This window comes from Ictidomys tridecemlineatus, chromosome 6 (assembly GCF_052094955.1).
Source record: "Ictidomys tridecemlineatus isolate mIctTri1 chromosome 6, mIctTri1.hap1, whole genome shotgun sequence".
NCBI classification, from domain to species: Eukaryota; Metazoa; Chordata; class Mammalia; order Rodentia; family Sciuridae; genus Ictidomys; species Ictidomys tridecemlineatus.
The window spans coordinates 106768711-107001541 of record NC_135482.1 but is presented as its reverse complement, the minus strand read 5'-3'; the positions used below and the strand labels follow the sequence as shown (position 1 = coordinate 107001541).

The window sequence follows — 232831 nt, the reverse complement described above, 5'->3', positions numbered from 1 at the left end:
CTGTGGCACAGCAGTCACTGCACAGCCTTTACTGAGCCCACCCTCTGCACCAGGCACCTTCCTGGGTGCCGGGGATGCACCAGGACAGGTGCGGAGCTTCCTTCCTAGTAGGAGACACTGACGACAAACAAGCCACGAAAAAGGCAAATAAATAAGAAAATGGTGGGAAACGATTTGTGCTATGATGAAAATAAAACGGCCAGATTAGCCCACTGCCTACGAGCTAAGAATGATTTTTACTTAAGTTAAAAAATGTGTGTGTGTGTGTGTCCTTTGCTGAACTCACTTTTTTACTCTACATTTTTTTAAAAAGATTTTTTTTTTAAGATGGACACAATCTTTATTTATTTTGTTTATTTTTATGGGGTGCTGAGGATCAAACTCAGGGCCTCATATGTGAGGGGCAAGCGCTCTACCACTGAGCCACAACCCCAGCCCCTCCCTCCCCGACATTTTTTTTAATTGGTGCATTACAGTTGTACATACTGATGGGATTTGTTGCATATTCATACATGCACACGATATAACAATAAAATTTGGCCAATAGCCCTCCACAGCACTTGCCCCGTCCCTCCCGACCTCCCACACTTTGGTCCCTTTCCTCTACTGATCTCCCTTTGATTTTCATGAGATCTGCCCCCACCTTTATTTCCCTTTTTCCTCCCTAGCTTCTGCACAGAAAACATAGGACCCTTAACCTTAGAGTTTGGTTTGTTTTTCTTAACATGATCGTCTCGAGTTCCATCTATTTTTCTGCAAATGCCATAATTTCATTTTTCTTCATGGCTTGATAAAACTCCATTCTGTGTATGTGCCACATTTTCTTTATCCATTCATCCATTGATGGACACTTGGGCTGGCTCCATAGTTTGTCTATTGTGAATTGTGTTGCAATAAACATGGATATGCATGTATCACTGTAGTATGATGACTTTAATTCTTCAGGATAAATAACAGGAGTGGGGTCATACGGTTCCATGCCCAGTCTTTTGAGGAGACTCCATATGGATTTCCATAGTGATTATACTAATTTACAGTCCCACCAACAGTGTAAAAGTGTTCCTTTTTGTCCACATTTTCTCTAGCATTCATTCTTATTTGTATTCTTTTTTGGGGGGAGAGGGGGGAGTACCGGGAGCTGGGCCACTGAGCCACATTCCCAGCCCTATTTTTTGTATTTTGCTTAGAGACAGGGTCTCACTGAGTTGCTGAGGCTGGCTTTGATCTCATGATCCTCCTGCCTCAGCCTCCCGAGCCTCTGGGATTATAGGCGTGGGCCACTTGCGCTTGACTATTATTTGTATTTTTGGTGACTGCCATTCTGACTAATGTGAGATGAAATCTTAGTGTTGTTTTGATTTGCATTTCCATAATTGCTAATGATGTTGAATATTTTTTCATGTATTTGTTGACCACTTGTATTTTTTTCTTTTGAGAAATGTCTCTTTAGTTCATTTGCCCATTTATTAATTAGGTTGTTTGGTATTTTTGGTGTAAAATTTTTTGAGCTCTCTATATTCTTTAGATATTAATCTGTCAGAAGAGTAGCTAGCAAAGATTTTCCTCCATTCTATGGGTTCTCTCTTCACATTCCTAATTGTTTCCTTTGCTATGAAGAAGCTTTTTAATTTGATGCTGTTTCATTTATGAACTCTTGGGAAATGAGCTTTAGGAGTCCTACAGAGAAAGTTATTGCATGTGCCTAAAAGCTGGAGTGTTGACCCTACTTTTTTTAGGAGTTGCATATTTTGTAGTTTAATATTCTCTCTCTCTCTCTCTCTCTCTCTCTCTCTCTCTCTCTCTCTATATATATATATATATATATATATATATATATATATTTAAGTTGTCAATGGACATTTATTTATTTATTTATATGTGGTGCTGAGAATTGAACCCAGTGCCTCACACATTCTAGGCAAATGCTCTACCACTGAGCCACAACCCAGCCCTTTCTGGTCTAGTTCTGAGGACTTTGATCCATCCTGAGTTGATTCTTGTGTAGGGTGAGAGATAAAGGTCTAGTTTCAATTTTCTACAGATAGATAACCAGTTGTCCCATTTGTTAAAAAGGCTGTCTTTTTTCCAATATGTGTTTTGGCAACTTTGTCAAAGATCAGGTGACCGTAGACATGTGGATTTGTCTGTCTTCTATTCTGTAACTTTGGCCTATGTGTCTGTTTTTATGCCACTACCATGCAGTTCTTGTTACTACATTTCTATAGTAAAATTTGAAGTCAAGTATTGTGATACCTCCAGCATTACTTTTTTTGGCTTAAAATGGCTTTGACTAATCTGGGTCTTTTTTTTTTAAGAGAGAGAGAGAGAGAGAGAGAGAGAGAGAGAGAGAGAGAGAGAGAGAATTTTTTAATATTTATTTTTTAGTTCTCGGCAGACACAACATCTTTGTTTGTATGTGGTGCTGAGGATCGAACCTGGGCCGCACGCATGCCAGGCGAGCGTGCTACCGCTTGAGCCACATCCCCAGCCCTAATCTGGGTCTTTTATTATTATTTTTTAATTTATTTTTTATGTGGTGCTGAGGATCGAACCCAGGGCCTCATACGCGCTAGGCGAGTACTCTACCGCTGAGTCACAGCCCCAGCCCGGGGCTTTTATTCTTCCAAATGAATTTTAGGGTTTTTTTTCTGGTTTTTAGAAAAATGTCATTGGTATTCTGATAGAGATTGCATTGAATTTCTATATTGCTTTTGGTAGCATGGCCATTTAACAATATTAATTCTGCTTATCCATGAACATGGAGGTCTTCTCATTTCTGGGGTTGTTATCAGTTTCTTTCTTTAATGTTCTATAGTTTTATTGTAGAGGTCTTTTACCTCCTTGGATAGATTTATTCCTATGCATTTATTTTATTTCTTTGAGGCTACTGGGAATGGAATTGTCTTCCTGCTTTCTTTCTCAGCAGATTAGTGTAGTTTTGATTTGCATTTCCATAATTGTTAAAGATGTTGAATATTTTTTCATGTGTTTGTTGGCCATTTGTATTGATATGTAGGAAAATTATTGATTTTTGTAAGTTATTTTTGTAAACTGCTGCTTTGCCAAATTTTGTTTATCAGCTCTGTCAGTTGTTTGGTGACATTTTTTTGGATCTTCTAGGTATGGGATCATATCATCTGCAAACAGTGATAATCTGACTTCTTGTCCCATTTTTATCCCTTTTATTTCTTTCTCTTGCCTAATTTCTCTGGCTAGAGTTTCTAGCATTAATAGGAGTGGTGAGAGTGGACATCCCTGTCTTGTCCCAGATTTTAAAGCCTTCATATATTCCCATTTACTGTGAGGTTGGCTTTGGGCTTTTTCATATATTGCCTTTATGATGTTGAAGTACTTTCCTTCTATTCCTAGTTTCTTTAGTGTTTGTTGAAGGCCTTCTCTGTATCTATTGAGATCACTTAGTGGTTTTTGTCCTTAATTCTGTTAATGTGACGAATTACATTTATTGACCCATGTATATTAAACCATCCTTGCATTTCTGGAATAAAACCAACTTGTTCATGGTGTACGATCTTCTTAATATGTTGTTGAACACAATTTGCTAGTATTTTATTAAGCACTTTTGCATCTAAGTTCATTAGGGATATTGGTCTGTAATTTTCTTTCCCTGATGTGTCCTTATCTAGTTTTGGTATGAGTGTGATACTGGATTCATAGAATGAATTTGGAAGTGTTCATTTGAGGAGTATTGGCATTAGTTCTTCTTTAAAGATTTGGAACAATTCAGCTTAGAATCCATCTCATTCTGGGCTTTTCTCTTTATTACTGCTTGTATCTCCACAAAGTATTGGTCAGTTTACGTTTTCTATGTCCCCTTGGTTCAGTTTTGGCAGATTGTATTTGTCTAGAAATGTATCCATTTCTTCTAGGTTTTCCAATTTAATGGAGTACAGGTTTTCAAAGCAGTCCCTAATGATCTGCTCGGTTTCTGAGGTGTCTGTGGTGATATCTCCTTTTTATCTTTAATTTTATTAATTTGGTTTTTCTTCTTCTTCTTTTGGTTAGTTTGGCTAAGGGCTTATTAATCTTGTTTAACTTTTCAAAGAACCAACTCTTTGTTTCATTGATCCTTTGTGTTTTTTTTTTATTCTCAAGTTCATTGATTTCATCTCTGATCTTAATTATTTTCTTCCTTTTATTGGTTTTAGAATTGGTTTGATTTTCTTTTTCAAGGGCCTTGAGATGCATCATTAGGTTGTTTATTTGAGATCTCTATGATTTTCTTATGTAGTCACTTATAGACATAAACTTTCCTCTTAGAATTACTTTCATGAATTTTTTAAAATTTAATTTCTCCCTTGATTTCTTCTATCACCTAGTTATCATCCAAAACTGTATTCTTCAATCTCCATGTGTTTATATAGTTTCTGTAGGGGTTTTTGGTGTTGATTTCTTTTTTTAAAAAAAAATTATTTTTTAGTTTTAGGTGAACACAGTATCTTTAATTTATTTTTATGTGGTGCTGAGGATTGAACCCAGTGCCTCATGCACTCTAGGTGAGCACTCTACACTGAGCCACAACCCTTATTTCTAGTTTTATTTCATTTTGATCTGATAAGATACAACAAATACTATCAATTTTTTTTTTTTTTTGGTATTTGCTGAGAGTTGCTGTGTGGCATAATATATGGTCTATTTTGGAGATGGTCCCATGAGCCACTGAGAAGAAAGTATATTCAGCTGTTGTTGGGTGAGATATTCTATAAATGTCTGTTAGATCTATTTGCTTTGTAATATTTTTCAGGTACAATGAGTCTTTACTGAGTTTATGGCTGGATGACCTATCTAATGGTGAAAGAAGTTTGTTGAAATCATTCATTATTATTGTACTGGGGTCTATCTGGGCCTTCAATTTGAATAGTGTCTTCTTTTATATAATTAGAGGCATCTACATTTGGGGCATAAATATTTATTATTGTTACATCTTCTTAGATAGTTTTTCTTTTTTTACCAATATGAAATGATCTTCTTTGTCTCTTCTGATTAATTTTGGTGTAAAATCTGCTTTGTCGACTATGAGAGTAGCTACTCCTGCTTGTTTGGGGCTCCAGTAACATGATGTATCAATTTCTATCCTTTCACTTTTAAGCCTGTGTGTGTGTTTGCCTGTAAGGTGCATCTCTTGCAAACAATGTATTATTGGGTCTTGTTTTTTAGTTCATTCTGCCAGCCTATATCTTTTAGTTGTTGATAGACCTTTATTTTATTTATTTATATGTGGTGCTGAGATTTGAACCCAGTACCTCACACATGCCAGGCAAGTGTGCTACTGCTGAACCTCAGCCCCAGCCCACCAGCCTATATCTTTTTTAACACTTTTTTTTTTTTTTTAGTTATGGATGGACACAATGCCTTTATTTTCTTTATTTACCTAATGCTGAGGCTCAAACCTAGTGCCTCACACATGCTAGGCAAGTGCTCTACCACTGAGCTATAGCCGCACCCCCCAGCCTATACCTTTTAATTAAGGAGTTGAGATCATTTACATTCAATGTTATTATAGAGAGATGTTTATTAATTCCTGCCATTTTGATTTATTTATTGTGTTTAATTTGGTCCTGTTTCTCATTCACTTAACTACTCTTCAAATGAGATTTACTCTTCTGTGACCTCTGAGGTTGTTTTTTTAATTTCTTCTCTGGAATATTTCTTTTTTAAAAAGTATTTTAATATTTATTTTTTTAGTTGTAGTTGGACACAATACCTTTATTTTATTTATTTTTATGTGGTGCTGAATATTGAACCCAGGCCCTCACATGTGCTAGGTACATGCGCACTCTACCACTGAGTCACAACCCCAGTCCCTACAGTATTTCTTTAAGTAAGTTCTGTAGTGCTGGTTTAGTAGTCAAGAATTATTTTTGGTCCTGCCTATCTTGGGAGGTTTTTATTTCATCTTCAATTTTGAATGATAGCTTTGCTGGATATAGCAGTCTTGGTTGACAGTTATTTTCTTTCAGGACTAGGATCACATCCTTCCAAGCTCTAGTGGTTTGTAGAGTTTGTGCTGAAAAATCAGAAGTGATTCTGATTGGCTTGCCTCTAAATGTGACCTGACATTTTTTTTTCTTCAGGCTTTTAAAATTCTATCCTTTTTATGTATGTGAGGGATTTTTATTTATAATGTATTGTGGAGATGTTCTTTTTTTGATCTTGTCTGTTTTGGGCTCTGAATGAATACTAAATCTGGATTTCCATCTCATTATGAAGATTGGGGAAATTTTCTGTTATTATTTCCCTAAAGAGTTTATCCATTTCATTAGTACACATCTCACAGCCCTCCTCCATGCCAATGAGTTTCTTAAATTTGGACTCTTCACGTTGTCCCAGGGTTCTTATATATTCTCTTCATAATCACTTATTCCATTTAATTTTATTTATTGGGCCTTTCATTTTCAAGACTGTGAGTTTTTCTCCAATATTTCTATCTCTTTATTTAATTTCTCATTCATAGTCTGAACTGACTTCCTTAGTTCATTCAGTTGGGGTTCTGAATGCTTCCTGTTTCCAGAAACTGGTTTAAATAATTTTCAGCTTCTCTTCTCCCCAGTACAAGGTAGCACAGGTTGGAAAGTACAGCCAGCTGGAGTTTTTCTGCACAGACCAAGTTGATGTATTCCCAGGGTGGGGCAGCTGCTGAGTTTTGTGAGTGGCCTTCTGCAGGTGGTGCTTAGGTCTAATTAGGGGCTTTGCAGGGTGGCTTCTGATCTGGAGGATTAGATCAACACACCCCTAGGGCCTGGCAGTTGCTAATCTCTGCTGGGAGTCTGGATTCTAGGAGTCTCCCTAGGATTCTACTAGTGGATCAGGGAAGCCAATCCTTCATCCCACCTGCTGCCCACAAATACAGCCTTTCCAGGATTCCCAGGCTTAGTCCCTGAGAGTATTCACACCTGCCTGTTCAAATTCCTTACCCACTTCATCTGGTCACATGAGCCACCAGACTCAAAGGGGAAAGGGACTTGGGCTAGCCTTCACTTTTCCAACTTGAATCCCCCTAGATAATATATTCTCTGTGCCTGTTTTGATTTCGTTCTATAAGAGTGGGCCACTTTATGTTTTGAAAATAACCCTTGCTGCCCTGCCACTGCAACTCATTTTTAAGTGGACATGTTTCTTTCTCTTCTTCTCTCCCTGCTCCTCCCTAATCTTTCCTTACTAATCTCAGGGGAAACAGGAATTGCCTTTCTTTTGGATCCTAGGCAGAGTTATCTGTCCCTGAGTACACACCCACCACAGGAACAAAGTAATCCAGACTTTGGGGATGATACCAGAAGATCTCAAAAATTTCCATCTCCCAAATTAACAAGTGGATTACAACTCCAGACAGAGCACATGTGGAATGTAGCCTTTGAGTCACCTCTTTAAAAGCATCCTGTTCCTGCTGAGGGGCAGACTCACAGCCTTTGGGATAGGAGTCCCCTGTGCTTCTCCTTGGCTAGCAAAGCAATAAATCTTCTTCTCCCCTTTTCTCAAAATGTGTCCTCATATTGGATTGACATTGGGGACAAGAACCAAGCTTTCAGCAACATTTCTGCTAAGTACAATTTAGGTCATGTGGCAGTGCTTGCCAGGACCATGTAGCTGTCTTGCTCAGATCTCTTGGCTCCTGTAGCAGCAGCTGCAGCATGACTGCCTCAAGGTGGCTCCCGCCTCCATGCCAGTTGGGAAATATGGAACAGTTTTCACATACCCATGTATGGTGAAGCCTCTTGATCAGCTAAGGGCAGGCTGCTTTTCTGATCTCAGGAAAGATTCCTTACTGAATCTGTTTGTCAAGTTTCTCTGCATTCTCCTCCCTCTGAACTGAACTAGCACTATGACCACTGCAATCAGCTGGGCTCCAATGAAGTCTTTCTTCTCTAATGTACCCAAATTTCTGAGTCTCTAAGATGTCTCTGATGATCCATTATTGGGTTTTAGTGAAATCCCTCTTTTATCCATCTCACAGAGAAGCAGTACACTTTTGCTTGACTCCTGGGCAGAGTGACCTGCCTCTCTCTAGCCCACCATCTTGAATTCCCATAAAAAATTTTTTTTTTGAGATCAGGTCTCTGGGCTCAAGTGAACTTCCTGCCTCTGACTCCTGGGTAGCTGAGACTGTAGGAGCACTCCACCAAGCCTGGCGGATTTTATATTTTAAAATGGTGGAATAAAAATCACAATGAAAATAATAATTTGTGACCATGAAAATGATACAAAATTCACTATCCATCAATAGTGGTATGGCAATATAACTACTATTAGATATCAAAAATGACAAATCCCAAAATAGTGAGTCCTAAGAGAAGGAAGTGAGAAAGAAACTCATACATTGAGAGCATTGATCATTTCTGAATACATTTTTTCCCAGTAATAAAACAAACTGTGGGGAGGAGGTGTCCATCAAACTCAGAAAGACAGTCTCTGGGAAGAGTCCAAAGCATTGATCCTTCCCTAAACAAATCCTTTCCAGATACCAACCACTGACCCCAGGCCCTCCATCTAGTCCAGTAAGATAAATCTCAGAGACTGACTGCTGACCCCAGACTCCCTCCCATTTCAAAGCCAGTAGAACAGACCTGAGTGCCCAAGCTGACATGCTCACTAATTAAGTCACCTTTCAGAATAACCTATATAATCCCAGTCCCCTCCTTTGTTCAGTGGCTCATTTTCAAACAGGAAAGTGATTCCATATGGGCTGGGGATATAGCTCAATTGGTAGAGTGCTTGCCTTGCATGCATAAGGCCCAGGTTCAATCCCCAGCACCACAAAAAAAAAAAAAAAAAAAAAGTAAGTGACTCCATTAGAGGCATGACTCTGTTCCTGAATAAAGGGTTTTGGCTGATCCATGAAGTTTGCATCCGTCCCAGTCCTTTTGTACTAACAGCCACAGTCACTTGTCATACATATTTTCTCTAGCCATTTTACTCTCCAACCATAGAACTGAGAGATTGGGACAGAGATTGTGCACAGCTCATGACATCTGAAATATTTACTATTTGTCCCTTCACATAAAAAGTTTGATTTTGTGTTGGAGAGTGACGAGAAGGGGTGTCTTGCGGGGAGCCATCTGTGAATTACTTGAGGGTCTTCACTCTGTATCAAGCCAGGGAGATTTAGGTTTGGCATTGCAAACTATGTTGTGGCTCCTCCCACTCAGTGGATTGCCTAATACAAGTGATCTCTGTCTCCACTCTACTAGGAAGACTGCTCTCATAGCTCAAGGTTGGGTGTAACCCACTAAGAACTGGACAGCCCACCTTTTACCTTATTTGGCAAAGAACATTCCATGGAAAATCTTTGATGTTCCCCGATATAAATAAAAGAGAGCACAGGCTCCATCTTGTTTTTGGTTTTTGCTTTTTGCTCTTTTTAGTGTGGGAGCTCAATCCCTGAGATGGGCTAGCCTGCCCTGCCCCTGCTTTTAAAAATTACTTTCTGTGTTCTGTGTTTTTTTTTTCATGGTTTTCTCTTTCTTAGCTTTTATTCCGCAGTCAGCCCATTCCACCAAGAGGAACTCATTTCCCTCGCCTGCACCAGGTCTTCATTGCTATAACAGAAAGCTAGAATCTGGGTAATTTATAAAGCAAGAGGGCTGTGAAGCTTATGGTTCTAAAGGCAGAAAAGTTCAATATCAGGCAGCTGAATCTGGCAAGGACCTCCCATTGCATTGTAACATGGTGTATGGCACCACATAGCAGGAGTGCAGGTAAGAGTGGGGTGTGGGCATGTGTGGAAGAGACAAAAATGGGGCCAAACTCCCAAGATAATTTACAAAATATCTGAAATACCCCATTTCTTTGACAAAAAAAAAAAAACCATTACTCACTTCATGAGAGCAGATCCTTCATGACCCCAAACACATCTTTTTTTTGTTTGCTTTTGGTTACTGAGGATTGAACCCAAAGGCACTCTGTGGAATGAAAAGGGCTGTGGAACTACATCCACAGTGCTCTACCATTTAACCACAAACCAGCCCTTGAGGTAGCCAATTTTAAAAGATGAAAATTTTGGGGGGGCTCCTCTTTTCAGAAGTTTCAGTCCATGACCAATTAGCCTTGTTACCTTGGGCCTGTGGCAGCCAAGTACATCATAGCAGGAGTGCAAGGTGGAGAAGGCCCATTCACCTTGTGCCCTGGATTCAAAAGAGAAGGAGACCGGGTCCCACAATTCTCTTTGAGGACACATCCCCAGTGACCTAAAATCTCCCACTAGGCTCCACCTCTTAAAGGTTCCACCACCTCTCCATAGTGCCAAGCTGAAAACCAAGCCTTTAATACCTTTAACACTGGGGGACATTCCTGACCCAAACTATGGAAGGCACAAAGGCCCAGCATGAATTTTGGTGGGGACAAACCACATCCAAACCACAGTAGAGGGCTTCACAGAGTGGGTGGTCATCCAGGGCCTCTCTGAGTCAAGATCTAGGGAAGTGGAGCCCTAGAACTTCAGGCTGTGGTGGGAAAGAACATGTTCAAGTGGTGGAAAGAGGGCCAGAGTCAGCCAAAGAGAGAACATCTTCACTCAGCAACTTGAGGACAGTATGACTTTAGGGAGGAATTCTTAATTTTTTTTTTACTTTATTTATTTATATGTAGTGCTAAGGATCAAACCCAGTACCTCACACATGCCAGGCAAGTGCTCTACCACTGAGCCACAACTCTAATCCAGGGAGGAATTCTTGACCCATCCTGGTCTGTTTCCTCCTAGTTGCTTTTCTCTTGGTTAGCTTTGGTCTTGGTGGCCCATGTTAGAGGCTTGCCTCAGAAGCCCTTGCTTGTCTGCCTAAATGTAGGAGTGGAAACTGAAAGCTGACGGGAGACTTGCATTCTGTGGCCCTCAGTCAGGGTCTTAATTTAGGAAGTGAGTTTCTTTAGGGTATGTTTTTCTGGCCTGATCAGATCCATGGAAAGTGTTTCTCCAACTGCTTGCTCTCTGGCTGCCAGCATTCTGGGAATCAAATGCAAGAGCTGGGAATATCTCCACTCTACATGGAAACCTTCACTAACCCCTCTGTGTTCTGCACCAGAACTCTTGTGTTCAGCTGTTCCTGGTATCCCCCAACCCAGAGATGCTCCATGGTACCCTCTTTCAAGAAGAGAACTTCTGAGCTGGGTATGGCAGCACACCCCTGTAATCCCAGTGCCTCAGGAGGCTGAGGCAGGAGGATCACAAGTCCAAAGAGAGCCTCAGCAACTTAGGGAGGCCCTAAGCAACTTAGTGATACCCTGTCTCAAAACACAAAAAGGGTTGAGAATGTAGCTCAGTGGCTGAGTGGCTCCTGGTTTCAATCTCTGGTACAAAAAATAATAATAATAAAAAATAAAAAAGAGTGAGTGTGGGAAGCCATTCTGACACGTGATTGGGTGGCTCCCGTTAAGGGTCTGAGGCACTTTGGCTGTGTCAGAACTTTCCCAGCCCTTTCCTGATGAGAGAACCCATCCGTCTGGGGGTGTGCCTGACCACTGACCTCGGGGGCCCAATCACTGACCCTTACCTTGGAGTGCGGTCCCCCCTCAACCTTCATTGGATGGAATTCTCCCCTGAATCTCTTGTTCCCCAATAAAAGGCTACTCCCAGGCGTGTTCCTGAGTCTGTGTGTTTTATTTCGATCTCGCTAACTAACTTTTATGCCAAGAACCTCATTAATGAAACCATTGCGCTGGCCGCATGGTAGAAGTGAGAACTTTTGGTTTCCATCTGAGCTGGAGAGGAGCAATTCCCCAGTTGCACTGTGGGGAGGCAAGGATTGGGGAGTCTCTCTCTCTCTCTCTCTCTCTCTCTCTCTCTCTCTCTCTCTCTCTCTCTCTTCTTGAACTTAATTTGATCAATTGTCCCTTTTTTTTTTTTGGTGGTGGTAGGGATGGAACTCAAGGCCTGGTGCATGCTAGCCAGTGCTACGTCATTGAATTACATCCCCAACCCACCCTCCCATCCTGAGCCCCAATATTGCCTCCATTCCCTTTTATCTGGGGAGCGGGGCTGGATGATAGTGGGGATTAAACTCAGGGGTGATCCACCACTGAGCTATAACCCCAGCCCCTTTTTAAATTAATTCATTTTTTATTTATAGACAGGGCCTCACTAAGTTGCCTAGGCAGCCTTCCAACTTGTGATCCTCCTGCCTCAGCCTTCTGAGCGGCTGGGATCACCACCATATCCGACTACCTCCATTTTCAGAGACACTTGGGGCTCCCAGTTCTTGGCTTCTTGGAGTTGAGGGACATGAACCATGTTCCTTTTTGTCTTTCTCCGGGTTAGGCATCAGCTTTCTTAGGTCTTCTAACTCATCACAACCATTTCCTTTCCAGCTTCTGAAGTGTTGTCATGATTACCTCCTTAGTCCTTTAGGATTTCTCCTTAAAAAAAAAAAAATCTCTTAGCCTGAGCCCCGCCCTCCAGGTCTGGAGGAAGCCCTGTGGGGTCTGGGAGCTCCCCACCTTCTCGGATTCTGTTGCTTTCCTCTTATCCTCTTTCTGGGCTGCTGCCCTGAATGACCGGTGGGTGGGCACACAGAGCAGGCAGCCCCAGGCACCTGTGCCCCAGGGATGCTCCAGCCTCCTGGACCTCCCCAGCTGCCCTGGCTCCCGCCCCCACCCTCCCCGGCCTGCAGTGGGACCCATCAGCCGGTCCCACCCCGGGAAGAACCCCAAGTCTCACTGTACATAACTCCAGGTGACACTTCTACATCTATAGCAAGGTCGAAAACCACTTCACTCAAGGAACCCCCCTTCCAAAATCCGTCTCCTTCCCCAGACCCTGGCCATTGCGGGGTGGGCGGAACCGCTGGCCACTGTGGGTCGGCCCCAGCGATATTCCAACCACAGCTGTCGGGACCGGCGGGAGCACACCACGTTATGATTATTATCATTTCACTCATCATTTAAAAAAGATGGATGGAACAGTTATTTAGGATGTTTGTGATTTGCCGACCTTGCTATAGATGCCGTGTTACCGATGATTTTTCTGGGGAGGGGGTGTGGGGGCTTGGCATTGTTCACTCCTTTATTTTCCAACTTCTGGCCTAGGCACCTTCCCCAGCCTGGCTGGGCCCAGGGCCTGTGTTCTGTGTGTGTGTGTGTGGTGTGTGTGTGTGGGGGGTGTGTGTGTGTGTGTGTGGTGTGTGTGTGTGTGTGGTGTGTGTGTGTGTGTGTGGTGTGTGTGTGTTCTGTGTGGGGTGTGTGTGTGGTGTTTGTGTGTGTTCTGTGTGGGGTGTGTGTGTGGTGTTTGTGTGTGTGTGTGTTGTGTGTATGTGTGTGTGGTGTGTGTGTTCTGTGTGTGGTGTGTGTTTATGTGTGTGTGTGGTGTGTGTGTTCTGTGTGTGGTGTGTGTTGCTGTGTGTGTGGTGTGTGTGTATGTGTATGTGGTGTGTGTGTGTGTTCTGTGTGTGTGGTGTATGTGTGTGGTGTGTGTGGTGTGTGTGTGTGGTGTGTGTGGTGTGTGTGTGGTATGTGTGTATGTATGTGTGTTTTGTGTGGGGTGTGTGTGTTTGGTGTGTGTGTGTGTGGTGTGTGGTGTGTGTGGAGAGCGTGTATGTGTGTTCTGTGTGGTGTGTGTGTGGTGTGTGGTGTATGGTGTGTGTGGTGTGTGTGTGTGTATTTTAGGGAGCCCTGTTCCTTGCATATTTTACAGTTACCTCATTTTTTCCCATGTATCTATTTGAGAAAAATGTTAATATATAGAGAAAAAAATGGTTCCTAAAGCTTAAATGTGTGGTTTTCCCATTCTGTTGGATTCACATTGGGTTGTAGCATTGAACATAACTAGTATGTTATATTTTACATATATATGTATACTGACTTGCCAGGTTTCTGTTTGCGACTAAAAGGCTCGGGGGTCACTCCAGGTAAACTGGGCTAACTGGGCTGCACAAAATAACCACACAAGAGACACAAGTACCTTTTTCTTTGGGGTCGCTGTGAGGGCTCCTCTGACCTTAAGGGTCCACAGGAAGAGAGAGATCGCGAGAGCACGCGCTGACCCCTTTTATTCAGGAGAAGCTATTCAAATGAGGCAAGGGGTCAGGTTTCAGGGGCTGAGTCTATCTTCATGATGTCCACTGTCAGCAGGTTGACTGACACCTGGGTATGCCACACCCAAGGGCACAGTAAGAGGAGGGGACACACACAGGCACTTCCATGGAAGATTCTGTCCTAAACAGGGCAAGGGGTTCTATTACAAAGGAACAGGAGAGCGTAGCTCCACCCATGGGGCTGTAGCAAGACACACCTGGGCACGAAAACACAGTCACTCAAACCCTAGAAGAGTAGGGCAGTCTAGCAGCGTGGGTGCCACTTCGCCCAGCAGGGGAGTTAACTCAGTCACCTGTGAGGTTGGTCTCCCACACTGATTGAAATTTTTAACAGATTTGTACTTTTTAAAAACATTTATTTTTAAGGTGTAGTTGGACACAATGCGTTTATTTTATTTATTTATTTATTTTTATGTGGTGCTGAGGATCGAACCCAGAGCCTCGTGTGTGCTAGGCAAGTGCTCTACTTCTGAGCCACAGCCACAGCCCAGATTTGTACTTTTTTAAAAAAATGAAAGTTGCCAGTTCTGCTTGACCAAGTAGTGCCATCATTTTTTTTTTAAATATTGTTTCTGATTTTGGAGGGATGTTCACTAATAAATGTACGGTGTATACCAAACAAACAAATAGCCCCTTTATGGTCATCTCAGAAATGTTGCAAGAGGGCACAGAGTACATATGTGTTGACTCCACCATCTTGTTTGTTTTTCATACTGGGGTTGGACCCAAAGGTGCTTAACCACTAAGCCATCCCCAGTCCTTTTTATTTTTTTATTTAGAGACAGGGTCTCATTAGGTTGCTTACAGCCTAACTAAGTTGCTGAGGCTGGCTTGAAACCTGTGATCCTCCTGCCTCAGCCTCCCAAGCTGCTGGGATTACGGGCATGTGCCACTGTGCCTGGCTGAATCCACCATCTTTGATTCACTTACTTAGACTACTGCGCTCACTGCCGTGGAGCTGGGCTATGGGAGGGCAGGAATGGATGAGGGGAGGCTGGATGAGGCTGCTGCGGCAGTTCCAGGAGAGATGTGCTGGTGCTGGTGCTGCTGCAGAAGTGCAGTGGTGCAGGTGGAAGAAAGCAGATGACCCTGAGAATTGTCCAGGCAGATGCACCATGACTCCCTGAGAACTTGGATGGAGAAGTAGAAGAAAGTAAGGAATTTAGACCAATTCCAACATTCCTGGTTCAATTCACTGGTGCCATTTACCAAGAGAAAAAAGACTTAGAGAGGAACAAGTCTGTGGATGGAGATGAGGAGTAAAGATTGAGTCGCCCAAGTGGAGATTACAAACAGCCGCTGGACATACAACCCTGGAATGAAGGTGAGCCATGAGGGCTAGATTTGGGATTCTCTGGCATCCAGAGTGGTGTTTAAATTCTTGGGAGTAAATGAGATTACTTAGGAGGAGAGGAGAGTATGGCCAGAGAAGAGAAAGTGTTGCCAGGATCCTGTTGAGACATTTAAATATTTATGGATAGAAAATAGGAGGAGGAAAAGCAAGAGAGAGAGGAAAAGCAAGAGAGAGAGTGTGTGTGTTTTTTTTTGTTTGTTTGGTGCTGGAGAGCAAACTCAGGGCCTTCTACCAACTGAGCTACAGCCACAACCCAAGAGAGCGTGTTTTTTTCTTTTTTTAATTTTTTTAATATTTATTTTTTAGTTCTCGGCGGACACAACATCTTTGTTGGTATGTGGTGCTGAGGATCGAACCCGGGGCCACAGACATGCCAGGCGAGCGCGCTACCGCTTGAGCCACATCCCCAGCCCAGAGAGCGTGTTTTTGTTCTCAGTGGTATACAAAAGAGTTTATAGGAAGAGAGGTCAAATGCTACTGACAAGATTAAAACAACAATGGAGAAGGGGCCACATGTGATAGAAACCCCCTGGTTTTCCCTTCTTCTGGGTGATAAGATCCTCTATTTTTAGCTGAGCACATGGTCACACAGATTGAAAATCACAGCGCTCTTAGATGTGGTCACGGGACTAAGTTCAGCCATTGGAAGAAAGCGGAAATGCAATTTCCAGAAGTGTCTGCAAAGGGAAGAGGCATATTCTTCTTGACTCCTCAGGGGTTGATGGGAATGTGATGTAATGCCTGGATTTTGTGTGGCCATTTTTGGATCATGACCTTAGGAATGGCAGCTACCCACGGAAAATCAATACAATAAAAAAGCTCTTGACCTGTGCGAGGCCCTGGGTTCCATCCTCAGCACCACATAAAAATAAATAAATAAGACAAAGGCACTGTATCCAACTACACCTAAAAAATAAATATTAAAAAAGGCTTTTGAGTCCTTGATACCATGGAGTACCATAAAGCTCCAGACAGATTTCACATGAGAGAAAAATTAACTACTCTCTTGTTTTTTGTTACTTTTACTTTGATTTTCTGTAATTAGCAAACTTAATTCTAACCAGTACCCATCATAGGATCTGGCAACAATTCAGAGGCATAACATTTAAGGCATGAACAGCTGTAATAAAAACTAAAAAAAAAAAAAAGCTACCCCTAACACACACACACACACACACACACACACACACACACACACACACACAGAGTACTGGGTATTGAATCCAGTGGTGTTTTACCACTGAGCCACATTCCCAGCCCTTTTGATTTTTTATTTTGAGACAGTGTTTCACTCAGTTGCTTTGGGCCTTGCTAATTTGCTGAGGCTGGCTTTGAACTTGTGAGTCTTCGACCTCAGACTTCACTGGGATTACAGGTGTGCACCACCCCCAACTCTGGACAGCACTTTTCAGTTTACAAAGCACTTTCAAATCCACTTTGTTGTGTGGCATGTGCAGTTTTGCATGTGCATTCTTTTCACATAGGTGAAGAAACTGAGGCACAAAGAAATCACTACCTTGTGTTACCTGATTACTAAGCTGCAGATCTTCTTCAACCTGGACCCCTGACTCTCAGCAGTGCTCGTGAGTGCAGGTGGAGGGCAGGTTGTGAACAGGCTGAGTCTGCCTGATGCTGGGTGGGGGAGTGGAGAGCTGGCCCCCAAGATCCTGGACAGTCCTGAAAGTAAGAAGAAAACCTTTTGGAGGCTGGAGGGTGGCTCAGTGGTTGAGTGCTTGTCTCGCGTGCATGAGCCCTGGGTTCCACTCTCCTGCCCTATGGGAAAGAAGGCAGAAAATATTTTTTGGTGAGAAAATCCATGGTTTCTCATCTTTAAGGTAAAACAGTTTTGTTTCTGCAGGGGTGACGTGGGGCACAGGAGATTGTGGAGAATAAAGGGAAGTAAACATTAGACAGCCACCCCACTGGAGGGGGGGAGAGTGGGCCTGCCCGCTGGCCAGCCAGCCGTCCCGTTTTTAGAAGTAATCGGGAGTCATCAGATGTTCAGCCTGAGTCTGCTGAGTGTCTTGTGACCATAGAAATGCTTTCTTGGTATCAAAGGGATCTGCTTCTCTTTGCAGTTCCCCTCCTCAGAGGCCGGGCTGGGAACAGCGGGGTTTGGCACGGTCCTCTCATCCTGCTTTTCTTCTTCAGTAACTACTTTGGCTGACTTCTTTCCAACTCCTTTCTCGAAATCCCCACCAGTCCTGACGCAGACCCTCCGTGGCTGGTGGATGCCAAGTATCATTTGGAGATGGCTGGGGATGTGCAGATTTCTCACTTGAGCTGCTTATGCAGGGTCTGCACCGTCCTGACAGCAATCGAAGGTGAGGTTCCTTTTAAGAAACTTGCTCAAGGTGACTCAGCCAGCATGTGGAAGCTGGGCTTGAAGACAGCCTCCAGGCTTCTGAGACCCCCCAGTGTTCAGCTCTGGAAAAGTAAGAACCCCCAGAAAATACCATTCTGTCCAGCCCACCCATGGCCCCCTTTAATCTTGCCTGACCCACTCCCGCCCCACCCCTGGAGGCAGATTAAAGCAAGCCTCAGATGCCTGCCCCAGGGAGCCCCGGCCCCTCCCCAGTTATAATCTGCCCACTTGCTCTCTCATCTCCCTGGATCTGGGATTCCTGGCTGTGCTCCCGGGCTTTGATATTTGCTTCTGCTCTCTCTGGTTTGGCAACTCGTCACATTCCCCTTGTGGCTTTATGGGCCTCCAGATTTTGTTCGTTAGCCCTCTGCAGTGTCCCCTCCTCTGATTTTATGTCCACCCATGGCCTTCCATGAGGAACACTCTCTGGTCTGGGGCTCTGCGGAACCCCATGATCAGGCCAGAGATGACAGTGGCGTTGAGGTGGGATTACGGCAAGGGCCACAGGAAGACCTGAGTCCTGCCCAAGGCCCCAGGTACCCCTCCTGTGAGGGAGGAGTACAAAGGAGGGTTAGCAAGGCACTCATCACTGTCTTTCCCCCTAGGACTTGGCCACCACTGCGGAGCTCCAGTCTGGTGCTGGCGTGAATGCTCAGCACCCAGACGAGCTGCTTTCATCCTGGAAACCCTTCCTGAGCCCCTGGGAAGCATCTGGCACTGTTCTAGCTGCGGAGGATGCAGCAGTGAAGACGTCCAAAGTCCCTGCCCTTGAGCTGTAAGTGGGGCAGGGAGGGGGGCAGCCCGTGCCAGAGAGTCACATGTGAAGAGCACTGCTTCTGGCCTCAGAGTGTGCTCCAGACAGCAGCAGGGCACCATCCTGGAACCCACTGGACAGGCAAGCTCTCACCCCGCCCACCCCAGCCTGGTGAAATCCCAGTGTGCGGGCGATTTCTATTTCTATTTCAATGGAGTCTGGTAAGCAGCAGGACTGGAGTTTTTGACCAAGTGCAGAGTAAAGCTCCGTCCCTCAGTCTGAGCTTATCAATCCAGGGTTATTCCCCTTTCTTGGAGATGAGAAGGGGGTTGGGGTAGACACACAGCACTTCCTTCCCTGGGAAAGGTATATATTTGAGCAGAATTATTAAAAAAAAAAACAAAAACTGATTACTTTTCTCTTTACACAAAATACAATAAAGTTGAATACACAAAATTATATTCCAAAGAGACACTTTCTTTTAATTTGATTTGCAATCTTTCCAACTGTCCAAGTTTCAACAAATAAATATCATTCTATACTTTTTGGGGGATGGGAGTTGGGGATGGAACCCAGGGCCTTACACATGCTAGGTAAGCCTCCTTCCACTGAGCCACACCCTCCACCCCAAGTCTATACTTTTATATTGGCTTAGAAACTAAGCCAATATAAATCAGCTGGGTGTGGTGGCATAGGCCTATAATTCCAGCAGCTGGGGAGGCTGAGGCAGAGGGATCTCGAGTTCAAAGCCAGCCTCAGCAACTTACTGAGACCCTAAGCAACTGAGCAAGACCCTACCTCAAAATAAAATATTACAAAGGGTTGGGAATATGGTTCAGTGGGTAAGAACCCTTGGGTTGAATAGTTGGTACCAAAAATAAAACAAAGGAACAAACAAACTACTAAGTCACTGTCAATTGAATTTTTAATGTCTGAATGGAACTATTTTTAAAAAGACTTTTAAAAATATGGACACAATATCTTTATTTAATTTATTTTTTTGTGGGGTGCTGAGGATCGAACCCAGCGCCTCACATGTGCGAGGCAAGCGCTCTACCACTGAGCTATAACCCCAGCCCCTAATCGGAACTTTTATGTATGGAAAATTGATTGAAGTTACTTGTATATTTTCAGTATTTTTTTTCAATTTATTGAAGATATAACTTTTAAGGACTAGTTTTATTAAGTTCAACGTATGTATCTTGTTTCTTTGTTCTTCAAACTAGTATTTTTTTTAAATTTTTTTGGGGGGGACTGGGGATTATACTCAGGGGGCACTCAACCACTGAACCAGTGAGGCTGGCTTTGAACTTTTGATCCTCCTTCCTCAGCCTCCTGAGCCGCTGGGATTACAGAGGTGCGCCATGGTGGCCGGGTCAGGCTAGTGTTTTTATGTTAAATCTCTTTCACTTTTCCTTGATTAAAGCTCAATTCGATCATGAATTCTCTAAACATTTAATATTACAAGCTTGATTAATTAAATTATCTTAGACTGTTTAAACCATAATTGAGCACCTCAAACATTTCACATCTGACATCTAAGGCCGACTTACATCTAACAAAATCTTAGACACTAAGCACTTAATACTAAGAATTTAGAAATTATTCACAAAACATGATCTTAGTTTATAGATTTCACTAGATTTGTTTACATATATGACCATCAAACTTAATCTATCTAAATAATAAATTAACATCATAAGTCTCGTGTCACATGCTTTTATACTTTTCTAGTACTTTAAAAAGCAGATCAAAAAATTTTCCAGTTAATGGTGAATGGTGAATCTTATGTGAATTTTATCTCAACTTAAAAAAAACAACAACAAACAAACAGTAGATACTATACAAATCACCTCCTTCAGTACTGTATTGAAAACCTTAAACCTATCTATACATCTGGGTCATTCATCATCTTTATATTTTATTTAAGCAATCAGCCTAAATTTAAGATTTAGAGGCATGGGGTATAGCTCAGTGGTAGAGCACACTCTTAGTGTGTGTGAGGACCAGTGTTGGATCCCCAGAACCACCCTGCCCCCAAAACAAATTTAGGGTTTAGGAATTTGGTTCCAGATTAGAGTCATAAATTCCAGTTTAGAGAATCACTTGGAGATTGGACACTGAGTATGGGAACAGGGTCTGGGTGTGCCTGCAGTTAAGAGTGGGTTCAGCTTCCACTGGTCAATTTTGCTTGCCACTTCTTTTTGTGTGTGTGTGTGACAGGTATTGAACCCAGGGGTGCTCAGCCACTGAGCCACATCCCAGCCCTTTATATATTTTTATTTTGAGACAGAGTCTTGCTAAGTTGCTGAGGGCCTCACTAAGTTTCTGAGGCCTAGAACTTGCTATTCCCAGCCTCAGCCTCCCAAATCACTGGGATTACAGGTATATACCAGCACACGCAGCCTGCCACTTCTTTTTTAATGCAGCCCAGTTCATCTCTTACCTCTGGGTATCCCTTAAATCTCATTGCAGACTTCAGGTACCAGAAATTCAGAAATTCACAGCTTAATAATTAAACAAAGCTTGGCTATGGCTGGGCACAGTGGCCCACAATAATCCCAGTGATTCAGGAGGCTGAGGCAGGAGGATTGCAAGCTGGAGGCTAGATTGGGCAATTTAGCAAGATCTTGTCTTAAAAAAAAATAAGAAGGGCTGGGGATATAGCCAAGTTGTAAAGAGTCCCTGGGTTCAATCTCTAGTACTGCACAACAAACAAACAAAACACTGTACTTAACTATGGTATTATTATTGTATTTATTTGGAATGTCCCCAGAGGCCTATGCATTAAAGGCTTGTTCCCCAGAGTGGTGGGGTTAGTGCTGTTTAAGAAGTGTGGCCTAATGGGAAGTTTAGGCCTTTGGTAGCAAGCTCTCAGGGGCTTTGTGGGACTCCAGTGTTTCTGCTTTTGAGTCCTGGTCATGTGGTAAACAGGCTTTCTGACACACATTGCCACCATGATGTACCGCTACAGGTCCAGAAGCAATGTGGCCAATTGGTCATAGACTGAAACCTCAAAATGTTGAGGCCAAATAAAACTTTCTTCTTTATAAATTGATTTATCTCAGGTAATTGTTACAGTAATGGAAAACTGATTAACACAGGTATGTATATTATTTGAACAGTGGACATTTTGGGGAACTCAAACATGCCTCTTTTTAGAGTAACCCATCTTTGTTGTCATTACAGACTCAGGATTTTTACAAAATTTTTGTTTTATTTTTGATACTCAGATAGTTTCAGCTTTGCTTTTTCTGTTTTGTTTTTGGCTGTGTCCCTTTTCCTTTTAACACTACCTCAAAAATCTTTAGATTCTCACGTGCTTCTGGCATCAGCTAGCAGATTTACTTTGATTTTTTTTGTGCTAAGAAATGGAATCAGCTGCTCTCCAAAGAGACCTTGTATCTTTAAGTGGTGAATGCTATTAGGGACCAATATCTGGGCACTTGTCATGGGAATCACGTTATCCACATGAGAACCAAAGGCAGGGATCACCACTTCTAGTCTAATCTTGGGAGAAAGCTGGGAAATGAGTTTGCATTGTTGTGTGTGATTTGATTCCAGCTCTAGTAAGTCCTTTTTGTTGTTGTTGTTGTTTAATATTTTTTTTTGTCATTGTAGATGGACAGCATGCTTTCGTTTCATTTTATTTATTTACTTATTTTTAGTTGTAGATGGATACTATATCTTTATTGATTTATTTATTTTTATGCAGTGCTGAGGATCGAACCCAGGGCCTCACACATGCTAGACAAGTAATCTACCACTGAGCTACAGCCCCAGCCCCTCTATTAAGTCCTCTGAAATATTATCCTGCCTTAGGAATTTTTCATTTTGTGTTCATTTTTTCATAGTATGTATGGCAGAGAAAAAGGAGAGAACCCCATTTCCATCAGCTTCCACCCCAAGTCTGCCCCTTGTTTTGCAGTGCTGGGATCAAACTCAGACCCTTGCAGATCCCAGACAAGGGGTCTACCACTGAGCTACAGCCCCAGCCTCTGTACATTTTAGTGACAATATTAATGAACTTTTCTATGACATAAAAAGATAGATATTCACTTAGATCCCAGACTCCCTGGCCAGGGCTGCACTTTTGAATCTTTTTATGTCTTATCCACCATCATCCTCTGGTCATTTTATTGACAGTCACACAATTTCATTTCACCCCACTCTGTTGAATTCACCAGGCTTTGATTCCAATTTCAAAGTGTCAGCGTTGGCTGGCTCCCCTCTCCAGGAGCAATCTCCGTTTTCAGACTCTCCTCCGTATCTCAGACTGGAGATTGGAGCTGTCATTTCATTTCTTGCTGTTATCTTCAGGATTCCTCTCAGACGGTCCCTGTGTATGCACTTTAAACATCTGCTCCTTAAAAAAGCCAGGTTTTGGAGGGCATAGAATCAATACATAGCTAACAAAACTAACCTATTTAATGCACTTTTTTTTTTATAAGCAAGCAGGTTTCTTTTTCATAGTATGTATGGCACAGAAAAGGAGAGAACCCAATTTCCATCAACTTCTTCCCCAGCCCAAGCCCTTCTCCTGTCACTGTACCATCCTGTACTAAGTCCTAGTCCTCAAGTGCTCAGTACTTCCTTGCCCTGACCCAGTTCTCACTCTCTCTGGATTCCTTCCTTGCCCACTATACTGCCTATGGCAACTGGCAAACACCCCTATCTCCTCTTTCTTATCTTGGAGGATGAACCCTAAGAGGCTCCCACCTCTGCCTAGTGTCCTCCCCTGGAGTGTGTGCGCCTGTGTCTCTGGAACTTGCTGTTTTGTTTTTGTTTTTTGAGACAGATTATTACTAAACTTCCCAGGCTGGTCTTGAGCTCCTGGGCTCAAGAAATCCCCTTGAATACCGGTTGAGGTGGTGTAATCCTATAATCTCAGCAGCTCAGGAGGCTGAGGCAGGAGGATCACAAGTTCAAAGCCAACCTCAGCAACTGAGCAAATTCCTGAGGAACTCAACGAGACCCTGTCTCTAAATAATAAAAAAGGGATGGGGATGTGGCTCAGTGGTTGAGTGCCCCTGAGTTCAATCCTGGTACCAAACAAACAAAAAAATCCTCTTGACTCAGCCTCCCTAGTGCTGGAACTACAGGCAAGCTCCACGATGTCTGGTTAGACACCTGCTTCTACTAATTGAATATGGCAAAAGTAGTGGGATGTGTCCCCTATGATTATGTTACATGAGACCCTGCTTGTCATTAGGGTCATTCTAGAGACTCTTTGCTGGCTTGGTAAAATAAGAGGCAACCTGGAGAAGCCCACGTGCCTAAGCAAGGGCAGCCTCCAGGAGGCTGCCAGCAAGAAGCCAGGACCCTCCAGCATCCAACCTGTAAGCAATGAATCCTGCTGCTGCCCGAGTGGGCTCAGAAATGGAGTCCTTCTAGTGAAGCTTCTAGGTGGAAGAATGGTCAGTACCTTGACTACAACTTTGTAAGAGCCTGAGCAGATGTCCCAGGTAGGCCAGGATGGCACTGACTCACAGAGACTATGAGACATTAAATAAGTATGGTTTTGAGTTGTGAATTTGTTATGTGACAATAGGTAAGCAATAAACCTACAGACACTATATTCTTTCAAGCTCTCCCATGGGAGTGTGGTTTTCCTCCATGTCATAGCTTAAAAATGGCAGGTAGAGTCATTGTCCTCCTTACTTCCCATTGCCCTCAGACGACCATTTGTCCCAGTGTCTATCATGTGGCCATGACACCCTCTCCCCTTCCCAAGAGCCTCTGTTAGGACTGAAGTCCTGGAGTTTTGCTCTTCAAACATTTCTTCTTCTTTTTAAAAAAATATTTATTTATTTTTTGTTTTAGGTGGATACAGTATCTTTATTTTTTTTTTATTTCTTACATACATGACAACAGTGGAATTCATTACAATCCTAATTATCCATTCACAGCACAATTTTTCGTAACTCTGTATATAAAGTATGTTCACACCAAATTATGCCATTATACATGAGCTCTCTTATTATTATTATTTTTTTGCATTACAATTCTTAATACACCTTTATACCACAATTGTTTTTATGTGGTGCTGAGGATCGAACCCAGTGCCTCATGCATGTTAAGTGAATGCTCTACCACTGAGCCACAACCCCAACTTCTTTTCAAACATTTCTGTAGCTGTGTCTCATCCTTTTCTATATCTGTGCACAGCTGTGGATCTAGGCAAATTCAGCGCTGGATTGGGAGAACTTTCCAACAGTCCAACTGAACTCCCCAAACACCATGTCTACTGTCTGGAAACCGTCCACTTCCACAGTCACAGTTTGGTCTTTAACATTATTGGAAATTCTTCTGCTCCCAAACCATCAAGTCAAACCCCTCCCTTCTCTGACTGCCACCTCCTTTCCCCGCAGTTGGTTTGTTCCACTGCTGTTATTGCAACAGTCCCTGCCCCCAGCCCCCTGCATCAGCACCTCTGGTTTGGGGGTCTCCACACCATCGATTCTCTTGTTTACTTCCTTCTCTTCTTGTTGAGCTTAGATTCTATGTCTATAACAGTCTTGGTAATACCCTAACCTTGACCTTTTGCCATTGTGTTATACCATCCAACAAATCCCAACTGCAGCTGGCCCCAGCCATCCACTGTCACTCTGCACCGAGGCAGCCTGGGAAAGTCGCACAATGGAGAATATTGGTTCCACATAACATTCAGAGACTAGGTTTAGATGGGCCCTCGGTATGTCTAGGAAGCCCTGTTAAGTGTCTACAATTAACTCCGTCTCCCTGAGTCAGTCTCGAATCTCTGACAATTTCCTCAAATCTCTGGCCCTTCCTTCACATCCCTACCTGTAGCAGGTGACCTTGTCTCTCATTCTCTCTTTTTTATAAGGAAAATAGAAGCCATCAAATGAAAATTTCCACCTTGGACATATCAGTTCTCCTATGTTTGCTCCAGTGTTTTTCTTCTTTCCCTTCCTGTTGCAATCAATGCAGGTGGTCTCTGTTTTTAGCCTTAGCCAAATATCTAAGCTCACACTGAATTCCATTCCTTCCCACCCTCCATAGAAAATTTTGCTATTTGTGATCTCTTACCTTTCCATATATCAACTCTCCCTCCTGAATGGCTCTTCCCCCTAAGCTTTTGAATATATATATTTCTTTTTTTCTCTGTCTTGTTTCCTCTTTCTATTCTTTCCCGAACTCCAATTACTCATGCACTAGACATTTTGATATTGTCCTAAAGGTCCTCAGGCACTTTTCTCCCTTTTTCCTTCTAATCTTCTCTCTCTTTCAAATTGAGGGATGTCTGCTCATCTCTCTTCAAGTTCATTTACTCTTTACACTAAATCTTCAGTGAATGGCCATTAAGTTCATCCAGTAAATTTAAAAAAATATTTATTTTTTAATTGTAGGCGGCACACAATTTCTGAATTTCATTTTTATGTAGAGCTGAGGATTGAACCCAGTGCTTCACAGTGCCTCACATGTGCTAGGTGACTGCTGTTATCACTGACCCACAACCCCAGCTCTTAAATTTTTTATTCTAGTTATTTTAATTCTAAATTTTCCATTTCTCTCTCTCTCTTTCTTCCCCTGTTTTTCCTCTGTGGTTTCCTATCTGTTCATTCTTTACAGATGTATTTTTCTGTCTATCCTGGAGCTATAATAGCTTCTTGTAAATCCTTGTCAGTTATTTCCAACATTTGAAGTGTCTTGGAATTGGCCTTTATTGTTTGTCTTTCCCTTGAGAATGGTCACATTTTTCTGGTTCTTTGCATGCTAAGAAATTTGGGATCACATATTGACTATTTGGAGGTTTGGTGAGAAGACTCTAGATTTTATTTATTTATTTACTATCAGGGATTGAACCGAGGGGCTTTTTACCACAGAACCACAATCCAGTCCTTTTTATTTTTGCTTTTGAGCCAGGCCTAAGTTGCCAAGGATCTCGCTAAGATACTGAGGCTGGCCTGAACTTGAGATCGTCCTGCCTCAGCTTCCTAGTTGCTGGAATTACAGTTTTGCACCACCTTGCCTGGCTCTGGATTTTATTTTATTCCTCCAAAAGTGTTGTATTTTTTTCTTTTCGCAGCAATTAACTTGGTTAAATTCAAACTGCAGACCCGGTATTACCTGTAGTGGGCCTCAGTTTTGGGCTGCCTCTGGTTTTCCCTGCACACGTGTGGGACAGGCATCTGTCAGAGACGCAGGCAGAGAATGCTGGGTTCCTCTTTGCTGGCTTTTTCCTTTCCAGGATTTATCTCTCATTCTTTGGTAACCTTGGTTGGTCTGGGCTCCACCCTCTGGTCCTAAACAGTAGCTTTCTGCTGGAATTCCAGCTATTGTGTTCCAGGACTCCAGCCAACACAGGGAAAATCCACAAAGATGTGAACCCACCTTCCTCCAGGTGCTTCTTTCACACTATGAATCCTGCCCCAAATTTGCCTTGCTGGGCTCACTCTCCAGGGTCCTGAGGTGGGTTTCTTGTTTGTTACTTTTGTGTTTTGCCCAGAGTTTGTAGACATTTTCTGTGGGAGAGTTGATTGGTTAGTAACTGATTCTTCCATACTAGAATTGAACTTCTTCTTATGAGGCTTTATTTATTTATTAATAAATGTTGATAGTGTGTATGTGGGTCGGGGGAGCGGGTACTGGGGATTGAACCCAGGGTCACTTTACTACTGAGCTACAACCTCAGCCCTTTTAAAAATTTATTTTGAGACACAATCTCACTAAGTTGCTGAGTCTGGCCTCGAACTGGTGATCCTCTTGCCTCAGCCTCCTGAGCTGCTGAGATTACAGGGATGCCCCATGGTACCAGGTCCCATAAGGTTTTTATTTTTTTTCTTTAAAATTTATTTTAGTTGTCTACGGATCTTTGTTTATTTTTTTTTTTATATGTGGTGCTGAGAATCGAACCCAGTGTCTCACACATGACAAGCAAGCACTGTACCAGTGAGCCACAACCCCAGCAACCTCATAAGGTTTTAACAGGCTCAATTTTCTCCATTTAAATTCCCTGAACCGTCTCTTGTTCTACACTCTCCTTTAGTTATCTATTGTATGTGCTTTCCACCTATGGCCAATTTTATTCCCCTCCCTTACTTTTTTTTTAAACTTGGTTTTTTTTTTTTTGTAGTTGTAGATGGACAGAATGTCTTTATTTTATTTATTTTATTTTGATGTGGTGCTGAGGATCGAACCCAGCGCCTCCAAACGTGCTAGGAAAGCACTCTGTCACTGAGCTACAGCCCCAACCCCCTTCCTTTCTTTTTTGAGACGTTCTCACTATGTTGCTCAGCCTCAGCCTCCCAGGTATCTGGGATTATAGGCCTGTGCCATCATGCAGGGCTTAGCCAATTTTCTTCAAAGAATTGTCTCATCATCTCCATTTCTCAGGTGGAGTAACTTTTCCAACTCTTTCCAGGATCACTTCTGCCTCATCATATCAAAGAAACGATTCTTGCCAAAATCCTTACTGACCTTCAATTTACTGTATCAGGCAGACACTTATTAGCTCTCATGTTCCTTGAACTCACCATTGTCCTCTTAAAATCTAGTCCTCTGTCACTGTTTCCTATCTCAGAGAATGACCCCACCAGCTGTCTTCTTATTCTGACCAGAAACCTTAGTCATTCTTGACATCTCTTTTCCCTAGTCTTCTTTTACATATATATTGCTGATATATGTAAATTTCACCTTTAAAATCTCTCAGGTCTGTTCAGAAGGCTCCTTCTTCACCATGGTCAATCTGATGTCATCTCATGCCTAGTTTACTGCTAAAGTCTCCTATATTTAATTTTTAACCCCTGACTCCTCAGATTTGTTCTCTACACTATAGCCAGAGCCATAGGTTCAGAATGTGAATCTGATCATGTCACTTTTGTACTTGAAATACTTCACTGATTTCTTGTTTTAGGATATATATATATAAATCCTTAGCCTGGAATACTCAATTGCCTATGGGATTCTTTGTCCCAAGATGCTCCCCCACAACTCCTGTGGTCCAGAGGCAAGTTCTGTGCTGTGGCAAGTTCAAGTTTGAGTTTCCTGCTTTTTTTAACTGGTCAGTCATTTAATACGTGGTTTTGATTCACAGGGCAGAATCTACAGTGTGATGTAAACCATGGAATTGCCCTTGATAAGTATATAGGAATATTCTTAGATCAATAAGAAAGTTGATACCCATATAGCTGATTTGGTTATTACGGTTACATTTATTGATTCCAACCAACCATGCAAATTCCTCAGTTGCTACCCACATGTTCAGATAGCGGGTATGTGTCCACGCATGTGCGTGCACACACACACAGATACTCAAATAGTTACCATGTGTTTTTGCATAGGTGGAGGAATGTCAATGGCTTTGCCTTAGCTGAAGGCTTTCTTCAGGGGTGTTCTGCTTTCCTTGGCCTCTGTATTTTCTGTTTGATTTCACAATGTGCATCTCTGTCTTTACAGAATACATGCTGATCACCAGCAATCCCAGACATTGAATCTGCATTTCTTCAGACAGTTCTGACCAAGACCTTGCAAAACCTAGGAAGCTTCAAGCCCCACTTTAGAGGTGTTTGCTTTCTGAAGGCACCAGCTCATCTTGGGTCACACACATGTGCACCTGCATACACCCACTCATAGAATTGCTGGTATTCATTATGCTCAATGCTTTTGATCAGTCTTTCTTTATGTTTTACACTTGCAAAATTGGACCCAGGCCACCTCACCCCAACAACACATCTGAAGATAGCCAGGAGTTTGCAGGCTCCAACTTGAAAAGATACTCCTCTCAGTTCAGGGCTTGGCAAATTGTGATCTGATTGTTTTTTTTTTTGTAAATAAAGTTTTATTGGAACACAGTCATGCTTATTCATATTTGTATTGCTATGGCTGCCTTTGTGCTCCCATGGCAGAGTTGAGTAGTTGAGTCAGAGAGTGTATAGCTATGAAGTCTGAAATATTCATTATTTGATCTTATTTTTTATTTTTATTTATTTATTTTTGTGGTGCTAAGGATTGAAACCAGGGACATACTACCTCAGAACTACATTTCCAGGCTTTTAAGTTTTATTTTGAGATAGGGTCATGCTACGTTGCTCAGGCTGGCCTCAATTTTGCCATCCTCCTGTCTCAGTCTTCCAAGTAGCTGTATTATAGGCATGTGCTACTATACCTGGCTAATATGTGTCCTTTTACTGACAAAGTTTGCCTGCCTTTGATTTAGTCCATACTTTATAGCAAGTCAATAACAAGGTAGAGTTACTACGTTTAGAAGCTAAAAATAGTAACACTGGGCTGGGGGTGTAACTTAGTAGAGCACTTGCTTAGCATATATGAGGCCTGGGGTCCATCCCCTGCAACACCCACACACAGAGCAGATTCACTGTACATTTAATGGATGGTTTATATGTTTTCTTGTCTGTTTTAATGTCATGTTTTTATAGATGCAGAAACTGTTCCTTCTTTACTGGTAGACATGGGAATAGAACTCCTGTTACATTCTGCTTCTCTACCTACCTTTGCCTCTTTCCTAAGTCACTCTTGGTGGAAGATACCACTAATGTAACTTTGCACATCACTAAACATGGAATAGAGTAGCAGTTATGTGTGCAGGCCAAACACTCTGGAATAATAGCTTAGCTATCTAGTGCCTAAATAACCTAAGAAAAATTACCTCGTCCTGAGCCTCAATCTCCTCATCTGTATAATGAATGAAGACTGTACCTACCTGGTGGAGTGTGAGGATCAACGAATTAAAGCATGACATGCTTAGGACCATGCCTGGCACATAAGTACTTGGTAGATGTTAGCTGTTGCTCTCTGGTTTGCACGTCAACTGGAAATCTGTGGCGGAAAGTGAAGCATTCCCTGAAACCCAGGCTTCTGCAGTTCCAATTCTTCTCACTAGGTGTCACCATTCAGCAGCCACTGTCACCGAAGCTTCACAGGGTGCTGGCTGAAAATTTACTTTTTGCTTTTTATCATTTTTGATTTGATTTGGTGATTTCAAGGGGATAAACTGACACACTATCTTTCAAAATCCTTGGGGATCCAGAAATGCCAGCAGAGTTTCTGGCATTCAAGGCTGGAAGGAGCCCTTTGGAGTTTTGCCTGTGGTCATAGTTAAAGTGGCATATAATTTATTGTCCAAACCAGTATATTCTGAAAGTGAAAAGGGCACTGTTAATAACTATACCAGGACAAGAGGAGTAAATGGGTTGTGGCTCAAGAACCTGGATATAGTCACCTTACCCATATCTAATCTAATCTATGGTTATCCCTCAGAATTTTTTTAGGATCTGAAAAATGGAAACTCAGCAACATTTTTCAGAAGCCTGACCCAGTAAATTGTGATCTTGTGCTTTTGGGAATTCTTTCTCTAAAAGTGTCTTGTTTCATTGGCAGGTTTATTTGAGTTTTGTCCACAGTGGATTTGAATAGCATATGTCTGCCTCATAGACTATAAGTCACCTTGGCCTCTTTATTCTGAACAATCTCTTGTCCTTTATAGCTCTTTTTTCCTCAGGTTTACCCTGCAGGTACTGAATCTTCCATGTCTGGGTAATTGCTCTTGGAGAATCTTCTAAGGATCCTTTCACTTCTTAAGACTCCATCATTCTATCATTTCAGATTTGTTTATCTTCCTGTAAAGGGCAGAAGGATTTTTTGGAGTACTCACTTGGCATCAAGTATTGTGCTGTTGCGTTCATCATCTTGGTCAGCCCATCAACCCTGCAGGTGTTCTATTATTATGCCCCATTTCAGAGGTGAGGAGACTGAGGCCCAGTGCAGTCACAGCCTGTTACTGTAAGAGGCAGAGCCAGGATTTGGACAGCTGTCTGTTTTTACAGACCCATGTTTGCTCCCTCACCAGGCTGCCTCCACTGTTTTTACAGTTTGATCACTCACTGGTAGACATCAGTATCAAGTCTTCTGCCTGAGCCAGTTTCCTCTTTTGGAAGGTGGGCAGAGTTGGCAATGTGGGGTTAGCCTGGCAAGGTTTTATGCATATGGGGTGTCAAGCAAAGTTTTTTTTTTTTTTTTTAAAAAGAAGTAGAATATTTCTTTTGGTGGAAAAGGGGAATCAGAAGTGGACAGATGATGGGTTAAGTCTAATAGTCAAAAACAAGACTGTTGTGGAGGGAAGCTCAGTAGATGAGTGGAAACTGCCAGTATAATTAGGAGAAAGCAAAGGGGGTCCCTTGAGATTATAGCCAGGTTTTTAAAGGTTTGTCTCAAGTAGACTGGTGGTCAATGCCTGTAGTCTCTACTTGGGAAGCTGTGATGGGAGGATCACTTGAGCACAGGAGCTCAAGACCAGGCTGGAAAACATAGCAAGATCTCGTATCTCAAATAAATAAATAAATAAATAAATAAGTCTCAAATCACACTCATGCAAGTGGAAGCACAAATTAGATTGTCAATGACAACAATGATGAAAGATGACGGTTTTAGTGGTCACTTTGGTGCAAATTTAGGCCTCTGGCTTCAGGAATGCAGGCCTGGGAAAGCCAATAGGAAGCGCGAGGCCCGAGATGTCAAACTTGAGTTTCTCCAGCTTCACTCCGGCCCCTCCCGGCCCACGGTGCCCTTTACCAACACTTGGAGGCCTCTAGCTCCTGGGGAGGCAGCGGCTCCTCCAACAGGGTATCTCGGGGCAGTATCTAATACACACCCGCGTTGTCAGCACCTCAAATAGTGCGCCCGAAATACCAGGGGAAGATTTCTTCGGTGTGGGGTGGGGGTGGTGAGGCCAGACAGACTGGCACGAGCGGGAAAGCTGAGCCCCTAGCCCAGGCGGCCTCGGGGTGTTGTGTGGGCGCCGAGCCCAGGAGCGCCACCTAGCAGGCCTTGCCCTCCCTCTCCCCAACCCGGGCCAGGGCGCGGCCAGGCCCGATCCGGGCAGGGGGAGGCGCCGTAGTAACACCTCGGGGGAGCCGCCGGTCGGGGAATCCGGGCGGCGGGGTGCGGAGGGAGTTTTCCGGAGCCCGCAGAGGGAGGCGCTCCTGGCCGGGCCTGGCCTCCTTCCAGCTCTAAGGCTGGGGACCTGGACGCGGTGGTGGAGGAGCGGGCTCCGGTGGCCGCTCTCGACTCGGCGCTTTCCGGGGCGCCCTCCGCCTGGCCCTAGCGGCGGCTCCGGGCTAGCGCGGCGCACTCTTCCCACGGCGCTCTCCGGCCCTCGGCTGGCCCCGCCCCGCCCCGCCCCGCCCGCGGCCTCGGCGTTCCCGGGAAGGCCCCGCCCCCGCTCCGGCCCCGCCCCCCGTTTCCGCTGGCGGCGGCGGCGGTGGTGCGGGAGCGCGAGCCGAGCCGGGAGCCACATTCCGGCGAGCGCGGTGAGTGCGGCCGGGCGGCGGGCGGCTGCGCGAGGCTCTCGAGGCGCAAAGTCGCGGGGGCTCGGGTTGGTGCCCGGCTGGACAGGCCAGCCTCCCACCCGGTCCCGAGAGGGGGGACGCGGCTGGGGGCGTCCCGAGGAGGCGGTACTCTGGGGAGGCGGTGTGGGCAGGGCGACAGTGGGGCGAGAGGAGGAGGAATGGGGCAGGCGCCGCGAGAGGGGGGCGGGAAGGTGCGTGCGGAGCCCAGTCACTCAGCCGACAGGAGTCTGCCTAGGGAGAGGCTCGGAGGAAGACCTTCGGGAATGGGGTTGCAGGAGAGTGGACAACGGAAGCCCAGGGGAAGGGATGGGAGGTTCGTAGGATGCAGCAGAAAGGGACACCCTCGGAGCTGTCAAGGGTCCAGTAGACTGGCTTGACAGTTCATACAGGGCGCATAGAGAGGGCCAGGACCTTTTGGGCAGGTTGGGATACTGCCTGCAGCTTCCTGGGTACCCCCAATCACTCCTTGGGCCACTGCTGGCAGATCGGTTCTCAGAGTGACAGGGCTTTGGCACGTCCCTAAGTCCGAGATGCAGCCCATCTGTGCACTCAAGTTTGGGACTTTTAAAAACTTTCTTGTGGTTAAAAAAAAAAAAAGTCCAAATAAGCCACTAGCTTATGAGACCAGTATTTGTAGTTGTGCATGTTGGAACTAGAATTTGGGATCTCTGTCTTTAATGTGTTGCTCTATTTTTTCCTGCATCTTTCCCGGAATGTCTATAGCATCTAGGGAAGTTGACAGTCTTGGGGTAATATGGGATCTCCTGGGTATCCCGACATTTCCTCCTCATCCTCCTCTAAAGTGGGAAAAGAAAGCAGCAGCTTTCTAGGCTCTGTTCCGGGAACCAAATTTCTTGATTTGTTGTGACAGTGCCTTTCTGACCTGCAGCTGTCCCCTTCACTGGGGCAACTCAGGCATTTCCTCCTCCAGGAAGCTTTCCTGGATTAGTGGAGACTAGGGACTCATGCTCTGACCCATGTGTACCTGACACTTCCCTTTTCTTTACTAAAAATAGCCGGAGTGAAGGTTTTGTATGTATATTTTTGCTATAAAGATGTGCAGTCAGCCTGCCATCATGATGAATGGGGAGGGGAGGAGAGGGATTATGGATAATTTCAAACAATGGACTGGACAAATCATTTATATTTAGCTGAGGAATGCAGCCAGAGAGGCAGACAATCACCCCAGCTTCCTACCCTCAGCCTGGTCCCAGCATGGCTGATATAACTGGGCTGTATGTAGGTTGAATGTAAGAGCGGGAAGAGGATCCGGGGGCACAGAACCTGAGGTATAATTCAGTTCTTCTCTCACTCGTGGAAGACCTGCTAATGCACAAGGCCATGAACTGTTGAAAGTGTTCCAGAATGGATGGGGTTTTTGTTTGTTTGACTTATCAGGTTTTAATCTTCTGGTAGGGCTCTTTAAATCTGTGAACAGAGATTTCATATTAATAAGAATAATGAGTGTTTATAAAGTCATTTATAGTTGGCCAGTATATTCACTGCACATTAGCTGTATTTAATTTTATTTGATTCATACATATCCTTGTGAAGTATGTTATTTTAGTTGCCTTCTCATAGGTTATAAAAATGAGGCGTAGAGGGAATAAACTTTTCTAAGGTCAAAAAACTCATTAAGAGAGAAGCAAAACTTGAACTCATGGCTTCTGACCCCTCATGCCATGCGCCTCTCTTTCCTACCTCTGTATTGAGCCTTGTCTTAGCTCTATTTGTGCAACCTTGGGCAGTCTACCTCCCCTTTCCAACTCTTTGATTTAGAGGGATATTGAATTAAAATGTTTCTAGGGTCTCTTCCAGCATCACATAATTAATAGTATGTTATCAGCAGCCAGACAAATAATTAAATGTGTTTTATTTACATTAGGCTTTTAATTATGGCAGAAAACACAACGTAAAATGTACCATCTTAACCTTTTTTTTTTTTTTAAATTTTGAGACAAGTTCTCATTAAGTTGCTTAGGGCCTTGCTGTTGCTGAGGCTGATCTTGAACTTGTGATCCTCCTGCCTCAGCTTTGCAAGTTACTGGGAGTATAGGCCTGTGCCACCACACTCAGCCCATCTTAACCTTTTTTTAAGGGCTCTAACGTACAACAGTTCAGTAGCATTGAGAACACACGTAAAGCCGGGTGGGTGGAGCAAAAACCAAGGCGCTAAACATCTGAGTGAGACCCTGTCTCTAAATAAAATACAAAATAGGGCCGAGAGTGTGCCTCAGTGGTCGAGTTCCCTTGAGTTCAATCCCCGGTACCCTCCCCCCAAAAAGAACACACATTATTGCACAACAGATCTCCAGAACTTTTCATCTTGCAAAACTGAAACTCTGTCCATTAAAAAACAATTCCCTGTTTCCCACTCCTCCGAGGTCCTGGCAACCACCATTCTGTGTTCAGTGTGGTGTGCTTATTAAGATTCCACTGTGTGCTTAATATGTGCTGCCCTTAAGTGATTAATAAAGGGAGTTGTAGAGAGGCAGCCGCATCAATGAGTAGCCCTTGGGCCCAAGCTAACTGACAGGAGTACCCTCCTGCATCTCTGGCTCTGTAACCTCCACGCTAGGACTATGAAGCAAATGAGTGAGTGGGTAAGGCCTTCGGCATGGGCTATCACCTCTTTTGGTCTCAGCTTCCAGCTTACAAACTAAGGATAACAATACCAAGTTCTCAGGACTGTGGGAAGGAGCAATGAGATAATGTATGTGAAGCATGTAGCTTAGGGCCTCATACACAGCAGGTGTGCAGTAAATGGAGGCTGTTATTTATAACCTAACTGGGGAGACTCGACTAATATGCTTGGAACAAGAGAGGACAAGACTTCTTTTCTTTTCCCATTGAGCCCCAGGCTTGCTGTGGTCGTCATCCCCACTGACTAAGGGGGAATGGATCTGGTCCAGATGCCTTAGCCCGGCAGTCAGCATCCTTCTCCTCTAGCCCCAGCCTGCCTATCTAGCTCCTCTCCCACTCTTCTCCCTCTAGGAAACCCTTGGGTCTAGCCAGACTGATCTCCCAAACATGCTTTGTTCTTTCCTTTTTGTTCTTTAGTCCATACTCTTCACTTTCCTGAAATGCTCTCCCCATACCTTCCTTTCCGTCCTTCAAGGTTCTATGCAGGGATAGCTCTTTTCAGCCTTCCCTGGCCACCCATCCCAAATGAGCCTTTTTCTTTGGAATTTCTATGGCATTTTCTACCCTTGCCTGACTGTTGGCTTTCAGACTTTGCCTTGGGTGATTCTTCAGTGAATTTTTCAAATGCTTAACGTGTGTGATATATATATATAAAAGAGTTTTGCTAAGCTCTTTTTTTTTTTCCCCCATACTGGGTGTTGAACCCAGGAGTGCTCTACCACTGAGCTGAGCTGAGCTACATTCCCAGCCTTTTTTTTTTTTTCAAATTTTTTATTTCAAGTGAGTGTCTTGCTCAGTGGCTGAGGTCCTCGCTAAGTTGCCAAGGCTAGCCCACAAATTGCGATCCTCCTGCCTCAGCCTCCCAAGTCTCTGTAATTACAAATGTGTCCGCAACCCTTTTTATTTTCTATTTTGAGACAGGGTCTCTCTAAGTTATTCAAGCTGACTTTGAATTTGTGATTTTCCAGCCTCAGCCTCCTGAGCAGCTGAATTACAGGTGTGTGTTAGCATATCCTGGCTCTGTGCAAAGTTCTGATGATGCAAAAAGAAAAAAGATAAAGGTCCTTGTCTTCATGGGTGTGTAATCCAGGAAGGGGCTAGGAAAGGGGTTTGGAAATGACAGTTTAGAGTACAAAGTGAGTAACTTCTGAGAGAAGAGTGTCAAGTGGGTTTAAACGTGGATCAGTGACCCCGATTGAGAAGGAGCACTTTATGCAACAGGTTGTGGTGGATGCCAGTGCTGAAGGGAGGCTTGAGTTTGGGCAGAGGGAGGAAGGATCAGCCTGAGGATAGGCACTGGGAAGGTGTTTGGGTGTATGAGTAGCCCAGTGGGGCCAGTGTGTGGATTGTGTGGAGGGAAGCCATTGGAGAAAGGACTCGATAGGTAGATAGAGGTTATATTGTGTTGACTTCAAATGTCCAGCTAAAGAGTTTCATCTGTCCATTCATTCATTCATTCAAGAGAAATGCAGGCAGGGGGCTGGTCAACCTTGCGTCATGCAGGGTCATTCCCTTGCGGGAGGGGCCTGGAATCTGTGCAGGTTTTGAGTAGGAGTTACAGAAGCAGGCCTGGTCTTAAGGACGGGGAGACCTGAATCTGAGAAGAGGGGAAATCTTGGTCAGGAGAGTGGTTGGGCAGCCATGAAAGATGGTGAGGAGGGAATGACCCTGCATGACCCAAGACCGTTTGTGAATTGATCAGATGAGGCCACAAAGGAACTTTGAAACTGCTTCTGAGCTGGGTGATTGTGAAAAATGTGATGCTGTTTGCTGTTTCCATGGGGCATTATTTCTCCAACTAGATTCTGAGTCCCTCCAGCTCATGGATTTTCTGATGTTCTCACTGTACTCCCTGCTGTGAGGCACAGTCTAGGCAATGTGGACCCCTGACCTTCTCAAGAAACAAGCCTTGAACCTTCCAGAATCCCACACTTGCATCCACAGCAATATTTGCACACAGGCTTGGCTTTCTCCGGAGTCATGTTTCTGTGAAGAGTCAAGTGTTTCCTGTATATATATCCTCACACTCCAAGTTAACTGCCCTTCCAACTTCTGTTGCAGTTTTATCTCCCATTTGACGGTCATTTTGCACTACTTTCTACTATGCTATTAAAAGTAGTTTTGGATGTGGTAGGGAGGAAAACAACACAGTGGCCCATCCCATTATATCAGCCTCATAGTGTATGTTGATCAAGCCGATGTCTCATGGAAGTTACACACTTCTATGTATTTTGAATCTTCGGGTCTCTTTTGAGTGGTCAGAATGTTATATCATTAGATGCCTGGGGTCTACCTCAGGGACTATATATATGTAATGTGGATACTGTTACTTCTATAACTGCCCATAGCAGCCCATAGCAGACATCACTAATCTATTGCAGCTGTCTTTCCTACTGAGCCAGGGTTCGGGTTCTGCTCATAATGCTTTAGGCACCCACCACCAGCTGAGTGGAATTGCACCACAGCTGGAATCTGTTTGCCATTTTTGGTCTTTTCCAGTTGTTGAATCAATGGGGTCTTGGTGGGAGACTGCTGCCCCAAAGAGTGGCCATTGCTCTAGAATTCACCCTAGAGTGACTTCATAGCAAAGTGGTGATACAATTTTTTTTTTTTTTTTAAATTTCCTGCAGGAATACTCTGGGACCAAGGTGTTTACAGAAAATACAGCAAAGGTCAGTATCAGCCTGGGTCCATTGTGTGCCGGGGTCTCTGAAAATCTGTGTGTTAATAAACTGAAGTCCATTTTTCTTGCCCTTTAACTGTGGGTTGGGAAGGATAGAATAAGATGCTGACATTTTCTAGATGTTCATCTGCCCTTGCTCCTGACTTGGGATTTATAAGGTTTTTAAAGTGGGCTTTGGAGCTCCACTGTTTCTGATTGACCACTGAGAGTACCCTTCATTCCTTTCTTGGCCACCCCAATTGTGTGGAGGAAGCTTAGGGAAGCAGGAGAGGCTTTTAACTTCCTGCTTCCTGTCTCCTCCCCACAGGCTGGGGAGCCAGGGTGGCTTGGCCTCTCACCAGCAGGCCAGGAACAGAAGCTGTGGGAGTCCAGGCCAGTCCTGTGTGTCTCCATTCCTCTTTGCCGCTGCTGCAGGAGTGCCCCCTCTCTGCTCCTCCAGGCTCCTGGGGTCTTGCTGATGGCGTGTCTTTGTTCCCAGCCCTTGTGCATCGATGCCCCTGCTGAGCTAGCAGGCTGGAGCTACTGGCAGCCCCTGTGGATGGTGCTGATTCAGGCTCCCTGGAGGAGCTGCTTACAGACCTGGGCCTTTTTATGTTTTAATTTATGTACATTTTATCCTGTGGCTTCTCCCTGCTGGGTGATTTGTAATCTCTTACCTTCCGTGAACCCAGTAGTGTGGTTGGTGGAGAAAGAGGGGGAACTGAATGGTACTGACTGGTGGCTTATTTTGCCTAAAGAGTCCCCTGTCTGAGTTCCAGCAGGGATTATTTGGTGGCCCAAGAGTGGCCCTGTACTTCTTATTGTCCCACCATGCTTTGTACTTATTTATGTTTGTCATCAGTCCAGTTTTTAGACCCTTTACGAATGTTCACAGTGAATTTAGTGTAATTATATGACATTGTGATTTAAATCTCATTTCACTGTCATCATAGTCCCGTGGGGTAGCTGTCATTCTCTTGCATTTTACAGTTTTTCCTGTGATAGATGAGCAGGGATTCCAACCCAGTTTCTGTGCCTGGCCTTTTACAGAATTGGGTCCCTTCTCCTCAGCCCCTGGGAATCTGCTGCAGGGCCCTCCCCAAGCCTGCCTGTGCAGGAATGTGTGAGCTCTCATTTTGAGTCTTCCTCCCTCCTGGGACCTGCATGGGTGTCCACTTTCATTCTCACAGCTCTGGGATTTGGGGCACCGCCTATAGTTGGACTGAGCAGTGGAGCCTGGCACATGGGCTTAGGCCAAGAAAACACAGTCTGGTGACAGTCAGGTGGCAGAGAAGGAGGGACCTGAGGACAAGAGAATGGTGGTCCTCCTGTGTGCAGCACCTCTTGCCTCATCACAGATCCTGTGGGGTCTGCTTCTGGTGGGCCCTGCCAGACAGAACTTGGTGGGGAGCCGCCCAGGAGGCCTGTGTGTCCTTGCGGAGACAGACAGCCTCTGACATCACACCATTTCCAGCCAGATGACTGTCTTGGTTCTGCAGTCTGTGTTGAAACTAGAGTGAAAGAGACCTGAGTAAGGACTTTGCAGACAGGAAGTTTATCCTCTCTCATGGCTTTGGTTTGGCCATTTCTTGTCATGCTGTGGGCCTCTGGAATCATGACCAGCCCTGGGGAGGGAGGATCTCATCCTGGCTTCTGTTCCGTTCTCTCACTGGAGGTGACCTTTGCAAATTAATTGCTTTCTTCAGTCCTGTTTCCTTACCTGCAAATGGGAGGTTGGGTGATTCATGGCCAAGGACCCTTTTAGCTCTGCTGTAGGTTGTTTTGGAGGTAGAACATGCCTGGCTTTTGGCTTCCAGTTCTGGAGTATCCTAATACCTCTTCCTCCAGCTAATGCCTTCTCTGCCTCTGGTCTAGAGGTAGATAGCCGATGAAAGAGGTTAATGAGTAAACCCGGTGGCCTGATTTCTGATGAAAGGGTGCACAGAGGTTGTTTACAGAGATGGCCACACCATCTCTGTAAAGATGCCTCATTGGTGCGGCTACTTTCATTTGAACTCTCTGCCTCCTGCCCCTGCCAGTGCAGTTATGAGTTGGAAGGCTCCATGGCTGGACTCCAGCTCTATAGGTTAATAACTCCAATTTTGGTTGTAGCCACAGCATCATGAAAAGAGAAAGTGCCTGGGTGTAGTTCAGAGAGACCAACAAACAACTAAAAACTCATCTGGAACCAGCCTGGGGCTCTGAGAGTGGGAGGCAGAGGAGGAGTTCTTCTGTTGACCTTGGGAGCCACTGTCACACCCCCGAGTGGTTCAGTTGACACCTTGGGACCCAATATAGATTTTGGGGAACTATTCCTTGTTTAATATTGTCTGCACTTTTGAGATTACCACACCCCCTCCTGCCTTCTCTTCTCCCTCTCATCGCCTATGCGGTGGATGGCTGGAAATGGATTCTGTTTTGGACACTTGCTTGCTTTCTGAGAGTCTTGTGACTGTCTCTACTCTCAATGGTCAGCATTTGTTAAAATATCTGATCTTGTGATAGGAACAGGATTGTGTGGAAAACAGTCCAAGGGGTCTGAAGATTTAGGAAGCTTGGTAGGTGCCTCCTAGGATTCCCCCACTTGTTGGGAAGGCTTGGCTGTCACTGTGGAAGGACTGGAGGAGCCTGAGGTCTTTGGTGCAGGATCTTGGTAAGGTTCTTAGTAACTTGTATAGCATCTTTGTGCAGATTTGAAAAATGGCCTTTCCTCAGGTTAAAAACAAAAATTAAAATAAATATATTATTGTACAATTAGAATAATGTCTACCTCTGCTTGGGACAGGCTTCTAGAACCCTGGTGGGCTGTGGCCCCAGCTGTGTGTATACTTGCATGTACATGTCCCCCAATTATAGGGTGCACATGTTGCTGTCAGCACATATAGTCTATGTTGCTTCCACTTCAACGAGGGGAGCATGTCAGGTTCAAAGTGAAGGAGAAGGGGCTGGGGTTGTGGCTCAGTGGTGGAACGCTCACCTGTATGCGTGAGGCACTGTGTTCGATCCTCAGCACCACATAAATATAAAATAAAGATATTGTGTCCACCAATAACTAAAAAAATAAACATTAAAAAGAAAGTGAAGGAGAAGGCCTCTGGGAACCATAGATAGGCAGAGGAGTGATCTTGGGGGATATGTCCAGAACAAGGTTGAAACAGGGTGTGGGCATACCTGTGTGTGTAGGTGAGTACATGTGTGCCTGTCCTAGCATGTGTGTGACTGGGTGTGCCCACATGGGTTTGTGTGGGTGGGAGTTCTCCTGCATTCTTCTGGGACTCAGTGGAGAGGCCCTCCTGTGCCTACTCAGTAGGTCAGTGTATACCTGTGATGTGAAGTCCCCTCAGAGGGCATGGCGCCTGGCAGCCCTGCCTAAGGCTTCTCCTCTTGTACCTGCCACAGCATAGAGACTGAGGCTTGGGGGTCTCAAGCTCCCAATAAACCCTGGAGAGGGAGGTGCCCGGGATAGAGGGAGCATATCCTGCCTCAGAGAGCCCCAGGTCCCTTCTGGGTCAAATCCTATATATAGCAGGGCTCTGAGGGGTAGGATGACTGGTGGGATTTGAATAGAGTGTGTTTCTGGGTGTGTGAGCATGCAGAGTGACATGTTTTGTTTTAGAGAAAATGAGGTAGAGGTCTGGGCTTGCAATTTTCCACTCATCTTAATCCTGGGAGATTCTAAACAGCTTTGTTTAAAAACTGAATGTGTAGATTGCAGGGCCCTGAGTGAGGAAGAGCTGTTGTGTCCCCCAGGAAGGCAATTAGGTTTGAAGCCAGAGTGTGGATCTGTTTGACCATTATGTATGTATGTGTGGATGCAGCATGTGGATCCAGCGGGTGGGGAGGCGGAGTGCTTACAGCATCAGCCATGGGGTGAGTCACTCTAAATTAACAGCCATTCACACTGACTCTCTGCGCTTTGCTGCTGGAGGTGAGTGGGGGAGGGGAGGAAGGTCCAGGTTGGGGTGGGGTCCTCACCTTGTCCAGGTTGTGCAGGGGCAGAGAGGGAAGAGGGTTTGGAACTACCTGACTTGGCTCTGCCTCTGACACTGTTAGAGAAGCTGGGGATGGTGGTGGCTGGTTAGTGGGTGTCTGTAAGGAGTGGTCTGTACTGGCAGTGCAGGGAGAATAACACAGGCCACTGTTCAGTCAAGGGCAAGGGCAGTGGAATTGTTTCTGAGGATTTGTAGAGGAACTCAGGGGAGACAGATCAGAGCCCAGAGGGAGGGCTGGGATTTGGGGAGGTGAAGGAAAGGGGCTCTTTGCCTGGTGGCATTTTGAGGGGTGAAAATCTGAGGTTGGGCTTGCGGGGATGGGAGCATAAGCCCAGGTGGAGAGTGAGAGGTATGGCTGGACAGAGTGTGGGGTCCTTGCTTGCGGGTACCTTAAATGCTTCCTGGAGCAGCTTAGGTTCAGGAGGCTGGCAGTGGGGAGCAGGGGAATGAGGATGAAAAAGGGATGTTTTGGGAAACATGAATTTTTAAAAAAGCATCTTTCTGTTACAAAAATAAAACTCATTTTAATATTCAAATGTTACATAAATTATAGAAAGGAAAATCTCCCATAATCCTGCCCTTCAGAGATAATCGCTGTTAATACTTTGTTTTCTATTCATTTCAGATATTTTAATGCTAAACGAGCATCTAGCCACCCACCTAGTTATGTTCTCAATGTCTGCAGATAGAATTGTATTGGACTTCTTCTTCTTCAACTTCTTTAGTCATCCTTTCACATGAGAATGACTTATTCTTTTCAGTGGCCACCTAGACTTGCTGAATGGGTTTTTAAAATCAGTAATCTATGCAGCACAACAGAGCACCCCATAATTTAGTGGATTCATATACTCTCCATTTCATTTGCCCGCTATGCTGTGGCTTTCATTTGCTCACCTTTAGTCTGGGCTCAGCTGGTCACTCCTGAGCTCATTACTGCAGTAACAGTCAGCTAGTGGCTCTGCAGGGACTGGATGGTGCAAGAGAGTCAGTGGGCCTTTTTCCCCCTTCTGGCTTTTCATTGTCAAGGACGCTAGCCTTTTAGGAGAAAACGGAATCATCTTCTTGTAAGGTCTGGACTTGAAAGCCTCCCAAACACAGTATCCATCTACTGCTGGCCAAAGCAAATCTCAGGACCAGTGGAGCTCCAGGGGTGGAAGAGACAGCTCCTCTGGTGGCAGAATGGCCATGCCATATCCAAGGGTGTGTGTTCAGGGATGAGAGGGGATGGATGTGCAACCCCTCTCTTGCCCAGATGTCCGAGAACTGGAATCTTTGCAAATAGCCCCCACAGGTCTTAGGAAAACTGTAATCCCCCTTTCTTCCCAGCCTACTCCACCCCAGATAGGCCAACCACAGATATTGGCAAGGGTAGGGTACTTACTTTTTTTTGTATCAGGGATTGAACCCAGGAGTACTTAACCACTGAGTCACATCCCCGGCCCTTTTTATTTTTTATTTTGAGACAGGGTCTTGCTAAAGTTGCTGAGTTTGGCTTTGAACTTGTGATGCTCCTACCTCAGCCTCCCAAGCTGCTGGGATTACAGGCGTGCAACACCATGCCTGGCCAGGACATTCACTTTTCATGTTGGTTGGAAGTGCTGTTTGAGGTAGATTTTCTGTGTGTGTATAGGGCTAGTGCCAGCAGAGGTTTAGACTTTGTAATAGCGTCTGTGGCCCTAGGTCTTCTTGAACCATCTAAATTGAATCTTCCTGGCCTCTGAAAGCAGAGAGCCAAGAGCTTGGCTTCTTGGTACCCCTGCTAACTTTCATGGCATTTTTGAAAAATATGAGTCTGTAAGTGACAGACCTTTCACACAGATAGCTGGCCACTGCTGGAATTCCACTCATTGATTTGCCAACAAATACTGCAACTGCTATGCTCCAGGCTTCCCTCCCACCCCCTAGGAACCTCACATGTAGAACAGGAGTGCCTGGGTCTGTGAGATGCACGTTACCTTTTTCTTCTCAGGAACTCATGGTGGACTTGACATTTTGACTTCCCGCAAGGTATTCATTTTTATAATTTTCTCTTTTCATGCCCTTCCTTGGTAGCTCTTCCCTGTCTGTGAAATGTCACCAATGGCCAGAAGGCAGGAGGAAGCAGGAAAAGAGTGAGAAATGGGGCATTAATAAATCCCTAAGTCCCAATTTTGAGGATGCTGTCGGGGAGCTGCTGGTGGAGAAGTTTTCCCTGGCTCTGGTCATTCATCAAATAGCCGCCCCCACTCTGCTCACTGGACCTGATGGAAAACACTCTCCCAGCACAGGAGTGTTCTTTTGCCTGTCATCTGCCTGGTGGTTTGTGCATTCATCAAATTAGAACAAACCAAAGTGGGCTTTCACATTTGAAAACCCAAAGTGTTTTATTTTCTCCCTGCTCCCTTTCAGTATCTTTTGGAAAAGAAATGCTCTGTGGTGGTAAGCATTCTGCACCCCGTGGCACAGCCTCTTGGCCATTCTCTTTCTTCACCTCCTCCTCCATGATCCCACTGTGGGAGGCCTGATGTAGCTCAGCAAGGGAGTTGGTGAAAACTGTTGAACAGGAGGGAGTGTGGCCTGGTGCCACACTCAGGAATGTCCCTGATGCATCTGGGTGACTTGGGGATGTCAGCATGGTGCTCTTGCTGCAGGGTTAATGATATCTAATCAGCTTAGAGGCTTCATATTTACAGTGCTCAATGATGATGGAAACATGCGAAGCTGACTCTGCAAACCTTTGAGCAATCTGGCAAGACCAGAAACCTCAGCAGTTCCTTTTGGCCAAGCAATTGGAAAAACTGGATGGAGGTCCTCAGCCTGCTCCAAATGAGAGTTTGCTAGTTTGAGGATGATAGGTCAACTCCTCATAAGCAGAGACCCAGGAGACCCTCTTTGATTCTTAACTTCTCTGCTCTATCTCCCCATTATTTCTGGTTCTCCATGGCTATGAGGATGGGTCAAACTTCAGCATGCTAAAAGAACATAATGTTGGTTAATCAGCAAATAGTTACTGAACACTTTGATTGCTTAAAGGCTGATACAGCTTTTGGCCTAGGTGCTCTGTGCAATAAGAGAGCTTTAGCCAAATGCAGGATTGGATAAGTCGTCAACCCTTTCTGTTTGTGGCTACTGACTGTTTTATCTAGTTCTCTTGTTTCCTTATAAGGCTTATTCCCACAGCATCTCTGGCACCCAGGAGTGGGCTCTGAAGGCAGCAAGCCATGCAGGAAGGGGTAAGATTGTTACAGATAGTTGGACATGGTGGTGCACACCTGAAATCCTAGTGACTAAGGAGGCTGAGGCAGGAGGATAGAGTTTGAGGTCAACCCAGACAACTTTGACCCTGTCTCAAAGTGAAAACTTAAAAGGACTGGGGATGTAGCTCAGTGATGAAGGGTCCTGGGTTCAATCCCAAGTACTTGGGGAAAAATTGCTATACATACAGACAGAGCCCTCTATGTAAAATTCAAAGGAGATGCCTGCCTTGACCCACCTGGGGAGTCTTATTGCCCAGAAAAGTCACATCTTAATGGACATAAAGAATGATGGTACCCAGTTCCCTTGTCCACCTTACCCACTGCTTATCCAAATAAGTCAAAGTTGTTTGACAAATTTGGAGGTCCCTTAAGGATAAGGATGGTCTTTCTTCCCCTGAGGATGCTCACTGGACTATGCCTTGGGCTCTGAGTACTGCTCTTTAAGGACACAGCAACAGAGGCAGCATCTTTGGAATATGGGTGTGGCTTTCCCAGAGGGACCATACTGTGGTCACTGAGAGGGAAGTTAGAAATACCAGGGCTGGGTGAATTGATGGGTGCTTTGAGCCTGCTCTTGGCCCAGGCATTGCAGTTTGGAAAAGATCAGGCAGAGTGGGTCTCTTCTTCCCAGGAGCTCACATCCTGATATTCAGATGAACATGAAGCACGCGAGAAGCATTCAGAGTCTTGGGGTTGGAGGACCTGAACCATATACCTTGTCTTCCCTGTGAATACTCCTGCTGGGTGCTCACCTCTGGGATAGTAATATTAATTGTAGGACATACTTATGTCAAATTGGGAAGCCATAGAATTGTCCCCAGTTCTGGGGGACAGGCTGACAACCTGGTTTCTTAGGTTCATATGCTATCTGGTTGGGTGGGGGTGGGATTTGCCCTTCACCTGATGGCTCTTGAGTTATGAGCCCCTGATTCTGGGCAAGGGAAGAGGTGCAAGGTGACTCTAGCACGCATGGCCTTTCTCCATTAGTGGGTAGCAGGTGCTGTTTAAACCATGTGTGCTGAGCTTTGTGCTCTGACTCTGGCTGTGGGTTAGTGGGAGGAAGAAGATCGGAAAAGCAGGGTCGGGTCTCCAGCTCACACATGAGGGCTGCTCCATCTCTGTGCACCTTCAGGGCAATGGGAATGGAGTCAGTTGCAGAAGGTGAACAGGGAATGCTGCCTAATGCCACCCGCAACCCAACCATTAGTGTCTGTTGGAGAGGATGGCCATTAGAAGATTGCCTGACCCAAGGAAGCCCTCGAATATTTGTAGATGAAGGTAGGAAGAAGGCAGAGAGTTTCAGATCTGGAAAGAAACTTCCTGGGCCAAATCACAGTCTGGAGCTGGCTGAAAGTCTGCTATTCGGTGCTCTTTCTTCTGGAGTCTGTTCCTCAGGAGTCTTCTCTTGAAATGCCACCACCTCGTAGGAAGGCAGTCTGTTTCCAGCCGTGGCAGCAGCCTTGCAAGGCATTTTAAAGATGGGGTTCACAGGAGGGGTGGGTCACCCCCAGACTCCTGGCTTCCTTCCTTATCTTGCCCAGTTTGCCTCTAGTTCCCAAAGCTTTTTATTCTGCAAAATTTCAATGGAGTAGCTACAGGGGTTCCTCACCTCCTTCCAGAGCTTGCCAGTTACTGCTAGGAAATGCTCATGGGCCTTCGTGGAGCAGATGGGGCAGCTTTAAAGGAACACTTCAGAAGGTGCTGCTTGGTGGTATTGGTGCTTTTACTGAATGTCTTTAATATAGTCATGATTTGCATCAGGAACTAAAGCCTCAGTGTTGCCACATTCTAAACCCAGTGGTGCTAGCCTTCTCTGTGGTCCCTGGTGTTTCTGAGACCCTGCAGCCATCTCCACCTTCCTCACTCCCCAGCATGACAAGCAGAGCTGACTCCTGGGCTCAGGACTTTTGTAAACTTCACTGGCATTTTCTGATGGCACCAGAGTTTCTTTGCTTCTCCTTAAAAACCCAGGGTCCTGAGCATACTAAGCACATGCTGTTCCACTGAGCTACACTTTTATTTTTAATTGATACATAGTAATTCTACATATTTATGGAGTACAGTGGGACACTTCAATATGTCTGTCATATATATAATGATCAGATCAGGGAAATTGACACATGTATCACGTCAGACTTTTATCATTTCTTTGTTTTAGGAATATTCAGAATCCTCTCTATTAGCTTTTTTGAAATATTCAATTAATTTTTGTCCACCCTGGTTGCCCTACTGTGCTAGAGAACATTAGGAGTTAGTCCTCCTATCCAGCGGTACCCTGTGCCTGGTAACCACCTTTCCCAGGATCTGGTAATCACTGTTTTATTTTCTGTTTATTAGCTTTCCCATTAGGCTAGAGATGGCCTTTCCTAGAGGGGTAGGAGTATTTTAATGTCTTGCTTAAGTCTCTCTTGTGGTCTCTATTCTTGCTGAAGAACAGAGGCCTTGAGTATCTCTTCTCTGATGCTTTTCCTGTTTTCTCATTGCCTGGCACCTGGTGGACACTGTGTGTGTGTGTGTGTGTGTGTGTGTGTGTGTGTGTGGTTCTGGGGATTGAACCCAGGGCCTGGTACATGCTAGGCGTGTGCTCCATCACTGAGCTGCACCTCCAACCTCTCAGATACTTTTTGAATGAAGGAATACTACGCATATGATCTAAAAAGAATTGTGTCCTTGAGGGCATCTCTTTCCCCAGGACGCAGTGCTTGCTTGGCTTCACCATCCATCTTCATAATCACAGGGTTTGAGATGTCTCTGGGGAGGAGGCAGGGATCTCTGTAGGTCTGGAGTTCTTTATGAAAGTGTCTACAGCTCTGGGAGTGGAGAATTATGCCTTCTTACCCAAAGGAGGTGGAGAGGAAGTTGAGGGAAAAGGAGGCAGCTGCTTGAAAGTCTCATGCCTGAGGAAACTGAGGCTGGTTTTCTTGGGATCTCTGGGTAGGTGAGCAGAGGAACTTGGAGCCAGGTGTCCTAGTCCTGATTTGCTTTCTATCTCCTCTATCCCTCTGCCACATCCATACCTGCTCCCACCTTCCTCAGCAGCCCCAAGAGTACCTCAGAGCTCCTGGCTCCCTGTGTGAGAGGGGACATCACAGGGCCTGTGGGCAGCTTTGTAAGAAAACATGCACCCCAAATGGCCAAATCCATGAGGACTTGAGAGAGGCACGTGTGGGGTTATTTTAGGTTTGGTGGGCCGGCTCAGATCTCTCTGGCATTCTTGGCCTCTGGCCTTTGAGAATTGACCAGAATGGAAGGATGATAAAAATCGAGACTCCAGGAATAGCCCAAGAATTTACTCATTCTTAACCTCTGGGAAGAAGTGTTGCCCAACCCAGAGCCTGTATTGGGGGAGGGGGAAGAAGGAAAGTTCAAGTTCATTTCCTCTTCCTCCCCTGCGCCTGCCTGGAGGAGGGGGTGGCAAGCACAGTGCTGTGGCGTAGGGCCAATCTGATAAGGGAAGCAGGATTTAGAGGCCAGAGGAATGTCAGCACCCCCACCCCCATCCTTGCCTCTTGAGGAGTTGCCTGGTAACAACCTTAGAGCAGAGTTAGCGGGTCCTCTCTGTATTGCTGTGCCTGTCTTTGTTTCTCTGTCCTCTGGCAGACGACTGAGTAGACAGAGCTCTGGCCTCAAATCTTCAGAAAGACCTCATTTCTTCCTTCCTTCCCCAAAGTCAGGTGGACAATCACCTTTGGCTCAGTCCTTGAGAGGGACTGAATTGAACACCTACTCCATGGCAATTCGGGAGCTCATTGATGCTGGGCCTGTCCTAAGGAGCTCGTGTGGGCCTGTAGAGACAGATACAGGTAGACACACACAGACAGTGACGTTGTCCAGAGCGGCATGGAGTGCCAGAGCACTGTGGGGCTGTAACAGGTGGAGTCAGTGGAAAGAGCAGTCCATGGCAGTCAGGACCCTGACTGGCCTTGGGCAAGTCTTGTCACTTCTCTGGGCCTTAGATTTTTTTCCACTGGAAAGTGAGGGGTTCTGATACCTGCGATCCTTTCTGGTTTAAGAGTTCTCATTACAGGAATTGTGGGGAGAGGAACCTTCTCAGATGGGCAAAATATTTCTGTCACTTCTATTTTTATTCCACATGGGGTCCATCCTTGGGTTGTCCTTGTGGTTGGGGGAAGAGCAGCCTGAAGACTCAGAGGTCACAGCTGGATCCACCTCTCTTCTGTTCTCTGGATCCTTCTGTTTAGGAAAACTGCAAAGTCTGACATTAGGCTCAAAAAATCATTTGCGTTGTTTTTCCAGGACAAGCTGACCTGTTGGCTTACCACGCGAGGCCAAAGGACTGAGGCTTTCAGAGCCTCCCTGGAGCTGCCATCTGCTCCTGTCCAGGCTCATTGGTCCCCGGTTAGATCTACCTTGTCCTTGTTTCTGTAATGCCATATTATCTGTGATTCTCCCTTCCCTTTTCCCTCTCAAATGCTCTCATTTCTCATTGTCTTGGGTGTGATCTACTTTGCTGAAATGCACCCCCCATCTTGCATTGTTTCAGCAAATGTAACAATTTGTTCAGCTATTGTTCCACCCCCTCCCCCACCGGCAATGGGGTTTGAATCTGGGGCGTTTAACCATTGAGCCACATCCCGAGTCCCTCCCCTCTCTCCCTGTTTTTTAAAATTTCAAATTTTGAGACAGGCTCTCACTAAATTCTTCATGCCTTGCTGAGTTGCTGAGGCTGGCTTTGAACTTGGGATCCTCCTGCCTCTGCTTCCTGAGTTGGTGGGATTACAGGTGTGTGCCACCACGCCCAGCCAGCCACTGTTTCTTTACATTTTTTTCCACTCCCACTCCTCTGTCTTTTAGAATGCCAACTATATGGATATTAGACTGTTTGGTATTATCCTATGGGTTTCTGAGGCTCTGTTAGTTTTCTTCAGTTTTATTTCTTTCTGAGCTTCATTTTGCATAGTTCGGTTGTTACCTTTTTACACAGATCTTTTCTTTTGCAGTATCTAATCTGATTCAGACCCTTCCAGAATATTTTCACTTCAGATATTGTGTCTCCCGTCTTTCATAGACCATCTGAGTCTTTCTGATGTATTTCTGTCTCTCCTCATCATGTTTTGGTTTTCTTCTTCCATGAGCATATGGGGAATATTTACAGCACCTGGTTTTCCATCTTTGTCTACTAGTTTCATTATCTCTGTCATTTTGGGGGTGTGTTCTACTGACGGATTTTTCTTCTGGTTATAGGCCATTTTTCTGCTTCTCTGAATGCCTGCTAATTTTTGATTGGATGCCAGGCATTATGAATTTGATGTTGATGGATGTTGGGTTTTGTTATATTTCTTTAAATAGTATTTGACTTTATTCCGGTATGCATTTAAATGACTTGGGATCAGTTTCATACTTGCAGTCTAGGGCTAATTTAGCCTCACTACTAAGGCAACACCCTTCTGAGGACTCTACCCCATGCCCTCTGAGATCTCTTCACTCTCATAGGGGGATGTGAGCTCTTTCCGGACTTGAGTGTGCTCCACAGATGATTGGTGTATTGCTTTTCAGTGGTTCTTCTCCCGGTCTTGTGGAGTTTCACCCCCGAGTGTGCAGATCAGTCAGGTGTTCCAGAGGTCTCTTCTGCAGGTCTCTCTGAATTCTTTCTGTACAGACCCTTCTTTTCTGGCATTTTACACTAAAAATCCTAGCTGTATGAGCTCTGATTTCTGTTTCCTCCTCTTGGTGAGACCCTTGAATTCCACTTGGAGTCCTCCTCTGGACCTGCCCTCTGGAAGTTGCCTCCAAGGCAGTCAGCTGGCCTTAGTAGGACTCGCCTCTTTTATTTGCAAGGATCACAGTACTATGGCCTGGGGTCTAATCTAAAGCAGTTTCATGCCTTCTGTCCAGTTTATTAGTAGTTTAAGGTGGGTGGGAATATCCGTACCCCATTACTTCACCATGGCTGTTGTCAGGAGCCCTGCATTGCTTTAAGTTACCTGACGTGTCTCCCTTTCCTGGATTCCTCCTTCCCCACCGGGGTGGTGCCTTCAGTTAAAACTCCTAAAAGACCCCATTAGCAGCATGTTATTTTTCCCATATTTTTTTTTCTGATTTTGTTTTAATCTCTCTAAGTTGGCTCTCTCCTTTAGCACAAAGATGGTATGGCATTTTCCCCAGTATCCCTTGTACCTATCTTACTGCTTGGCATATAGTAGGTAGCTAATACATGTTGCTGGAATAAATAAATGAGAACAAGTATAAGAAAATATAAGGTAACCATGCCATATGGTTCTAAGGAGTTTTTTCCTTTTTATTATTGTCCTCCCCCTCCTCTTCCCCTTCTTCTTCCCCCTCCTCTTCCCCCTCCTCTTTCTCCCCCTCCTGGGGCACTTAACAACAACAACAACAACCTCCTCCTCCTCCTCCTCCTCCTCCTCCTCCTCCATCTCCTTCATCTTCTGTTCTGGGCATCATGCCTGCTAAGCAAGCACTCCACCCCTGAGCCGAACCCCCAGCATTCTAAGAACAATACCATCCTGGATGTGGGGTTCAGACCTCAAGAGTTCAGACCACATCTGCAGCATTAGGATTTCATAATTCTTAATTCAATGGTAAATTTGAATTCATTTAGAGGAGGGTGAAACCACACTCATGGGAACTCGATTAAGGATTTGGGGATGCTCATTTTGTCAGGAAATTATGAAGTGCTGTGGGAGGGGCCATAATCATGGTTTTCCAGCATGTGTAGGATGGGGAGTGAATCTACGGGCGAGCGGTCTTAGGGGATCATCAGATTTGGGTGCAGGCCCAGGAAGAGCTTTCCAGTAGAGCCATCCAGCAGAGAAATGGGTTCCTTGGGAGGTAGTCAGTTTTCTGTTGCTGCTAGGATTTAAGCAGACACTCATATCTGTTGGTGAAGGATGTTGTGTTTGGGATTATAAGATTAGACGTGATAGCGCATGAGGTAATCTCTTAGATACATTCTATTCAACTCTAAATCTTACTCCTGCCATTGAGACCCACGATTCATCTCCCCTTGCAATCTCCCATCCCCAACTTGTGTGTGCCCGCGCGCACGCACACGCACACACATACACACACACATTCAGAGAACACACTGGCAATGTGCTTCTTACTTTTGTTTTAAAGAACTACACATACCCCTCCTCCTTATCTAAGCAGGTGTCTTCTCAGTGCCCTGCAGACTAGCTGCTGCCACCCCTGGCTGGTGTCCGTGCTTTTCTCTATCTTTGCAGCGGCAGCCTGACTGGCACCCCATTGATCTTGGCTGGTCCCAAAGTGCCTTGTTCCATTGTCTCCACCGCCTGGACACATAGTGCCTTTGAGAAAGGGAGGACTCTGGTTAGCTCATTGCTTTCCCACCTCCATGGCCTGGGAGTCTCCTGGTGAAGCCTTGCGACTTGGCAGCCTTGCTCCAGCCACAGCAGAGCTCAGGAACATCACCTGAATGGAGCTTCTGCTCTGGACCTGCTCCTTTGCTTGTTTCTCTGGCTTGCTTCTTTCTTGGGGGCCTCAAGGACTGGAGGCTCCCAAGTGAGGTCACCCCCAGGTCTAGGACGGTGAGTCACACACTGTGGGGAGGGGGTGGTCCAGTGAGTGGTGGTGCTCCAGAGGCTCTTCATGCACCTGCTCTTTTCCAGTTTTTAAGACTGCTGAGGGGAGCTGCAATTGGATCCCCTGCAGCTGGGAGGTGCAAGTCTGCAGCTCTGTGGCTGGAGGAGGAGCCTGGAGGTCAACCTCTGTATGGAGTGTCATGTGCCAAGGGACCTTCTCAGGGGAGCTTTGTCTTATCCTTCTCCAGAGTAGTTGCCAGCCTGTCTGTGGAAGGAACTTTTGCTGGGTGACTTTTTTATCTCAGCTGTCTGTTAGGGGGATCCCTGGCACTTGCCTACCCCACTCATTCTCTCTGCAGTTGTCTCCTGAGCTGCATTTGGGTGGGCTCTGGGGCAAGGGCTGTGCAGAAAGCAGGCCTGAGGAGAGAGTTGCCCAGGTAGCAGGGGCCTGGCTATACCTCCAGGGGTCTTGGGCTCTTGCCACCCTTCTTGTTGTACAGCTCCTAATTCTTTCAGGTTGGCCTAGCCAGGCACCATCAGGGATGTAGAGGAACACTCTTGAACTTGGGACTTGGGACTCTGTGGTCTCTTAGCCTTGGCCACCAGAAAAGTTTGACATGAGCAAAAGCTTGGTTTCTTTCTCTGCATACTGGGAAGAAGGCTTCTGGGGGGCAGGCAGAAGGGAGGGCTCCCTCAGGGGTCAGGCCTGCTGACTTCCCAGGGAAGCGGGTAGTATCCTGAAGACAGTGGACTTGGTACTCTCCTCAACAAGGGCTTCAAACTCTGTAGATAAGAGTCCTGTTCCCCAGAGAGGAGAAGGCCATGTTATTTGAGGGATGGGTCTGAATGTTTGTGGGCTCGTGAAGTCAGCGCCATTGGCAAGGGAGCAACAAGAGAAGGGGCCTGCCTGTGTTTGCTACTACACGCCCTGTGTCTAGGAAGGCTTCTGCCAGCTGCTATTTGTTGACTAAATAAATGAGACCCAGAGAGGGAGTCCTAGCATCTGGGTGACTGGGACAGTGCCCCACTTCACCAATCCACATTTTGAATGTGAAAGGCAAGTTCAGCAGTGAAGCTGTGCGCCCAAGGCCACGTACCACTGCGGAGAGAGCCTGTCTTAGAACCCAGTGTTCCTACTTCTACAGTTCAGCTTGTTCCATCAGAAGGTGTCAAGATAGTTGGGCAAGGTGGTGCATGCTTGTAATCCAGCAACTTGGGAGGATTACAAGTTTCAGTCTAGCTTGGACAATTTACTGAGACCCTATCTCAAAAAAAAAAAAAAAAAAAGGGCTGGGGATATGGCTTAGTGGTAGAGTACCCCTGAGTTCAACTCTTGGTACCAAAAAATTTAAAAAGAAAAAAAAAAGGTGTCAAGACAGTAATAAAGACAGTGGGTATAATATTATAGCTAATATTGACCATGTGTTCTGTTTTTTTTTTGCAATGCTGAGGTTTGAACCTAGGGCCTCATGCTCATGTATGCTAAGCAAGTGCTCTGCCCCTGAGCTAAATCTCTAGCCCTGGCCTACTTTTTTTAAGATTAATTTTTTTTCCAGTGTTGGACATTGAACCCAGGGCTTTGATCAAGCTAATAAGCAAGTGCTATACAACCGAGCCACACCCCAGCCCTTTTCCTGCTTCTTGAAATGCATTCACTGAGAAGAGGTTTTCTGAAGTTGTTCTTCATTCCCCTCGACTGTCTTCACCAGTTCCTTAGTGTCTGCACCAGAAAACACCTGGCTTGGGGTGACTAAACAGCCATCCCACACTATGGAGTCGGTGCCAGGACCCCCCTGAGGACACTAAACCCTGGCATAGCATTTGCATACGGTCTCTGCCCACCCTCCTGTGTATTGTGAATCATCTCCATATTGTTTAGGGAATAATATCAAGAAGAAAAGACTGTACATGTTCAGTACAGAAGCAGGTTTATTTTCCCCCCAATTTTTGTTCATGCTTGGCTGAATCCTTAGATGTACAACCCATGGGTGTGGAGGGCTGATATTGTCACTATTTTTGTCAGTCTTCTCCATGGTAGCTATTGTCTGCATGCTGTTTGAGGTCAACTCATGTTTTATTCAAGACTTTTAACCAATTATCTTTCTGTTCTCTTCGTGGCTATCTGTATGGGATCTGCTTATTCATGCTTCCAAGCAAACATTTGTTGGAACACTTACATTGTGCAGGCAGATCCTGGGCACAGGATTCAGTAGTAGATAGGATACAGAGTGCCCATCTAGGGACCGTCCTGACTCGGCAGGATTCCCCAAGGCAGTGGATCTCCTGTGGTATCCTCTTAGCACTCTGGCTCCCAGCTGGGTACCGAAGGGGATTGTCTATTTTTCTAGGGCTTTCCACCAGGCCAAGCACCAAAGCATATTCCTAGACAACCTCTTACTATTGCTGCCTCTTGACAGTGACCTGGAGTGCTGAGGATGAGGCCTGTTTTTGTTATTGCAAGCAACTTATTAGTGGGAAAGTGGAGCTTAAGACTTGTTTCTAAAAACAAAAAGACTTGTTTCCAGTGCCAGCCTCTGCTTGGTCCACTCTAGGTGTCCTAAGACTCATTCCTTTCCACAAATGTTCAAGGGGTTCCTCTGGACCAGCCATTGTCCAGGCTCTGGGGATGCAGGTGTACAGAAAAATCCCTGCCCTCAAGAGCTTTTATTTTGGTAGAGGAGCTAGACGATAAGCAATTAAAATCTGTATTTTTTTGGATGGTGACAGATGCTATGGAGAGAAGTAAAACAGGGAAGTGGGGGAGGACGGGGCACTGGCAGGGATTGTGAAAGGCCTTACTCAGGAGGGGACATTGAAGGAGAGGTGGAAGAAGGAAATAGCAGAGGAAGGTGCCTTCCAGGGCAGAGAGACCAGGAGATGCACAGGCCTTGAGGTAGTCGCCTGTAAGATTGTTCAAGACGGGTCCAACTTTAGTGAAGAGAGCCTGGGGAAGGTCACGGGACTCAGATCCCATGGGGCCTTGAAAGCCAGCTGAAGGGTGGTAGCTTTTATGGTGGGAAAAAATGGTGCCTTTGGAGGAATTTGAGCAAAAGAGTGACAGAGTTACCTTGTATTTCAAAAGGGTCACTGTGAGGACGGGGGACGGAGCTCCATGAGCACTTGCCTAGCAGGTGTGAGGCCTGGCCTGGATTCCACCCGCAGCACTGGAGCTGTGGTGGCGGGTGGGGAGGGGCAGGTCACCGTGCTGCTATGTAATAGTGACCGTTTGCTGCCAAGTGCTTGTTGTGTGTCCGGCATGGTGCAGAGTCTCTATGTGCATGTCTCATTTAATCCTCACAACTCTTATCTCTTTTTTAATTAGGAGGAAGCCGAGGTTCAAGAAATCAAATTTTTTATCCAGGAACACAAGTAAAAGGTGGTGGAGCTGGCTGTCAGCGCAGGTCAGTCTAATGCCGAAGTTCATGCTCTGGACTATTGCTCATATTTTCAGGGACAGAGGGACTGATTGTTGAGAACAGCAGTGAACAAATATCTGGGTGTGATGGTCAGGCCGCCTCTGAGCCTGTTGTTTGGCTACTCTCAGGTGTTCAGCTGGTCACCCAGGAGGGAGGTGAGGGATAGGCCCCCTCCTTTAACTTGCTTATTTGGTAGAAGGAAGAGCAGATTGTTTCCAGATTAGGGGAAGCTGCTTGGGGAGTGGAGTTTGTGCCCCGTCTGTGGACAGCAGCCTCTCTGGCCTGCGAGGACCCTGTGTCTTGTGTTTGGCTCCTCAGACAAGCCTGCTACTGAGAGACCCCAGCTTCCTGCTACCGACTTGGGCTCAGTGCCCTGGCAGGCAGATGGAGACCTCTGCAGGTGAGCCCTACCCTCCCTGGGGACGGCAGCTCCCCCAGTTCTGAGGAAAGTCTGGGCTGAAATGCCCTGTATTTTATCTCCCCCCTTTCTTCCAAGTTATTCAAAATCACTTTCAGAATGTCATTCCGTAATCCTTGTATTTATCACTCCCTAAGGAAGGAAGGAGGGTTTTTCTTTGTCTCTAAAAAAAAAAGCTACAGTTTGGGGAGGGGGAATGGGAAAAAATAAATTAAAAAAATGCTACAGGTGGAAATATTGAGGTCAGAGAGTGAGGCTGAGAGTAGAGCAACCCAGGAGTGCTCTCGGGTAGAAAACCCAGGAGCACAGGCAGGTGGGGCAGAGGTAAGCGGAGTAGGAAGCTGGGCTTCTAGATTTAGGGTTGTTCCTCTTATATTAACCATGCGCTTTGGCTTCTGAGTCTGGGGAAGTGATCTTTCTTGCCTGCCCTCCTTATTCAGCGACTGTCTCAGTGTGGCCCTGGGGCCCAGGGTCTGCTCTGTGTGTACCTATACACACACACACTCTCTCTCTCTTTCTCTCCCACCTCCCCCTTTCTCTCTCTCTCTTTCTCTGTCTCTCTCTCCACACACACATTTCATGCTCATATACACCCTCATGACCTCATACTTGTTTCCGCTCTCACACACACATTTACCCATACCATGCACATGTGTTCTTCACACACATCTGCTCACACGCCCTTATTGGCTTCTACCCTTACCCCACATACACACACCTGATGTGCACACTCTTGCATAGGGCTTGTTATGTGTCTGCTTTCACTGTGGCTGTCACACATGCTTAAGTGTGTACCTAGTTCACCTGTGCATATGCCCTCCCAAGCCCACAGTGAGATGTCTAGGGTGCATACGTCAGAGCTAGGCACCAGCAGCTGGTGGTTGCCTGACTGGGCATGAGAGTTTCCAATGACGGTGGGGTCCCTGCAAGTATTGGGCCCCACTCTGTGCCTCGGTTTATCCCTGTTGTGTAATAAAGAGAGAGAACTTTGAGAGACTAAGGACCCAGAGAGACACACAGGTGGTTCACTATTCTGAGCTGTTCAGACTGGGAGGTGCTGTCTGCCTGAAATGTCAAGTGTGTCTGTTCTGTGAGCAGAGAAGGGAACTAGTGGTGGGAGGAGGGAGAGTTTCAGAAGCGAGCAGGCCGCACCTCCCACAGGGCTCCCTGCCTGGCCCTGCTTCTTCAGCTGCAGCCAGTGTGTTCCCAACCAAGAATATATGCCACCGGCAAAGCCCAGCCTGTGGCTGCAGAGGCTGGGCCTGGCAGAGAGGGCATGTTGATCAGGAGGGCGGAAGGCACCATTCTAGGAAGAAAAGGGTCCTCCTCAGCTGCTCAGGTCCCCCTGGGTTACCAGCCACAGAGGCAAAGCAAACAGGCCCTTGACTGCTTCTATTTCAGAAACCTCACCGCCATCGCCGCTGCTACTGCAGAGCACGAAATCATCCCTGGTCTGTGGAAATCCAATTAGACTTGCGCCGCTGGAGGCCCCTCCGTGGGGAGAGCAGAGGGAGGTGCGAGGGGAGGGGAGGCTCCCTCTACAAAGCTGCCTCCATAAATTTGAGTTAAGGGTGGTGCAAGGGCCAGACCATTATTCATCCACGACTGTCCTTCCTGACCTCAAGATCCAGCCAGTGAAAATCTGCATGAAAACCCGAGGTTGGCTACACAGGGTTCAAGGGGTAGGGGGCAACCTGAAGACTTAGATTCTGTTCCCAGTGTGTTTGACCTTCACCCATTCTCTGGTCCTGTGATCTTTCAGAGCCTTAAATCTCCGGCTTTTCTGGGTGGGGGTGGGGAGAGTGGGACTAGGTACAGTGAACCCTCTGTTCCAGCCCAGTGGCCATATTTCAAGTGCCCTTCTTCCAGAGCCTCTGCATCCTCGTGTTATGTCTGGCTTCCCATCTCTGTACAGGGCACTGGTTTCATGGTGGCTTGCACCTAGTTGCTGCCAGGCTGCTCTGGGGACCTTTAGGACACATCCACAGCCAGCCCTTTGCCTCAGTATCCCCCTGCTTCATACTCAGGTTGTAGTTTATTTATTGTATATTACCTTGTTCCATAAAGGATATTAAAGTGAATCCAGATACTCGTAATATCACCAGTGCTACTTGAGCATGGCTTCAAGCTTTCCTGGCTTTAGTTGCAGATGTTGACTGGGACTTTTGTCTGTGGTCAGCAAACCCCTGGATGGTGATGGGTCCCTGAGCCTTGGCACCTATTCTTGCTGCCTGCACCCACATTGTGCTGTACCATCTTTGCTTATTCTTGAAGATTCTGTTTACACATCTCCTCCCTGCACTTAGCGTCCTTGTCATGTGAAATTCCATGGCACCTCTCGCTGGAGGCACTGAGCTGAGTAAGACCTAGTCTCTCCCCTGGAGTCTAGTGGTAGAGACAGGGAGTCATCTTGCATTTGCAGCCTGCTGTGACAGATGTGCCACAGGGGCAAAGTACTACATAATCGGTACTCTTAATGCTTGTAAACCTTGCAAATCTGAAAAAAGAACTTGGCATTCACATTTTATTGATATTCTGGCTTGGTAAGAGATCTAAGCCGGGGATTGGCGTGTGTATGCACATGTGTGCAAAGCGTTGTTTGCTTTTCATGTAAAGGTTACTGTCTGGAAGTCTAACGCTATTCCCATTTTACTCCTTTCTAGGTGGCCTGGTTTTCCCTCTCTGGATTCTCTAGCGTCCAATGTGAAAGTCTCTGTCTCTGGTATTCTGAAATGTCACACATGACATGCCTTGGTGTGGCTCAGTTTTCACCCCATGTGTTGGGTGTCCTGTGGACCTGTCTGTTCAGTCTTGGAGCACACATTATGTTTAGTTGTGGGAGATTTTATTGAATTCCTTCATTGATAATTTACGCCCTCCATTTTCTCCTCTCCTTTGGAATGTCTAGAATTTGTATATTAAATCTCCTGGATCGGCTCGATAGTTTTATGATATTTTCTATTTTCTTTCTTTTCTTTGAGTTTTCCCCCCACCTTTGTCTTCCTGCTTTCTGCTGAGGTTTTCATTCTAGTTATCCTATTTTTAATTCTAAGAGATTTTGTTGTCTGAATCTTCTTCTTTTATAGCAGCCTGTTTTGGTTTCATGGATACAATATCATCTCCTGTGTCTCTGAGGATATTAATGGTAGCTTATTTTTGGAAGGAAGGATTCATCCTGATTGTTTCCTATAACATGTGTGTGTGTGTGTTTCCAGCCTTTCCTGTGACAAACTTTCTTCAGTCTAGTGATCCTAGGAAGTCTGCTAGCATTTGAATGAAGCATGAAAAAGGTGACTGAAGGAGGGTATAATGGCATACACCTGTAATCCCGACTACTCAGGAGGCAAAGGCAGGAGGATTTCAAGTTTGAGGCCAGTCTGGGCAACTTAGTAAGACCCTGACTCTCCAAAAAAAAGCCTAGGAATGTAGCTTAGTGGTGGAATGCCCCTGGGTTTAATCCCTAGCACCACACACACAAACAAAGGTGAATTAAAGCTGTGTGTGTGTGGGTGTGTTGTGGGGTGCCCAGACAGACTGTGTGTGTGTGTGTGTGTGTGTGTATGGGTGTGTGTTGGGGCAGACAGATAGTGTGTGTGTGTGAGTGAGAGAAAGAGACGGGCAGATAGACAGTGTGCATGTGTGAGGGGGAGGGGGAGGAAGACAGAGGACCCAGGCCTCACGTAGGGTTTCTGGTTGGTGTGTTCATTTATGAACTTAGCAAGTTAGTACTGCAGATTGTTGAGATTCCCTAGAGAAGACTCTTCTAATCTAATTGGAAGGTCTAAGACAGACTCCCTGTGCCCAGAAGCTTAATGGAAGAAGCGGGCCAGGGTCTTAGCTTCCGCATGTCCACTTAACCCTGTGTCCAGTTTCCTCAGTCCACAGACCTGCTTTGCGCTGTCCATAGAAAAAGGCTACTTCCTTGTCTGATGATGGGTGGAGGAGGGACAGAGGATGAGTGATGGATGGATGGTTTTATTTAGTCCTATTTTTTAAAAATATTTTTTTTAGTTGTAGATGGACACAATACCTTTATTTTGTTTATTTTTATGTGGTGCCAGGATTGAACCCAGTGCCTCATGCATGCTTGGCAAGTGCTCAACCATTGAGCCACAACCCCAGCCCTATTTAGTCCTATTTTTACAGCAGATTTTTAATCTGCCTCCCGTTTGCAGTGCCCCCTGATGCTAAGCCTTTGGGGGTTTCAGAGTGCTGATGGATTAGGATTCAGCTTTGTGTCACTTACCATTCATCCTTCTGCCCTCTAGTCTCCAAAATCATGTTACTGTCATCAACCCTTCTGCATTTTTTTTTTAAATCATGGGTTTTTGCCTTAAAAAGTCTCTTTGCTCTCAACTTTGTGAGGTGTCGGGTGGGAGCAGAGCTCTCTCACGTGCGCTCTCCCAGAGACCAGCGTTGGCCAGAACATACTTGGGGCATTTAGTTGTCCTCACTTGTTGTTTTTAATAGACCACTGGATGGTTTTCATCAGCCTTTGTGGGCAAGGAATGAAAGCTCATTTAGCTATGTATGTGCATTACAAGGATCTCCATGCCTGGAACTGTGCAGGTTCTATCCAAGGTCCCAGTAATTGCTGGCAGAATGAGGGAACGAACAAATGAATGAATCACAAACAGATTTGGAAACAAAAATGTCAATACAAGTACACTTCAAGGAAGTTCAAACTCTGCCCTTGGATGCAGGCCGGTGGCTTATGTAACTCTGAACCTGTTAAATACGAGACTATTGGACATTGTTTCTGACTAGTGGTGGGGACACTATTAACCTTACCCTCATCCTGGCTTGTTTTCTCTGGCTATAGCACATACGTGTTATTGCTATTTTTTGTTATTGTTGTTGTTGTTGTTGTCGTTGCTGGGGGTCAGGTGCCTTACCACTGAGCTATACCCCCAGCCCAATTGCTTGTCATTTTTATAAAGAATGAAATGAATAAAAATAAAGCATCAACACAGGCATAAGTTACTCCTTGTACAGCCTTTCACAGTTCCTCTGTCACCTTACACCCTAGTTTCTTGCTCTGTAAAATGAATGGTTGGATCAGATGCTCCTCAGGCGTCTGCTATTGTCCTTGTTTGTTGGTGTTGTGATAATGTTGGCTTCTGTGGAAAAACCTGCCCCATCTCCACTTTCTTGGGCCTAGGATGACTTTCTTGCATTCTCTGCTCATCAGAATCCTTTTTTTTGTTGTTATTAAAATGTATTTTTTTATATTTTTATTTTATTTATTCATTTTTTTATGTGGGGCCGAGGATTGAACCCAGTGCCTCACCCATGCTAGGCAAGTGCTCTACCACTGAGCTACAGCCCTAGCCTCTCATTAGAATCTCTTACTCCTTTAGAACCTGCTCTGAAATCCACTCCTTCATGAACATGCTGATTGCTCCAATAGATGCTGGCCCCCTTTCTCTAGCTTCTTTGGACAACTTTATTTTGTAGCTGGATGTAGAGGAAGGAGCATGGACCCTGAGGTCTGATATTGCCGAGTTGGGTTTTTAATTTTGTCATTTACTTCTTGTTTGACTTTGGATAACTTACCAAGGATCTCTTAGCTTCAGTTTCTTTATCTGTCTACAAGGAATTTGTAATAAAAGTTATTTTAGAGGACTTTATGAGAATTAAATGAGATATACACTGTCATCTCATAGCATCTGTGGGGATTGTTTCCAGAACCTCTGCAGATACTAAATCCATGGGTGCTCCAGTCCCTTATATAAGGGCCTGTGCACATACTCCTGTATACTTTAATCATCCCTACATTTCCTAGAGTACCTGATACAATATAAATAATTGCCATACTATATTGTCTAGGGAATTATGACAAGAAAAATGTCTGCACATGCTCAGTTACAGACATGATCTTTCTTTTTTTCTGATTAGTTTTGGTTCATTATTGGTTGAATCCTCAGATGCAAAACCTGTAGATGTGGAAGATCCACACAACACAAGAAGGTGATAATAACAATAAGCTGTGTTCCTTACCTTTTTACCCACAAAGTAGGCACTTTCATTATATTTATTCACAGATAAGAAGTTTGAGTAGGAAGTAACTTGTTCAAGGTTGCAAACCAAGGATATTCAGCCTTTACCTTTCTTTAGGTGTTTTGTGTTTGCATTTATTCTATGAATATTTATCGAGAGATGACTCTGTGTCAGGTCATGCTGAGAATACAGCAGTGAGTAAAATGAAGCTTCTACTATTCATATTATATATTAAATTTATATTTCAGTAAAAGAGTCAAGGAAAAAGGAGGTACATGTCCATCAGATGGAAGCAAGTGTGATGGGGCAGGGCAGGGCGTAGGGCATGCAGGAGCATGATAGAAAGAGTGTGTGGTGGGAGGGGTGCTTCCCCCAGTAAATCACACCTGATGGAGGCCTCTGGAGACGGAGGGAACAGTCCTGGGGGTGTCTGGTGCGTCAGCTTTCCATCACTGTCAAAATACCCGAGATAAATCAACTTCTAAGGACAAAAGGTTGACTTTGGCTCATGATTTCAGAGGTTTCAGTCTGTGGTCTATTGGTTCCCTTGCTTTTGGGCCTGTGTTGAGGCTGCACATCATGGTGGGAACACTTGGTGGAGCAAAAGCTGCTGTACTCATGATGGCTGGAAAAGGGGCGCGAGAGATAGATAGATAGGTATCATCTCAAGGGCATGCCCCCAGTGATCCAGCTTCCTTCCACTGGGCTCCTACTTCCTGGAGGTCATTGTGTCTCCAGTAGTGCCACAGAGTGAGGACCAAGCCTCTAACAAGTGGGCCTTTGGAAGACACTCTGGGGAATCACATTCTAGGCCTTGGCAATGGCAAATGCACTTAGGTTTGAGTTGCAGGACCCAAGTCTAGCTGGGGTGTGAGACCATTGTGAGAACTTGGGGTTGTATTTTTAAGTTACTGTTTCCTTTTTGAAGTCCAAAGTTTGCATTTTTTTTTTTTTTTTTTTTGTTTTTTGGTACCAAGTATTGAACTCAGGGCACTTGGCTACTGAGCCACACCCCCAGCCCTATATTATATTTTATTTAGAGTCAGGGTCTCACTGAGTTGTTTAGCGCCTCATTGTTGCTGAGGCTGACTTTGAATTCGTGATCCTCCTGCCTGAGTCTCCTGCCAAGCCTCTGGGATTATAGGCATGTGTCACTGTGCCTGGCCAAAGGTTGCATCTTTTTCTTATTTTGTGTCTTGTGTGAACTGGATAAAGAAAGGGATGGACACTTTGTTGGGTGATCAATACATATTTTTCAGTTGATAAATTCTCCCACCTTCTATCTTCCCAGGTCACGTGGCATAGGGTTGTACACAACTTTCAGGTGGCTCTCAGCCCCCTGCCACATTCTCCAGGACCTTAGCCTGGCAGGGGAATGAGTGCCAGCTGCTGTGAAAGCTTTGTGTGAAGGCCTTGGTGGCCTTCTGTGGCTCTTGGGTGGGCCACTTCTCTCCCTCGTCAGGGCCTTTGAAAATGTGGCTCCCTCCCACTCCTTCAGGTGCCCAGGTCTTGTTTGGTGCACTCAGAGGCTGGGGGATTTTTCCTGCATGGCCGCATTTGTCTCCACTGATGTACCCTCACTGTGTGGTCCTCAGGCCCGCATCGTCTTCCTCGCTGGTCATTAACTCCTTGAGACAGAGACTCTACTGTTCCTCCTCACTCTTCCCCTCTGCTACACTCTAATCTCTAGCACAGAGGTTGGCAAATTTTGTCTGCAAAGGACCCGATTGTAAATACCTTAGGCTTGGCAGACCATATGGGCTCTGTTGCCGTTCCTCAGCGCTGCCCTTGGAGCACAAAAGTGGCCATCGAGAATACATAGATGAATAAGCATGGCTGTGTTCCAGTAATATTTATTTATGGACATTGAAATTTGAATTTCATATAATTTCCACATGCCATCAAATATTATTCTGTTTTTTTTTTTGTTTTTTTTTTTTTTTTTTTAGTCTTGTAAAATATAAACATCATTCTTGGCTTGCAGGCCATATGAAAATTGGCAGCGGGTTGGATTTGGCGCATGACTGCTGACCCCCGAGGTGAGGCAGTGCATGGCTTATAACATGTTTTTAATAAATATTTGTTGAGTGACACTGGCAAGAAGTAGTGAGCTGCTGCTTCCCTTAATTAACTCCGTAATTTCTGCCCTTTATCAGATTCCCTGTAATCTGTTAAAATTAATGAAGAAGGCCAACTGGTTCACTTTATTGAGGTGTAATTCACTACCATAAAATCAGCCCATTTAAAGCATACAATTCAGTGGTTTTTTAGCATATTCTCAGTTTTGTGAGCATCATCACTGTCGACTTGAGAATGCTTTCATCTCCACCAAAAGAAATCCTATTAGCAGTCACTCTGTCCTCTCTTCAATTTGTCTTTCCATCCTAGCCCTAGATAACCATCAGTGTACTCTCTGTCTCTATAGGTATTCCTCTTTGGGACATTTTGTATCTGTGGGGTCCTGCAATATATGGTCTTTTGTGACTGATTTTTTACTTAGCATAATGTTTTCAGAATTTTCATCTATGTTGTAGAATGTACCATCAGAATTTCTTTCCTTCTTAAGGACAAATAATGTTCGATTGAATGGATATACCACATTATTGTTTATGCCATTCATTCACTGGTTGACTGATCTTTGAATTGTTGCCATCTTTTGACTTATATTTATAATTTTCATTTTTTTGTGGCACTGGGTATTTTTTAATCTTTTTATTTGTTTTCATTGGTTATACATGACAGTAGAATGCATTTATGCATTTTGATGTAGCACTCATAGATGGGATAATTTATCATTTTTCTGAGTGTACATGTTGCAGAATTATGTTGGTCTTGCAGTCACATATATACATATAGTAATAATATCTGTTTCATTCTACTATCTTTCCTATCCTCACATCCCCTTCTCTCCCCTTCCATCACTTCCCTCTATCTAATCTAAGGTAACACTATTCTTCCCTAGTGCCCCCTGCGTTATTGTGAATTAACATCCTCATATTTGAGAACACAGTCAGCCTTTGGTTTTGTGGGACTGGCTGATTTCACTTAGCATGATAGTCTCTAACTCCAACCATTTACTGGCAAATTCCATAATTTTACTCTTCTTTAAAGCTGAGTAATATTTCATTTATACCATATTTTTTTTTATCCATTTATCTATTGAGGACCTCCTAGATTGGTTCCATAGTCTAGCTATTGTGAATTGAGCTGCTGTAAACATTGATGTGGCTGTCACTACAGTATGCTGATTTTAACAAATATATGCAAAAGTGTTATCTCTAGTAATTAGAGAAATGCAAATCAAAACTAATCTAAGATTTCATCTCACTCCAGTCAGAATGGCAATCATCAAGAATACAGGCAACAATAAGTGTTGGTGAGGATGTGGTGAAAAAGGTACACTCATACATTGCTGGTGGGACTGCAAATTAGTGAAACTACTATGGAAAGTAGTACGGAGATTCCTCAGAAAATTGGGAATGGAATGGAATTTGACCCAGCTACTTTTATTTTTTGAGTAACCCTTTTCACTTTCGTTTTGATTGGTCAACCAGTTCTTAAATGGACACATTTCTGATTGAACGTGACTATTTAGATAAAAGTTTTGCTATTTTCTTTCCTAAAAATAATGCATATTTATTAGGGTATATATGGAAAACAAAATTTGTTTTCTGCTAGTGATATCCTGGTTGCATTTGATTACAGTCGGTTCTTTCTTTCTTCTTCTTATTATTATATTGAGATGGATCTCTGTATGTTTAACACAGGCTGGTATCAAACTGGGCTTGTGATCCTCCCCAGTAGCTGGGACTACTGGCACATGCCACTACACCTAGTTGCAAGCCAACATCTTAACAGGTCTCTTAAGACCCAGGCAGTAGCCCCAATGAGGTACAGTAGATCAGGATGCAGGTCCTGGTGGCTCTAATTTGGGTTCGTAAACCAGCTCTGTGGCTTGATATTGGCAATCTGCTTCTCTATTCATCCAACAGGAATTTTGGGGTACTTACATGTGACAGATGTGTACCTGTTTGGCTGGCTTATGGCTGTGCAGGGCTGAGCATAATGCCAGCTCCTGGTAAGCGCTTAGTAAGTGGTAATATTGAAGAGCGATAGACAGCCCTACCCCCTGCAGTCCCCAGCTCCTCAGGGCTTGAGACAGACTCAGAGGAGTAAGGGTCCTCTAGCTCATCTTCTCTCCTTGTCCCTGGTACTGGGTTCCATTCTGGAGCCAGGCTCCGCTGGGACACTGCCGCTGGTGGAAACTGCTCCCTGTTGCTGGGCAGCTCTGGTTTTTGGCTCTTCCTTTTGGAGCCATGCTTTCTTTGGCCATGCCTCTCCAGCAGGGCCTGGGAGAGCCAGCCGGCCCCCTGGTGCACATGACAACCCTGCGAGCATTTGACAACAGTTCCCCACTCGCCTCCTCTCCAGTTCCCTCAGCTGTCTCTTAGATAACTTCATTTCTAGACCTGTCGTTCCTGTTGCCACCTTTGGACAAGCTCCAGTTTGTTCTTGGTTGTTCCTGGCCTTGACCTAGAGGTGGCTTTGAGGGGTGGGATGACATCCTGATGGTGGTATATGCACACCAAGTGCCAGGATGAGTTGTAAGCCTTTGGGGAGACAAACCTTCACTTTACTAGCAGGATGAAAATTGTGTGAGCAGGAAAGAACTTTGTTCTGAATTATGGCAAAAATACCAGCTAAGGCTGTCCAATGTCCCCGCTCCTCCCATTTCCAAGCTCAGTCAGGGGAGTGGGGGCTGTCCAGCCCGCCTTCCTGATGTGCCTTGCAAACACAGCTCACCCTGCTGGAAGGGCTTTGAGTTTTCCCCACTGTCACTTCCCATCCTGAGAGGGCAGAGCTGTTGTTTTGTTTTCTTGGGCTCCGTTTCATAAGCTGCTGGAGGGAGAGTGTGACAAGCAACCCATTAATAAAAGCACTTTAACAGAAACAGAACAAGAGGAATCAGTTTGATCATTTGTCTGGTTTTGTATCCTAGGGCCTCTCTCCTGTTGGTGGGAGAAATCCAAGTGTGTTTAGCAATCCCGCATCTGCTGCCCATGGGGTAAAAACCTTGTATTTTATAACCAGGAAGAGTCCAGAAACCCACACCAGGCCCAGCACTTCCCTGTGGCAGGCCACAGCGGAGGAGCACAGTTTAGGGCATTTCCTACCTCCTTGGGCCAGCTTTTGAAAACCCATGCCTAATGTTATTTTAACTGTGTTCTGGGATGATTTACATGACTTTATTCTTCTGTGGTTAGTTACTCATTCAGAAATTCCCCTGTCCATCTGTTCTTCTGGGACTCTGAGTCAGTGGGAACAGAGTATCCCCTTTGACTGGGGCCTGGTGACCTCCTGCTGTCCTCATTGCTGCCTGGAGCCCAAGGCCAGCAGTATTTGTCTGCCTCCCTAACCTCAGCACCTGCTGGCCAGGTTCCTGCAGTTGGAGGAAGCACCTTGGGAGGCAGTCGCCCCAGGTTCCAGAGCCTATAGGCCTGAGAGTTTGTTTGCAGGCTGTGGTCTCATGGCTTGGGAAGACAGGAGGGTGGCCCGGAGGTGGAGGAGGCTTGTATGGTGTGAGGCAGCATAGACAGTGGTCAATACCACACACCTGGTCGAGATCCTGATCTGTCATTCCCCAGTCATGCCACCTTGGGCAAATTAGATAAGACCAGGGATTGAACTCAGGGGCACTCAATCACTGAGCCACATCCCCAGCCCTGTTTTGTATTTTATTTAGAGACAGGGTCTCACTGAGTTGCTTAGCACCTCACTTTTGCTGAGCCTCAGGCTTTGAACTCGAGTTCCTTCTGCCTCTACCTCCCGAGCCACTGGGATTATAGGCATGTGCCACTTGCACCTGGACCCTTTTCTTATCTATAAAATGGGGATAATAAAGAACTTATTTCACAGGGTATTCATATATTATTGGGTGAGTTTGTGAAGCATCTGGACCTGGCCTGGCAGAGGGAAAACACTACGTAGCTGTCAGTTGGTGGTAATGAGAAGGGGGAAAACGAGGAGGAGGAGGAGGGGGGGAGGGGGAGGGGAGGGGGAGGAGGAGGATCTGTCTTTCCTATTGTATTAGCTTCCTCTGCCTTTTTTTTTTTTTTTAAGGGAACTTATTAACAAACATGGGAAAGCTTCTTTGTGGGCTCTGCCCTGCTGCATCTGCAGCCCCTAGATTCCTTAGCCCTCTTAGATCACCTCTGCCCAGCGAATCACCACCCAGGCACTGTGTGAGAACCAGCCTTAGGCTGATTACCGGTTGGCAGCCTGGCAGCGGATGGCCTTATTTCCCTGCTTCAGTTTCCTCATCTGTAACCCATAGAAAACATTTACCATCCGCTTCCCTCCTCCTTTCCTCCTGACTCCTCCAAAAACTTGGTGACATCTACTAATAAGCCTGGCAGGCAGGTGACAAAGCCAGGCAGAACTTGGATGGGCAGCATGGGGGAGTTGTGAGCTGAGGGCCTGGGGAACTGGTCATCCTGTCAGGGAGAACCCTGGGTCAGATGAAAATGGAGCTCAGCACTGCCCTGGGGCTACCTGGAGCTAAGGCAGCCATTTTGGTTGTACCCCCCACTGTGAAGGGGGACTGGATGTTTGGTTAGAAAATCAGTCCATAAATGAATATTCCCCAAGCTGAATAAGGTGCTATGCGTAGTCCTTAGGATGCTTATACAGTGGCAAAGGGCCCTTGAAGTATCAGCCAGAAAGTCTCACTGATGCGAATAACCAGCAGTTAATGCTTTACCTTGTATGTGTCAGGTGCCGGGGGCACCTCTTTCATAAACGAGGGGCAAGGCTCAGAGTTCATTAACTCCGCCAGCTAGGAGTTAGGGTATGCAGATCTGGGGTGTTTCCTAGTCTGTGTTCTTTGCAGGAGGGGAGGGGACCTGACCTGGAGGCCTGGAAGGCCTGCGGGAGCTCCCTGTCACTCCCTGCCTTCCCAGTGCTTTGCTGTGAAATCCTCTCACTTGACCACGTGGTGTGTGTGTGTGTGTGTGTGTATGTGTGTGTGTGTGTGTGTGTGTTTTTTCCCATCAGCCTGCTGACTCCCTGTGAGAGTGCATGCCCCTCCTCTTTGTAGCCTTTCTCTCCCTTCTTACAGCTACCTCCTGCAGTGAGAGCCAGGAGAGAAACCTGTGCCAAAAGGTGTGGTGACCTTGGGCTTTTGTTAGTGTGGATTTTCTGGGAGCTTCTGGGGGGAGGGGGTGAGGTGTGTGACACATTCTTTGCTGCGGTGTTGGAAGTGTTCTTAGTTGAAAGGATGAAACGGGAAGTGCTGCCTTGGAGAGGGCGAAGGCTAGCAGTCTTCGGCCAGGGAGTCTGGTGTCTGTCTGCATTAGCTGGCTGTGTGACCTTGGGCATGTCTACTCCTTTATGGGCCCTGCTCCTCACTGTAACGCAAGGGGTTTGTACCAGATGGTCCCTAAGGTCCTTTTGGCTGTAAAAGACCTATGACTTGAATTGCTTTCCTTGGGAAGTGTGTTGCCTGGGCTCATTTGTTCTTCCTTTCCCTGGCTGCCTCTTTCCAGCTAAGGTTTGCTTTCCAGCTGGTGTTAATTGGTAAGCTTTAATGTATGCTTTGGAACCAACAGGAGGAATTCCGAGGCCATAACTCCAGATCCTGTCAATCAAGGTTTGCAAAGTCTAGTACCTACAGGAGCCAGGTGGGTGTCTCTGAGTAAGAACAAGTTCAAACAGGAATCCTGGGGCCAGGAGCCAGGCCAAGCCAGGGCACAACCTTGAGGTACTCAGGTTCATCTCAGGAAATGTAGCTCAGTGCTTTAGAACCTGGCTGGCTAACCCTCAGGACCTGTCCCAGAGAGGGCTGATGACACCTGCCCTGAGGCAGAAACCCGCAGGCCAGCAGGGCCTCATCGCTCCTGCCTGGGTTCCTTGGCCTGCCCAGGACACAGCCTTTCTTCCCAGCCTACTCTCAGCTCCCCCAGCTACCCAGCCCACGCTCTGGCTCCAGGCACAAATCATGTCCCTTCTGGCCTTCCCTGTCCCCTCTTTATCTTTTATACCTGTTGATGTCACTGCCCCCTCTCATGCCCAGCCTGCCCTTTACCACACCGCCCAGACTGAGATAGGGCAGGAGAGTGAGCTTGGCACAGGGTGCAGCCCTAGAACACACTCAGTATAAATCAGAATGTGGGGTGAGACGGGAGCCACTCAGTCAGATCATATGAACTAAGCCCCCATCACCTCGTGGATGCTGCAGGAGGGGCAAAAATGTGTGCATAACACATTCCTGGGGGAAACCGGAGTTGGCCATGACAGTTGGAAGACCAGCCCTCGTGAGGAACAGGTGATATTTCCAGTCTGTATTGGGAAGAGGTGGGAGTCAGCGGACCTGGGTCCTGCCGAGCTCTTGCCAATGGCTTTTTTGCAAATCATGGTTCAGGACCCCTGAGTGAAGTTTCCTTTTTGGAGAATGGAAGGTTAGGGTGGGTCTTCCTGAAGTCCCTTTCATCTCTCCCAAGTTGATAGTTGCCATTTATCAAGTGCCTTCTGTGTGTCAGGCCATGTGAAGTGCTGGAGAAGCCTAATGCAACCTGATCCTCCCAACATGAGTCTGATTGCTCTCATTGTACAGGTGAGGAGCCTAAGGTTTAGAACTTAGGTCGCCGTCTCTTAGGTAGGTCCTATCCAGGTCGCTGATATATTCTGTTCTGGCCCAACTAATGCTGCTGTGTTTTAGAGCCCACATTTAAATGCTGGAAAGATTTTTTTTTTTTTTCACAAAAATAGGGATTTGGGCTGTGGAAGGTTGGAAGCAAACTGAACTACACAGTATAGTACACCGTACTACCCCACAGCAACAGTTGGCTGGATCTGAGTTTCAGCCTCCACCATCGTGGGGGGCCTGTGGACTTTCCTGGTCCTTCAGTCTTTATACCTTGAGGGGAATGTGTGTTTGTACCCAGGTGGCCTCACAAGCTTATATTTTCCACCTGGCTCCTGTAGGTACTAGACTTTGCAAACCTTGATTGACAGATGTGATGGCACTTACACAGCTACTGAGGGTTACAGGCAGGACTAGGCTTGGTTCTGCCTGACATGAACCCATGAACCACCCTGCTGCTTTTTTGAGTTGGTCCTAAATCTCAGCAAGAATTTTTGGGTGCTCCATCTGAGCATCGAGAGCCAGGTCAAATTTATATACATTTATACATCCAGAGAGCTGTGCACCTCAGTTCTGTCCAATATACTGTGGCAGTGAGGAGGTCAGAAGCTTGCTCTTGTTTTCAGTCCAGAGAAAAGATTATCTCCTTGCTATGGGGTCCCTCCTTTCCAAATGAATTTAATGTAATTGTTTTCTTGTCTACTGCCCATTTTCTTTTATCTTGGTTTCTATTTACTGGAATCCAGGAGACCCGCCTCCCTTCTAGGAACGTCACCAAAATGCCACACAAAGAGCTTGTGTCTCTCCAGGCAAATGGAAATGGGCAATAGGGTTTGTCTTCAAATTGTGGATGCATCAGGGGTGGGCAGGGGTCCCTGGAGGACAGGCAGACAGGATGCTGGGCCTCCCAAACAGGGAGGGGATCTGGTGGAGGCCAAAGTTTCCTGCACTTGCTGTTGGTCTGTCCAGCTGCTTCCTGCTGATAGAGAGGGTGGACAATGCCGCAGTGACTCAACTCCAGGATCGTCTGTGAACAATAGCAGATTTGGCCGGGGTCAGCCAGGGAGCGCTGACAGTACCAGTCACCTGTTTGCTCCTTGTGGGGAGGAGCCCATGGCACCTTGAACTACCTTCCTGCATGTTCTCCATGTTCTGGTTGGGCTGCTTTCTGGCTGTTTCTGTTTGGTTTCCCTGTAGCTTGTTCTCACCCCTCCTTTGTGCACAGCTGACCCAGAGCTTCCGTGACTCCACGCTGACCAGCTGCCTGCCTACTGTCCCAGAACCAGCTTTGCCAGCCCTCCCTTGCCCTGGGTCTGAGGTTCAGGGGGTTTGGCATGGTACTTGAAGGTTCTGAGTCTCTCCACAGGCATCCAGGGCTGGATGAGTGTCAGATGAGAGAGACAGCTGTGAGTCTTTAATCTCCTCCAGTGGTAGAGGATTAAACAATTTTTTGGTGGGTTTGTTATGTATTATGATTTTTTTTCTTCATAAGAAGCTATCATTTATTGTGTATTTCCTGACATGGTTACTAAGTATATGCATTATCTAACTTAAGCCTTCCAGTAACTCTTAGAAGGAGGTATTGTTACCCCTATTTTATAGATGAGACAGCTGAAGCATAAGAGGGTAAGGAGCCACACCTATAATCCCAGAAACTGGGGAGACTGAGGCAGGAGGATCTCAAGTTCAAGGCCAGCGTGGGCAACTTAGTGATACTCTATCTCAAAAAAATAAAAACGGGCAGGAGATATAGCTCAGTGGTAAAGGGTCCCTGGTTTAAACCCCAGGATGGCAAAAAAAAAAAAGGGGGTGGTGGTGGAGGGGTGGGGAGGTGGTGAGGAGCTTTCCCAAGGTCTCAGATCCTTCTTACTTCAAAGTCTTGTGACATATGACTTCCTAGGGAGGGACACAGGAGAAGGGGGAGTGTGGAAGAATTTAAAACAGTTTGAGGCTGAGTGCAGTGGTAAACACTTGTGTTCCCAGCTACTTGGGAGGCTGAGCTGGGGGAATCTTAAATTCAAGGCAAGTCTGAGCAACTTAGTGAGACTCTGTCTCAAATAAAAACTGTAAAGGACTGGGAATGTCATTCAGTGGCAGAGCACCCCTAGGTTCAGCCACTAGCCCTGTCCCCCCAAAAAGGGTGGAAGATGTTAGAAGGGGATGTAGAGGTGAGCAAGCTTCAGCCCCTGTGCCCCCTGATTCACAGCAAGATGGAGGAAACAGGTGTGATGTTAATGAACTTGACACAAGCTGTGGTACGCTTGGTGTTAACCGTGGAGTTGCCTGATAACTTGGAAGAATATTTTCAGCTAGTAGATCAGCAACCAGCAGAAGACACTTCAGAACAGAAGTGGGGGAATTCTTAGCCCACAGGACTGATTCAGCTGTCAGCATGATTTCAACTGGTCTATGTAGAAAATGCTGAGATGTAGTGCCATTTATGTCTGGAGTTGCAAAAATGCAACATTCCTTAGAAATATTTTTAGTACGATTTTTTGGCAGTTTGTATCCAGAGTCCTAGAAATATTCATTCATAATCCTGTTCCTTGGAATTTATACCAAAGAAGTTTTTGTATGTCTTCATTGCAACATTATTTATAATAGTTAAAAATTGTAAGCATACCAAATGTCCAACAGTAGAAAACCAGGTAGGTAAATTTGGATACATTAAGTTATAGTTAGATAGACGTAAGAAGTTCTAGTATGCTACTGCATGTCAGGTGACTGTAGATAATGGTAATGTATTATATATTTCAAAAAGCCATAAGAAAGAATTTTGAATGTTTTCACTGTAAAGAAATGATAATTGTTTGAGGAGATAGATATGTTTGCCCTGATTTAAACATTAAACAATGCATACATGTATCAAAACATCACATGGTACCCCATAAATATGTACGATTTTTGTTTTTATGTATCAGTTAAAAATAAATTTAAATAGTTTTTGAAAACATTCATTTGATGGTCTGTTGAGCAGCCTTTAAAAAAATCACATTCAAAACTTATTTATAATGACTCACAAGAATATTTCTGAAAAATGTTAAGCAAATCCTATAAGATGTAAGCTGTATATACCATAATTCCTAGTTTTTTTTTTTTTTTTACAAAGTGAAGAAGAAAGAGGAACTGCACCAGAAATGCTAATGGCGTTAGTGGTTATTAGTGATTTTTCTTTTATAATTCCTAAAATTTCTTGAGTGAGTAATAACAGAGAAATGGGGAGTGCCCTGGGAGTCTCAGAGGCCTGAAGGCGTGCAGTGCGTGGCAGCTCGTCACCCGCCTTGTGAAGTGAGGGCCTGAAGCTTTCTTCCATAGAGGTGACAGATGTGTTCAGGGAGGCCTCTCGATTCCTTTCCTTCTCCAGCACATTCTTCCCCTCCAGCTTTCTCCCTTAATTGGATGTAAATTTACAACTAAAGGACAATTTTTAAAAAATATGTATTGTTTTTATTGGCCGTGTTTCCCGAACCCTGTGACAAGAGACATTTTATATTTCTCACTCTAACAGAAAGCCCTAATTTAAGCTCCTTTCCACTCATGTGATCCCAATTGATTTTTTTCCCTCTGTATAGTTCATAGGGTCTTTGTCAGATGGAAACATTTTCTGCTCCTGCCTTAAATGGCTCGGTGTAAAGTGACACTGTGTGCCGTGGCCTGTTGGGTAGTACCAAGCTGGCCCGGCTTCCCAGGGAGGATGGACAAGTGGGACACTGGCTGTTTCACAGCCTTGTGGGGCAGTGAGCTTGAAGCTGACCCTCAAGTGAGCCTGGAGAACACCTGGGATCCTAGCTGCAGAACAACAGCCTGTGTTTTGTGGATTATTGATCAGAACTTGGCATAGCTTCTGGTGCTTAGGGTGCAATTCGTGTTATTTGGATAAATACTGACTGGCCTTTATGACAGTATTCACTCCAAACAACAGATACTTCCTTGGAGTGTTGTATTAAAAATAAATAAATAAATAACTAAAAGGAACAAATAAAAAAAAAGAAAATAGGTTTTGGCTGGGGTTGTGGTTCAGTGGTAGAGCGCTTGCCTATCATGTATGAGGCACTGGGTTTTACATATGAAGACATACAAGTATGTGTGTATATATGTATGGGCGCATATACATAATAATTATTTTTTGCAGTGCTGGGGATTGAACCTAGGGCCTTGCACATGTTAGGCAAGTGCTTTTCTGCTGAGCCACATCCAGGTGCACAAAGAAAATGGTAGCTGCCAGGTGGGCTTCCCTGTGGTTCCAGCCACTGGGGAGGCTGAGGAAGGAGGATTGTCTGAACTCAGGAGTTCAGGGCCAGCCTGGGAAATATAGCAAGACCCTGTCTCACAAAATAAAAATAAAAGAGTAGATAGATATGTTTAAATCAGGGCAAACATATCTATAGTGTTTAAGAAAATAGATTTTGGCAGACATGAAGACCAATGGTACAGAATAGAAAACACAGAGTCAAACCCACATAAATATAGTTATCTCATACTAGTTAAAGGTACCATAAACATACATTATAGAAAAGATAGTTGCTTTAACAAATGGTGCTGGGAAAACTGGAAATTCATATGTAATAAAATGAAATTAGACCCCTAACTCTTACCCTGCACAATACTTAAAGTGGATCAAAGACTTAGGCATTATACCAGAGACCCTGCTAGAAGAAAAAGTAGGCCCAAATCTCTATCGTGTTGGTTTAGGAACTGAATTCCTCAACAAGAAGTAAAATTAAGAATCAATTAATAGGATGGTATCAAACTAAAAAGCTTCTTCACAGCAAAGGAAACAATCAAGAACATGAAGAGAGAGCCTACAGAATGGGAGAAAAGCTTTGCCACCTGCACCTCAGATAGAGCATTAATCTCCAGGATATAAAAAGAACTCAAAAAACTTAACACCAAAACAAACAAACAAGCAAAAACCAAACAACCCAATCAATAATAGGTAAAGGAACTAAACAGATACCTAATAGAAAAAGAAGTATTATGGGCCAACACATATATGAAAAAATGTTAACATCCTAGCAATTAAAGCAATGCAAATTAAAACTACACCAAGATTCCATCTCATTCCAGTCGGAATGATAATTATCAAGAGTACAAGTAACAATAAATGTTGGTGAGGATGTGGGGGAAAAGGCACATTCATACATTGCTGGTGGGACTGCAGATTGGTGCAGCCATTCTGGAAAGCAATATGGAGATTCAGAAAACTTGGACTGGAACCACCATTTGACCCAGTTATCCCACTCCTTGGCATATACTCAAAGGACTTAAAATCAGCATACTATAATGACATGGCCACATCAATGTTCATAGCAGCTCAATTCACAATAACTAAGTTGTGGAACCAACCTAGGTGCCCTTCAATAGATGAATGGATAATTCATCAATGCAATATTACTCAGCCATAAATAAGAATGAAATTATAACACTTGCCAGTAAATGGATGGAACTAGAGATTATCATGTTACCTGAAATAAGCCAGTTCCAAAAAACTAAAGGCTGAATGTTCTCTCTGATATGCAGATGCTGACGCAAAAAAAGGTGGGGAGGAGTGGAGGTTCACCAGATTGGAGTGGGGGATGGGGGTAGGGAAGGGGGAGGGGAATGGGAAAGACAGTGGAGTGAATCAGACATAACTTTCCTATGCTCATGTATGAATACACAACCAATGAAACTCCACATCATGTACAACCACAAGAATGGGAAGTTGTACTCCATGTATGCATGATATGTCAAAATACATTCTACTATAATGTATAACTAAAAGGAACAAATAAAAAAAGAAAATAGGGTTTGGGCTGGGTTGTGGCTCAGTGGTAGAGCACTTGCCTATCATGTATGAGGCACTGGGTTCAACACTCAGCACACCAATAAAAAAATAAATAAATAAAGGTATTATGTCCCTCTACAACTAAAAAGATATTTAAAAAAACAATAAAGAAATTAGGTTTTGGATTAGAGAGTTTCAGATCCTGGGTGATGAGGATGGTGACTTGTGAGCCTGCCTCCTGACTTCCTGGAGCCTCACTGCTGTATAAAATGGGTAGGGTGCCAAAATGAAACCTACAGTGTGTTGTAGGGATCAGATGAGCTAGTTCTTTAGCGTGCGTACATACTAAGGGCCCAGTAGCTATCCTACTGATATAAAAATACTTATAAGATTGTTGGAGGAGGGGTCTCTCCAGTTCCCTCTGAGCCAGGAATATGGTTCTGTGGTCATTATTTCAGGTGCCCTGAACACCCTCTCTCCTCTAGTTCAGCCAGTTGGATTCCTCAGCCTGCCTTCTGGTTCTCACCTGGTTTCTGTTGAAACTCAGTAGGGAATAAACTTTCAAAGCCCAGAGGGCCTGTTTCCCAGGTATCTTGACGGAGGCCATAGCACAAGATTGAGTACCCACGTTCTCTCAGGAAATACCTTCCTGGCTTTATGATGAGCCAGACGCCACCCACTCCAAGGTTGTCCGGGTTACCACTCTGCGCTCTGTCCATCATTGGATGAGGCAAAGACAAAAAAAAATGTTCGAGTCCAACAGATCTTCACCATCACTACCAGCATATTATTTTTCTTTTAAAATTGTTTTTTATTGTTGTGGAATACACATAACACAAAATGTACCATGTTAAGTGCACTGGCCTGTGGAATTAAATGCATTCACATCATTGTTCAGCTGTCTCTGCCATTCATCTCCAGAGCAGTTCATCTTCCTAAACCGATACTGAGTAGCATTCACAATCACTTTCATCTCCCACTTCCTTCAACTCCTTGTAACCATTTTTCCTAACTTCTGTCTCTGTGTTTGACTGTTCTAGGTACCTCTTGGAAGTGGAAGCATACAATATATCTGGCTTATTTCACTCAGCATAGTATCTTCAAGGATCATTGATGTTGTAGCATGTCAGAATTTTATTTTTATTGCTAAATAATAATCCATTGTGTATGTATACCTGTTTGTTCACCCGTCTGTCTGTCCATCCATCCATCCTTGGTCATTGGGTGTGTCTACCTTTTGGCTGTTGTGCACCCTCATATTTTAGAATTAAAGTCCTACTCTTCTCCTTCCCAGCAGCTCTCCAGTGCCTGACTGTGATAAAAATGATGGATGCCCATCACAACACCTGTGAGCTCACAGGTAGATTCCTGTGCACTGGGGCCATTTGTCCATTTCCCTTATCAGGTTGAAAATGTTCTGAGGCTAACAATTATGTTTAATGATTCTTTTTTTTAAACATTTATTTTTTAGTCATAGTTGGACATATTACCTTTATTTTATTTATTCATTTTTTTATATGGTGCCGAGGATGGAACCCAGGGCCTTGCAGGTGCTAGGCTAGTGCTCTACTGCTGAGCCACAACCTCAGCCCTGTTTGATTCTTTCCCAGATCCTGAGGGTCTGTTTTAGGAAGTGGTCAAGGATCTTGGTTAAAAGTGAGGGATTCTGAGGTCAGACCATGTGGCTCTGCTTCCTGATTCCATTGCATGGTAACTTAATTCTTTGACAATTTGTTCACTTTTTTTTTTTTTTTTTGCTACCGGGGATTGAACTCAGAAACACTCAACCACTGAGCCGTATCCCCAGCCCTATTTTGTATTTTATTTAGAGACAGGGTCTCACTGAGTTGCTTAGCGCCTCACTTTTGCTGAGGCTGGCCTTGAACTCTCAATCCTCCTGCCTCGGCCTCCTGAGCTGTTGGGATTACAGGCGTGCGCCACAGCTCCCTGCATTTGTCCTTTTTTGAAATGGTGGTGATGGGGTTAACCCCTGGTCGGGCTGTTATGAAAAGCAAATGTGATGGTCTATGTAAGGTTTACCATAGTGTCTGAAACATTACGGCCCTCAAATACCAGCTTAAGAGAAGGGTAAGACCTCTGCATCCGTTTGGAGTTTGCCTCTTGCATCCTCATCGTTCCCTAGGAAGTGGCTGGAGAGTAACATCAGAGGGTCTCTTGCATGAACTGGAGTTCCAAGGCTCAGAGGGGGGATGGTGGAACCAGGCAGAGCGGAGTCCTTCCCCCTGTCCACTAGTGTCCTCCTTCCTCCCTTGGGCTGAATGTGGGCCCTGAGCCTGACACTGGCCCTTCTTTGGATGGCTTCTCTGTGGCCTCTGCCTTGCGTGGGCCACTGATCAGTGGCAGGCACTTGATAATGGGGTTGGGCGGGGGTTGTAGGCAGCATGACGTCCCTGTGGTTCCTTCAGGGGAGTACTGTGGGGATGGCCAGAAGGTCACTTCCTTACTGCTTCTGGAACATCCCAAGGCTGCTCCAGATGCCACCAGCCATGTGCCCAGTGACTGGCCGTACCCCACCAGCATGGGAAACCCGAGCCCCTCCGGCCCACACAGCAGCACACCCACAGGCCCTGACAGTGTTGGGCAGCAGCATGAGCGGACCGTGGTTTCTCCCTAAACCTGGTGGAGCTGCTGAAAACAGAAGCTCCCCTATTTATTTTTCTCTGTTTAACAGAAAGTTCCCAAATATTTACCAGAGACTCTCACATTTTCTTTTTAGCATCAGCTTCTAGCTTCGCCTTCCTGGCCACAGCGAGGCAGGGGAAGGTTTCTGTTGCTTGGGGCCGATTATCTGTTCTGGAGAGACCTCCAGTGACGGATCGCAGAGGGCAGGAGCCAGGCAGAGGGAGCCAGGGCCTCACCCTGAAGGTCAGGTGACTGAATCAGGTGACGGCGTTTCTGGAGACTGGTACTCAGGACTGGCAGAGTGGACACTTCCTAGCTGCGTGACCTTGAACAGACCTTTTAGCCTCTTGCAGCTTCAGCATCCTGATTGGGAAGATGGGGTTAATAATAGCCTGCCCCCCAGAGATGTGAGGACTCAGTGAGATAATCTATGTAAAATGCTCAGCATAGCGTCTGGCACACTGAGAACGCTCTAAAAATGGACGCTCCTTCTATTTTTATTGGCAAACTTTATTTCTGCTGTTCCTAGCCTTCTATTCCTTTACACCTTTTCTTTTTGTTCTTTCCTGTTACCTTGATGCCTTTAGGATCCCAGTGCCCTTGAATCACTTCCTGTTCTCCTCTATGAAGCCCAGACTTGGGGAAGGGTCTCAGAGTACAGGCCACATCACAGTTCGGGGGTCACACCTTCAAGGTCATCTGGGCCAATCCCTGTCTGAGACTTGTTCTTTCTGAGTAGCTCTCTGCGGAACCTCACCCCCATGCCTATCTACCTGCTAAGGCAGTCTGCTCCACTTTGGGGTGGGGGAGGAACTGAATATTTCTGGGGCCCCTTTTATGTGCCAGGAGCTGCTAGGCACTCCCATCATCTCATCTTTTGCCTCAGTAGGCCTTCAAGGTTGATGATGTTATTCCAGTTTTCAGAGAGGAGGACACTGAGGCACTGCAAGACCCAGTAGGTGGCCAAGGGTCACCTGCAAGAGCTGGACCTGTTAAGCTCAGTCTTTCCGACCCCCCACCCCAGTGTCTGCTTTGAGGATAGTCATAGCTGGAGGCTCCAGCTCAGTGCACAGATTTGAATCTCAGCCTCTCCACTGACCAGATACTGTGGGCTCCTTACCTCCCTGCGCTAAGCCTCAGGTTTTCCACCTGAAAATGAAAGTGCTACTTGCACCCACACACGGAGTTTGTTGTGATGTTCAGAGAAAATGCTGGATGCTCTAAACCCTCGGGAGCAGTCCCTGCATGTGGCCATGCGTGGGGAGGTCAGCCATGGTGTGACCGTGCTCTTGAGTTTGCCTTCTAGGAGGCTCTAGAACAAGCTCTAGAACAAGCCCTGGCCTCTGACCCAGTGGATGGCCTGACCAGGTGTCATGCCTCTCCTGAAGTCCTCTTCATTTTTAAAGACTTTTTATTGTGATAGCAATACATATACACAAAATGTACCATTGTAACCATTTTAAATGTTCAGTCTAGAGGCATTAAGTAATTCACTGTGTTGTAAAACCGTCACCACTACTTAGCTCCACAATATTCCCAAATAGAAACTGTGCCCCTTAGCTATCATCCCGTAGCGCCCCACCCCAACCACTGACATCCACTAATTTGCTGTCAGTATGTGAATTTGCTTTTTCTGGATGCTTCATACATACAATCATACCATATGTGAACTTTTGTGTTGGCTTATTTCATTTAGGATATATCTTCTATTCATCCATGTTGTAGCATGGAACAGTACTTCATTTTGATGGCCGAGTAATATTCCATCACGTATATGTACAACATTTTATCTATTTATCTGTTGATGGACTTTGACTATTATGAATAGAGCTGTTGTGAACACTCCAATACAAGGTTCTTGTTTGGACACCTGTTTTCTGTTCTATTGGGTATATAGCTAGGAGTGGATTGCTGGATCGAATGGGAATTCTATGTTTTACATGTTGAAGAAGAGCCAGACTTCTCTTCAGCAGCAGGGCCATTTTTCATTTCCACCAGCAATGTGTGCAGGTTCCAGTTTCTCCACCTCCTTGCCAACACTTGTTATTTCCCATGAAACACACACACACACACACACACACATACTCACACACTCGCACACTCGCACACACCTGGCTGTCCTAGGTGTGAAGTGGCATCTCATTAGGGCTTGACTTGCATTTCCTGATGGCTGATGGCACTGAGCCTCCTCCTTCAGCTTCGACATTCCACATTCTCTTGGCCCTGTTCTAAACTTTTTCCACCACTCTATTCAAATTTCTCAAAACGGGGCTCCATTTGTCTAGATTCTGTTTAAAGTGCCAAGATTGCTGGGCAGGCCTCCAGTGAGGCTGGGTCCAGCCTGGTGTGGGGACTCCCCTTCACTGGTTCTAGAAAGGCTCTTTTCCCTCTCCAGTCTGGCAGGCGCCTCCATGCCCTCCTCTGTGGGAGCTCTTCACCCTCAGATTCTTCCTCCCGCATGGCTGTGGGCCCTCAGCCTCACCTTCCCTGCCTGGTCTGTGCCGTCTCCTTCCACGCCATTCAGGTGACAAGGTGCCTCCCTGCAGGCTGGCACGAACCCTCTTCCTCATCTTGGGGGCCTGAACCCCCCGCCCTTCTGCAGGATTGTGTGGAGGCCTGGGGAACCTGCTTCCCCACGGCCAGCACCCTGTTCCCTCCAAGGGTGACTAGAAGCCATCGTTCTGTATGTCTCGGGTGGGTTTATGGTTTCAGACCTATTTCTGACTGGAATCAAAGCCGGTCCCTCAGTGAAGGAATTCCAGGCATGACTGAGCAGATGGAAGAGGTATTTTGGGGGGCTGAGAGTTTGTCCCTGTGTTCCAGAAACCACTTCACCATCTGCCTCCGTACCAAGACCCCACCCACCCTGCAGAAAGCCAAGGCCTCCTCTCCTCCAGGCCCCTGTCCTGGAGACCTAGCCCACAGGCACCTTCCTACAGGGGCAGGGTTCGGATGCCTGTGTGAATGCTGGGTTTATGTTAAACAGTGACCCAACTATTGTATGAAAATGTATTTGCTGTAAAAAAAATCAAATAACATGAAGGAACTAGAGTAAAAGGTAGGAGTCCCTATTCCCACCCATCTCCCACCACCCCTAGTGTCCTTCCCAGGGGGAATTACAGGTAAAATTTTGTGTGGATTCTGGGTCCTTCCAGAACTTCCAGACTTTTTCTTTCCAATTATTCTTTTTAAAATTTTTACTTTTCTCATTACCAAAACTCCAAAATAAATAATACCATCTGATTGATCATCTCAAACAAAATGAGTTCAGGTTGCCCTAAAATGACGCTGCATAAGTGGACAGCATTGGCTCTTCCCACTCGGGTAGCTGATTAACTGTGGCGTACAGTCTTGAGTAAGGGGCAGCTCAGGAACCTCAAGTGGGCGGGTGGAGGTGTCCACAGATCAGGTGCCGTGAAGTTAGATGGATAAAGGGAGGAGAGGGAATGGTAATGGCGATCACACACCATGGCACAAGGGTAAGAGCCAGAGGCTGCTCAGTGCAACACCTACGTGACACTGGCGTTGAAACTCTAGGCAAGTTTAGGGCTGGAACCTGCCTAGGTTTTGGTTTCCTCAGTTGCAGGTAGGCTCAGCTCCTGGATCTGTCATGAGGGGTGGATCCTTGGAACAGCACCTAGAAGCTGTAATGTGAGGGATGGCCGCCCTGATCTTGCTGGGCCTCAGCCTCTGGGCAGGTCATAGGCCCTTGGCCTTTCTCCTTGGCCTCCCTCTGCAGGCTATGACTAGAAACAGCTAAACAAGTCACATTGCTAAAAATAGCAGTTCCCCCCCCCCCCCCGCCCCAGCATGTGTGCTCAGTGTTTTTCTGTTTTAAAATATTTTTAATTGCAGAAGGACACAATACCTTTAATTAATTAATTTGTTTGATTTATGTGGTGCTAGGATCTAACCCAGTGCCTCACATAGGCAAGTGCTCTGCCACTGAGCCACCACCCCAGCCGCTCAGTGCAGTTTTTATTATTGAATGAATGAGTGCTGAGTTGAGACTTTGTACCCTCTCAAGACGAGTGTATTATGGGAACAACTGTACCGTTAGCTGTCATCAGTCATGGACACTTTAGTTTGAATTAAGTGATGATCCTTCATGTACAAACATGGACATTTTTAGGTTTGAAGAAGGAAAAAACTTGCCTTGCATGTGACATGGCCAGCTGGGGCCAGCCAAGGCTGGACCCCGGGTCTCCTGTTTCCGCCTATCCTGCCGATTGGACAGGAAAACCAGCCTCGTTTCTGTGAGACCTGCTTGCTTCTGCTCCGAGTTGCTATGTAGTGATGGAAGGTCACCTGGTTCTGAAGGCCCACAGGTGAGCCGGCCGACAGATGGGCCTTCTGGAAGGACTGAGGGAGGCCCAAGGACAGTGGCATGGTAAATGACTGTTTAGGGCCCTGCAGCCTCCAGAACAGGAGGTGGGAAGCATTTGAGGCTCTGAGGCCCTGCTTGGTGTGGCCTGTGGGGCCAGCCGCTCAGCTCGTTTATGTGACCACAAACTAAGAGCTGGTCTGGTGGAAAAGATGGACATAAAATCAAGTGATGGCGGCCCAGGGTGGAAACGCGAGGGAGGGTGGTGCAGCGTGGAGAGGCAGCAGTGTTTGCCCAGGCAAACCGTCCATGTCGAGAAGGGAGGAAGAGGAGCAGCATGAGGTCAAGCAGGGCAACCGGAGGCTGCAGACCATTGCACCACTGCAATGTGAACTGTGCTCCCCAGATCCCTGGGAGGGTAGCCCATAGGCCTTTGGTTTTTGTTACCTTTTGCACCATTTTATCCTCCTGATGCTCAAGGTTCTGCCTGGTTGCGCAGCCCCTGGTCCAGAGACCTTGCTGACCGTCTTCAGCTTGTTGCCTGCTCTTATGTGTGCCTGCCACTAGATGGCAGCAGGCAACCTACCAGTTTCTCTGGAATATTGGGTTTTCGTCCAGTCAAGCCCTTGCTCTGGGTGGATCAGCCGTTACTTGGCTGGCCCAGGGACTCCAATTCCACTCTCACTGGGTCCAGCATGGATAAGAGCTGGGGTGAAGCCGGGCCAGCCCTCTGAGAGCTGAATCTGAATCTCCTTCAGTACTCTTGGGAAGTGGCCCCAGTAGTGCCAGGCTGCAAGGTGGCCCTTCAGGACCCTTCCATGTGGCCTAGACTCTTTTTAACAGCTCCCTCTGTCAGGCAAGTGTTTATTGCCAGGCCTTGGCTGGGTTTCCCATGTGGCAAAGGGACCAGAAGCTGAGACCCAGTGTCTCTGAGGAAAGTTGGATTATTCCCCCAGGTACCCCCAGCTTGGTGGCCTGTGGTGATATTGATGGGCATGGTGATGGAGGGACAGCAGTCTGTGACAAGGACATGCTCCTCATCAAAAATGATACCTAATAATAGCAAACTCTTACAGAGCACTGCGTGACACTGACTCCGGACTCTAAGCCTCCCAACAGCTCCCAGGTGTAGTGTCTTATCCTGTTGTGCACAGCTGGTCCTGGATGAGCAGGGCCTTGAATCCAGGCAGGTGGGCACCAGAGGCCGGTGATGAGTCACGTGCCACTCATCAGGGTCATTCTCAAGCCCTTGTATGTCATTCCTGCTCGGTCAGTTCTTCCTCAACTTTGGGGGTCTTACTGAGTCATCCCAGCAGCCCTGTGTCAGGTACTGGAGTATCTCCCCTTTTCCGATGAGGAAATTGAGGCTCAGAGAGTTAAGGATGTGTCCAGCATTTCAAAGACAGGATGATAAACATGGTCACTGGAATGAAGAGGTGTCAACCTGCTGCTGCCCCCGTTTCTGAGCACCTCACCATTGTGTAGCACAAGCTGGAGGCTGGGGTGGGGGAAGGTCAGCTGGGACTCACTCCTGGTGTGGGACTAGAGAAGCGGCTCACACTGCTCTGTGGAGCTACCAGGTCCATCCATCTCCTTCCACTGGCCAGATGCACCATGAAGGCATTGAGCATAGGAGGGCTGGCATGGTGGGCACCGAGTTGGCCTCTTGAGTTTGTATTGGGCTTCTCTGAGTCAGGCAGGCTTTGGCTGGTACTCCTTTGCCCTCTTCCTTCAGGAAGGCCACTGTGGTCAGGGCCTGTATCTTATTTGTCTGTTTCTGCAAGGTCCTGTAGCTTCCAAGGCTACTTATCGGTAGTGGGCATAGTTCCTGGGCTCTCCTTCATCCTTTTTCCCTCTCCAAGATGGGCCTTCTTGGGGCCTGCTCCTCTGCCCCACCTCCACTCCATCTGGGCTGCAGACTCAGGGCCCTGTGTGGGCATGGCAGCTTCATCAGATCTCCATCAGTTGGGGGATGAGTCCATGGGAAGCTGGGCCCTGGCCTTGCCTACTTGTCCCTGGGTCCTGCTCCCTGGGTCATCCCAGGTCTTCATTCCCCTCTCACTGGAAGACCCCAGCTATCTGCCTCTGGAGCTCAAGTCCTTGTCCTGACCTCCCGACTATCCCAGGACCCTGCCCGCTGCTTTCCACCTCCCACCTGGCTTCACATCCTCCAAGTTTAATTGTAGACATTGATGCCTCTCACATGCTCTGCTCTGGGCACCCCACAACCATGCCAGGCCTGTGTTTGGGCCCCAAGGTAGCGCTAAGCCCTGGTTACTGGTTCAAAGGCTTCTGCTTTCCAGCCAGACAGCAGGCTCCACTCCATCCCAGGCTCCAACATCCTGCCTGGCCTGTCTTCTCCACCCCGCCCCCAGCTCCAGCTGCAGCTTCCCTGTCGTGCTCTGGCAGTAGGCTTGCTGGGGGTGGGGGCGGGGGCTCCTCTCCCCTTGGCCTCTCCTCTCTATGACATCAGCTTATAGCCAAATACCCCTGGGGTCTGGTAAGGGAGGGCTTTTTATTAATTTCTTTTTTCAAGGGAAATAATTCCACCTCTTGTCACACGGATTTCTGCATTTGGCTCTTTAGGGGGCTCAACTTCCTTCCCTCATCTTTCTCAGCCTCCTTGATTCTCAAGAGATGGAGCAGTGTGGTTTCCTTGGCCAGGGCCTACAGGCCCTGGACTCTGAAGAAGGTGGTATGGGACAGGAGAGCACAGAGCTGGCAGTCAGGTATCTGAGTCTGCCTGTCCCACTCGCTGGCTTTGTGACCCTGAGGCTGGTCCTTCCCCTCCTTGTGCCTCACCTTCACCTCTCCTCTCAGCCTCCTCAGGATGGATGGTAGGTGGCAGTGCCCAGTGGCTTTTACTCTGGTTTAGAGGACTCTGACCTCTGGCCTCATGGTGTGATTACCCATCTGTCCCCTGCCCCTGGGTCTGGCCCTCTGCTGGGGCTGGGAAGCCGGCCTACCTCTTAGGAGTGAGGAAGCCCCTCAGTGCCGAGCAGGCGGGAGAGCGTGCCTGGAGGGCTGGAAGGGCTGTGAGGGGCAGGGCCATGCCGAGAAGGAGAGTGCCCTTTGTCTCCTGCTGGCTCACAAATGTTAGAGGAAGGAGCTCAGCTGGGCCAATGTGTCAGGTGGAAGAGGCCCCAGCACCCTGCTCTGCCCCTCCTGCCTCCTCTAGCCAAGCAGACCTCTTCTTATGCCTTCCCCTCCCCTGTTCTTTTCCGTCCTCCTCCTCCTCCTTCCTTTGCTTCACCTTCTCTCTGTCCCTCTCACCATTCTCTTTCCTGGTCTAGAGCCACCAGCCCTGCAGGCTGGGTAGGTCCTCCTCTGCTCTCCTCTGGGGAGCCAGGAATCGGCACTCTGCTCCCCAGCTCAGAGCCTAGGGCTCCAGGGTGTAGAGGGCCTGAGGAGGGGGTACCTCCGTCTACACAGCGTGCTGCTTAGCACTGGCCGGCCCCCTGCCCAGGGCCCACATCTGGCCAGAGGGCTCAGTTTTCCTTGCTGCAAATTGCCTCCTGCTGCCCCTTGGCATCCGCTCAGGTTTCAGCTTCTGGGGCCTTTTTCTTTGGGGGTGGGGTGTGGATCTAGGGAAGGCCCTGCTTGCTGTTCTCTGCCTTCATCTGTCTGAGGCTGAGGAGAGGAATCTTTGGCAGTGTTTTTAGTGATCCTTCCGCCCAAGTCTTGGGTGAGCTGTGGTTTTTAGCAGGTGGCTGAGCAGGAACTAGCTTTAATTAGATTTTCTCCTTCTCTGTTCACACCTCCTCCCTCCCCTCCTTTCCTCACCTCCTCAGAGGCCAGCCTTACTGTGCCTCTGTCCCCTTACTGTGCAGCAGGAGGGACTTTGCTCCAGGGGACCTGGCTCTTAGGGTGGGATAGCTTAGAGATGGTGGGGTTCTGTCCCACTTGACCCGCCTCCTGCCCTTCCTTGGTATGGCCCTTGACCTGATATTCAGCCTGGGATTCCTTCAGCCCCATGCAGCCCCTCAGGTTTTTTGCTCCCTTCACTGCCGGTGAGTCTCCAGTCCCTGCAGCTGACCCACGGAGGGCTCGGGCTGTAGCACCCACATCATCCCACCCACATCATCCCATGCGGTGACCATAGGGTCCTCTGGCTGGTCGCTTGCTGTAGAATTTGTTTGCAGCACTGTAGCTCTTGGTCATCCATGTTCCTGGGAAAGCCTTACATGGCAGGCATCTCAGAGCAGCCACCAGGATGGCCTGGAGTGGGGTAACGAGGCTAGAGGTACTCCAGAGGTGGTGTGGACCAGGGTTGATCTGCAGCGAGGTGAATCCCAAAATGGAGAGTAAGCATTTAGAAGTGGTCCTGGCAGTTGACATGTCATGGCATTTGGGTTGCCTAGGACAGCTTCTGGGAGTCTTAGAAATTGATTGCTGGAACCAAGGAAATTCTGTTGTTGTTGTTTTTTTTTTTTCCCCCCTGAAACTTATTGACAGAGTATGGGTCAATGTGGGTGTTGTTAAAGATCTCAAGAAGAGTCAGGTGGGGTGTAAAACATCGCTGTCCTACACTGCAGGGCCAGGAAGAATGGAAAATAAAAAGCCTGACATCTGCCTCACATGGGCTGGCAAGTACTGCCCTTGGCATTCCCAGCCTGCAGAAAGGTCCCTGAAAGGAAACTGAGGCTTTCTAATGGAGAGCGGCAGGGATTTTAGATTGGCATGGGATGTTGCAAAGCTGAGACGTTGGATGTTGAAGGCTCAAGGAGAGTTCAGGCTTTGTTGGGGGAACTTGAAGGAGGAAGATCTGTAGTTTGGTATGGGCAGTTAAAGCGTGGCCTGGAGTTTGTGGTGGGAGGACCTAGGGGTGTTTGGGGGTTAGGTGTTGGAGACCCGGGGTGAAGGTTTATGGGGGGCAAATGCACAAAGCAGCTCTGAGGTCCTGTGGGTGAAAGCAAAAGGACATACTGACTTCCTGGGAAAGGACCAGTGGAAATTTGGAGGTCAAAGAGAAATTTGGGGTTTTATTTGGAAGATTTGAGGGAAATTTGGATGCATGTGGAGGAAGGAACAATGGAGTTTCAGGGTTTAGTGGGGGATGCCAAAAAGAAGCTGTGGGAAAGGGCTGTGTCCACTGGTGGGTTCACAGTGGAGCCCAAAGGGGACTTCGGGGTCCTGTGCAAGAGGCCAGAGGGGAGCCATGGGATTCTCTTGATGAGGATCAAGGGCTTTAGGGGTCCTGGCCAAAGGGAGGTCTGAGTTTTGTATCACCCCAGGTGACTGAAGGGTCCAGTCTCTATCAGCTGTCAAATATCCTGTGTCATGAGGAAGTTCAAAAAGAACTCTCACCCCGTCCACTTAAAACTTGCTTCTGGATGCCAAAGCCTTCCCCTCCCGGTTTCCCCAGCACTCTCGACTAAGTGCAGTTGTGCCTGAGCTGTAGGCACACAGGTGTCCTAACTCACAGACTAAAGCCCGGCCCGTCTCAGGGTGGCTTCAGATGGCTTTTCCAGCCCATTTTCCTTGTTCCTCAACATGGTGTGATGGATGTCCTTGGAACCAATAGGTGTCTACATTTTCCCACCAGGTCCCAAAGCCCACTTTCTCCATCTGCCCCTTTCTCACCTGGCCAGCAGGTGAATAGCAAGATTCAGTGTGGGTGGATGCTCCTAGGCCTCCTGTGTGATAGGCACATTTGTACCATCGAGGAGACAAAGGCACTGAGCACCTAAGGCCCTTGCCAGCTTCACACACTCACACCTGAGGACCGATTATCGCTCCGCCCTGCTGCTGCTCAGTGAGGCCCACCCTGGAGCCTGCTGCCTGCCCTGCTCCGTGACCACAGCTTTATTCATCCAGAGGGCTCCTACCGGGGGCTTCCCTCTTGGCACTGAGGGGCTTTTCTCTGGCTGGCCCCCAGCCTTCCTCTCTTGAAGCCTCGTGGGTTCAGGCTGGTGTCCTTTGTGCGGGCTGCCCCCTCCCCTGCTTCTCCTTCCACCCTTTTCTGAGAGGGGCTGAAGCCATTCCCAGGCTGGTCCTAGATGTGGGGAAAGGGCTGGGGATGAAAGGTGATATAGAAATGCAAGGCGGTGATTATTTATTTGACAGGGACAGCTGCCTGTGGTAAAGAATGTAATCTAGTAATCCTTTTGTGAAAATCAGATCCGCAGCTCAGCACGCTGCCTAAACAGCAAAAGGGCATTTTTCCTCTCTCTTTTTGCCTCCCCCACCCCCACCCCACCCACCATGCTCTCTTACAAACTTACATGGCTGCACATGTGGCCCTGGAAGCATGTCTGTGTGTGTGGCATACACAGGTATTCATGCATTCGGTGTCCTGGTACATATCCATGTGGGCAGCATGCACATGTGAACACATCTGTGCCCTGGTAGCATGTCTATATGTGCAGGCTGTATGCATGTGTATGCTCATTCTGTGCCCTGGTAGCATGTCTACCCTTGTGTGTACACTTATATACACATGCATACATGTTCTCTTGCTTTGTTTGGTTGTTGGTAACTTACTATGTATACATAGTATTACATTGTCGAAACCAAGAATAACATCAGTATATTATTATTAACTAAGTTACAACCTTTATTTGGATTCACTTCTTTTCTGCCTAATGTTCTTTCTGTACCAGGATCCTGCACTGCATTTAGACGTCATGTTTCCTTAGGCCCCTGTAGCATGTCAGTTCTTGGTTTTTCCTTGTCTTTCCTGACCTTGACAGTATTGAAGGTTACTGTCAGTTACTTTTCAGACGGTGCCTCACTTTGGGTTTGTCTGGTGTCTCTTCATGATTAGACTGAGGCTGTTCCGTAGCTGTGATGCTGGGTCCTCCTTATTATCCCATATCACATTCATTCCTCAGGTGCTCCCGGACTCCCTCCACAGCGTGACTGTGTGCGGCAGCCCAGGTGTCCTTTGGTGGAAGGCATGTTGGCTCACTGCTGGTTCAGTGAGATCCTCAGTAGGCCACACTTGCCCTGTGCTTGGGGCCCTCAGTCTCTTGCAGTCGCCTTTAGGCTCCTGCAATCAGCCCTCTCTAAGCCTGGCTCGTGGCTCTGCTGTGGTGGCTTCTATGGGCCAGTCCAGGTGCCCTTGCTCTGCCCTGTTCACTTGCAGTGCTCTCACTCAGGAAATGGCCTTTTTATGTCAACAGTGTTAATGCACCAACTTGATTGGTGAGAGGCCCTGTCCCGTAGGAAGGCGCTTCACTGGGGTGGTTATGGATTTTCTCCTTCTTTTTTACCTGGTGGCAAAGGAACACCTGTCTCAACACAACCCGCGCTGCCTTTGGGGCAGAGGATTCTCAGCTGTGTAGGGGAAACTGAGACCTTGAAAAAGAGAGAGCTACATGCTCACAGCCCTGATTCCTAGTAGCACATGCACAGCGAGGGCGGGCAGGGCAGGGACCAGGTGTCAGTAGTGTCCCAGCAATGCTCTCCGCCAGAATCATCCTGTCCTGCTCTTTCCTCATTTCTCTGTCCAGATGGCTGGGGGAAGGCATGGCTGGCATCAGCCAAGGTGATGTATGACCACCTGGGGCTCAGAGCAGAAAGGGCCCAGACCATTAGGGTGTCAGGCTGGGAAATAGGAAATTAAAGGCCTAGTGCCACAGCCAGCAGAACCTCCCCCTGGTGCAATGTTCTGAGATCACCTGCAGTGGGCTTCATTAACATGGGCACAGGGGAGGGAAGGCCTCTTGGCAGGCGCAGGAGACAGATGGGCTGCAGGCTCTGGCTGGCCTTGAGAGCAGGCCATGGGGCACTTGGGCTTGGCGGTGGTCTTTCGGTATTAAGCTCCTTTAGACACAGGCATGAGAAACTTTTCTCCACTTTGATGCTGTGCATGCCCAACCAAGCCCACTCTCTTCTTGGGCTCAGTCTCATCATCTGTAAAAGTGGGAAGATTGCCACCAGAGAAACTTCCAGTTCTCTGTTGCCCAGACCCAGCCTACATTTACAGCTTGTGTCTGTTAGGAGTTGCAACTGATGTCCAAGAGGGCAGACAGGGCCCCAGGGTGCTGGGCAAGGTGCTGGAGCCAATAGGAGGAGGATAGCTTTTTCTGGATATCTCCCAAACAAGGCCTTCTGGGAGCTGAGGTCAGGGAAACCCTGTGGATATAGTGGTCTCTGAAAAAGTAGAAAAGGGGACTTTTCTTTCCCCCTAGTTCCTTGATGTTGTGTTTTGCATTCTATCATCTGTCTTCCACCCTTCATCTTTCCTTACAGAAATTTATTGCACACCTACTGTGTTAGGAACACCACTGTGAACAAGACAGCATCTTTGCTTTCATGGTGCCTAAGGAAGACAGGCATTAGACAAACAACTGCACAAAGAATTAATTACACCTGAAGTAATTAAGTTCAGATGTCTCTGTGCTCTTCCTTGATCTTACTTTTTGGTTCTCTCTTCTGTTTTGTTTTTCCTCCCTCCTTGTTCTTCACCTGCTGTGTCCCATGGACTTTCTTCACCAGAAATGCAAAATGCCTTCGGTCTTGATCCTCCTACTTCTGGGTTTTTGGAGGGTCCCAGGGGTCTCCAGTGACCATGCCTGGTCTTCCTTCATATCTTATCAGAGGACACTGTGGCCTCTGAGGGGTGTAAATGTCAGAGCCAAATGTTTCTGAATTTGCATCAGAATGTGATACTGATTTACACAAGTCACCTGTAACTTAGTCTTATCTGGACAGTGGGTTTAACCACATCTACCTTGTGGCATTTTTTGGACATCAAATAGGAAAATGTAAGTGAACCTTGAATGTAGTAGGTGCTTCATTAAACCTAGTTTTCTCTCCCTTTTGCTTCTTTTTTCTTCCCTTCTGCCTGAGTTTGTGGCTAGGTATTTCCATCTGGGCTGGAAGCAAGGGAGGCCTGGCCCTCTGAAGGTCCTATTGTAGCCTGAGACTCAGGTGGGGCATGGGGGTGTTTCGGGGCAGCAGCAGGGTAGCAGGGCTCCCTGTCCCGGGATAAGGTGCGGACCTTGAGCTAGAAAGGGCCAGGAGTCTGCCAAGGGCTGGAGAGAATGACAGGCGTCCCATGCATCCCAAAAATGAAGTGTGATGTGACAGCTGTCTGGTACATCCTGCTGGGTGTCGGGCCCAGGGAGACCCCCATGGAGGGGTGTGGTTGGTGAGCCTACAGGAACCTGAATCCTGGTGGTGTCTTCCTCTTTCAGGGTGGCGACCACTCCTTTCCTCTCTGTCCCCTTTGGGTTCATTCTGGGCCCCTAGGGCCTGATCTGCCCCTCCAGAGAGCATCTGTTGGCTCAGTGCCTTGACACCCACTGCTCTCTGTTCTGCACCCTACTGTGTGGTCATCATTAGCCACACGTGGCTACTGAGCATTTGAAGGGTGGCTAGTGCACCTGACGAGTTTTTTAATTTTGTTTACCTTTGATTAATACAAATTTAAATGGTCACCTACTGATAGTGGCTGCCATGTTGGACAGTACCCTTCTGGACCATAGTTTTTACCTGCAGTGTCGCCACACTCCAGGGGTCCACTTTTGGCGTGAGGTGTGATGTGACTGATTTGTTCTTAGTGAGGAATTGCTGAGCTGTATTCATGTTGTACGTGTATGTGGGGAGGCAGGTCACGGCTGCCCTTGAGAGGCACATCTAGGCACGCTTGGGGGTGGAGTGCGGGGTCTGCGTGGCTGGGGAGGAGGGGTAAAGTGTGAGGGCCTCATTTATCTGGGAGGCGCTGCAGAACCAGGAAGGCATTTTGAGCAGCAATTCCATTCAGAGAGAAGAAATGAAGGGCACACGTCCCAGGGTTACTGGCTCAGAGGCAGAGTGGATTTTAGAGGGGAGGAACCTGTGAGGCCCTCTAGTCCAGCCAGTCATTTTGCAAATGAGGAAACTGAGGTCCGGCATGTGGTGGATGTCTGTCATGGACCAGGATATTGTCCCTATACTTCTAAAACCTGTCCCGTAAAGCAGCCCCATTTTGCAGACCAAGAAACTGGAAATCAAAGCCATAGAGCTTTTTAGTAGAACCAGGATTTGGTCCCCAATCTGTCATGAGTCACAGCTTGATTTGCGACAAAGCCCTACCCACGGATGTTCAGTAGCACCTGCACTGTTGGGGTGTGGTACTGCTTCCCACATTCTTGGGTGGAGGGGTCAGGATCCTGGCCTTCCTCCTCCAAGGCATGGGGGTTGCTGGCAGTGGTGAGGCCTGAATTCCCATGTGGGTGGGGGCTGTGGTGTGGATGGGTACAGAATGGGGGGGGGCTGCTGCTGCGGGGCCTTCCATACTGGTGAGTGACTGGCCCTGCTATTTGTGGAATCCAGAGACACCTGCCTGCCTGTGGAGGACCAGGAGGGACAGAGGAACAAGGTCAAAGTGGAGCTGAGTGCTTACATTCCATCCTTAAAGAGACGTGTGTGGAGGAGACTGTGTCTCTCTCCTTACGCTCCAGCTCTGGCTGGGACTCTGCCCAAGTGGGGGAAGGGCCCTCCCTCTGTCCAGCTGTTGTCCACCTCCAACCCCCTCCCCACTGCTGCAGCTGTCCCGGCTCCATCAATCTCATCCAACACTGGGTGGAAGGAGGGGGACGAGGAGAAGAGGGGCCACGGGTGTGTCTGGCTGGGGTAACTTTGGCTCCTGCCTTCGAAGGAGCTGTCTCCGGTCGCTGAGGGAGGGGGCTCAGGGTGATGTCTTCCCCCTGGCTCTTGGGGAAGTTGTGGGGTATGGGGGGCTCGGCTTCAGCCTCTGAGCATGTGTCTGTGTTGGAGAGTTACTTTTGATTGAAAAGGATAGGAATGGTTAAACTCTCCCTTCATCACCAGCTGACTCTACTCCTGGACTTGGCTCGGCTCAGCGTTGCTGTAATTTCCATGAATGAATAAATGAGCGGCCCCTCGCCTATCTCCAGGATGTGGCGATGGGCAAGGCTGGAGAGGAAGAGTCTCTGTTCCTTCTGGCCTGCTGGCTTGACATCTCTGTGGGGGTCAGACTTGGGTGTGTGAGCTGCAAAGGACCTGTGTGTTCTGCTCCAGCCTCCCTGGGGTGGAGAGATGCCAACCCTGGTGTTGGCATCATCTAGCCAAATGCGTACCTAGCCTTGTTCTTTCTTTTTTACTGAAACCCACTGGAGTCCTTGAAGGTTTTAATGAATTGCCCTCTTCAAGAGCTCAAGGGTGAGATGAAAAGAGGGACCTCTTTCCTGGCCAGGTCTCAGTTTGCCTGCTCTCAGAAGAAGAGGAACATTGCCATCTGTCTCATTCCAATAGGTAGCGGTGGGTGTCACAGCCTAAGAAGTTACTTGAGCCCTTTATATAAAAGACCCTAGGAGAGAATCACTTATTTTGTTTTTGTTTCTTAGCTTCATCCAGTCCCACTGCAGGACTGAGGGAGCGTTAGCCAAATAATAGACATCAGTGATTCCAGACCTGGCTCTGAGTTGGAGACATCTGGGAAGCTTTTTTAATAATTCAGACTCCTGGGCCCCCATCCCAGATCTTCTGAGTCTTAAAATCTGGGAATGGGGGCAGAAATCGGCATTTTGAAAAGTTTTGCTGGTGATTTTAATGCAGAGTTGGTCTGGGAAGGTCCAGCTCTCCCACTTGTGGGAAGTCTCCCGGTGAACAGACCTTCGGAAGGTACTTTTTTGGAAGCACGCCTTCCTGTGAGGAGCTTTTGTCCACTCATTCATGGATTCAGTGGTCATTCACGCAGCCAACCAGCTATTTAATGAATGTGGTGTGCTAGACATGGCTCTGGACAGAGGGGTGCAGGCCGAAGGAGACAGAGAAGAACACCTACTGTTAGGTGTTAGAATGTACTGTTGGAGTTCTACTGTTAGAATGTAGCACAAAAAGTGGGGTGTTAGAGAGGCTCACTGGGGCTCTTATGATTATCTGGGGTTCAGAGAATGTCTCAGAGTCCTCGGTCATCTCAGTCCCTCTGAGTTGGGTAGGGGCTTACTTACCCCAGAAAAGGACCTCAGTCAGCACCTTAGGCATCCCCTGATCCTTACACAAGGGGCAGCTGATGCCCGGAGAGATGGAGCAACTTGACTGAGCCCTTGGTGAGCTAGTATTTGTTGTTTGTCGCTGTGTTGTTTTGAGGGGGACTGGAATGAGGAGGCTACACTTTGGAAAAACTGATGACAAACCTCAAATGGAGCATGGGGTATCTGGACTCTGGAGGTGTGACCAAGGTTGAGGGACTCCCTGATTCTCAGGTGTCTTGTCTACCACGTGAGGTTAATATACCTGTGTTGCTGCTGGTTCTTAAAATTACAGCCGTCCTGTGCTTGGCCCATGCTAGGTGCTCAGTCAGCACTGATTTTCCTTCTCCACCATTTTATTTTTATTTTTATTTTTTTGGAGAAGAGTCTGTTTTGGGGGTGTCTCAGTCTTTCAGAGCCCTCCTTCTAGCTGGGGGTTCCCTTAGCCAATTCCCACTTATGGGCTGTGCCAAGTTCCAGGCACTGCAGGAGAAAGGCTGCGTGCTGCCCCTTCCTTACCCCAGGCTGTCCTGGCCTTGGGGATCCAGCCCCCTCCTGTGCCTTTTAACTCAATACTCCCTGCACGGCTCCATGCAAATTGCTGGAGCACTCAGAATGCCTGATTTCTCAGTAAGGCTCCTCCATCCAAGCCTTTGTCCTTCCGCTTGACATTAAACTCTGTCAACATTTTTTCCCAATGAAGTTCTTCCTCCCTGTGCACAGTCTCCAGTCTCCAGCCGGCTTCTCTAGCCAGGGACACAATTGGATTGCAATTGCTAGCACTTCCTGGAGATCAGGTCCCCGAAGAGCTATAAAAATCCAGGAGTGTTTCTGGCCACCTCTCCATGTGGTTTGTAGCATTCTGTCACACGCTTATGGAACATGGGAGTGTGTGTACGGTTATACGTGTGTGTATGTGTGTGTTGTGTGTGTGCACGTGTGTGCCTGCCTGCGAGTATTTGGTTTTGATGGAGGCCCTCCTATTGCATTACCTATGTCACTGGTTTCTGGCTGCCAGTGTGAATTTATTAAGTGGATTTTCTGATTCCAGGCTCCGGAGGGCTCTCCCCACTGTACGTAATCGGCACGGAGCCCATCCTAGGGTGGATTTGGGTAATGACTGGGCTGCATTCCTGCCATTCTTTTCTCACAGGAAAAAGTGCCTGGAAATAACCCCGGGGTGGAGATTGCTTACAGGAGGATGGGCCTCCTGCCTGCCACCGGCCTTCACATTTGGTCCCTCTTGGCCCCTCTAGCCCTTCCTCACCACCTCCCCTCATGGCAGGTGCCACCAGTTGGGTGGCCTCAGGGCTGCACATGTCCTTATGGTTTCCTGACCTGATTGGTTTGGTTGCCTTTTTGCCACCCTTACTTGTTGGGCGGGTGCCTTCCTTTCCTGGGGACTCTTCCGCAAATCCATGTATGTAACACAGTAGGGCAACAATGAATGAAATTTCTCTCTCCTTGCTTTCCTCCTTCCTTCCTTTTTCTTTTTGCTTAAGCTAAACCAGTCTTTGGAATTGAAAATGAAAAAGCCTAGCCATCAAGTCTAAGTACATTTCCCTGCAAATAGGAGGCTTGCTGGATTTGGGGTGTGATTTGGCCGCTTGGCTCAGACAGCTCTCTGTGGAGGTGTTTTCCTCCTCTAGCTCTCATCCCCTGGGGAGTTCATAGCAGGAAATCTCTCCCTGGGGAGTCTGATCATATTGGAAACTGGAGGGAGTAGGAAAGTTTCTCTGTCTTCCCAGGCGCCAGCTCTCAGTCACAGTTTATATTAAAGCAGCTGCCACTTCACAGCCCCCAGTGTCCAGTCACCCAGGAGGCCACTGTGGGGTCAGGTCTTCTGGGTGTCCACATGACCCCAACACCTGGGCTCCACCAAGGGGCTGGCCTGAAGCCATGGTGGGCTGGAATTTGGAAGGTCCAGTGATGGTCCTTCTATCCTTTGGAGCCTCTCCCTCCAGTTTCTAAGGCCCCAGCAATGTCCATGATGAAATGTGTATTAAAATGAATGAGTAAAAGACAGTCTTGGGGGCTTCCAGGGGGCAGGTTATGACATTATTGTGTCACAAGGTGACCCTATCATTCTCAGCGGTCAGAGGCATCTTTCCTCCTCATACTGACTGTATCAAAAGATCTGGAGTCCTGGCTCAGTGGTAGAGTGCTCGCCTAGCATTTGTGAGGCACTGGGTTTGATCCTCAGCACTACATAAAAATAAATAAGATAAAGGTACTGTGTCCACCTAAAAAAGACCAGCACTCTGGGACCAATGGTGTAAATGACAGAGCTGCAGAGGGTCCCATACATTGATGGGTGGGTAACCAGGACCACGTGATGTCGGTGCTCGGTGGGACACGCTGAGCTTTCTTCCCTAGGGGTGGGTGGGGTGCAGGGGGTACCATCTTTGAGTGCTCTGCAGACTCCCATGTCTGCAGATTGGCTGGTGACACTTCTACCTTGTACCTGACCCGGTCACACAAGGCCCTCAGTGAGGAAGCAGCTCCCACCAAGCCATCATCGATGCCTGCCCTTGGATTGTGGGAGTTTATTTTAGGGTCACCAGTGGCCCCGCATTTTAACAGAGCGCAATTGTGTGAATAATGCTGTATAATAAGAACACAAATCAAAAAAAAAAAAAAAAGGGGGGAAAGACTTCACAGCTGTCATTGCGACAAATCAACTTTCCATTTTCCAAAATGCCATGGGTCTGTGTTCACTGGCAAACATAATTTTTACATTGTTGCAGTCATAATGTAGGTAGGATTTTGCATTCTGTTTGTTTTATTTAATATTCCACCTCAAGCTACATAATCATCAAAATTAGACTTTTAAATTGACTACCTAGGAATCATTGAGTATTTATCAGTTTCCCTACTAGTTTGTTCACAGTTTTAACTTACTTAAATAATAATTGCAGGAAACTGCATTAATATACATTGATGATTATACTAATATATATTTGCATGTGTCTATGTACGTGCGTCTGTCTCTCTCTTTCTCCCCCCCCCCCCAGTCTTTGTACTCTTTTCTTAGGGCAATTAAAGAAGCCAGGCATTCTTTCATTCTTTCCTAGAGTAATGGGAGATCTCATTATGGGTTGTTAAATACCAGCCGGAAGTCAGGTGCCTGAGAGCGGCCCCGGATTTAGATCAGATCATGGTCCCGTCTGTCCTTACAAACTGCCCTTGAGTCAGTCTGGTGGCAGAGGCCCCATTTTAAAGGCCAGTAACTGCATTTTTGCTGTAACTCTGGCTTTGAAGCCTGCTGGCCTAGGTGCCTCTACTGAGGGTACCTTGTTTCACTCATTCAGTAATTCCCATGGGCACCCCCCCCCGTTTCTGACCCCACTCAGAGCAAGAGAAAATGGTCTAGAGGTCACCCATTCTCACTTTGTAGTCTGAAATGACCATAGCTCACCCATTCAGTGATAGTCAGCTTGAGGCAAGGCTCCAAACTCCAATGAGGGGTAGGGGACAGGGTGGTGGGGTCTGAGAGAAATTGAAGAGCAGGAGCCTCCTCTGACAGCTCCTGCTATTCAAGTCCATCTGACTGTCACCACACCAAAATGTGTCCTGGAATTGCTAGAACTTGTCTTTCTCTTTCTTCTTCTTTTCCCCCCCTCTCTATGTCCTGTTGTTGTTTTGCAGCAGAATGCTCAGCGTAGAACATAATTGCAAATATTTGGCTATGCAAAAGAAGAGCTAATGCTTAAGTACAAATGGAAGACATGATTCTTTTGTTTTAAATAAATACTTAAATGCAACTCAGGTCCTGTAAGCATCTGGACTCCAGGTCTGAGTAGCAGAAACTGCCTCCACTGTGGACTTTCAATGATGTTAGGATCCCTCTTGTAATCAGTACATGGAATCAGGGTGGTGGAACGTGATCACAGTGAGCCCATTTTCTAGAACCTTCCTCCGCCCTCTACAGATGTAAGCTGGCTGGAACTTCTTGAGGGTTAGTGGACTGTCACAGTTGAGTGTTCTACATGAGTATTTTTGTTCCCAGAGTCTTTCATTTTTTTCAAGTGAAGTTTGAATTTCTGATTTTTAGCTGTTGGCAAAAAATTAAGAAAAAATTAAAGCGTGGTGTAGCACAAACAAAATGTGTCTGTGGGCTGGATTTGGTCTGGGGATGCCAGTTTGTGACCCCGGCTTTGTGTATTAAGGGCAAGATATCATGCTGGGCACTTTGAGGGATACAGGGATCATAAAATTAATAAAAATCGTGGGGGGTAGGGGAAGTGATCTGCATGCAGAATTAAAATACAAAGTACCGTTTGGCCAGTGACACTGGTGAGACACAAGATAGGCTGCTCCGAAAGTGCCTGGGCAGCGATAATTGATCTGCTTTGCACTTAGTGGATTGGGAGGCTGCTCCTTTCTGGATGTTGGAGCTAAGTGAGACACATTATGAAGTTGTTATTCTCCATGTACTTTTCTAATCACAGTGATGAGATGGGGTGTCTGTGTCTGTCTGGCAGAATGAGTCCCTACCTGGCTTTCCTAGTGCCTCTGAGCAGAGTAGCTTGACTGAGAGGCGGTATGAGCCACAGAGTTGGAACTGGGAAGATTGGATTAGGTTGGTGCCGAGTAAATTTTGTTTCCTCTGTTTTCCCATCTGCACCATGAGGGAATTGTCCCCCTTGGGCAGTTAGCAAGTATTTATTGCAGGCACTCTGGAGGCAGAGTTGCCAGGCTCCCCTCCTTTCCCCCCCCCCCCCCCCCCGAGAGCTGCGGGGAAGATGAAGGGGTGTCTGTCTGATGGGCTTTGAACTTCTCAGGAAGGAGAAGGGACTTGAAAACTCTGCCTTGCTCCTTGGTCTTCCCAGATGACAGCCATGACGTACGAGGCGAGTGATACTTAAGAAATACGGCTCTTGAGGGAAATAAACACCCCATGTTATTTATTATTTATTAAAAAAACAAAGCTTTTCTCAGCTGGGAGGTTTCAGATCACTGACAATGTCAGGTCCAATTTCCCTCCATTAATAACAGGTCTGCCTCCTCCCTGCTTGTGTCAGCAGCCTCAGGATGCGTGTCTTAGGTACCTCTGCCATTTGATGGCTCCTCGAGAGGAAGGGAAAGTGGGATTGAAGGATGGAGGGTTGTGTGGCACAGGGCAGAGATCTGCTTGTGAATAGCCATCCAGAAAGGCTGCCTGCTCAGTGCAGGACCCTGCACCAGAGTCCTTCCCTGCCATTGCTCACAAAATCCCCTCCAGACCAGGAGGGTGAGGGGCCTGAGGCAGGAGCCAGGGCTCAAGAGTGAGGGTGCTAATGGGGATGGATGTCCACATTTTCCTGGTGGTACTGCCACCAAGGGTTCCTGGGCTTGGCTTCTAAGAGTCAAATGGAATCCGGGGACCTCAAGCTTTCTTGGCAGTGACTGGAGGAAGCAACTGTGGGCCCAGGAGTGAAGGTGGAATACCGGAGGAAAAGGACCTTGGGTAAGGGACCCAGTGGAGGTGAGGTCTATCCCATTTGAGGGCCACCACCTTATGGCCTCGAGGAACTGCAGCATTGACAGTACCCTTGTAGATTCTCCCCTCTGAGCCTCGTAGCAAGCAGGTAGGGGAGAGCAGAGCAGGTCTTATTTCCACTTAGTTCAAGTATGAGTGGTGTCATTTAAGAACATGGGTTCTGCTGAAACAGATCTGGGTTCAAGGTTAGCCTTATGACCTTGACTCACCTATTTAACCTCTGAACCCCAGTTTCCCCATGTGTAAAATGGGGAGACAACCACCTCTTAGTGTGTTTGTAAAGCATAAAAACCTACAGTGGTCCTTAGCACACCATAGACACTGAATGACCGACCACAGCTGTGTGTGTTGTCAGTGCAGACTAAGGAAATGAGAGGTCACATGTCTTGCTCAAGGTCATGAGGGGACTGGCCTGGACTTGAGTCAAGCTCCCCGATTTCTTAGACATGTTTTCCTCTGTGTGCACTGGGCCCGCTCCTTCCCCCTGATCAGATGTACGCTGGGCAGACATTGGCAGGCCGGGACCACCACCGACCAGGATGCATTTACGACTGAATTGTAAGTTATGGGCTGCATCCCTGCCTCAGATATGATTATAGGGTGCTGACGGAGCAGCACACCTGATAAAAATGAAGCGTGAGAAGGAACCAGAGCTTTTGTTCACTGAGCAACTCCATTGTGTCTTTCTTCCCTTCCTACCCCTCCCTTTATCTACAAAGAAAAAGAAAAGGAAAGATGAAAGGCTGTCAGCACGTGATCACAACACGGGCTCCAGGAGTTGGCTGCCTTTCAGTTCCAGGCACAGAGTTCCCTTTTCTTGCTTTCCTCAACTAAGCCTAATTGAGATAAATCTAAGCAAGCCCCTAGAAGCGGAGCTTCCCGCTTTCTGGATTCCCATTGGAGCAGGTCTCTGGGTTAACATTCTCCTTGTCCTGTGAATGCATCATAGGAGAACTGTTGAAGTGGAATCCCACTGTCACTGCTGTGGGCGGAGCCACCTTTCCCTAGCACGCCTCTGCTCAGGTCACTCTCCTGCTCCTGAACCTTCAGTGGCTCCCTGTTGCTCATCTGTAGGCCATGCTTCTAAGTGTAGCATGCAAGGCTCCCCAGAGTTTGACCCCAGCCTGCCTTTGCTTTGTTATCCCCCACTGTGTCTTGTAGAAAGCATATGCTTCCACTGTACTGGCCAACTTGCTATTTCCTGAACAGATCTGGAAATTACCTGCCTTTGTGCTTTTGGTCACATGGCCCCTTTTGCTTGGAAAGCCCTCATCCTGGTGGCATTCAGCCCATTCTGCAGGGATTAGCTGAAGTGCCAACTCTTCTGAAAACCACATCTTGCAGAGGAACGTGCTCCTACTTTGCCTGGCACATGACAGATATGGAATTAGAGTTGAATGTGCTCACGGACCCTCCACTTGTCACTGCGCAGGTCTCTTCCAGGGCCTCCGCAGAGCCTTGCTGTCTGCACCCCCTGCCCCCAAGCCATGGAGCGCATGGGAACTTTGATTGCACATGATCTAAGTTTTTAGGCATTTTTCTCTTTAAGTTTAAAGTTTTCTTATTTTTCCCATCATTGTCTGTTCTGTTCCTGGGCCCCAGAGGTAAGGCAGCAGGAGAGTGTAGAAGAAAGAGCCCAGACGAGCGGCAGTCCTGCCTTCTGCCCTCAGCCTGCCTCTGACCAGCTGTGACCTTGAGCGTGCAGCTCCTCTTTCCTGGGCCTCAGTCCCCACCTGTGAGATGAGGGACTGGACTAGCTGATCTCTAGGATTTGTGGATGAGGTGTTTTTTTTTTTTTTTTTTTAAACAAAGTTGGTGTTATTTTATTTGGTCTTTTATTTTGTTCATTTGTATGTGGTGCCGAGAATCGAACCCAGTGCCTCACACGTGCTTGGCAAGTGTTCTACCACTGAGCCACAACCCCAGCCCTGAGATGAGATTTTTAAGAACAGTTTTACTGACTGTTCACCACAGATTCATATGTCGAAGTCCTAATTGCACATACCTCAGACTGTGGCTGTATTGGAAATAGAGTCTTTAGAGGAGTAATTAAGGTCATGAGGGTGGGCTGTCATCTGATGAGACTAGTGTCCCTACAAGAACAGATCAGGACCCACCCACACAGAAGGACCATGTGAAGACCAAGGGAGGGTACAACTGTCTAAACTTGTCTACAAACCAAGACAGGGAGGAACTGGCCTTGCTCACACCTTGACCTTGGACTCCTTGCCTCCAGAATCAGGAGAAAATAAATTTCTGTAGTTTGAGCAACTCAGTGTGTGACACTTTGATAAGGCAGCCCCAACAAACGGACTTTAGTATGTGTAGGGTTATGTAACTCTTACCCTAGTCTATCTTTGAACATTTTTATCACCCCCAAAAGAAACCTGATATGCATTCTCAGTCATTCCCTATTTCCCTCCAACCCTCACCCCACTCGCAACCTTGGACAACACTCATCTACATTCTCTCTCTATGGATGGCCTGTTCTGGACATGTCCAGCAAGTGGAGCTACACAGTATGAGGTATTTTGTTTCTGGCTTCTCTTAGTAGATAATGATTTCAAGGTTCATCCATGTTTAGCCTATATCCTTTTTATTACTGAATAATATTTCATTCCATGGGTGTGTGCCACATCTTGTTTATCCATTCATCACTTGATGGACATTTGGATTGTTTCAGTTCTTTGGCTTTTATAAATAATGCTTCAGTGAACAGTTGTGTATAGGTTTTTGGGTGGACATGTCATCATTTCTGTTGGGTATATACCTAGAAATGGAATTGCTGAGTTATGTGGTAACCATGTGTTTTAACTTTTTGAGGAACCATCAAACTGTTTTCCTAAGTGGCTGCACATTTTAAATTTCTGCCAGGAGTTTATGGAGGATTCGATTCCAATTACTCCACACTCTTGCCCACTTGATTGTCAGTCTTTTTGGAGCCACTCTTGTGGATGTGAAATGGTATCTTGTCATAGTTTTGGTTTGCATTTCTTTGAGGAGGAATGTGTTAAACATCTATCTATTCATGTACTTATTTGCCACTTGTATATGTTCTTTTTTTAAAAAAAATTATTTTTAAAGTTTTAATTTGTTATATATGTCAGCAGAATGCATTATAATTTATATTTTTTAGTTAAAGATGAACACAGTACCTTTATTTTATTTTTTTATTTTTATGTGGTGCTGAGGATCAAACCCAGTGCCTCATACATGTGAGGCAAATGCTCTGCTGCTGAGCCACAATCCCAGCCCTACAATTCCTATTATACGAGCACAATTTTTTATATCTCTGGTTGTACACAAAATAGAGTCATGTCATTCGTGTCTTCATACATGTATTTAGGGTAATGATGTCCATCTCATTCCACTGTCTTTCCTACCCCCATCCCCACTCCATTCCCTTCCCTCCCCTTTGCCCTATCCATACCCCCCACCCCCAACCCCATTATGAATCAGCATCCTTAAATCAGAGAAAACATTTGGCATTTGTTTTTTTGGGATTGACTAACTTCACTTAGCATTACATTCTCCAACTCCATCCATTTACCTGCAAATGCCTTGATAAAGAAAATGTGATTATATATATGTATGTATGTATGTATGTATATATATATATATTATATATATATATATATATATATATATAAAATACCACATTTTCTTTATCCATTCATCTACTGAAGGGCATCTAAGTTGGTTCCACAGTTTAGCTATTGTGAATTGTGCTGCTATAAACATTGATGTGGCTGTATCCCTGTATATGCTGTTTTTAAGTCCTTTGGGTATAGACCAAGGAGTAGTATAACTGGGTCAAATGGTGGTTCCATTCCCAGTTTTCCAAGGATTCTCCATACTGCTTTCCATAATGGCTGCACCAATTTGCAGTCCTACCATCAATGTATGAGTGTGCCTTTTTTCCCACATCCTTGTTGTATGTGTTCTTTGGAGAAAATGTTTATTCATATACTTTGCCCATTTTAAAATTGAGGTTTTTTTGGGGCTGGAACTGTGGCTCAGGCGGTAACGCGCTCGTCTGGCATGCGTGCGGCCTGGGTTCAATCCTCAGCACCACATACCAACAAAGATGTTGTGTCCGCCGAGAACTAAAAAAAAAAAATAAATATTAAAAATTCTCTCTCTCTCTCTCTCTCTCTCTCTCTCTCTCACTCTCTCTAAAAAAATAACTAAGTAAATAAAATTGAGGTTTTTTTAATTGAATCTGAAGAATTCTATATATTCTGGTTATAAGCCCTTTAATAGAGATATGATTTGCAAATATTTTCTCATATTCTATGGGTTTTACTTTCAGAGGTTTTATTTGTAGCATAAGAATTTTTTATTTTGATAAAGCCCAATTTAACCATATTTTCTTTTATCACTTGCAATTTTGGATTATTATCCAAGACACCATTGCCTAACCCAAGATCACAGAGTTAGTCCTATGTTTTCTTCTAAGAGTTATATAGTTTACGTCCCAACATTTAGGTCTGTGGTCCATTTTGAGTTAGTTGTTGCGTATGGTGTGAGGTAGGGGGTCCAAGTTCATTTGTTGCATGTGGATATGACGGTGCCCCAGCACTGTTTGTTGAAGTGAATGGGATCTTAAAGAACATCTGGAGCCCCTGGAACTTACCACCTCAGAAGGAGTATGGGGAGGGCCTAGTGGGGGGCTTGCTTGGAGAAAATGTTCTTGTCCCACCTGCAACGTGCAGCCCTCAGTCCCTCTTGCGCTCTTGTGTTGAGACTTTTTAGTTCTATGTTTGTTTTACTTGCTCTTCACTACTCCCAGAGTGGTGCTGTGTGCAGCTGGAGGTTGAATAATTGATTCGGGTGATGGTGAAAGTCAGAACAAGGGACATGGGCTTCCGTCACAGCAGAGGTGTCCTAGTGAACCACAGCTGGGAGCTTGTCAACTTCCTTCTACCTGGAGAGGTGCCTGAGGGTCCCAGAGTCCAGTGGATGGGCCCATGTAAGTACTCCTGCTCCGTCAGCTGTGGGGATGATGTGACAACTGAGACCAGAGGTAATGAATGGGGACAAAAGTAAAGAGAGAATTTTCAGCTTTCTGGCTCCTTTAATCCATCCCTGCTTTAGGGCCAGAGGAGGACCGTTTTCTTTCCCCTCAGCACTTTCTCAGCAGAGCTAATAGGTCCCTTGGGTAGATTTAAGGGAAGTTAGTGAGACAAGTTATGGCTATACCAGGCTCTAGGCTACATGTCGCACTTCTCTCCCAGGCTTCCTGGGTGGAGGCTTAAAGCTCCATCCCCTCCAAAGAGCTGAGGCAGGTGTCAGGGCACTGTGCACCCTGCTTGGTGGGGCAACCATGTGAGGGCATCAGGATCGCAGAGGACAGGGACTTCTCCTTCCTTCCCGCGTTGACCTTTGTGTATGACGGGGTCTGGGAAGGCTTTGGTTGATCTCTTTTCTTCAAGCTTCTTCCATAGCATCCCTTTCCATGCCCCCCCCCACGTCTATTCTGAGCATTCCCATGCTTGTTCAAACTCTTCGTTGCTGTCCTCAGCACCTAGGAACTACCTGACAACTGTGAATGGATGGGTGGATGCTTTTCTCTCTTGAGCTCAAGCTGTTCCTTCACCTCATTCCCCAGTCAGCCCCTGGCTGTCCTTAAAAAGCCCTACCAGCCACTTAAGGGCCAGTGTGAATGTCTGGCTGTTGTGGTTTGGATGTGAGTTGTCCCCCAGAAGCTCACGTGTGAGACAATGTAAGAAGGTTTGGAGGAGAAATGATTGGGTTATAGCCTTAACCTAATCAGCGAATTCATCCCTGATGAGATTAACTAGGTGGTGGCTGGAGGCAGGTGGGGTGTGGCTGCAGGAGATGGGAACTGGGGGCGTGGCTATGGGCTATATTTTGCATCTGGAGAGTGGAGTCTCTCTCTGCTTCCTCATCATCGAGTGAGCTGTTTCCTTCTGCCACACTCTTTTGCCTCACTCAGCCTCGAGGAATAGAGCCAGCCATTTATGGACGGAGACTTCTGAAACTGTGAGCCCCTAAATAAACTTTTCCTCCTCTACAATTCTGGTCAGGTCCTTTCATTCCAGCAGTGAAATAGCTGACTAAAACACTAGTCCAGAAGCCCCATAATTGAACATGATGGTCTCTTCTTTTCATCTTCTCTATCTTTTGTGTTGTCCTCTGTTTTGCCACTTGCCACACTTTGGTGCAGTGTTCATGTGCGTACCTTAACCCTAGAACCTAGATACCATGTGTGGCTAGAGACTGTGACACTGTCATTTTGCATTTTCCTCCATTTCCTTCTGCCATACCAAGAATGGTGGTTTGCACCAATGAAGTCTTTGAACTGCTGAGCCTAGGTTGCAGATTGTTACTCTTGATCCTCTGCCTCCCAGGTTAGTGTTCTTTGCTGCCCAGAGAATTTTTCTGAGTTTTGCATCCTGGAGTAGGAAGCGGATGTCAGTGTGCGCTCCCTGTGCTCTGTGTATAATTTGCATATCTCTGTGTGGCTAGCATCAACATGACCGTGTTACTGAGGTATTATACTTGACTCCTGGCAGGAAGAATTGGAGCTGATAACACATCGGTGGTAATCCCTTGCTCTGCCCTGGAGGATACAGAAAATCTCTGGTGTGAGCTGCTGCCTGTGGATATTAGAGACTCACCTGTTATCATTAATGCCCGCCTGGGCTCTTACCTCCAATTTATGAGGCAGCTCTTCCCTCTTCTCCTATCTTTGTAGCCTGACACCCTCCCCTGCCACAGTTCCTGGCTTGGAGGTTGGGGTTGAATTGGGGAGAAGGGCCAGTGGGAGGAAAGGCATGGAAGGTCTAGCCCTACAGTCCTCTGGGGAAGGACATTGGTGCTGGGGCTGTAGTGCTCCTTGGGTAAAAGTCCCTAATGGAAGAAAAGGGGAGGAAGGCAACCATGACAGCTGTATGCTAACATGTCCTATGTATTTGCATATGAATTTTCACCTTTGCCTCGCAAAACAATCCTGGGAGGTGTGTTTATGTCTGTTTTTTTGGACACACAGTCTGCAGAGCTGAAAGGAAGCTGATATGTCATTGTTCAGTAGGAGAGGCAGTCACTTTTCACTGCATGGCATGTGTCATTGGTTGGGAAGCCCCACTGTGCCCTGCACACAGTGGGTATTTAATACATGCTTGTGCAATAAAGGAATAGCAGACATTCAGTAAGTAGTTGCCACGTTGAAATTAAAGTTGCGTTTTCAGAATTTTGCCTCCAGTTCTGTGGTCTCCTTCACTATTGAACTCGGTTTCTTTTCTTCCCATAGGAATAACTGCTCTCCCTGGCTCTGCACTTGTTCAGGCCACCCAGGGGAGAATGACACCCAGACATATTTTGATCAAGGTGCTGGAGGATCATCCTTAGGTGACTTCAGGGATGCAGTGTGTAGTGGCAGGTTGGCAAATAAATTTAACTGCACACCCCTTGTCCTTTGTTCCTAGTGGGTGCTGCTCTCTAGTCACACACTCTTCCCCTCTAGACCAGCCTTCTCCATACAGCCCTCCACTCTCCACCTGCAAGGGGCCCTGCATGGCGTCTTAGGTCTAGTAGAGCGCCTTGGGCCAAGTGCCAGAGGACCAAACCCTGAAGGTGCCAGAGGACCAAGCCTTTCCGTTTCTGCCTTGTGACTGCCTTGTGACCTGGACATTTTGGAGCCTTGAACTGACTGGTTTCTCAGATCTCTTAAAGCCCTGAAATTCTAGGATTCCGTGGTCCCTCACTGGAGGGAGTCTCATCATCTTGTAGCCTGGCCATAGAAGGGTCGGATTAACCTCCCGGGTCAGCGAGCTTGCAGAGCTCAGGAAATGCCTCTGTGTGATCCGTATTTGGTCCAGAGACAGGTGGTGGGGCCCGGAGGAGGGGGAGTTCGCTCACAGCCCGGGGCTGGGGGAAGGGAGGCCTAACTCAGCCGCTCTTTTTTTTCTGAGGGAATGAAGGTCTACAGGCCTCAGTGCATGTAAACCCTGCGAATTACTTTCCCAAGCCAAACACTTGGTCACTACCCCTGTTGCTCACCGACTGTTAGTGGGGGCACAGGGGTTGTCTTATTCCTGATTAATGGGGCTTCACTGGGAATCAGGGTTCATTCACTCATTTTTCTGTAAACTTTATGAAATGCCAGTTCCTTGGGCAGGTGTTGCTCTTTGAATTGCAACTTGACCTCTGGAAAATTGCTTCCTTTGAGTCATTGTTCCGAGTGCTCTCTTGTTTGGTAGGGGAGTCCAGGAAGATTTCAAGTGTTAGTGAGTGGGTTCTTTGTTACCGCTGAGAAGCCTGGCTGGGGTCGTGGAGCGTGTCTCCCACTGTGCAAGGAGGAGACCCTGAGGCTGGAAGAGAGTTGCCTGCTGAGCCGTGATTGGGGCGGGGGACAGTCAGGGAGGAGGCGCCTGTGTTTGTCAGCTTCCGAGGCTTCTAGGGAGCTGCAGTCGATCTGTGTGTGTATTTGTGAGGTGCCCGTGAGCTTAGCCACTGGGCAGAGGTTTTATTTATGATGGCGCCTAGAACTCCCGTCCCACTGCCTGCTAGAATCCACTGCCCTCATTGGTGTTGTGGAGCTCCCAGGGGTGTCTTAAGTCTCCTAAGTAATCTGTGTGTCGGTTGTGTTCCAAGGCAGCCTCATGCAAAGGACAGTCCTTAAGGAGTGGGATCAACCCGGGGCTCCTGCTGGGCTCAGCTTTGCTGAACACTTCAGTCTGTTAGGGCTGGGGTTGCAGTGGCCAGGGTGTTGGACTGACAGACATCTTAGTGTGACCCTCAAAATGCTCTAATTTGGTCACTTATAATATAGCAGATGTAGTAATTTGGCCTTCATAACTCCGCTGGATGAAAATGATTGAAATAAAGACCTACCGTGGGCAGGATGCAGGATTTCAATAATATTCAAGGCAATTTCAGAAGTGTCAGCCTAAACTATATCGTACTTTTTTCATTAGCTTCAATTTAGCAGACATTTAGATTTTAATTTGTAATGTGCCTAGTTCTTGAAAGCTGTAACACTGCTTTTCCTTAAACAAATGTTCCATATTTTGCACTTTTCACTAATTTGGGAAGGATTTCTTATTACTGATTAATGAGGTTTTACTAAGAATAGGATCAAAGCATTACACTATCGAGAGCTGGATGTTCCTTAGAGATCATCTCATATGATTCGTTTTGGAGATGAAAAAACACTAGTACTACATATACTGATGATCAGTGATTTATTTTACATAAACAACTTTGTTCCTTTCTTGAAAGGCCTACAGGAGTGAGTCGATGGACAGAAACAGAAAATTGTTCTAACCTCCTATTGAAATACAACATGCATTCAAAAATACAGCACTCGATGAATTTTTGTAAAGGGAACACATCCATGGGGCCAGATTAAGAAACAGTGTTACCAGCACCTCCAGAGTCATCCTCATCCTCATACCAGTTTCCAGTTTTTCTAGATCAAGGGTAACCTCTATCCTGGCATCTAATAGCATAGATTAGTTTTTGAACTTCACATAAGTAAGATCATACAGTGTGTTCTTTGTTGTGTCTTGCTTCAAAAAGAACATTTAGGGCTGGGGCTATAATAGCTCAGTGGTAGAGCACTTGCCTAGCATGTGTGAGGCATTGGGTTCACCTGGGTTGTAGCTCGGTGGTAGAGTGCTTTGTGAGACACTGGGTTGATCTTCAGCACCACATAAAAATAAATAAAGGTATTGTGTCCATCTATGACTAAAAATATTTTTTTAAAAAAAGAACATTTAAAAAAATGAGATTCATCCATTCTGCAAGTGGCAGAAGTTTATTAAAAATTTTTTTTATTGTACTGGGGATTGAACCTAGGAGTACTTAACCACTGAGCCACATCCCCAGCTTTTTTTTTTTTTTTTTTTTTTTTGGTATCAGGGATTGAACTCAGGGGCACTCAACCACTGAGCCACATCCCTAGCCCTGTTTTGTATTTTGTTTAGAGACAGGGTCTTACTGAATTGCTTGCAGCCTTGCTTTTGCTGAGGCTGGCTTGGAACTTATATTCCTCCTGCTTCAGCTTCCTGAGCCACTAAGATTACAGGGATGTGCCACTGCTCCCGGTTCCACCCTTTTAAAAAAATATTTTATTTAGAGACAGGGTCTTGCTGAGTTGCCCTACTGAGTTGCTTAGGGTCTTGATAAGTTGCTGAGGCTGGCTTCGAACTTGCAATCCACTTTGTCTCAGCCTCCTGAGCCACTGGGATTGGAGGCATGCACTACTGCACCTCGCCTGATAGTTTATTAATTTTCAGTGATGCATAGTGTTTTACCATGGGTCTGTACTATAATCAATTTAACCTTTGAACTGTTGTAGATATTTTGGTAGTTTCCAGATTTGGGTTACTTTTTAATTTTTTATGTGGTGCTAAGGATTGAATCCAGGGCCTCACACTTGCTAGGCAAGTGCTCTGACACTATGTTGTATTCCCAGCCCCAGGTTTTGATTAAAGTAATGCGTCTATGGATGTTCAATATACTTTTTCATCAAAAATAATTTCTATTGGTTTACAGCAAAAAGTGAAATTACTGAGACATAAAATATGGGTGTACAGCATTCCACTGTTGAAGATATCCCATCAGGTTTTCAAAGCAATTATACCAGGTTGTACTCCCAGTAGCAGTATATGAAAGTTCTGGGTGGCCCATGTTCATCCCATCATTTGGTATTTTCTGCTGTTTTTGGTTTAGCCATTTCTGGTGACTATATAGTGGTATCTCACCATGGATTTCATTTTATTTTGCTAATGAACAGTGATATTGAATAGCAGGAATGGGATTTTGAGCGTAGACTGGGGTTTTTAGCTCTTTCATTGAGGGATCTATCTACTCTGCCAGTCAGTGAAGACACAGAGATGTATTTTTAAGGATGATAAACATGTAACTTGAGTAGAACAGAGAAAAACCATAAGTCTCTGGAGGTTGGGGTTATATCATGTGTACTTTGGCTTCTCTCTTCCCCCTTAATGGTTAGGATAGTGTTATTCACGTAGGTGCTCAGGAAAAGCTAGTGGTGGGATCCACCCAAGGTTCAGCCTGAGAGGGACAGAGATGGGCTGGGTGGATGTGGGGGCCATGATAGACTGGATTTGGGGCACAGTCCTCTAAAACCTCTGTCTGGTTCCGTGTTCAAGTAGCTGCTGCTGCCATGCTGTGAGCATGGCCTCCTCTGAGCTCCTTTATGACTTGGATGGCAGGAGCTAGGTGCTGCCAGGGACAGATTTGACTGCTGACCTGGAGTGCAGAGACCAGGGCTGATTGAGTTTCCTCCAGGAGCCTTAGCTGGCATCACTCTGGTGAGGGTACCCCCACTGGATCTGTGGAGTCCTTGTCTGAGGCATTGTGTACTGACGACCCTTATCCCCATCCCACCGGCTTCTTTGGGAGCTCTGGGTCTGATTCTGTAGGCCAGGATTTCAGGCTTTTGAGGATGGAGGCATGACCTGGAGTCCAGGGGCAGAGCAGTAGCAGGAGGCAGCCCTCATATCACATACTATGCACCAAAAAAATGATTCTGGACATACAGGCTTGGAGAACCCACCACACCCTTGAGCTTAGTTCCCTGCCAGGCAGGGGTTGCACTGACCATCCTCGGCAAAGAACCATTTTCTCTGTATCATCAGAAAAGTCCTCAACCCTTTACGCTGTATCAACTTCTTCCAGATGCTTCAAACTGATTTAGTTGATAAGGTATTCATCAAAATTTCCCCTCTATCCTTCTTCTTTATGCTTCTTCCAATTCAAGACCAAGAGGGGAGCCAACATGGATGAGTTCCCAGCCTGTGCCAGGTGCTGCAGGGGAAACAGGATTGGGGCCTGCCTGAAGCTGTTCAGTGTCCAGCCCAAGTAACAAATTCAGGACCCAGTCTAATAAGAGGATATAAGGGATAGACAGAGGATGTCACATAGTGGGAGCTGCCAGAGCCTGGGAATCACATATTTATTTTCTGTTTCTTTCCTCCTATACCTCTCCACACGCCCCCCCTCTTTCTGTCTGCTGATACATTAATACTTGCTCGTGAATGGCTGCATCCAATCTCTTTGCTGATTGATGTCTCAAGAGAGATTATAGGGTTGGGGAGGAATTGGGTTCTGGGTGGGAAGGATTTGGTAAGCCTCAAAATCCTCTTCCCCATCTCTCTGGGAAGACAAGGCGACTCCCTGCCCCCTCTGTCTCTGTGTGTCTCTATCAGTAAAGAGCTTACTGGCCAAATGAATAAGATGCGGTGTGTCGACAGTCCCACCTCCTCTCCTGGCCAGCGTTGGTGTACAGATGGATGAGCTCAGGTTTGGATGTGACTCAGGAGGAAGGTAGTAGAGAAATATAAGGTGGTGATCTCATGTGGCATTCAACAGAGCCGGAACATGAAGTGTGTGCATGCTTATCTTGTCATTTCTCTTGGTCCAGATCCTCTGGCAACAGGCTCCCTGTTTAGGACGTTTTATGGAGTGTCGTCAGAGAAGAGGAAGCTGGCTTTCTTTCTACCTACACGGGAGATTTCACCAACCATTGCAGCTTCTAGACTTGTAACACTGGAGAGGGGCAAAGGCCTAGGCACGTGGCTGCCTTCTTTCTCTGTAAAGTGCTGTTTTCCCCTTAATGTGCGGAAGGTGCCCACTCTGTTTCAGGTAGCTGGGAGTAATTTGGCTTCAAGGCTGCGGGAAGGTCCAGTTGACTTTTCCTCTGAAAGGAGGAGTGGAAGTCCCTGCTCTGGGAAGTTGGGGCGGAGAGCGGGAGTTTCTGTGGTCTGGTGGAAAGAGGTTTGCCTTTGAAATGAGAAGCTCTGATTTTTAGTTCTGGTTCTGATATTAATTAGCCTGATGTCCTTGGAAAAATCCTTCATTCTCCTATGTTAGTCTGCCTTGTGTTATTTTAACAAAATATCTGAGATAATCAACTTAATAAGGAAAGAGATTTATTTTGGCTCAGAGTTTTGGAGGTTTTAGTCCATGGTAAGTCGGTTTCATTGCCTTTGGGATGGTGACAAGGCAGCACATCGTTGGGGGGGCACATGGCAGAGGAAACCTTTGTACCTCATGGTGACTGGGAAGGAGAGAGAGAGAGAGTGAGAGAGAGAGAGAGAGAGAGAGAGAGAGAGAGAGAGAGAGAGAGAGAGAGAGAGAATGGGCTGGGTCCTAATATCCCCTTGCAGGGCACGCCCTAATGACCCGAGTTCCTCCCATGAGACCCCACCTCCTAAAGGCTTCACTATCTCCCAAGAGCACCACAGGCTGACGACCAAGCATCGATGTCTGGGTCTTTGTGGGACACTTATCCAAAGCATAGCACCTCCATATCTCTTCACTTGTCCCATGGCAGTATGCATACATTCCCTTCCTGCCACCCCCAATGACAATAAGGACCACGTGAGGTGACAATATGGCAGCCCAGGAGGATTGCAGTGTGCTGTTTAACAGCAATGTGGTATCATTTTCAGAACTCAGAGCCACAGGCATCAGTGAGGATGTGTGGAATCATAGTTGAGAAGGGCTGCAGATCTGAGGGTTGAGGGTCTGCAGGATAAAACCCAGGTGTTCAGTAGGTGCTTCCAAGCCCATGAGCTTGGAGGAGGTCGAGCCAAGTGAGCCAGGGAGTTTGGAAGACTTGTTAGAGGAGGCAGTTTTGAACAGTATTTGAAGGGAGGATGAAGATGGCCCTGTGAGCTATCATGGTGGACAGGGTGACTTCTGGCTGTCCTGGGACAGGGAGGAGGTGAAGGATTCCAGGAAACCTGGAGATGGGTTCTGTTTCCTGAGTCACATTCACCAGCCCCTTGGGTCTGATTGGGGCCCCTTTTTCCTTCATTTCCCTGAGGCAGCGTGGCAGGGGAGAGGGGTCTCAGTTATAAGTCAGGATGTTTGGGGCTGGGGTGGGGTGAGGGATGTCCTGAACTCCGTCTCTGCTGTTTTCTAGCTGCTATGACCTTGAGCAAGTCCCTTTACTTTTCCAAGTTCCACATCCTTCATCTGGGAATAATAATACCTGTCTGGCAGGGTTGCTGTGAGGATTGAATGCAGCAGAAGAACAGCCGGGAAGTAGAAGGTGCTCAATAAATGTCATTTAAATCTGAATTTTTTCTCCATTTATCTTGTTTATAGTGTTTGCAGGGAGTATTCCAGAGCCTTCTGACATATCCACATTGGTCCATGTATTGGCTCAGTATTTTCCTTCTCTTTTATGGAGACAAACTTTGCAGTTACTCCAGCTTTCTATCCCAAACCTACATTCCTGCATCGGACGTACCTATCTGTGTCCAGCTTGGATTCTGCCTGTATCATACATTGCTGAGGAAAAAAATCCTCAGACTTCAAAGGCAACTTTTAAGAAAAAATTTTAGAAGCAGTATTTCCTTTTTTCCTTGTTGTCGTTGCTGAGAACAAATCTAATTTGAGGGATCTGTGGGGCATATGGAAGAAATCACCCATTTCAGCTCTGCTTCCAGCTGGCGAGTAGCCTTGGGCAGGTGGTCTGGCTTCTCCTGGCCTCAGAGTCCCGCTCTGTAGAGTGGGACAGCTGCATAGATCAGGTCCCGCCCCCCAACCAAACCAGCCAGGTAGTGGGGACGATGATACAAACCCCTGAGCAGAGCAGAAAGGTCAGTATGTCAGTGGCACCTGCTGGGGAGCTGCCAAGAAGGTTTCCAGCCCCACAGTCACATCATCACCCGCTGGGTCAGGACTCTGGGGTTAACATTCCTTAAAGCCTCTTCATTTCAAAAGTTCTTTGGCTTATAAAATCACTGGATCCACAGCTCCACTTGGATGACTAATAGACCTCTTAGTGTACAAAAGCGTGCCTGGAATCTCCTCCCAGGCTGTTTCCTTGAGATCAACCAGCATCGATCCTGTCTTCCTCCTCCTCCTGCAGCAACCCTGGTCCCAGCCACCATTCCTCATCTCTTCTCTGGACCAGTGCAGTAGCTTGCCCACTGTCTCCCTGCCGCTGCCCTGCTCAGACCTTCCCTGACCTGCACACAGTAGCTCCCCCGCCCCCAGATTCCTTCCTGTTCCCCTATCCCTCTTCAGTTTTCTACCTAGCCCTTCTCTCTCCCTCCCTCCCTCCCTCCCCCCCCTCTCTCTCTCACACACACACACACCCCACTTTATTGTTGCCACTGTGTCCTCAAATCAGAATGAAGCTCTATAAGGATGAGGACTTGTCTTTTTTTCCTTCTACTTTGGTGCGTAAGCTGTGTAACTAGATCATTGTTTTAGTCAGGTTTTTTGTTGCTTGTAACCAGAAGACCACACAAGAACAATTTTTATTTTTTCCATGTTTTTTATGAGTGTGTTAGAGTTGTGCTTAATGATGGGATTTATTTGTATGTAGTCACATGCATGCAGTATAACAGTATAGTTTGGCTAATATCCCTCCTCCTGCCCCCTGATCCCTTGCCTCTACTCGTCTCTCTTGGATTTTCAGGAGATCCCTGTCCTTTCACCTTTTTTTTTTCCCCTTTTTCGTTTCTATATTCCACACAAGAGAGAAAACCTATGACCCTTGACCTTCTGAGTTTGACTTATTTTGCTTAACATAATGGTCTCAAGTTCCATCCATTTTCCTGGAAATGACATAATCTAAATTTTCTTTATGGCTGAGCAAACTTTGATTTTATCTATCTATCTATCTATCTATGTATATATGGATATATAAAATTAAAAATATATTTATAGACACATACATACATATACACATACACATCTCATATTTTCTTTATTTATTCATCTATTGATGTATACCTAGGCTGGTTCTGTAGTTGGGCTATTGTGAATTGTGCTGCTATAAACATGGGTATGCATGTATCACTGTAGTGTGATGACCTTAATTCTTTAGAATAAATATTGAGGAATTGGTATAGCAGGGTCATATGGTGGTTCCATGCTCAATGTTTTGAGGAACTTCCATGTTGATTTCCATAGTGGTTGTATAACATGAACATTGTAAAATTGTTCCTTTTTCTCCACATCCTTTCCAGCATTTATTATTGTTTGTATTCTTGATAATTGCCATTCTGACTGGCGTGAGATGAAATCTTAGTGTAGTTTTGATTTGCATTTCCCTAATTGCTAATGATGTTGAACATTTTTTTCATATATTTATATTTCTTCTTCTGTAAAGTATCTGTTTGATTCATTTGTCCATTTATTAATTGGATTATATATGGTTTTTTGATGTTAAATTTTTTGAGCTCTTTATATATTCTAGATATTAATCCTCTGTCAGAAGAGTAACTAGCAAAGATTTTCTACCATTCTGTAGGTTCTCTCTTCACATTCTTAATTATTTCCTTTGCTGTGCAGAGCTTTTTAATCTGATGCCATCCCATTTATTAACTAACTCTTGGCATTATTTCCTGAGCTATTTAAAGGTTCTTTTGAGAAAGTTGTTGCCCCTGCCTAAAAGCTAGAGTGTTGATCCTATGTTTTCTTCTAGGTGTTGTTAATTTTTGGTCTAATTCCGAGGTCTTTGATCCATTTTGAGTTTTGTGCAGGATGTGAGATAAGGGTCTAGTTTTATTCTTCTACATGTGAATAACCAGTTGTCTCAGCACCCTTTATTAAAAAGACTGTCTTTTCTCCTGTGTATGTTTTTGGCACCTTTGTCAAGAATCAGATGACTGTATTGTGTGGGTTTTGTCTCTGTGTCTTCTGTACCATTGGCTTATGTGTCTGTTTTTTGATGCCAGTGCCATGCAGTTTTTGTTACTATAGCTCTGTACTTTAATTTGAAGTCAGGTATTGTGATGCCTCCAGCTTTGCTTTTTTTGGCTTAAAATTAGCTTTGGCTGTTCTGGGTCTTTTATTCTTCCAAATTAATTTTAGGACTGTTTTTTTTTCTCGTTCTGTAAAGAATTTCATTGATATTTTGATGGGGGAGAAGATCAGTTTTAAAGGAGGAAAAGTTTATTTGTTGTTCATGGTTTCAGAGGTCTCAGTCCCTAGATGGCAACTCCATTGCTCTTGGCCCAGGATGATGCAGAACATTATGGTGGAAGAGTGTGGAGGAAGAAGGCAGCTCAGGACATAGCAATAAGGAAGTATAGAGAGCTCTGTTCACCAGAGACAAAATATATACCCCAAAGGCACATCCCTAGTGACCCACCTTCTACAGCCACACCCTACCTGCCCACACTACTGGATCAATGCACTGATTAGATCCAGGCTCTGGTAAAAATCATTTCACTCTAAAGTTTCTTGTGTAGTCTTACACATGACCTTTTCAGGGACATCTCGTATCTAACCATAACAGTCATAGAATTCATGATCTTTGGAAACTCTTTGCTATCAGTCTGGGAATTACTGTTCACCTTCTTGTCATGTTTTCCTTGACGCCAACACTTATCTCCAGAGTCCCCTGACCCAGGGTAACCTGATAGCCCCTATTGTCCCCTCCCCTTACCCCATCAGGCCCATTCTATCCTTTCTGTATTGCGAGTTACACATCCTGTTTGTCTCTAGGAATTGATCCCGTCGATAGACTAATTGAGGACTTGGTCTTGCACTTTTAACCTTTGCACAGATCCAATATACATAGTTGTCCCTCAGTGTCCACATGGAATTGGTTCCAGGCCCTGCCTCAGACACCAAAGCTACAGATGTTCAAGTCCCTTGAGTAAAATGGTCTAGTATTTGCATATGCCCTATACAGTCCTCCTGTATACTGTTATTCTAGGTCACTTTTAGTACCTGCTACAATGTAAATGCTGTATAAATAGTCATTGTATTTTATTGTGTAGGGAAAATGATAAGAAGAAAAAGTCTACATGTTCAGTACAGATGCAGTATTTTCTTTTCAAATCTTTTTTTTTTTTGATCTGAGGTTGGTTGCATCTGCAGATGTGGAGCCCATAGGTATGGTGGGCTGGCTGTAATAGAAGATGTCCAGTAAATTCAGCATTCATTCATTTATTTACTGGCAAACATTTTAATGAATTGCTATTGAAAGATGATTAAAATTCCAACCCAGAAATGTCCTGGGCCTTTGAAAACTGTGCCTTATGCCCCTGCAGTGGCCAGATGATGACTTGATACAGACAAGGACGGTGTGGATAGTTCAGGTTCTGGGCTGAAAATCTGGGAATGTGTCTGCTTCCAGAGTGGCCACGGTCCCCAGGGCATGAGGGGTGCACCTCTTTCTTTAAATTTCCCTTGAGGGTCAAAGCTGCTCTTGGAGATTTTAAAATACGGTGTGCGGTCCCAAAGGTGTCAGGTGGCTAGTTTATGGGTCCCGTCCTGGCTGTGATAACTCAGGCTAAGCTGGATAATAAACGAAAGTGGGACAGAGCTGCAGGATAAATATTGCTACAGGGCATCTCGAGCAGCACAAATCACAGGGAAAATATCTCCCAGCCTTTTCATTTCTCCTCTTCCTCCCTGGCCCTCTGGTAGCAGCCAGCAAAGCAAGATCCATCCATCACAGTGCCCCGCCCCAGTCCAGCCTCTGCTCTCAGGGCGCTGCTGCTGCAGGTGGCCGTGCAGTGCTCCTGACGCAGGCTTTGCTCTGTCTTCTCTCTCAGCTCTGGAGCTGGCCTCGGGAGTCAGCACGGACAGGGTCAGGCCTCCCCTCTGTGGCCATTCCTAGCTATGGACCACTGCCTGGCTTTGCTGACCTGTTTCTTTTAGAATGAGAGGGTATAAAAATTGGGGAGGTCCTTAGTCTGCCACAAGCATTCTGGTCACCTGGAGAACTTCAGAGCAGTTTGTGAGCCTGCCCTTGTGTGCAGAGTCCTCGTCATGGGAGTCTAACCTTGAGGGTCTTCACTTGCCTTCTGCGGCCCTGGCTTGCGGTTTCCTGCTGCCCACTTCTGTTGAGAATCACTGTCTAGAGCTGAAGATTGGGAGACGGGCTTGAGTTAGCAGTTAGAGGGGCCAGTTGTGTGACTGTGACCCACTCTTGTACCAGATCCATCAGCGCTATCACTTAGGAAGGTGTTTTCAGCTTGGGAAGCATGCTTGCTTTGTGATTAGTGTCAGCTTTAGGTATTGATTGAGCCTGTGGGGAATACGAAGCTGTCTCAGGCAGGTAGCCATGGAAAGGTAACTAACTGCACCAGGCAGGCGCATCTATTAACGGAAGAGGACGATCCCTGGGAGAGATGTCACCACCCTGCTGGGCCCTCCCTTCCTCCAGGAACGTAGGAGGCATTCTCTGCCATCCTCTTGACCCCCCCACGTTCAGATTCTGTTGTCCCACCTCCATGTCACCTCTAGATCCTGCCTTCCCAGTCCAGGTACTTGCTGTTACAAGAGCTTCTTAACTGGGCCTGTGCTGTCCTACGGAGCGGTTGTGCTCACTGACCTGGTTATCCTAACTAGTCCTTTGCCGTCCTACAAAGTGGCCGTGCTCACTGACCTGATTACTGTGCTTGGTGTGCGGAGGACCCTCGCCTGGCCCGGTGGAGAAGCCCAGCTGTTCCTTGTTGCCTTGGGGGCAGCTAAGACTCCGCGTGTCTGCAGCCCTGCCCTCTGGCCTCACAAGCTGTCTGTGACAGCCATGTTGCTCTTCTTGTGCTTTTGTGAGTCTGCCACCCACTTCTGGTCCTCCATGCCTTGCCCGTGCCACTTGCTCTCCCTGGGGTGCTCTTTCTTCTTGGTGCCAGGTAGACTGCCCCTCACCATGGTCCAGCAAGGTGCCTTCCATCTGGAAGGAGCCACTTTCTCTGTGCCCTTCCTGGTATCGTGGAGGGTTGCACATCTTGAGCTGTTTAAAGAGTTTGTTAAATTTTTTTTTGTGTTTGAAATCTCCCTCCTGCCCTTTTTCCTTCTTACCTTACCCTGTCCCTTTTCCTCCTTAAATTATAAGCTGCTTGAAAACAGGGACCAATTATGTCTTAAATTGAGTCCATATGCCAAGTACAGCGCCTGGCAGGTCTCTGCCTGATAAATGCTGAGTGAGTGGAGCATAGTGGGAAGCACGTGGGCCAGGGCGGCAGGAAACGGAGTTTTCCTATTTGTCTTGTTACTTACTCCCTGGCTGGGTGACCATGGCTGTTTCCCCCTCTGGAACCTCATTTCCCCCTCATTTGTACCGAGGGTGTATGCCTGGCTGACTGCTAGGTTGCCTTCCGATTCTGCCTTCTGTGATTCTGTCAGGAAGGAGGTGGCCCCCGATGCTGTGCTGGGCACAGGTCTCCCTGTCGCAGGCCCAGCACCTGGTTGCTCTGCATGGTTTTCATGGATATGACCAAGATTCAGGGAACCTTCTGTTCTGGTGGCATCAGGTGGCTGCATTCTTGTCTTTCCCTCCTGGTTTTCGGAGGAGGTGGCTAGGAGGACTGGCAGCAAAAACCAGCTTTGGGCCTTGTGTGATGTGAAGGCCTTTGACATCTGCTGTGCTCTGTAAATATGGCCGCTACTCATGAAGCTGGGGACAGCATGTGTGATAGACTGGTTTGAAGGACCTCGGAGCAGGGGAAGCCTCTCTCCGGGGTGTGATGCCAGAATTGGAGGAACACAAGATCAATGAATCTGTTCTGGCCTTGGAGGCCTCAGGGTGTCTGGGCTTCTGGCCGTCCAGAAGGGTGAGACAGACAGACAGAAGGAATGGGAGGTTGACACCCAGGCTGGTGCCTGGCAGACTGGGATGGCCTCAGAGCTGGAGAGTGGCTTCCCAGAGCCAGTGCATGCTGGGGAGGTCAGAGTCTGCACGTGGAAAGACAGACGGCTTGACCTTTCTGTCTCTCTAGGCTCATTCCCCTAAGCACTTAAGAGAACCACATTGAAAGACCCAACCTATCTGGCTGAGCTCAGCACATCACAGAAGCCCAGAGAGAACTGCACTTTTCAGCAGGTTGGAGCCTCTAGTGAGAGGGCCCAGCACTGGGGAAGAGCCCTTCTCACAAGGGACTCTCCCTGGTGCAGAAACACCCAGTATCTCTGGTGTCTGGCTTTGCAGCCTCAGTTTCTCCCACTGTGCCCCACCTCCATGGCTGCGTGTGGGACCACACTGCAGTGCTACAGCGAGTTGCTTTATAAATAGAAAGATACTTAACACCGACCCTGGACTCAAGCAGAGAGGGTGGCTCTGGGCAGCAGTGTTTTAAAAACGAGCATTGATTTCTGGGGATCTGCACGCTGCATATTAAACAGACCCATGCTGGCACCCAGGCAATGCTTAGACTTGCATCCTGCTCCTTTTCCCTTTCTGGAATGTATGCTACCCATCTGAGCCTTGGAGGGTCTAAAGAACCTCGGGATGGGGGTTTGTCCCAGCCTTCACCTCTGTGGGCCTTCACTGCCTGGAGAGCTTCTCACACGCACCTGTTTGTCCACTAACTTATTCATTCCTGTATCACCTGCTGTGATTCAGGCACTGTTCTAGGTTCTGGAATTCACAGATGAAGAATGACCACCCCCATTCATCTCTGCTCTCCAGTCTCAGCATCAAGATTCTCAGCAATATACAATGAGAGTCTTAATATGGAGAGCTTTGAAAGTGTAGGAGAGAATGTTTAATTTTGCCTGGATTGGGGAAAAAAGAAGCTTCCCAGAGAACTAAGAGTGCCCCAGAGCAGGGCCTACATTCCTTCCAGGATGTATGTGCAAAGACATGAGGAAGTGTATCCTTCCTGCCAACTGCAAGCAGCTGGTGTGAACCAGGCATCTCATTGCTGTTACCTGAGTTAAGTACACCAGGGGATTGTAATGTCCACAAACCATGCCTGCCCCCTTCTGCTGGCCTCCTTCGAGGGTGCCCAGTCAACACCTGTTGATTGATTAAAATATTTTGTTTCTTGATCCAAGCACAGTAAAAGGTTAAGAGAATAAGTAATTGGGGGCTGGGGATATGGCTCTGTGGTAGAGTGTTTGCCTAGCATGAATAAGGTTCTGGGTTCGGTTCCCAGAACTATATACACACATACAAAGAATAAGCAGTTGGTGGCTTGGACTCTTGGTCACAGTAGAGAAGCTATCACTTCTCTAGAGAAAAATCCCAAGAAGAGCTTGTCTTTACATCCCCCTGCCACCCTGCACTCCACCACTTGACTGAGAATTGTGTCCATTGTCCCACCGCACACCAGACTTTTGCTTGAAACTGGAGTTGTCGAAGTGCTTTGGCAGGAAGTGAAATGAACAGAACTGAATGTTGGAAAGATAACCAGCATTTGCATGAAGAGGACCCTGGATGGAAAGGGCCAGATGAGGAGATGGGGAGGTCCCTTAGGAACCACCAAGAAGAGGTGCAGGGAGGTACAGACCCGAGGAGATGGGCCACACTCTTTCCAGCACTGGGGAACCTTGTTTAATTAGGAAAAAAAAAATTTAAAACTAACCTGATGAGTAAACAATGAAGGTTCAGTTATTTAAGTCTGTAATGTCCTTGACTTTCAGCGTTCCCATGGTTTTCACAACTAAGAAGAAAAGGGGTAAAATCCCTCATCACAGAAAGGGTTCAAAGGGAGCCCCCTCCCTGGGTGGTGTGGTGGGCCAGAGGACAGGTGGGTGATGCAGGATGTGGAATTGGAACATGGTGGTGCTGGTCAGGCGGGGCCTCCCTCTGTGCTCTTCTTACCTCTGTCCTTCTGATCTTTTCTCCTGACCTTTCCTCGTCCTTCCCTGGCTGTCCCCTTCTCCCTACAGTGCTTAGCATAATATTTGTTGCCTGTTTTCTCTCCATTTGCGTTTCTGTCTTTAGCTGTGGCTGGTCACCCTTAGAGCTAGAGGTCTTTGTCACTAACCCCGTGCCTGACATTTAGGAGACTCTCCCTGAACTCTGGTTCTTTTCTTCCCTTCCCGGAGTTTAGTTGCTGTTCTCACAAAGAATTAGAAGGATGGGGGTGTAGAAACTGTGACATTTAGAAAACCGTGTGTCCAGGCTGGGCATGATGGCACATGCCTATAATCCCAGCTACTCAGGAGGAGGAAGCAGGAGGATGGCGAGTTAAAGCCAACCTCAGCAATTTAATGAGGTGCTAAGCAACTCAGTGAGACCCTGTCTCTAAATAAAATACAAAATTGGATTGGGGATGGTGCTCAGTGGTTGAATGCCCCTGAGTTTAATTCACAGTATCACTATACACACATGAAAGAAAGCCATGTGTCCAGGTTGAGGGTGCAGGTGGGACTCTGGCCTCTCACACTTCCTCTTGGCCATTGTGTTTGGAGGGTGGGTTTAGCTAATGGGTAGGGGCAGGCAAGCCTTCTTGACATGTCTGTATGTCCGTCACAGGGGACCTGATGGACAACATTGGAGATGCCCTATGGCTCCCGCCCGCTGTCCCCCTTTGTCTCCACCACACAGAAGGATCTGGTTGCTTATCCTCTGATGTGGTTTCTCCTGGGAGAGCAGAGGAATGAGAGTTATTCAGTAGCTTTTTATGAAGAGGAATGCATGATTTGAACAATGCTGGGCCCAGGATGCCCTGGATTCCTCCAATGACGCTGGCATTAGACAGGAACTAGCAGGAGCTGGAAATAGGCCACAGGGCCTGGGGGAGATCTGATTGTTTGTGGCAACCCCACAGCCATCGTCCCATCTCATCCTGGAACCATGGATGCCGCAGACAGGAAGGCACCTCCCAAAGTCATCTAGGAAGGATGGGACCATGAGCAGCCATGCAGGGCACATTACACACCCTGACACCCGGCCTGGCGCTGACTCCAGGTGGGGTGGGCTTAACTGGCCCAGGGGGGTAGCTAGCACCTGCTTGGGTCAACTGTTCTGTCTTTAACAGCTCCATTCTGCAGGCTTCCTGTTGCATTTTGAGCCCATTCCTCTCATTCTGCCCGGAATGAAACAGGAGATGGGGCCTCATGTTCCCTGCACAGTCTTTAGATGCATGAGGGCACGATGTTTCCCTTCTGTTTTGAAGAAACCAGTAGAAGGTGGTGTCTACTACAGACACATGAGACAAGCAACTGAGTAGAATTTGTCATGGGTAAAATACTGGCTCAATTAAAAATTGGTTTTCTCTAATTTAAAAGATTACGAGGGTATAGTTCTATACCAAGCTAACTTCATGCAATTTTTTTTTTAAAAACAATTTGTTCCAGCAATCACGTAATGAATACACAAATAAAAAGTCTATGTTATATATTGCACATTCAAGATTTTGGGCACTGTTCTCCCCATTTTGCAGGCAAGTACCTTAAGTCCAAATTCCTAGCCAGAGTTCTGCCCAGTGGATGATGTCATCAGATCAAATGCCCGAGAGACACATTTCCAAACTGACAAGACTCAATTTGTCTCTTCTCATGGTACACGTAACTTTTTGGCATCCATTAAGCACATTTCCGTCTTGAAGAGTGAATCCAAGTATATTTCCTGCAGCTGGGTAAACCTTCCTGGCCAGGTGTGGCCTCCTATAGAAAGTAACCAGCTTTAAATTTCATGCCTCAAAAGTGCATATTCTCACGGGCGCAGTTAGACTCTGAAGGCTATCACGTCCCTAGTAAAGACCTGGGGGCTTGTTTGTTAAACTTCATGATAACATGAATATGCACACACAACTAAACCTGAGAAAATGTCTCATGGATGATGCATATCTCTTTATTGTGTAAGTTGTAATTTTTTTTGTTTGTTTGTTTAATCTTCGTTTCTTCCTTCCCTCCCTCTGTGCAAACACTTCAGTACTAGTAGCCTATGGGCATAGACTAGGCTGTGGTTGGGGGCCACAGTTTGTTCATGGGGCACTATGAAATGCCCAGGGGAATTGGGCTTGCCATAAATCCAAATGCTTTCATTTGTTCTATTTTTAAAAATACACTGCTGACCCAACTAATTTCATAACCTACGATTGGGTCACAACCTGTGGTTTGAAAAGCATCCATTTGGGAGTTGCTACAGATTAAAGCAAATGGAAACAATTAACAGATGAATTCAGCTAGGTCATAGTCACACTGACATCTATTATAACTCCGACTCTTTATTTCTTGAAATTGGATTTTCCCCTTCTTTATTGTCATTGATACCTCCAAACGAAGTACCAATCAACCCAGAAGCTTGGATTTCGTGCATCCTTTATTGGGACCCTTTAAGTATCTTTACATGCTCCTTCTAAAATGAACTTTTACTTAGGTTAACAGTGGACTACTTTTCATAATAAATATAAACAGAGCCCTGATTTGTGAATTTGCTGAATTATTCAACAATATTCATTGAGTGTTTTTAGGGTTTAGTAAATTAACAAATTGAATAAATTAGCAAATTCATGACCAAGAGCTGGAGATTCAGAGATGCCATGTCCTGCTCAAGGAGATCCCTTTGAAAAGGGATCAAAAGGCACACAGAGGAAATGAAGTGTGAGAAGTGCTGTCCCGGGGGCACTGCAGGGCTAACCAGAAGGAAGTCAAGAGGGAGGAGCCAAAAGAAGAGGAGGGGAGGATTGAGTTGGGTCTTGCAGGATGCACAGGAGCTTAGTGGAGGAGTCTGCCAGGTTGTGGGAAAATACTTTTGTATTCTTTAAAATAATGTGGAATAAAACCAGTAAGATTTTTAAGTTGAAGCAACGTAAGAGCAACTTTATTTTAAAAAGATGATTGCAAGTACAAATATGGTAGAAGTTGTTCAGAAAGTGAGAGGGATTGTGGGGAGAGCAGGAAGGAGGTTTTGTAATAGTCCAAAGGAGATAGATTGAGGACCGACCAAGGAAATGGCATGATGAGAGGGTGATAGATGGAGTCTAGGCATGGAGACTTGCTCAGATCTGTGGGGCAAAACGGAGTCTGGGAATAGAAGGAAGCTGGGAAATCTCTCCAGGTTTCTAGTTTAAGTGACCACATTAGTGGTCATGCTATTAACAGAGTAGAAAATACAGGAGGAGAAATGGGAAGGGAAGAAAAGGAATTTAGATTGAGATCTGTTGTGGGGGGCATTTCTGTTGAACATCTGGTTAGAGGTGTCCCATGTTCTTTGGCTTTTAGACAGAAGGCCTAGGGCAGGGCTTCCAGGATGACAAAGCAGGTCTCTTCCCAGCTTGGTGACATGCTGAGCCTGCCTGGCCTAAGATGAGTTACTGGAACTTTCCTTTCTTTCATCTGTGCAATCGGGAAGGCATGTCTTTCTTACAGGGTCTTTATGAGGACTGAAGAGAATAGATATTAAGATACTAGGGTTTTACAGAATTAGTATTAGTCTTTTGGGCTGAAGGGGAAGGACCCAGGGCTCAAATCTCAGTTCTGCCACAAAATTGCATGTGTCGTTGGGCATCTTACTTTGATACTCTGGACCTCAGTTTCCTCATTTGGCCAAGGAGGGCATTAAATTTGCATTTCAGCATAAAATTTCTGTGATCTTCTGAATGTTGAGAGAAAGAATTTACCAAAACATTAGACGCTAGAATCAGATCTTTAAACACAAATGCATGGTAATAATGAAGCAAAACTATCAAGTTGAATGGTAATGGGGCAAATGTTTCCACTCATTATGATAGTCCTACACATAGGATTAGAAAACTGCAGAAACATCAAAAGGAGAGCTATGACTTAAGATGGCTCAGACTTAAGGATGCAAGAGACCCTGGTGGTTCTGGCTACTCTGGGTCTGTGTCTGCCAACACGGTCTGGTGCATGGTGAAGGGAGTCAGAGATGGAAACACAGCGTCCAGACCAAGAGATGTCACAGCCTGTTGCCTTTTGCAGTTTTAGATTCCATGAAATAGAGCGCTCAGCTCATTCATTGACTACTTGGTCACTAGGTGTTTCTGTGTACCTCCACTATACTGGATGTTCTGGTGGGTGCTGGGTGCTGCATGGGTCAGATAAAGGGGTTCAGGCCATGTATTTTAGGGAGAGCATTGACAGACTGGGAAAGGCAAGGAGGGGAGTGGGCAGGGTGGCAGAGGATCTGTAGCTGCGTGTGAGTATCAATGGAGAGAAGTGTGAATGTTTGCTTGGGGAGGAGCGAATGCTGGGACACGTGATGCTATCTCCTTCTGTGTGAGAGGCTGGCACCTGGGAGAGGAATCAGGCCTCTGCTTTACAGCTCCGGAGGGAAGAACTAATTCCATTAGCCAGGATCATGATGACGATGATAATTAAAAGAAATATTCTGTACTATTTATTAAGTGTCCTGTGTGCCAGGTACTGAATCAGGCACTGTATGCATGTAGATCATAAACTGTATGCTGTTGGGTGTTCATTGTAGTCATAATTCAGATGGAGAAACTGAGGTGCACAGAAGTTAACACATCAAGGGGAAGAGCTGGGAGTTGCATGCTGCTGTGGGGATTGGACCCACGTCTTCCCCCTCCGTGTCACTAAGGTGGAAAGTAGAGACAGGCAGGTGGGGTCTCAGGAAGGAAGAGCCTTGTGCTCCAGGGTGTAATTGTTACTCTTGCAGCTACTACTCAGAGGATTTCTGCAGAGGGGAGGAGATGGGACAAAAGTGGCTGAATGAGCTCATTTCATCCTAGGACGGTCCAGTAGGGAGGCAGGTTTTGTGCCCAGTTTGCAGATGGGGAAACTGAAGCTCCAGAGGTTTAGTGCCCAAAGTTACATCATTCCTAAGAGACAACAGAACTGGGACCAAACCGGCTTCTTCTGACCACATCTCCTGTACCTCCTCCCTCCTTCTGTCCTGCACCGCTCCCCCTGTCCTGCACTGTCTCTCTGCCCCTAGCAGTTTGCTTTGGTCTTTCTCCCAGATTCTTTCCACCTGCTGCTGAATTTGTCAGGCTTTCTTTGATGTCGAATGGGTGACTGAGCTCAAGATAAGCCACAGCCAGAAGCCAGGCCGACTGAGGGATGTTGCCATAGTTGGTGCGAGTGCCTCTGTGTGTGTGTGTGTGTGTGTGTGTGTGTGTGTGTGTGTGTGTGTGGATTTGTGTGCTGGAACCTTTGTGTGTTGGAGGGCTGTGAGGGGGCTTAGAAGTCTTTGGGGGGTCTGTGTGTGATGTGGGGTAGACTGGACTTTCTGTCCTGAGGAACAGAGGTTCTTGCTCCCTGATCTCCCAACCCTTCCTGCCAGGCAGAAACGGGGCTCTGTGCCCCTTTCTGAAGGAGGGCTTGGGGGCAGATTAGGGAAGTTGATGACTCAAGTAATTCATCCAGATCAGACAGACTTTCAGCTTGGGAGATGCTTTGCTGATGGAAACTGCTTGTTTACTCTTCCTGGTTCCTCATAGAGGCTTGGTGGGCTGGAGCACAAGAGTGCTGTGGTGCACCCCCAGGCTCCCTGTGGTCCATGGCCCTCTGAGCCATGGCCTTGTTCTTTGCCTTGTGCGAATAAGTCTGTCCTTTTCTATTACTTTTCCGCTCCCCATTCTTCTTTTTATTTACTCGAGTTACCACCAGAATGTTTGGCTATGCTAGATTTCTCCACCCATCCCTCTCTCCCTCCCTCTGTCTATCCTTCCATCCCTCCCTCTATTCACCCATCATCCCTCCATCCTTCCATCCCTCCCTGTATCCATCTATCCATCCATCCATCCACCCACTCGCTCACCTGCCCACTCACCCATTCATCAGTGCTCACTGAGTCACTGTCACCTGACTAGGATGTGGTAGGTTCTAAAGGAGAGTTTTGACGAGTGAGCACCTACAGCTGACGGTCCATTTGCAAAGACAAATGGTGTCTACCCAAATGGTGTCCAGGCTGAGTCAGTGTGACAGAGGACAGTGAGGGGGAGAGCAGGAAGGAGGTGTGCTGGGCTGGGAGGAGGTGGGGATCTGTAACTGGGCCATCAGCCCGAGGAGCCTCCATGCCCAGGGAAGGCAAGCTAATTTGAAGCCTAGAATTGGGACAGGCTGGTGGGGAGCTGAGTGTGAAGCCACGTAGCCCTCCCCGAGGCTCGGCCAGCCAGACAGGAGCGGAGGCAGAAACAGAATGGAGGAGACAGGTCAGAGCGGCGTGACTGGAGACAGACCATCTCTGAGGAGAGGCTGAAAGCTGTCTGGGGGCTGATGGCAGGAACGTGTGGGGACTCCAGCTTTCTGGGGTTAGAGGATGCACAACCTAATCAAAGGCAGAACCCTGCAGTGCTGCACTCAGGATCTGCATGAGAGGGAGAGACCACAGTGGCCAAGTGGCCAGAGAAGGCTTCTGGGAGGGTGGGGGACCCTTGGTGCCCTGAAGAACATCACCTTTGGAGTGATGTCACCCTTTTGTTCTTCTCTTCCTTCCCCTTCTCTACCTACATCTCTATCTGTGAGCGAGCCTTGGGCTGAGCAGAGTGACTTTGGCAAATATGTCCCTTCTCTAGACAGGGTGGGGGTTTGGGCCAGGATCATCTGCCCAGCTGGTGTGATTTCAGACTAATGACAGGGTCACTTTGGTAATTGTTTGCAAATACATCTTCAGAAGATGAACTGAAGGGTGGCCATAAGAACCTTCTGCCTGAGAGACTGTGGTTGTGGCAGGCTTGCTGGAGTGGAGGGACATTCGCCGCTAATTGAGTAGTGAAGGAAGAGCCAGTTAGATCAGTCAGCAGCCTTCTGAGCGGTGGCCCTCAACAACATATATTTTTCTATAAATGCAGGATGTTCTCATTGCCTTTGCAACAAAGGCTCAGAGGAGTGTCTGGATTGATTGAAGCCAAAGAAAGAAAGGAAAAAGTGCACCAAAGGATCTCTGAAGGCCCTTAGCTTCTGGGATCCTCTCTCCAACAGGAAAATCCAAGAATTATACCTCCTGGTGGTGGATCTATTTCTTTAAGGTCTGGATGGCTGCTTCTGTTTTGAACTAGATGGGTAGCAAGGAGAGAGGTCTCAAGTTCCCTAATCATAGCACTTCTGGCTCTCCTTTTCCCTTACTCGAAGCTGATATTGCTTAAATGGGGCAATTAGAGCTGCGGGATACTGCTTGTCATCCCAGGTGTGTGTCCTGGGTGGTTTTGCTGATGTCCTGCAGCATGAGGTTGGGGGTAGAAGTAGCTAGACTCATAGTTCCTGTCCTTTGCATCCTTTCTCAAGCCAGCTCCTGGTTGCCCAGATGTCCCATGGTGAAAAGGTGGTTTGGAACAGGGATGCCATATTGCACATCTCGAGGGGGCTCAGTTCAAGGAAAGTACAGAATAACTTTCTTACTGGAGTTGTCCTGTAGTAGATCTCCATGGATGGCAGGATTTTGTTTTTAAGTTCTGTTGGTTTCTTGGTTCTATGGTCTTTATTTTCAGTTTTGGGTTCGGTGATGCAGTAGAAATGTAGATGATGATAATGGTCACAGTAATAAAGAGTAGGTGACCTCTAGTCCACTTTTGTCATAGTTGATTTCTATGCATTTAGAAACAGTCACATAATCAACAAGTCTTTGCTGAGTGTGGCTGTGTACCTAGCACAGTCCACAGTCCTGGAGGGCAGAGAGGAAGTGGGCAGGGGTTCCATGGAGAAGCCACTCTCAGATAACAGCTACTTAACTCCTCTCTTTAGCCTGCACTTCATGTTGTTAGGACCAGGAAGATGGGTTCTTAGCTAGCTCTTGCTTTGTTGGAATTTCTAGGGGTTGGCAGGGTGGGGCTAGGAGTCATTTTGCTGTAGAGATTCAGGGGGTCACTTTCAGAAATGGAATCTGGGCGTGCCCAGTGAGGCTCCTGACTCACTTTCCCCATGGCCTGGAAGTTTGAGGGTGTGGATTGGGAGTTTCCAGTCCCTGCAGAGAAGGGCTGGTGTTAAGGGGATGACCATTCCCTGCCTCTGGGAGCTCCCCAGGTCAGCACTCCTTACTGAGTTAGTGTCTCTACCTCCTCCCGGGCCGCCAGCCCGCTGTGGCTACGTGCTACAGCTGGCCCATGGAGCTTAAAATAGCAGTGTGAGCTGGCCGTTGTGCATGTGGGGAGCCCATCTGAGGCATTATGGGGCAACCACCCGGCGATGGGGCTCTGCTGACACTAACCACTGGAGTGGACAGCATTTTCTTCTAGACCCAGAGCTGGGTTTGAGGAATCAGTGTGGTCGGGGGTTCAGGTGTGGCTGGTGCCTTTACGACATCTTTTAGGGGAATGCTTTGGACCTGACCTCAGAGCTTCCTACTGTAGAGCTCAGAGGTCTTTGGACTTGGTGTCCTGTTTGGCCTCTGCCTTGGCCCTTGGTACTGCCCAGGGTTAGCTATGTGGGGTCCCATTACAGTCTAAATGAAGAGAGAAAACGAAGTGCAGAGTTGGGATGCAGGTGCAGCTGTGCCAGATCACAGGTGGCAGGGCAGGCCCAGAACACAGGCACCTGGAGTCCGGCTAGGTAGGCACTAACCACTGGACTCCCTCATGCCCCAGCTGCCTGCTCCTGGGAAGCCAACATGGCTTTGGCAGAGACCAGCTCCAGGCACTCATTCAGTCATTCAAAAATATCTATTGAGCACCGACCATGTGTAAAGCTCTGTTCTTGGCCACGGGAAAACAGCAATGAGTGAAGTCGATCAAAATCCCTGCCCTCATAAAGCTCAGTTCTCATGGGTGGAGACATCATAAACAATCAATGTAATGAAAACATAAATTGTATATTGGAAATACCAGCCATGGAAAAAGCAGAAGAGTGTTAAGGGAGATTTAGTGTGCCGAGGGAGCTACAATTTTAAACAATCTGGTCAGGGAAGGCCTCATTGAGATGACATTTGAGCGAAGGCTTAAAGGAGGAGAGAGTTGGCAATGCAGAGATGTAGTGGAAGAATGTTCCAAGAAGAGGGAACAGCCAAAGTAAAGGCTCTAGTGTAAGAAACAGCATGGAGGATGATGTGGCTGGAGTGGAGAGAGCGAGTGGGTCTGGTATGTATGTGTAAATTGTGCAAATTCTTTTTTTTTCTTTTCTGATACCAGAGATTGAACCCTAGATTGAACCACTGAGCCATATCCCCAGTCCATTTTAAATATTTTTATTTAGATACCGGGTCTCGCAAAGTTGCATACTGTCTTGCTACATTGCTAAAGCTGGCTTTGAATTTGTAGTCCTCCTGCCTCAGCCTCCCAAGGCTTTGGGATTACAGTGCCACTGCATCCAGCTAGCTTGTGCAAATTTTTATAAGCACTTTTTCTTTCACTCTGAGAGTGATGGGAAGCATTAGAGGATTTTGTGCAGAGCAGGAGCCTGGTGTGACTCCTGTGATGGGATCACTGCAGTACAGGAGCTAGTTTCAGCTACCTTTCTCTGGTTATTAGGCTTCCCACGAGGAGATAGCAGGGGACCAGATAAAGGCTGTCACATTCTTTTCCCCCTGTGCTTGGTCCAGCCTTCATTGCTATTCCTCAAATCTTAAACACTGAAACTTTTACTGCTGGAGAAGAGGGGACAGAGTGGTGCTGGGTTGACTCTCAGTTTCTTTTGGAGGCAAGGGATGGGTTTGGGACTGGAGTTGTAACTCAGTGGTAGAATGCTTGCCTAGCAAGTGTGAGGCACTGGGGTTCGATTCTCAGCCTCACATATAAATAAATAAAATAAATGTCTGTCAACAACTAAAAATATATTTTTAGAAATTATTATTAGGAAAAAAAAAAGAGATGGGTTTGTTACAGTGGTTTGCTGGAGTCTACTTGAACAGCCTCTTGAGAGCCTATTAGTAAATAATCGGAGAATTGGCCAGCTGGCTGCTAAGCCATCAGCAGCTTGAAATTGGCCATGGTGGGAGTATTTACACTGTGGCCATTGGCAAGCACTACAAATCAGGGCTTCCCCCTGGACAGCTGGTGGTTAAACATTTACCAGCCCTCTGCTAATGTGTCTCCTCCATACCTGGTGATGGCAATGATTCTGGAGGGTAGGGCCTCTGTTTCCTCTCATTTTGCGATCATGCTATATGAAGTTAGAAGGAGCCTAGGGACGACACTGGATAGGTGGTGGAGAAGGTTGGTGATGGATGGCAGTGGGCCACTTGTCTATCTTTCAGGATTGACAGGGCTTCAGTCTCAGGGTGGGACTGAATTCCCTTGTTGTCCTGACTGGGTAATTCTAATGCATAATCTCTCTCTCTTTCTTTAAGAAACCCTCTAAGCCTGCAAGATGGGTATGTGTGTGTCTCAGTAGGGATCAGCTTCATACATAAAAGCAGGGTACAGCTCTAGTTTCAGATAAAGCTAAGTGTAGGGAATGATCTCTGTTTTGAAAGTCTTGGAGAGATAGATTCCAGGTCCAGCCTGAATCAGCCCTCTCTCTCTTTGGGCTTCTGTTTCTCATTTATAAACTGGGATACCTTCCTAAGCCTGAAGACCCCTTGGAAAAAGATAAAGGAGTCACAAGGAACATGTCTTTGCTCGCTCAGGACTCCTCTGCCTATCTCTTGGTAGGATACTGTGCAAGCCTAACCCCTACCCCACCTTCTCCAAGCAGCCTTCCCCAAAGGCCAGACCTCTGAGCACTCACAATCTGTACCACACCCAGGCGCACTTGAACTGCTGCTCGTTCATCTTGTTGTTGTTCCCAAAATGAAGATGGAGCAGAATGTTCCTTGGTAACATCCACTGTGGCGAACCAAGACAGGGCTCAGAGCGGGTACTAAGGAGCACCACAGTCATCCATTAGTCAGTGTGGGTGTCCTTTGATTGAACACCTGTGAATGTACTGGCTGGCTGGAGTGTGTGTATGTGTGTGTGTGTGTGTGTGTGTGTGTGTGTGTGTGTGTGTGTGTGTGTGTATGTGTGTGTATGGAAGGTTCCAAGGATAGTACCTTGCATTTGATAGAGTAGTTCCACAGACATTGTCTTACTGGCCCTCACTATCACACCTAATGCCATTTTGCAGATGAGGAAATGGAAGTGTGCTCATTCATTCATTCAGCACTAGTGTCCTGTGCTCAGAGAGCTGTAAGTCTCCTTCCCAGGTGACACAGCTGGAGTGGGGCTCCCAGCTCTTCATTCTGCCTGGATCTTGCAGTCTGGGTGCATTGGCCTTGTGCTTACTCCTTTAAGATGCAAACAGGGTAGGGAGGTAGACTCTGCATTTTTGGAAGGATGGAGGCCAGGCCAGGGTGCTGCTCTGCCTCAGGCCTTGGAGGTATAGGAAGGGAGCAGGAAGCTCAGTGCTTGCTTGTGCTTTGTCTGACCCTCTGTGGCTACAGGCTGGCATTTCCTCTGGCAGCAGTGTGGGGGAGGGGAGGAACAAGTGTGCCTGACACCCAGCCTGGCTGGAATGTGGAAGCACCTTTTGGGGCCAGAGGTGGGGCCAGACATGCTGGGCCTCAACAGAGTCCAGCCATATTCTCTGAACTTCAGGCTGGATCTGGGTTGCCCTGTGGTTTTGGTAGATGGATGAATCTGGTAGGTGACCCTAGAGAGGGACTCCCTAGAAGAGGACAAAAGGTGGTGATCCATCAAGGTGAGTGCCTACCAGTTAGGCAGGGGGCATCGTTGGGGGGCATCTCACACATGTGCTGAGGTGATCTTGTATTCTTAAGTGTCCATCACCTATCGTCCAGCTGGGCTGGTGAGTTCCTCCTGTGTGGAGATTATATGGCTCTTGTGTAAAGAAAAGACATTCATGCAAATATCTGTGATAACAATGCAGAGTAAAATTGGTGGCTAAAAGAGAGGTTCAGAACAAGAGAGGGCTTTTTAGTGTTGGGGATCCTTCACGGAAGATGTGGCATTTGAGATGAGTCTCTAAAGGCAGAGATTTGTGGGGGACATCACTGAGGGGGTGGGCAATGCATGAGCCAGAGTACGGAGCCACAGAAGTGAGGGCGTCCACTGAGGTGCTTGGATTGCTCAAAGCACAGGGCGCAGGTCAGGGGTTTGTGGAAATAAGGCTAACGATGTTCAGTGAAGGTCTCGAATGACAAGCTTGAGTGTTGTTGTTTAAATCCACAGGCAGCCAGGGAGGATTTTGAGGTGATGAAGGAGGCAATGTGGCATTTCTTGGGACAGTAATGGTGGCAGCATATGGCAGAATGAATGAGAGGGAGGATGGGGAAGGGGGAGTGCAGGGAGTAAGGAGACTGGCAGGCAGGAGGCAGTCACAGGGAAGGAGCCTGTGACAGGGAACATGCACATGCTCTGACTTCAGGTGGCATGTGTGCCTGGCCTCTGTATTCTGGGTCTGTGTTGGGGAAGTGTGGTTTGGTGAACTGTGGCTGGGTACGCATCATATACAATTAGGTTACAGTAGGAATGAACCTCTACCCGAGTCACCTAAGAGAGACTTTGGAAAGAACTTTCTAGAATTCTAAGAGTTTTGGTAGCCCAGATTGCTTATAAAAGGGCATGGTTGTGACCTTGAGATGAGCAAAGATGTCTCCAGGTTTGGGGTGGATCGGGTGCTTTCAGGAGGTCCCCTTCAGCTGGAGGTACCTTGAATGATACGACAAGCCACAAAGGAGAGGAGGAAAGCAGGGCAGAATTAGGAGATGGCTGGTGCCCTGCCTCATTTTACAGTGACCCAAGAAGGTTCAGAGATCCCAAGTGACTTAGGCATTGTGAGACTTGTGAGTCATAAGACACCCAGTACATTTGTCCCCTGACCACCCATCCAGACTCCCCAAGTCCATCAACCTGGGTAGAACTCGCACACGTTCCCATCCTCTGACGGCTTCGGAGCTGGGTGCAATCCGGGCACTTTCTTAACTTTAGAGCATTGTCAAGTGCTACTTATGCTCTGTCCTTCCCTAGGGTGGCTCCAGTGCCAGACCCGATGTGCCCAGGCTCAGTGGAGGTAGAGAGGGAAGGGGAGGCAGCTGGTAGCAGCTCCTAAAATCAGCAGAAGGGGCCCAGCTGCATTGCTGGCTCCACAGGCAGGCTGGATGCTGGGTCAGAGAGCGCCGTCCCGGCCTGCAAGTCGGTGTCCTCCATGGAGCGGTTTAGGAATATTGGATTTGCTGGGTCAGTAAATTTCCACTGGTGCATGGCAATAAACCTCAGGCTTCATCACACTTCCCTATGCCCGGCGGTCTGCCTTATCTCATCCTCCCGAAGCCACCTGCCCTCCTTGATAAGTACTAATAACAAATGCTTTCTTTCTCCTCTGTTTCCCAGGGTGAATGGCTCAGTGTTGGCACTGAGTGTGGGTGCAGGTATGTCTGTCGGTCCAGCACAATGCCTCGCACACCAGGCCCTTCTGGGGATCTGACAGGGATACTGATTGGCCTTGGGATGAAAGATGGGGCTGGTTTGGGACCTTCTTGGAAAAAAAGGACCTGAAAGCCTAGGGTAGGTGGCTCTTTATTCAGAGCTCAGCCTCTGTTATCTCCCCCTGTCTGGGAACATGCTGGAGGAAGAGATTAGTGTCCTAGAGGAGTAGCAGTTCTTGCTATCTGTGGAAAGGCTCCTTGCTCCAAGCCAACGCTCAGTTTTTCTAAAGAGCTGCCTTCACTTTGTACTGGACACCCACAGAGGTCCTCACAAAACTGTCATTTCATGTATCTGGTAGAGATTTCAGAGCACCCGTGTGCTACACACCATGGCAGGTGCTCGGAAGACAAAGATGATGGACAGTCCTTGCTCTCTGTGAGCTCACAGTTTGGGGTGGGGGAGGTCAGGGAACAGGTTACATCATGGCAGGTTCAACTCAGGGTGTTACTGAAGGAGACCCACGGAGGAGGCTATAGCCAGGCTGTCGCCCATTGGACTGTTGACATTAGCCAGTCAGGGTGTAGGGAGAGGGGGCTTCAGGGAAGGGAGCCACGTGCCCCAGGAGGCGAGGAGGAGTTTGATGTAGGATCATTTTGTTGGGAGCATTGGCCAATAAACATGCTGTGGGTGGAGCAGAGGAGGAGGAGGGGTGAGCACGCACCTGTGCAGTTTTAAATGGCGCCAGGGTCATCTCTTCTCCAGATCCACCTTCCTTTAGGTGCCCTTTCTGTGCAGTTTCATTTTGTCTGCACTTCCCAGACAGCCCGGGCCCTCTTCTGCACTCCCCACTTTGCTTGACCCTTCCCCTGTCCTCCATGCACATCTCCAAGACCTAAGTCAGGCCCCATTTTATAAGGTGGGAAGCTCAGGGCTCAAGGGTCCTTACAGGACCAACTAGTCCCCTCCTTGCTTTGTTCTTAAGGAACTATGGATCCCACAGGAAATTACATCCTAAGGCTTTGTTCCTTAGGTGGCTAGAGGTGACCCTATAAACCCGAAGGCCCTCTAACCCTTCCTGGTGACTCTGGCCTGCTGTGCACACTTCCTCCTTGAGCTCCTGTTCACTTGTTCATCAAGTGTTTCTTGGGTTGCCCTGTAGACCAGGTATGGTTCTGGCAGTGGGTATACAGTGGTGACAAAGACAGATCAGTCCTGCTGCTGATGGTCTAGGGGCAGAATCAGACACAGATTGTCACTCAGAGAAACATGTACTTTCAAACTGTGGTGAGTTTGTGGGAGAAAAAGGCATATCATGGCAGGGAGGGGGATTTCATTTTGTCATAGGGGGTTCGCCAGGAGACCAGAAGAGACCTTTGTGAACTCCTGAGAACTCAGGGATGAGCAGAGTAGTAGACATGCAGGTATCAGCATGCAGAGGAGGAGGCACCGTGGCATTCACCCTTAAAATGGGCCACAGGACATTATGGGTCATTGTGTTTCTTTCTCTGTTCAACCAGGTTGTAATGAGTTGAGACCTTATTTATCATACTAATTATTGTTGTTGACAGTGATAATGGTGCCTCAATTCATTAGATAATTTCTATGGTCCAGACTTTGTGCTATGTGTGTTACATTCATAACTTCTAATCTCTAATTTTTTACATACCCCTTGGGAAGACATGTATTATCATCATTTTATAGACAAAGAAATACAGAGCCGACATCCTAGGTTACCCAGCAGTTGGGTAACTCACTCTAGGTCTAGGCTGGAGTGTGTCCACCTGCTGTTTTGCCGGAGCTCTATTCACTGTGGTTGTGCAGGATGGTGGTATGGGTGGGATCTGTGAAGGCATGGAGGCATATGGGGCCAGCTGATCGCAGTCACTAGGGCATGTGGAGCTGATTTCAGGGTCCTGAGATTAGCTCTGTGACAGTCTATCCACACCTCTTGCCTGGCTCCTCTTGGTGTAGAAGCCACCCTTTCAGCACTCATGCTGGGCTGGAAGTCTGATGGCTGGTCAATGGCTGTGGCCCTGTTTCTTCAGAGCGCAGCTTGCTGACCCAACCAGAGGCACTAGTGCCTGCTCTGACCAGCATGTTCACCTGTCCCAGGTGGGTGCCGGTATATAGCCACACCTTCTCAATAGCTTCTGATGGGGGCTGGCCACAGCCAGGAGGCAGCTTTGCTCTGGGGACTTTGAGATGTGACACAACACTAGGGCATTTGCCCAAGTTCCCAGGGACTGAGTGGTAGGCAGAGGTGCCCCTACTGTCCTGTCCTTGGAGCCCCTCCACAAGGTTCAGCCCACCTGAATGGGCAGGGGTCCAGAAGCAGCCTTGTCCTCTGTCTTGCTCATATCTCAGTCTTCTTATTTTCCACCCTTCTATCTTGCCCAACTTTTCCTCCAAAAATGGCTCTCTGGATCCATACATTTATTTATTTGTTCATCTGTCCATTTATCATCAATTCCAGGTTATGACATGTGCTGTGGAAGTGGCTGAAAACAAATGAGTCGACCTCACGGTATTTGCATTCTGTTCTGTGCCAGGCATTTACATTTCCTGGGCTTCCTCATCAGTTTCTGATGCCCTCAGATGTCTGCTTTCTAGGAACAATTCCATAGATTCTGGCTTGGGTCCCATTCTTTAGGGAATGAAGTTGGGACTCTCAAGCTGTCCTTGAGGAGAACATAAGGCTTAGGCATAGTGGTCTTTCTTTCCCCTCTCCAACACCTGCCATGTGGTGGATACTGTGACAGGCACTAGGGGTGCGGGGGAATCCTGGGCATCTTTCTAAAGCCCAGGGACCACAGCAGAGACAGGTGGGTGCACTGTCATTGCAGTCTGATTAAGTGCTGAAGAGGATGAAGGAGCTACCTCTCTCCAGGAGAGGAGGTCCCTAGAACCCTTTATCACGTACTCTGAGCAGTCCATCCCTCCCTCAAATTGTTCACCCTCCTATTAAACCAAGCTTTGATGGTTTTCTTCACTGATCTCAGAAACTAAAAAACAGAAAACAAAAAACACCACCCCTCCTCGAAAACCCCCCATGCTCCCCCAAAGTACCTTTCGTTCTTCTCTACCCTGACTCCTTCACTTGTCATTGTTACCAACCATTCTGAATCAGTGTCCTAGCCATTTCATTTCCTTAGCAAATAGGAGAGTGGCCCCTGCCACCATCCACTTCTTATTAGTCGTCTTGTAAACCTCTGGGAGGTGGCCCCTCCTAGGGACCTCATCTTCCTCATCCTTTTTCCCCTTTGGCCTCATTCCTGAGTGGTTTGTTCAGCACTGAAGGCATTTCCTATATAGTCAAAGAAGATCCCAAGTTTAGAGTTTAAACACCGGAGCAAGGTGAGTAACTCTCCCTGGTCCTCCTGCGGTGGCCTATCTCCAACGTTCCTTTGCATAGCAGGTTGGACTTTGGGAGTCATCTAACTCCAGCCTGGTGGGGGTGGCTTGCTTGTTTGAGTCTTGGGGATGTGAGAAGCCTTGCAAGCTATACATGCTACATACAGGACCTTCAGCACAGGTCAGCCTGGGGATCTGGATGGGCTCCTTGGCTGAGACTGTGTGTGGATGAGGGAGGGACCAAAGACTGAGCTCTGTCTTACACTGAAGCCCCAGAAATTCAGGGAGAGGCACAGAGAGCTTGGCATTTACTTGGAAGCCTGCAGCTCCCTGGTTGCCAGTTAGCAGAGATGTTGCATGTTGATTTCACACATTCACTTTTCTTCCTCCCCTCTGAGAATTCTGTACTTGCTTCACTTTTTTTTTGTTAAAAAAAAAAAAAAGCCAAGTAGGTCTGCCTTGTTCAAATGCTTGAAGAAACCCGCAAGACTGCCTGTGCCTTCTGGCTCTCCTGGGCCTGGTGGGCTGTGGAGGAATGGGAGAGGACAGGAGAGATGGTGTCTCACATCACAGTTTCTACCCGGTTGGTCCTTCTGTACCCCATGTCTAAGGAACTGTGGCAACCCTTGAAACCCACCTGTCTATCCCTTGCCTTGACTTGCCTTATCCCATTGTCAGCCCATCTTTTTAGGGCCCTGGTGTGATGACATTCCTCTACTGCTTGGGAAGGAACTGCAGGATGCAGTCTAGACTTTGCATGCATCTTGCAAGACCTTGTAAACTAGCTCAAGTTGATTCATAGGCATATTCTCCCACTTCATTCAGGCCTGCTGAATGGACCACACCTAATCCTTTCTAGAGTGTCCTCTGTCCCCCTTTCTTCCTGTGCCCACCCACTTCAGAATGTCCTTCTCCAAAGGCAGGGCCACAGAACAGCTCCTTGCTCGTCCTTCTGTGTGTGTGCACTGTGGATCACTGTTTGGGGCTTCTCTAGGTATGTGTGGAGTCGGGGAAGGAGACTGGTCTCTTTAGCTGGTTTGCCTCCTTTCTCCTGGTGGGTCCTTGCTCAGTATCCTGCTCACAGTGAACAATCTGCCATCTATGAATGGTCTGTTCATGGGGATGGGGTGGAGGTGGGTTGTGTTCTAGCTAAACCTGACTTCCAGACACTCCCCTACAGCCTTGACCTCAGACAGGACTTGCTCCCTGTCTTCCACACTCCATTTACTTGCATCCTTTGGTCCTTCTATCCTCTTTAAGATTTCTCAGGCCATCTCCATGGTTGCTCACCTCCACTGATTAGCAGTCCAGACATACTGCCCCATTCATTTCTTCTCTCCCTTTGGCTCCTTACTCAGGGTTCTTTCAAATAATGACCTTGGATCAGGGCACACTAATTCAGGTTCCCCATTGTGCTTTAAGATTCTGTTAGGCTGGGAAGATTTCCAAGGGCAGGAAATGTGTTTAAAGTCCAAGAGAGTATAGCACATGATTTGTCTGAAATCACACAGTTTCCTTGTCTGTAAAATGGGTTAATAACCACACCTATCTTGTGTGGTTGTAATGAGGATTAAATGAGTAAATAAGTTACTATGAGGGAAACTTGGCTTCTGGTACATATAAGGACTTAACCAAAGTTGCTCTTATTATTCTGATAGTGACTATGCCAGTGTCCTGATGGGATTTAACTGTAGCTCTGTTCAAAAACTGACAAGTGGGACTTCAATGTGGCTTTGACAAGTGTGACCAGGAGGGAGCAGAACTGTTGACATTGGACAGCTTCTTCTGCCTGTTGTCTCCCTGTCTTCTGGCCCTCAGGCCCTTAAGCTTATAAGGAAACAGTGGCACATATTCTTTTTTTTTTTTTTTTGGTACCAGGGATTGAACCCAGGGGTGCTTAACCACTGAGCTACATCCTCAGCCCTTTCTGTATTTTATTTAGAGACAGGGTCTCGCTGAGTTACTTAGGGTCTTGCTAAATGTTGAAGCTGGCTTTGAACTTTTGATCCTCCTGCTTCAGTCTCCTGAACTGCTGGGATTACAGGCATGTGCCACTGCGCCTGGCACACATTCATTTTTGATCAGACACGAAGGTGGAACAATCCAGGGGCAATCAGGAGACTGTTCCGACTGAACCCAGGTGTGAATTGGGGATGAGAGAACTGGAAAGCGATTAGAAAGTAGAGGGGGCCAGCTTGGGAGGACGCTTGGTAACACCAAGTGGCTCCATGCCCAGGTCATAACAGCACCTTCTTGGTGTCCAGGGTGTACCCTCTTTGTTTGAAATCACACAGTTTCCTGTCTGTAAAATGGGTTAATAACCACACCTATCTGGTATGGTTGTAACGAGGATTAAATGAGTAAATGAGTCACCACCACCAGCTCCCTTCACACAACACCTGCAGGAGGCTCTTGATTGACAAGGAGGAAATGGCAATGCAGAAAGGCAGATTACCTTGTCCTTGATAACATAGTTAGGATGAGCTAGAAGGGAAAGGCAGTCTCCTGATTCCTAGTTTAGCTGGCAAACAATCTTTCCCTGAACCCAGGAAGTAACATTGTGAGAACCAAGTGACAGCCATGAGCCCCTCTGTAGTGGGCCTGCCAGGTGAAGCAGAAGAGGACAAAAGGTGTTAGCCATTCCAATTGAGTGGTGTTCAGTCGGAGCCAGTTAAACACCTGCCCCTTCATCTGTAGATAGCATCCACAGGACCACTGTGCTGAGCAGGAGAGAGCACTTTACTGGAGGCTGCAATACACAGTAGGCTTTATTCCCACCTGTGTTGGGAAGAAGCTCAGACCATTGCAGGCTCCTTTAAAGAGGCTGAGCTGCCCTCAGAATCTGACAGCTTTCACCTCTAGGATGCAGGTCTGCCTGGTGCAGATTCTAGTACAGAGTCACTTCGGTGAACTGTGATGAGGGTTTTGAAGTCCCTCTGGATGGAATTCATATCTCCTTTACCCTGCAGCCATGGCCATCTCAGTTCTGCCCATCTGCTGGGTGATTAATACCCTCCTGTCTTTGTGACTGGATTGTGGGCCCCTGAAGGGCAGGGGCACATCTTGTATGTTTCCTCAAGGGCTTGCCCCTGGTGCTCAGCACATGTTATCTGGTGTGGAATAAATGCCTGGGAGGATGCAAGGCTGGGCATTTCACACCCAACCTCAAGTAGGGTATGGAGGCTTCCATCCAGCCATCTCTGTGCAGTGCCTCCCAGAGGCCAAGCCCAGAGTTAGGTGCTGGGGTTTCAGAGCCCATTTAAACTTAGCTCCTGTTTTAGTAGTACCGTCAGTTCTCTTGCGGAGCTACAAGGATGGTGGAAGAAGAGAGATGGGATCCCCGCCTCTCAAGCCTTCTAGTCTCCATCATTTGCAAACTGTGGTGGTCACACGATATCAATGCAGACTTCTACATGAGCCTAAGGGAAGCTGCCCTAGTCGCAGTGTTTTTCCAGACAATAAAGTGTTGCTGTGGTCGGTCTGAAACCCTCGGCAAGCGCATTCCTCCTGCCGTTTCTCTGACCACCTCCTTTCATGCACTCCTCGCTACTCTGAGAGGACCCAGCCTATGTCTAAGAGTACTCCTACACTGCTTCACTCTTGGTATAGGCAGGCTGCGGGGAGCAAGGCAGGACCCCACTTCGGCCACCTGCCCCTTAGAACCCAGCCAGAGCCCCAGTGGCGCGGCGTCCCACCCGGGAATGCGGGGGCGGGGGTTCGCGCAGCTGCAGGAGCCTCGCGGAGCCGCGCGTGCGTGTGCGCGCAGAGGGGGCGGGGAGGGCGGCGCACCCGCGGAGGCCCCTAAACGCTTTCCCACACCTCTTGCCTACCCTGCGCTCTCTTCTCCCTGTCCGCTCTAGCCAGCCCCACGTGTGCAAAAGCGTGGTGTGTGTGTGTGTGCGCGCTTGCGTGTGTGTATATGTGGTGTGTGTGTGTGTGTGTGTGTGTGTGTGTGTGTGTGTGTGTGTGTGTAGGCGTATGAGTAGATATAACCAGGAGAACATGTGCCCCAGGCCGACCGGCTCCGGTGTTTGCAGGAGGCGGCGGCCAGCTTGACAGTGGCCACATTTCCTGCCCTCTCCAGTGCTTCTTTCTCCCCAGACCTTTCCTTCGGCTTCTTTGGGTCATTGGTACCTCCAGCCTTCCCCCTTCTCTCGCTGCCCTCTTTCTTGAGTTAAAGATGCCAGCGCTTTCCGATGAAGGTTCTGGTTCACCCCCAGCCGCAGAGCCCTTGACATTTAGCGAGGGTTCGCGGCGCACTTGTATAGGCACACAGCAGAACGCTAATCCTATTAAAGATATTGTGTCATTGGGGAGGGGGGGTGGCTCTCCAAACGGAGCCAGACAGGCCTCATGCCCATTGGTCAAATGCAAAGCAGGGGGTGGGGCTGAGGACCCGGGGAGGGGGCTCCAGGCGATTTCGGAGTCTGGAGTCGGGGCTGGGATTTCGCAGGGAAAGCCCAGCGGTTGCAGCTGCGGCGGATCCCTAGGCACTGCCTGCCGTTGTGCCCGGGAAGCCCAGGGCCGGCAGCAGCTCCGCAAAGTCGTGGAGCTAGAGGAGGCCGAGCGCCTGCAAAGTGCTCGGTCTCAGGGCTGGGACTGGACTGGGAGAGGTGTGCCCAGGGAGCCTGGATCTCGGCGCCCTTCGGCCTCGCGTGGAGCGGTGGGTGCAGCCGGGAGGCGTGCTGCCGCTCTGGAAAGAGAAATCAAATACAGCCTCCCCTAAGACGCCAAGTTACGCAGGCGAACCGGTTCCCGGAGAGCGTTCGAGAGCGCGCATAGATAGAACCGCGCAGTGCCGCAGAGCCCTCCCGGGCCAGCCGGCCGGGAGCGGGGTGCCGTCCCATAAGCAGCGGCCCCCGGGAGCGGGTTTCGTCCGGGAGTGCGCCGGGTGCAGAGAGGGGGCGTGCAAAGCTCCGCCGGCCCGCCAGCCTGCCTGCAGCCCGCGCCCGACTTGGGCGCCCCTTCTGTCCCACTCTGGGAGCGATGCCCCCCGCTCCTCGCGCCCCCTGGGAACGACGCGAGCATGGAGAAGTCGAGTAGCGAGGATTCTTCGATTCACCGGAGTCCATCTTTGGACAGCAAGGACTCGGACTTTGGCAAGCCGTCCACCTCCGGTCGTCCGTTTGGCCGCGGCTTCACGGCCGGCGCCTTCTACGGCACCGCGGGCTCCCGGGGCCAGAGCCGCGCGGAGGCCGGCGTTAAGACCGACAAGTACAATGCACCCAAAGGCAGCAAGTACGTGGTGTTTTACCTGGACCTGTCCTTTGTGTTCCTCCTAGAATTTAAGAAGTGCAACATGGCCAGGGGCTGCCTCTGCTGCTTGAAGTACATGATGTTCCTCTTCAATTTGATATTCTGGGTAAGTCCTTGCGTTGATTCCTCCCTTTGCCCTCCTCTCCTCCTCTTTGCTTATCATAGCGTGAATACCCGCTTTCTCCTCCGTGCTGCATTGCTCCCCTCTCTGCACAACGGTAAGTGCTTTAAAAAAAAAATCGTCCCCCACCCCCTTTCATGCATCTTTTTCTTCCTTTTTCCCTCTCATTGGTGGCTGACGAGGGCTCCAACTTGCCTGTGTTCTAGGAGAGACTTGCTGTACTCCTAGGAGGCTGGCAAAGTTTGCCACTACTTAATTCTCAATAAGAAAATCCATGCTGGAAGTGCTTGAGCCCAGGGAACCTGCAGCAGTGGGTGTGGGGTCAGAAATTTTAACAGCTGTGACCCTGCATTGGAGATAGCACAGGTGAGAGTGTTTTTCAGAGTTTCTTCTTGTATCACTCCAGAATGCACAAGAATCCAATCTGCAGCATTTTTTTTGGGAGCAGGAAAGATGGGAGTGTAGAGGTCCCATTGTTTTCAGTGAATCCTAGGAAGAGGAGGAGGAGCCCCTATCCCAGGTTGAGTTGGGGCTGGTGTGGGAAGGGAGGGCTGGGGGCATGCTGCCATGGGTGACTCGCTGCTGCTTTTGAGGGATTGCAGTGGACTGGGCAGAGGGCAGACTGGTAAAGCATTCCCAGGCTCTGAGCACCCCCGGGGACTGGAAGGAACAAAGGGAGAAAGTGGTGCTCCTGTCCTTGGTGAGACTATTTTCTAGAGAAACTGTCAGTAGATGGGGTGTCTCGAAATTGTTCTCTGTCCTCTGTGGGATACTAAAGTACATGTGTGCACAAGAAGTACTAGTTAGGCAAATTAGACGAAAACTTAAATTCATCTCTAACTGTTCCTTTCATCCTAACTGCTGCCTCTGCCTTTCTTCACCAGAGGCCAGACTATAGTCAGCACAGATGTTTGGCTCAGCCCCAGGCTCTGTCCTGCCCGCTGGAGGCTGTCAGCTGCTTGCCTGTGCATGGTCCACGAGGAGAGCTGGGGACAGGAGAAAGTCATTCTGAGTGAGGTTGAGTAGAAGTAGTTGTTCACTGGGGCTCAGCTTTTGTATAGACTGACCCACTTTAGCTGGAAAACTTTTTGAGAAGTGTGTGTAGGGTAGGTGACTTCTCCCACAGAAGGGAACACTCTGGGTTTTGAAGGAAGAAGACAAGATTTTGATATTGGTTCTTTGTTAGCTTCTTGTGTGACCTTGGGCAACTCACTCTCTTCTTTAAAATCTGGGCTTCCTTTCCAGTCCAGAGAGGGGCTGTTACAATGGTCTTCCTCACTGCCCTCATCTCATCCCATTAACTATGTGACATCCTGGGGCAGAGGAGGCACCTGTTTCTTTTCTAGAGAGAATTGTCTAATATTACTTAAATTGGGTTTTCTCAGATGTGTCTATGGGCTAGGACCTCCGGCCACCCCAACTGTTATTAGGAAGGATGCTACCTGTCCTGTGGTTAGGATTTTATGGAAGCTAGGGCAGCTATTCTAATTATTTTTTCTGGTGGTGAGAACCATTGGAATGTCAAGAATGACTTTGTAGCTGCCTTGTGGGCAAGTGCCTTTTGGTCCTTTGACTTGGTTGCCAGCATCTGTGCCAGCCAAGCACTAGTGTGTATTTCCATGAATCCTGGGTCCATCAGAATGCTGTCCTTTGTTGTTCACAGCTTTCTTCTGTCCTTTTTCATAGTTTAAACCCACTTTTCTGTTTTGTCTCACCTTACACATATTAACACTTAACCCTGTGGGGATGCTCCGTGCATTTGGCCAGTAACTCTCCACTCCGCGCTGTGCCTCCCCACCCCCACCCCCACCCTGCCACCTGCTGGCCGCAGATGGTATATCCGATTGTGGTTCCTTCAGCATGATTCCAACTTGACTTGGGGACCTCCTAGCAAACTAGTACCCTGGCCTGTGACCTGCACATAGTAGGTACTCGTGATATATTTGGATGTGAATAAATGGTAAGATGTAGCTGTGAATCTCCAACATGTTTTTATGAGGTAGGAATTCCAAGTCTCACTTAATAGGGATGAGAAGTTAGGTATCAAACTTGCCTGTAATAAAGTCTCTCCTAGCTTAGCTGTGGGGTGACAAGTGATTCTTTCCATCTTCCCTTAAAGCTTGGCAGCAGTTAATGAGCTAGTTGATGAAACGTCCTTCCTTTATGATCTATAGTGAGAGAACTTGCTGTCTCGTCCTAATTAGAAGATGCCGACTATGCTCTCTTACAAGGCAAGGAGTTGCTCCCCCCTGGTCCCTGACTTTTTTGATTACTTGATATATTCAGAATTCCCATGACTCAAGCTGGGAAAATTGAGTCTCAAAGACCCAGTTCTTTTATGCTAGGAGCATGTGAGATGATAAATAAGGCCTTAGATCTCAGGAAAGATGGGAAATTTAGCAGAGGAGAAATGAATGCTTGTGTATCTAAGTGTTTGCCAGTGTTTGTTGGGGGATGGAGGGGCAGGTGGAGCAGGACATTGGCCAGAATTTGGGGAAGGTGGGTCACTTGCTTCCCTCAAGTGAAGATTTCTTGTAGTTAGTAAGGGGAGAGATCAGAGGAAAGAACTGAATGAAAGCAGAAAGCATCAAAGGCTGGCAGTGTGTGGATGTATCAGGGTCCCTGGGAGTTCTCCTGCTGCCGCAGAGCACACATACTTGGGGGCCAGAGAACGGGACCTGCTGAAGGAGAGGGATGGTTAAGCCCAGCCCAGTGGGACCAGGAGCAGTTGGTAGGAATTCTGTAGCATCACTGGTTTTAGTCTCATGGCTCAGATCCCCAAAGGAGGCATTTCTGAGACATTAGGGTTGAACTTGAGACCTGCGATCAATAGACAAGAGTTCTTCCCTTAGATCCCGAAGCCATCTGGTAGTTCTCCAGACCCCCACTGGGCCACGCCCCTGCCTCCTCCCAGCACTGGGAAGGTTCCTGGGCGGAGGAGAGGTGAAGCATATAAGGCAGCCTTCTCACAGCCTGTGAGTGCTTGCTTCCTCACCACTGGGTGGAGCTTGCAGGGTGTTAGCATTGGTGAGGGCCTGGGTGACATCACTGGGGGCAGGTTGAGGAGGGTGGAGCTGTACAGCTGTGCTCCTCCTCCTCCTTACTAAGAAAAGGGCAGGTGCCTCCCGGGCTGCTGGGCGCCTGCCTGCTGGTGGGGGTCCAGGCACTGCTGACTTCAGCCAGACAGTGCTGGCCACCTTGGCAGCCCAGTGCACTGTGGGAGTTTGGGGCACCCAGGAGGGCAGCATTGCTGAGGGCCTGATACAGATGGTGAGAGTAGAGGAGGGGGTCTGAGTCCCCTTTCCTCTTTATCCCTTTTGTCCCCCATCTTTCTTGGGTCCTTGCATGGCTGTCTGATAGAATATTCCAGCTAGAGATTAAGTGAAATTAAGCTTCTCCAGGAGAGCCAAGGAGACTTTGATTGTGAGTTGAGGAGAGAGTGAATATAGGGATAAGCTGCAAAAGGCACCTCTGAGTGCTGAGGCCTGTGTCCCTTTTCTTGGGACAGCCAATCATGATCCCAGCCCAGCTTCTCGAAACCCAAATCGAGTTGCTGTCTGCTCTGGAGGGGTGAAGGTAGGTGGCTGCCATAATTGCCACTCAGTGTAACGGTCACTTTTCATGCTTGCCAGCAGAGCTGTCCCATCACTTTAAATCATGGCTGGCAGACAGTGACATTCTGGCCCCACTGGAAAGCTATTCCTTGTGGATGGCTCCCTTAATAAAGGCCAATTAGTGGAGGAGACAGAGGTCAGTGTGCCTGCTGGGGCAGGGGCAAGGCTGGCACGGGCTGCCACGGGCAGGGTGCCGGGACAGGCCCTGATTAGCCTCCCTTAAGTGGGGTCAGGCTTCTCTCCGACTGTTCACTGGCGTTGGGAGCAGGCATTGTCAGGGCGCTCCAGCAGCCTTGGTGGCGTGTTTTCCGCACTGTGGTGGCTGGCTCATCAGGGCTTCTGTGGGCTCCACACTGGGTGGTCTGGAGTGTCGTAGGGAGTGTGTGGGGTATCTTCTGGTAATGAGTGGGCTTGAGGGGTCCCAGCAGAGAGTACAAGTTCAGACCTGGCCCCTGCCGGCCCCACCTGGCCTTTCTCAGCAGCAGAGATGAGCCTGGACCTGGGAGCAGGAGGCATTGAGAGGCTCAGATGGAGAGATGGAGGCTGGCCTCTTAGAGGACTGCTGCAAGATAGTCCTCAAGGTGGGTCAGGCCTGGCTGTGCTGGGGAGCAAGGGAACAAGACGAAGGGCCTGGCACACACCCTGAGAGACCCCTGGATGGGGGCCATGAGAGAATGCCAGCTCTGTGTTCACTTCCTTTCCAAAGCATTAAAAATTAAACTTCCTTGTCTTAATATCTATTTTTAAATCATGTCAGAGCCAGCATTGGTGTCAATCAAGAGGGGGTGGGGAGGAAGAGAAGAGAGAAGAGAGAAAGCCCCAGCTGAAATGGGGTGAGCAACTCCTTCCACCTTGAGAGAAGGGCCGCTGGCTTTGCCGCCTGGCCTGGCAGCGAGAGCGCAGAAAACACCACTGACCTCCAGTCTGAGCGGGGTGGCCTCGCCCTTCACTACTTCTACCCCCGTGTGCCTGGCTGCCCTTGGCTGAACTTGGCCGCGGGCTCTGTGGCCCTAGCCTTCTGTGGCTTACAAGGGTGTTGGGGTCCCAATTGAGTCCATTCACTCACGCTGCAACTATTTGCTGAATGCCCGCTGCGTGCGCAGGAGCCTCCAGTTGGTGAGGACAGGGGCCGACTGGGCTCACTTAGGGCAGATCAGTTTTCTCGTGCCAGGAAGTTGTGGAATGGAGAGGTCATCTGGCCTGTCTTGCACTCAGCATTTGAACACAGGGCTGCCAGGGAGAGGCCAGTGTGCAAGGGGGCACCTCCTGCTTCCCTAGCGATGCAGGGTGAGCAGCAGCAGGTCTGGGTGCAGCTTCCTGATTGCCTGACTCCACTCAACCTTTCCCCTCTCCATCGCTACCTGGTAACTCTCTGAAGCTTCCTCTCTGAAGTGTTGACTCCCACCAGAAAGAAAGGGAAGGAAAAAAAGAGCGTCAGTTTCTTTTCCCCTTGGCTTGGGAAAAAAAGAGTCAGGGAACTGTGGCTTTTCTGTTTTTCTTCCTGTTGAAAGGACTAATGGATTCTCTGTGGCCAGTGTGTACTGTGTGCATTTATTGAGTGCCTGCTGCAAGTCAGGCCACTGAGCCATTCAGAGTTCTATGGAGGAGTTAGCCACATAAAGAAATAATTATAGTTCTGAGTGATAGATGCTTAGTAGGGCTACTTAATAGATGAATACTGCCCAATAGCTGTGGGACACAGAGATATCAAAGTAGAGCAAGTGACACTTGGAGTTGAAGGATGAATAAAAGTTTGCTGATTCAATGAGACTAAGGGTCCAGGAAACTGAGAAGGGTGGAGAGAGATGGAGAGCAAGTCAACCTAGAGTCTGTGTCAAGAGGCAGCCAGCAGCCTGATGGGAGGGGCAGGACCCCTCCCGCGCCCCCCCCCCCACTGGAAGTGGGCTGAATACAGAGAAGCAAAGGGGCCCATCAGATGGGATTGAGAGGTTGGGATGGGCTCTGAAGTTGGCAGGGTACTGGCTTGCGGGAGGGTATGTGCCAGGGCCTGGGGAGGCTCTCTAGTGGGTCTCCAGGCTCCTAGGAAATGACTAGCTTGTTTTTCTGGCATTGACCACCATGACAGGTCTTGCTGTGTCACTCAGGCTGCAAGCTGTTGCTGTAGGTAATCCAGCTTTAGAGAGATGCCCTGTTTTCTCCCCCTTTCCGGCCTCTCCTTCCAGCTGCGATATGCCCGCTTATTTGGTTCCAGTTAGGAAGCTTTGAAGCCGGGCTAAACCCATCGGGCAGAGTTAAGTCTTCTGAGCCAGCTTTGTCCCTGCTCACATTTGAAAGCTAATCTGCCAGCAGACGTGGTGGGGGGTTGGGGGCTGATCCTGGCAGGGATGTTAAAAATGGCACACGGTCAGGCGGGTGAGCAGATCTGCAGCTAGGGGAACAGCACAAGGTGGAGATCTTGCTTCCAGGTCCTGCTCTTTGTCTCACTAGCCATGGGCCTTCTGGGGGGATCTGAAATCTCTACTAACTTAGTGAGTCCCTGGTTCACTCCCAGTGGGGTCTGCCTTATCTTCCCATGGGTCCCAGCAAGCTTCAGATGCTCTCAGGGGACTTGGAGAAGTGTGGGAAGGGGGGACTCTGGGATCTTAGGTCTTCTGCCTGGCCTTGGGCAGTTGCATCGTTGCCATGTAGGAGACACTGTTTTAGTGATGATGGCGGGTGGGTGACGGTCCTAGGAGAAGGGAGACAAGTCTTCTGCCTTTGAGAGCTTTCTGTCTGCTCTAGGGGTTCCCCACTAGGGTGCACATTCCTGTTGACCAAGCAGCTTCTTATGAGAACAGATTCTACAACCTCCTGCCCCTTGACTCACTCAAAGGGAGTCCCAGGAATGAAGCCCCTGTGGAGAAGTTGTGCCCTAACTGTGGGCACCTGGGTTTCCTTGTCTGTGCCTGTACCAGCTTTTCCGCAGGGCTCTGATGAGGCCCACCTGAGGGCATTCTGAACATGTGCTGCTCCATGCTTTAGCTTCCACGTGCAGTAGCTGCACTTAGTTTTCTTGCAGTCCTCATAGTGAGCCCATGTGAACAGGCAGTTGGGTGCCCAGGGGCTGGAGCATGGACCTTGGAATAACAATTCTGGATAGGGTTTTGGAGCCTTAGAAGAGGCCCAAGTAATTCTGGGACCAGGGGTTGTTCTGAACATCTGGTCTTAGGGAGAATGGAAAAGCAGAGACAGGTGCAGTGGTGCACACCTCTATTCCCAGCAACTTGCGAGGCTGAGGCAGGAGGATAACAAATTCAAGGCCAGCCTCAGCATAGCAAGACCTTACCTCAAAAATAAAAAAGAACTGAGGATGTAGCTCAGTGGTAAAGTGCCTCTGGGTTCAATCTCCAGTTCTATCTATGCCCCCCCGCCAAAAAAAAAATAAAAGAAAGAAAAGAACTGGGGAAGCAGGAAAGTCCAGGGAGGGAGGAGATAGGAAGCAAGGGGGAGAGTGGTCTCTGATCCTAGGACTGGCAGCTGCATCTGCCATGCTCTACACTTCTCTGTGGCTCTCTCTGTAGCTGACCTACTTGGTATAATGAGAGAGGCCAGGATTGGACTAGCTAGACTGTGGTCACATTGTCGGGTCCCCAGGGACCTCCTGGCATACTGTGTCCCTGAAGATGCTGGGCTCTGTTGAGCCTCTTGGTCTGTGATTGGGGCTGAGCAAGAGACAGGACATACAGAACAGAACATACAGAACTCAGGTGCAGGCTACTTCACCAGCCAGAATACAGTTATGTCAAGGGTTTCCAGTTTGTGAAACATATATAAACTCATGTGATTTAAATAATAGTTAAATGGACATATACCCATTACCCTGCTTATGAAATAGAACATTCCATGTACTCAGAAGCCTCCATATGTCTTTCCTTGAGCACATCCCCAGTGTGAGCCCCCAGAGTGAATCATTACCCTTGAATTCTGTGTGAAGTATCTTTCACATAGGTAGGCATCCTTAAGTGCCACATTATTTGGTTTGGCCTGTTTTTAAACTTGAAATAGATAGAATTATTCCAAATATATTAAAAAAAATTCAACTTTGTATTTCTTGCTCCGTTCACTTTGGTAGATGTGACCGTAGCACATTCATTTTTCCTGCTCTGTAGTATTCTATGATGTGAACAGGCTACAGTGTGTTCTAGTTATGAGCATTTGGGCTGTTTCCTCTTTTCAAACAATGCTCTGGTGAACATTCTTTTTTAGGTCTTTTGCTGGACATATCCCAGAATTTCTCTAGGCCTGTGACTCAGGAAGTCTCTTTGGTGAGGGACCAACTTTTGATATTTCCAGTTCTCAGGGGTGGTTCTGCTGTGCGTGATGCGTTCACAGCTCAGATCACATGTGACTCTCCTGATGAACTCACTGAGCTCAGTGACACCTGAATGAATCAACTGGTCAACATCCTGGGATACTCTAACCATAGCAAATTGCTAAAAATGTTTGTCAGCATTTCCATGGACCATATTTTGAGAAGTGCTGCTCTAGGTATATAGTGAGGAATGGCATTGCTGGTCTTTAGGATGTGTGCTTCTCAGCTTTGCTAGATAAGGTCAAGTTGTTTTCCAGTGTGGATGTATCATCAAACATTTTACCAGTGGAGTGTCAATTGAAATGGAAAATTTGGGGCATTATCCAATATAGTGGGTGTGAAATGATCTATTATAATGTCTTTAATTGGGGCTTCTCTGTTTATTAGCGAACCTCTTTCCAAATATTTATTAACCATTCTTTCTTCTTTTGTGAATGCCTGATTACGTCTTTTGTCAATTTTTCTGTTGTCTACCTTTTCCTCTTAATTTTTAGGGTTTTATTTATGTTTTGGATACTGACCTCTTGTCAATTAAACATATTTATTTATTTTGGTGCTTGGGGACTGAATGCAGGGCTTTGTACCTATTAGATAACTGCTCTACCACTGAGGTACTTCAGCCTTCAAATACAGTTTATAGCTTCGAGTTCATTTTGTCTGTTCACTTTCTTCAGAGAGTCTTTTGATAACAGAAATTGATTGTTGTAATATAGTCAATTTTATCAGTTTCTTCTCTTTGTTAGATTATACTTTCATGTATTATTTAAGAAATACATATTTCACGGATGTCTTTATATACTGGTAATAGGATAGGGCTTGCTACAGCATAATAAGCATTTGTAAACTATTGAATGAATAAATAAATAAGGATTCGTTTTTATATTTATTTCTGAAAGTTTTTCTCTTAAGACTAAAGTCCTTAATAACTGAAACTGTTATTTGTGTATGAAATGGGATAGGGCCTTAGTTTCCTTTTCCTATGTAAGTATCAGTTGTCCTCACTTCATCAGCCACCTGTACGGCCTTTTCCCTGTAGGCCGGGATGCTGCCTGTGTTTCCATGTGTGCCTGAGTCTTTTCATTGGGCTAGCTGTCTGTCTGGGTGCCAGGCAATAATAATTGCTGTCTTAGTTACTAAACTTTCAAAGTATTAAGTCTCAATATCTGGTAGGGCAGAAACTCTCATGGTGTTTTTCAAGAGGATTTGACTGTTCTTAGCCTTTTATTCTATAGTATAAATTCTGGAATCATTTGGAATATTCACCAAAAATCAATCAGTCCCCTCCCCTCTAACACTGTTGGTATTTTAATTAATTGGCCTTTCATTGAATCTATTGATCAACTCGGAAAATTGCCATCTTTGTGTTTATTCATGAATACAAATTGTATTCCACTCATGTGTTCCTGTCCATGAACACTGTATACTTCTGTATGTATTAGACCTTCTTTAATGTCTTTCTGTAGAGTTTTATCATGTTCTCTATGAAGGTCTGACATATTTTGCTATGTAGAGAATCCTGATCTTCTGTCCTTGCCTACCTCACTGTCCTCCAGGGTTCAGCTGTGCTCTGTACGCAGAATATGGACCTGCAGCCATTCCTTGTCACAGTGTGGTAATGGAGAATGACACTAGCAAATAGTTGGGCACTGTGTGGGGTGTTGTCCTAGATGACCTCATCTGGTCTCCCAGATGAGGATAAGAGGTGATTGTCACTCTGCCTCTGAGAAGAAGGAGCTTGCAAAAGTGAGGGATTTTGCTCCAAGTCACTGAGCTAGAAAGTGGCAGAGCTGAGATTTGAACCCAGGTCAGCTGAGCCCCAAAGCCAGTGTTCTTTCTGTGATCTTCTCTGGGAAGTCATCCTGACCAGTGCTCCTCCTCTGTTAACTTTTTATTATGCTGCTTTGGGATCTGTGCTTCTTCTAGTAGAGCATAACATGGTTATGTGTATGTGGATATGACTCAGTTGACAATTTGTGCCTTCTTTCTCCCAGCCCCAGCCTCAAACAGAAGTTAGTTAAAAAGTAGCCATCTGTGGTCTTCAGGGATGTTTTCAGTTCAGTGGGTGATCAGTTGGGTTCATGAAGGCCCATGAGCTACTTGGGTGTTTTTTTATGTGTATACCCCAAATGAAAAAATACTGTTTTTTCAGCCTTTCAACAGCATGGCCCTGCATATTGCTCTATTGATGATTTTAGCTCTACTTAGCTCATATGGCAGGGTTTACTTTTATAACCATGGGGTCTCTTATATATTCTTTATATTTTCGTTTCTTGGTTGCCCCTCTGCTAGCATCTTCTAAGCTTTAAATCTTCATGGCCCCCTCAGGCAGTCAGTGGTATCTGCTGTGTAGATGAAGATAGCGCTCTCAAAGTCATCACCACCCAAGGCTGTGAGCAGAGGAGGGAGTGGAGTGCCTTATCATCTCTGCCTGGCTTGCTCATAGTATGTGCTCAGTAAATGTGCCTGGATTTACAGGTGGACTGTGAACTGAACAGAATGTGGGGTAAGCTCAAGGTCTTGGGCAGGCACCCTTCCAGGTGATATTCTTTAACTATTGCAGGTCTAGGTGAAGGAGAGGATTCATGCTGTGGGGAAGAAGCATATATTCTCCTTAGCCTAACAGGATGCTGCGACTACCCATACTCACTGCCCTGGAAAGCAGCTGTATGACATCTATCTTTGTTCTGGAAAGACTCTCCTGGGTCTGTCCCCTAGGGATTCATCAGTGAATTCTGTCTACCCATGAACAGCACTCTCCCTGGGGGTTCTGGGAAATATTGCTGTCTCCATCCACTGCATTTTTAGAGGTGCTGAGGATCCATGGAGTTTGGCCATCTGGCCATGGGGCTGACCTCCTCTCCTGGAATCTGGCTCCAGGTAGGCCTTTCGTACTGGTCCTGATTACTTTGACACACCATGATTATTAATGATGTGGAGAAGTCTGTTTGTCAGGCTGTGCCTCAGTTTCTCTTTCTGTAGGGAGTTAAAATTAAGTAGACTGTTCAGAAAAATGATTCTGTTCTCAGAAAGGGTTGGGAAGAGTCCATGAAAGGAAAGACAAAAGAGGAAAGTAAGATTAGATTCATCCTTAGGCAGAAAAGGAAATGAGAGGCAGGACTGAAGTTCGTTTCTCTCTGTGTCAGAGAATGAGGCCAGGGGTGGAGGGACTGCCAGCCAGACCAGCACAGAGCCCCCCCAGTAAAATCCTGTTCAGTCACATGCTGCGGACTCCTGGTGACCTGTGCTTATGTGGAAGGGTAGTGGGTGGTATGTTCTTTGGTCTACTGCTCATCCTTCTGGGGGTAGGGGTCCTGTGGTCACAGTGTAGACATGTTTGCAGATAAAACCAAAAGGAAGGGCTCAGGGCCAGGTGGTCTGTGTGTGGAGGTTCTTTGGGTGATATGGAGGGAAGAAGAAGTGCTTGAGGTGGGTCTCTTTTCCTCCCCCTGGTCTGGTTCCACTCTTGTAGTTTCCCCTTAGGCACCCCAGGTTGTGAGGTCTCAGAGCTCCCCCCAGGCGTATACCCAGAGACACACCCGTACACAGACACAGATGTGTGTGCATGGAGGTCTATCTGTGTGTGTACACATGTGTGTGTAGACACAGTATTCGCTTCCATTCATGCTGCTGCAACACAGCTGTACTATAGACCAGGAGGCTTAGAAACAACAGGAACTTTCTTCTCACAGTTCTGGAGGCCGGAAGTCTGAGCCCAAGGTGCCAGCATGGTTGGGTTCTGGTGAGGGCCTTCATTGAGCTGCAGACTGCCCTCTTCTTTCTTGTATTCTCATGTAATGGAAAATGCAAGGGAGTTCTCCAGAGTCCTTTTTATAAGGACACTGATTCCATTCATGAGGGTTCTGCCCTCAAGTCCCAATCACCTTTCTTTCTTTCTTTCTTTCTTTTTTTTTTTAAGCTGCAAAGAGGTGTCTATTGTGAGCTAGCACGGTTCTCTGCACACACACAGCAACTGGTGACGCTGAGAGGTCTCCTAGTCACCTTTCAAAGACCTTGCCCTCCAATACTATCTTATTGGGGGTTAGGAATTCAGTGGTTGAATTTTTTTTTTTTTTTTGGTGGGAGGGACACTAACATTTAGTCCAAAATAGAACTTACATGTAAATGTGTATATGCATATAAACATCATGTATGTTATCTATATGTAGGTACATAAAGTATTGAAAACATATTCACAGTATAAATATGTATGTGTGTATGTTTAGGTATTTTCCTTCCATGTGCATGTGGCTCTCGGGCCTAGCTGTCATCCTCTTTTTAAGCAACCTGTTTCCTTGGATTGATTCTGGCTCTTAGATTGCAGGCACCACATACCAACCTTGGTGGAATTAGAAAAACAGGTTTACATCTACTGATTTATCTATGAATAAATTTCAGCAGGGTTGTTTGGCATTTCATGGGGTGTGACACATTTCAGATCTCTTTGTTTTTCTGATCCAGCCTTCTTTCCCCTTCTTTTGGTACTGACACCCCTGTTTTTGTAACTGTGTGTTTTCTATCTGTGAAGGACACACAGACAAGAAAGGAAACTTGAGCAACAGGCCACAGCTGGGGCAGGAGCCAGGGCTGCCTGGGGGGATCCAGATATGGGGTGTGAAGACTTCTACCACTTCAACTCTGACTCTGTTGGGATGCTTCGGCTCCTGCTGCTTTTGGCCCCTGAAGCTCACTGCTCAAGAGTTGGCTTCCCAGGAGAGAAGGTCTGTCTGGGTCACTTGCCTGCCCTTGGCCAGGGGTGCGCAGAGCAGCTCAATTGGCAGGACTAGCCTTTCTGCGTGGGGGAAAGATTGGCAGTGCTGATACCCAGGGAAGGGGGGGCGGGCAGCTAGGCCAGCAACAACAACTGATGTCTGCTGAAGTGATTTGCCCACCGAGGCCAGGTGACATCGGGCTGCCGATGTCTGTTTCTCCTCATCGATGTATCTTCCCCACCTCCTCTTGAGCATGCCTGAGGCCCAGGAGGTAGAGCAGTGGCTTCCTGGCCATGCTACAGCTCTGTTGTCTTGAACCACCACCCCTGACTGTTCCTGTGAGACACACAGTGTCTGTGCTCCCTCTCATCTGTACTCCGCATCTGGCTGGGTTATTATGTTTGAGTCACTTGGGACAGGGTTTCCAGGGTCCCCCAAACCAGGACACCTTTCAGGGTGGCTCTTGGCAAACCATGAAAATGGATCCTAGGGTATCAGCACCTACTCCACACCCTTCCCTAGTGTCAGCCTGGGGATTGCTTCCTGGCTGGACTAACCATTGCCCCCTGGTGGTGGGTGCTAGGCAGTACATTGCCTCATTTCAGTCCTACCCTGGAGTTTTTCAGTATTCCTTACTCCAGAGACTGAATTCCAAGAAAAATGTCCTCAGTGATCAACCCAGCACTAACAGAGGATGAGAACTCATTGTCTCTGCATTCCAGTTAAGATTGGAAGTATCCAGTCTTTTCCACCTAAGTATTGGGGAAAGCAGTGTAGCCTACCAGAAAGTGCCCCGGTTTGCAGTTGGTCAGACCAGGGTTAGTGCTTCTTCCTGAGGTTCTCACAGTCTGATCCTTGGATTCTTCACCCAGCATCATAAGGCAGCAGGGGTGACTCAGGTGAGAGTTCCTAAGCACTACAACTCACACTTAGGAGGCACTCACACCAGTGCCTGTTGCTCTACAGCCCACCACATTTCCCTGTTTGCCTTGGCTTCCGGAGCTCATACTAAGTTTTCTCTCTACTAATAGTTCTAATCAGGAACGTCTGACTCATTGTATCTTATCTCGATGATCCTGCTAATGGAAGTCTCTGTAAATCCTTTTGGAAGTGAGGGCGAAGACAACAATGAAAGGCTGTGACTTGACACAGAGGAGTAGGATCAGCCCGGTGGAGGGGAGGAGAGGCAGCCCTCCAGGCACAGGGGGAAGGGGAGTCTGAAGTCAGCCAGGCCAGAACTTGGAACAGGACCAGCTGCCTGTCAGTGACTTCATGTTCATGTTCACTGTCGTCACCGTGCAGGCCTGATGAATGAGCGAGGTACCCTGAGGTGAGCATGTGGACAGAGGAGAGCAGGTGCAGGTGAGCACCAGGCACGGATCTGATTGCTCTTGCCTAACCTCAGAGGGAGGGCTGAGTGTCCCTGTCTAGCACCTACCCTCTGTCTTGTGTTGGGAACAGGCTGTGTAGAAGAGGCAGGTTCTGCTGGGCGTCTGGAGGGCAGAGAGGAGGGGGCTACAGGGTCTAGAGGGAGGAAGACATAGAGTTTGGGAGAAGGCAGGAGGCACATCAGGTGAGAGGGAATGGGAAGGATGGAAGAGGGGGAGGCATGTTTCTCCCACAGAACAATGAGGAGAGGCTAGAAGTCAGAGAAAGGGGCCAGCACCAAGAACCAGACCTGTGGCGTGCAGGGAGTTCTGGGGATGGAGCAACTGACTGGTTGGAGAAGATCCTTTTAGCAATGGCTCTTTGGATCCTCTTGGGAAGAGTCTTGCAGGTGCCAGGTGGGGAAGGTCTCGGGGATCCTGGTGACCGGCCAGGGCTGGTAGTCTCGGGGGTCTATCCGCAGGAAGCCACAGTTGCTTTTGGGAAGGTCGTGAACCTTCAGAGCTCTATCCATTGAGGTCAGTGTGTCCTGCAGCCTGACGGCCCCCACTTTCAAGGGAGGCACCCCTGCTTGTTGGCAGGGGCCCTTCAGGCCCAAATCAGAGTGGCAGCTTGTCAGACCCATGAGCCTGGGCTGTGGGCAGGAGCTCTGTGATGTCTGAGCCATTTAGGACACCTGATGTGACTGGTCCCTGGGGCTCGAGGCCAGGTTGTCGAGGAGGTTGGGGGAAGGAAGGTGGATGCTCTCAGAGGAGCTGTGTGTGCAAGGTGCTCCATTTGTTACCATTTATGGCAGCTACAGAGAGCTTCGGGAGGCCCCAGCTCCCCTCCCTCCCCTCCCCTCCCCTCCCCTCCCAGCCCCCTTTGGGGGCCCCTTTCTCAGTCTGCCTGCTGGGAGGAGGGGAGTCTCTGTGAAAAGTGCATGTTTCACAAAAGCCACACGTAGAGGGCTGCCGGTCTGAATCAGGAACTGTGGGAGGAATATTGACAAGATTCTCAGCATGGCTGATTCCTTTTCTCTCTTCTTTCCTAAATGGAGACAGCTCCCAACCTGTAGGGGATGGGTGGGGCAGGTTGAGTCTGGGCACCACTCCAGCAGCATGTGAGGTCCTGGGTGCCCCTTAACCAGCATTTCCTCCCTGGAAGTTGGAGTCCTCTAGAAGGATTGGAGTCACCAGTTCACTCCCAGTTGTACATGGGATCAAAGAGGCAGAATGGAGATGAGCCAGGGACTGGTCCAGAGACTTGGCTTCTTGTCTCTGGTGTGTGACTGGCTGTGTGACTCGGGCAAGTCACTTCCTTCTGAGTCTCTGTTTCCACATCTGGAAAAGTGATAGACTTGTCTGGCCTCTGTCAGTTGGTGGAGTACTGACATTCTGTGCCTTTCCTGGGTCATTGGCTTCCTTTGTGGCTTTGAGGAGCTGATGTTTGAGATGCTCAGTCCTCTTCCTTTCATGGCAGCTTTGGTGGAAAGCTGATCTAGGGACGATTCCTTCACGTCTCATAGGTTGGGAGACTGAGGCCCTGGGTGAGAGAAGGACCTACTGGACAGGACAGTGTCCTGGGGGTGCTGGAACTCACGGCCTTAACATCGGAAGCCGCCCTGGATTCTGTGGTACCTGGAGCTCATCGCTGAGAGGGAGCTGCCACTGTCACTGACCTGGGTCTGAGGACAGGAGCTCCAGGGTTCTCGGTGGACATACCCCTGAAGGCTCACGACTCCTGGATCTTGGTGTCCTTGCCTAGTGGCAGGGAGAGGATCTTCCTATTACTCCAGATCCCACCTGGGCTAGGAAGGAACCAGAGTTGTTTCTGGGCTGAGTAGGAGATGGGGACTCCGCAGCCACAGTTGGTGGCTTCCCCCTGCCCCCACCTCCCCTGCCTAGGAGGGCTGTCATGCCTGCCGAGCAGGTAATGAGGGGGCGGGCTGCCTTATTAAGCAGCTTCACTAGGAGAGCAGCTCGGCACCTTGTTTGACACACAGAACTGTGGAGGCTCCTTCCTATTGTTAGAAGCCTTAATTATGATGGTTTCAGTGCCCCCCTCCCCCCCCCCCCCCCCCCCCCGCAGTCACCCTTAGGAAGGGCTTCCTCCTCCCCCCCTGCTTTCCCCAAGCCCCCTGAGTGGCGGAGCTGCTTTTCACACTGCATGGCCTCCCGCCTCTGCCTTTGCCCTCTTAACCACCCACTTGTATCTAGGGCAGCCCAAGTGGGGCAAGTGACATCTGCCTCCCTCATCCCCTGGCTTTGGCTCATAGTCCAGCTGCCACCCTTTTAGAAAATAACCCCCTCCCCCAAGAAAACACAAAACAAAAATCCTCCACTAAACTCATGGCTCAAAACCAGGCTGCCTCCCCCGCAGGGTGGCCTTCTGATGTGATTCAGGAACGGTTCCGCCCTCCCTGCCACCCCTGCCACCCCGCTCACAGGTGGTGGTGTTTCATCTCGAGGCCCCGTCCCCTGTCTCTTTCTCCACTGTGGCTGGTGGCATCTCCTTTCCCCTCAGAGCCTGCCTCCGTCCTTTTTCTGACTTGGTCTCAAGGAAGGTGGGCGTGGGGAGAGCGCCTTGTGCCTCTCCTCCAGCACCATCATTGCTTCCTGTGAGGACCTTGGAATTCAGCCTCTGGCCCGCAGAGTGGGACGCCAGTCTTAGAACTTGCCTGGCCAGTGTGGGAGAATTGTCAGGAGCGTGCCATGAGGTGGTGTTCGTGAAACTTCTCTGCACGTCTACTAAGGACTCTGTTTATGTAAATCAGGAGCTCGGTCTCTCCGTGGCTTCAGGTCCTTTGTCTGTCATGTCACCACCTTTCTTCCTCCTTGTGTCTGAAAGGTCCTTTGGAGCTTTGGAGTCTTGTTCCTTGGCAGCCAACCAAGCCTGTGATTGTGCTTCCAGCCTTTGTCTCCTGAGGCACTTGTAAGGTGTGACACGCTAGGGAACCCCACTCCTGGGCTACCCAGGCAGTGTGATGGTTGGGAGGGCCTCACCCTTCTCACATTCCCAGGGTCTGTGGTAGGCCGGGCACAGGGTTCTGTCAGAGGGGAGAATATGGGTTGGCCCAGTGCAGATTCTGCAGGACCGCTTCTGTTTGGCACTCCTTCCTTTTGTGTGGGGGTTTACCAGATGACCATGAAAACCCCTCAGGTACCAAGATGGCACGTTCCCCACAGCTGACCCATTATCTATCCCTTGGCCCTGCTCCTTTCTGGGTGGTGCCTGGCCTCAGCTCCTTCCTATGATCCAGGGCAGGGAAGCAACCTCAGTTAGTGATCAGGGTCTTCCCTGCCCCCATCACAGCCCCCGTCTGAATGGGATGATCTCCCAGTGTGGATGTCTGGTGCTTTGATTGACAGGCATTGGAACAAATTTGCTTGCTTTTGTTTATCTGCCCTGGGGGGATACTAGAGCCAGGCGGATTATCCTCTGGCTGGTTTCTGCTTTAACCATCAAGAAGCAGAGACAGGCTCTTGGGACAGGACACCGAGTGGGGCTCTCACATCACTGTGAAGCCATATCTCTTTCTCATTCCCCCAGAAAATACCCAAATCCATGCTGGGCACTCATTGGTCAGGCTGGTGCAAGGGGACCTGCCTGGAGCCAGGGGCTGGATGGGAGGAGCTGGAGAGCTTTTCCAGCTCAGTCTTCCCAGGGACCAGGGTTTTACACCATCTCTGGGGCCCTTGAAGAATCTTAAGACTCGTCTTCTTTGCAGGGAAGTTTCCTGGAGGGTTCATGGCCTAACTTTTGCTTTTAGAAAAACTTAGTTACAGAGAGGGAAGTCCAGGTCTCACAGGAACAGACCTGGTTGGCTGTAGTGGAGCCCACAGGACCCAGAGTCACCCTGGCAAACCACGGGAACCATTCATCTTTGGGTGGTCAGGAGGTGGTTCTGGCTTCCACCTCCGGCCATGTGGATCCCTAGGGTGCATCAGCTGTCCCAGCCTGACACCTGGGCTGCCTTCTCTACAGAATGACAGGCATCTTGGGGAGGTAGGAACCTCCCTTCTCAAGGCCCTGACCCTGCCATTAGTTACAGACCCCCGTGGCTCTTTTAGTGATCTCTGAGGGTTCCTCTCCAGGGCCTTCCTAGGCCCTTGTGAAAGGCTAGGCCAGGCCACTACCCCACGGCCCACCGCCCTGGCAGACGCTGAGGACCCCAAATGGGCAGGTGGAGGAGGGGCTGGGGGAGAGGGGCATGGGGTAGAAGAACAGCAAGCAGCTTCTCAGCAGATGGCCTTGGCCTTGCCGTTCCACTTCCTGGAGCTAGTCACTTTGTTTTCTCTTTCTTTTTGGTGTTTCAATTCCTTATTCATGACTCTGTCCCTTCTGTGTTCTCTGCTGCACTGTGTTTAGGACAGCAGCCTTTGCTGGACCCTGGGGCTGATGCCTCTGACCTTGGATGCCAGGGTCTGAGGCGTGAATGCAGCCTGGGGTCCCTGGGTTGGGGTTAGAGCTCACAGTTGGTGACCAACATCAGGTGACCAGTCTTTGATGTTTGTGTGTCGCTGTGGGTGCTCCACGGGGAAGACCCTGCTCAGCCTCACCTGGAATGAGCTACCCCGTCTCCTCTGATGTGCAAGGAGCATGATTTCTAGAGGCCCGGGTCCTTGAGGCAGCAGTGGGGGCCCTAGTTTGGGTGATAGCCTGGTCTTTGAGAGGAGTGATGGGGGTCACTCCAGACCTTACCCTGCATCTGTGCGGGCATATTTCTTTCCCCTTCACTTTCCCAGGAAATTAAGAGACAGTTTTCATTTGGGCCCAGGAGGAGAAGAAAGCCAGAACTCCAGGCATCGAATTCCCCTGGCTTCAGCTGTCTCCCTCCTGCATCCCTGTGGTCCTGCACCCCAGCACCTGGCAACACACCCCTGCCTGCTCCCGGGGCTTCTCTAGCTGTGTGGGGCAGTGCAAGGTAATATTATGGGAAAAGCCCTGCTCTGGAGCCAGAGGGAGGGTTGGGTTCTTGGCTTCACTGCTGACCCTGGGTACTGCAGAGCAAGGGGCTTGTGAGGGTGGGATACAGCTTGAGTGTCACATATTGGGAACTTGTTCCATAGAGTGGCAGTGCTCAGAGGTGGTGTGGAGCCCTTAAGAACCTTAACTTAAGGCTTAGTGGAAGGTTTATAGGTCATGGGAGAGCTACCCTCAGAAGGAAATAAGGTAGCCCTCGTGGAACCCCTGAGCCCTCCTAAGAGCAAGCCCAACCTCTGAGTCTCTCTCTCACTTCTTGTTTGGAGACGTGATGTCTTTATTTCCATATGAGCTTCTACCATTGTGGTGCCATCCACCATGAGGGCCTCAGCAGAGCAGGACCAGTGCTGGCATCTTGCCCTTGAGCCTCCAGAACTGTGAGCAGATTAAACTTCTTTTTAAAAATACAGTTAGCTGGCTTCAGGTATTTTGCTACTGGGGTGAAAAATGGACTGACACTGTGCTCTACTCTTGGAGCCTTGACCTCATAATCTACAAAATGGGATGATAAATAATAAGTACTTTCTAGGTTGGCCCAAGGAATCACTGAAGCACTGCCTGAAGAGGTTTCGGCTCGTTGGCAGGCACCACTAGGTGTGTGAGTTTTGCAGGGGCAGATGGTACCTGCTGGGGTGGCACAGCCCCGCTTGGCAGGACAGCAAGGGAACGTGTGTTGAGACTTAGGGTGTGGGTGCCTGCATTCTGTTCCTAGTCTCCGCTTCCTTGGTGGGGCTCTGTCTTCTCTAGGCTTTGTTTTGGTTTCTCCTGGCAGGAGGCATTCTGGACCTCCCACCCCTCCCCCAGCTTCCTTCAGGGCCGGGAGAGAAGGACAGATGAGGAATGAGCTCACAGCCGCTGAGTGCTTGGAGATCACAGCCGCCCGCCCGGAGGTGGGGGAGGAAATCGAAGGTGGGGTGTTCTAGGCTTTTAGGAGGCTCACTGGGGACTGCGTGTTTAAACCAGATTTGAAACCTCTTGCTGAGTTTTCTAAAGGAGGGGCAGGAGGAGGCCCCTGGGGCTTGCATTAGCCAGAGAGCCCTGACCTGGCAGGGGTGGGGTGGGGGGCTGCCTTGGGCCCACACTCCCCAGCCTGCCGACTAGCCGTTCCACTTGGTGCCTGGGCAGCGATGGAGTGAAAGATAAAAGCAGGACCTGGGAGTGGGCAGGAGGACAAGGGGAGGAAAAAGCAGAAAGGGCAGGGAGAGACACTGCCAGGGGCCCGGCGGCCAGCCCGGGCGCCTCAGGTGGTGGTACTGGGTGGTGCGCCTGCCTGCTCGGGCACCTCAGGCCCCCTCTCCCTCCCTGTCCACAGTGATTAAGACATCACCAGCTGCCGTGTTCCTAGCTCCACTGCCTCTGCGCTGCCAATAACAAATGCATCTGGGTAGAATCTGGGTCATTAAAAAAAAACAACCTGATATTTCTTTTCTTCCTTCAGCCTCTGGCAGTCCATCCCCCACACTACAGCTGGAACCCCCAAAAGAGGGCTCAGGAAGAATGGGGAGCCCCAGTGGACCTGTTGGCTGTCAGGACCATTCAGCCAGCCAGACGGCCACCCTTGTTGAATGTCTGATTTCTGTGGTGTCTGTGATGTTGTGATACAAAAGTCCTAATGGAGAGTGACGTGCCAGGGACAAGGATTTTGCAGGTGGCTCTTCCCTCCTGTCACAGACTGGGGAGGCTGGATAGCGTAGTGTGCACTTGGCACCCGACAGCCTTGGCGTGTGCCACTCTTGGCTGTGTGATGGAGCAGGTGTGCTTAACCTCTCTGCTCAGTTTGTTTCCTCCTATGAACAATGACTGTGACATGCATCCCACCTGCGGGGTTGCTGTGGACATGCAGGGCATGTCCCAGCATGGCACTGGAGGAAGGCTAGCTGCTGCCTTCATTTGTCATGATGATGAGTTTGTCTCCATTGAGTAGCACCTGGTGAGGGAGCTGTGTCTACTCAGCCACAGTGCCCGTCCCCACTGCCCAGTGCTGTTGACCACCTGGCCAAGATGGGCCATCTGTGAGGATGGTGGGGGGATGTCAGTGCCTCTCATGTCAGGAGCAAAAGACTCAACCAGACAGACAGCTGGGTTACTCGAGATCCATTTGAAGACTACACGGATTTGTCTGTGGCATGGGGATTCGGATAAGCCAGGAGGAATGAAGGGAAGGGGGAATGGATGGTAAAAGGAATGAATCTTGAAGTTCCTTGAAAGAGACCTTAATAATAGTTACCTATGGCAGCTGCTGATGCTGAGAGCTCACCTGTGCTCACCCTGGTCTAAGCATGCTACCTGTGCGGTCTTGCGTTTGCTTTCTATTCTCCTAACCACCACTTTTGTCTTTTTCTGTCCCAGGCTGGCAAAGCACCAAAGAGTAAAGCATTCTTGGGGTCAGCAAGATGCTCGGCCTCATCCCCAATGTCCTGCAGTAGGTCTGGGGCTGGCAAGCACCTGGCTGGAAGCTGCAAGTTCCCGGATGGGACCCCAGAGGCTGACGCTCACTTCCAGTCTCTCCAGCAGGACTGTTTGAGGCACAGAGCTCAGCAGATGTTGGCTGAGGGGCTTCTTTGGAGCAGGCAGAGGTGACATGTGTCGGGCTGAACCTGAGACATTTTCTGGGAGGTGGAGGCATGGGAGAAGTCTGCAGAGGAATTGGTTATTAATGTGTTTTCCTGAAACTGCCAGGAGGACCCAAGCCTGGAGACTTAGCCCTGCTCCCCTGGCCGGTGGGGCTGATTCTGCTGGTGGGAAGGGGGCTATCTCAGTGTCATATGAGACCCACTTCCTTTCCTGTTGAGGAGAGCTGCCCAGCAGAGGGGCTCCCAGGTGGGAAGGCAGGGCTAAGAATGGCTGCCATTTCTGGGTTCTGCCCTTGGAAGGACAGGTTCCTGCCCATCACAGGTCTTGGATGAGGAACACATTGGCCTTTTTCCTGTGAGATGGTCATGACTCTGGAGCCATCCTTCAGCCGTTGATCTTTTCCAAAGATGTGGAGAGAGATTTCAAGTTGCCTCTTACAGTCCTGTGACAGGAAAGCCCTGGAGACTCGGCATCCGGCTGACTTTTGCAAGTCTATTGGCTCTTGGGGGTGGAGGAGGGGAGAGAAGCCACAGGTTTGTGGGCCTGGTTGCCACTATGAGGACACAGCTGAGAGACTCACAGTTCTTTTGATCGTAGGTGGTTGGTAGGACAGTTCTGTTGGGGCTGCTACCTAGGTTCACACCCTGTCCTTTACTCATTCTACTCATTCATTCATTCATTCATTCATTCAGATACCTATTTATGCTGGGAAGGATAAAGATGGAATTGTCATGGCTAGTGTACCTTGACATATTAAGCCAGTTTGTGTGTGTGTGTGTGTGTGTGTGTGTGTGTGTGTGTGTGTGTGTTAAAGGGCAGTATTAAAAGATATCCTATTACCTAATCAAACCCTTTTTTGGTGTCATAAAACATGCTGTTTAAGGAAGACTGAGTGAATGTGTACTGGAAAGACAATGAGAGGCTGCCTTGGGTGCTCTGCTTAGAACTGTGTAGAGTTCTGTACTATCTTTCCTCAAAATTCTTTCAACATTTATTGAGCTTTACCATGCTCCAGGGGCAGCATTGAGCTTGGCCCTGCCAGGGTGTGGAAGGGAGGGGCTATCTCAGTGTCCTATGAGGAGGCATGTGAGTGGAGATCTCCATTTCCTGCCTGTCCTGGTGAGGCTGGGTATGGTTTGGGGTGTGGAATTGTACTTCTAGAGTCAGGAGCAGCAGCAGCTGGCAGCTTGAAAACCCTGCTCAGGTTGGACCAGAAGGCAGGGGTGTAACAAGTACTCCTGGGCATTTGTCAGCACAAGTCCCCAGGCCCAAGGTTTTCCTTTGCCAGGCTAATAGGCCAACCCTAGCCTCCGTGGAGCTGCATCTGGATGGACACACAGGGGTCTTGGCCCTCAGCCTCCCATCTATTCCCTAAACCTGGCTGCCTTTCCTGAGCCCGCTGTGCCCAGAGGTGATACTGATTAGATCATGGGTGGACTCGGGTGATGGATAGCTCATTTTGTGTCCTGGCTTCCTAGGCCCATGTTCCTGCCAAGGGCATAGCTAATGCAGGGCCCTTTTTCCAGTGGGTCCTCAATAAATATGAATTGGCAGTCAGGACCAGAGACTGAGGTTCACCAGTGCCGGCCTCTCTGATCCTCCTTCTCCTACGATTTATAGCTCTTTCTTTAAATCATCCCCCAGGCTGCATGCTGGGAGGCAGGACCAGCTGACCTCTGTCCTCACTGCCTCACTGTGGGATTTGGTCTGCATTGGAGGGGGCTGTCAGTCACAGCTGGGGCCATCAGATCTGGGAAGTCACTACCAGAAAGTGCCCATCAGATCCAGGCTGAGGAGTGGAATGTGGGCAGGGGAGTGCCAGTCCATGGGGCAGGTGACAACCTGCAGGAAGCCCAGTGCCCTAGCTGCCCTCCCCTGTCTATTAACTCTCCATTAGCATGCGGCAGTGGCGTTGCCTCTAACAGTTTGATTTATGTCACCGAGGTTTTGCTTACAAATTAGAAGTCGCTATTGTGCTAAGTCGGCTTTAAAATCGATGCGGAGTAATTGCAGTACACGGGTAGTTGGACGACATTAACATGAGAAATGTGCTATAGTCGTCATCCTTGGAACAAACATGACCAATTACAGTGAAATTCCGTGCCCTTTACCCGGCTGATTTGAATGTAGCTCACTGCCAAGGCCTTCTCCAGCATGGCCAGCCCTGGATGGAGATTGTCACAAATGAACTTGTCAGGAGTAGGCTGGGAGCCGTCGTGTTGAAGTCCTATGGAATTGTGGGGCAGGGCCCTCGTCTGTTTCTTGGCCTGCTCCAAACCTGGTTTCTATGGACTGTTTCCCCTGCAGTTTGCCGAGACCATGCCCTGGGCCAGGGGAACAGGCCTCAGAGCCGCCTGCAGTGCCATAGTGGTCAGTGTGCCCATGCTCTGGCTTGTCTGTGTGTCTGCCTTGCCTTAGAGTAAGAAAATGAATCTGAGACCAGCTCCCCAGGTACAGACCTGTCTCCGCAGCTGTTCCTACCATCAGTCATCATCTCCTCACCTGTAAAATGGGGAGAGGAACACTACTCCGGGCACTGGGTCAAGCCCTGATGAGAAAATGGGACTGGGCATGTTTCAAGGCTGAGTGCCGATTCCGCGAGGTTGGGGCGGCAGCAGGAGCTGTAGCTTGTTAGAGAGTGATTAGCCTAGGGGCTGATGGGCAGCCAGGCATCTGGATGGCTTTCAGTCTTCTCTGCACATTGAAGTCACGTGGTAGATTTAAAACAAAATATGGATGCTGGCTTCCGTCTTCAGATATTCTGGTTTAATTGGTGTGGGGTGTGTTCTGGGCATCGAAGAACTCCCTGGGGAATTCCTATGTGTAGCCAGGGTCAAAAACTGCTACCTCGTCTGTTTCTCTATGTCCAGATGGATCTGTGCTACTTTAGGTGGGACCTGTCATAATCAATGCTTTAGAAAAGAATTTTGCCCCAATTGATAAGCAGGATGTGGACGTTCCTCCATTTTTCTAACAAGAATCCACAACTTCTTCAGACTCGACCCGCCTACTTGTTAGCTGTGATGCAGGAAGCTGGCCCCTCTGTCTCTTCATATGGGAGGCACCAGGTGGCACAGTCCTGTTGTGACTTCTGGTTCCCCTTGGGACTCCTTGTGACTTATGGATGGGACAGCAAGGCTTTCTACTAGGCAGCAGACCCTGGCCGAGGACAGTGCACCTTCCTAAGCTGGTGAAGCACAGTCGGAGCTCAGAGATGAGTGGTCCTCAGGGGAATGTGTGGAGCACAGTTAGTCTGTCCCTCCCACTCACACCGAGGAAGCTGGGACCCAGGGAAGGAAAGGGACTTGCCCAAGAAATCACAACAGGTTGGTGGCAGAGGCTTGGAAGTCAGGCCAGCCCCCTACCGAGGGCTGTAGTCCTAGCAGCCTGGCTGGGGAGGAGCTGTCCCTGGCCTCTTGTCCGAGGAGGCTGTGCCCAGGGGGAGCAGGCTCCCAGCGATGTCTCCGAGCAGCCGGGGGATCACAGACGAGGCTGAGCGTCTGCTCACAGCCAGACACAGGATTGTGCCAGGATGGCCGTGTGATGGGCTGGGGAAATGACAGCTGTCGAGTCCGGTTTGACGTCAGCGCAGGCCCCCTGACAGATTCCCCAGTTCTGTCAGCTTCGCTTCAGTGGTACGCTTCCTGTCTGGTGAAAGCAAGTCCATCTTGTGGGGTGGGCTGCTGTGGGGAGCAGAGCCGTGGTCAGGGCTGCCAGGCGGTCACGGGAAGTGGTGCTCACCCCGGGGGCGGTGAGAGCTTCCCTCTCTCTCTCTCACTAAAGTCAGTGCTGCTGCTCTCTGGGGTACAAAGACACTCAGAGGGCGCTCAGCCTCTGTGGTTGGGGAGCTTCCGTTCCAGTGGGAAGAGGCAGATGAGGAATCAGTCATCCTGACCTGATGTGGCAAAGCCATGTCAGAGGTAAACATGAGAAGCTGTAAGAGTACCCAGGAGAGACACCCTGCCTAGAGTTGGGGACTCTGGCCATGCTTTATCTGACCCCGGGTGAGCGAGGTGAGTGACTTCAGGCTAGGGCTGGCTTTTTCTTCTGGTGTCTCTGGGCTCTTGCCACCTCCAGGCCTGCTTAGGGAACCCGGCAACGGCGCTCAAGAGGACTCGCTGTCAGACATGCACCCACAGGAGCAGCTAGTCCTGGGCTCAGCAGCACTTGCCACATCTTTTTAGAAGTGGAGACTCCAGGGACCAGTGCCCCTGCGGGGGAAGGTTGGCATACTCAAGGTCAAGTTTGACTGCTTTTGAGCAGAACAGGAGTCATGCTTGCAGGCACTGGACTGGGGGCAGTTTTCAGGCAGCTGCCAACCAAGACTGGTCCCTGTGGGATGTTGGCCCGTGGTTGCCTCCTCATGGGAAGATGAGCAATGCATCCCTACATGTTGCCTGACTCATGCTTGTTCCGGAGCTGAAAAGAGGTAGGAAAACAGCCCCCTCCCCTTCACAATAGTGGGAAGGTAGGGGCTGAGTGGTTTTTTGAAGTCCAGGGAAGCAGAAGGGAGTGTCTCCCCCTTCTGTGCTTATCAGAGAGTCTGTGACCAGGCTGAATTCCCAGGATTGGGAATTCTCAGCTAAAAGAATCAGCAGAGGCCACAGTTGAATCCTTGTCCCCCAGGCCTCTCACCCAACCCTGTAGCGTGTAGTATCTGAGCCCCTGGACGCTGGCAGTAAACAGCACAGTGGGCAAATCCGAGGGATTGTTTAGTGGTGAAAAATTAAATGCAGGAGCTGAAGCCAACAGCAGTTTCAACCAACACAGGGACACTCAGAGCCACAGAGCAGCTTTAGAAGTCATCTGCCACGCATGTGTCCTGGGCTGAATGTGTCCCCCAGGAATGTGCACAGCCTGGGCTGATTTACGCTGCTGGGGGCAGGCTTTGGAGAACCGCCTCAGCCTCTCTATGGGGGCTGGCTTCTGAGAGCTCTGGGGCAGCCCATCTTGTGTATGGTTCCCATAGTCTGTGTCCCCTTGACATCCCCGAGACACCTACAGCAGGTGCTAAGAGGCAGAGCTGTGCTGTGGGGAGACCCCCAGGTGAGGGTGACACGTGCCAAGTGTCTAGAGAGCAGCAAGTTAGTGCCATCAGCAGGACCCTGGAGCCCAGGTATCTAGGAGTAGGAAATAAGGACATGGACAGGTGTTCACACAAATGAGTTTCATGTGGCGGGCTGGCTTGCGTGCTGGGCTGTGTAGTTTTACACCACCTGTCCCCTGGCGTCTTGCTGCAGCTGGTCTGTGTCTTACTTGTGCCAGACCTATGTAAGGCAAGGGACTTAGGTGTTCATTTGCAGCTGGGGCCTAGCACCTTTGGGACACCTGAATGGCACCCGTCTGCTCCCTTTCAGTTGGGGCATGAACTGGTGCCCAAGCATCAGTTTTCTTGGAGGAAATTGGCCATCGCTCACTCAAGGGTGTGTTGGTTTCCCAGGATTGCTTAACACTTCACCACAATTTCGTGGCTAAAAACAACAGAAATGGATTCTCTCATGGTTGGGGAGCTAGAAATCTGAAGTTGAGGCATCTGCAGGGCCATACTTCCCTCAGAGGCTCTAGGAGAGGACCCTTTCTTGCTTCTGGTAGCTGATGGCATTTCTTGATTTGTGGGCTTGTCACCTAGTCTCTGCCTCTTTGGTCCCATGACTTTATCTCTGTGCATCTGTCTCCCTCTCCTTTCTCCTTTGAGGACATTCATAATGGCATTTAGGGGTCACCCAAGCCATCCAGCATGATCTTCTTACCTTGAGTTCTTTAACTTATACCTGCAAACATTCTTTTCCATATAAGGGACCACCCACGGCTCCAGGGGTCAGTGGACCTGTCCTTGGAGTCACCATTCAGCCCACTACACAGGGCATCCCCAGGTTCTGTGGGTGCAGGAGGCAGGAGTTGGTCATATCTCACACCCAAGGCCTGTGGGATCAGGGGTCTCACCAGCCTTCCTTCCTGGTTGGCCCTGGAGTGTGCGTTGGCCTGTGAATGGCCCAGCCTGCAGCCCTTGCTCCACAGGTTCTGACCCAAGCTGGAGACTGGAGAAGGAGTTGCAGCTGGTTTTGCTCATGTTTCAGCACCTCGTTAGCTTTCCCCAGCCGGTCCAATCCATTTCCTCCAGTGGTCAGACTGCTTCCCTTACCTCTGGCCTAACCTTCTGGGGCTCTCTGGCAAGTGACTTTCACCAGGACCTAGCTATGCAGTCGAGGGCACTGGCTAGACTGAAAGCCCTGGGCCCAGGGCCTGGGCTGGTTTGTGGAGGTGGAGCTCTGTGCTGGGTCCCTCCTGCCTTTAGCTGGACTCAGAGCGGACTGGGGGGCAGGCCTTGCTCCTGCCAGGTACAGTTGGGGCTGTATGCAGACGAAGCCCCTTCCTGAGAGGCTACCTGGCCTGTCCCTTTGGCCTCTCAGGAAGGGTCTTCATCTGCTGCATCAACTTGACATCCTCAAGCCACCCCACCCCCTGCAGCGGAGCAGGCTGTCAGAGGCAGCTGCGGCTCCCTTGGGCTGGGTACGTGAGGAGGATCCAGGGCTTGTTCCCTGGGCAGGAGACAAGGACAATATGGAGCAGTATGTGGATTTTTTCTTTGTTTATTCCCCCATCTTTTCCTCTCCTCCTGTCATCTGGCTGGTATTTATCTCTGTGGGGCTGAGAATCTGTGGACTGCTTGGGCCATGAAAACATCCTCACCACTTGTCCCTCCCTGAGACTGGCTCAGAGCCTGCTTGGACTTTGGTGGGAGATGCTTGAGAGACTCAGCATAGGTCACAGGCATCACAGATTGTCTAAGAGGGTGGACATTTTTGGAGTCCAGGAGGCGGGTTTAGTTTCCAAGCCTTCCTGGTGCTCATCTGGGAGAGTGGTTGGATAGCTGTGGTTCTGAGCTATAGTTCTGCAGCTAAGCTTCCCTCCCTCGGGAGCTTTGGTCTGTGAACTATCTCAAGGCTTTTCCCTCTCCTCTTTTCTTTTCCCTACTGCCAACAGGTGGCTTTTTCGATGGTAGGGTAGCACCCACCAGAACCTTCCAATTTGTGCCCTGAAACTAATATTCTAAGAGAACATGTCACTTGTCTCTGCAAGAATAGGTGCCTACTGAATGCCCTTCGACCCTTTGGGATATGGTCTTAGAGACTCGGGATGGAGGGGGTTCCTAAGCCCATAGTGACTCTGCCTCATGCCTCAGGTTTCCCCCAGGCTGCCCTGGGAACTAGTGGGCATGAGTCCACCCCGGCCTGTCCCCACTAACTGCCCTGACCCTCTCCTTCCGTCTCCACTACATTCTGGTTCTCTCTATGTTCTGTGTCTGCTGTTGAACCTCAGTTTCCCCAAGAAAACTCTTGGAAGACTTGCCAGCTCTTTGGTCACCTGGGAGCCCCTTCAGGCGTCCATGGGGCTTTCCTGATCCCCTCTGGAGGCCCCACTACATTGAAGCTCTGTGGGTCCTCTCTGTCTGGAGGTTGAGAGATTGGGGCATGGGGGGTTGTGCTGTCAAGAGCCCAGCATGACCTACATAAACCTCCTGCCTGGCAAGTGAAAGATGCCTGTAATTGGGAGCAGTGCTTAGTCAAGAGTGCACGCCTGGGTGTGTAAGGATTGTGGTTTTTTAAAAATAATTTTAATTTCTCTTCAGGGAATGCCGTGCGTTCTTTCTCTCTTTCTCCTGTGGAGCCTCTTATCCTCGCAGAAGGCCACAGAACAGCAGGTGCAGAAATGTGAGCAGGAGAGGAGAATGAAGGGAAGTGGGGCAGGCCCAGGTTCCCTGGCTCTGTGACCTCGGGCCAGACATTGCTACTGCTCTGGGGGCCTTAGATTCCCAAAAATGCATTCGGCCCTTAGAATTTCTCCAGGCAAGAGACTCGGGTCCTGCTGGCACCCCTGCAGACACCAAACCTGCACTGAGATGGGGAGCCCATGTGGACAGGCTCTTCTGGGCAGGGCCTGGCTCTGTCCTTGGCCCAGATAGTCTCTGGCCTCAGCTCCACTTCACTAGGCAGGGTATGCCTTGGGTGAGGGCTGGGAGGGAGCAGTAGCCAAATCCACGCATCCCAGCTGACCTACCTGTCCCCCATGCCAGCCCACCCTGAAGACCTCAATGGACAGAGGCTGGAGGGAGGGGGTGGGGTGGGGTGGAAATTCACGTGGAACTGGCTGTCCCTGGGCCAGTGTGGCAGGTGTTCACTTTGGAGCCTGGAAGGGGTTCGCTCCAGGGCGCAGGCAGGCGGCGTCTTCAGATGATCTCCCGGCTCGGGTTTCTTGTTGGCGCTGGGCAGGGCCTTTCACTTTGGGGGCCCCATGGCCTCCAGGACTCCTCCCACCACTGCCTCCTCACCCGCTGTCATGTGGTACCCAGCCAGTGGCGTTGGCCACTCTGTGACTGCACCATGTGCCCTGTGCCTGGGGCTGTCTCAGGCCAGGGCGGCCTCTCCCCTCTCCCCAGGAGCCCCTCGTTTATGCACACAGCAGCCTAATCAGGGGGTGCCATGGGAGGGACTGGAAGTCTCAGGGCCTCAGTCACAGCTCCACCAGAAGCCAGTTCTGCCTGGTCACGAGCTGCATTTCTGGATTTTTTGATAGGATTCGTATGGGGCCGAGGACAGCAAACATGATCCTTGACCACAGTATCTCTTTCTGGTGAAGTGGGACGGAGGCCAGGGACTGTCGGCCAAGGCCAGACTTTCTAGCTATCAGGATGCCCTCACACACCAGGGACTGTTCCTTGGACCTGTGATGTCAGTCTTGGGAAATGAGTGATTTTCTTTGAAAATATTTTCTCTCCTGATCTCTGGCTTCCGTGATCAGATTTTTCTTTTTTTTAAAAAAAAAATTTTTTTTTAAGTTGTAGATGGACACAATGCCTTTATTTTATTTATTTATTGTTTTATGTGGTGCTGAGGATGGAACCCAGTGCTTCACACATGCTAGGCAAGGGCTCTACCTCTGAGCTATAGCCCCAGCCCTTGTTTTTCTTTTTTTTTTTACCATGAGATTAACTTATTTCTGAAAATCCTTCCAATAACTGCAGCCTTGTTTGTTTGTTTTCACCAAGAGATAAGAAAGGAAATGGGGTGAGAGCAGAGCAAGGAGGATTTGAGTGGTATCATCAAGGTAACTGGGAACGGGGGAAGCAAGTTCCCTGCCCTGAAGCGTCTCTTCTCTCCCCCAACTCCCCTCCATTGGCTTGTGAACTAGGAGAAAACTTACAGAACACCAGATCTGGTGGCCTTGAGCCTCACTATAGACCAGAATCACCTGGGGAGCTTGCAAAGCCCGACACTTGAGGTTCCCACCCTCAGAGGGGGGGGGGTCTTCTGTCAGGAGTGGAGTTGGGATCTGTTTGTTCAATGGGATCCCCAGGTGACACTGATGTGTCCAGTCCCTTGGTTTTTGGAGTGGTCACATGGTCTCTCATGGCCCTGGCCCTCGCCCCGATGATGGAGGATGCCTAGCTTCAGCTTTTCCACGTGGTCACGGGCAGGTGGACACTCTCTGCCTCCTAAGGCTGCCCACTCCATCTGGGGACATCAGAGCTGTAGGAAGTTCTTTCCTCTTGGCCCTAGATCTGGCCCCCAGAGCCACCCAGAAACAAGTGTCCTTTTACTTCTCCGTGGCTGACTTTCTCAGGTGAGGAAGGATGGCCCACCCTACCCAGCTCTCATGATCAGGTTCTTGACCATGTCCATTTTCTCTGTGCACAATTAGAATTTTCTCTAGGGCATATACCTAGGAGCAAAATTGCTGGTCGTGGGGCAGAGAGAGTTTCATCTTTTAAGAAATACATCAGATCTCAAAGACAAGAGCTGTTCTGGTTGGGCTGACGGGGGAGTGCCTTTCTCTGAGGTGGTGGGCTAGAGAGGCTGTGCTATCCTGGCCAGGTCTCTGCTGGGGATGGTTCCAAAGCTGAGGAGCAAGAGCCAGGTTCCTTCCAGCACCCTCAGCTCTGAGGCCCTAGCGTTGTCACTTCACAACAGTGGGGACAAATGGAGTGTGCGTGAGCCCACGTGTCAAGGGCTGGGATGTTCTCACAGATATAATTTATTGCTCTCTTTCCCATCCTGGAACCTTGGCCCAGGGCCTAAGACAAAGATGAAATATTTAGCTAAGATCTGGGGAGGAGGGATCAAGCCAAGCTTTTGCTATTAGCTGTGGTGTTGAGAAGGTAGTACAGGTAATTCCCATTTCCTTCTTTTATATTTTTTTTAGGTACCAGGGACTGAACCCAGGGGCACTTAACCACTGAGCTACACTCCCAGCCCTTTTAAATATTTTATTTAGAGACAGGGTCTCTAAATTGCTTAGGGCCTTGCTAAGTTGCTGAGGTGGGCTTTGAACTTGTGATCCTCCTGCTTCAGCCTCCCAAGCCGCTGGGAGTACAGGGGTAATTTCCTTCTATACCATCACAGATTTAAATCTGGTCATCTTTTGACATCTAACTTAAATTCCATGGTCTGAATGAAATTTTGTTTGTCTCCGTTTTTAGAAGGCCCCTTGTCTTCCTGTATTTCTCAGGTGTACTTAACATCTGTATTGCAGATGAGCTGGGGTGCTTCCTGCCTGAGCTGCTTTTTTACATGTGCATGCCTCCTGCCCTCAACCAGACCATTGCCCTTCAAGGAACCTTTGTTTCCTCCTCTTTTGTGATTTCCTCCTACCTACCCCTGCCCTACAGCCCGGGCACCGGAGTGGGTGCTCAGTAAATACCATCATTAATTGACTAAGTGCACCTTCCTTGGAGCTGGGTGAGGGCTACTTTATCATCTTTCCCATTCTTTGCCTCTCCTAAAATAACATGCTGAGAGCCAGATTTCTGGGAGGCTCAGATATCTTAAGAAAAAAAAAAAAAAAAAAAAGGCTTTTAGCTGCATTGTCCTGTGGAGGGGCCTGCAGAGTGAGCCGAGTGTGGAACAGTCTGTGCTGCTCTCCGGGCTCCCTCCAGGGTGAGTCGCTGAGGCTGCTCAGGGGGCCTGCAGAGGGCTGAATTCTGGCAGTTCTGGGAGAAAAGAAAAATATCATGATTGCTTCCCAGGTTTTCTCAGGTAGCAGGAGAGGTAGTGATGGAGGCCATGAGCTGTAGCAGTTTAAGAAACAAATAGAAATGAGTGAATGAGGGGGTGTGTGGAGTGAAGGGTCAGTGAACAAATGAGAGGCCAGACGCCTTGTAGTGGAAAGAGTGCTGGCCTGGAGCACGAGACCAGGGCTTTACGTCCTAGCAATTTCTTTGCTAGTGGTGTGACGCTGAAAAGACTGGCTGATGTCATCTCAGCTTCCTCATGTGTAAAATGGGACAAAAGGCCACCCTTCTCAGGGCAGTCCTACAGATCAAAGGAGGTCATGCTTGTGAAAGTCCCTGGTTCCCTTGAGGCCTCATGTCACCAGGGTCTCAGTCACAAGACTGAGTGTGATGGGCACATGTGTATGCTTTTCTCTACCTACTAAGTTTGGAAAATGCCCCGGCATCTCGTCTCCCCGCTTCCTGACGATTGCTGGCCCTACAGTCAGTATTTTGAAGACCATGGTTTTTCTAGGGCATAGAAATTTTGGAGGCCGATGTGCCTGTCTAGTTTGCCTGCTTGGTGAAGACAGGCACCAATCTGACTAGCTTTGGGGGACTTTGGCAGTAGGACTTAATCTGGGGGATACCATCCACTCCTCTCAAATGCAGACTCATGCTCCAGGATTCGTCGGGGTGGGGGTGGGGCTGCTGAATCGGGGAAGGAGATACCTGACCCATAGTCCCACAGCCACTCTGTCCCTGTGACTTGAGACTGCCAGTCTCCCCAGAGCTGAGGACATGCTTAGCTGCCCTCTCTGCCCCTTTTGTGTCCTCTGTGGTGTGAAGAACCGTATGCCCGAAGTCAGCGGACCCAGCCTTGAATCCCCCATCCTGCCCCCAGGCAGCGGCTCTATGACTCTGAGCCAGCTGTCTACATCTCTGAGCTTCACCCTCATTGGCAGAGAGAAGACAGTATTACCTAAGGGATTGGTATAAGCATATAATGCTAATTATCATTTATCTAGTTCTTTCTGAGAGTGCCAGACACTTGGTCAACACTTTGTACACATTATTTCAGAAGCAAACTGGAGAGAGAAGCGGTAGACCTGCCATTTTGCACAAGAAGCAGCTGAAGCTCAGAGAGGTTAGGTAACTTGCCCCAGGCTGCACACCAGTGCCTGTCTCTGGGGCCTGTGCTTGTCCAGGTAGCTGTGTTTGTCCCCTAGTAAATAAGATAATCAGTGCAGAACGGCTGGCATATGTTGGCTGGGTCTGAATTTCATAGCCCTTTGGTATTTACTAAGAGATTAGTTGGAGCTTGCTGGGCCCAGAAAAAATGGGGGTGGGAGTAGAGAAGAGACTAGTCAGCCCATTCTGTGCTCCCCAGCATTGGCTGGCAGTATCTCCACACCCAGGCGTTGGTGTATTTTGGTGGCAGGCTGATGACACTTCTCCAGGCCCGCAGGAGAAGGGGCACGGCTCATTCTGCATGTTTGTGAGGAGCTCTGCAAGCTCCGCTCCCACCCTGGGTGTTATCATCCGGGGCTCTCTGGGTTCCTCTTCTTTGGGAACCTTTGAGAAGTGTCACACAGCTGTGGCCCTGCCCCAGGGAGAACCTGATGGTCAGACAGACCTGGACAGATCTGTGGAGTGGCTGGGTAGCAGTGGGTGGTACCGTCTGAGTAGTAGGGAGGCAGTGGGTGGTACCGTCTGAGTAGTAGGGAGGCCCCAGCTGTGGACGGGTCATTGGTGAGGGCTTCCTGGAGAAGGTGGGGCTCAGCTGAAGCTTGGGTGGGATGTGGCCAGGGGAGAGAAGGGGTTGGGGCAGCGAAATATAACGAAAGAGAGGGGTCAGCTTGAATTCAGGCCCAGAGCTTCGGGATCAACATTGTCCCTTTTGTCACACTTAAAATGTGTCCTGAGTTGGCTGCTCTAGGAGAAAGTCAGTGACACAGGTAGTCCTGGCCTCTGCCTCCTGACGGCTCAAGATCAGCCAGGCGATGCCCACTCGCCTGATAGGTGGCCTCCAGAGCACTCTGTGAGGGTGAGAGAAGGTTCTGGTACCTGCGTCTTCTTTCTCCTGAGGCCAGGGTTACCTGTTGGCCTCAGAACAGGAGGTCCCTCTGGCTGAGAGAGAACTCGGACATGGCCCTGCTGGGTCCCTTCCCTCCTTGCTCCCCAAGGACAGTCTCAGAATTGGACTGAGCCCACTGTTCCCCCTCTGAGCATGGCTGCCCTCCTGGTTGGGCTGGGTGAAAACCGTGTTGACGTCTCTGGGGCAAAGGGCAGATTTATGGCTCAGGGGTTTGACTTTGGGAAGTCTCCCCTTCCCACGTGAAAAGATGGCAGGGTCTGCATCCCCCCACCTTCCCAGGCCAAAAATGAGCTCTAGCACGCCTCCCTCCAGCTGTCCCTGTGTCCACACAGCCAGCTGTTGCCCGCAGCGGAAGGGCGTCACAGCCGCCATCTGCAGCTCGTTCCTCTGGTATGAATTTTGCAAACGACCATTTTAATCATGTTTATGAACTCGGCATACATTTGTGCAGGTTGGGTTTTCTGCGATGATGAAAAGGCTCGGCTCCGAAGCCAGCAGGTTGGGTCTCAGCGTCTCATCTCCGCCTCATCGCGGATCCTCCCCAGCCTCCTCTCATCTTCCCTCTCTCTCCCCACTTCTTCTCTCTCCTATCTTCAAGAGGAAGACTAGAATATTCCCTTGGTTTTTCATGCTGCTCACAGTTTACAAAGCACTTTTATCTCTCCTGCAGAGGAGATGCATTCTCCCTGTTTACAGGTAAGAAAATTGAGGTTTGGGGAAGCCGAGTGAGCTGCCTGAGGGTCGTGGTCGGAAGCAGCCGACTGAGCTGAGCTTGGCCCCCTGGTCCTCTGTCTGCATCCTGTCCTGGCCTCTGCTGAGCTCAACCATCAGTGTGGCATGACACATTCCTCCCTGGGCACTCTCATGGTTTTGTCCTGCCCCACCCCAGGACACGTGGGGTGGAGTATCCTGCAGCTGCCGGGCCAGCTTGCTTTGTTCTGAATTGTGGTTTGTGGCTTTGGTCTGTTCCCAGGGTGCCCTTTGTGAATGTCATTGAGTTATCAGGGCTGGCTTCCCCTTTGCTGGCTAGGAAAACTGAGCCCCCAGGGCTGCTCCTCCTGTCTCACGTGTAGAGCCCTACCTGGGAGCTGGGACTCCTGGGTCTCCGTCCCCCACCAACCATCCTTTATTCTCTGCTCTGGGGGTTAAGTCACATGCCCTCATTTTCTCACGTGAAAAAGTGGGCTGAAGAGGACACCACCCTACTTTGAGGGCCCTTTGGGAGAAGTTAGCTGAGGCATTTGACAGCAGAGCAGATGTGCCATGTGCACTCAGCTGCTAGTGGCCAGTGGGCCTGCTGCTGTGCCCAGAAAATGTTGGTGGATTGTGGGGCTGGACCACGAGGCCCACCAAGCCTCCATCCCCAAGGTGTTTCTTGTTTTGTTTTCTTGCTGGTTTCGTCGAAGGCATGACTCTTCTTGAAGGAGGGTCAGGTGACTGTCTTCTCAGCGTCAGAAAGAAGTAGGAGATTTTCCCGTAGGCCCCTGGCCTGGCGGGACTCAGACCCGAGAGCTCCCATTCGTCTCCTGGTCCTAGCTTCTGCTGCTTGGGAGCAGAGCAAGCTCATCCCCTTCCCTATGGGAAAGAGGGGAGAGCCCCAGCCCTGGGTGCTGGGGTAGGAAGAGAGGGGCCAGGGCTCTGCGTTTCCATCCTTCTGGGGACCTGGGCAGGTGACTGTTAGACAAGTCAGGGCCTGCCTGCAAATGCTGCCCCCTCACTCCAGGAACTCCTGGGAAGCAGCACCTCCTGCTCTGGGGTCTCGTCGTGATCCTTAGTCATGAGGTCACTGCTGCCTCAGTCTTCCTCTGCCCGGCCCCCGTGGGTGGGGAGCACGTGCCAGGCCGTCACCTGGTTTTGCGCTCTGCTGTGCTGCCGCGCTGGGAACTGGCACCCAGGTCTGGAGAGGGGGCTCTTCTTTGGCTTTTAGAAGTAGCAGCCACGGTGGCTTCTGAAGACCTCCTCGCTGGCTGCCCTGAGCTTGCTTTGGTCAGAACTGGGAGGGTTACCCATAGGTCAGTGCAGACAGCATGGCTGGAACGGAAACCTAGGAGACCCGGTCACTGGAGCATCTGCCGGGTCAGATGGGAAGGGGGCAGATGGGGAGATAAGGCAGGAGCTGAGCTCTGAGGAGAGCCACCGGGGGTTTGAAGGTCGTGAAATGGAATCCAAGGCAAAAGAGCCGACTCGAGAGTGGGCAGAGTGGCCTCCCCAGGACCCTAGGTACCAGGAGGGGGTTGGCAGGTGGGGCCAGGCAGGTGGGTGCTGTCCTTCTCACGCCTTTTCCCCTTCTAACGTTTTATTGTTGAGATTTTAAAACACGCACCTAAGTAGAGACTGTACCATAGGCCTTGTGTGACTGTCACTGGTGCCCGGCATTCGACGGCTCCTCGGGGTCATCTCCTCTCACCCCCTCTCCCTTCTGGAGGATTTTCTTTCACCCTGAGCTTCTTTCAGGGATCTTTCTCTGTGGTTCTGGGGACTGCACCCAAGGCCTTGCGCATGCTCCTTTTAGAACTCTGAAGGGGCACATTTGGAGTCAGAAGGCCCCACGGCAGGCTTGGACCAGAATGTGGGGCCAGCGGGGGAGCAGTCCTGGAGGACTCGAGTCCCTTGGAAGTGACACGAGGAGTCACAGCCCAGTCCCCTAGGGCCACACCAGCGATGGCTCTTAGTGAGCGTGTGCTTCCTTCCTGCTGGCTGGGGAGGGGGTTGAACATTCCAGGCATCACCCCTGCCTCACCTCACTCACCCTCACCAATTCAGTGGGGAGAATCCTGTCCTCATTCCCGTGTTGTAGGTGTGTGGAACAAAGGCTCAGAGAGGTTAGGTAACTTGCCTGAGCTCCTCCAGCTGGGTAATGAGGAAACCAGGATTTGAACCCAGGTCTGAAGCCCTGGCTTCAGTGTTGATCTCCCACTCTTGGTGGTGGGATGACAGGCAGTGTGACTGATGCTTCTTCCTCCTGGCCCCTTTGTGGCTTTGGGGGTAGCCTGGGTTCTGACTGGGGGAGGGCACTCCCTGGACATGGAAAGGCTTGTTTCCTGTGTAATGGGTACGTTGGCATCCAAGGGACTCTCACCTTTCCCCTTTGCTATTCCTGGGGGTGGGGCAGGAGTGGGAGCCGAGGCTCCAGGCTTCCTGGCCCTAACCTTTGTTCTCAAGTGTGGAGCAAGATGTGCCCCCTGTGTCAGCCTCTGAGAAGGGGGGCCAGCGCACGGCGGCTGGCCTCCTGGTTGACTTCCACGGCTCTCCTCTCCTGTGGCCGTAGCCAGCCTCCTCCGGCACGCCAGCCTCTCCCTGGTGGGACACCGGGTTCCCCGCAGCCTCTCTCCTTCCTGCCGCTGTCTTCCTCTAGGACTGAAGCCTCTACCCAGGGCTGGGAGCCTCTCCGTGGAGATGACCCGCCCAGCCTCCTGCTGCCTTGGGAAGCTCATGGGGGTGCTGAGTCTTTTTCTGGTCCCCTGGGGGAGGAAAAGCCAGGCCATGGGTCCCATCCTCTGCCCCCACAGGATGGGCCCTCTTTGTAAAGTGGACCCAGTGGGAAGACTCTCCTCATGCCCCGCTGTGAGTTAGCATTGTAACAACACAGGCCAGTCCTGCGTCTGCCTCTTCTGTCCTGTCTCTCAGGGTAGGAGCTTTATACGTGGGGCCACTCAGGGGGCCATCGTCGCCTCTCATTGGGCACTGCAGCTGAGCACTCATGGCCAAGGGCCTACTGGTACCACCCACTCTGATTTCATGGGGGGGACCCTGGAAGGTAGTTACTATTGTCAGTATCCATTTTACAGATCCACAGCTGGTGACATCCAGGATAAGAGAGGTTAAGTCACTTTCCCTAGGTCACACAGTTGGTACATGAGGGAGTAGATGTTTAACTCAGGGCTGTGTGACTTCAAATCTGGTGTTCCTTGTGTCATACCAGCCTATCTACTGTGCTGTAAAATACAAGCACGATATTAATTCCTGTGATGTATTTTGTGTATCATAATAATAGCACTAAAATGGCTTGGACGTTTGAGAATTGTGGTTTGCTGGATGCTGCTGTAATTAGGTTTGTGTAAGAAGACATATTACTGATCAACAAACATGAGGAAGAATGCAGAGAACATCACTAGTAATCAAAGAATCCCAAAGTATGACATAAATAGTATGCTGTTTCCCTGCTTTTCAAATGCACAGAGATGATTATTTTTAGGTCTGTTGTGAACCTGGGGGTGGATCCAGGGCCTCGTGTCTACTAAGTGCATGCTCTACCACAAGTTACATGCTCGAGAGTGCACGGGGGATTTCTGAAAGCTGGTAATTGTAATGCAGTGCTGGGGGCAGTGTTAAGGTGTCAGTACCTTTGTAAAGCAGCTTTCCTGAGGGCAGCCGGACCCTTCTACATGCTCCTAAGAACTGTACCTGCTCTGGTAAGAATTGTACCTTCAAGTCTTCATTCTAAGGGAAGAGTCAGAAATGCTATCAAGTACGCCCTGTGTCAGGGTGCTCATTAAAGAGCAGTTTAGAATAAAGGAGAGTTAAGAGCCATTTAATCGTACTGCATTAGGACAGCAGTTAAATAAAGCATGACATGTGTCTGGGAACGTATTAAATGACTTGGGCACAGTGTTCACCACCTCGTCTATTGTACGTGAGGTTGACTTCCTGGTGTATGGTGCTCCCCCTGTCTCTCCCTTTGTTCTCCAGGTGTGTTACCTGTGTGCCAGCCGCGTCCAAAAGTGTTACTGTAGTATAGCAAGGAATGAAGATGCTTTGAGAGAGAGGGTTCACGTGGCTTTTACTAGCATATTGTTAGAGTAGTTTTAATATCATTGTTGTTCATCTCTTATCCCGCCTGATTTATGAAATAAACTTCACCCTAGAGAAAAACAGTACCCACAGGTGCTATCTAAGGTTTTAGGCATCCACTGGGAGTCTTGGAATGTGTCCCCTAAAGATAAGGGGGAACTGAGATAGAGTCACGTAGCTACCACCCCATGGTGCCATTTTTAAGGAGGAAATCTAGAATATGGTATGTTCCTGAATTTTGTATGACTGCGAATACATAGAAGGACTGGAAGATGGTCAGACTAGGTGGCCCTTCCTTGGTGGCCCTGCATTTTGACAGTGGCCTGCAGTGCTCAGACAGGCACTTTCCTTCTGCCCTGGTGTTTTCTCTGTCAGCTGGGATGGGAGGTGGCCCTCAGGAGCCCTGGAATTCCTGGATGCCTTCACTCCAGTTGTGACCAGTGTGGTGGGTGTGGGCTTTCGGCCTGGGATAGGCCCTGACCTTGGGTGGAGGTCTAGCCTTGCCCAGGGGGGCTGGGGAGGTGGGCAGGACACTGCCAGCCTGGGGCTGTGGTGTGTGTCACTCTGCTCAGTATAGAAAGGAATGTGGCTAGTTGGGCTGTGTCCTGGCTGATGATCCATGGAGGGCAAAGTCATCTCCCCTGCCCCCTCCTCACTGACCTTGCCAGGGAGCTGCTTAGGAGTCAGGGCTCCAGCAGGTGGGGGGCCATTGACCCTGGAGGAGGAGAGAAGTTACCCACTTTGCCTCAATTCTAGAGCTCCTCCTGCCCCTTATGGGCAGGGTCAGCTAATCCTGGGAGCTGTCTAGCCCTCTTGCCTCCTCCCTGCCACCTTGGGTGGTCCCAAGGCCAGCTTCAGGGGCCTCTGAAGCCTTCCTCAGTCCCGCAGGAGTGGTGTGATTCTAAAACTTCCCCCCGCAGAACAGTTCTCAGGAGGCAGGGAGACTCTTGCACAGGTAGCTGGTCTGAGCCATTGGGAAGCCGCTCATGCGAAGCCATGAGCTGGGGTGGGGCTGGAGATGGCACAGAGGGCCCTGCCTGCAGTGTGGAAGGGCATCTGCCACCTGCCCCTCTCGATTGGAGTGGGCATGGCTGAGTCTTGGCATGGCTTCTGCCGGGTGCCGGGAGCTCTGGGATGCCTGCCAGTCTTCCCCTCAGCACTCTGCTTCCCTCCTGCCCTCACCTCTAGCAGGGACCACAGATTCTCAGCCACCAACTAGCGAGGCTCACCAGCAGCCCAGACATGGGGACAGCCCAGCCAGGCCCCCACCCTTCTCTGTTCCCCAATTCACAGCACAGGCCCCTGTGTGGGGGTTGTAATGGAGGCATGAGGGGCTCCAGCTGCCATCAGGTGTAATTCGCATCCTGGGCGGAGGGGCAGTTTGCTGTATTGGGGAGTGCCAGCCCTGCCCTGAGTGTGCCCTGGTGTTTGGGGTGAGCTATGCCCTCTCCTCTCTGGGCTTAGTGTCCATGACTCTGTATCTATGGTCTCCAATGCCCCTTCAATGCCTGGTCCTTGTCTCATGGGGTTTTGGGCACATAGACTGCTGGCTTCACGTATCTGTGGTGGCTGCAGCCCACGCCCTGCACACATTTTTTACCATTTGAGACTCTGCAGCGGGGATCCAAACAGCTAGTCCCCAGGCCTCCTACCTAGCGCAGCCTCTGAATTCCCTGAGAAAGTTGGGGTGTGGGTGAGTGGTGTGTTTAGGGTTAGGGGCAGGGAAGATATCACTGATGGTCCTTAAAATCCAATGTAGAAAAAATCACCCATGCTGAGTGTGGTGGCACATGTCTGTAGTCCCAGCTACTGGGGCAGCCGAGATAGGAGACTACTTGAGCCCAGGAATTGGGGACCAGCCTGGCAACGTGCTGAGACTCTGGCTCTAACAAATAGGGATGCATCCTTTTCCAGAGTGTTCCCACCTCCTTTCTTGTGCCTGAGTTTGTGCCCAAGTTACAATGCAGTGGTTGAGTTGTACATCTCCAGGTGGAACCCATGATTTCACCCATCCTAACCTGCATTGGCAGAGCTTGGAGCTACTCCATTGAATTCCCACCACCAGCCCTGGGGCAGGGACTGCTGCTGTCCTTTGTTTTGCGTGTAAAGAGGCTCTCAGAGGCTAAGTGGCTTGCTCAGGTTTTCTCAGGAGTTGGTGGTGGCGCTGCCTGTGCTGCCCTGCATTCACTCAAGGCTGACCCTGAGCTGTGAGAGAGGGTTGTTGGCCAAGCAGCTTAGTGTGGGCCCAGATCTCAACCAAAGAAGCCTCAGTGAGGGTCCAGCCAGCCGGAACAGCACCAGGCATTAGGCCCCTGCCTCTGCCCCCGCTCCCCCGGCTCCCTCTCCACCAGCTGGCCCTGCCCAGGTCTGGCCAAGGAGGCAAGTGAGGACCCTATTGATTTCCTGTCTCCTTGGATTCTGGCTGTCAGGCAGCTGGAGAGCCTGGCCTGCTTGCCCACGACATGCAGTTGACTGAGCTGAGTCCGCTGCCTCTGAGAAGACTTGTAGGATTGTGCTGCCAGCCATGCTGGGGCTCCTCTACCCGGACATGCACCAGTTCTGCACTCCCAGGAACCAGAGCTTCGCAGCCTGGCCTTGTCTTCACGCATAAGCTCTTGGGGCCTGGCCCTGGGGTAAGGCTGTGTCCTGCAGCCTGCCTGCTGTGGACTGTTCCCTGGGTGTAAGCCTTAGGAGCAGGCACCATTGGAGGTGCTTAGTACTGAGTAGTTTCCTCCAAGGTGACAGCTGCTCATGCGATGCTCTTTTTGATACCAACAGTTTACTCACAGCCATTTGGGACTCAGTCTTCTTGACCCAGACTCTTGCCTCCTCCCCAAGACACTGTGAGCTGCATGGACCCTGGTCCCATGGATACGTGAACTGAGCCTCCCTTTTCCTCTGGACCCTCCGGAGCCCCCCTCACCCTCCTCACCCTCTCTCCAAGCCTGTGGACATCTTGGGAGGTGCGTGGGGTGGAGGCTGTGTCTGCTAACTCTGTGCTGCCCCCCCCCCCCCCCCCCGTAGGAGGCTAGGTCTTTACACTCCACCAGATACAGCCCCCAGGCCGTGTTTTAGCTGCGTCCCCCGCCCCAATGGCATGAGGTACACAGATGGGGCAAGAGAGGCAGCTGGCAGCACGTGCTGGGTCTCCTGAGGAGTAGCCTGGCAGGGCCGGCTTTGGGAGAACGCCCTTTTGAGCCCCACCCCCCACATCCCATGGGACCCTAAGCCACAGGCAGACAGTGAGCATCAGTGGCAGCCGTTCCCACCAGATGGTGAGCCTTGAGCCACCCCCTAAAGGGGACCATGTGGTTGATAGCCTCTTTAGTCATGGGTGTGAGAGCCCGGGTAATGGGGGAGAAAGGCTAGTGGGAGCCAGATCCTGCTGGAGCCAAGGCCGAGAGGAGAGGTTGTGTGGTCTACTCCATTTGTACTGGTTTGTACTGCGCAGCCAGATTCTGGAACCTTCTTCTCTCTATGAGAGTCAGGAGCCCTGAGGGGCCTCCTTGCAGGGTTCTTCCCTCCCCTGTTCCTTCTGAGGACACTGGACCCAGCTTTGCCTTGCAGCCCCCAGGACTATCTGTGGCCAGTCATCTACCTGCTCGTGCCAGGCCTCCCTCTGCTTTGCCTTCCTTTCTCAACCCTGGGCATCCAGGTCTTTCCAAAGGTCCTGCAGTTCCTCAGAGTAGGCTTTTGGAGACAGCGGATCTGTGTGCTGTAACCTGACTCATGCAGGTGCTAAGACGAGGAAAATGGAGTCCCCAGGTGCCACCCGTGCTCTTTTCCAGCCCCAGAGGGCGCCGTTCCTCTGCTGTCCGCTGGCAGCGCCTGGTTCTGGAACTCGGCACCACTCTGATCGGACCATCCTGGGGCAGCCAAGCAAGTGAGCAGATGCCTGGACCAAGGCACGTTTCTTGCACCTGCCAGCCGGTGGAACAGACCAGCAAGGTGCCAAGCACAGTTCCGGCTCACAGGCTTCTCCCAGGGGCACAGGAAGGATGCACTGGGAACTGTTCTGGGCTTCACCCTAAAAACGTGACTTTTGACTCGGGAGAGAAGGTTTTCAGTTTTCTTTTTCTCAAATCTTTTATACATGCTTCCAAAGGATAGAAGTGAGTTGAGGGGCAGCCTAGATGTGCTGGAGGGAAAAGGAGCAAGGCAGGGGCAGAGTTTGCCCTTGATTTGCCATATGACCTTGGAATACCTCTCTGGTATTCCTGGCAACCTGAAAACTGAGTAGGGAAAGGGCTTCCTGACCCTGTCCTCTCTGCCTTGCTGTAGGTTGGTGGACTTAGAGCCACAGTGGTCAAAAGAAAGGGATGGAGGGGGCTCAGGCTGCATCTCCTAACCCCTAAGCAGCCTTTGCTCCCAACACCTAGGTGTGGCTGGCAGGCCCATGATGCAGAGTCAGCTCCAAGACCCATTCTGCAACTTATTTGTGCATTTTTGAGTTGGTGGAGGGTCTCTAGTTTCAGCACTGGAGTCTTTGCTGGATAGACTTGGGCAACCTTCTTAGATGTATATCAAGCACTGAGGCTGTCTCCTCTACTGTCCTCTGACTATGGGGCCGTGGACAGCACCTCGCCTTCAGGGCTATGGCAGCCATGCTGAGGTCAGGAGGACTGTGGCTGCCTGTACCACTTTCCCATGAGGCTGTTCCCCACAGTGGGGAGAAAGGAAGCAGATGGATATCTGGCAGAATTTTCCACTTGAAAAATATGGGATTCCATGCCCATTCTCCCGGCAGTGCCAGGGAACAGTATCCTGGTCAGCGGGTCCACATTGTTCCTCCGATGCCTGGCCCTAATAATAGCCTCATTTGGGGTAGGGCAGAGAGAAACCGAATTGGTGGCTGTTCAGAACAACCTGGCATCTTCCCCAGCTCCCCTCTCCAAGTACCTCCTGGCCATCCTGCCAGCAGCCATCCAGGCCCGGAAACTGCCCTTCGGCTGGCGGCAAGCACTGCCTTGAGCCTTCATTTCTTCCTAAGGCCAGGGGACAAGCTGTGCCTGTTCCCCTTCTGTGGACAGTGGTTTCCGGGTGAGGTGGGGTGGCTTCCAGCTAGGTGTCCCGCAGGGTGTTGCTGGTTCCCAGGATACTGAGTACTCTGGGGAGCGCGGCCTGGGTGAACTGGCAGAAGGAAGCGCGTGGCTTTGTCCGGAGCAGAAAAGAGGAGCAGCTGACTTGTGAACATAGAAGGTGCTCAGTGAATGCTCACTGCAGGAAAGGTCATTGAGTTTATGGCGAAGCCATCTTGGAGATGCCTTGTGAGCTTGTCCTCGGCCTGTCCCTGAGCAATGAAGTTTGCAGCAGAAATGATTTGACAGTGTCCCTGAGAATGGACTAAAGGAAGAGTCGGAGGAGGTTGAGCTTCTGCTGGTTATGAGTGATGGACTTTGCCTGGCCTACCTGTCCCCAAAGGAAAAAGTGATGCTCACCAACCACCTGTGAGGCTTGGAGTATAGGCCAGCATGGGCACAGGCCATGGGCCCCGAAGACTCTCGGTGGTCCTTTCTGCTTCTGATTCTCTAAGTCTTCAGGGCGAGAGAAACCACAGGAGTCCTCAGAGGGTGTCAGACCAAAACAACAGGTAAGAGCCTCCTCAGGGGCTCACCAGGCAGGTGGACACCTCAGTTGAAATGGGCTTTTCCAGTCTACAGAGAGTCCCCCAATATGGTACCCACTGAGCAGATGTGATCTTGTCTGCAGGTCAGTCTCACTTCATCCCCACTGTCATTTTTCTTCTTTGTTCGTCACTGGCTTTGAGGACAGGCTCCCCCCTAAGGTGCCAACTGTGGTAAGCCACGGTGCTGGGTTTAAGCCAGCCTTTTTCCATTGATCTCCAGGTACAGGATATGCTTGCCGCTTCCCCTGTTGACATCACTCTGGGCTATTTGTTTTCCCACTGCTGGGCTCCTTGACTCATGGGGTGCAAAAAGAAGTTCCTTTACTTCCTGCAGAAATGCCCCCAGCTGACCCCCGCCTACCTGCAGACCCCCTGCTTGTCGGCTCTTGCTGTCTGTGCCAGCCCTGCGTGCGTGCCTGTGGGGGAGCGCAGCAGCGCATGGCGAGTGATGGATTAGAAGACTGCATCTTAATCAAATGACAGGCTGCCTGTCTGCCTGCCCCTCTCCAATAGATTCTCTTGACCTCTCTGGATTAGAACAACAGTCACTTCATTTTAATCAGGGAGCTAATGGCTTCCCGACTGCCTCTCGTGGCGATGGTTGTCCCCTGGGGATTTGGATGAGCTCACCCTCACATGGACACTCACACCCCTCATTACCTTCCAGACTTCTCTCCATGGCGCACACCCACTCACCTTTCTGATTGTAGTGGGATCCATTACCTTTCTGGCCGTATTTGGAGGAGCCATGCCCGGGGGGACGGACATTGGCTAGTGCTGGGGAGGGCAGGCAGCGCAGGTGCGTGTCACTTCCCATAGCCCTTTCTTGGGGAAGTTGTGCTTTCCTTTGACTTTTGAGATGTGCTCTGGTTTTGCATCTTCCTTTCTACCTTCCCCAGGAGGCTGCTTGCCCTGGACCTCGTATTCCAGCAGATTCTCTCTCTGGTCCCCTGCCCTCACTTGCTCCTCTCTCTGTCCTTGTCCAGCCTGTTGGTTCAGCTCTGTTCTGATGATAGCATCTTAATTTAAAAGTGCTTTTGTAGTTTCCTGAGCTTTATCACATCCATGACATTTGCTCCTGACAGTGATCCTGTGTGATGGCATAGTTTATTCAGGTTTTGAATGGTAATACTGAGGCGTAGTATGATTAAGCCACAGTTTGGCTGCACCCCCATCCTCAGAGGGTTTGACTTGGAGGTGACACACTGTGTGGCTGAACCAGGGAAGGATGCTCCCTCACTATGTCTCCAGCCGTATCCCTGTGTCTCCATGTGCATCTCCACTGGTCCTTCAAATGTGTTTCATCTCTTGCCTCAAAAGCCCCCTTTGTCCTTTGTTATCGTTTTGGTAATGGGTCTCTGCACCTGCCCAGCTCCCAGGCTGGAACGTCTCTCAGCCCCTCCCCATCCCATCTGTCCCTTTTTGCTGCCATCTCCTAGGTCAGGGCTCATTCACAGTCTGCCCTTTTCTTCCTTGACCTCTCTGTTCTCAGTTCCTCTTCATTCACTTGCCATGAAACTGCCAGATTTTCCCTCCCAGGGCCTCAGCCATGCAGAAGCCAGCAGGCTTCATGTGTCTCCATCTGTGTCACCTGACCCTCCGACTTCCATTTGCTTTCTTTTTCTTTTCTGTTTTTGGGGAGGTTACCAGGGATTGAACTCAGGGGCACTCCATCACTGAGCCACATTCCCAACCTTATTTTACATTTATTTAGAGACTGAGTTGCGTAGTGCCTCGCCATTGCTGAGGCTGGCTTTCAACTCATGATCCTCCTGCGGTAGCCTCTGGAGTCATGGGATTACAGGTATATGCCACCGGGCCTGGAATCCATTCACTTTCTTTTTTTAATTTTCATTATTTTTTTAGTTGTAGTTGGACACAATACTTTTGTTTGTTTATTTTTATGTGGTGTGAGGATTGAACCCAGCACCTCTCGCATGCGAGGCGAATGCTCTACTGCTGAGCCACAACCCTAGCCCCTCCATTCCCTTTCTGGATGACTCCAGGCACCCTGAAGACCCATCAAGTCCTCCTTCCTGATCCCTGTTCTAACCTGTCAGTGAGTGTTCAGTGTGACCCACAGGAAGTGCTCTGATTCTCTTCCTGCCCTATTTCCTTCCTGTGTGGACCATGATTCCTTCCAGACCAGTTATCAGTGCATGTGACAGGTCCACCTGCTTTCTTAAAGACTTTATCTCAAATGCCCTTCCACAAAAATTCCTGAGCGGCTCAGGGTGGAACCTCCAAGGCCCTCTTTTGCTTTACCGCTCTCCTGCAATCCTGAACACTGTTCACTCACACCTTGGTTGTTTTGGGGGTACGCCACATTCCTGAAGGCAGAATCCACACCTAACTTACTCACCAGGTTAGCAGCTATGTACCCAGCACCTCCGTCTAACAGGTGTTACCCCAGGGTTCACGTATGTTGTTTGGTTTAATCCCTGGTCAACCTGATAGCGGTGACATCCGTCTCTCTGTTTTAGGAAGGTGGAAACAGCCCCAGAAGCTGTTTAATGTACTCGAGCCTCCAGTCGGTGGCAGAGTTGGGACCTGAACTCTGGTGTTGGACTCCCGCCCTGCACGTATTTTTCTCACCCTGTGTCGGGATCAGTGCTGGCGACAGCCACTGTCCTCTTACCAAGCCCAGAGGTGGGGCGGGCTTAAAACATGCCTCTTTTATTTTTTATTTTGTTTTTGTGGTTCTGGGAATGTAACCCAGGGCTCTGGCATGGCAAGTGCTCTACCACCGAGCTCCACGCCAGCCTCAGGTTTTCATTTAATAAGGACTTCACTTTAGAGAAATGACCATGTCTTTAATTCTTTGAAGGGATCAGGACTCCCCACACCAGGTTGGCAAAGCCCTGATGGTGGGTCGTCTCCCACAGGGCCATCTGTGAAGGTCAGTGTGCACCAGCGCCACTGCAGGCCCTGTGGCCCCCTGTGGTCCTCTCATCCGTGCCCTTCCCTGCGTTCTCTTGATCTTCCTCGTGTTTTGATCGGGTGCCACCCTGCATGGTAATGAGCTCTGCCTGTGCCCGATGCTTAAAGTGAGCTGCCCTTTGTTTTTCCCTCACATGATTCTTTCCTCTTCAAGGGATGCCTGAGGTCCTCTTGCAGGATCTGCTAGATGGGTCTGTGTTGGCACCGTTGTCCTTCATGATCTCACGGGCTTTGATCCAGTCCCCTGTCAGCCCTGCTTTTCTGGAATGGAGCTCATGGCTCTTTGGGAGTCACTCTCATGTCTCACTTTTTCACCTGTCTTTTGGGAATCTGGTGTTTCACGAGCATGAGAGTTTCCCCAGTTAGAGATGGAGCAGCCTGAGGGCAGTGCCATTTCCACGCACATAGGAAAGCCTTCCCACTGCACAGAGAAGCCACAAGAAGCTCTGTCGCCGCGCCCACCCCCAGCGCAGCCTGCCCGTGCTGAGGTCAGCTTCTCAGCAGCCATGGGTAGTGACCATCCCTGGCTGCTGGCTCAGGACACCACATCTTTGACACTGAACCCGTTCTTGGTGCTATGATGCATCGTGAGAGGTATGCAGAGCTTGGCCCTTAGACTTCTGAGCTGATTGTAGGCTGCCAGGCCTGGGGAACAGCCAGGCAAATGGCTGTGACAGGCATGTCACCCTGCCCTGGAGAAGGGGCTTGGAGCCTGGCAGGGGGCAACTCAGGTTGGACCGAGGTGAAGAGGTGGCGCGAGGGGATGGCCTATGCTCAGTTTCAGGGGCTCTTACATCTCCTCTCAGCCTCCCTTTCCTTTCTGCCTCATCTCCCCCACCCCCTCCCACCATGATTTGGGAGTTAACTCAGTCACAGGAATGATCTAGCACCACCCACTCCCAAGTTTGAGTTCAGAAGGACTTCCTGACTGTGGGCTTCCTGCTGTGGGGGGTTCCTGGGTGATTGCAGAATTTGAAAGATTGAAGGCTGTCTTTGGAGATGGTTAGGGAGGCTTGGTGGTATGAAAAACAATAGCAGGGACCAGTAAGAAAGAGAGTGAGCATTCAGTATGCACCACTGGGTGCCATACCCTGTCCTCTGGGTCCAGTACCTGACTAGCACAAAGAAACCAAGGGCCGTTACCTTCCCAGCAGTGAATTGCTCTAGAAATGAAATGCCTTGTGTTGCCACCTTCTCCCTGGTGTGTGTGAGCGTACAGGGTGTTGAAAGGGTGGGGGGCAGGCTGGAGGGCTCTGGGTGCTGATCTTGACAAATGACAGGCGTGCCTGAAAGGGGAGAAAGAAGTGGATTCTTTAAAAATAAAGTTTATTTTTGATATAAAACTAGTATGTAGTCATTGCAGAATATTGGAAAGAACAAAGAGGTATAAAAATAGCGTAAATTAAAATCTCTCACAGTGCTGCCATCCAGAGAAAACCACTGTTCACCTTTTGGTGGGTTTCTAGACATCCGTGAGAGAGGACGTGCTTTTCTTGCAAAGGACACCTTTAGTTTTAAGGACAGAAGGACCACAGGACAGTGGGACGCTCTTGGCTGCCTGGGGTCTCCCACCGCTGACCGGGAGCTCCAGATGTCGGCCCCTGGAGGACTGCGCAGCCAGTTGGCACCATGCTTGGGTTCAGAGTGGGATGGGAGAACACCTGGGAAGGGTCCTGCTCCAAGGGAGCTCATGGTGAGACACAGAAGCATAGAGCAGAAAGTGGCTGGACCACAATAGCTCATGGGACAGCCCCTCCCCAGAGCAGAGGTCCTGGCAGAGGGTCCTGGGTTTTCTTCTCAGATACCCAGGGGCAGAGACCTGCTCAGCTTTGGTGTGTGGGTGAGTGAGGTTGAAAGATTGCCTTTTATCTTTTGGTTTTACCACTTGGTCCCTGTTCTGCCCTTCAGAGCCTCATGGAATGAGCGTAGCCACTGAACTACAGCAGTTCTTCCCGTGTTTAAAACCTGTCCCCGTGTTCCTTGGCATGTGTGGAGGCCTCTCAGGCCAGCGCCTCCAGTTCCCATACCAGTTCCTCGTGGGCACCAAGATTCCCATGCCCTCTGGTGCCAGTGTGACTGGAAAGGAGTGGAGCCCCTGGCCCGGCTTCTGCAGCAGGTGAGGCCAGCTCTGTGTCTGGAGGGTATTGTGATGGCAGTGAGAGGGGGAAGCCCATTCCAGGCCAGGGAATGGCACGCAGGAATGTTCATCCGCAGCAGGTGTGTGCGCATGCCTGCGAGAGCGGGAGCCCTGGCCAGGGCCTGGGAGAAACCCCAGCCCCTGGGCTCCCCCCAGCCCCATGTCCTTATATAGCTGTCCCTGTGCTCCTGGAGTGCTGGGGTGGGGACAGAACCCCTCCTACTTACACATGCAGGGCTCGAGCTGGGCCTGGGCCGACTCGGGACGGCTTGTCGTCACAGCCGGAGTCAGCTGTTGGTCTGGGAAGCCTTCCCCGGTCCGGCGTTCCACGGTGTGGAGCCAGAAATATAACCCTGCTGTTTGCCAAGAGCATTGGCAGGCATCCTTGTGGCCTATTTTAAACTGAAGGGAGCGGAGCGAGGTGCCTTTTGGGCTGAGCTAACGACCCTACTTGCTTGCTGGGGTCTGGCTACTTTCTCCCCCCAAGAGCCAACAGATACCCATCTTGTAGGGAGAGTGGGTGGGTAGGCTTTGGGGCAATCTCAGGGTCGTCTGGGAGAAGGGTTTAACAATTATATGGCGAATCCTGAACTGGCTTTGGGAGACCTGGTTTGTCCCATTCTCCCAGGAAATTGCTGTGGGGTGGTGTGTGGGGCTCACGGTGCCCTGGCCCGCCTCTCAGAGGTGCTCCTGGGACTTCAGGGGATGGTTCACTTGCTGCAAGTCCAGACACCAGTTCTTAAGAAAACCAAATAAAAACAGGCGGTGGGGGGGGAAGGCCACGCAGGCTGTTCGGTCAGGCCCGGCTCTGCTGGCTCAGTGAGCAGTGCGAGAGTGAGTCTTGGGGCTGCAGGGCAGCCTGGTGCTAAAGGTCTTAGATCTGGGCCTGACTTTCCAAGCTTCTCACTGGGACAGCTTCCTCAACTCCAAGTAAGTGGGGTTGATGAAGATGCCCACCTCACAGGTGGCACTGAGGATGCAGTGGGATCATGGGTGGCAGGGACCGGTACCTGCTGCCGGCCGTGCAGTCTGTAGAACACCCTGAGATGGGGTTTGTGCAGTGACACCAAAGCTCAGAGAACACAGGCCACCGATTTTCCCAGGATGGAGTCTGGTAGAACATTGTACCCTTCATTGAAGGTCCCCAGGGTGACAGGTGGGGACTGGGAGCTGGCCACTTCTCCCAGGAGCCAGTCATTGGAGGTAGGATGTTGGTGGTCACAATGACAAGGTGTTTGTTCTGAAGATGGTGTGGGGAAAGGGCTGCAGCATGTCAGGTCCCAGCCTGTCCTTCGGAGTGTTTCCGTCTGCCACGTGTTGGCCCAGTGGAGCACCCTGCTGGCTGGATGTCCCATCGCCTGTGGGACTCTTAGAAACCCCAGCAGGTATGGGTATGGCTCTGGGGACCCAGATGCATTGCAGTCCAGTGTGGGACCTGGTATCTGCAATGTGGAAAAGCTACTCAGGAGATTCTGATGCCCATCAGGGGAGTGAAGGGCTCAGATGTCATCCAGGGTGGGGAACAAATTCTGGCCCCATAGTGACTCTTGGGTAACAGTGCCCGCTCCTAGGACTGGCATGAGTTGAAGTGGAATAATACAGTGGAACCCTCAACCTGGTGCCCAGAGCTCAGGCCTCATTCTGTTAAATGTGGGTGATGGTAGCAATTCCCTTTGAGACCCTGCCTCGGTGGGGTCACTTTGGACCAGGTGCTTACTATTTGGGACCCCAGTTTCTTTCCCAGTTTTTAGAGGCCCTTCTCCTTGACCTTGTTCCTTCTGTCCCACATCCAAGATTACAAGCCTAAATGCAGAGGGAGTCCTTGCTAGAGGTGTGGAGAAGGGAGGGAGAAGCCCCTGCGAGTCCGTGGGTAACTGGACGCTGGTGCCTAGCCCTGCTCCTTCCCTGGGTCAGGCTCACAAGTGCCTTCTAAACCAGCTCTGTGTCCAGGTGCAGGCCCTAGGCTACAAGTTCAACAAGTTTCTTCACCAAAAACTCAGCCTCAATAAATGTTTTCTGTGTTCTCTCTTGTCCATACTGATGATGATGATGATGATGATGTCAGTGACAAAGAGGATGACAGTGACAGTATTTATCACTTGCAGAACAGATACTAAGTACAGACGTGATTTCAGATACTTCTTGTGTATAACGTATTTTAGCTTTGTGATGACCTTGAGGAGGACTATACTGGTGAACCCATTTAACAGATGTGGGAGGTGAGTCACAGATGAACCTGGGTGGCCGGGGGCTCTGCTTGCAGCCTCGCTCTCCCCTGTCCCTCCCATTTGTGTCTGTGAATGATCCATGAATGATGACGTATCACGTATCTCACAGGACCATTTCTCTGTCATTAGTAACTACTGCGTGGGGTGGGTGCTTCGCGGACATGCGTGGTTTGACTGTTGAGTGGATTGTATTTGTTGGTTTCCAGGGGACTGGGAGGAGAGGTTGGACAGAGAGCAGCAGCTGCCCCGAGGCCAGGAGAGCTGCTTTGACGCCAACCTGCCCACCCTGTGGGCTTCCTGCTGCAGCCATCAGCTCCCCTTTGTCCCCCAGAGCCCAAAATAGCAGTCTACAGTCAGGAGAGACAATGAGGAGCAAGGCACGCGGCCGGGCTGGAGGGCTGATGTGTACGGGGACAGTCAACCTTGGGGCTTCCGGCCTGGCTCTGTCCCTCAGCGCTGGGCTTTTTATAGAGGCTGTGTTAGGCAAGCTGAATGGGCTGTGCATGGGCCTCATCTGACTGTGGCAGGCAGACCCTTCGCAGAGGTGGCCTCAGGAGACACGGTCCCCGGGCTGACCCGGGTTTGAATCTCCAGCAGCTGACTTGCCCTGCCACCAGCCCCATCGCGTAATGGGAGCAGCCCATCAGGGCAACTGAAAAAGGAAACGGGCCGAGGCCAACCCAGCTCTATTATTAAACTTCTCTAGCACTTTCTCCCCACTCAGCCCTTTGCCACCATGTTCATGAGATTGTCCCCATGCCACCCCAAAGGAATGTGGCCATTATGAGCTGATATCTGGAGGTCATCTCCGGGTCTGTGTCCATTTCTTGGAACCATCAATGAGATTTCACTTTTTTTGGATAGCAGAAGGGTGACTGATTTTCAAAACTAACTTCCTGGGTGTCTAGCTTGGTAACCGGGAAGCCCTCGTACCTTTTTCTCCTTGGTTGTCTTGAGGATAAGGCAAGTGTCTCTTAGACAGATTTCAGGTGAAGTCTTTGTGCAGGCCAATAAATAAACCCTGGATGGTTTGGCAGTGGTGGGAATTCTTAGAGTCCTCGCCAGTCGGGGAGATGGAGGCTACTAGAGGGAATGGGTGCATCATTTAGAAACTAAGCTGGGCACCCTTTGTATCTTTGACGTGAGAGGTGCTAGTTGTCAGGGTGTATGCTGGTCAGTTTCTTTGAGCTGATGCACCATCTGTCTCTTGCCTGGTGTGTCCTTGGAGCTGGGGCTGTTAGCTGTTCACCCACCTTGTTTGCAGATGGTGGGGGCCACTCCAGATGCTCAGACTAGCCCTGCCCTCCATTTACATCAATGTTCTCACTCCTGATCCTTTTGCAGTCCTGCATTTCTTTAGATTTATTGGATCACCAGGAGCCAGGATCCATTAGGAGCGGAGGAGGTAGAGGAGAGCTGTGGGGAGAGGTACAGCTGGAAGGGGCTGGGGGGTACCCTATCCTGAGACCCAGCACTAAGCTGGTAGAAAAGCTGGAGGAGCTGAACCCCATATGGTAACAGGCTCTGGGTCTTCATAAGGAGATACCCTGAAAAGGTAAGACCCTGCTGAGCATGGCTCTCCATGCATTAGAGATGACAGGATCTGGGGAAGGCAACTCCTGCAGGAGCCCTGTGCAGGAGCGCCCAGTGCCGTAGAGTCCCCAAGGCCAAGGCCACATGTCTGGCTCTAGGCATCAGCACCGTGATGAGATGGGAGGTGTCCGGTTCCCCGAAGAAGGTGGGTGGCTTATAAATAGCTGATGACGGGCTTCAGTGAGAGCTGCCTCTAGCGTAATTGTCGATTTTTGGAGTGCCCTGGCTGGGGTTGGGAGGATGGACGAGGTTAAATTCGGCCTTGTTGGCTGATTCGCATTTCTTGAGCCGGGCGCTAATCCCTTCAGGAGGTCAGATAAGCTCCCCAGCGGCGCCCCTGATCTTGACTTTGGAGGCCAGATTCACTCTTTCAGGAGGACTGCCGAAAAACCCCAGCGTTAGGGGTATCCTGCGTGGCCTAAAGCAGGGCAGAAGCCATCGTGAAGCCAGACCTTGAGGTGGTCATGAGGGAGGGCTGGCTCCAGAAACACAGTGGAGTCTGCTGTGTGGCCACTTCCCTGACAGTGCCATTCCCCCGGGAGGACCCTCTGGGACAGCCCTGGAGCTAGTGAAGAAGGTAGCTGGTCTTCCCTGGAGAGTTGCCGAGACCCAGGGAGAACATGGCCTTGTTGAGTGTGAGCATGAGTCGGTGGAAGGCAGCATCAAAGGCTCAGACTTCCTTTTCCTCCCCTTGCAAGCCCCCCTATGGTCTGAGGAGTTGGGACACTCTTCTCCACAGGCTTCCAGTGACTAGTGCTGTTCTCCAGGCCTGTGAGCAACAGTGGAGAGCTCCCTCTCCGCAGCCCTCGGCTTTTGCCTCTCCTGTACCACCCCAGCCTACCGGTGGCATGACGTCTTACCCTCTCTGCAGAGGGTCTGGATGGGTTTCTAGCCCTGTACTTTCCTAGGGGCCTCGGGTAGCCGTGGGGGCAGTTTTCTGCTGCTTTTCCTCAGTGCCCTGGGGTCTTGGCCTGATTTTCTCCTCTGTCTCACCCCACTCCCTCCCCGCCCCCTAGTACAGGATCCTGCTCTACTTCCTGCTGAGATTTATAGGCCATGCTCATGGGTTTCTTGGAACCTCCTCTTTCCATGGCTGTAAAACCTGGTCCCCGTGGAGTGTCGTGGCCCCCACGGGCCATCCCCTGCTTTATGGCCGCATCTCTGCAGCACGCACTCCCCCGTCACGGAGCCGCAGCATCCAAGAACAACACTGACTGCTTGTTCCATTATAAACTCAACTAGCTGAAACCCGCTGAGACACTGTGGGAATAAATTATGCCCAACAAGCTCTCCTATTAAAGCCCGGCCCCTCTGCTGCTCCCTCCTGTCTCCCTTTTTGATGGCATCTCAGCAGGTTCCCTGTGGCAGCCTGCTGTCTGTCCCCATTCTCCTGCCCTTCTCACTTACTGGGATGGCGTCTTCCTAGCCACCGAGTGTGATGACTCAGGATACTCAGGGCAGAGGGCTTATGCTGCAGGTGCCCAGAGATGGAGAGGGTCAGATCCCTTCCTTCTGCTCCTTTGCTCTTTACCAGAGAAAGGTGCCGCGGAAGGTGGAGCAGCTTGACCCGTCCGGCAGGGTGGGTCAGACACAGGCTTGGTGTGAACAGGGGCCTGAAAACCTCCCTTCCTTATTTTGCTGGAGTGAAATGGTTCACATTGAGCTCTGCTGGGAGATGAAGAAGCTGCTTATGGAGGACTTTGAGGCTCAGGGAGGAGGACTTTGAGGCTCATGGAGATTTGGGCTCCCCACATGGGCACTGAGAGCCATTGAAGCCTCTAAGCATGAGAATAGCATGGTAAAAGCAGTTCTAGAAAAAACAACTGAGAGGTAGAGAGGTGTGGTAATGGGGTTGACAAGTCCAGGGGTCTCCACAGCGAGTTGGAAGTTGAGCCATGTGTATGTGTGGCTTGATCCAGGTGAGGGCTGAGCCGGCCTCCAGGTGTCCCAGCCTACAGACTTTAGGGGTTCAGAAAGGCAAGATTCATTTTGTGACTGAGTTCTGTGGGATGGGGAAATGTCCTCCTCACCGAGAGTTTTATTCTGGGACTCAAAATCACCCTAGCTTCTGCTTCTTGGATGTGGGGGAGGAGAGAGCAGACCCTTAGTGGCTGGAAGGAGGGAGACCACAGTGAGCATCTCTGGCCTGGGCAGTAGCTTGTCATCTTCAGGCAGCAATAAGTGGGGGTGTTTTTAGTAGCTGTGTTGTGTTTGAGGTCACCAGTTGCAGTGGGGCACACCTGGTTGTGACTTAGCAGTAGAACGCTCACCTAGCACGTGCAAGGCCTGGGGTTTGAGCCTCAGCACCACAGAAAAATGAATCAATAAAGGTATTGTTTCCAACTACAACTAAAAAATAAATATTAAAAAAAAAAGATGTCAGGTGATATGGAGGACTCCTCTCTTTTCCTTCCCACCAAGGCTGTAAGGAGCTTGGGATAACTGTAGAACCCAAGATGCCTTGAGTAACCATGGCCTGCCCCTGTGCCAGGTGCCTGCTCCCAGGTGCCTGCCCATCCCCACCCCCGGCCATGGTTGAGAGTGACAGGTCCATCTGGAGCCAGTTCTCCCTTGGGAACTGCCAGCAGAATCTTGGTTCAGATGCATTCACTATCTTAGTGGGCAACATGGTAGGCTCCTCCCAGAGCCCCCAGCAGTGCCACCACATACCCCCAGTGCCTCTTGTTCTTAGGTGAAATGCTGAGGTGAAGGTGGCTGACATGGAAGTGATGGTGACACCTAGGCAGACCAGCACCTGGGGAGCCAGAGGACAGACTTCTTTGATTAGAAAGAGAGTGTGGTCGGGGCTTCCAGCATTCCTTGAAAAAATGCTGTTTTTCCTGAACGTCCACTATACCAGGCACTGTGCTCATTCAGCTCATGAGTTTGGGGCGGATTCCAATTTTGTAAGTGAGGAATTAGGCATAGGGAGGTTAAGTGACTTTTTTTTTTTTTCATTCACTTTCCTAAGGTTGCACACAAGAGCTGTGGTTTGGATCCCCTTGGCTCCTAGCCCATGTGCTTCTCATTCCTTGTGGCTAGAGCTTTTCATGTCCTTCAGCATTTTCTCTCCATTGTAGCTCTGATCCCTGCTACCTGTCCTGGGATCTAGGTGATGTGCTAGAAAGGCAGTCCACACAGGTTAAATGGCACTTTTTAATTGTTTCTGTTTTTATTATTTTTATTTTTTAAGTTTTATTTTTTCCATAGTTTTAATTGGTGCATTATAATTGTGCATGATGGGGTTGGTTGTCAAATATTTGTGTGTGACACTAAAACTGTGTGCTTTAGAGGAAAGTTCCCCAGAACAGAAGATTTCCAGGTTCTGATCTCCTCCATCCTGCTGTCCTGTTTCAGATATTTATTGAGTCTATACTATGGGCTGGCCCAGTGCAGCACCCTAGGGAGACAAGGACTAAGTCAGGAATCAGCTCCCACAGTGCTCACAGTCAGCAGGGAAGACAGACAACAATAAATAAATGGGTGGGAAGAAGCAAGGGAAACTTAAAGGATAACATGAGCCATCCACCAGTTGCAGTGGGGCACACCTGGAACCTTAGCTACTTGGGAGTCTGAGGTAGGAGGATTGCAAGTTCAAGGCCAGGCTTGGTAACTTAGAAGCAATCTCAAAAAACAAAAAACAAGAAAGGATGTAGCCTGGTGGTGGAGCACCTCTGGTCTCCATCCCCAGTACAGTAAAACAGAAACCAAAGAATCAACCATATGGCTCCCTAATGAACAGGTGATTACCAGAAGAACATTCTGGACAGAGGAAACAATGGGTGCAGATAGTGTGGTGTGCCTCGTGACCTAACAGGCCAGTGGGTGGGACACAGCAGGGAGGAGCCAGGAAGGCAGAGGCCAGGTTTCCTAGGCCACAGAAAGGGGCTTGGGATTTGGTCTACATGCTGTCCCTCCAAACCGTAGCCACTGGAGGTGGGACTTAGAGTCAGAGCTGGAAGCCCTTCCTGATGGATGAGGTGGGGTGTGAGGAGCGGGAAGCATTGCTGACGACTCTTGGGCTCCCTGTGGCTTGAGCACAGAGATTGCTGTTGGGAACCTCGTCATCCTAAGATGCCTGTGAACCCCGTGTAAAACACAGTTGTAAGATGAATCCTGGAAGAAAATGCTGAAGGCCCATAGTTAAGTTTAAAAAGAAGATAGCACAATAATATTAGGGTGTAACTCCCAGTAAGTAAAATAATCATGTTGAATGAGTATGTGGTGTGTGCGCATGTATACATACATATGCCAAAGAAGAATGGGAGGATATACCCTAAAAGGTAACAACAACAACAAAAAAAAATGCGTGTAGGGCATCCAAATGGAGATGAAAAGTTGGCAAGTGACTGCATGAGACTGCAGCACAGAGTCACGCTGTCCCACTTTTGTCCCACAGCATCAGCTCCCTCAGAACACTTGGACTGCCCAGTGCTGCTAGTCCTGGTTCTTGGCATAGCTTGTGCTTAATAAATAACTAGGGAAAGAAAGCAGGATTGCACATCTGAGTTACGTGGAGGAAGCCCCTCAGCAGCCCTCATTATCACACACCTGGGGGGTGGGGGTGGGGATTTGTTCCCATTGATAACACAACTTCTTGTTTGTTTTGTGCCAGAGGAGAATTCCGATGTCCTTGGTATTCATAGAAGTGGGACTTGCTTCCCACTCCTCAACATATACCCAAAGGACTTAAAACAAGCATATTATAGTGATACAGCCACATCAATGTTTATAGCTGTTCAGTTCACAATAGCTAAGTTATTGTGAACAAACCTAGGAACAAACCTAGATGCCCTTCAACAGAAGAATGGATAGATAAAATGTGGTATATATGTATGTGTACACACACACACAATAGAATATTACTCAGCCATAAAGAATAATGAAAATTTGGTATTTGCTGGGAAATGGATGGATCTGAAGACTATTGTGCTAAGTGAAATAAGCCAATCCCCCAAACCCAAAGGCTGAATGGTCTCTCTGATATGCAGATTCTAACCCACAATAAGTGTGTGTGTGGCGGGGAGAATAGAAGTTTATTGGATTAGAAAAAGGGGAATGAAGAGAATGGAGGGGGAATCGGAATAGGAAAGACAGTGGAATGAAACAGACATAACTTTCCTATGTTCATATATGAACACATGTCCAGTGTAACTCCACATGTACCACCACAAGATCAGGAAGTTATACTCCATGTACATATGTCAAAATACATTCTACTGTGGTGTATATCAAAAAATAACAAATAAGAAAGTTAAAAAAGAAAATTGGGACATGCTTGACTCTAATGATTCTCGGGAGCATGTAAGGGGTCTTTTCCTCAGGGTACCAGGTATGGGCTGGTTGTACCATCCATAGTCCCAAGCCACTGTGATTTGCCTTCTTGTGAAAATACAGTTCTGCTTGAAACTGTCTTTTGGGAGCCTGCTCTGTGTGAGGCACTGTAGGAGAAGCAAGTCAGCAAGACATGGTCCTGCCTGCAGAGAGGCGCAAGTCCAACAAGTCCAACATCAGCAGGCAAGATGTGTCAAGTGCTGTGAGGAGGGTATCGGATGCCCTGGGGGCAGGAAGTGGAGGTGATAGGCCTCAGAGCTGTGACAGGCATTGCTGAGTGGTGGGAGTGGAAGGAAGGACGTGCTGTAGAGAGGAATAGAGGAGGGAGCACAGGCCCAGAGACGTGGCGTGCATGCCCAGGACAGGTACTGACTGTAGGGTATGGAGGCAAACTCAAGGAAAATGAGCCTGTGGAAGGTCTTGAATGATCACCACGCTGAGGAGCTCCAGCCACATCCTGTGGGCGATTGGGCCTCTGGGATCTTGAAGGTGAGGTGTGACATACGGCACAGAGTGTTTGGATTGTGGCAGTGGCAGAGAGGAGGTGGGATCACCAACAGCGACGCCTTTCCAGTGTTCAGCCAAAGGGATGGAACCAGAGATGCATGTGGGAGTGGAGAGGAAGAGGGGCCCAGGATGTCTGCAGGGCCACAGGCTAGGACTGGAGGGGCGTGGGCTGTGGAAGGTTGACACTAACGATGTCGGTAGGTTTATGAGTGCTTGTTCTGTGTTATGCCGTATTCTTGTTTTAAGAGCCTTAGACATTTGCTCCTATTGGTTCTTCACTACAACCTTCTGGGGAAGTACTGAATGCATTTTGGGTGACGCAGCATTGTGATTCCCATTCTCCAGATGGGATTCAGGCCAAGTGATACAGAATTACTTCTGGTCGGGGTGAAGCTGGGATTCAGAGCCCAGGTGTTGAGTCCAGAGTGTGGACTTTCTTTACTGGTCCCAGGTCCAAGTTTCAGTTCTCAGGTAGAAGAACAGATCAAGAGACGCAGCCCTGAGAGAGGGGCCTTGATAGGAGAAGCACGTTTTCAGGAGATGAGGACAGACACTTGATTCAGAGGATGCCATTCAGGGTGCATGTGAGACATGGGAAGGAAGTACTTTGGGTGCAGAGTGTCTTGGGTGTTTTGACTTGAGAAGCCATGGGGGCACACTAGGAAACCATCATTACCATCCTCCTGATGAGCTGAGAAAGGAGACTTGAGGTGTCCTCAGGGATGTGTACCTGGTGCAGGTGACAAGATCCTGACCTATGTCCTGGGATTTCCAGCTTCCACAGGCTGATGACACGGTGCTCTGCATGACTGCCTAAGACTTTGGTGTGCAATTCCACCACTTCCCACAGAAGGGGCTCCTGCCCTCTCTGTCCTTCTGGGTGGCGGTGGGTTTCTGGACCTTGGTGAGATGCCTTCTGCAGAAAAGCCAGAATTCTGTAGGATTACCTTGGAGGTTTGCTTTTGCAAAGGAGGTCAGAGTTTTCCTGAAATGAAGCCAGATGCTAGCTCCCTGGAGCAGCTGGTGCCAGGAATTTTGAAGGTACCATCTCCAAGTAAAACCTTTTTTTAAGAAGTAATTTCGACTTCCAGAGATCTCAAGCTGCCAAATGGGTGGGCATGGCACCACCCCCTGTTAGTTTGTATGGGTACCGGGAGGCAGCACCCTAAGTCCCTCCACGTTCAATGTTGCTTCTTTGGACTCCTTTGCCTGTCTGCATCTCAAAAAACTCTCTTTTGAGAGCTGAGGGGAAATGCTGGGCCACAAAGTGCAAGCGTCTGCACTCTGCCGCGTCCTCCTCGTCTCTCCGGCTACTACCCCCCCTCCTTTTTTTTCCTTCCTCCGTTTCTGTTGAATAAGCAAAAGCAAGAGCAAATTTATTCCTCGGATCTCATATGAAAAAATGCGTAGTAATTGTTTCTTTTTGCTATTGTCAATATGTTTCTGTTCCGTTCACTGAACTTTGTTCTCAGCTTCTCCTGCCAGCTCGCAATTTAACGTGTAGGTCACCCACCCCCAACGCCCTGTTACCCTTTATAAAATGGCATCGTTTCCCCCCTTCAGGCTGTGGTGATGGGAGCAATTATCCTTGCTGTGGGGCAGGGGTAGAGGAGGGAGGAGTTGGGCTGTGCCTCAGAGCCTGGGGTCCCCTGAGTCTCCCCCAGCCTACACTGGATTTCACATGGGCTCACATGACTTCGCTTGGTATGGGAAGTGCTTGGGCTCAGAAGCAGTCAATTCTGATTTATATCCAGGTTGGGTTATAATTAGCAGTCTTGATTTAATGTCATTGTGGCCTGAAACCTACCATCTTCCCTCTCTGTGTATATTTAGATGGTCAGGGCCTCATGCGGCCAGTCTGTGGTGTCAGACCTTGACCGTGGGATACTAAGCAAGTCGATTTTTTGAGTCTTAGTTTCCGTAGCCGAGGGACTTGCATCATGATGTCATCTAACCAGGGGGTGAGGTAAATGACTTGGCATGGCTCAGGCTGGCTCACCTGGTGCCTGGTGGATACCATTTCCTTCCTTCTTCCCTGAGAAAAGTGGGACCACTATTCCGATGGCAGCAGGGCCGGGTTCCAGGCTCCCAGTTCTGAGGGCAAGTCACTTATTCTGGGGGCCTCAGCCTGCCTGCCTGTAGCATGGGCCGATGGCAGCTGTCTTACCTTTCCTGTCTCACAGCCAGGGATTGCGTAAGGGGAGTGAAGGCAGAGGGTCTTAGGACTGGAAAGGGCTTTGGGCGTTACTGGTTTACCTGTGTTTTATAGATGGGGGCTCAGAGGGCCTGTTGATGTGCGCCAGGTTACGCAGCTGATGGACGGCATCTGGTCTGTGTGCTGTGCTTACTGGGCTTCTTTACGCTACTTTACCTGAAGGCTTACCTGTCTATTAACTCATAAACATATGCAAGATGTACTCTTCACTGCGTGTGGTGGTGGACAGACAGATGGCCCTTCTCCTGCCATATGCCGCTGCCTGCTTAGGGTGTCAGGGCCTGAGGAGGTTGTGCGCTAGCGTGTGGGGTGAGGGGGTGCCCCGTTGCTTGCTTTGCTCTGCTGACCCCCTTCCCTCCTTCACGGGTGCTCCTGAGGTGGATATTTGGCTCTACCCAAAGGAGGCCACTCTGTGCCCAGCATTGTGCATGGAGAAGTCTGAGGGGGGCTCTTGCCCGCTGCAGCCATCTGCAGACAAAGCACGTACCTTGCAAAGGTCAGCCCTCTCCAGGTGGGAGAAGTTTCCAGGGTGATGGGTAGAGACTGTTGGGTGGGAGGAGCCAGGGTTTGTGCTGGGCCTTGAGGGCCCCAGGGCTGGGGAGGAAGCAGGGTTGGGCAGGAAGTGGACGAGAGTGCCCTGAGGAGGAGAGAGGCTGCAAGATATGGAGGCCCAGGTGTGGAAGGTGCACTTGGAGGAATGGAGGTTCTCAGCGAGGAGGGGCCAGGTGCTCTGAGAACATTTTTACTCTTAGAGGAGTTTTTATAGTGTCAGTAATTGGGCAGGCAAATGTCCGAATGAGTTAGTTTGTCTGACACAGAATCTAGATCATGATGGTGGCCCCGAGCATTGCTGAGGACTGGCCTTTACCTGTCACTGCACGTGGCTCCCAGGGTGTAACAGTGCCTTGCTGAATCTCTCCCTCCCTGAGAAGCCCTGCTCCATTCGGACCGGACACCTGGGATCCAGCAAGAAGGGGTGGGAAACAACAGTCTGGCTTGGGACTCACGATGGTCCCTTCTGGGTCACAGAGTGACTTTTCTCCCACCTGCCCCCCAGCCTGCCTGCCTCAGCCTGCCTCCTCTGGAGCTGGCTTTCCGCTTATCTTAATTTATTGATGAAAACTTGTTTTACGGTCCAGAGCACAGACGGCAGCAGCTCTCTGCCAAAAGAAAGCCTGCTGCAAATCGGGAAAGCGAGCTGCCTCCCGGAGATGGGTGGCTGGGGACCGGGAGGCCGGCAGTGAGTCAAGCATGTCTGGGTGGGTGCGTGCTGCCTTTGCTCGGGTGACCAGGGCTCAGGGAGGCCAGCTCCTGGCCACGTGGTGCATGGGCTTGGGGCTGGGAAAGCCCCCGGGGTCCAACCCAGCAGCACCTTCCTGCCCCTCTCCGCCACTGGCTTACAGCTGCTCTGCCTGGTCTCCGTCACCTGGGTGAATGACGACTGTAGGCCATAAATACTAATAATGGCTCCCATTTATGGCTGTGTACAAGGCACCATGCTAGGAAGTTTATTTTCATGAATCTCATTTAATTCTGACTACAACTCTGTGTGGTAGGAACCATTAAACCCTCATTTAAAAAATAAGCACTAGAGAATCCCCCAGCTGGTAAATGAGGAGCCTGGGCGGGAACTTGAACCAGGTCTACCTGGCTTGAGGCCAGAGTTGTTCATGGCCGTCTCTGACCCATAGTCCAGGATTGACCCATGTTCTACACTGTGGTACCTCTTAGTCTAGTAGGTCCAGCTCACTTGTGTGTTCCCAGGGGAGACGCCATGGCACAGCCTCCTGGGCTGCAGCTGCTGCCAGGGGCTGAGCTCAGCGCAGACATCTCCCTGTGAGGCAGGCACCTAAGCAGGCTGTCCCTGTATCCCTTTCCAAAAAGTGGGAAACCTTTGAGATGCTTCTGTGCCTTCCTTCCTCTGAAACTCTGGGTCCCTGTGACTGTTTGTAATGTCCTTCCCTGCCCTGTCTGCCAGCTCCAGGTATCATGGAGATCAAGGCTGGGCTCTGCTGGGCTCTGGGCTCCTCATCCATCACACGGGATAACAACTCCTTGTAAGATCATGGTGGCCATTTGCCGAGATAGCGTTTGTGGAAGTACTCTCTGGAAGACAAATGGCAAAGGATGGTTGTCATTTGCACACGCGCTTCTGTTTGTAGAGATAGAGGAGCAAAAAGGGAAACTCCACACCATCTTCTTTTGTTCCTTCTTGTTTCTTCTTGCAGAGGTACCACCAGTGATTTTCATAACTCTGCACAGTCAGCAAAGTGGGGAGACCACCTAGTCTGGGTCATCTCCACCCTCTACACATGCACCCCCTGTCCACACCCTTCCTGTAGCCTGGACCCCGACACTTGTCCTTTTCCCTCCAGGTGCCCTGCATCCAGCATGTGTCCCTTGTCCCCCTGGACCCACACTGCAGTGCCAGGCCCCCCAGGCAAGCCCCCACCACTTGCTTCTCCCTCACTCTGGGCCTGTGCTTCTGGCTCTCCCCTCCCTCGACTCATACTGAGGTAGAAAATTGTGGAAAATGTTTACTCCAATGTGGTTTTGAATTTTTCCAGGGCTGTAGGAGACCCACGGAGGTTATTATCATTAGATTCAGGGTCCCAGCAAACTGGATTAAAATCCCTCTCTGCCAACTCCATGCGTGAGCTTAGGTGACACATTCAACTTCTCTGATCCTTAGTGTCCTCATTTGTGAAATGGGGGAAATAATAGTAAGTGCTTTCCATGGCATTTGTGGAAAGGGTTTGTCACAGCACCTGACTCATATAGAGAAGTGTCAGCCTCGTCACCACCCTCGGCACCCCTGCATCATTACCACCTTTGTCACTAGCAGTGCTTGTCTTATGCTGTCCTACTGGTCTTTGTGACTTTACGTTAAACTACTAAACCAGATTAGACTAGACCTCCTACTGTCCTACTAGGCTGGGAGACTCCTGTGACTGTCCAGGCCCCGAGGCCTGCTTATGGGTGGTATACCACAGCTAGCCTTCCTTTCTCAAAGTAGGGCCACGTCCTGAGGACACTCTTCTGGCATATTTGAGAAAGAGCCAGGGGATGACGAGGGTCTCTGCAGTGTAGAGTGATGGGCAAGAACGCGGCTGCTGAAGTCAGACTTCCTGGGTTTCTTCACCACGTAACATCTCTGTGCTTTTCTTCTCTCGTCTCTAAATGGGGATCCAAAATAGCCCCTCTGTGGGTTGAGAGGATTCGGTGGGCACCAGAGGCACAGCAGCAGAGCCAGGCTGGCGCGGTCCGTCCTTGAGAGCGCCTGAGTTCACCCCGAGCAGCAGCAGGCAGGGTGGGCTGAAGATGGTGTCTGGCCTTGGGTGCTGCGAACAAGGCATGGCTCCTTGTGAAGAGCTCTGTGACCTTGGATGAGTGTGCCTAGTGACACCGCAGACAGGCAGCTTCCGGGCAGGTAACCTGCACCTTGGTGCACATATTGAGAAGCAGAGGGCGGGCCCCTGTCTCCCCTCTGTCGGGAGCACCAGGAGGTGGGCAGAGCTTGGCACAGAAGGGAAGGATCTCAGGTTGTTACTTAAGTTGGTGCTGAGACCATCTCTGGCAGAGAGACCTGAACTTAACTGGCCTGTGTCCCCTACAAAGCATGTCAGGAATGCCAAAATCCTGGCGTGGGTGGACACAGCTCCTGGCTGGCAGTGCAGATAATCAGGCTGTGGGCATCAGATCCCTAGAGAGAAGGCAAAGCCTGTGTTAGCCACGTCAAAGGGTTAGAGCAAGAGTGTGTGGGTGGCTGTCTTGGGGACAGAGATGGACTTGGTTGTCAACCACAGTCTTTCCCCATATCTGTATGTGTAATGTGGGCTGAGGAAGATGGCCCGTGTTGCAATATTATTTATTTTTAGGGTACCAGGGATTGAACTGAGGAGCACTTGACCACTAAATATTTTATATTTTATTTAGAGACAGGGTCTCACTGAGTTGCTTAGCACCTCACTTTTGCTAAGGCTGGCTTTGAATTAATGATCCAGGAACCTCAGCCTCTCCAGCCACTGGGATTACAGGGGTGTGCCACCACACCCAGCGCCAAGTTGGATTATTAAAGGGCTCCCCTCTGATAGTTGGAATGAACAGTAGAATGAAGGCACTCAGGGACAGAGTGTCTTTGTTGTATGACTTCTCATGTCTGGGAGGGGGGAACAACTTTCCCCAGACAGGAGAGTGTCCCCAATCCCATCCCATCACCATTCCTGTCCTGAAGGATGAGTTATGGTCTCCCAGACGACTTGAGCTCTTTGCAGAACTCTGTAATGTGAATTCAAGGCATCCTTGTCCGGTCCCCGCTTCCAGAAGCTTGAATAAAAGTGCAGTACCTTGTGCAGTAGTGCATTCTGAGGAACGTAAAGGACATGGTGAGCGTGATCCTGTTCACCCTCAGTGTTCCCAAGTGCTGGGGAGGTGCTTTTCTCTCCCTCACTCTTTGCTTTTCGCAATGCTGGGGATGGAATCTGGGACCTCACCAGGGCTGGGCAAGGGTCCCACCGCTGTGCGACATCCGGGCACTCTCCTTGCTGTCAACAGAGGAAAACTTAGGAAGGTCAAGTGACTTGCCAGGGCTGCCTAGCACCTCACTGCTCCCCTGGGTGCCAGGTCCTTAGAGCCGGGCTGCTGGCGGCTCTGCCTTCCTGGGGAGAGCCCAGTGGCGGCCGGTTTTCATGTGGTCCTTGAAGGCTGGTTTCTTCAGCCCGTCCCTGTCTCCCCCGGCAGCCCTGGCTGCAGAGTTCTCTGAGCTTTGATGTCAGGAAAGCCTTTCTCCCCAGACACTCTAAATAAAACAAATGCAGGGAGGAGGAGAAAAATGATCATGGTGATTGAAAAACCCGTCCTCCAGACCCCTCTGACGAGCTCTCGTGCGTCCTCGGTGCTTCCCTCCCACTTCACGGCGACCTTGGGAGTCGAGACAGTGCTTCGTGCTGTGGTCCGAGGCTGTGTCCTCACCGGGCACAGGGACTCTGGCAGCCATGGCCCCCGGGGGCTGGACGGTAAGAGCTGCATATCTGTCCTCCTCCCTCCCCATTCCACTTCAGCAGGGAGGGCACCCCCTTTGCATCAGACTCTGGGCTGGGATGGCCTGAATTCTGTGCCATTTCCTGCTGAGTGTTGACAAGTTCCAGAGTGTAGAGAAAATGTGTGTCCAGGGTCATCATCATCCCACTGTCCAGCACGGGGCAGTCCTGGGACTAGCTCTGAGGACACGGGCCTCCCACGGAGGGTCTGACTGCGATCGTCACCCTCCCTCTTGGATGTTCTTCCCCGTGCCTTCCCTGACAATGTCAGTCACTGACTTCCCAAGTCGGGACGGGAACCAGCTGGGTCCTGTTGCTCGCTTGGTCCATCAGGGCCTGAAGCCGAATCTCGGAGTCCACAGGCCACAGCCTCCTACTGACAGCAGTGGGCAGAGCTGAATGGGTCGAGAGGAGCTTGGGACTATGGAGTCACAGTGTGCCCCTCTGTGCCTTCTCTACACCCACTGAGCCCAGTCACATTTGCACACCAGGCATCACGTGTGGGAGGGTTGGGAGGGGAGCGTGGTTCTGCCCTGGCGGGCTGCGGTGGCGGCAGTCGATGTTTATGGACTGGTGAATGATGGCTCCTCCTTTACGAGGCTGGCAGGTGCGCTGTGTCATCCGCTGCTCTCTGGCATCCTGGCCACACGTCATTCTGTGGTCCTTCTGGGGCCGTCCCTCAGCCTCAGCCCCACGTGGGCCCTCGAAGGGCTTCAGATCTTGCCTCCACCTCCCTTTTCAGGCCCTCCCCCAGGGTGCAGGCCTGTGGGTCAGTTGGAGAAGGTGGAGAGAAGCTGTCTCCTGAGACACTTGTCCTGGGGCCTGCTGCTGTCAGATGTGGGGGTCCAGAGGCCTGGGGGTGTGGGGGTTGCGGGGCGTGGGGTGAGCACTGTGGCTCCGTTGACCTCCTCCCCTTTCCCCCAGGCAGAGGATGAGCTGTGTGAGGACAGCGCAAGGCCTCACTCTGCAGGGACGGGCATTTCTCAGCCCCCTGCCCGGGCTTTGAGGCCCAAGTCTCCTGCCCTCAGGGCTGGGCCTCCCTAGAGTCCAGAGACACTGAGGTGGAGTGAGGCCCTCAGAAGGGCAAATGCCCTGTGCCGAGGACGGAAAGATGGCAGCTCGCCCCTCCCTGGACGAGAGGACACCAAGCCCTTCGAGCAGCCGGGACTGCTGCTGATTGATTGGACATGGGCCCCCCTTCCCAGGTGGCCAGGAGCTGTCCTCCAGCTGAAGGAGCCCCCTTGCCCTGCGCTCCTCAGCCCCCATGCTCCTGGGCATCCCTGTTGGCTGATGGGGGCTCTGGGTGAACTGGGGAAGGGTGACAGAGCTTGCTGGAGATCATGCGATTCAGGGGTCGTGAGAGCATAGAGACGGGTAGCTCCTGACACTGTCCCTAGCCTCTGACAGCGTTTCAGTGTTGTCTCTTAGGCCATCTTGTTTAAGAGAATAACCCCATTCTGGAATAATCAAATGTAACTGGGTTGTAGATATGCAAATGCTTTACGTCATGTTTATTTGGAGGAAAATTAGGCTCAGAAATATGGGTGTGATCTCCCTGTCACCTATAAGCTGGTGAATTGGGAGCTGAGAAGTATAGTTGTGAAGACTTTGAGAGAGAGAGAGAGAAAAAAAAAGGGTCCCAAAGAGAATGACCAAGGAATAATGCCACTTGGCTTTAAATTATGTGCGAACAGTGTGAGAAAATAGCCGTGGCTACCAGTCAAGCTGATGGGGCTTAGGCTGGATTAGGAGAAGTATAGAGCTCAGAGTGTGGGAGGGTAGAGTGGTGTCTTTGTACTCTTGAGCTAGTCTTCCTGTAGCTGGAGTCTGACTTTCAGTTTGAGAGAGAGATGAATAGTGGAGGGTGACTCAGAGGTGAAAGATGTAAAAGCCCTTAAATGGGCTAGGAGGAGACTTGGGAAAGAACGTCGTTAGATACACATCGTCAAATATTTAAAGGCCTGTCCCACTTGCCTCTTGGTGAGCTTCTTGGGCAAAACGAGGATGGATGCCCGTTAGCCACAGGGAAGTGGGTTCTTGAGTTAGTAGAAAGAATTCTTGAGCAGGATTATGCAAAAAAGAGGAAGGGGTGCTCGTCAGGTGGCCAACACCGAGACCTGGGTGCCCAGCATGGTTACCGCCCGCTCTGCAGAGCCGTGATCCTCCTGCCTGCTGGGTGACTTTGTCCCTTCATTTCCCTCCGTGCAGAATTGGAAGCAGGATCCTGCTCTCCCCTCCTTCCCAGTCCCGCCGGCCTGTGTCTCCCTTTATGGCTTTGAGAATGAATGAGCGGCCGGGGCCCCTGGAGGCAGGGGCCGTCTGAAATACAAAGTAGCAGCCCCTCTCCTGGAGCTGATAGATCTTGGCAGGTTGGCCTCCCCCCGGGTGGGGTGGTTCGTTATCAGACAGCACGTCAAGCTGTGAAATTAAAGCCGTTTGGGTTTCTTTTATTTTCCATATCTACTAATTTATTAAATGCCATTAAACTCTGGGCCTGTCCCTGCTCATTGAAAGCAATGGGGAGGGCTGATACCTGGCGTTTGAGGAGTTCCTGCAAGTACACGGGGGCTGAGGGTGGCAGGGGTGCCAGGGCTGAGCTGGGGAGTTCCCAGGGATGTCAGGCCCCCCAGGCCTGCTGTCTGACGAGGCCCTGTGAGCACAGGAGGGTGCCCAGGGCTCTGACGGGGCTGCCCAGTGAGCAGGCGCCACCCCAGGCCAGTGAGGAGCTGAAGAGGGGGGAGTGGCAGGAACTTGGGGGCACTGGGGGTTCTAGTTGGGAGGATAGGACGGACGCATAGAGGGCTTCTTTTTCAAGTGGTTGTATTTGTCCAGATCTGGTCCTGTACCAGGCTATGACCTGCAGAGGTCCCCCACCTAAACCCTCTTCCATTTGTCCATCTGTCCATCTGCCTATTCATCTATCCATCCATGGGACAAATGTGGAGTGTTCCAGACATGTTCTGGACCTTATGGTGGAAGAAAATGGATGAACCATGGACCTGGATCCTGGATCATGTTTGGTGAGGGTGGGTCACGTCTACCCAAAGGTTGGGGGCCCCTGATGTGCAGTCCAGGTCATTCCCGGGAGGAGCCATCTGCACACTGGTGAGAGATTGGGCTGTGAGAGGACATGGGAGTGGCTGTCCTGAGCTCGGGCAGGTTGGGGTAGATGTCAGGAGGGAGGACAGTGTGCAGGCCCTATTGCTGGAGAAATGGTGCCCAGGTGGCCCATACATAAGGACACATGGCAGATCCATATATTAAGACTATAAATCAGTATGATTTAAAGTGAAGATGAGGAGACATGCTGTGGGGACGTGAGGCTGATTAGCCCTGGTTTAATAAGTGAGGGAGTGTGGAGAGCTGGCCTGCAGCCCGACACAGCCTGCCTGGGCCTCGGTTTACCTGCTGTGCATGTGTTGGGTGGGCCCCAGGGAGCTGAGGGACACCCTTGGATGTCTCATTGGCTTGCGGGCTCCTTTCTGTGCCCAGGGCTCCTCTCTGTGCCTCTTGTGCAGGGCCCAGACACGATAGCTCTGGAAAAGGGGAGGCCCAGCATGGCTAAGAGTCAGGTGCTGTTCGAGGCCGCAGGGATGTAACCATGAACCAAACAGACACCAAACCCGGCCCTCACAGAGGTTCTGGGCAAACGCAAGGGTAGAATTTATCTTCTCAAATTTGGATGCGGATTTATTTGGATCCCTAATGGAAGCTATTTTGCAATGGCCTCAGTTGGGGACGTGGGCAAGGGGAAGGGGAGGCTTGTTGCTCAGAAGGTTCCCTAAGCCTGACCCCGCTTGGAGAAGGGCACTGGCCAGGCCTGGACCACACCAGGGGTGGCTGGTGACCTCGGGCCAGTCGTTGCTGACGTTGGCCGGGTCCCAAATCCCTGAGTCACCCTGCCTCGCCCCAGATTCTCCAGCCTCGGACTTGATGATAGCCCGGTCATCACAGCTGAGACAAACCTCTGGTTTGGGAAGGGAATTTTCCCGAATGCCACCCGCTAAGCTTCTGGCACTGAGTGGAATGTGCCGCCCCAGGCCGTGCCTCCTTCCTGTGCTTGGCTCCCTCTACATGGGGCCACTTCCCTGCCCTGCTCCTCTCCTCTCCCACCCCTGCCTCACCCTCTCCCTGTCCCCTATACTGTCCTCTTGACCTCCCGCCTGTCCAGCGCAGGCTTTGCTGTCCAACTCTACAACAGACCTGTTTCTGCTGTCCACTGCTCCCTCTGCTCACAGCCACCTGCTCCTGCCCCATCTGGACACCTCCAGCCCTTTTCGTGTGTCGTGACATCTCCTCCAGAACCAGCCCTGTCTTTAGCCAGCTCTCCTTTCCCCACAGCTGTCTTCCCAAGGAGTTGACAGCCGGGGGTGGGGGGTGCCTGGCCTGGGGAACTCTATTGACAATTTGAGCCAGGCCTTTCTTTACTGTGAGGGATTGTCCTGAGCACTGTGGGTGTTTAGCAGTATGCGTGGACTCTGCCCCCTGCATGCCAGGAGCACAACCAAAAATGTCTCCAGCCCTGCTGCGTGCCCCCCTGGGAGCAACTGCTCTTGCTGGAGAACCACTGGCCTAGGGGATGAGAGCAGTTGGCTGAGACTTGGCTGGGATCATGCTGGAAGGGCCCTGAGCAGTGATCTAGTCTAAATCCCACAGTTTAAAGGAATTGGGCCTTGGAGAGCTTCAGAATCTTAAGGTCACACCAGGGAGCAGTGTGGCGAGAGGCATTTGGAAAGAAGATCCAGGCAGCTCTATGTGGGCCGAGAAACAGAAACCAGAGGCAGGGAGTGCCGCGGGACCTCGCCAGATGTAGCAAATGCTCTCAGGTCTCCTGGGGAGGAGACGGTGGAGGAGCCTGCCCGCACACTCAGGAGGCAAAGTCCCATTCCAGCCTGGCCATGTGTCCGTCCCCCTGCAGGTTCCCTATCTGTTAAATTAAGGCCTGATCTTTGTGTTTTCTTCTTGCCTGGAGGCTCTGCTGGTGCTAGGTTTTCCAAAACTGGGGACAGAGGGTTCATTTTAGCAGGAGACCCTGAAGATACAGGAGTGTGGCAACGGGGATGTGTGTGGTACCACCTTGCCCTGTGCAGGCCTCATTGAGCAACAGACATTTGTGTGCGATGCCCCAGAGCTGGGGGTGCGGCTTCATGGGAAGCAGGGAACAGACGTGAGAGGAGGCTTGTCAGGACTTGGGGACAGGCTGCTTATGGACAGGGACTGCTGCACTCACAGGCAGCAGGTCTTGCCTGGGTCTCAGCCTGGGGCCTCGTGGGACCGTGGTGAGAAGGGAAGCAAGGTGTGGGGACAAGGCATTGGCTCTGTTCCCCGGTAGGAGGCATCTGGACAGGGTGTCTGGGAAGCTTGCAGAGCACGTCAGAGAATGTGGAATGTGAAGTTGGAGAACGAATTGAAAGAGATGACCAGTCCCCAGAAAGTTCTGAACTGTTGAGGTTTCCCAGGGAGGGGCTGCTAGGCATCATAGCAGGTCCCTGCCTGCTGCCCCGGGGAAATGGAGACTCAGGTGCAGAAGGGACCCCCGGCCAGCTCCCAGTGAGCAGAAGGCTCTGCTCCGAGGACCTCCAGGCTCTGGGGCCTGGGACACCTATGCATCTCCATCTGCAGGGTGGTGGGGGCATCCTGCAGCTCCATGGGTCCCAAAGTCAAGTCTGTTTCACGGGCTGTTCTACCGGTGGCAAGTGCCTGCTAGAGCAGTTTTCAGCTTTCTCATTCCAGTGTCCGACTTTTAGCTATAAATCTTCAACCTGAAAATCATGAATTTTTTAGGGTATGATTAATGAAAGAAAAATTGAGACGGCAGCACCGAAACTGACTGGATTTGAAGAAAGTCAGTTGACAAGTTGGATGCAAGTTTCACATGTCAAGGGAAAATTCAAAGAGCTTCTGAGCCAGGCTGGAGTGCCACCTAGTGGTCATAGAGGGTGGTGACACCCATTGCTCCCTCCAAAGCTATATGATGCCTGGTTTCAGCCAAGTGCATTCCTGGGGAACCTTGACCTGGTTCCACCTGGGGCTGCTTCAGAGTAAGAGAGATGCAGGGCCACTCTCCACTGTGAGGGGACCCAGGCAGTTGTTCAACTTACTTAACTGATCTCCTATGGCTCCTTGAACCATCTCTGATTTAGTAACACATGGAGATATCCCCTACCTTATTTTTCCCCCCATGCATGGCCTGGGCCCCCTTTCAGTTTCCCCACTTATCAAAGTCTTGCTTATTCTTCAGGGCCCAGCAAGTCCTGTCAATACTGTCTGTGTCACACTGGACCGTTTCTCACTGCTCCTCCAGAACCACCAGGGATGTCACAACCTGCTCTTAGCCACCCCACAGTAGCTCCTCATTGCTCTCTGGCTGCCTCCTTTGCCCTCCAGGGTCTTTTCTCAGAACATCAGCCACAGTCACTTGAAGACATCAATCAGATGGTGTCATTCTGCAGCTGCAGGAACACGCTGAGAACACCCACATCTACCTACCTGCCAGATCCTGTCTCATCTGTCCCCGGGCTACCCCGCCTACTTCGTCCCCTACCGTGCTTACTCCTCACTTACTGTGTTGCAGCCACTGGCAGCTTGGCTGGCCAGGCTCTTTCCAACCTGTACAGCCTTTGCACTTGTTGTACCCTTTCTAGAACATTCCATCTCCACATGTCTCTGTGGCTCACTCTGCCTCTCTTTTGGGTTGCTCCTCACATGCCACCTTTTCCATGATCCTTCTTTTCCCGTCCTGTATCCAGTGACTTTCAAACTCTTTCACATCCTTATTTCTCTTCCTGGTTTATATCATTGAAAACTCATCTCTTTGCTAGTGTCGTATTTATGTCCCCATAGGAATCTCTTCATGAAGGCAGAGTGTGCTGGGACTGTTTCCTGCCATCTTCCCAGTGCGTAGGACAGGGTCAGCACTTAGTAACTCCGTGCCCAGTTTGGGTTTGTGGGCTGAGTGAGTGAAGGAAATGCTGTCCCCCAGGGGCACTGCTGCCCTTTCCCTTCACTTTCCTGGGCATATGACAGAGCCCTCTTTGCCTGATTGTGAACTACCTTTCTTGGCCACATCTGTGGTTTCTCCCTGAACAAGAACAACTTGAAAACAGGGTCTGTGTTTGCTTCAAGGAGCCACAGCCATGAGTACAGTTCCTGGTACATAGTAGATGCTCAGTAAATTCCTTCTCAGCAAATGGTGCCTGGCATTGGCCACTTCACATACTTTAGTTCACTTGAGTTCTCCCAACAGTCCAGTAGGAGGGTAATATTATTTTAATTCAATAAGTTTTCAAGATCTTATGGCCAGGACAGGCTGAAGCTGAGTATAAAATCTGTGACTCCCAAGCCCTTACCATCTACAGTTTTCCTTGTGTGGAATGTTCTTTACCCTCTATCCTACCCCAAGTTCATCTCCTCCTCTGGACCCCTGTAGCATTTATTTGGCACCAGCGTGTACTGCCCCAGGGTGGTAGATGCTGTGTTTTTATTACCCGCTTCCAGCCAGAATGGAGGCCCCTGGAAGGCAGGTCTCTAAAGTGCCTGTAGCTTTTCTGGTGTGGGGTGCTGCACGCTGTAGATAATGAAGATTGGTTGACAGATTGATTGGCTCCTCAAACTCAGTACATGTCCCCTGAGCCAGTGCAGGGAGCGGGGAGTATCAGCTACATGGAGCATATAATGAAGCAGATGTTGAGATCTGCCGCCAATGAAAGGGAAGCTTCCCCAGGCGGAGCTGCTGGCTTCCGTGGCAGCCCAGAGGTGCGGGGAGGAGGGTCAGTTTTCGGGTCCATCACACTGGTGGCTGGCTTAGTTTGATGGGTACCAAGGGCAGCAGTGAACTCCCACCTCCTGTACTTTGGCAGCCCCTCAGCTGGCCCTGTGAGAGCTTTTCTCCCTCTGTCTGGGGAAATTTGTTCTTCAGGCTTCTGAGAACAGTGGCAAATGGCTCTTCTGGTTGGGCAACAGGACATACCCGCAGCAAGTTTTCCTTCTGAGAAACCAGACCCCGACGTTTCTCAGTGCAGAGACAAGTCCTCACGTGCTTCCTCTGGCCACACGCCCCTCTCCTGGCCTCTGTCCTGGTGGGGCCTCTTTTCTATCTAGTGGAACAGCCTCAATGCTTGTTCCTGTCTAGGACCTTTGACATGTTTGTGGCCTGCTTTGCCTCTGTCTTATTTAATTTGATCCTGAGCGTGAACTGATGAGGTTCATGAATCTGGTCTAATCCCCTTCACCAAATGAGGAGGCTGAGGCACAGATTGGTGGGATTCATCTAGGTCTCGTGCTTTGGGTCTGTGACCATAACCTGGCTGCTGGTCCTGCTCTCACCTGTCTTGTGTCTCAGGGCTGGGGCTGGGGACATGCAGCCCTTAGATTTCCAGGGAGAGGAGTATAAGTGTGGGTCTAATGAGCTTTTTTTTTCTCTCCAGCTCTGTGGCTGCGGGCTGCTTGGAGTGGGCATCTGGCTCTCCGTGTCCCAAGGCAACTTTGCCACCTTCTCCCCCAGCTTCCCCTCGCTGTCTGCAGCCAACCTAGTCATTGCCATAGGAACCATTGTCATGGTGACCGGCTTCCTCGGCTGTCTGGGGGCCATCAAGGAAAACAAGTGCCTCCTCCTCAGTGTGAGTTGGGCCCCCTGTCCCCAGCCCTCTGAACTCCAGGTCTCCCTGAACTTGGGCAATGGAAATGGGCAAGACCTAGAACATAAGCCAACGGGTGCCCAACCTGAGCCCAGGGAAATTGCTTCTAGAATGTTCTGTGCCTGACCACACTCCTGCCCCGAGTTGACCCTCTCCCCTTAGACTCATGGTCTCTCTGGGTTTTCCTGGGAGGAGGTAGCCCCTCCCAGACCTGGGTTCCTCTGCCTGGGTGCTGCCTTCCCACATCCCTCATTTGCACGTGCCCCTGGCCATCACCATTATCCTGTGCCCATGCCTGGACTTTTTCTTTCCAGTTTTTCATCGTCCTGTTGATCATCCTGCTTGCAGAGTTGATTTTGCTCATCCTCTTCTTTGTCTACATGGACAAGGTAAGCCTTCCAACAAGGGAGTGGTGAACGGAATTTCACAGCCGTCTCAGCCCAGGGGTTGGGCTGGGACAAGCCAGGGTTCTTCCCCTGGCCAGAGGACAGTGTAGACAGACTCTACCTGTGAAGAAAGTGAATTGACCCAGGAGTTAGGAAAGACCTGGATGGAAGGCGAGGTGAGTCTGGAGCCAGTTGGGGAGTTTGATGTTGTATATATAAAGTAGAACCCCGAGTTACCCAGGGTGGCAGTCGACTGCCTCTCCCTCCAGGGAGCTCCCCCATACTGGAGGCACTTTCCAGGGGACTCTGGTCGAGTAGGGTTGACAGCAGAGAGTAGCTCCATCCCCAGAGACCTTCCAGGAGAGACCGCTGCTCTCAGACGGCACCTCAGATTAGGATGGCCAGAGAGAGCCCCAGCCATCTTCCGAGGACGGGCGGTTTGTGGCCACTTGGAGCATCTTCTCAGTCGTGTTGCAGAGCGGTCACCCGTGTGCCGGTTTCTTGGGCTTCGAGGCCCTTTTGCGGATCTGCTCCCTATGCCCATGTGCGTGTCTGTTTCTGGGTTCTGGAAGCAGTTGCCCAAACTACACAGAAAGTCACAGGCGTCATTAGGATTTGAGACAGTGACTCTTTCGTTCTGCATCTGTGAAAGGGAAAAGAAACAGCATGAGGAGATTTCTGTGTCAGCCCTGTTCTTGGTTCTTTCTAAGAATTCTTGTCCTTGAATTCTCACAAAATGGACTTTCTTATTCCAATAGCACTGGTAAAGCTGAGGAGAGAGAGGCCACAGTACTTGCTCAAGAGGTGGCCATAAGATCAGGACGACTGATCGGCCACCCTGTTTGCCCAGGGTGTGGGGCAGTGTGTGGGGAAGATGTCAGGACAGAGTGGCTGGTGCTGGTGGTGGTCCTGGGCAGGCATTGGGGGCGTGCCGCCTGCTCTCCTCGTCCTGTGGCAGTGCTGGCTCTGGAGGTGGCAGGTGACGATGCTCCTGGGGCAGACTGAAGCCCAAGCTCCCTGCCCCCATCCCTGCTGCCTTCCCTCCCCCACCCGGGAGCCCCCTGCCCAGTCCTGGCTGGCCTGGCCCGGGTCAGGGACGGGCACCGGATCCTGGCCCCCTCCAACCTGCGGTGCCCACCTCCCAGGTGAACGAGAACGCCAAGAAGGACTTGAAGGAAGGGCTGCGGCTGTACAACACCGAGAACAACGTGGGGCTCAAGAACGCCTGGAACATCATCCAGGCCGAGGTGAGGGCAAGGCCAGCGGAAGGCGGGGTGGTGGCCGGGCCTTCAGGCCACCTATCCAGGTGGCGTTTGCCTGAACAAATGGGTCAGGCATTATACCATGGGATACAGCAGAAGAGGGATGAGGAGGTGAGCACGGAGGCCAGGGGGCCTGGACACAGGAGTGGACAGGCCTGAGGGAGCTCTGGGAGTGGCTTGGCTTTGGGGTGAACTGTAGGATTTGTCTCACAAGGATTGGCCGCCATGATTGTGCTCGGCTCAGGCAACAAGCTCTGATTCTAAGAGGAAAATAATCAGTATTCCCGACACCCCACTTTAAGCCCTGAGAACTGGCCGGTGGACCCACGAGCCACCAACTTGGGATGGTTGGTCTGCCCCACAAAGCAAAGAGCTGGAGGTGCTGTTGGGTGAGCAGGGGACTGGAACAGGTCCTTGACTCCCCCAGGGCTCTACCACAGCCCAAGGAAGGGCCAGAAGAAGGCCCTTTGTCTCCTGACCTGAACCTCAGCACAGCTGCTTCTGAGGGGTTGGGGTTGGCCCAGGCAGGGGACGGCCTGGGTGGGCGGGGCTGGCTGGGTGCTTCTCACCGTTCCTTCCATCCCTGCCGGGCAGATGCACTGCTGTGGGGTCACTGACTACACCGACTGGTATCCAGTCCTGGGGGAGAACACAGTTCCCGACCGCTGCTGCATGGAGAACTCCCAGGGCTGTGGGCGAAACGCCACCACGCCCCTGTGGAAAACGGTGAGTCCTGGGGTCCGCCACGTGGTGCACGGCCGGGCACAGCAATGACGGGCACAGGCACAAGGATGGGCTCTCTGGGGAGTGGGCGGGGACACCAGGGTGGAGTCAAAAGGCAGGGGTGTGTGTACACACTTGCCCACAAATGCTGGGCCCCAAGTTGGGAGAGTCCCAGGTCAAGGGTTGAAGGGGGTCTGTGGCTGTGTACCTTGTAGGGGGAACCTTGGGTGGGGTGGGGCCGCTCACAGGAAGGAGGACCAGAATGGAGGGTCAGCGAGGGCCAGGAGGTGTGGGCGAGGACAGGGCCGGGCAGGGAAAGTGAGGTGGGGCTGAGCTGGGGGAGCTCATGTCATGCCGGGACCTTCACCTGTGACTCGCTCCCCAGGGCTGCTACGAAAAAGTGAAGATGTGGTTTGATGAGAATAAGCACGTGCTGGGCACCGTGGGGATGTGCATCCTCATTATGCAGGTGAGGGGCGTCCCGAGGAGCCACAGAGCACCTCTACTGCACCTGACCCGAGGAGGGGGGCATCAAGTCGCCTGTTGGCGCACGGCGGGGCTGAGCTCTGTCCAGCAGTTGTCATCCAGTTGGGGTGGGATGAGCAAGATCACGCTCCGCGCTTGCTGGCACCAGGCTGTCGGTGTCGGTGTCGTTTGATGTGAGAGAAGACACACACAGTGTCTCCTGGCCACCAGCTTTACGACTTGAGCAGTGGCAGACTATGTGGTGGCCAGGAAGCCACAGCTGCCCCCCTTCTTCCTCCTGTGCTTGACCAGGTCACCACCCCCTTTCAGATTGAGGTCAAAGGACACAAACAAGTACTAACATTGTTCCAAGCACCTCTGCCTGAGGCCTCATGTCCAGTGTTCTAGAACTAAGCATGCGACTCGGTGTGAATTTCATCTGCCATTGCCACCACCTCCCTCTTTCCCCGTGGTTCTTGTTGGCTCCTGAGTCATTTAGGGTCGGATCCTTCATGCCTTCAGCCTTCACACCAGCCTCTGACGTGTCATCTGTGGAGGGGGGCAGTGGCGGAGGGGCTCTGTACGCATAGCTCTGAGCAGCTGAGCTGGAGTCCACCTGTGTGTCCCTGTGCTGTGTCCCCTGGTAATCTGGACTGGCTCTTTTCTTCACCCCAGAGCATTTCCCAGCACATGCATGTTTAGTTCCACTTGTGCTGGGTGCCCTGTGACGTTCCCAGGGCTCCCAAGGCTGAGGCTAGATCCTGGGCTGCCGGAGCCACCATCTAAGCCCCTCCCCTTGTCTTTCAGATCTTGGGCATGGCCTTCTCCATGACCCTGTTCCAGCACATCCACCGGACGGGTAAAAAATATGATGCGTGAGCGGGCTGGCGGGGGCGCCCAGTCCCACCCGGACACTGTGCCAGGGAAGAGGATCTGAACTTCGTCCCCTGCCTATGCCCTCCAGACTGCCATCCCTGCTCCACCTCCCCAGTCTGCCCTCCCCCTGCCCAGCCACCTCAGCCTCAGACTTCTCCGAGGGCGGAGGGCCCAGTGGGAGGCAGCGCGCAGAGACCTTGGGGCACTGGACACCTGGATTCCTGCACCTGCGATTTGCCAAAGACGACAGGGTGGGCTGGGGGACGCCAAGGAGGAAGTCTGCAGCACTGATGGGTTCCTACCTGCTGCCCTTCCTCACACTGACACTTTGTCCCCTGGTGGGGTGGGGAGCAGAGTGTCCCCCCCCCCCGGGGGAGAGTCTGCCCCTGCGGAGGCCACTGCCGTCCATACCGCCCAGCCAGAGAGCTGGCCAGGGCGGGTCCGACCGCCGCCCGCTGGAGCATCTTGCCCAGGCTTTTTATACCTTACAGTGTAACTTTTTTATTTTATTTTACTCTGATTATGATTATTCAGGAATATTATCTCTCAGATAAGTTTAGGGTTAGCTTTTCTGATTTATAACTTTTTACTGTGTTGATTTCTTTAACGGTTTGAGTTTCCTTCTCCTGTGGGTGGGGAAGGGAGGGGAGACGGGACGTCTGTCCAGTTTCCATCCGGATACTCCTGAAGCTGTTGGGTGGGACGCACCAGGCTCTGCCTGAGATGTACCAGGAAGGAGGGGGGATGGCTAGCATGCGGCCCCCTGAGGCCTGGCATCTGTGAACAGGGGCCCAGGAAAGGCGGGAAAGACAAAGGAGCATCATGTGGGCATGACAGGGCGTCCTGCACAGGGGCAGTGGCATTTGCTGACCGAGCCAGGGAGGCCAGAGCAGTGGTGACGTGGGCTGGGGGTCCTCCTGGGTAGGTAGCTGGTGAGGGGCTTTTCCAAGACTGTGGCCAAACCTGACAGAGCCTTGTGCTTTTCAATGGTGAGCAGTTTTTAGTGTGGCCTTCTTCCTCCCTCTGCTGGCCTGGGTGGCTTCCCTTCCCACTCATGCCCAGGTCCCATGACCCCTGTTACTTTCACAGACATTCCTGCCGCAGACTCTGAGACACACCCCTCTAGTTCAGGAACCTGCTCACATTCATTGTCACTTACCTTAGGCGAGGGAAGCAGTCCTCATGGTCAGCTGCTCAGATGGTGGCAGAGGACCCAGGCCCATCAGGAGGGGGAGGCTGAACTGGCACACATGACTGTCCCTGCCAGATCACCCCAGCTGACTGCCTTGCTGGGGGAGGAGGGACACCAGTGGCTCCCAGGGCCCTCATCTCCTTGCGGGGGTTCGTTGCTGTCCGCATAGGGGTGGGTGGCCACCACATCTTGTATCATCCCAAGGAGATGAGATACAGAAAACCCCAGAGGTTGGGGGATCTTGTCACAGAGGCCCCAGGAAAAGAGCAGTCGGTCCTGGCACACACAGACCTGGGTGTGGAGACCAACAGGCGGGTTTTCAGCTTTAGCAGGGCATCCCCGCCAGAACTGGGGCTAGTCTGTTTAATGTTTTATAGTTTAAAAACTCAAGAATCCACAGGACTGAGCTTGAAAAGGTCACCTCGGGGCTCGCTAGGGGCCAGGCGTGTCACTGGGTGGGGCCTTGTGTGGGCAGCCGCCTTTCCCTGCTCATTGTCTAGATCTCTCACCCAACTCCACCTGCCTTGTCTGTTCCCAGAGCTGAAACGGCCACCAGCCAACCAGCCACTCTCCACTCACCTTCACTAACATAGAAATCGGGACCAGGAGCGCAGGACTTTTGGTGTGTTTAGGATTCATGTTTTGGGGGTGGGAGTGGAAAACAGAGTGGTCTCAGTAAGTAGGACAGAGTGAAAACCACTTCCCTGAGACAGGAGCCTGGCACTGATGGACATCGCAGCGGGACGGGTCCTGGGGCGTGTGGGGCGACGTGAGTAGAGCTGCTCTGGCCTGTTCTGGTAAGGAGCAGCAGCTGCCTCCCTAGGGCCCCAAATGCAGACACTCAGCACTGAGTGTTGGAGCACAGTGAGACCTGGTGCCTATGTTTTTGGTGGTAGGGATGGGTTCATTATGCCTATCAATGCAATTCTTAATTTTTGTTAATATCCACAGCAAAAGCCTAGTATGTTAGGAGGTGTCTAGCCTCCCTGGCAATCTTGTTTCTGGAGTGCTTCAGGGTGGCCTCTTGCTCTGGAGCCTTTGCCGCAGTTCCCCCCCCCCCCACCACTGACCTACCCTCCTCATCCGTCCATGTGCAAACATTGTCCACAAGTCCCCAAACTGCCTTTTTGCCTCACCTGTTCCTTCATGTTGCTGAGTCTACATGGGGTGGAAGTCTCCATGCCAGGGCAGGTGTTCTCCTGAGCCCTTGACCATCCTGCAGAATGGTCCCCACACTACCTGGAAGGCCAGGAAGGTGGCTCAGTGTCTTCTCCATTTCTCCCTACTATGATCTCATTGGGGCCAAATCCCGCCGAGTGAATTCCCTCCCTTGCCAAAGTCAGAGTGAGTTCAATTAGGTCTGATGCAAGCAATTTACAGACCTGACTCTCAAAGTCCCTTAGGGTTTGCAGGCGACTTCAAGGGAATGCCTAATGTCGACTCAGCCTTTCCTTGAAGCCGTCTTGCCGAGGAGGTGAACTCACGGCTGAGAACTGCCTTGGGGTGGCTGGCGGTGGGTGTCAGGGTGCAGGTCTCCCCTGCGCAGCCACGCTCTCTGAGCTGGATCCGTGCCACCAGCCTCCCTGCCAGCCTGGGCCTGCATCTTGGGCCCTCGCCCTGGAAAGGCCGCTGCACACACCCCAGATCCCCTCGCACGTGTTCTGGTTGGACTTGGAACTAGGTAGCCAGGCCTCCAGGTTTGGGTGGCTACAGAGTAGACAGATGGATGGAGTGGCTGTCTCCTCCTCTCCAGCCCCCTGCCCACCCTCGGGTGGAGGTGCTAACTAGCAGGGACATGGCACAGGATGGGAGCTGGGTGCCAGGTGCTTGGGGTCTGTTCTTTCCCCCTCAGCCCTCCAGAGCCCAGTGACCCCTCTGGTGTTCTGTTCTCCCATTTCCCTTTTCTCTGCCACTGTGAGGCAGTGGTCCAGGGTGGGTCCTGGCCCTCCTGCCTCGAATGGTGTCTCTGAGGAGTGTGGGCCTCCTGTCCACGCCCTGCCCGCTGTCCTTGGGCAGCACAGGAGAGCCTGGAGTGCACGCTTGTTGGTTTCAAATGCACTTTTCTGCTTGCAGTGCCCTACATGTGCGTCCCCTTCATCCCGGTCCTGGCTTTATTGAGCACCATGTTTTTAGCATGTTTTTAAATAAAAATTGATAACGCGTCAAAAGCACAAGCAGACCGTCTCTTCGTGGTGCATTTTGTTCATCTAGCTGTGACTGTGATCTGTTCATTATACTGGTTGGTAGGAAGGGCCCCAAGAGTCCTCGGACTCCAATCTTAGGACATCCAGGACATTTCCCCAGCGGGGACCTCACCTCCCTCCCAGGGTCCTGGTTCCCCACGGGTGCGGGAAGGGTCGCGGTCCCCTCTGTGGGTACCTAAGGAATCCCGACTCCTTGGGTGACCTGATATGTAAGCCTAGATCAGGGGTTAGTCCAAATGAGGCCTGAGCCCTCTACATGAGAGACCATGGCCTCATCTCAGTGGCTGTCTCCCCAGAAGTGGTCAACCCTATGTGAGGGGCGAGGAGCACATCTCTGATACTCTCAGGGTTCCTTTGAGCCTGACGTCTCTTGTAGGAGTGCAGAGAGCTTGAGAACCCTTCCAGGGTAGCTCTGAGACATTCTCCAAGAGAGCCCCGGAATCACAGCCTGAGGATGGCCACAGGGAGGGCTGCCCCCACTGCCGTGGTTGGGGTTCTGGTTTACAGGCTTTCCTTAGTTGTCGTAGTCAACACCACAGGGACGAGTTACAGATGAGGCAGCTCTGAGTCCTTGCCCAGGGTCATTGCTGTGTCACTTGTCCCTGGGATGGGGGCAGGATGAGGCATGAATGTGCACTCAGGTCTGAAGGCAATAGGAGGAGGGGCAGCTCCAAACTCCTTTATCTCCTCTCTCAAGGGAATAGTCACATCTTCAGAATTGTCCCCAAACACCAGCCTTTGGAACTCTTATTTGCAGCTGTTATGTTTCAAAGCCTCTGGTTACTGTTCCCTGAATCTGGAGTGACCCTCTCTCAAAGGGTCCAGCTGGAATGGGGTCTCCGAGAGCCTCCCCAGGAGATTGACTGAGAAGGATTTTGGGGCCCAAAAAGCAGGAGCTGATTATGGCTGGGGCAGGAAAGCTATTATCTGCTGACCAACTGACCTGAGGGAAGCCACTTTGTCTCAGTCAATTCTTGCTCTTACTTTTCCCTCCAGGTTGTGGGCATGCCTGCTGGGGCATCCCAGCAGGGACAGTGTGCTGTCTGCTGGTAGCTCACAGGGCAGTGGAACACACTGAATCCTCTTCTAGCACCACACCCTGGTAGAGCCATGGAAGGCAGGAGCCCTGGCTGGGCAGCAGACGGGCCTCTGTTTTCCTTGGGTCTTCTAATGGTGATGCTCGAGTCTTCTGGGATGGGTTCTGGGTTCTCCTGTCCATGGAGATGGGTTTAAGATGACTCTGGGGAACCCTGTTTTGCCCTCTTCATTCCCTTGAGATGTGGGAGAACCTCCCTCCATCTGTGCTCAGCAAAGGCAAGTGAGAAAGGATGAATCGTGAGTGACTGCCAAATAGCTCAGCACCCACCAAGCACGGACAATACAGTGGTGGGAGATGTGTGCCCAACCTTGGACCACAGCCAGCAATCCAGTGGGGACAGGAGCCAACCCCAACTTGCATGGGGGGGATGCCCTCTGGAGAAAGTACCCTCGAAGCCAAGAACTGAAGATGGAGGAGTTAACCTGGGCAGGAGGGGAAGGAGGAGTGTCTGTGTGGTGGCTGAGCACAGGGTGAGGGGGCGTGTCTGCAGTGGGCAGCCCTCACCAGAATTCATCCTTGCAGACCAGGTCAGAGAGCTTGAACTTCCAGCTGAGAGCAATGGGAGCTGCCTGAGAAGCTGTGAGCCAGGGTGTGATAGGCTTGGCCCTGGCCTTTAGGAAGATGACTGGCTGCAGTGTAGAGAGTGGGCAGAGGGGACGGGGTGCTGCAATGTTTTGGGTGAGAAATGATGGAACCACTGGGAGATGGATTTGAATGACACTCTGGGAAATCAGCTAGCCCTGATAGGTAATGAGGTTTACTGCAGGGAGAAGGAGTGTCCTTGCCATTCACCCAGCATGACACTCTCACCCTGGAGAAGCCGATGACTAATTCTCTGCACCAAATAGATAGATGACTGTACTGTCTGGTATTGGTGCTCACGCGCAGGAGAGTGGCAAAGACCAGCATGGCATAACTGAAACGCTCCTTTTGTTTGTATTGAGCTTCACAGCTTCCAGAATGCTTTCATAAACTCTCGTCTAGGTTCCTCCTGACCAAAACGATCTTCTTGGCTGTCTGGATGCCCAAACTTCATGTTCGAGATGTACCATGGTGTGGACGGCAGGAGCACTGGTCTGGGAACTGGAAGAGCTAGATTTATTTCCACCGTGCATTTGGTGTCCACATGAACCTTGGAGCAGCCACTGAACTTGTCTTGGTTTTGTCATCTGCAAAATGAGGATAATGCTCTTTTACAGATTTGCTGGGAGGCTAAGATAAAAGAATGTGTGTAGGCGTCCAGACAGTTCCTGGATCAGTAGGTGCTCAGCAAGAAGTTGGGGGAATCAGGATCCCCAAACCAAAGGTGCGACCCAAGGAAGATCATCGCCCAGGCCCAAAGCCAGGGACAAGGGAGAGCAAGCTAGGAAGGGCAGTTTGGTGTTTTGAGAGAGGATTGAACTGCAGAGTGGACAAGCTTCCCCATGCCTCAGCTCAGCCCTGGGCTGGCTCAGCAGCAGCATTCAATAACCCACAGCAGCAACAGGGAAGACAAATCAAATAAATGTCATTTTGGACACAAAATTATTGGCATTGTGATGGTCTCTTCTTAAGGCATTCAGCGAAGATTGGGAGACTATTGATTTAGCCATCTGGGTTTTGCTGTGTTTAAAGACAGCTATGAGAAGGACGATTGTTTGCTTAAGCTAACAAAAAGAATAATAATGGTCCACAGGTGTGCTTGAGCCACACTCTCCTGCTCGAAGCTGCCCACCTGGAACTTCTAGAGACCTGAGAGCTCACTGGGATGAACCTGGGGTACTGACCAGTTTCCCTTGGTAGCCCTGGGCACAGCAGAGAGAGAGAAACTTGGGGAGGAAAACTGCACAGTAGTCTGTGGCTGGTTCCTGTTGCCCAGAGAGTTTTCCTCTGGTTACAAAGTTGTGGGATTTAGCCTGGCCCAAGGTCCAGAGCAGGGCCCTCCAACAGGCAGACAGCATGAGCAGTGGCCTGTGTTCTGTCACTTAATGACATGGGAAGCCCTTGTCCTTTCCTTCCCTACCCCCATGCCCCCCATTTGAATTCCCAGCCCCCCCAAGTAATATATTAATATATTCTTTTTTTTTCCTGGCAAGAGACCCTAAAAGGGTCCCACTCAGGGAGCGCACGCTGAATTTGATCTCTAATCCCCAGCTTGGGGTTCTTTAAAGCAGAATTAGAGGTTCATGAGCTACTCTCAATATTTCAAAAGTCTAATGGAAGTTGTTCCTCACCCCTGGGCTAGTCAGCTTTCCATAACTATAAAACTTCTATGGAGGAAGGTTTATTTTGGCTCATGGTTTCAGACTGTTGGCCCCATGGCTTGGGCTTGTTGTGAGGTAGTATATCGTGGCTGGAGTGTATGTGGGGGAAGCTGCTCACCTTATGGCAATGGGGGAGCAAAGAAGAGACAGGAGGAAGAGGCCTGGGTCACAATATCCCCTTCAAGAGCCTACCCCCAATGACCTAACTTCCTCCCACTAGGCCCCACCTCCTGCAGGTTCCACCACCTCCCAATAGTGCCACAAGCTGGCAATCATGATTTTAACATATGGGTCTTCTGGGGACACTTACCCAAACCATAGCAACCCCATCAGCCTCTCTATTTTCAGTTGTGGGGAAGTATTGGAATCCAAGGTCCCCAACAAAGACAGCCCAGCCTGTGGGGCTGCCATGAGGCATTGACACCTTCAGAGAAGTGGTGGCAGCTGACAGGCCAGCAGCAGCCACCAAGGGGAGCCTGGTGTTGCTTCAGCAACCACCTCCTGCTGCCTGCCTGCCTTGACAAGGCCCTCGTGGGCTGCTAGGGATGTTTAGACAGCAGTTGCAAACCACCAGCAGCAACGCCTGTT

General features: G+C 49.2%; 1 protein-coding gene, 1 long non-coding RNA gene and 1 other non-coding gene across 10 annotated transcripts; 2 read left to right on the top strand and 1 right to left on the bottom strand.

The window, feature by feature from the left end:
• The first annotated feature begins 17446 nt into the window (after window positions 1-17446).
• On the top strand, window positions 17447-29311 carry LOC110598964 (uncharacterized). Its single transcript, XR_002484875.3, has 3 exons — window positions 17447-17711; window positions 18358-18527; window positions 28926-29311. It is a non-coding gene; the product is annotated as an uncharacterized LOC110598964 (long non-coding RNA).
• Window positions 29312-32774: 3463 nt separating this feature from the next.
• Window positions 32775-228874, top strand: Tspan9 (tetraspanin 9). 8 transcript variants are annotated; one of them, XM_078015397.1, is made up of 11 exons: window positions 32775-32794; window positions 38107-38148; window positions 56212-56290; window positions 146008-146087; window positions 164883-165029; window positions 221584-221775; window positions 222108-222182; window positions 223325-223426; window positions 224036-224167; window positions 224550-224633; window positions 225437-228874. In XM_078015397.1, exons 4-11 carry the CDS (start codon window positions 146025-146027, stop codon window positions 225506-225508), a joined length of 867 nt encoding a protein of 288 aa, XP_077871523.1. In that variant the 5' UTR covers window positions 32775-32794; window positions 38107-38148; window positions 56212-56290; window positions 146008-146024; the 3' UTR covers window positions 225509-228874. The 8 variants fall into 8 exon arrangements, with proteins under 8 accessions (XP_077871523.1, XP_077871524.1, XP_013217740.1 ...); XM_078015398.1 differs by lacking the exon at window positions 38107-38148 and having other exon boundaries at window positions 32776-32794; XM_013362286.3 differs by lacking the exons at window positions 32775-32794; window positions 164883-165029.
• Window positions 126066-126195, bottom strand: LOC120888773 (small nucleolar RNA SNORA42/SNORA80 family). Its single transcript, XR_005732460.1, has one exon. It is a non-coding gene; the product is annotated as a small nucleolar RNA SNORA42/SNORA80 family (small nucleolar RNA).
• Window positions 228875-232831: the final 3957 nt, after the last annotated feature.

Bases quoted from the DNA above. Each gene is read 5' to 3' on its own strand.
- Tspan9 (XM_078015395.1), top strand. From the start codon at position 145,752: ATGGAGAAGTCGAGTAGCGAGGATTCTTCGATTCACCGGAGTCCATCT. The intron at 165,030-221,583 runs GTAATATTATGG...TTTTCTCTCCAG, and splicing joins GCTGTGTGGGGCAGTGCAAG to CTCTGTGGCTGCGGGCTGCT. The intron at 221,776-222,107 runs GTGAGTTGGGCC...TTTTCTTTCCAG, and splicing joins ACAAGTGCCTCCTCCTCAGT to TTTTTCATCGTCCTGTTGAT.